The sequence below is a fragment of the Neovison vison genome, chromosome 1 (genome assembly GCF_020171115.1).
Source record: "Neovison vison isolate M4711 chromosome 1, ASM_NN_V1, whole genome shotgun sequence".
In the NCBI taxonomy this organism is placed as follows: domain Eukaryota; kingdom Metazoa; phylum Chordata; class Mammalia; order Carnivora; family Mustelidae; genus Neogale; species Neogale vison.
Genome location: NC_058091.1, coordinates 87,806,835 through 88,089,551, shown reverse-complemented (window position 1 = coordinate 88,089,551; position 282,717 = coordinate 87,806,835). Strand labels below are relative to the sequence as shown.

General features: G+C 44.5%; 12 protein-coding genes and 3 long non-coding RNA genes across 32 annotated transcripts; 10 read left to right on the top strand and 5 right to left on the bottom strand.

The window, feature by feature from the left end:
• Positions 1 to 15,576: 15,576 nt before the first annotated feature.
• Positions 15,577 to 23,411, bottom strand: NCR2 (natural cytotoxicity triggering receptor 2). The gene is made up of 5 exons (XM_044240200.1): positions 23,324 to 23,411; positions 22,836 to 23,177; positions 16,780 to 16,909; positions 16,574 to 16,684; positions 15,577 to 15,946 (listed from the first exon to the last, which is right to left on the bottom strand). Exons 1-5 carry the CDS (start codon positions 23,409 to 23,411, stop codon positions 15,577 to 15,579), a joined length of 1,041 nt encoding a protein of 346 aa, XP_044096135.1.
• An 8,296-nt stretch (positions 23,412 to 31,707) lies between these two features.
• LOC122899493 lies at positions 31,708 to 33,289 on the top strand. Its single transcript, XR_006383124.1, has 3 exons — positions 31,708 to 31,781; positions 32,494 to 32,533; positions 33,231 to 33,289. It is a non-coding gene; the product is annotated as an uncharacterized LOC122899493 (long non-coding RNA).
• A 41,154-nt stretch (positions 33,290 to 74,443) lies between these two features.
• On the top strand, positions 74,444 to 84,643 carry TREM1 (triggering receptor expressed on myeloid cells 1). Its single transcript, XM_044237242.1, has 4 exons — positions 74,444 to 74,551; positions 79,019 to 79,375; positions 80,739 to 80,943; positions 84,240 to 84,643. The coding sequence occupies exons 1-4, from the start codon at positions 74,503 to 74,505 to the stop codon at positions 84,343 to 84,345; spliced, it is 717 nt and encodes a 238-aa protein (XP_044093177.1). The 5' UTR covers positions 74,444 to 74,502; the 3' UTR covers positions 84,346 to 84,643.
• A 2,423-nt stretch (positions 84,644 to 87,066) lies between these two features.
• LOC122899480 lies at positions 87,067 to 98,096 on the top strand. 3 transcript variants are annotated; one of them, XR_006383122.1, is made up of 4 exons: positions 89,799 to 89,864; positions 91,134 to 91,230; positions 92,200 to 92,296; positions 97,468 to 98,096. It is a non-coding gene; the product is annotated as an uncharacterized LOC122899480 (long non-coding RNA). The 3 variants fall into 3 exon arrangements; XR_006383121.1 differs by lacking the exons at positions 89,799 to 89,864; positions 91,134 to 91,230 and adding an exon at positions 87,067 to 87,220; XR_006383123.1 differs by lacking the exons at positions 89,799 to 89,864; positions 91,134 to 91,230 and adding an exon at positions 91,523 to 91,644.
• Positions 98,097 to 103,326: 5,230 nt separating this feature from the next.
• On the top strand, positions 103,327 to 106,041 carry LOC122907853. The gene is made up of 3 exons (XR_006384769.1): positions 103,327 to 103,402; positions 105,490 to 105,559; positions 105,929 to 106,041. It is a non-coding gene; the product is annotated as an uncharacterized LOC122907853 (long non-coding RNA).
• Positions 106,042 to 109,149: 3,108 nt separating this feature from the next.
• TREML2 (triggering receptor expressed on myeloid cells like 2) lies at positions 109,150 to 117,607 on the top strand. The gene is made up of 5 exons (XM_044250663.1): positions 109,150 to 109,376; positions 111,553 to 111,873; positions 115,228 to 115,645; positions 116,691 to 116,797; positions 117,103 to 117,607. Exons 1-5 carry the CDS (start codon positions 109,316 to 109,318, stop codon positions 117,195 to 117,197), a joined length of 1,002 nt encoding a protein of 333 aa, XP_044106598.1. The 5' UTR covers positions 109,150 to 109,315; the 3' UTR covers positions 117,198 to 117,607.
• A 3,205-nt stretch (positions 117,608 to 120,812) lies between these two features.
• Positions 120,813 to 129,832, top strand: LOC122907842 (trem-like transcript 4 protein). Its single transcript, XM_044250669.1, has 6 exons — positions 120,813 to 121,139; positions 121,298 to 121,621; positions 123,015 to 123,090; positions 124,436 to 124,554; positions 126,202 to 126,311; positions 127,400 to 129,832. The coding sequence occupies exons 1-6, from the start codon at positions 121,082 to 121,084 to the stop codon at positions 127,622 to 127,624; spliced, it is 912 nt and encodes a 303-aa protein (XP_044106604.1). The 5' UTR covers positions 120,813 to 121,081; the 3' UTR covers positions 127,625 to 129,832.
• An 8,759-nt stretch (positions 129,833 to 138,591) lies between these two features.
• TREM2 (triggering receptor expressed on myeloid cells 2) lies at positions 138,592 to 143,235 on the top strand. 3 transcript variants are annotated; one of them, XM_044237201.1, is made up of 6 exons: positions 138,714 to 138,748; positions 139,171 to 139,223; positions 140,205 to 140,555; positions 141,936 to 142,026; positions 142,695 to 142,888; positions 142,985 to 143,235. In XM_044237201.1, exons 3-6 carry the CDS (start codon positions 140,243 to 140,245, stop codon positions 142,999 to 143,001), a joined length of 615 nt encoding a protein of 204 aa, XP_044093136.1. In that variant the 5' UTR covers positions 138,714 to 138,748; positions 139,171 to 139,223; positions 140,205 to 140,242; the 3' UTR covers positions 143,002 to 143,235. The 3 variants fall into 3 exon arrangements, with proteins under 3 accessions (XP_044093128.1, XP_044093147.1, XP_044093136.1); XM_044237193.1 differs by lacking the exon at positions 139,171 to 139,223 and having other exon boundaries at positions 138,592 to 138,748; XM_044237212.1 differs by lacking the exons at positions 139,171 to 139,223; positions 142,695 to 142,888 and having other exon boundaries at positions 138,592 to 138,748.
• A 4,058-nt stretch (positions 143,236 to 147,293) lies between these two features.
• On the top strand, positions 147,294 to 151,696 carry TREML1 (triggering receptor expressed on myeloid cells like 1). Of its 3 annotated transcripts, XM_044237180.1 has the most exons (7): positions 147,294 to 147,336; positions 147,534 to 147,870; positions 149,327 to 149,328; positions 149,853 to 149,949; positions 150,346 to 150,431; positions 150,935 to 150,987; positions 151,348 to 151,696. In XM_044237180.1, the coding sequence occupies exons 1-7, from the start codon at positions 147,294 to 147,296 to the stop codon at positions 151,657 to 151,659; spliced, it is 930 nt and encodes a 309-aa protein (XP_044093115.1). In that variant the 3' UTR covers positions 151,660 to 151,696. The 3 variants fall into 3 exon arrangements, with proteins under 3 accessions (XP_044093115.1, XP_044093108.1, XP_044093098.1); XM_044237173.1 differs by lacking the exon at positions 149,327 to 149,328 and having other exon boundaries at positions 147,534 to 147,866; XM_044237163.1 differs by lacking the exon at positions 149,327 to 149,328 and having other exon boundaries at positions 147,534 to 147,866; positions 149,838 to 149,949.
• Positions 151,697 to 161,188: 9,492 nt separating this feature from the next.
• LOC122899450 (adenylate cyclase type 10-like) lies at positions 161,189 to 202,443 on the bottom strand. Its single transcript, XM_044237151.1, has 32 exons — positions 202,284 to 202,443; positions 201,322 to 201,426; positions 197,973 to 198,011; positions 197,094 to 197,237; positions 193,070 to 193,275; positions 192,694 to 192,784; positions 192,513 to 192,601; positions 191,701 to 191,892; positions 190,892 to 191,013; positions 186,160 to 186,236; positions 185,867 to 186,056; positions 185,322 to 185,377; positions 184,435 to 184,588; positions 184,084 to 184,273; positions 182,549 to 182,635; positions 180,434 to 180,705; positions 179,760 to 179,878; positions 179,006 to 179,134; positions 177,967 to 178,242; positions 176,612 to 176,941; positions 172,048 to 172,111; positions 170,570 to 170,789; positions 170,088 to 170,213; positions 167,282 to 167,454; positions 166,435 to 166,594; positions 164,255 to 164,459; positions 164,069 to 164,165; positions 163,464 to 163,582; positions 163,084 to 163,201; positions 162,486 to 162,684; positions 161,770 to 161,983; positions 161,189 to 161,253 (listed from the first exon to the last, which is right to left on the bottom strand). The coding sequence occupies exons 1-32, from the start codon at positions 202,441 to 202,443 to the stop codon at positions 161,189 to 161,191; spliced, it is 4,788 nt and encodes a 1,595-aa protein (XP_044093086.1).
• A 3,804-nt stretch (positions 202,444 to 206,247) lies between these two features.
• Positions 206,248 to 232,657, bottom strand: NFYA (nuclear transcription factor Y subunit alpha). Of its 9 annotated transcripts, none has more exons than XM_044250633.1 (10): positions 232,537 to 232,657; positions 225,613 to 225,760; positions 223,974 to 224,060; positions 221,057 to 221,203; positions 214,432 to 214,563; positions 214,134 to 214,239; positions 211,983 to 212,131; positions 210,734 to 210,907; positions 209,582 to 209,683; positions 206,248 to 206,842 (listed from the first exon to the last, which is right to left on the bottom strand). In XM_044250633.1, the coding sequence occupies exons 2-10, from the start codon at positions 225,685 to 225,687 to the stop codon at positions 206,789 to 206,791; spliced, it is 1,026 nt and encodes a 341-aa protein (XP_044106568.1). In that variant the 5' UTR covers positions 225,688 to 225,760; positions 232,537 to 232,657; the 3' UTR covers positions 206,248 to 206,788. The 9 variants fall into 9 exon arrangements, with proteins under 9 accessions (XP_044106568.1, XP_044106561.1, XP_044106533.1 ...); XM_044250626.1 differs by having other exon boundaries at positions 211,983 to 212,149; positions 223,977 to 224,060; XM_044250598.1 differs by having other exon boundaries at positions 211,983 to 212,149; positions 232,537 to 232,656.
• Positions 232,658 to 232,945: 288 nt separating this feature from the next.
• OARD1 (O-acyl-ADP-ribose deacylase 1) lies at positions 232,946 to 238,670 on the top strand. Of its 3 annotated transcripts, none has more exons than XM_044250577.1 (6): positions 232,946 to 233,292; positions 233,948 to 234,027; positions 234,365 to 234,509; positions 235,455 to 235,513; positions 236,562 to 236,674; positions 237,999 to 238,670. In XM_044250577.1, the coding sequence occupies exons 2-6, from the start codon at positions 233,989 to 233,991 to the stop codon at positions 238,099 to 238,101; spliced, it is 459 nt and encodes a 152-aa protein (XP_044106512.1). In that variant the 5' UTR covers positions 232,946 to 233,292; positions 233,948 to 233,988; the 3' UTR covers positions 238,102 to 238,670. The 3 variants fall into 3 exon arrangements, with proteins under 3 accessions (XP_044106512.1, XP_044106505.1, XP_044106521.1); XM_044250570.1 differs by having other exon boundaries at positions 232,947 to 233,308; XM_044250586.1 differs by lacking the exon at positions 232,946 to 233,292 and adding an exon at positions 233,306 to 233,392.
• Positions 238,671 to 240,638: 1,968 nt separating this feature from the next.
• APOBEC2 (apolipoprotein B mRNA editing enzyme catalytic subunit 2) lies at positions 240,639 to 252,007 on the bottom strand. The gene is made up of 3 exons (XM_044237139.1): positions 251,835 to 252,007; positions 243,447 to 244,010; positions 240,639 to 241,067 (listed from the first exon to the last, which is right to left on the bottom strand). Exons 1-2 carry the CDS (start codon positions 251,990 to 251,992, stop codon positions 243,467 to 243,469), a joined length of 702 nt encoding a protein of 233 aa, XP_044093074.1. The 5' UTR covers positions 251,993 to 252,007; the 3' UTR covers positions 240,639 to 241,067; positions 243,447 to 243,466.
• Positions 252,008 to 262,587: 10,580 nt separating this feature from the next.
• Positions 262,588 to 263,798, bottom strand: TSPO2 (translocator protein 2). Its single transcript, XM_044237127.1, has 3 exons — positions 263,626 to 263,798; positions 263,110 to 263,251; positions 262,588 to 262,862 (listed from the first exon to the last, which is right to left on the bottom strand). Exons 1-3 carry the CDS (start codon positions 263,796 to 263,798, stop codon positions 262,662 to 262,664), a joined length of 516 nt encoding a protein of 171 aa, XP_044093062.1. The 3' UTR covers positions 262,588 to 262,661.
• A 3,228-nt stretch (positions 263,799 to 267,026) lies between these two features.
• On the top strand, positions 267,027 to 280,124 carry UNC5CL (unc-5 family C-terminal like). 2 transcript variants are annotated; one of them, XM_044250559.1, is made up of 9 exons: positions 267,027 to 267,234; positions 271,039 to 271,484; positions 271,990 to 272,290; positions 272,990 to 273,252; positions 273,908 to 274,009; positions 274,281 to 274,348; positions 275,220 to 275,320; positions 275,478 to 275,591; positions 277,048 to 280,124. In XM_044250559.1, the coding sequence occupies exons 2-9, from the start codon at positions 271,100 to 271,102 to the stop codon at positions 277,268 to 277,270; spliced, it is 1,557 nt and encodes a 518-aa protein (XP_044106494.1). In that variant the 5' UTR covers positions 267,027 to 267,234; positions 271,039 to 271,099; the 3' UTR covers positions 277,271 to 280,124. The 2 variants fall into 2 exon arrangements, with proteins under 2 accessions (XP_044106494.1, XP_044106485.1); XM_044250550.1 differs by having other exon boundaries at positions 267,027 to 267,239.
• Positions 280,125 to 282,717: the final 2,593 nt, after the last annotated feature.

The window sequence follows — 282,717 nt, the reverse complement described above, 5'->3', positions numbered from 1 at the left end:
TTTTAACGGGCCTCTGCCGACAGTGGGTGAAGGTATGTGCCCCCTTATTACTGCCATGTGTGGGTGGAAGTCTAGGTTCTCCTCTTGGCCTCCTGGGCTCCGTTAGTCCTTGGACATCACCCCACGGGGAGGGGGAGGAAAGCCTCACCACTACAAGACTTTGTCTGATGGATGGTGGTGGTGGTGGGCAAGTCCAGTCCCCCACTGATTTTTACCCCCTGGAGTGGAAAGTCCTGGCTTCCTACTTGGCCTTCCCTGGCTCTGCTGCTGGGTGATGGGGGTGCCTTCCTACAGCCTGGCCATGGGGGTGGGATGGGGTCTAGGCTCCCCTCTCAGGATTTGATGGGATGGGGTTTGGCTGGAATAGAACAGTTGGTGCCTAAAAGTAGATTGCCTTTTCCTGGTGCTCTGGCCAGAGCAAGCAGGCATTTTTTTTTTTTAAAGGGACTTTTTTTTGCCCCCCCCTGAGCCTCCTGGCCTGTCCTGGTTGCAGCTTCTCCAGGACCCAGAGTGGGAGGTGAGAGGTAAAATGGAACCCAGAGAACTGGCCGTAGTGCTGCCCCCAGGTTCTGATGCTTCTCTTCCTCCAACCTGCAGTCATGTGTTTGTTTTACATATAACAATGTCCAGGAGTTTGCGCTCTGCTTAGAGGGTAGAAGAGAGAAAAGTACATTCACTCCATCTCCCCAGACACAGAAGTTTTGCATAATCATTTTTCAAAATTTAAGTTTGAAAAACTTCAATGGTTCAAAAAACAGATAAAAACGTATCTAAAAAGTGAAACATCTCTATTCCACACTGTGCCCCATCACTTACTTCTATCCTACCCTGAAAACCATTATTATTATTATTTTTTAAAGATTTTATTTATTTATTTGACAGAGAGAGATCACAAGTAGGCAGAGAGGCAAGCAGAGAGAGAAGAGGAAGCAAGCTCCTTGATGAATAGAGAGCCCAATGTGGGGCTTGATCCCAGGACCCTGAGATCATGACCTGAACTGAAGGCAGAGGCTTAACCCACTGAGCCACCCAGGCACCCTGGAAAACCATTATTACTGGTTTATTGTTTTGCTCAAGAATTTTTTAAACAAATGTAAGTATAAATCCTTAGTTTCCACATTTTTAAAAACACAAAAGCTAGCATATTGTAGTTAGAATTTTGAACCTACCCAATTGCAAAGTATCTTGTGATCACTCTTTATCAGGGTGCTTCCCTGATACAGGGAGCTTCCTCATCCTACAAAAGTACAGAGAATGTCATTGAACAGATGTATAAAAGCTTGGACATTTAGGTGGTTGTCCATCTTTTGGAACTACACACGGCACTGTGATAAACAGGCATCTGCATATGTCATTTCACATATGTGTATCTGTGGGATACATTCCAGAAGGGGGATTTCTGAATCCCTGAAGTCCTGAGAGACACATTCTCGCTGAGATAGCTGCTCAATGGGCTGACAGATGAAGCTCATTCAGGTTGTGTCTATAATCATGGCAAAGCTCGGGGTTCAATCTGAAAAACCAGTCTCTCTTCCCAGACACAGGGCCCCATGGACCTCTTCTGATGAGAAGTTTGGGACAGGGCATAGTGGAGAGGTTTTTGGAAAGGACATGTTTTTCCATGGTTTGTTACCTCCCTGGCAGACCGCAGTTAGGATCTCCAGAATGGTTAAGGTAAGTTGTTCACCATGACAGCCCCTCTCAGTGTCCCCATGGAATGGTCTCTGAAGGCCACATGGTAGGAAGGTTGGGGGCACAGAGCATTGATGCAATAGAGGAGCTCTCTTTCATCTTGGGCCTCAGTTTCTCCATCTGCAGAAGGAAGACATAGAGACAAGATTCTGTTGAGAGAAGACACTTACCGTTCTTCATTAAGAACCTCGTTAAGCCGCTGCCTTCGGCTCGGGTCATGATCTCAGGGTCCTGGGATCGAGTCCCGCATCGGGCTCTCTGCTCAGCAGGGAGCCCGCTTCCCTCTCTCTCTCTCTGCCTGCCTCTGCCTACTTGTGATTTCTCTCTGTCAAATAAATAAATAAAATCTTAAAAAAAAAAAAAGAACCTCATCACTCCAACAGGTGTCTGCACAGGGGTGCATGGAGGGCTCCACTTGATGGGGGCTTTCTGCTGGGTAAGAATAAGGAGAGGAAGAAGTGGAAAAAAGAGGAATAAAAATGGGAATGGAAGGAAGGAAAGCTCTGGCTTAGATGTGCTCCATGTGCATAGAGCAGGCAGAGGAGGCTGCAGTGAGCAGACTCTCTGGCATGAGACAAATGTTTCTCTTTTGTTACTTGCATTGGGGGTGTGGTTTGCACACACAGTGTACAGTTCTAGGAGTTTGACAAATCACAGTCATGGAACCATCAATACAACCCGGATATAGACAGACCTTTCTCCCTACCCACCCAAATTCTCCCAATCAGTGATTTCTGTCCCAATAGTTTGTCTGTTCCAGGATGTCAGATATATGGAATCATGTACTATGTTGTCCTTCTTTTTTTTTTAATAGATCCATAATTAGCCTTTTGAACCTGACCTTTTTCAACATGCACTGGGGATTTATCCATTTTGTGTGTGTGTGCATTCGTAGTTTGTTCCTTTGTACTGCAGAGTAGTATTCCATTGTATGAAAATACTACAGGGGCGCCTGGGTGGCTCAGTCGATTAAGCATTGACTCTTGATTTTTGGCTCAGGTCATGATCTCGGGGTCATGGGACTAGGCCCTGTGTCAGGATCCACGTTCAGCACGGAGTCTGCTTCTCTCCCTCTGCTTAGCTCCTCTCCACGGCTCCTGCTCTTGCACGCTCTCTCTCTCTCTCTCTCTCTCAAATAAATAAATACAATCTTAAGAAAAAGAGAAAGTACTACAGTTTGCCAGTGGAAGGACCTTTGTGTTGTTTCCAGTTCTGGGCAATTATGAATTAGGGCATTATGAGCATTTTTGTCTGAAGTACATAAAGAACACTTGCTGCTTGTAGAGTCAGTCTAGTCGTGGGTGGGACATGCAGTAGGGCGTCAGCTGGTGGTGTTAAGCTCACTGAATGGTTCGGGGGATGGAACAAATGTGCAGTTAAAGTGTTGGGCAACTCCACGGGACACCTGGGTGGCTCAGTGGGTTAAGCCTCTGCCTTCGGCTCAGATCATGATCCCAGCATCCTGGGATCAAGCCCCTCATTGGGCTCTCTGCTCAGTAGGGGGCCTGCTTCCCTTCCTCTGTCTCTGCCTGCCTCTCTGCCTACTTGTGATCTCTCTCTGTCAAATAAATAAATAAAATCCTTAAAAAAAAAAGTGTTGGGCAACTCCTGAGAGCACACACCATGTGGAAGATGGACCTCCAGAGAGGACACTGAGACTATCCTGTCACCGTGGGACATGGCCAACAGGATGCGCACATCCTTCCACTGCCCTCCTGGGGGCAAGGGCTGGTGGCACAAATCTGCTGTGACCTCTAACTTCCTCATTTGCTTCCGTTTACTTCAACAGCCATGAACAAATTTCCATCTTACCTAACCCAAGTACACACTATTGTAAAAATATTCAAATGCAGAATACTCAGTAAAATGTGAAAGTGAAAGTCCCCATTCACACCCCAGTCACACCCCCTACCCAGACTTGGCTGCTATTAGCATGTGATCCTTACACACATTCTTCCCTGTTTTTACACACACACACAATCTGATCCATGCATTTTGATACACACTGATCTGCTTCATTCTTCATAACTTGCCACATGGTACCTTATACTGGAGACGATGCATCATTCATTGTCTTCCTTTCCTATTCATTGCCACTTTAATTAATTTTGAAGTTTCACTGTTACATAAAACTTTGTGACAAACAACTTTTTGTATACCGCTTTGTACATGCACAAGTTTCTTCTCTCACACAAACCCCAGAAATGATGAACTTGTTTGCAGGAAAGAGATGGACATTTAATATTTTGGTATATCTGGACAAACTGATTTCCTAAAGGAATGCACTCACTTATATTCCTATCAATTTTCTCACAACCTTATCACCATTGGAAAGGACCAATCTTTGAAATTTTTATTAACTTAATGGGTGAAAAATGATTCTCCCACCCATTGTTTTAATTTGTATTTTCCCATTTACTGATAAAATGGATCCTGTCTCCTACCTATGAATTTTCTCTGGGTGTTTCATTGGATTATAGTTTCTACCTTTTCTGTTTCTCCCATTGAGCATTGTCCTTTTCTTATCGATTTTATGTTCTTCTTTTTTTTTTTTAAAAGATTTTATTTATTTATTTGATAGAGATTACAAGTAGTCAGAGAGGCAGGCAGAGAGAGAGGAGGAAGCAGGCTCCCTGCTGAGCAGAGAGCCGGATGTGGGACTCAATCCCAGGACCATGGGATCATGACCTGAGCTGAAGGCAGAGGCTTAACCCACTGAGCCACCCAGATGCCCCCGATTTTATGTTCTTTATACATCCCGGATATTCTTTGCATAACATGTATTATTTTCTCTATCTGTCACTTAAAAATATGGTTTGTGGAATTCTTTATCATACACATTGTTAAAAAAATGAAATTCAACTCAGTGTATTTAAAGACATTGGCTTTATTCAGTAAGCTGTGAATTGGGCAGCATCCCATCTAACAGCTGGGAAAGTGTTCCGAGGAGCCTCAAAAAATGTACAAAATGCTTTTATAGGCAGAAGGGGTCAGAAATAGGAAGTGCCTAGTGAAGAGTGTTTCAGGCAAGGTCACCATTTGCTGATGGAAGGCAGGGCTCTATCAAGCAGTGTTCACCAGCGCTGACCAGGTTACTGTCTGGTTCCTGGGAGGGGCGGAAGCTGCTGGTGGGTCAGGTAGTAAGTCTTGGTTTGCTGATGGGGCTTAGCACAAGGGACTCAATTTTGGATCTATTGTTTCTATATTAACAACAAAAATGGTTTTTAAAATAGGAAATCTGTCAGTGTTTTTCTTCCTGGTTTCTGCGAGGGGTGATTTTGAGGGAGGCAGTCCTCTGGGAAAGGATTGGTGAGCAGGAGATTGAAGCTTATGGACACCCATTTCCTCAGGGAAGGTTTCATCTGTGAAAATACCCTGTGATCTGTGATGGGAGCACTGTGTTTCCCATCAGTGGGCCTGAGCTTTCCTGTTGGAGCCCAGCTAGGGGCCGAAAAGTCCCCAGAGGAAATTGTGGTCAACTAAGCACTGTCCCACTCTTTCTTCTCTCTCTCTGCACACCATCTTTCTGCAAACTGTCATTTCCTGGGTGTTGGCTTTACTGCTCTTCCCCAGAAAGATGGGCTAAAGACAGATGACAGAGTCAGAGGGTCCTTTGGGTCCTGACCACAGTCCTAAGTCCCACTTGGCCCCATAGGCTTTATGTCCAGGTCTAAGTTGTGAGACAATGTTGTGTTTCCATCCTGGGAGGTTTTGTGGGCACTGAGGGGAGGAAGATGGGAGGTGCAAAGAGGAGCTCAGGCAAAGGGAGGGAGGGGAGAGGTGAGAGCAGAGGGAGCAGAGCGTGCCAGGTGGGGTCCTTAGAGGGGCTGGCGGGAGAGAGGGGGCTGGCTCAGGTGGGGGAGAAGCAGCCTCAATGCTGGGAGGTCCTGTTCCTCCCTTAGTTCCCTCTGCAGCCCGACCTCCTGAGGCTTGCAACATGTCCCTTGAAAAAATAAGTAGATGAAAGAATCTAACAGACTTTCTTTTCATGAATTTCACGGTTTTTAGAATCAGGAAATTGTTGATGTTTCTACCTAATTTGTAAAGGAAAGAGAAAAAAGCCCCAAGAAGCCTGGTGTGGTATGTGTGAGTCTAGACGCAGCCCTCTCAGAGATCCCCCAACCTGTGTCAAGTTCAGGGCTTCACAGAAACCTGGGCATGTTGCTGGGACAGTGGGTTTGGTGGTGGCTGCCGTTGCTGTCCCCTGATGACACCCAGGTAGAAGAACCCTAGGGTGCATCGGTCATGGGGGCTGCAGGGTGGGGGGGCAGATTCCATGGTGGGTTTGCATGTCAGCCCCCGGAAAGTTTGCATTTTTCTCATCAGTGGGCCTCGAAGAGAGCTTTTTTTGTAATTTCTCTGTAGGAATGGGATCTGGTGGAGGAGGGGGGAGCAGGAAGGAGGCATTTGTCTAATTTCCAGAGAGGAGCAGGACGTGCCTGTAGCAGACACGGTCTCTGGAGTGTGGAGTCCAGGTACCCCACTCCAGTTCTTTATTTTTAACTCACTCTATTTTTTATGAGGAAGTATTTTAAAATAAATTGCAGATAGCCTGACATTTCACCCTTAAATAATTCAGTATGCAGCTCTGAAAGAAAAAAAAAAGAGCTTCTTGCTACATAGCAAATTAATATTATCATAGCCAATGCAATTAAAAACCATTTCTTAATAGACTGTTCTACCCAGTCCATATTCAGATTTCTCCAGTATATTCGGCACTTCCCCAAGGGACAGAAATTCTGGTCTGCATAAGCAAGACCGCCGATTTCCCCAGAATTCCCCTCCTTGGGGCTGGGATATAGTCTGGTCCTCAGAGGAGCCCAGAAGGGAGGCTGAGGACTACAAAAAAAAGGGGTGGATTTCTGAGGAAAAGACCCCAAGCCTGGGAGTCTGAATTGTCCCTGGATGCCAGCATGCTGCCAGACTCGTAGGGGTGGATAGAGATGGGTCAGGGGCTTCAGTCCCTTCCTGGGATGTTGCGCCCTCGCTAGGAGCACATGAGATCATTGCCACTCCAAAGTCTAATGTGACTCCACAGCAAACTCCTCATTAAGATGTGTGCTTTTCCCATACCACCAAGCAATTAACTCACTTCTTTACAGTCACTGGCTGTGTTTCCCATAAGTGGAACTCTGTTCTGATACTACTGACCTGGAGTCAGGAGCAGATCCTGCCAGTTAAGGACGTGGTTCCCCATTACAGATGCCAGTCACAAGTCCCAGATGGTCCCCTGTGCTTCTAACTGATTATGAATTGGGGGTTTCCACGACCCCCTCCTTGGGCTCCACTAATTTGTAGAGTGGCTCACAGAACTCAGAAAACTTGTTGACTCACTAGATGACTGTTTTATTACAAAGAATATTAAAGGGTCTGTGGCAACAATCAGAGGAAGCAATGAGTAAGGTGAGTTTACAAGCGTGGGAACTTCTGTCCCAGGGTCGCTTGGGGTCCTGGGTGGAAACATTCTGGTTCCCCAATGTGGAAACACCACAAACCCTTTCCTTCCTTGGAGTTTTTTGGGGGCTCCCTTACATAGGCACCATTGATTAAATAACTGGCCTTAGGAGACTGTTTCAATTTTCAGCCCCTCTCCCCTCCTGGGAAATTGGGGGATGGGATTAAAAGTTCCAACCCTCTAACTGGGGTTGGTTCCCCTGACAACCAGCCCCCATCCTTAGGGGGTATCCAAATGTCAGCACATTAACATAAACTCGGAGGTGGTGGCAAGGGGTTTGTTATGAATGACAAGTCACCCATGTCACCTTTATGGCTCTGACATTTTGGGAACTGAAGACAGAGACCAAATATGACAAAAGATACGTCCATCTCAGGAGCAAAAGAGATTTTGATTGGGGCACCCGGGTGGCTCAGTCGGTAAAGTGTCCAGCTCTTGATCTCAGCTCAGGCCTTGATCTTGGGGTCCTGAGTTCAGGCCCCATGTTGGGCTCCATTGCTGGGTGTGGAGCCTACTTTTTTTTTTTTTTTTTTTAAAGAGACTTTGATCGCTCAGGAAATTCCAATGGTTTTGGCAGATGTGAGCAGGAACCATGGATGAAGACCACAATATACATTTATTATAAATTGTAATATCGTACTCCTCCTTGCTGGGTTCCTTCTGCCACTCTGTACTGTCCACCAGCGTCCTGCTTCTTCCATCCCCTCCCCAGCCACCTGCCATTCCAACTTTGTTCCCACGCCATTGTTCCTTCCCTCTGTCCACACTGGAATCTTCCACAAGGGCCCCTCCACCTATAGATGCTATGTTCTAGGGCTGCTGGCTCTTTTGTCTGTTTGCATCTCATGGTGCTCTGTCCCTGGAGACTTAGCCAGGCGCAGGGAAGTTCATTTCATGCCCATCGGCTTAGCCACCTGTGGAAGAGGCTTTAGAACTCACCTCCATCCCCTTTGTTTTTCAGTGAAAGAAGCAGAAGTTCAGAGAGGGACATGATCTGCCCAAGCTTACACAGGGCTGAGCTGGGACAATAATCGGGATCTCATTTCCAAGTCCTGCTCACCCTGGGCCCCTCCGCCCACTGGGCTTATATGTAGTGCCCTTCCCGGCTTTTTTTTTTTTTTAAGATTTTATTTATTTATTTGACAGAGACACAGCGAGAGAGGGAACACAAACAGGGGGAGTGGCAGAGGGGGAAGCAGGCTTCCTGCTGAACAGGGAGCCCAATATGGGGCTCGATCCCAGGACCCTGGGATCATGACCTGAGCTGAAGGCAGATGCTTTACGACTGAGCCACCCAGGGGCCCCCCTTTCCCTGCTTGGAACAGCACTGATGGGGTTCCTGAGTGTCCGGAGTCAATGGGAGAAGTGAGGATAAGAAGGGGGATGATGGAGAAAACAGTGAAAAGTGGACAAGTTGGTCCCCTGGAGATCAGATATGGGAATGCAGGACAGTTTTAGAATTTGAAGAAAACTTAGCGGCTCCTGGCTGGCTGCATTGGAGGAGTGTGTGACTCTTGGTCTCAGGGTCAGGAGTTCGAACCCCAAGTTGGATGTAGAGATTACTTAAGTAAATAAAACTTTAAGAGACAAAATAAAACAAAAAAAGAATTTGAAGAAAACTTCAGAAGCAATATGTAGTCACATAATTTTATAATGTGCAAGGCTTGTCCAATTGTGTTATCTAAGCCCTCCCAACAGTGTGGTGGCAATATTTATCTCCCTACAGGTGAGGAGATGCATCTGGAGAAGGTCAATGACCTACTGAAAGTGGCAGGTGACTTTACTGGCATCTGGGCTCCTGGGTTCCATCAGGGTTGTCCACTGCACGTCCCACCTGCAATCAGAGCAGGAATCCAGAAGGAGGGGGTCAGGAACTGTGGCAGAATGGCACCCAGATGCAAAGGCTACCCCTTTGCCGTCCCATTACACTGAGTTGGTCACCACAGCCTCCTGGTAAGGAGGAAGGCAGTCACTGGCCACTACTGGCCTGAACGGGGATGTCACTGAATATGCATGTGTTTTGGGCCTATGTTGGTCAGTTTCTTCAATCTGATTCTTTCCTGTGTTCCCCTCTGCTGTCTACCAAGAAGAGGAGCTGACTCCCTGTAGGCTCTCTGTCCCTCCAGCTGAGATCAGCTCTGCGTGGCCTCTGCTCTGTAACAGGTGAATCCTCTTCCCACTACATCTCACTCCCTCTAAAGCTCAGCATTTGTTCCTCATGTCCTCCATATGTCTGATGCATTATGAATATACCATCCCACTTAGTAATCCAAATAGTGTGTGGATACTATCAGTTCTCCTTTCCCTGCGGAGGAGATTGGGCATAGAGACAAAAAGAACATTCTCCCAAATCCGCTGAGCCAGTAGGAGAGAAGAAGAAAGGATCCTTGCTGTGTGGTGGCAGAAGGTTAGCAACACAGCCAGCAGCAGTAATGTGGAAAGTAGAAGAAATATGTGATGAACTGGGTGGTGTAGCTAAGACCTCCGGGCCAAGTTTCGAGGAGGCTGCCTGGTTTCTTCCCCTGGCTTACTGGAAACTGTGAGAGCAGGGAAGTAAACTATAGGCAGGGCTATTCAACATGAAAGAGCTGGATTCTGCTGGCTCTGAAAGTTCTCAGGATCTCCACATAGTGAATGACGCTAAAGCTTTCAGGAAAATATGGTCTAAAGATGAAACCAAGCTTGGTTGTGGAATCTCTTGTTAGGACCCGAGAAAGATCAAGGTAATGCTTTAGACAAAAGCCCCCTAAGGATCTTGAGGGTATATACCTCACGGACTCCTTCAATGAAACTCAAGGGCTTCCTTGATGCTGAAAGAGATTACCCCTCAGCTTCTCAGCAGAAGCCCAATGTATGGGAAAGACCTTATCTTGAAGAGATTTGTGAGTATGGTTTTTGTCTAATTGAGTGGATTTCAATAAGATTCACAGGAGACCCACACATTTTTTAGAGAGTGATATTCACAAAGTACCCCCAGCTTGGACTGAAAGGAACAGAGTTTAAAATTTTTAAAAGGCCTTTGTATCCTCCCACTTCTTCTGGAAGGAAGCAGGTTGAGAACACTACGAAGCTATAAGTATAGGAGCCTTTCATGGAAAGTGAAGGATGCTTCAGAGGGCAGGCCCAGGAGCCCAGTGTGAGAGGCTAAGAGCTATGATGACTCATTCCCAGGTCAAAGTAAGGCAGAGCCAAGTCAAGGAATTTCCAATGTCTGTCTAGTGGAGCTCTCGCTTTTCCACAGATCACTGCTCTATTTGCCTCCCATCTCCCCCTCTTTTGACCAGGGATGACTCTCGTGCTATCCTAGGCCTGTGTCACCCTTGTATGTTGGGTTTGTGTCTGGTAGATAAGTTGTCTCTTCCACCCACAGGTCTTCATATGCAGAACTAACTACACCCAAGGAGCTGTATGTAAGGAACTTCACCCAAGGAGACTCATCCATGTCTGGGCCTGATTTAAGTGACAATCTTCTGGACCTAATGCTGATGCTATATTCCAGTGAGATTTGTGGAAGCTTTTGGAGGGGATGGGTGTATCTTTTTTCTCTCCATTTTTTAATCTTGCATTTTTACCTTTTGCCTTCCTTCACCCATGAGTGCATTTTAGATGACTGTATTTTGAATGAGGGAGAAATGTTAGTAATTTGTGGCCGAGGAGGAACTGTGGTGGTTCTGTGCTCTTCCTTCAAGATATGGAGACCCATCCCTCTCCCTCTGAATACGGGCTGGCCCTAGCGACCACCTTCTATTGAAGTGTGTGTGACTTCACAGACTAGATCATGAAGGCACTGTGACTTCCTCCTCAGTCTCTCTTGGATTGCTTTCTCTGAGGAAGTTATCTCCCACATCATGAAGTAAGCCCCACATAGAGAGAAACCGAGGCCTCATCCCAGCAACCGTGTGTGTGAGCCATCTTGGAACTGGACCACAGTTGTCAAGCTTTCCCATGACTCCGTTTCTTGCTGACGTCCTGACTGCAGTGCATGAGAGATTCTGAATCATGAACACTAGTTAAGATGTTGCCAAATTTCTGACTTCCTGCTCCAGACTTATTTTTGAGATAATAAATACATCATTTGTTGTTTTACTCTACTAAGTTTTTGGGTAACTTACTGCACAGCATCGAATGAGTTGGGAGGAAAACGACAAGACTTTGTTGTTGTTGTTATAAGCCAGGGGAAAAAAACATTTCAGGAAGTGAGTACTGGTAAGTCATATCCAAAGCCGCTCATCTTTCCAATACGATGAGTTTTGAGGCTTGACCTCTGGAGTTAGCAATGTGGAAGTAACTGGAGACGGGGGCAAGAGGTTTCGGGGAGTGGGTCAAACAAAGTCCTGATTGGAGTTTAAGAGACAAGAGAGAGAGAGATATTGGGGACTGAGAATGTATCTACTCCTTTTATGGGTTTTGTCATAAAGGGCAATAGGATGCAGGGCAGTAGGTGAGGGTGCTGTGGGGTCAAGAGAGAGTTTTTTTTTTTTTTAAGATTTTATTTATTTATTTGACAGAGAGAGGTCACAAGTAGATGGAGAGGCAGGCAGAGAGAGAGAGGGAAGCAGGCTCCCTGCTGAGCAGAGAGCCCGACGCGGGACTCGATCCCAGGACCCCGAGATCATGACCTGAGCAGAAGGCAGCGGCTTAACCCACTGAGCCACCCAGGCGCCCCGAGAGAGTTTTTAAAGCATCATAGCCCATTTACATTCTGATTGTCATGACACATGAGAGGGGGTGAACTTCTGGAGTAATTTTCTTGGGTAGACAAGAGAAGATGGGATGGGTTCCTATGTGAAGAGTTCAGCCTGTGATGGGAGCAAGGAAAAGAGAGTGCACTTGGGGCACAGAAGGGGGATAATTGATGGGTGCAATTGGACCAAATAGACCTCATTGTTTTCAGTGAGTTAAGATGCAAGGACACTAGCTGAGGGTGAGGAGAAGGCACTGGAATGTGGGAGGGGGGCCAGAGGGCAGTGTGAACAAGAGGTCTAGAATGGAGACCACTTGTGTAAGGGAGAGACTTTTCAAGGTAGGTTGCTTTTCTCCAGCTGTGTTCAGCTTTAGGACAAGATGCAGGTTGGAGCAATGGAAAGCCAGATACAACCAGGGCTGGAGTTGTGCCAGGAGAGTTCAATGAAAGCAGAGGGGGAAAAGGAATTGAAACTGTATGCCAAAGAGCAGTTGTAAGGGTGGGCCATGGAAGCCAAGGAAAAGGAAAGCATGAGTGCAGTGAGGGAGAGGGACAAGATGGAAAAACTAGGGGACTAGGGATCCTAGTGGGGTTGAAGGGGCACTGTGATTAGGTGAGCAGGCTTGAGCTAGAGAGACAGGTGGTGTGGCTGGAAAGTGGATGCTCTGAGTTAAGACAAAGGAGGGAAGCCACTACTCCTGTTGACCATCTGAATGGGTGGCCGAGGCAGGAAGGCAATGGAATCATTGTGGGAGAGGCCAGGGGAGGGAACTGGGAGGAACTGGGAGGCCAGGGATTTGGGAGGATGGTCCATGAGTCCAGGTGGGCCCCAGCTCACCAAGTGATGACAGGAACCGTGGGAGTAACCATAAGCCAGCAGTTAAGGACAATGAGAAGAAGGAGGGCTCCAGATAGTATAGGAGATGTCACAATAATGCGGTCTATGGTATAGTCTGATGGCAGGAAATAAATTGTGGGGCTGCTTTAGGTAGGCTAAGAAGATAGGAAGTGGCAACGAGGAGCGAAGAGGACACCCTGCCCACATCAGGCCTAGTGGTAAAGGAGAGTGAAATGTCACCCAACTACAGAGAGAGCAGTGTTCTCAGAGGAAAGGCAAATTTCTGTGAACATAGGAAGGTGACCTACAGAGAAGTTGAGCTCATGAGTGCTCATATTTCAGAGTGAAGAGCGAAGAGATTGATGGATTTGGGAAAGAGTGGGAAATGGGCTCACTTGATGAATTCACAAGGTCTTATTATGACAAGATCCTGGGTGATGAAGGAGGACCAGGGAGCCCTGGGCTCTTGTGACTGGAATAAACAGGGAGAAAGGAACAAAGCCACAGGTCTGGGGGTTCCAGTACTGGCTGTGGGGGGCGGGGTGGAGAAGGGGCTGGGCATCTTTACAGGAGCAAGTGGAGATTGGGGGTCTCGCTCAGTCCTGTCCATGGTAGTGGGAGTGGGGACAGACGGTTTGATGGAAAATCTGAGTGCTCTCTATTCTCACCAAGGAGGTGTGGAATTTGTGTGAGGGAAGTGGTGGTAAATGGGTAAAAATTATATATATCCATCTTCGGGGATAGAGAGAGCTCCAGGGGCATCTTAAAGCTGGGTAACAATAGGATGACTTTAAAGACCAGAGAAAAGGGGGTAGGAGAAATAAGAAGTGAATCCTTTTTACCTTAGAATCCCAGAAACCCCTAGAAATTGGAGGCATGGGTAGTTCAGGACACAGACTACAAGTGGGGGGCTCGGTTGAGAAGTGGTCAGACTCGTATCTTCTCTACCTCCCCTGAGACAGAGCGAGCAGGTCAACTGCCCACATCCTTTCTCCTTCCGCTCTTCACACCCTGCAGACAACCTGCAGGTTAGTCTCTGATGAGGTTTGAGTCAGAGATTCCTGCTCAGGGAACCTGGCACGGCAGAGAGGGAAAGCGTCTTCCACCTGGCACCCAAGTGAGTGAAAACAGATGCTGGGCAGAGATGCCCTTTGCTTTGCTATAGTTGGTGCCTAGAACCAAGCTTTCACCCCCAGGAGAACAGTTCAAAGAGCCTTTTTGGAGAAACTGAGACGTCAAAGAGAAAAAAAATGCAGCCATGCTTGTCTTAGTTGAATTGGGTTGCTATAACAAAAATATCACAGACTTGGTGGCTTATGTAACATTTATTTCTCACAGTTCTGGAGACTGGGAAGTCCAAGACCAAGTTGCCAGTGGAACTGGTTGTTTGGCGAGACCTCCCTGATTCAGACAGGTCTGTCTACTAGCTGTGTCCTCACAGGGTGGAAGGAGCCAGAGAATGCTGTAGGGTCTTTTTTTTTTTTTTAGATTTTATTTATTGATTTGACAGAGAGAGATCACAAGTAGGCAGAGAGGCAGGCAGAGAGAGAGAGAGGAGGAAGCAGGCTCCCTGCAGAGCAGAGAGCCCGATGCGGGACTCGATCCCAGGACCCTGAGATCATGACCTGAGCCGAAGGCAGCGGCTTAACTCACTGAGCCACCCAGGCGCCCTGTAGGGTCTTTTTTATAAGGGCACTATCCCCCCCCCCAGTCACCTCCAAGGCCCCCCCACAAATACCATTATTGGGGGGTGGTTAGGATTTCAACATGTGAATGGAGATGGGGCAGGGAGTCATAACAGTCTGTAACAATGCCCTTGCCAAATCAATGCAGCGTCCACAAATCTCTGTAGCACACAGGGAGCCTCCAAGCTTTTAACTCCTGAAGGGCTGCCAAGAAGCAGGAGAGGTTTCCAGAAAGTTCTGAGGAAAGACAGAAGTCAATGAAAGGAGAACACAGAAGATACAAAAAGGTATTTGGAAGAAACAGAAGATACACAAAGCTTAAAAACAAACAAACAAACCCTCAAAAGTGAAAACTTTTATATTGCCCGAGAAAAAAATTACATCCCCAAAGAAAACATGCAGGCTGTAAAGAACATTTAGAGAACAATTGGACCATTTAGAAATGTTAAGCTGTGGTAGCGTAAATAGTAAATTTTGAATAGAAGAACCGGAATGTATCCTTGAGGAACTTTCCTGGAAAGTAGGAATAAAGAAAAATAGATGAAAAACAGGAGGGAAAAGAAAGTTTCAGTCTGGAAAGTCTGACATGGAGAGAGAAGTGTCAGAGAGACAGTAACTCTAGGAGGGCAGTGCCTGGGGTCAGCCCAGGCTGGTTTCAGGTGTGGAGCCTCCTGCTTAATTTGTGCAAGAAAAGGGAGGGTCACTGCTCTCCGGAGCCTGCAGCCCTCTTGGAGGCAGTGAGGGCAGCATGAAGCGGGGGTGGGGGGGTGCACGGTGACATGGTGACCAAGGGAGGCTGAACCTGGAAGAACTTGAGGCCCCAATCATGACACTGGACTCGGTCTCCCATGCAGTAAAAACGCACGGGGTGTTTGAGAAGGGATGGATAAGGGGGAGCAATCCAGAAGGTGGAGACCAAAGGCAGGACATGAGTTAGGTGATTGACAGATTAGCCAGGTACAAGTGCTCTGGAGGGAGCAAAGAGGGAGGAAGAGGATGGAGAGGCAGCAACAACAGAGAGAAGCAGAACAGAGCAGCTGGGCAGAGTGTGGCTGAGCAAATGGAGATGGGGAGAGAAATGTTGGGGGTGATCTGGGATCTTGGCTGAGCTGGAGGGCTACAGATAGGAAAGGAAGGGGGAGGGGAAGAAGGGGAAGGGAGGAGGAGGATGGAGCCGGGGGATGAGAAGGAAGACTAGGGCAGGAGACAGTGGGGAGAGGAGTCAGAGTCGCCCACAGTGCCGGCTCGGGTTTGGGGGACAGCTGCTGCACTGGCCTTCAGCTCCCATACCCGGATGGTGCTGGCCCAGAAGCCAGTTGCGTGTGAGCAACTGGTGGGCCTGGATCTTGGGACGAGGCGAGGCTGGGAAATCCTCAGCACTGGACTGAGGGGTGTAGCCAAGGGTCTTGGAGCAAGTTCTGGGGGACTTCTGCTTTTTCTTTGCAGTGAACAAAAGGTTCAGAGTCCAGGGAGGAGCTCCCTGGGGAACTGGGGAAGACTGGTCATCCTTGGATCCCGAAGCCTGGGCTCTGGGCGGAGCTGGATGCATCAGAGACTTCCCTCTATGTTGCACGTGTGGACTCCTTAAGGCTCTGAGACGGGGAGGGGGGGGTGTTTGGGGAGAAATATAGGAAGTGACTCAAATCCACTCTTTGACCCAGTCACCCTGTCCCCCAGGAACAGGCAAGCCTGACCCCAGGAACTCTTGGTCTTGCTTTCTTTCCCCCAGTGCCCCCCTACCTTCACCCTCCTGCCTTCCCCTCTCCACAGGGCATGACTCTCCCTCCTGCACACAGCCTTTCTCCCTCACCACTTGGGAAGGGCCTGGGCCCTGGGAGGGTGCCCTGGCCTGGTGGCTGTGGGTAGGCCTTCCTGGAAGGACAGGGTGTGGGAGGTTGAATACAGATCAGTGGTCCAGGAGGAGAGATGAATCAGAGCAGGAGAGGAGCAGGGGAAAGGAGGAGAAGGAGAAAAGAGGCAAGGGAGGAACAGACTGAGAGGTGTGGACAAGGCACCCGAGTTTGAGAAGGACATAGGGGAGGGCCGCTAGTGAGCACACGCGATAGATGGAGCCCAGGAGGGACTCGTCTGGACAGCCCTGTTGGGTACAGTTTTTCCTGCTTCTGTGTTCACTGGCTGATTCCCTGTCTGACCATGGGTCCAGGACAGAAGCCGTTCTGGGCTCCATTTTCCCCCCAAGCCCAACCAAACCTACTCACCGGACAGTCAGGACTGTTAGCGCCAGACCCTTGGCCACAAGCAGCACACAGAGCATGGGGACCAGAGCGCTGGGGGCTGCAGGGTGAGAGCGGAGGGTGGAGTTTTGTTGCCTGGAGGACAGGGGACAAAAAGGGGAGAGGAGGGGCTTGGGGTGGCGGGCCCCTGAGCCAGGGCCTTTGGGGTGAGGATCCCACCCTGAACTCACGGTGAAAGGGTGGTGACGGCAGAGATGGCCCTGGGGGCCTGCTTGGCTCTTCCAGTTGGGGGCACAGAGCTCTGGGTCGGTGATGAGACCAGCTCAGCAGAAGCCCGGATGGCCTGTGTGGAGGCAGGAGCTGTCCGAGAGAGAGAAAGACCCCTCGTTAGCTGGTGGGACAGCACATCTGTTCTGGACTGCAGGAAAGCCGGTCAACCCTGATAAACAAGTCGTGGGGGTGGGCCCAGGCTGTGAAGTCCTCTGGCTCGAGACTAGACAGAGCTGTGGCTCAGGCTCTACACAGGGCCTGTGGTGGTATTCCTGGGTCTGGAAAGAGCACTAGAAGAGGAGTCAGGAGGCCTGGAATTCCCTCTAAGCATTTCTACATGGCTGGAAGGGCACTCTCTAGCTTTCAGCCTCCCCAGGTGTGGAAACAGTCACTGTCTTTAAGTGGCTCTCAACTCTGGCATCTGTACTCTTGCTCATACTTCTGGGACTGTTAGGGGATGGGGTCCCTCATGGGGAATTTTAAGGTTGCTTTCCCACCCCTGTCCTTCCCAGTTTGGCAGCAGAACCCTAAGCCCCTCCGCAGGCCTCACTGCCTCAATGACCAGGTAAATACCTTTTATGGGGACCCCTCTTAATTCTGAAACTTTGTGAGCTATCTGTCCCCACTTACCTTGCCTTTCCAGAAAGACCCCAGACCTACCCGTGCTAAGAGCTCTTGATGGAGGCTGGTGGAAGGTCACCTCTGGAAAGGTGATGGGGGACTATTAAAGAGACAAGAGGACAATGACTATTGGGGGTGGCTGAGGCCCTGAAGAGAAACAGGTGGTGTCCACCCCAATGCTGTGACAGGAAATGGAGACTGTCATGTTCCCAGCTAGGTCTGCACACCCACCCAGGGCCTATGAGGGGAGCAAGTCTCCCCCAAGCTGAGGAAAAGAGAGACGCAGGGGCTGAGGGGACAGGGAGGAGAGGGTGCCTGGTGTTGGGACACCCCATGACAGGAGAGAGTCCCAGGCCAATGGACAAGTGGACATGATGGTGAGGCTGCCTGGAGGGATGACCTGGAGCAACCCCTATGCCCAACCAGAGGAGGTCCTCAGGACCCTCAGGCAAAAGTCTAGTCCTGAGCTACAGTGTGTGGTCTATGGGCTGGTGCTGGTCCACAGATTATTTATAACCTGTCCGTACAAGGTGAATACAGAAATTGGGAGTCAGGATCTTGAATTTTGACATCAATTTGATATTGCCCCAAGGTCCATGCATGTGACTGGCACATAGGTCTGGTGGAACAGGGTATGGACCAGTTTGGTCATTGTCACCCAATCATGGAAGTCTCCATGGGGGCAAGCTACAGAGCAGGACCATGATACTTGAACAGTAGTTGGTTGACTCTAACCCCCAATTGTGTAAACACCTGAAAAAATTATTTTTGTTGTTTGTTATTTTTATAATCATTGAAAATTTCAATCTATCCTTGATAAAAAAATTTAGAGTTTATCGTGATTCGCTAAGGTGGAGGAGTGATTAGCTCATTCAGGGACTCACAAACAGCAAAACAGAAGTCCCTGAGCTTTTTTTTTTTTTAAAGATTTTATTTATTTGTTTGACAGAAAGAGATCACAAGTAGGCAGAGAGGCAGGCAGAGAGAGAAAGAAGGAAGCAATCTCCCTGTCTAGCAGAGAGCCCGATGCGGGGCTCGATCCCAGGACTCTGACATCATGACCTGAGCTGAAGGCAGAGGCTTACCCTCTGAGCCACCCAGGCACCCTGTTCTTGAGCTTTTTGTCAAGAAAAGCCATTTCTTCTCTGAATGTCGCAGTAATAACAAACCAAATGATGATTGTGGAATTAATTCCAAAGATGCTTCCCCATCCGCAGTTATTCCAAAGGGTTTGCACTGGTTTTATTTGAAAAGGTTATCCGTCACCGGGGTAGGCAGAACAATGTCTGTGTCCTCATACCGGGAACCTGTCAATGTCACCCTCCGTGGCCAAATGGACTTTAAAGATGCCATTAAGGTCAAAGATCTTGGGGGGGGGTGCCTGGGTGGCTCAGTCGTTAAGCCTCTGCCTTCGGTTCAGGTCATGATCCCAGAGTCCTGGGATGGAGCCCTACATCGGGCTCCCTGCTCAGTGGGAAGCCCACTTTTCCCTCTCCCACTCCCCCTGCTTGTGTTCCCTCTCTCGCTGTCTCTTTCTGTCAAATAAATGAATAAAATAAAAATTTAAAAAAATACAGGAAAATTAAAAAAAAAAGATCTTGGGGGTGGACAGAGATTCTGGGTGGACCCCATCTAATGATAGTATTTAATAACAAGGATTGAGGGCACTTGGGTGGCTCAGTTGGTTTAAGCCTCTGCCTTCATCTTGGGTCGTGATCCCAGGGCCCTGGAATTGAACCCCGAGTCTAGCTCCCTGCTCGGTGGGAATCCTAATTTTCTCTCTTCCTCTTCTGTTCCCCCTGCTTATGCTCTCTCTCTCTCTGTGTCAAATAAATGGATGAAATTTAAAAACAAAACAAAACAAAAAACCAGAGTGTTTCCCAGTTGTAGTCAAAGAGAAATGCAGCTGGGAAAGGGCCTCTGGCTTTGAGGACGGAGGAAGGGGGCCACGGGCCAAAGAATGTGGCAGTCTTTAGAAGCTGCAAAAGCTGAAAAGTACCTAGTCTGCAAGAAAACAGGACTTCGGTCCTATCGCTACAAGGAATTCTGCCCAAGACCTGAATGAGCAAGAAGTGGATTCTATCCAAGTAGCCTTCAGGAAGGAGTACAGCCTCTGATGCCTTGATTTTAGCTCAGTGAGACCCCTTCCAGACTTCTGATCTGTAGAACTGTAAAATCACAAGTTTGTGCGGTTTTAAGCCACTGCCTTTGTGGAGATTTGTGCTGACAGCCATGGGAAGCGATAACACTCGCCTTTGGCACAAGTTTTGTAGCTTTAATGAATGGTGAAGTACCAAACCCAGTGAGTTAGCTGTTGAGATGTGCTGGCTGATGAACAACTACATCATGAAAACAAGTGACATTTACACGGAAAACATAAAACCACAAATTCAAAATAAATTTTTTTTTTAAAAAGAGGATTGAATTATAAATTTCGTAAAGGTTTTCTTTTCACTGTACATGGAATTTTGAACAGGATGAGAGGAAGTCATTCCTCTGTCTCGTTTTGCTTCATTGTCAGAAACACAACTATCGCTGAACTGAATAGAGCCATGAAGGGTTGTATTATTGACCAGGGGTCTGGGGCTCCAGGTTCACACAGGAGTATGTTCTGGTGGCTGTAGCTGCTTGGGCGGGAGGACATTCTGGAATGGTTGTTCAGATTAAGAAGGCGTGCTATGAGAAAGTACTGGCTGACCCACACTGTGAGCTTCCCAAAGTGGTAAAACTTGTGAATTACATAAAGATGAATGCGTTAAACTACTGGGTATTTACCCTAAAGATACAAACCTAGTGATCCAAAGGGTCATGTGCACCCGAATGTTTATAGCAGCAATGTCTACTATAGCCAAACTATGGAAAGAACCTAGATGTCCATCAACAGATGAATGGATAAAGAAGATGTGGTAACACACACACACACACACACACACACACACACGGAGGAATACTATGCAGCCATCAAAAGAAATGAAATCTTGCCATTTGCAACAACATGGATGGAACTGGAGGGTATTATGCTGAGCGAAATAAATCAATCAGAGAAAGACAATTATCATATAATCTCCCCGATATGAGGAATTTGAGAGGCAGGGCGGGAGGTTTGGGGGATCGGGAAGGTAAAAATGAAACAAGTAGGGATTGGGAGGAGACAAACCGTAACAGACTCTTAATTTCACAAAACAAACTGAGGGTTGCTGGGACTTGGGGGGGGTAGAGATGGGGTGACTGGGTGGTGGACATTGGGGAGGGCATGTGCTATGGTGAGTGCTGTAAAGTGTGTAAGCCTGACGAGTCACAGACCTGTATCCCTGGGGCTAATAATACATTATAAGTTAATAAATATAATTGAATAAAGATGAGTGCATTGAATTTGAAATCATTCTCTCTATTCTGTGATAATGTGCAAACCCTGCACGGTTGGTACTGTGTGCCAGGTTAACAGAGATCACCTCGAGGGAGAGTTTTGTTGAAAATGTATGATCTATGGAAAGGACTCCTAAAGTTTTGGCAAGATCGAAACTGAGTTATGATTAACTTTTTAAAGATGTGAATCATGCAATCAGCCTTGGTTATATTACGGCTTTGAGGCTATTCCACTCAAGGGAAGAAAGCAACATATTGTTCAATGGCAAACAAAATCTCAGGGCAAAAACAGGAGTTAGAGAAGTTCAGAAGTTTCTATGAGTTGTTACAGCCTGTTCTTAATTTGGTAACAATTATCATCAAAACAGGTGATGATCTTGAATTCGGATATCTGCAAAGGTACTCATGGAAAAACCTTAATAGTGTGATAGAATGTTTTGAATTTTATTTTCTGCCAAAAGGAGATATGTGGTAGGAAATTCCTAGATCCAGAATACATTTTTTCATCAAAAGATGTTTTCAATATAAACATAACTTTATAAGATAGATTTTGGAACCAGCTACTGACGAAGGATTGAGGATACATTTTGAAAATAGAATATCACTAGCTCCCTTTTGCAAGAATTAAAAATAAAAATATTGAGCTTGTTTCATGGATTCTTCTCCATGAAACAAGATGGGATAGGGAGGGAGACAAACCATAAGTGACTCTTAATCTCACGAAACAAACTGTGGGTTGCTGGGGGGAGGGGTGTTGGGAGAAGGGGGGTAGGGTTATGGACATTGGGGAGGGTATGTGCTTTTGGGTAAATTGGAAGGGGAGATGAACCATGAGAGACTATGGACTCTGAAAAACAATCTGAGGGGTTTGAAGTGGCGGGGGGATGGGAGGTTGGGGTACCAGGTGGTGGGTATTATAGAAGGCACGGCTTGCATGGAGCACTGGGTGTGGTGAAAAAATAATGAATACTGTTTTTCTGAAAATAAATAAATTGGAAAAAAAATAATAAAGAAGAAAAAAATATTGAGCTTGTGGAAATTGATTTGAAATTCCTTCCTGAATTTCTGTCAACATAACTCTGTGAGACCGGTTTTCTATTAAGTGTTACTAAAGCATTAAAACAATTTTGAATATATTTTCTCTGAAGAGTTATGGTGTTTTAGTGTAATTCAGATTAAGGAAGTTAAGAAGCAGGAATGTTTCTTTGTCACATTAAAGTCCTTCAGTGTGGCTATACAGGTTGTTTGTCCAAAGTGTGGATGGCATTTAATATAGGAAATTGCTATTTCACTTCTAAGTTCTTGCTCAGTTACGACTGAGGCGTAACAACATTAAGGCTAGAATGTTGAACACCTACACCCACCACCTACATGCACACTTGCAGCGAACAACGTGGGCCTTTTTTATAACTGAACTTTTAGGCTTGTGGCTTCTACGGTCTCTGTTGGAACTATTCAACTTTGCTCCTATAGCATGAAAATGGCCTTAGATCAGAGATAAGCAAACAGGCATGACTGTGCTCCCAACAAACCTTTATTTCTGGACACTGAAATTTGAATTTCCTTTAATTGTCATGTGTCATAGAATCTTATCTTTTTTTACTTGTTTCCCAGCCATCTAAAAACCATCCTTGGCTTTCAGACCAGTATGCTGACTGCTGATCTGGGCCAGGAGGAATGGACAACCCAACATGCTACCCACATGGTTGGGGGTTGGTTTGTGGCCAGTGACCAGACATTTACTGAGCACCTACTATGTGACAGATTCAGGCACCTTCTCTAAAAATGCCGGGCAGTCTTGGTCTCCCTGGTGGTCAGATCATAGGAGCTCAGGCTGGTCAGCATGCTCAAATGATCTGTTTGAGCATATTTTAGGAGACTTGTAAATCATCAAGGTGGGCAGCGAATGAAGTGGGAGTGTGCGTGCACCAGTTCCCAGCAGCCTTCCCAGAAGAATTTGATGGGGGGGGGTACTAGGAAACCAGGAGGCCCCAGAAGGGAGCGAGGGGATCCCCAGGAAGGGGCTTACCTGGTGACACTGCCAGATAGAATCTTATGGACTTAGAGACAGAGTTGCTGGAAGCGTGGTAGATTCTACACCAGTAGTGTCCTGAGTCTTCCTCCTTCAGACCAGTCATGGTGACGATGAAGAGGCCGGTGCTAGGGTTGTCCCAGATTGAGAATCGAGAGGACTGAACCAGCCTGCCGGGACCAGAGCTGGTGACGAGCCTGGTGCACTTGAACGCTGACAGCTCCTTACACCAGCCCTTCCTCTCGTAGGGCCAGCCTTTGGGGGGGTACTGGCATGTCACAGAAAGCGTCTGCCCTGCCACTCGGTGAAGATGCTGAGCCTCTGGTAGTGCCCATGAGCCTGGAGAGCAGGCTGCAGGTCAGGGCCACACCAGCACCAGCTCCATAAGCTGTCCCATGGCCCAGAGCACTTGCTCCGTGTCCCGCTGTCCCAGATGTCCCTATAGCACCCTCCTCTCCTCCCCGCGCTTTTCCCTTCCTCCTCACCTGCGATCAGCAGTGGCAGCAACAGTGGCAGGAGCAAGGCTTTCCAGGGCCTCCCGCCCTTTCCCTGTGGGCTGGCAGGAGAAGACATGGGGGCCCCAGGGAAGAGGAAACCGGCAGCTGGTCTGACTCTGCTCAGTTCTTCCAGCGCTTCTGAGATAGACAAAATGAGAAAGGCCAAGGCCAGGCTGGGAAGTGGGAGAGCTGGGAAGGACTGACTGCAGGCAGAGGGAAGCCGGGACCTCCAGGGGCAGTTGCAAATCCGGACGTGGAGGCAATAGCCCTGCTTGGTGCATGGCTCCCGGGTCTCTGTAGTGGCTGCTCCTCTACTCCGTGCCCCGCTACCCCTTCCCCATCAGGGCTGCCTTGGGCGGAGGAGCTGGAATGGCCAAGAGGAAGCTGTGGTCAAGTAACGGGCTTCCCACCTGCCTCTCTCTGTTCACTGCCTCTTCTTTGCAGGACCCTGGCTTTGCCCTCCTTTCCAGGGCAAGCCACACTGAGGGTAGGTGACAATCTCAGGGGAACTCAGAGGTCTGAGCAAGAACCCTAAACCCCACGGGTCCTGAGAGTGGTCAGAAACCTCATGCGCAGTCCTGCCTGGTGAGTCAGTGACGTGTTTCCACCCTGGGAGGTTTTAATGGGTGCTGGAGGGGAGAGGAGAGTAGGTGGAGTTTCAGTGCCAGTAAGCATGCAGGGAGGGTCCCTGGCAAAGGAGGGCAGAGTGAGACTGGAAGCAAAGAGAGCCCGGTTGGTGGCAGGGACAGGTCAAGGGGAGGAGGTTGGAGCACCGGAGCCTGGACCACCAATCATATCTAAATCCTCAACTCCTGCCCTCGGTGGGCACTAGAGCGCTGGTTGTGTAATTGCTACACAGAAGCAGGACTCCGCACCTTCCTTTAGTGAATGTTGGCACTTTAAAAAATGATGCACATTACAAAGAGGTTTTCTATAAAACAACAGAAGGTCGCCCTGAACTAACATGTAAGTCCTTCCGTGGCCACCCGGGGCTCTGCTGGTCTGCAGCTGCTGCTTGGAGCCCCCCAAGAGCGCATGACTGAAGAGGGTATTGGCTGCAAGTCCCCTGTTGCCACCCCCACCACCCCTCCCGAGCCCCTGACTCCTGCTCCCCACTCTGTCTGGGTGCAGAGCCCTGCTCCTTGGAGTGGAAGTGAGCAGAGACTGAAGATAAGGGCAAAAGGACAGACAAGAAGAGGAGGGACACAGGAGGGCCATGGGTTCTCTTGCCTAGAGACCCCTGGGGAGAAGCAGGATGGACCTGTGGAGTCAGAAGGGAAGCTCGGGCCGATGCCCGCTACGCAGCTGCATGAGTCGTTTACCCAATGTGTTTGTGTGTGCTCTCTCTCCTAATGCCACGGCGGGGTTTGGGAGGGAGCTGTTTTTCTTCTGTTTTGTTTTGTTTTTCCTCCCACACAGGGGAACTGAGGCCCAGATCTGTCCATGACCTGCTCAAAGTCATGTGGTGATGTGAAGATATAACCAGACCAGCTTCCTGACTTCTGATGGGGCCTTTCTGCTGAAGCCTGGCCCACGATCAGGGCAGGAAACCCAACCACACGTGCTTGCAGAGGTGAACTCCCGGTAGTTTGTTTCCTGGCCTTGGGCTGGGCTCTGTGTTTCCTCTCCGAACCTAACTACAGACAAAATGCTGAGGTGCGGGGCACCCTTCTGAGGGGGAGGGCTCTGGCCCCGACTGGTGTAGCTGCATATCCCTTGTGTGAGGGTGTGCAGCAACTGCTTCCCACAGCGATATCCCCTTTGTCTGGTTGCTGCTGACCACTGAGAAAGGACGCCTCCTCCCTGCAGCCCGCCAAGACCACCCTTTGTCCACATTCCACTCTCTCTACGTCCCTCCAGCTTGGGGTTGGCTGAGTTGTTCTCTGCTGAGTCAGCATGGGTCCATGGTGCCCAGGGGACAGGAAGTTTTTGAGCAAACCCTTATACCTTTAAAAGTCTGAGTTTCCTCTTTTCTTAAATAGATAATGATGGCTCACGAATATGATTATTCTGGGAATAACTGAGTCAACACTTCCAAACATTTATAGAAGAGCCGGTTACACGGTGACTCTTCAATGAAATTGTCATCAAGAACCAACATATGTGCTTGACTTTTAATTATATATGTAGACATGGAAATAGGAGTGCAGCAAACTTCTAAAAGTAAATACAAATAAATGTTTTGTCCTTCAGAGCAGAACTTTCTAATCATGGTCTTGGTGCCAGGGATTCTATAGGGAAAAATGATCGGTCATTCTGTATACAGATTAATACTTGGACATGATAAAAAGATATGACAAACAATATTTAAAAGCACATCACAGCTGTGAATTAAGGTTTCCTTTCTATTTGGCAGATAAAAGATTATTCGATTTCATATAAAAAGATAAGTCATATAAAAAAGACAGAAAATGAGTATTTCAACAGGAAAAAGAGAGTGAAGTTATGAGTAGGTACTTTTCTGCAGAAGAAATACAGATGAATAATGTTCAGGAAAACATATCCAAACTGGGTTATTTAACAGAAATGGAGACAGGAAGTCTAACATCAAGGTGTTGTTAGGGCCACACTCCCTCCAGAGGTTCTAGGGAGGGATCTTTCCTTGTTTCTTTCAGCTGCTGCTGGCCGTGGCCCCATCTCTGCCTCTGCAATCACGTTGCATGCTCTGTACAAGAGTCCATCTAATTGTCTCAGCCTCTCTCTCCTATAAGGAGGCAGGTGACTGCACTCAGGACCCACAAGAGAATCTAGGATAAAGACCGTCTCTCAAGACCCTTAATTTAATCACACATTTTGCCATATAGAAGAACAATACTCACAGGTTCTGGGGACTAAGAAGTAACTATCTTTGGGGGTCATCTCTTCTGCCTTCTAGAAATGAAATTCTCTCCCTCCCTCTTTTTTTTTTTTTTTTAGAGTGAGTTAGAATTAGGTCAAGATTTAAAATCATCAGCTGACAACTAACCATGGACAATACTTGTATGGGTGTTAGAAAACCCACCTACAAATCAGCCTAGGTGCTGATTTAAACAGATGACGTTCAGCAAATCTGAGCTGTTACAAAGAAACAAAAAGATGAAATGCTTCCTGGCAGGTTATAACAAGATTAAGTTTAGATTCTTGTAAAAGCTTGATCCAAAAGAAAAAAAAAGCCAAAATTGGTGTATATAGCAAAAGTGTATATAGCAAATTAAAGACAGGAGCATATTGAAAGAATAATATATCATGACCAAAATTGGTGCATATAGCAAAAGTGTATATAGCAAATTAAAGACAGAAGCATATAGAAAGAATAATATATCATGACTAAATCACTTGTACTATGTGACTACAAATGTGTTTGGCTGTCAAAGTTAGGTCAATGCTGGGTTCTATTTCAGAAAGTCAAAGGAGAAAATTACATGAAGATATTGATCAGTTGCAGAAAGGCATTGGTAAAATTCAACATCCATCCTAGACAAATCTTGTACTATTCTATAAATAGGAAATTGCTTTCCTAATAAATAAACGGTTTAGTGAATTAATCAGCTAACATCGCACTAGTGAGGAGTCATGTTAAAGGCTGAGATCAAGAAAAAAACGCTCAATGTCTGAAGGGTTGTTGAACATGTTTCTGGAAGTACCAGCGAATGCAATTACATGGGAGAATAAAACTGGACACATAAACTTAAAATAATAGACCAAATTACCATGATTTGCTGGTTGCATAGTTGTCCACTTGAAAAACTCAAGGATATTAGCTGAAACCCCATACAATAAAAGGAGAGTCGTCAAAGATAGAACAGAGCCAGGCAGCAGTTAAAATGGCGAAAAGAGATTTTATTGAGGAACTACTGCAGTTGGGAAAGAGAGACGTCAGTATGGAACTGGGCTCAATTTGGAGTACAGCACAGGCCAGTGGGGATATACAGCCTGGAAGCAGGCAGGGGTCAGGAGATAGAAAATTAGTGAGAGGAAACATCACAAGTGAGGGGGAAGTGTTCTGGTTAAACCGACTCCACAATAGGATTCTTCGCTTAAGGACAGGCTGGGTTGACCAGACATCCCCGGCTGGAGCGTAGGATGAGGAACTCCATGGGATATTGATATCCATGTCTTCACCTACAAGGTGAGCTGCACCTCCTGTCCCTGGGCCCTGGAGGACCCAGAATTCGTGCTCAGCTCTAGAAGGAGCACAGAGCTGTGGAGAGCAGGGTTCTCTCTAAAACTGGTTTTTATGAGGAAGTGCACTGATGGGCTTACGAGAAGGTTCAGGAGCCTGACCAAGGTTTGGTCAAGCAAGGACTCCTTTCTCAGAGTTTGTTCATTCATTCACACTACGTTTAACAAATATTTAGTAAGAGCCTACCGTTCCAGACACAGGGAATAGATCGCGACAGTATGCGGTCATGCGGCTTACATTCAGAGAAGGGTTTTTGGCAGCTTGAGGGGGAAAAGAAGGAAGACAGGAGGGGGAAGCTTGACCTTGTAGGAAGCTAAACACAGCAGAACGATGGCCGCTCAGTCTGCCACCACCAGAGTAGTCTTAATGGTTTCACTGATGGGGGAGACTTGCATGCTTGTTAGCATCAAAGTAAGGGCAAGTTCGTGTCTTTAAATGATGGCTCAGAGTGCCCCCTGACATGTGTTTAAACCATTATCATGGTCAAGATGGGGAAAAAATAGAAAAATTCTGTAATTGAGGGAAAAAAACCCTCAAAGTACTTGTATTTTCCTCTGTTGTAGAATATTGTAAAACTTCGATAAACATGACCTTTGAATCAATGGTACTAGATTTTCGTGTCCATTCCAAATTTGTGTCAGACTGGGAAGTTATAAAAAAACTTTCAGATACATGGTTTCCTTTGTCACCAAACCCTCCAGGCCTTTTCCATTTTCTGGAATCCTCACCTCTTCCTTCCACCTAGAAGACAAGAATCCACCAGACTCCCCCCACCCCGCCCCACCCTGCAGGGTGGGCTGCGTGCCTTGTACCTGGCCCCTGGAGGAGACAGAATTAAAGCCAAGCTTCTGAAAGCATGGAGGAGTGATCAGCCTGATCCTCTCTCTCTCTCTCTCTCTCTCTCTGTGTGTGTGTGTGTGTGTGTGTGTGTTTGGGACCAGAAGTGGTCAGAGGGGACTGGGAAAGAAACAGCTTGGATCCACTCAACTCAGAGATACCTGGCTCTGAGTATTCTCCTGGGCTGCTGGAAACCTCTGCAGGGGACCCAGACCAGAGAGCCCCAGGTAGGAAAACCCAGGGAAAAAGCAACTAAGAGAAGGCCATTAGAAGTTTACCAGAACTATTGACCTCATGGGATCAATGGGAGAAAAGGTATAATATTCCTATTCTACAGTCAGAGAAACTGAGTCCCCTCTGTCCCTGAAGCCATGCTGAGAGCAAGGAGGAGGCAGGTAGAGCTGCCCTTCTTTACCTTTCCTGGGACTACTGTGGTCTGAGCTTCTCCCAGTTTTCTTCTCCCAAATCCTGGGTTTGGAGGAAGAAGGCAGGTCTAGATGGTTAACAGAATGGGATTCCAGAGGTAACAGGGGACACTCAGGGCTATTTTCTTTATGAGGACCACCGATGGTGCCATTCTCTGACAGTGAACCCTAGTCCCACACTTCCTGGCCATCTCCCAGAGCCTGGTTCCCACAGAGTCTGTGACTCAGGCTCCTCCTAGGAGAGCCGAATCTCTGAAGAGGGAACCCTTCTCAACATTGGGGACCAGAGACATTTGGGGGTCCTGTCTCTGCAGTTTCCATCCCCGGGGTTGCCACTGAGCTCTGACAGGTCTGAAGGCCTAGATGATGTGCATTGTCTGCACCTCTGGGGAGTCCAAGACCCCTGGCTCTGCTTGAAGCTGTTCACCCCACAGACTTTGGTGGGGACCCCACAGTGCAGAGAAATGGCGACTCCACTCGCTAAGTGCTCTGCTTAGGGAGTCTGTCTGCTGCAAAGGGAGGATCTCCTTGTCACATAGCAAATAGCAGGTTAGAAAGACTGAGGACCACAAGGAGGGCAGTGTAGAAAGGAAGAAGGTGACCTTGGGAAAGGGAAGACTCCAGGAGAAAGTCTCACCTGGTAATGGCGCTCTCCGGCCAGCAGGGGGCAGGGCAGCCTGTCCGTCCCCGAAGCATTCCTCTACCGACTGCAGGGTCGCCCCCGACAGGTCCCCAAGCCCAGTCCTACGACAACAGCCCACCTCCTGCTGCGCTCCCCATCCATTCTGAGGGCGGCACCGCCTACAGAAGGAGCTCTGCGATGCCACCAATTCACCAGGGAAGCTTAAACGAATCCCTCACTCCTTGTGCCCCAGTTTCCTTATAGTGAATGGGGGTAGTGACCACTGCTTCACAAGGATTTTGAGGAAATTAAATTAAACTAGTGGTTCCCAGACTCATTTGCACACTCAGATCACATGGGGAGCGTCACCAACACGGACACCCCACCACACCACACTGCACTGGGATCTGTGGTCTGCGAGGTGGCTCAGCCCCACACATTTTTTCCCACAAGTTTGAGATGATTCTAAGGTGCAGACGAGTTTGGGACACCCAGAATTAGATACTCTTGTGATCAGGCTTTGTAAACTTGAAGTCGCAAATCAGTTTTTGCTTTTTTTCCTAAAGTTCCTTTGCCGCTACTCTGTTTTCGTAAAATTGAAATTCTATCCCCTCTCTTCTCATACTTCCGGTGTAGCTTCTCAAAACAGAAAACACAGATTACCCTCAAAATCTGGACCCAAACTACTCAAACATTCCCTTCTAATACCTGAACGAAGTTTGTCCAAGGCGCTCGGAGTGAAAACTTCCTGTGCTAAGGGAGACAGGCAGAGGGCCATGAGTCCAGCGCAGAGTCAGGGGTCCGAGGCTCTAGGAGCCCCACTGTTGCCCCTAGTGGGATCACCATCAAAGGGGGACAGCTCAGGTGCTTACAGGGCTCAACTTAGATTAAAATCCTTAGTAGCTCTTAGCTCATTGGTTCATGTTTATTCGTACGACCCTAGTCAATGTTCAGGACAGAGCAGAAGGGGAAATGGACTTTGTCTCCAATATCGGGTGGAGTCCTTACGATCCTTATACAAACCTACTCACGAAAGAGACCACCACACATGAAATACTGTGGGATTTGGCATTCGGGTGTTGAGTACTGAGCCATACTTGGAGCTAATGATCGGGGTGTGTGAGGGGGTGCAGTGAGAGTTGGGGAGCTTGCCTTGGGGTTGGACCGTCTGGGGGTGTTTTACTTTGTTCCTATTTGTTGCAATGGGGTCCAGGCTCATAGTGTACATCTCGGAGGGCTATAAGAGTCTATGAGTAAGTGTGCCTGTGTCATTCCAACCACGTACCCTCCAGGCCAGGGGCTCTTGGCTCTCCCTGGGGACCACTTATGTACTTAAGAGCAGCTTGGGTCTCAAAGGGTCCCTACCTGCCTTGGGCCAGTTCTCTCCTGGCTTTTGGAGGCGGGTAGAAAAAGCCAGACCTCTGAAAGGATGAAGTGAAAGGAACCGAGATCGAAAGAAGTAGAGTGGTCCCTTATTTCCACCTAGCTTTCCCCTGTAAGTGCTGGGTGGGGTGTGGGGTGGGTGGGGGAACCAAGAAGAAACCACAGGACCTGGACCATCCTGCTGAGCCAAGCTGACGCTGGAGATGTCCCCAGCGGCTGCAGGTTCCCCCAGGGGGCCCCACCTTCCCACTGCCCACAGAACCCGCCCTGCAGACCGCATTCTTACTCAATCAAGACCTCTCCTTTCTCAATCTTGCCCTCCGTGTGCTGGGGCATCTGGGCAGAGTCGGGCCCAGCTCCTGGGTCTCTCTGTCTTGTAGCTGCCCCATACCCCTCACTCCAGGCACCCTGGCACGGGGACATGACAGTATGACCTGGGAAGCCCTCCACCTGCCGCTGGTCCTGCTGCTGTTGGCCTCAGGTAAGGGGCCCTCAGGAGGAGGGTGGCTTCAGGGGGACAGGGCAAGGGAGCGAGGGAGGTCGGAGGTGAGAGAACAGGGCACAGTGTGTTAACGGGAGGGTGGGACAGGGAGGGCTGAAGTGCTGTCTGGGGTCATGCATTGAGGGTGGCCGTGTCCCTTCCTCAGCCTGACCCGAGGACTTGTTTTCTAGGCTCCTGGGCAGAATTCCAGGAGGGTGAGCTGGTGTGGGCGGTGCAGCAGCAGGTGGTCTCTGTGAAATGCCCATCCAAGCCCCTGGAAGGCAAGTATGAGAATAAAACCTGGTGTAAGGAAATCAGCCCAGGTCGTTGTTCGAAGCTGGTCACCAGTACCAGACCCCAGGTGATGGCTCAAAACCCTCCACATTTTATCTGGGACAACCCTTCTGCGGGCTTCTTCATTGTCATCGTGACCGAAATCACAAAGAAGAGTTCAGGAAACTACTGGTGTGGAATAGACAGAAGTCCCGAGGGGAATATCCATATTCTCAGGAACATCAGCCTGGTGGTGACTTCAAGTGAGCTCCTTGCGGAGGGAAGGGGCCTTCCTGGGGTGTCTGGGATAGTGTAACCACTCACTCCTTCCCCATCTCCCTCGCTCAATCCTCCCAATTCCCTGCTCGCTCCCACACTGACTGTCAGCAGCCTGGTCCCCAGTTCCCACATTCGGGCCATCACCTCCATCCTTGGGTGTCCGGTCCCCTAATTTGGGGCCCACTGGCTATAGATCCCCAGTCCACACGATGGCTCAGACCCAACCTCACCCACCTATCTCTAGAATTGGCCACTCCATGGAGGTACAGGGTGTCTGTGTGGGACCCTGTGGCCTAGGTCACCTCAGACTGCACATGCTGGTTGTTCAGGACCTGGGTCTGGGCAAGATCAGAAGGGTCTCGAGAGTCTGATGGTGAAGGGGCCAGGCCTTTGGGACAAGTGGTCTCTGCCCTCTCCACAGGAGTAGTCCTGACTCTCCCTGCCCTTGGGGGTTTGGGGACCCAGTATGAGGCTTCTCTCTTAGCCCAGACCTCCCCCAGCCCCTGCTTCTCTCTTTCTACCAGCTGTGAGAAGTTCTGTGTCCTTGGACCCCAGTCAGCCCTGGCCTGGGGGCTCTGAGGGCTGGCTCTGGCCACTCCCCCTCTTCCTCTCAGGCTTTGGGGGCTGACTTCTTCTCTGGGGACTCTAGGCAGCTACTGTCTTCTCTGTTGTCATCAATCACACTTGCTTTTCTAGTGACAACCAGGTCAACCTTCATCAGTGACTCTGATTACTGGTAGGTCTGGGATCTCAACCAAAGGGAGGGGGTTGGGAAGCTGATGACTTGTGTGGACTCTGATTCAGGGGATTGGGGTAGACAGGGGTCTGAAAGGGGCCCCAAGGTCTCAGCTCAGAGTTGGGCTAGAGTGGCAAGGGTGAAGGAGTGGCTCTACACTTCCCCCGTAATGGAGCAGAAATAGCTGCGTATCAGGAATGCAAGAACTTCTATTAGTGCTGAGTGAGTCACAGGCAAGAGAAATGAGGCCTGTCCGGGGTCACTTACCCACTTAAGGGCAGTGGCAGGACCAGGATCCTGGTCTTTTGTCTCCAGGTCCAGGGCTCCTGTGGGACTCAGACATTCTCCAGGGGCACCTCTGGATAGTCCCCACCCAGTTGACCTATTCCAGATCTGGGGGCTCGCTCCCTCTGCTTTTCTCCTGCTCCCTATCCATTGGAGCTGTGGCACAGCCTGATAGACTGATAGTGTCACCCAGAGAAAGGACAACTCTGATCATTTTCTTTTTTCCTGGCCAACTGCTCCCTCCACCCGAGGTTCCTGGATTCTCATGATTTTGTTCCACGTGGTTCCCATGGCTGACCCCAGTGAGTTCAGGGTGGGGCTGGCCCATAAACAGGCTCCAACCCCATGCTGAGTTCAGGGGCTGCTCTCTGCAGCCTGGATGCCCCCCTCCTTCTTCCCTCTTCTCCCACAGTCTGTCAAGCGGCACATTCATGATGCTGTTCTGTGCATTCCTCGTGACCAAGATCCTGGCTTTGACAGCCCTTCTCCTCTTTCTGGCCTACAGAACCCAGGTGAGTGTGGCCTGGGCTGGCTTGGGGGCCAGTGGAGCAGAGAGGCACCACAGGACAGAAGTAGCCAGGAGTCACACAGGTAGCATTGTAGCAATTGTAACTTAGACCAACTTAACTGTTCTTTTACCTTGCCTGTCTCTGCACACGACTTTGGCTGTTATAAGACACCATTTTCTTTGACATTCAAACTCATGTCTTGGGTCATGTCCACCCACAGCAGCTGGGTTGTCCAGTTTTGAGGCCGGTCTCAGGCGTCCTCCCTATCTGACCCTCAGGTGTGCACACAGAGGTAACAGACACCGGGAACACATGCATAGGTATTCATTCCGTCCATCAGAGACCAGACCTACCCACCCTGAAGTCCTTTCTAAGGGTCTCCCCAACACTTGAGCCCTTAGCTCACACTCTATAGAGCTCCCACCCCAGGACTTTGTGTCATTCTGTCCTGAACAGGAAAGCATGGGCGGGGAGAAGAAGATGAGGACCTGTGGAGAAGGAGGGACTTCAGGAGTGGAAAGGGGATGGTGCCGGAAGCGGGGGCAGATTAAAGAGGTGTGCTTCTGAATCCCCTTTCCCACTTCTCAGGTCTCTGCCAGTACAACCGGAGTAGTAGCAATGGCTGCCCCCAGCCCCTCGAAGACCTGAGAGTCCGCAGGCACTTCCTGCTGAGTCTGGAGTCTCTTCACTTTCTCCTGCTCCATCAGGACCACTGAGTTCTGGAGCCTCCGAGGAAAGGCCATTCCTGTGCCTTTGCAAGACACCTCCTAACACCTGAATCTATCATCTACCCTATGGAGGTGCCTCCCGTCCAAGAGCTGAGGACCCCCTTGTTGCCTTCTCCAATGCCATGTCCACAAAGCAGGGACCCACCACCTGGGAAACTCTTCCTGTGCATCCAGGACACTCCTCTCCTTCCCAGTGGACTAAATCCAACTGGTAGGCAACCTCCCCCCAACCTGTGCCCCTCCCTCCCCTCCAGGGTTTCCCGTTTCTCTGTCATTCACAGATCCCCTGGTCTTCTGGTCTCAGTGCCCATTGCAGTCAGTTTTGGTTCTTCTTCCTCCCGATAAGGGAAATATCCTTTGTTCATACCATACACAAATGTAATATTTGATATTTCCAAAAATGACACAAATTTTAAAAATATATGACCATGAAGGAACAATATTTCCATCCTATATGACAGATAAAAGCGTTAACAGCTTTAGGACTTAAACATCTTTTTCTTTTAAATAAATAAAAATCAGGCAGACATTTTCATTTTAAAGAGGGCTAAGGATAGGAACAGTTAACTCTTATAGAATAAAGAACAAATAATATGTATGAACATGTATCCAAAATGGCTGATAATCAGAGAGATGAGAAATGAAGTGAGACCCCACGCTTTGCCCATCAGTTCAAAGAAGATTAAAATAAATGGTAATCATATTCCGTGCTGGAGAGGTGTTGGGAAAAGGGAATTCTCATGAATTGTTGGAGGGACATAATTGATAGCCTCTTCCTGGAGGGGCAACATGGTGATGAATTAAAAGGCAGAAAACTTAATTTATTCATCCATTCCACTGCTCATGGACATTTGGGTTATTTCTCCTTTTTGGCTGTTGTGAATGAAGCTGCTATGGACATTAAAAAAAAAGGCAGAAAAAGGAAAACAAACAAAAGAAACCTCTGGCGTGTGAAGTGGCAGTTCTAAACAATTTTCTAAGTACTTTGACATGTGTGATGTGGTGATTGCTATTGTTTAAAAAGGAAAATAACGGAATGTCCCCTATATGTCAGTTTTAGGAAGTGTGCCCACTGTACTTGAGTAAAAAAAAAATAAATAAAAAGGCAAATAATTGTACAAGACTTGAAAATCCAAAACAGTCTTGCGTTCTCCCATTGTGTGCCCCAGCTCCCACTCCCCTGAAGGGATCCACATCTTTTATCCATGTATTCTGATATTTACCTCCAATTTGTGGAAGAGAAGAAACAAAGCTTATACTGTTCTTTGTTCATTTTCTTGTTTTTGGTGTTATCCACAAATCTCCCATTAATAAGGATGAGAATTGGTTCATTTCACACATCACTTCTCTAGCCACCCCCAAATGCTCTCTCCCCAAACCACAGTATAGTCAAATCACAACTGCTTATATGAAGGATATATAGATTTTACATTGTGGGACCCTGTAAATACTTGTTTTTCAGCCTAACCATGGAATGAATGTATTATGATAACCTTTTCTTTTCAGTATAATTTTTGATTACCCCCCAACTTGCCTTATTTCCATTTATTTTATTTTCTATGTATTCCCATTAATTCATTTGTAAACTCTCTACCAGAAGTGTAAATTTCATCTGGGAAGTTCAAACACATGAAGTCAGGCATTGAATCTCTTCCCTTGAGACACCTGGGACATCCTGGTTGAACTTCCCACCGCACTGCTTTCCTTCTAAACCTGACCTACAACCTCCTGGGATTTCTACTCACCGTCTTCTTGGGCACTCTCTTGGCTTCCATTGGGTATGGGACGCACTCTCTCATGAATTTCATATCTTTCTGAGTTTCTGAATTTCATATCTTTCTGAGTTTATCCTTCTTCTTTTTTAAAAAAGATTTTATTTATTTATTTGACAGAGATAGAGAGAGAAGAGACTACAAGCAGGGTGAGCAGCAGGCAGAGGGAGAAGCAGGCTCCCTGCTGAGCAAGGAGCCTGGTGTGGAACTCATCCCAGGATCCTGGGATCATGACCTGAGCCCAAGGCAGACGCTTAACCAACTGAGCTACCCAGGCGCCCCTTTATCCTTTTTTTTTTTTTTTTAAAGTTGGAACATGCCTTCCAACATCTTCCATAAGCTTGATGCCATTTATATTTCCAATCCACTGACGATGAGTTTTTGTTTTTTTTTCCTTCTTGCTCTTGGTGCTTTTAGGATCATCTCTTCCCTATCCACCCACCTCTCATCATGTTCTGAAATTCCATGTGGATGTGTATTGATGTGGATCTTCTGCTATTTATTGTGCTGAGCAGCCAGTGGGTCTCTTCAACCTGGAAAATCATATCCTTAATTCTGTGGTGTATTTTCTTATTTCTTTTATAATCTTCTTCCATTGTCTGTTGTTTTCTTTTCCCTATCTCTATGAAATTTCTATTATATAAATGTTAGGCTTTATAGACGTATCTTCCAAATCTCTCATTATTTCTCCCTTTTACTTTTCATCTTTCTTGTTTACATTTTCTTTACTGAGGTTGATATTTTTTATTACAATTTTACATACAGTGAAATGCACAGGTCTGAAATGTGTAGTTTGATGGGTTTTGACAATTGCATAGAACCCACTCCCATATTAATATGTAGAACATAGTCATCATCATTTCACTGCCAGAGGCAACCAATATTCTGATTTCTTTCACATAGATTACCTTGGTCTCTTCTAGAACTTCTTATAAGCAAAATAATAGAATAATAGAGTACGTATTCTTTAGTGTCTTACATTTTCACCACAGTATACCTAAGGATCATCCATGTTGCTGCACACATTAATTCCTTTCTGTTCCTAAGTTATAGTCCACTGTATGAATATACTGGCTTTTTAATTCATTTGTCTGTTGACATTTGAGTTAACTTGGTTATGATGAATCACACTGCTATAATCATTCTTGAACAGATTTTTTTCATGGACATTCATTGTAATAGTTTGCTAATTGTCTTTTAACTAATATGGTACTCTTTTAATTACTGTTGTTTTATAGTAAGCCTTAGAATCAGGAAATACAAGTCCTTCAAGTTTTTTTTCACTATTTTTTTCTGGTTATTCTAAGTCCTTTACTTTTCCATTAGATTTTAGAATCAGCGCGTCAATTTCTATAGGAAAATTCTTTTTCAGGGATTGTGTTGAACTTACAGATTGATGTTAGGAGAATGGGCATTTTAACATTATTGAGTTTCCAATCCATGAATATAATATGTCTCTTCATTTATTTGTTTTTTGGGTTAGTGCTTCATGTTTCTAATATTTTCTCTGTTGTCATCTCTTTTTGTCCTTTGATTTCCTCCCAAATATTTTGTCAGTGTTATCTTCCAATTATTATATGACTTATTCTTATTTCTATTATATGTTTAATTGCAAAAGGTACTATTTTTGTTCTCAGAAGACCCTCTTTGTCATGTATTCTATTTGAGTTTCATGGATATATTTTCTATTATTTCTAAAGATATGATGTATAGGTCTTTAAAAATTTTTAATTTAGGTCTCTGTGTTATCTATTTCCCTCATGTTCCTTTGTACATATTTAAATTTTTGTGTTATATGTTAGAAGCCTTTTAAATATGTATCATTACACATATTTGTTCTTATTTATATTTTTCTGTGTATTTGCAAATTTTTTTTCTTCCACTTCTCATTTAATAAAAGACAAAAGTACAATATATTTGGGAATTTCCTGACATGAGTTCAAAATGAGCAAGTCATCTCATATACCTCAAGGAACTTACAATTTGCAAATTTTTAAAGATGAAAAGTTAAGAGAAGAAAGACTGCAGCATAAAAGTGATAGGGAATTCTGTGTGTCGGGGGAGTGTTGCTGAATGTTGGATTATACTCTAGAATAGAGTTTCTCCGCTTTGGCACAATTGACATTTTGGGCCAGATAATTCTTTGTTCAGGAGGCTGTCCTATGCATTGCAGGATGTTTAGCAGCACCCCTGGCTTCTGCCCACTAGATGTAAGTAGCACCTTCTTCTCAGTTATGACTACCAAACACTTCTCTAAACATAGACAAATTTCTCCTGGAGGTGCAAAATCACCTGTACACACACACAAAATCACTGATCTAGATTAATCAGTCAAGAGCTTCTGTTCTTTTTGAAGGACACCCCACTCTCAGTATTTCTTGTACTTTTCTCACAAACTGGTAATTTCCCTTTAAAAATGAATCCCTCTAATATTCCTATGTGGGATGAGGAGAGTGTGTAAGTCCAGCTGCCAATATTCTTGAATCATTTTTGCTGCTATGGTTAAGTAATCATGATGTAAAATACAGATATTCCTTGACCTATGATGGGATTACCCTACAATAAACACATTGTAAGTAAAAAATGAATTTAATACAGCTAACATACAGAACATCATCACTCAGCACTATCTCAAAAGCGCTCAGAACACTAACATTAGTCTACCTTTGGACAAAATCATCTAAGATGTAGAAGAAATTTTAAGTGACAAGCCAACCGTATTTGCTAATCAAAAAGGAAAAATATCAATGAAAAGAGATCAGCATCTTATGTTAGGATGGACTCCTTCATGCTGGAGTAATAAACAACCCCTAACCTACAATGGCTTCCCACAGCCAAAGATTATTTCTCTCCTGTGCAATATGTCCCGAGGGTCCAGGCACACTTTCAGGATGCTCTCCTCCAAGGTTAGCTCTGTGTTCTGGGCTGCTTCAATCTTTCAGTCCCTTTAAACCAACAAGTGCTTCTATAGCAGGAGAAAAACTGCCAGAAAGATAAGCAACTCAGGGCTCCCATCTAGAAGGGATATTTCAATTACATTTCTTTGGGAAAAACAAATAGTATTTCTTTGTCCAGTTCCAAGGGGGCTGAGAAATATGATTCTCCCAAGCGTCTAGAAACACAAGTAAACTGAATACTGCTAAACAGTAGTGGTGCCAAGCGTATACCTGTAGGCATATCTAGCAAAACTCTTTTTCTTTTTTTTTTAAATTTTTTATTTTTTTCAGCGTAACAGTATTCATTATTTTTGCATCACACCCAGTGCTCCATGCAATCTGTGCCCTCTCCAATACCCACCACCTGGATCCCCCAACCTCCCACCCCCCGCGCCTCTTCAAAACCCTCAGATTGTTTTTCAGAGTCCATAGTCTCTCATGGTTCACCTCCCCTTCCAATTTACCCAAATTCCCTACTCCTCTCTAACGCCCCTTGTCCTCCATGCTATTTGTTATGCTCCACAAATAAGTGAAACCATATGATAATTGACTCTCTCTGCTTGACTTATTTCACTCAGCATAATCTCTTCCAGTCCTGTCCATGTTGCTACAAAAGTTGGGTATTCATCCTTTCTGATGGAGGCATAATACTCCATAGTGTATATGGACCACATCTTCCTTATCCATTCATCCGTTGAAGGGCATCTTGGTTCTTTCCACAGTTTGGCAACCGTGGCCATTGCTGCTATAAACATTGGGGTACAGATGGCCCTTCTTTTCACGACATCTGTATCTTTGGGGTAAATACCCAGTAGGCATAAAAACAGACACATAGACCAGTGGAACAGAGTAGAGAGCCCAGATATGGACCCTCAACTCTATGGTCAATTAATCTTTGACAAAACAGGAAAAAATATACAGTGGAAAAAAGACAGTCTCTTCAATAAATGGTGCTGGGAAAACTGGACAGCTACATGCAGAAGAATGAAACTCAACCATTCTCTTACACTGTACACAAAGATAAACTCAAAATGGATAAAAGATCTCAATGTCCTGCATCGGGCTCCCAACTCAGCAGGGAGCCTGCTTCTCCCTCTGCCTCTCCCTGCGCTCGTGACTTCTCTGTTTCTCTCTCTCTTAACTGAATAAATATTATCTTAAAAAAAAAACTACAAGCATTAACATTGGAAGGAAAAAAAGTGTAGTGCTAAGGGACTTAATAGCAATCTGGCTTCAGGGTTTTCTGCCACTGCACTAAATGCTAGAAGAAAACAATTTATCCTTTCTTGAGAATAGGGGGAAATATTATGAGCCAGTAATTTTCTGCCTCATTAAATTGTCCTAATTTTGTAAAGACAACCAAAAGAGTTTTCATGTGAAAGAACCTATGGTACCTTTCTGTGAAAACATAGACTAAAGATTTGGGTCCATTTACTGAGGTAAGAAGTAAAAAAGGAAATGAAAAATGAGGCTGCGGTGGTTAAAAATCTGAATGAATCAGAAAGTAGTCAGACTATAAAGATGAGCTCAAATTGTTGCTGTAATTCTGCATTAAAAATAAACACAGCTTATGTTTGTAATTGTTGCTAGTGTGCAGAAATGTAATTGAGTTTTGTATTTCAATCTTATGTTTTGTGACTTGATAATTACTCTTATTATTTCCAATGATTTATTGTATATATTTTTGGAATTTCTACATAGTTAATCATATCACCTGCAAACAATGTGAGTTTTGTCACCTGCTTCAGATTCCTATAACTTCTGTTTTCCTTTTCTTTCTTTCTTTCTTTCTTTCTTTCTTTCTTTCTTTCTTTCTTTCTTTCTTTCTTTCTTTCTTAAGAGAGAGAGAGAGCAGGTACATGGGTGTGCAGGGAAGGGAGGGTAGGAGGGGCAGAGGGAGAGGAGGGAGGAAATCTTAAGCAGGCTCTCTGCTCAGCACAGAACTCGACTTGGGGTTCAATGATTCTGAGACCATGACCCAAGCTGAAACCAAGAGTTGGACACCCAACCAACTGAGCCACCCAGGCCCCCCACTTATGCTTTCTGTTTTTCTCGTGTTAAGGCATTGCCTTGGCTTTTCAGTACAAAGGCAGCTAGAGGAAAGGAAAATGATGATGCTTGTCTAGCTCCTGAATTTGAAGGGAATAATCTCAGATTTCAAGGGAGCACTCCAGCTGTCTACACCTCTGTGAATTTCAACCACAAGTTATTTTGCAATATGGTTTTAATTTTTTCAAATATCTACTTTTCGTTAGACTTTTGTCACTTGTTTTTAAACTAATTTCATCATGGTTGCTAAATGGGGACTATATTATGGGATGTCATGTGCCCTGTGTGTGGTATCCAGATTCCCTAGTAGGTAGAGGTGGTTATTTTATCAAAGCTCTGCTGCGGAAACAGAAGCCGGGGCATTTAGTGTGAATTCCAGGCAATCTCCAGAAAGAGCTTTGCTTGCTCTTTGAGCGGTTACCTCCCATGCAGCAAACCATTCCAGTTCCTTTTCTGTGTGATCATTTGTCTTAACTGGAATTTAAATAATTGTCTTTTAAAATTTTTATTTGTTGTCTTATGATGTAATTCAACCCGCAATTCTTTTTTTTTTTTTTTTACTTTTTAAAGATTTTTTTACTTTTTTACTTTTTTATTTTTTATAAACATATATTTTTATCCCCCGAGGTACAGGTATGTGAATCGCTGGGTTTACACACTTCACAGCTCTCACCATAGCACATACCCTCCCCACGGTCCGTAACCCCCCCTTCCCCCAACCTCCCTCCCCCGAGCAACCCTCAGTTTGTTTTGTGAGATTAAGAGTCACTTATGGTTTGTCTCCCTCCCAAGCCCATCTTGCTTCATTTATTCTTCTCCTACCCCCCAAACCCCCCATTCAACCCCCAATTCTTGGTCACGTGTCAGAATCTCCTCTCAAGACATTCTGACTTATCAGATATTACACTGATCCTCCTCTATAAACCCACTCCTGGAGCCTTCTGTGTAGATGCACTATCCTCTGTACCCGGTACACAGCTGACATTTGGGTCTCTGTCCCTCAGGACTTGGGGGTTTCTCTTTGTCTCCTCCCACCCCGCCCCTGATGTCATATTGTTTATTTCTAGTACCGCTGTTTATTTCTTCGTGCAGGTGGAGCACAGCCTTCATCAACTCAGAGAGAGAGAGGGAAATGGAAAATACATTTTAAGACCATTTATATCTAAAATGTCATTTTTGGGGGGCATCTGGATGGCTCAGTTGGTTAAGCATCCCATGCTTGATGTCTGCTCTGTTTATGATCTCAGGGTGGGGAGATCAAGCATGCTTAATATTCTTTTTCTCGGGGTGCCTAGGTCGCTCTGTCATTGGGCATCTGCCTTTGGATTGGGTGGTGATCTCGGAGTCCTGGATGGAGCCCCCCCATCGGGGTCCCTGCTTGGTGGGAAGCCTGCTTACCTGCTTCTCCCTCTTCTGCTCTCCCAGCTTGTGTTCCCTCTCTTGCTGTGCCACTATGTCAAATAAATAAATTTTTAAAAATCTTTGGAAAAAAAAAAAGGATTCTCTTTCTCCATCTCCCTCTGCCCATCCCTACCTTAAAAAAAAAAGTACTTCTTCACCTTGACACTAATAGTTTGACTGACCTAATATTCTGAGTTGAAAATCATTTGTCCTCAGAATTCTGAAGGCAATGCTTTATTATCTTCTGGCTTTCACCATGCTTAAAGAGGCTGAAGCCACTGTGGTAACTGTGATGAATGATCTACTGCTTCCACTTTGCTAATGCTTGTCTTTGTTCCCAGCACCCTCCAGTGCCATGGTGAGGATGCTCATAGTGTATCTACTTTCATCCATTTGTTCCATGCAGTGAGTGGCCCTTGCAATTGAGAAATTTATGAGAAAACTTCTTGAATTTGATCATGGATGATTTCCTCCTCTGTTATCTCTGTATTTCTAGAATATCTATTTATTTATTTATTTATTAAAAATTTTAATAATTTTAAATGTATGGTTAACATACAGTGTCATATTAGTTTCAGATGTACAGCACAGCCTAGAACTTTTTTAAAGAAAGATTTTATTTATTTATGAAGGAGAGAGAGAGAGAGAGAACGTGAGTGGGAGTAGGGGTAGAGGGGAGGGAGAAGGACAAACAGACTTCCCAGTGAGTGTGGAGCAGGGCATGGGCTTGATCGTAGGACCCTGAGATCATGAACTGAGCCAAAGTCAGATGCCTAACCACCTGAGCCCCACAGGGCCCTCTGGATTTTGATTTTTGGGTTGTTGCTCATCTAGTCAAGCTTTTAATTATTTTATGATCAATTTCAAAATGTTTTTCCAGAAATGTATCCATTTTTTTAGAGGTGTGGAGGGGCAGAGGAAGAGAGAGAATCTTAAGCAGGCTCCATTCCTAAGTGAAGCCCAATGCGGGGCTCGATCTCACAACCCAGCGATCATGAGCTGAGTCGAAATCAGGAATCAGATGCTCAACTAGCTGAGCCACGGAGGTGCTCCTGGAAATTTATCTATTTTAAGTTATCAAATTTATTAGTAGATGATTATTCATAAGACTTTTATTCTAAAAATCTGAAAATCTCTTTTGGGTCTCCAGGTATTTCTCATTTATTTTCTTCTTTTTTATTTGCTTATTTTCTTAACTTTTCTCTTGATTTGTCTTGATGGAAATTTATATATCTCATTCTTTTTTTCTTCTAAGAAAAGTGTTTTAGTTTGTTCATCTCTTTCTTGCTCTCAGTACTGCATTTATTTGACTTCTGCCTTCTTGCTTAGAATGATCTTAGCTACTCTAACAGATTTATTACAAAATCTCAGAGAACAAAATTTGATTTCTTGCTCATCTCACAGACCAGCAGGTGGTTGGGGCAACTCAGGAAGCCAGGCTTTCTCCATCTCTGCTCCTGAGTCTTCAGCGTCCTTTGCTTCTGGCAGTGGATGGCAAAGAGGAAGTGTGGCACACAGGAGAGTCTGTAGCCAGGTCTGGAACAGAACTGGACCAGTGCACATTGCTTCTGCCTCCATTCCCTAGGCACTCAGGGGTCTACCTGAGTGTCCAGGAGGACAATAAAATAGGTTTCCATGAGCACAATGCAGCTGTGCCTCCCTGTCTTCACTTCTGTCATTTCTTCCTTCTTACTGTTTGGGGTTTGCTGAAATATGGTGCCAGTTACATCCCCCACCTCCACCCCCACCCAATAACCAATGAGGGTGGGCTTTCTGTCAGTGTCCTCACAGTGTCTATCATTCCTTTTATTTTTGTCAATCTAATGGTAGAAAAAATATATCCCCTTGTCATTATAATTTGCATTTCTTTGATTACTAGATATGTTGAACAATTTCACATTTCTTTTTGCCCATTTGTATTTTTAAAAGATTTTATTCATTTAACAGAGAGAGAGAGAGAGAGAGAGAGAGAGACAGTGAGAGAGGGAACACAAGTTGGGGGGGGCGGTGGGAGAGGGAGAGCAGGAGCAAAAAGCCTGACATGGAATTCAGTCCCATGACCCTGAGATCATGACCTGAGCTGAAAGCAGACATTTAATGACTGAGCCACCCAGGTGCCCCATTATGTTGTAATTTTTTAATACTGTTGGGTCATGCTAAAAAAGTTCTATTTTATCACCAGCTTAAGTACATTTTTCATATAATTTTTTTCTAGAACTTTTCTAACTGGTGTCCTTCTAAGAAAAAAAGAATATAGTTAAAAATCAAGCCAATAACTGGAGAGATAGATGTATCTATTATTACAGTCAGAGACTTCAACACACTTTTATCAGAAATAGACATAGGACATAGGACTTAGTTGAACTCAACATCATCATCAATCAACTGAATATAATTGAAACCTATAGACTATTTCATTTGACAACAGCAGATACACATCCTTCTCAAGCTTACATGAAACATTTACCAAAATAGACCACATTCTGGGCCATAAAATGTTACCAAATTTAAAAAATACATAAACCATACAGTATCTGTTCAGATCACAATGTAATTAAACTAGAAATCAAAAACAGAGATATAACTGGAAAATTCCAAAATACATGGAAATCAAACAACACACTTCTAAATAACATGTGGTCAAAGAAGAATATTCAAGGGGCACCTGGGTGGCTCAGAGGGTTAAAGCCTCTGCCTTCAGCTCAGGTCATTATCCCAGGGTCCAGGGATCAAGCCCCATGTCAGGCTCTCTATTCAGCAGGGGGCCTGCTTCCCCCTCTCTCCCTGCCTGCCTCTCTGTCTACTTGTGATCTCTGTCTGTCAAATAAATAAAATCTTTAAAAAAAAGAACATTCAAGAGAATTTAAAAAATATTTGAACTAAATGAAAACACAACTTATCTCAAAATTTGTAAGATGCAGCATAAGCAGTACTTATAGGGAAATTTATAATATTAATTGTGTATATCAGAAAAGAAGAAAGATCTAAAATCAATAGGCTAAATTTCCACTTTAGGAAGTTAGAAAAAGAAGAGTGAATTAAACCTCGTGTAAGAAGATAAAAAGAAATAAGAAGAACCAGAGCAGAAATCAATGATATTGAAAACAAATCAATAGAGCAAATCATTAAAACCAAAAGCGGATTCTTTGAAAAGATTAATAAAATTGATTAGCTATTGGCCAGGCTTACCAAGAAAAAAAGAGAAAACAAAAATTACCACTAGTAGATATGAATGGAGGGAATCACTACAGATTTCAGGACATCAAAAGGATAATAAAGGAAAGATAGGAAAAATTTTGTGCCTACCAATTTGATAACTTAGATGAAATGGACAAACTCCTTAAAAGAGCCAGTCTGCCAAAACTTATACAAGAAGAAATAGACAATCTGAATAAACCTATATCTATTAAGACAATTGAATTGATAATTAATAACCTTCCAAAACAGAAAGTGCCAGGCCCAGGTGGGTTCCATGGTGAATGCTCCCAAATTTTTAAGGATGAAATTAAACAAATTCTCTACAATCTTTTCTGGAAGATAGAACCATAGAGCCTACTTCCTACTCATTCTATCAGGCCAGAATTACCCTCATACTAAAACCAGACAAAGACATCACAAGAAAAGAAAACCACAGAACAATATCTCTCATGAACATGAATGCAATGATCTTCAACAGAACATTATCAAGTCATATTCAATAATTTACAAAATAATTATAAACCATAACCAAATAGATTTACTCCAGGTATGCAAGACTGGTTTCAACATTAGAAAATCATTTAATGTAATTTATTACATCATCAGGTTAAAGGAGAAAAATCACAGGATCATATCAATAAATACAGAAAAAGCATTTGACAAAAATTCAACATTCATTTATGAAAATTTTCAGCAAACTAAGAATAGAACGTCCTTAACTTGATATAGAACATTAAAAAAATAACTCTGGATAATATCATATATAATGGTGAAAGGTGAAAAATTTTCTCGCTAAGATCAGAAAAAGGCAAGAATGTGCCCTCCAACTAATGCTTTTCAACATTGTACTGGAAATCCTTGCCAAGGCAATAAGACAAGAAAAGGAAATTTAAAAAGGAAATAAAAAGTAAAAAGGAAATAAAAAAGGAAACAAAAATAAAAGGAAGAAAAAAAACTGTTTGCAGAAGACATGATCATCTATGTAGGAAATATGAAAGAATCAGTAACAACAATAACAACAACAAATCCTCCTGGAACTAGTAAGCAATTACAACAAAGTTGCAGGTTATACAGTTAACATACAAAAGTCAATTGCTTTTCTATAGATCAGTGATGAACAAGAGGAATTTGAAACTAAAAATATGCTATTTACATTATCACCATTAAAAATGGAATACCTAGATATAAATCTAACAAATCATGTATACAATCCATATGATAAAACTATAAAACCCCAATTTAAAAAATCAAAGAAGAGCTAAATAAATGAAGAGATAGGGGCGCCTGGGTGGCTCAGTGGGTTAAAGCCTCTGCCTTCGGCTCAGGTCATGGTCCCAGGGTCCTGGGATCGAGCCCCACATTGGGCTCTCTGCTCAGCGGGGAACCTGCTTCCTCCTCTCTCTCTCTCTGCCTACCTGTGATCTCTATCTGTCAAACAAATAAATAAAAAAATCTTTTAAAAAAATAAATGGAGAGTTATTCCGTGTTCATGTATAGCAAGATTCAATATTTTCAAAATATCAGTTCTTTCCAGTTGATCTATAGATTCAGTGTAATCTGAATAAAAATCCCATCAAGTTATTTTGTGGATCTTGGCAAAATGATTCTAAAGTTTATATAACAAAGCAAAAGACCCAAAATAGACAATGCAATATTGAAGCAGAAGAACAAAATTGGAGGACTGAGACTACCCAACATCAAGACTTGTTATAAAAAGCTAAACTAGGGAGGAGGAGTCAAGATGGCGGAGAATTAGCAGGCTGAGACTACTTCAGCTAGCAGGAGATCAGCTAGATAGCTTATCTAAAGAGTGCAAACACCTGCAAATCCATCGGCAGATCGAAGAGAAGAAGAACAGCAATTCTAGAAACCAAAAAACAACCACTTTCTGAAAGGTAGGACTGGCGGAGAAGTGAATCCAAAGTGACGGGAGGATGGACCCCGGGGGGAGGGGCCGGCTCCCGGCAAGCGGCGGAGCAACAGAGCACAAAATCAGGACTTTTAAAAGTCTGTTCCACTGAGGGACATCGCTCCGGAGGCTAAACCAGGGCGAAGCCCATGCGGGGTCGGCGTGACCTCAGGTCCCGCAGGGTCACAGAAGGATTGGGGGTGTCTGAGTGTTGCAGAGCTTGCGGATATTGGAACGGGAAAGCCGGCTACAGAGACAGAGCCGACAGTAAGCTCGCAATTCGGGGTTGCCTTGAACCGGTCGCAGGCTCGGTGGGCTCGGAGCGTGGCCAGAGGTCAGGCAGACGGGAGTTACTGAGTGCTGTTCTCTGGGGGCGCACTGAGGAGTGGGGCCCTGGGCTCTCGGCTCCTCCGGGCCGGAGACCAGGAGGCCGCCATTTGTATTCCTGTCCTCCGGAACTCTACGGAAAGCGCTCAGGGAACAAAAGCTCCTGGAATCAAACCCCAGCGGATTACTCAGCCCGGCCCCTGGTAAGGGCGGTGCAATTCTGCCTGGGGCAAAGACACTTGAGATCACTACACCAGGACCCTCCCCCAGAAGATCAACAAGAAATCCAGCCAAGACCAAGTTCACCTACCAAGGAGTACGGTTTCAATACCAAGGAGAGCAGCAGAATTCCAGAGGAGGAGAAAGCAAAGCACGGAACTCATGGCTTTCTCCCTGTGATTTTTTAGTCTTGCAGTTAAAGCAATTTTTTTCTTTTTCATTTTTTTCTCTACTTTTGCTAAATTTTTAAATTTTTTAAAATTTTAAAAAATTTTTTTAAACTTTTACCCTTTTCATTTTTAACTTTTTTTAACTAGTTTATCTAATATATATATTTTTTCTTTTTCATACTTTTCTTTCTTTGTTTTGTTTTTTTAAATTCCTTTTTTTCTTTTTTTCTTTTTCCTTTCTTTTTTTTGAACCTCTTTTTATCCCCCTTCTCTCTTTGTTTTCTTTTTTTGTTTTTCTTTCTTTGTTTTCTTTTTTTAAATTCCTTTTTTTTCCTTTTTTCTTTTTCCTTTCTTTTTTTTTGAACCTCTTTTTATCCCCCTTCTCTCCCCTCACGATTTGGGATCTCTTCTGATTTGGTTAAAGCATATTTTCCTGGGGTTGTTGCCACCCTTTTAGTATTTTACTTGCTCCTTCATATACTCTTATCTGGACAAAATGACAAGGCGGAAAAATTCACCACAAAAAAAAGAACAAGAGGCAGTACCGAAGGCTAGGGACCTAATCAATACAGACATTGGTAATATGTCAGATCTAGAATTCAGAATGACAATTCTCAAGTTTCTAGCCGGGCTTGAAAAAGGCATGGAAGATATTAGAGAAACTCTCTTGGGAGATATAAAAGCCCTTTCTGGAGAAATAAAAGAACTAAAATCTAACCAAGTTGAAATCAAAAAAGCTATTAATGAGGTGCAATAAAAAATGGAGGCTCTCACTGCTAGGATAAATGAGGCAGAAGAAAGAATTAGCGATATAGAAGACCAAATGACAGAGAATAAAGAAGCTGAGCAAAAGAGGGACAAACAGCTACTGGACCACGAGGGCAGAATTCGAGAGATAAGTGACACCATAAGACGAAACAACATTAGAATAATTTGGATTCCAGAAGAAGAAGAAAGAGAGAGGGGAGCAGAAGGTATACTGGAGAGAATTATTGGGGAGAATTTCCCCAATATGGCAAAGGGAACGAGCATCAAAATTCAGGAGGTTCAGAGAACGCCCCTCAAAATCAATAAGAATAGGCCCACACCACGTCACCTAATAGTAAAATTTACAAGTCTTAGTGACAAAGAGAAAATCCTGAAAGCAGCCCGGGAAAAGAAGTCTGTAACATACAATGGTAAAAATATTAGATTGGCAGCTGACTTATCCACAGAGATCTGGCAGGCCAGAAAGAGCTGGCATGATATTTCAGAGCACTAAACAAGAAAAACATGCAGGCAAGAATACTATATCCAGCTAGGCTATCATTGAAAATAGAAGGACAGGGCGCCTGGGTGGCTCAGTGGGTTAAGCCGCTGCCTTCGGCTCAGGTCATGATCTCAGGGTCCTGGGATCGAGTCCCGCATCGGGCTCTCTGCTCGGCAGGGAGCCTGCTTCCTCCTCTCTCTCTCTCTGCCTGCCTCTCTGCCTACTTGTGATCTCTCTGTCAAATAAATAAATAAAATCTTTAAAAAAAAAAAAAAAGAAAATAGAAGGACAGATTAAAAGCTTCCAGGACAAACAAAAACTGAAAGAATTTGCAAACACCAAACCAGCTCTACAGGAAATATTGAAAGGGGTCCTCTAAGCAAAGAGAGAGCCTACAAGTGGTAGATCAGAAAGGAACAGAAACAATATACAGTAACAGTCACCTTACAGGCAATACAATGGCACTAAATTCATATCTCTCAATAGTTACCCTGAATGTTAATGGGCTAAATGCCCCAATCAAAAGACACAGGGTATCAGAATGGATAAAAAAACAAAACCCATCTATATGTTGCCTCCAAGAAACTCATTTTAAGCCCGAAGACACCTCCAGATTTAAAGTGAGGGGATGGAAAAGAATTTACCATGCTAATGGACATCAGAAGAAAGCAGGAGTGGCAATCCTTATATCAGATCAATTAGATTTTAAGCCAAAGACTATAATAAGAGATGAGGAAGGACACTATATCATACTCAAAGGGTCTGTCCAACAAGAAGATCTAACAATTTTAAATATCTATGCCCCTAATGTGTGAGCAGCCAACTATATAAACCAATTAATAACAAAATCAAAGAAACACATCAACAATCATTCAATAATAGTAGGGGACTTTAACACTCCCCTCACTGAAATGGACAGATCATCCAAGCAAAAGATCAGCAAGGAAATAAGGGCCTTAAACGACACACTGGACCAGATGGACATCACAGATATATTCAGAACATTTCATCCCAAAGCAACAGAATATACATTCTTCTCTAGTGCACATGGAACATTCTCCAGAATAGATTACATCCTCGGTCTTAAATCAGGACTCAACCAGTATCAAAAGATTGGGATCATTCCCTGCATATTTTCAGACCACAATGCTCTGAAGCTAGAACTCAACCACAAGAGGAAGTTTGGAAAGAACCCAAATACATGGAGACTAAACAGCATCCTTCTAAAGAATGAATGGGTCAACCGGGAAATTAAAGAAGAATTGAAAAAAATCATGGAAACAAATGATAATGAAAACACAACGGTGCAAAATCTGTGGGACACAACAAAGGCAGTCCTGAGAGGAAAATATATAGCGGTACAAGCCTTTCTCGAGAAACAAGAAAGGTCTCAGGTACACAACCTAACCCTACACCTAAAGGAGCTGGAAAAAGAACAAGAAAGAAACCCTAAGCCCAGCAGGAGAAGAGAAATCATAAAGATCAGAGCAGAAATCAATGAAATAGAAACCAAAAAACAATAGAACAAATCAATGAAACTAGGAGCTGGTTCTTCGAAAGAATTAATAAAATTGATAAACCCCTGGCCAGACTTATCAAAAAGAAAAGATAAAGGACCCAAATAAATAAAATCATGAATGAAAGAGGAGAGATCACAACTAACACCAAAGAAATACAAACTATTATAAGAACATACTATGAGCAACTCTACGCCAACAAATTTGACAATTTGGAAGAAATGGATGCATTCCTACAAACATATAAACTACCAAACTGAACCAGGAAGAAATAGGAAGCCAGAAGAGACCCATTACCAGTAAGGAGATTGAAACAGTCATTAAAAATCTCCAAACAAACAAAAACCCAGGGCCAGATGGCTTCCCGGGGGAATTCTACCAAACATTTAAAGAAGAACTAATTCCTATTCTCCTGAAACTGTTCCAAAAAAATAGAAATGGAAGGAAAACTTCCAAACTCATTTTATGAGGCCAACATCACCTTGATCCCCAAACCAGACAAGGATCCCATCAAAAAAGAGAGCTATAGACCAATATCCTTGATGAACACAGATGCGAAAATTCTCACCAAAATACTAGCCAATAGAACTCAACAGTACATTAAAAGGATTATTCACCACGACCAAGTGGGATTTATTCCAGGGCTGCAAGGTTGGTTCAACATCCACAAATTAGTCAATGTGATAGAACACATCAATAAAAGAAAGAACAAGAACCATATGATACTCTCAATAGATGCTGAAAAAGCATTTGACAAAGTACAGCATCCCTTCCTGATCAAAACCCTTCAAAGTGTAGGGATAGAGGGCACATACCTCAATATCATCAAAGCCATCTATGAAAAACCCACCGCAAATATCATTCTCAATGGAGAAAAACTGAAAGCTTTTCCGCTAAGGTCAGGAACATGGCAAGGATGTCCATTATCACCACTGCTATTCAACATAGTACTAGAAGTCCTAGCCTCAGCAATCAGACAACAAAAGGAAATTAAAGGCATCCAAATCGGCAAAGAAGTCAAACTATCACTCTTCGCAGATGATATGATACTATATGTGGAAAACCCAAAAGACTCCACTCCAAAATTGCTAGAACTTGTACAGGAATTCAGTAAAGTGTCAGGATATAAGATCAATGCACAGAAATCAGTTGCATTTCTCTACACCAACAACAAGACAGAAGAAAGAGAAATTAAGGAGTCAATCCCATTTACAATTGCACCCCAGACCATAAGATACCTAGGAATAAACCTAACCAAAGAGGCTAAGAATCTATACTCAGAAAACTATAAAGTACTCATGAAAGAAATTGAGGAAGACACAAAGAAATGGAAAAATGTTCCATGCTCCTGGATTGGAAGAATAAATATTGTGAAAATGTCTATGCTACCTAAAGCAATCTACACATTTAATGCAATTCCTATCAAAGTACCATCCATCTTTTTCAAAGAAATGGAACAAATAATCCTAAAATTTATATGGAACCAGAAAAGACCTCGAATAGCCACAGGAATATTGAAAAAGAAAGCCAAAGTTGGTGGCATCACAATTTTGGACTTCAAGCTCTATTACAAAGCTGTCATCATCAAGACAGCATGGTATTGGCACAAAAACAGACACATAGATCAAAGGAACAGAATAGAGAGCCCAGAAATAGACCCTCAACTCTATGGTCAACTAATCTTTGACAAAGCAGGAAAGAATGTCCAATGGAAAAAAGACAGCCTCTTCAATAAATGGTGCTGGGAAAATTGGACAGCCACCTGCAGAAAAATGAAATTGGACCATTTCCTTACACCACACACAAAAATAGACTCAAAATGGATGAAGGACCTCAATGTGAGAAAGGAATCCATCAAAATCCTTGAGGAGAACACAGGCAGCAACCTCTTCGACCTCAGCCGCAGCAACATCTTCCTAGGAACATCGCCAAAGGCAAGGGAAGCAAGGGCAAAAATGAACTACTGGTATTTCATCAAGATCAAAAGCTTTTGCACAGCAAAGGAAACAGTTAACAAAATCAAAAGACAACTGACATAATGGGAGAAGATATTTGCAAATGACATATAAGATAAAGGACTAGTGTCCAAAATCTATAAAGAACTTAGCAAACTCAACACCAAGAACAAATAATCCAATCAAGAAATGGGCAGAGGACATAAACAGACATTTCTGCAAAGAAGACATCCAGGTGGCCAGCAGACACATGAAAAAGTGTTCCATATCACTCGGCATCAGGGAAATACAAATCAAAACCACAATGAGATACCATCTCACACCAGTCAGAATGGCTAAAATCAACAGGTCAGGATGACAGATGCTGACGAGGATGCGGAGAAAGGGGAACCCTCTTACACTGTTGGTGGGAATGTAAGCTGGTGCAACCACTCTGGAAAACAGCATGGAGGTTCCTCAAAATGTTGAAAATAGAACTGCCCTATGACCCAGCAATTGCACTACTGGGTATTTACCCTAAAGATACAAACGTAGTGATCCAAAGGGGCACGTGCACCCGAATGTTTATAGCAGCAATGTCCACAATAGCCAAACTATGGAAAGAACCTAGATGTCCATCAACAGATGAATGGATAAAGAAGATGTGGTATATATACACAATGGAATACTATGCAGCCATCAAAAGAAATGAAATCTTGCTACTTGCGACAACATGGATGGAACTAGAGTGTATCATGCTCAGCGAAATAAGTCAAGCGGAGAAAGACAACTATCATATGATCTCCCTGATATGAGGAAGTGGTGATGCAACATGGGGGCTTAAGTGGGTAGGAGAAGAATAAATGAAACAAGATGGGATTGGGAGGGAGACAAACCATAAATGACTCTTAATCTCACAAAACAAACTGAGGGTTGCTGGGGGGAGGGGGGTTGGGATAAGGAGGGGGGGTTATGGACATTGGGGAGGGTATGTGCTTTGGTGAGTGCTGTGAAGTGTGTAAACCTGGCGATTCACAGACCTGTATCCCTGGGGATAAAAATATATATTTATAAAAAATAAAAAAAATTATAAAAAAAGCTAAACTAATCAAAACAATGTGGTATTGGTGAAAGAAAAGACAAGTAGATCAATAAAACTGAATAGAGAGCTCAGAAATAAACTCAACTGACTATAGTCAACAGATCTTTAACAAAGGGATGAAGGTAATACAATGAAGAAATGATACTCTTTTCATCAAATGTTGCTGGATATTCACATGCAAAAGATGAATTTAGATTTAGACATTATACCATTCACGAAAATTAACTCAAATGGATCATACACTTAAATGTAAAACATAAAATTAGAAAACTCCTAGAAGATAACCTTAGGTATTGTGATGACTTTATAGATATGATGTGAAAGACATGATACATGAAAGAATAATTGATAAACTGAACTTCATTCAAATTAAAAGCTTATGAGAGCCTGGCTGACTCAGTCAGTAGAGAGGTGACTCTTGATCTTGGGGCATGAGTTTGAGCCCCATTTTGGGTGTAGAAGTTACTAAAAAAAAAACAACTTATGCTCTGTGAATGACATTGTCAAGAGAAGGAAAAGACAAGTCACAAACTATAAGAAAGTTTTTGCAGAAGACATATATGATAATGGGCTATTACACAAAATATACAAATAACTATCAAAAGCCAACAAAAAGAAAATGAATAATTCAATTTAAAAATGAACAAAAAACCTGAACAGACATCTCCTCAGAGAAGATTTGCTGATGTCAAATAAACATACAAAAAGATGCTCCACATTATATGTCGTTAGAGAATTGTAAATTAAAACAACAATGAGATTCTGCTACCCATCTGTTAGAATGGCCCAAATCCAGAACACTGATGACACCAAATGCTAGGAGGATATGGAGCAACAGGAACTCTCATTCACTGCTGATGGGAGTGCAAAATGGTACAGCCACCTTGGAAGATTGATGGCTTCTTACATAACTAAACACATTTTTACCATAGAATTCAGTATTTGGTATTTACTTAAAGGAGTTGAAAACTTATGTCCACACAAAAAGCTGCATATGAAGGGATGCCTGGGTGGCTCAGTTGGTTAAGCATCTTACTCTGTTTCAGCTCAGGTCATGATCTCATGGTTATGAAATGGAACCCTGTGTTGGGTTTCCTGCTCAGCAAGGAGTCTGCTGGAGATTCTCTCTCTCCCTCTGCCCCTTACCCCCACCCTCAAATAAATAAATAACCCTTTTAAAAAAGATTTTATTTATATATTTGACAGAGAGGAGATCACAAGCAGGCAGAGCAGCAGGCAGAGGGAGAGGGAGAAGCAGGCTCCCCATTGAGCAGAGAGCCCAATATGGGGCTCGATCCCAGGACCCCGAGATCATGACCTGAACCAAAGGCAGAGGCTTTAACTCACTGAGCCACACAGGTGCCCCTAAATAAATAAACCTTTAAAAAAGTTGCACATGGATGTTTATAGCAGCTTTATTTATAATTGCCCAAATTTGGAAGCAACCAAGATATCTTTCAGTAGGTAAAATATATAAACTGTGGTACATCCAGACAATAAAATACTATGCAGCACTAAAAAGAAATAAGCTATCAAGTCATGAAAAGACATGGAGAAAACTTTTTTAAAGAATATTTTTATTTATTTATTTGAGATAGAGTGAGAGTGAAAAAGAGAGAGGGAGAGAGAGAGAGTGCGTGCACAAGTGGGGGGAGGGGCAGAGGGAGAGAAAGAAGCAGGCGCTCCACTGGGCAGGGAGACCAACTCAGGGTTTGATCCTAGGACCACAAGATCATGACCTGAGCCAAAGGCAGACACTTAACTGACTGAGCCACCCAGGTGCCCCAAGACATGAAGAACACTTAAATCTATATTGCTAAGGGATAGAAATCAATCTGAAAGGCTACATACCATGTAATTCCAACTACATAGCTTTCTGGAAAAGGTAAAACTATGGGGACAGTAAAAAAGATCAGCGATTCCCAAGGGTTAGGTGGGGAAAAAGGAACCATAGAGGATTTTTTAGGGCAGTAAAAATTATTCTGTATACTATAATGGTAGATATATGTCATTACACATTTGTCCAAATCTGTAGAATACACAAAATGAACAGTGAATCCTAATGTAATCTATGGGCTTTGGGTGGTATGATGTGTCAGTGTAGTTTACTGATTGCAGCAAATGTACCACTCTGGTGGGGGATGTAGCTAATGGGAGACTCTGTGGGGTGGTCAAGGGATATATGGGAATTCTCTGTGCCTTCTGCTCAATTTTGTTGTGAACCTAAAAAATTAAAGACTATTTAAAGTGCATGCACATGGTAACAAAAATTTCCAAGCAGTTTAGAAGTATAAACTGAACAGTGAAAATAAAAATCATTCTTGTCCTTTCTTAACAGGTTTTCTTCTCAAAGTCAACCTCTGTTAACTGATTTTTATATATACTTTCAGAAAATGTTATATCTTTATAAGAGAATATACTTCTATCTTTTAATTTTTTTTTACACAAAACACACCATGCAATAAATATTGTCCTGCATCTCCCCCCCCTTGCCCCGCCCCAATCTTGGAGATTGCTGATCTTGGAGATTGCTCTTTACCTACATGTGGAGATTGGACTCATTCTTTTGAATTCCAGCAGGGCATTTTATTACAGTTCACTCGACCACTTCCTTAATGATTGTGAAAGTTTTAAAAGGCTCTTACCAACAGTGATGCAATAAACTTCCTTGTAATTTTGCGGCACATCTATAGGCAGATTTCTAGCTGTAAAGTTGCTGGGTTGGTAGGTACGTGCATTTCTACTGATGTCAAAATTGTCTTCGTCAGAGTTTACACCAACTTGTACTCCTGTTTCCTTTGCTAATGCTAAATGTTATCCATGTTTCCTTTTTTTTTTGTTTTGCTAATTTAGTAAGTCCAGGTTATATTGTGGTGATGTTTTGTTTTGCATCTTTTTCAGTTATAAGGTAGGGTGATCCTCTTTCGATGTCAACAGACTGTTTACATTGTTATTATTATTATTTTTTGTGATCCACTTGTTCACATCCTTTGTACATTCTTCTTTAGTTTATTAGTTTTTTCTTATTGACTTCTTTGAATCACGAATAGTTGAAAATATAGAGGTAGAGATGTGCTTCCAAAAAAAAAAAAAGTCTGGGAAGTATGAGTAGTCTGGATTGAAGCAGACAGAATGCGAAGCAGGACGAGCTTCTGGAGGTTCCAAAGATGACCTGGAGAGAGGTGACTAGGGAGTAGGTGACATGGGAGATGGGACAAGGGGAAAGGCAGGAGGATGCAGCAGATTAGCGTGAGGTAGAATTGACTGGCTGTGACAGAAATGAGTTGTGAAAGATGAGGGAGAGAGACAAGAAGCGTAGCTGACTCCAGCAGTAGCTGCAGTGACTGGCAGATTTATGGGGCCAGTGATAACAGAGGGAGACCCTGGAGGAGGAGAAAGTCTGAGTTAGGGAGGAGTTCTGAGGATCCTTGGTCTGGAGAGAGAATGCACAAGTGCTAGGTGGTGTTCTCCATGCACATAAGGTCAGAGTCTTTTCCTTCCTGGGAGCTGTGTGGCTCATGTGTCAGGGGCCTCCCAGTAGACATGCATGGGAGGGGAGTGCATATGTATCCTCGGTGTCCAGGCTTGGCCGGAGATGCTCATGAATCCTGTGATATCCTTTCAGATGCTCTAGAGTCTAATGAGAAAGAGAGAAGAGGCCCTGGTGTGACTCCCACCACAGCCAGGATGTAAGTTCAAGGCTAGATCATTTCTCCAGACTTTGAACCACATCTCCCGGAAGTGTGGATTCCTCAGACCAACAGCATGTTATGAAACATGTTGCATGCCGACATACGGGCGAACTTTTTATTTTATAAAAAAAATCCCATCTTTTGTGGTCATCATTTTCTGTAAAGAAAAGGCATTTTGAAATGGTGTATGCTGCCTCGGATCATAAGCTTAAGAACTACATCAGTTTATGGCAGTATATTGAGCTGGAGGAAATCCAAGGCCTGAGAACTTCAGGGAGTCCAGTCCCTATCCATCTTGGAGGCAGCATAGCTGTCCCATTACAAGGTGAGCATAAACTTCTAAGTTGGGTTAAGCACCATTATCTGGAGTTTTTCTATTCTTTATAGTGGAATCCAATCCTGACAAATACAACTCTCACTACTGGGAGTTTTGTTAGGTATACAATTTTAGTTTATTTTCCTAAACACTCCCATGATATTGTTCCATTGCCATCTGGCAGCAATTATTATATCTGGGAAGTCTGTTATTTAATGTTCATAAATGGCGGCTTCTTCTTCTCTGTTTGTGCTCTTTAATTTCTTGACAATATGCCCAGATGTCGATTTCTTTTTGTTTACATTGGTTGGCTGTTGATTGCCTGTGTTTGTGGCTTACTGATTTTTCATAGCTGTGGAAAATTTTCAGCCAGTATATCTTCACAGATTGCCTCTCAAGTTGTTTATGCTCAGGATGTGGAAAGCTCAAATGGGTGTTGCTTCCATCTGAGCAATGAGAAAAAGCTAAGTAACCTGTAGGGTCATACTTTGCCCTGAACCTAAAAGAAAGCTGAGGTTGCAAAGCAACCAAGTGACCCGAAACCCAAGGAAGGATAGGCCACACTGCATTTCCACCAGAGATGTGAGCACTGACCCATATATCCCACAGAAAGGGAGGAAGAGATGCAGAATACCCAATGAGGGGGTAAGAACAATTCAGTTAAGATTTTGACAAATTGTCAAACATTACATTAAGTGCAAGCTGGCATGACAGCATGGGACTCCTGGGGTCCCAACACAAGACAAGGGTTCACATTCACTTGCAATCTCTTTTCCAGGTGCTCATGAGAACGACTGAAGGCAGAGAATCTCCCTCCATGGTGAGGACCTGGAGAGAGGGAGTGGAAAATAGATCCTTCTCTCTATGGAACAAAAGCATGAAGCCACTGGCATAGGGGCAACAAGACTGGTCAGCCTCAGGGAAGAGGCAAAGACCTCCTGAAGTGAAGGAAGTGTATGAGAAAAAACTATCTGGCCATCTAGAATACAAATGTGATGGTTGGAGCTTCAGCAGTCATTTTGATCCACAAGATGATGGGATTTGGAGGTTATGAGCTGGGATGCTATGGCAGAGTGGAAGAATCAAGGTCCATGATGTTGAAAAACTACCATACCAGCCCCAGGATGCCTATATCTGAACTTTTTAGTGAGAGACTAGAGACTACTATTTTGCCTAAACTACTGTCCTACTAGAATTTTCTGTTACATTCAGCCAGCTAATTCTAACTAACCAGAACCAGACCTACAACTCATTTATAGAGAAACCTCATGTCCCTGGAACCTCCCTAGATCATGAACACTGTTTGTAAACCAAGATTTAGCTAGGCCAGACAGTAACCTTATCCTTATGAACTCCAGCTGCTATTAAAAAAACCTTCCAGGTTAAAACTATCGTAGTATAAAAGATATTACTAGGATAAAACTCTTTGAGTATTAAGGCCTGAGGATAAGAAGTCTAAAACTATGGCCTTCTTAGGATGCCACTTCCCAATTAATTGCCATATGAAGTCACAGAAACTTATCCAAAAATAAACCAGAAAAACTGCTTCCCCTAGTGGTGACTTTAGATTTATACCAGGTTGTGACCTGAAGGATTTGTTTTGTTTTGTTTTTTGATCCCCACCCCATCATCTCCCCCAAAATGTAAATTTTGAAATTTTTAAACTAATTTTCAAACTTTTTTCTTTAAAACAAGTAAGTTGGTGTTTCTTTTATTTGTTCATTATGCAATTACTGTGGAATGAATGACATTTTTTTCCCCACTAAAACTACTCAGCTAAGGGTTTCTGACATAATTATTATTATTATTATTTTATATTATTGTAACCTGTTTTTTGGGTTTTTTAATTTTTAATTTTTTATTGTTTATAAACATATATTTTTATCCCCAAGGGTACAGGTCTGTGATTCGCCAGGTTTACACACTTCACAGCACTCACCATAGCACATACCCTCCCCAATGTCCATAACCCAACCACCCTTCTCCCAACCCCACTCCCCCTAGAAACCCTCAGTTTTTTTGTGAGATTAAGAGTCACTTATGGTTTGTTTCCCTCCTAATACCATCTTGTTTCATTTATTATTCTCCTTCCCCCTTAACCCCCCATGTTGCATCACCACTTCCTCATATCAGGGAGATCATATGATAGTTGTCTTTCTCTGATTGACTTATTTCGCTAAGCATGATACCCTCTAGTTCTATCCACATCATCACAAATGGCAAGATTTCATTTCTTTTGATGGCTGCATAGTATTCCATTATATATACCACATCTTCTTTATCCATTCATCTGTTGATGGACATCTAGGTTCTTTCCATACTTTGGCTATTGTAGACATTGCTGCTATAAAAATTCAGGTGTACGTGCCCCCTTGGATCACTACGTTTGTATCTTTAGGGTAAATACCCAGTAGTGCTATTGCTGGGTCATAGGGTAGTTCTATTTTCAGCATTTTGAGGAACCTCCATGCTGTTTTCCAGAGTGGTTGCACCAGCTTGCATTCCCACCAACAGTGTAGGAGGGTTCCCCTTTCTCCATATCCTCTCCAGCATCTGTCATTTCCTGACTTGTTAATTTTAGCCATTCTGACTGGTGTGAGATGGTATCTCATTGTGGTTTTGATTTGTATTTCCCTGATGCCGAGTGATATGGAACACTTTTTCATGTGTCTGTTGGCCATCTGGATGTCTTCTTTGCAGAAATGTCTGTTCATGTCTTCTGCCCATTTCTTGATTGGATTATTTGTTCTTGGTGTTGAGTTTGCTAAGTTCTTTATAGATTTTGGACACTAGCCCTTTATCTGATATGTCGTTTGCAAATATCTTCTCCCATTCTGTCAGTTGTCTTTTGGTTTTGTTAACTGTTTCCTTTGCTGTGCAAAAGCTTTTGATCTTGATAAACTCCCAATAGTTCATTTTTGCCCTTGCTTCCCTTGCCTTTGGCGATGTTCCTAGGAAGATATTGCTGCAGTTGAGGTCGAAGAGGTTGCTGCCTGTGTTCTCCTCCAGGATTTTGATGGATTCCTTTCTCACATTGAGGTCCTTCATCCATTTTGAGTCTATTTTCATGTGTGGTGTAAGGAAATGGTCCAATTTCATTTTTCTGCAGGTGGCTGTCCTATTTTCCCAACACCATTTATTGAAGAGGCTGTCTTTTTTCCATTGGACATTCTTTCCTGCTTTGTCAAAGATTAGTTGACCATAGAGTTGAGGGTCTATCTCTGGGCTCCCTATTCTCTTCCATTGATCTATGTGTCTGTTTTTGTGCCAGTACCATGCTGTCTTGATGATGACAGCTTTGTAATAGAGCTTGAAGTCCAAAATTGTAATGCCACCAACTTTGGCTTTCCTTTTCAGTATTCCTTTGGCTATTTGAGGTCTTTTCTGGTTCCATATAAATTTTAGGATTATTTGTTCCATTTCTTTGGGAAAAAAAAAGGAATATATATATATATATATATATATATATATAGCATTAAATGTGTAGATTGCTTTAGGTAGCATAGACATTTTCACAATATTTATTCTTCCAATCCAGGAGCATGGAACATTTTTCCATTTCTTTGTGTCTTCCTCAATTTCTTTCATGAGTACTTTATAGTTTTCTGAGTATAGATTCTTAGCCTCTTTGGTTAGGTTTATTCCTGGGTATCTTATAGTTTTGGGTGTAACTGTAAATGGGATTGACTCCTTAGTTTCTCTTTCTTCTGTCTTGTTGGTTTAGAGAAATGCAACTGTTTTCTGTGCATTGATTTTATATCCTGACACTTTACTGAATTCCTGTACAAGTTCTAGCAATTTTGGAGTGGAGTCTTTTGGGTTTTCCACATATAGTATCATATCATCTGCAAAGAGTGATAGTTTGACTTCTTCTTTGCTGATTTGGATGCCTTTAATTTCCTTTTGTTGTCTGATTGCTGAGGCTAGGACTTCTAGTACTATGTTGAATAGCAGTGGTGATAATGGACATCCCTGCTGTGTTCCTGACCTTAGCAGAAAAGCTTTCAGTTTTTCTCCATTGAGAATGATATTTGCAGTGGGTTTTTCATAGATGGCTTTGATAATATTGAGGTATGTGCCCTCTATCCCTATGCTTTGAAGAATTTTGATCAGGAAGGGATGCTGTACTTTGTCCAATGCTTTTTCAGGATCTATTGAGAGTATCATATGGTTCTTGTTCTTTCTTTTATTAATGTGTTGTATCACATTGATTGATTTGCAGATGTTGAACCAACCTTGCAGCCCTGGGATAAATCCCACTTGGTCGTGGTGAATAATCCTTTTAATGTACTGTTGAGTCCTATTGGCTAGTATTTTGGTGAGAATTTTCGCATCTGTGTTCATCAAGGATATTGGTCTATAGCTCTCTTTTTTGATGGGATCCTTGTCTGGTTTGGGATCAAGGTGATGCTGGCCTCATAAAATGAGTTTGGAAGTTTTCCTTCCATTTCTATTTTTTGGAACAGCTTCAGGAGAATAGGAATTAGTTCTTCTTTAAATGTTTGGTAGAATTCCCCCAGGAAGCCATCTGGTCCTGGGCTTTTGTTTGTTTGGATATTTTTGATGACTGTTTCAATCTCCTTACTGGTTATGGGTCTATTCAGGTTTTCTATTTCTTCCTGGTTCAGTTGTGGTTGTTTATATGTCTCTAGGAATGCATCCATTTCTTCCAGATTGTCAAATTTGTTGGCGTAGAGTTGCTTATAGTATGTTCTTATAATTGTCTGTAATTCTTTGGCGTTAGTTGTGATCTCTCCTCTTTCATTCATGATTTTATTTATTTGGGTCCTTTATCTTTTCTTTTTGTTAAGTCTGGCCAGGGGTTTATCAATCTTATTAATTCTTTCAAAGAACCAGCTCCTAGTTTCGTTGATTTTCTCTCTCTCTCTCTCTCTTTTTTTTTTTTTTTGATTTCTGCTCTGATCTTTATGATTTCTCTTCTCCTGCTGGGTTTAGGGTTTCTTGTTCTTTTTCCAGCTCCTTTAGGTGTAGGGTTAGGTTGTGTACCTGAGACTTTTCTTGTTTCTTGAGAAAGGCTTGTACCACTATATATTTTCCTCTCAGGACTGTCTTTGCTGTGTTTTCATTATCATTTGTTTCCATGAATTTTTTCAATTCTTCTTTAATTTCCTGGTTGACCCATTCATTCTTTAGAAGGATGCTGTTTGGGTTTAAAATGAGTTTCTTGTAGGCAACATATAGATGTATTTGGGTTCTTTCCAAATTTCCTCTTGTGATTGAGTTCTAGCTTCAGAGCATTGTGGTCTGAAAATTTGCAGGGAATGATCCCAATCTTTTGATACCTGTTGAGACCTGATTTAGGACCCAGGATGTGCTCTATTCTGGAGAATGTTCCATGTGCACCAGAGAAGGATGTGTATTCTGTTGCTTTGGGATGAAATGCTCTGAATATATCTGTGATGTCCATCTGGTTCAGTGTGTCATTTAAGGCCTTTATTTCCTTGTTGATCTTTTGCTTGGATGATCTGTCCATTTCAGTGAGGGGAGTGTTAAAGTCCCCTACTATTATTGAATGATTGTTGATGTGTTTCTTTGATTTTGTTATTAATTGGTTTATATAGTTGGCTGCTCACACATTAGGGGCATAGATATTTAAAATTGTTAGATCTTCTTGTTGGACAGACCCTTTGAGTATGATATAGTGTCCTTCATCATCTCTTATTATAGTCTTTGGCTTAAAATCTAATTGATCTGATATAAGGATTGCCACTCCTGCTTTTTTCTGATGTCCATTAGCATGGTAAATTGTTTTCCACCCCCTCACTTTAAATCTGGAGGTGTCTTTGGGTTTAAAATGAGTTTCTTGTAGGCAACATACAGATGGGTTTTGTTTTTTTAATCCATTCTGATACCCTGTGTCTTTTGATTGGGGCTTTTAGCTCATTAACATTCAGAGTAACTATTGAGAGATATGAATTTAGTGCCATTGTATTGCCTATAACGTGACTATTACTGTATATTGTCTCTACACGACTTCCTCTCTTTCTCTCTTCTCCTGAAGCTTCTGTTCCTCCTCTTCTCTCTCTCTCTTCTTTGCTGCTCTTCCCATTCTTCCTTTAACTTTCTCTCGTTCTTCTTGCCGCTTTCTAGCTGCCTCTTCCTTTTTCTTCCTTCTTCTGAATTCTTCTTGTGCTTTCTGCTCCCGAAGCAACCACACCTCATGTAATTTTTGCCTTTCTATCTCCAAAAGCTTCTCTTCTTCCAGGTGTTGTTCTTCAATAAAAGCACCCTCCTCCTCCTTCCGTGAGAGTCCTGAATCCCTCAATCAAGCCAGTTCTTCCCATTGTTTCTTTCATTTCGCCTTCTTCAGGGTGGCCCTGTGCTTTTTGTGGCTTAGTATCTCAGGAAACAACATCTTGTCAGGTGACGCCATTTTGCCAGGACCCTGACATAATTATTTTATAAAAAAAAAAAGTTTAAAGTTGCCATTATCAGACTGGTTACTGTATAAATAACTGGTGTCTATACAAATTGGTTCTTTTAATCCATATAAAACTGAAAATTGTGTGGGCCAGTGCTATCATTCTACTTGGACCTTTTGGTAAATTTTTTAAATTATTTATTTATTTATTTATTTGACAGAGAGAGAGAGAGAGCGATCACAAGTAGGCAGAGAGGCAGGCAGAGAGAGAGGGGGAAGCAGGCTCCCTGCTGAGCAGAGGGTCCGATGTGGGGCTCAATCTCAGGACCCTGAGATCGTGACCTAAGCCTAAGGCAGTGGCTTAACCCACTGAACAACCCAGGTGCCTCCTTTTGGTAAAATTTTTTAAAAACTTAATATTTCTATAATAATTATTCATATAATTGAATTGATTTTTAATAATAATCTAGCCATATTTTATGAAATTCTTAGTAAATTTTGGACTAATGCAATACTGGGAAAATGAACATTTCTATCTAAATATTTTTAAGAAAACCGAAGTTCAAAATTAAAATGGAATATGGTACAAAAATGATACTAGTATATATTAGGGACCAAATCTAAATTAAAGATACATATTATATATATATAATACACATACACACAGACGTACACACATACATGTGCTTTTGACCAATGGAACAAAGAACTGAGATTTTGGATAAAGCTTCAAACACTTGTTCTTGTCTGTATTCTCCCTTTCATTTGTCATATGAAATTACCCCTAGAGTTATTAGATACTCTCCCAAATCTATTCCTGAAGGTAGAACAGAAATGCTTCTTTATAGTTTACTGGTACAGCACAAATATCATACTAAAACGGAAGATACTCTGGACAGATACCATTTGAAATAAATGCCCAGATATTTAGGCTAAGAATGAGGAAGAGTAAGTACAGTCCTCATATAGTCCCCATGAGTTCTAAATATATATATACGTATGAAAATATAGAACACACTGCTTTTTCCTAAAACCCAAAATGAAAAAGGAAACAAATCTATGGTGCACATTATCCTCAGTAGAGATTTGGCTGAGGAAGAGGAAATACAGTGAATTCTGTGCTGACTCTTAAAAGCATCTTTCCAATGGATATGTATTTTTGCTCATAATTCATTGAGCAAAGCAAATCACATGGCCATAATTGCTTCAAAGAGTACAGGGCACAACAATTCCACAATGTGCCAGGAAAGAGGAGAGACAGCATTTGTGAATAGTCTTCACATTAACCTTAACTTAACAACATATGACATGTTTTAAGAATAAGAAAATGTTCTTAAAAGCAAGAAAAAGTTAATGAAAGAGGGAAATCTTACTAATATGCTTTTATATCAAGATTCAATAGAAAATGACAGAGAGTAAAGTTCAAGTTGGTTTGGATACATCTAAACATGCATTTGAAGACTATATATTATATTTTCTGTCTTGTTTAGTTTGGTCTTTGTCATTAATTTTGGTGACAATGTGCAATTGTGTCAGGCTTAACAGCCAATAATTTGGGAAGTTTATTTATACATTTATATTATATTTTAATTGTATTACTAGAATTTCTATTGTAATGGGTAGTCCTTGCAATGTGAATCTACTCAGTGGGGACTCCCACTTACTAACAGGTAGAGGAAGCCAGGCACTGAGCAATTGAAGGCAGACCTACTGGAGCAAAATGAAAGATTATAGACATAATTGTTCACTTTTCCCCACTTGGCTCACAATCTAGACTTGGAGAGCCAATTTCACTATCCTGCCATAGCAAAATGCTAAAACAGAGTAAGCACTAGTAGGAAAAACCAAGTATAAAATGAACCTGATAGGGCACTAATAGTCCTCAATGAAAATGAACAACAATGGACATCAGAGTTTATATAACTAAAACAGAATTGGGAATTATTATAATTCTTAATATAATTATATGTTATTATTATATGATACTTATAATTATCATAGTTGCACATAATTATTACATGATTTTTACAGGCACACATGTTTTATATTATATACTATATAGCAGAACCAGCTTGCACTGGTTCATGGAAGCTGGTTGCAAGCATCTCTTCCCAATTCCACATTCAGTGACATCACATTAGGAGCTTGAAAACAATCCTTATGAGAGTGTTTATACCACAGAAATTGGCTTGCTACAAATCAAGCCACTTTCCAGAGAGCTGGTTATCAAATGTTTACCAGGACATCCTTAATAGATATAATATCCTTTATCTTTTTACATTTTGGATACTAGATCTTTATCAGATATATGATTTGCAAGTATTAGCTCCCAATCTGTGGATTGTTCTTTCAGTTTGATGATGGTATAATTTTGCAGTACAAAAGTTTTTAATTTTGATGAAGGTAGTTTATCTATTTTTTTCTTTGGTTGCTTGTGTTTACATGTCATATCTAAGAAATCACTGCCCTACCCAAGGTCATAAATATCTATTCCTTTGTTTTCTCCAAGAGTTTTATAACATTAGCTCTCACATTTGATCCATTTTGAGTTTTGTATATGGTGTAAAATAGAGGTTCAAATTTATTCTTTTGAATGTTGACATGGATTTGTTACAAATCAACTATTGAAAGGCTATCCTTTCCCCCTTTTTTTTCTTTAATATTTTATTTATTTATTTGACACACACAGAGAGAACACAAGCAGGGGAAGTGGGAGAAGGAGAAGCAGGCTTCCCGCTGAACAAGGAGCCCAACATGGGGCTTGATCCTAGGAACCTGGGCAGACTGAAGGCAGACGTTTAATGACTGAGCCACCCAGGAGCCCCACATCCTTTCCCTTTTGAATTGTCTTGTCACTCTTGTTGAAAATCAGCTGATCATAGATGTCTGGGTTTACTCCTACACCATCAATTTTATTGCATTGATTTAAGTGTACATATTTACGCCCATATTTGCTGTCAGTTTCTGAAGAAAGGAAGTTGGAATTTTGACAGGGATTGCATTTAATCTGTAGATAAATTGGGGGAATATTATCATTTAAATAATATTAAGTCTTCAGTATATGAACAAGGATGTTTGTCCATTTACTCAGATGTTTTTTTAAAGATTTTATTTATTTATTTGACACAGAGAGATCACAGTAGGCAGAGAGGCAGGCAGAGAGAGGGGAAGGGAAGCAGGTCCCCCGGTGAGCAGAGAGCCCGATGCGGAACTTGATCCCAGGACCCTGAGATCATGACCCGAGCGGAAGGCAGCGGCTTAACCCACTGAGCCACCCAGGCGCCTCTTTACTCAGATTTAAAAAAATTTTTTTCAACAATGTTTTGTATTCAGTGTACAAATCTTGCCTTTGTTTTGTTAAATTTATTCCTAAGTATTTATACTTTCAGATGTTATTGTAAAGGAATTACATTCTTAATTTTATTTTCAGATTATTCATTGCTAGTTTGTAGAAATACTGCTGAGTTTTGGATAATGATCTTGTATCCTACAGCTTTGCTGAAATCATTTATCAATGCCGTTTTTTTGGGGGGGTTCGTGTGTGTGTGTGTGTGTGTGTTGATTCCTTGGAATTCTCTGTGTAGAAGATAATTCATCTGTGAACAGAGATAGTTTTACTTCATTTTTTCTAAGCTGAATGTCTTTTATTTATTTTCTTGCTAAATTGCCCTGGCTAGAATCTCTAGTACAATATTAAATAGAATTGGCAAGAGAAACATCCTTGTTTTATTCTTGACCATGAGAAGAAAGCCTCAGTCTGTCACCATTAAATATGATGTTAGTCATGGGTTTTTCATAGGTGCCCATTTTCAATCTGAGGAAATTTCTTTCTTATCCTAATTTATTGAGGGTTTCTTTTTTTTAATTATGAAAGGGTGCTGGATCTTATCAAATGTTTTTTCTGCATCTATTGAGATGACCATGTGTTTTTTCTCCTTTATTCTATTAATATGGTATATTACATTAATTGATTTTCACATGTTGAAGCAAACTTGCAATCCTGGGATAAATTCTGCTTGGTCATGTTGTATAATTTTTTTTTATATGTTGTTGTATTTAGTTTGGTTGTGTTTTGTTGGGGACTTTTGTGTTTATATTCATAAGAGATATTTGTCTATAGTTTTCTTGTAATATCTTTGTCTGGTTTTGGTATCAGGGTAGTACTGGCCTCATAGAACTAGTTGAAAAGTGCTCCCTCCTCTCTATATTTTGGAAGAGTTTTTGAAAGATTGGTGTTTACTTTTCTTTAAATGGTTAGTAGAATTCACCAGTGAAGTCATCTGGTCCAGAGATTTTCTTTATGGGAAGTTTAAAAATTATTAACCCTATTTTTTAAAAAGTATTTTCTGGCTCTTCCTCTGAAGTGGCTTGAAGCAGGGTTACCTCAGTAATATCAATACTCATGGGAAACAACTAATGGTCCTCACTTGGTCCCAGAAATTGGTTTCCAATGCTGTTCTCCTCTTCAAGCCTTCTTGGCTTCTTGGAGGGTTACTGATTTCCATGTTGGGAAGGGAGAACTTAAGATAAGCTGTGGCATCCTTTTGCTGTCAAGAGAGGACATATATGACATTCTGTGTGGTGGTGAAAGGCACAGAAGCCAGCTTAAAGGCCCCCCAGTGGCCAAACTGTCATTACATGAGCAACAAAAAGGAAATAGCAACCAGTCTATTAAGACAAATTGAGTCTCAAAAAAACTATGAGTATCTTACTGTATTCAAAAAGGCATAGAATATGTTTTTCTTTACAAATTAGTAAGTGCAATATATAGGTTAATTTTTTTGCCCAGATTAAAAAATAATGTTCACATTTAATTGTATGTATGTTTTCAGAGTGGGTAGAAAGTGTCTCCATGTCCAAAGGCTGATCCGTGTTCAAAGTCACTGTTAGCAAGACACATAAAAGATTCCCATCACATGACTAGAGCAGCCTCATTTATTGGTTTTGAGTGAGCTGGTTATGCAGCTATCATCTTTCCGGTTAAACCTTTCTCTTCCCTGGTCTGAACTGAGATTCTGAAACCAGACTTCTTTGCCTGCTGGTTCCCTATTGTCCTCGTCAATGAAAGGACTGGCGGCAGACTGGGGACCAGGAGGAAGGGGGCAGTTCGTTTGAGTGTCACACAGCAATGCATTTCATCAGGGCAAGGGCAGTGGTTTCAGCAGCTGTTGTTGTTGCCAGTTTAAAGCTTTCTCCACCCCTAGTAAAAGCCTCATTGAGCCTTCTCAGAGACAGGAGCACCAGATCTCAGAGGTCTGTGTTCTAGATCTGTGGGACCCTCTTTGGAGACAGAAAAGGAGATATGCATAACCTCACTGTTAAAAAATGTCACACATAGGGGCGCCTGGGTGGCTCAGTGGGTTAAGCCACTGCCTTCGGCTCAGGTCATGATCTCAGGGTCCTGGGATCGAGTCCCGCATCGGGCTCTCTGCTCAGCGGGGAGCCTGCTTTCTCCTCTCTCTCTCTCTGCCTGCTTGTGATCTCTGTCTGTCAAATAGATAAATAAAATCTTTAAAAAAAAAGTCACACATATATTCCAGCTAAGTTAGAACAGATATGTGTTTAACCAATCTATATTAAGAAAGAAACTGCTACCTTACCCTAACATGATGATTGGGACATATTGACTTGGGCCAGTGACTTTACCGAAGGAAACAAAAACCGAAACAGAATAATATTTGTACAGGCTTTCATGATAGCACTGAAGATAATGTTTGATAAATAAATACAAAAAGGCTCATGATGCCTTAAAAATAAACCTTCCTGGTACTCTGGCCACTAAAGGATTAAGCGTGAAAGTAGAACTTTTGATTCAGTCTCAATGAAATGAAAAGAAACCTTACTTTGCAAGCCCCACAATGACTTAATGAGACGCCTTAGGAGATAGTAACCTGAAAATTAGTTTGAGAATTTAAGACACTGCACAGGTGGTCCAGCTTCTCAGAAAATTAAGGGATAAGGGAGTAGAGGACATTTACATTCTGTTTACTTTAAGTGCACAAAGCAAACAGGACAGGTGAAAAAAGACTTTATTCTCATTTTAATTTTTTAAAATTTTTTAATTATAATTTTTTGCAGGGATTTTCTACATTTATTTATTTATACTATGTTCAGTTAGCCAGCGTAGTTTTTGATAGCCATCATTAGTTTTTGATGTAGTGTTACTCAAACACATTCAGGTGCCACCTTGTGTTAGGATGGTATGAAGGAGGAATCCACTTCTTGTGATAGTTAGGGTTAGTTAGAAATCCTTCTTGGGCTGTTTAACTAAAAGTTCTCAAAAGGAAAACAGAAAAATGGGAAACAACAGGAAAGAAATAGAAAGCAAGTCATAACATGGTAGACCAAGCACTAACATATCAATAATTACCTTAAATTTAAATTGTTGAAATATGCCTATCAAAAGACAAAATGACAGAGTGGATAAAAGAACACAATATGACTAGACACTGTCTATGAGAAACTCCCTTCAAAGTCAATGATAAGGTAAGTTGAAAGAAAAAGAATGGAAAAAAAATATATGATTCCAACATTAAGTTTTTTTTTTCCAATTTATTTATTTTCAGAAAAACAGTATTCATTATTTTTTCACCACACCCAGTGCTCCATGCAAGCCGTGCCCTCCACAATACCCACCACCTGGTACCCCAACCTCCCACCCCCCTGCCACTTCAAACCCCTCAGATTGTTTTTCAGAGTCCATAGTCTCTCATGGTTCATCTCCCCTTCCAATTTACCCAAAAGCACATACCCTCCCCAATGTCCATAACCCTACCCCCTTCTCCCAACCCCCCTCCCCCCAGCAACCCACAGTTTGTTTCGTGAGATTAAGAGTCATTAAGTTTTTTTAAAAAGATTTATTTATTCGTTTCTGGGGGAAGGGGCAGAGGGAGAGGGAGGATGAGAATCCTCAACCCAGCTTCCCACTGAGTGCAGAGCTGGACCCGGGGCTTGATCTTACCACCCTGAGATCATGACCTGAGCTGAAATTAAGAGTAGGACACTCAAATGACTGAGGCACCCAAGCAGACCCAACATTAACTTTTTTTAAAATTATTTTTTTATTTATTTTCAGCATAACAGTATTCATTATTTTTGCACCACACCCAGCGCTCCATGCAATCCGTGCCCTCTATAATACCCACCACCTGGTACCCCAACCTCCCACCCCCCACCACTTCAAAACCCTCAGATTGTTTTTGAAAGTCCATAGTCTCTCATGGTTCACCCCCCCCTTCCAATTTACCCCAACTCCCTTCTTTTTAAAAAGTGGCTATATTAATATTTGATTAAGGTGACTTCAGAGGAAAGAAAATATCTACAGACACAATATAATGATAAAAAACATCAATCCATCCAGATTTAATGATCCAAAATGTATACACACAAAATGACAGAACCTCCAAGTACAAGAAGCAAAAATTAATACAGCTAAAAAAAATGTTCTCTCTTAATCTTCCAGGAAATTGACCCTCAAAATGAAGTATGCAAAGACATAAAAAAAAATAGAAAGTGTTGTCTTATTCATTTAAGTGTGGAATTTGTTGTAAGATAGGGATTTGTTAAATGAACTGTACTAATCTGACTCATCCCTATAAAAAATCACTTAGGCTTCTCTCTGAGTCAGAAACTTTCAAAACTTCTCTGCCTACTTTTGCCTCTTGTGGGCGGAAGGAGTAAAACAAATAGTGGGTCTGGCAGATTTCAATCCAAGCACAATTTGAAGCTTGGATATATAGAACACAGAAGGAACTTTAGTAAAACCTTAACTATAATAATCTCTGCTGAGTACAATAATATGATTTCAAGGTATCTACTACTATGTATATTTTAGAAATTGCTACATTCCACAGTTTTAGCTTAAAAAGTCAAAGTTTACTTTAGAATTTCTTTTTGAATTTGCAGATATAATCAAACCTCTTAGTTGTTTTCAGACTTGAATAGCAGTCAGTGTGGGTGTAAAATTCTAGTCATAATGTTCTTTACACATTATTCTACTGCCTCTTAGTCTTTGTTGCTTAGAGAAAAAATGTGAGTCCTGCCTATTTCAATTCTTTTGAAGGAATCAAGGTGGTTTTTATCCTGTTTGTTTATCAGTAGGAATCTTTTTAAAATTAATTAATTAATTAATTTTTCAAGTTTTTATTTGAATTCCAGTTAGTTAATATACACTGTAATATTAGTTAAGGGTATAAAATTTTGTGTTTCATTACTTACATACAACAACCAGTGCTCATCACAAGTGCCCTTCTTAATGCCCATCACCCATTTACCCCATCTCCCTATCTCCCCATCTCCCCACCTCCCCCCAGTAACCCTCAGTTTGTTCCCTATAATTAAAGAGTCTGTTTTTCTGGTTTGCTTCTCTCTCTCTCTCTCCCTCTGTGTTCATTTATTTTGTTTCTTAAATTCCACATGTGAGTGAAATCGTATGGTATTTGTCTTTCTCTGACTTGTTTTGCTTAGCATAATATGCTTTAGTTCCATCCACATCACTGCAAATGGCAAGATTTCATTTTTTTAAATTGCTGAGTATTATTCCATCATCTATCTCTCTATCTATTATATATTTATCACCTCTTAATCTATTCATCAGTCAATCAGTTGGTGGACATTTGGGTTCTTTCCGTAATTTAGCTATTGTTGACAATGCTGGTATAAACGCCGGAATGCATGTATTCTTTCAAATCAGTATTTTTGTATTCTTAGGGTAAATACCTAGTTGTGCAATTGCTGGATTGTAGGATAGTTGTATTTTTAACTTATTGAGGTAACTCCATGCTGTTTTTCAGAGTGGCTGCACCAGTTTGCAAGAAATATTTTTATTTAAATTAAAAAATTTTCACCTGCTGGTAAATTTCTGAACACTACATCTGAAACTAATGATATACTATATATTGGATAATTGAATTTAAATGAAAAAAAATTTTTTTCACCTGGGAACTTCCTTGGTCTCACTTCATGAATATTTCCTTGCCCTTTTTGGGCTTTCATCCTCCAATTACAGATTTCTTTTCAGATCTAGAATGTGTTTTTCTTTTTTAAAATTGAGGTATAATTGACCTACAGCATTGTATTAGCTTCAGGTGTAAAACATAACAATTCAGTATTTGTATTATTACAAAATTATCACCACAGTAAGTCTGGTTAACGTCTGTCACCTACATAGTTACTGAATTTTTGTGTGTGTGATGAGAAATTTTCAGATCTCTTCTCTTAGCAACTTCAAAATATGCAACGTGGTTTTCTTCAGTTGCCATACTTTACTGAAAGTATTTTCTTAAGTATACATTTTTATCCTCATTTATGATTCACTGTTACATGTTATACTTCAAGAACATCTCTTATTTGTAGATTATTTGCTGATCTAGGACATTCCTTGTAATGTATTTATGAGCTCTTCAAAATGTTGATATTCATTTTACATTTGGGAGCATTTCTGAAGTGAGTCTTTTCTGTTATTGATGTTTCACATCGTCAGATCTGCCTTGTATTGTTTTTGGTGTGGAAACTGCTGAGTTTTTCCTTCTTTCATCACTATCCTCTCCTATATCATCCTGTTTCTAAGTCTGTTCTTATTAATGGTGGCCATGTCCTCTCAAATAATTTGGGGGCTTCCTACACTTCTGTGAGCTCTGAGGCCAGATATGTGACAGAAAGCTGAGGCCAAGTGCAAGGTGTGGGCCATGCCGGTGAAGAGGAGACAGGCCTCAAGTCAGAAAAGCCAAAGGGATCAGGGTGATGGTGAATAGGGACAGGATATAGAAAAAACAGTATGTTGGGTACAGTATTGAGCACTTTCCTTAGGGACCCCCATTTCGTCTTCACGATAACCCTAAATGTGAGGCATTATTATCCCAACCCATCCCTCCACGTACCTGGCACTCTTACCTACAGTGAACTAGATGATAATGGAGAGCTGGCCTCAGGAGGCCAAGGTGGACCTCTAATCCCCTGACAATAGTGATACCTTATTTTGCTCACACAAAAGTACTATTCTCACTAAAATTTTGTGAAATTGTCTGAAAAAATAATTGTCAGTATCCCCAGAGACCAGGAAACCAGAATTCAGAGAAGCCTGACACTCAAACACTGTCTCTGGATTCCCGCACAGTCCTTGACATCTGGAGCCAAAACAACCAGTGACGAAAACAGAGCAGCAGCCGCAGCACCTCCCAGGAATGACTTCATATCCTGTTATGCAAGTTTCTGGAGGCTCTAGGTTAGAGTGTCCCAGGCACACCAGCAGCAGTTGGGGTTGGCGCACACGAAGGATGAGGAAGGCCAGGCTCCAGGATCTGCTCTGGATACTCTTCATCTCAGGTAAGGTAAGAAAGAGGCATGAGCAGGTGAGGCCTCTGCCCAGAACCTTGGGGATCCCACCATGAGAAAAGCTTCCCTTCTCTTTGGAAGCTCCAGGGGATGTGGCTACCCAGCATAGAGCCAGCCAGTAGACTTGCCAGACTGGGTTCTTCTATCCAAACTTAACAGCATTAGAAGACTATATAGAGCCTGAGAACAGAAATAAAATGGGTGAATTATGGAAACAGTTCATCTGTGCATTTTGATATCGGCAAAGATAAACACAGCTCTGGCGGCGGGGGGGGCGGAATGCTAGAGTAAATCTAAACTTGACAAGATCCGAAATAATTTTGCTTGAGTTTGAAGTTTTGTTTTCTTATATTCCATTATGGTGCTTTTGATGTGACTGTCTGTTAAACCCCAAAGATATAATTCATTCAACGATATTTCCCAGGGACCTACTGTGGACCAGAAAATCTGCTATTGTTGAAGAATAGCAGAACAAAAGTGAACAGAAGGGGCTTGGGGCCCACTTTCCTGGGGGCTGTGACTGCTGGCCACCATTGTCTGCTGGTGTTGGAAGGTGGTTTTGCCCTCCCTGGCTTGGCAGGTCTGCCCCATCACCACACCCTCACTTCTCTTGTTGTACAGCTCACACTTTTTTTTTTAATTAAAAATTTTTTTTTTAATAATTTTTTTATTTTTTATAAACATGTATTTTTATCCCCAGGGGTACAGGTCTGTGAATCGCCAGGTTTACACACTTCACAGCACTCACCAAAGCCCATACCCTCCCCAATGTCCATAACCCCACCCCCCTTCTCCCAACCCCCCTCCCTCCAGCAACCCTCAGTTTGTTTTGTGAGATTAAGAGTCACTTATGGTTTGTCTCCCTCCTAATCCCATCTTGTTTCATTTCTTCTTTTCCTACCCACTTAAGCCCCCATGTTGTATCACCACTTTCTCATATCAGGGAGATCATCAAAATGTTGAAAATAAAAAATTTTTAATAAACATATAATGTATTTTTATCCCGAAGGGTACATGTCTGTGAATCGCCAGGTTTACACACTTCACAGCACTCACCATAGCACATACCCTCCCCAATGTCCTTAACCCCACCACCCTCTGCCATCCTCCCTCCCCCCAGCTACCCTCAGTTTTTTTTTTGTGAGCTTAAGAGTCTCTTATGGTTTGTCTCCCTCCTGATCTCATCTTGGTTCATTTATTCTTCTCCTACCCCCAAACCCCCCACATTGCATCTCCACTTCCTCACATCAGGGAGATCATATGATAGTTGTCTTTCTCTGATTGACTTATTTTGCTAGGCATAATACCCTCTAGTTCCATCCAGTCATTGCAAATGGCAAGATTTCATTTCTTTTGATGGCTGCATAGTATTCGATATATATATATATATCTCACCTCTTCTTTATCCATCCATCTGTTGGTGGGCATCTAGGTTCTTTCCATAGTTTGGCTCTTGTGGACATTGCTGCTATAAACATTTGGGTACACATGCCCCTTTGGATCACTATGTTTGTATCTTTAGGGTAAATACCCAGTAGTGCAAATGCTGGGTCATAGGGTAGCTCTATTTTCAATGTTTTGAGGAACCTCCATGCTGTTTTCCAGAGTGGTTGCACCAGCTTGCATTCCCACCAACAGTGTGGGAGGGCTCCCCTTTCTCTGCATCCTCCCCAGCATCTGTCATTTCCTGACTTGTTAATTTTAGCCATTCTGACTGGTGTGAGGTGGTATCTCATTGTGGTTTTGATTTGTATTTTCCTGATGCCGAGTGATGTAGAGCATTTTTTCATGTGTCTGTTGGCCATCTAGATGTCTTCTTTGCAGAAGTGTCTGTTCATGTCCTCTGCCCATTTCTTGATTGGATTATTTGTTCTTTGGGTGCTGAATTTGCTAAGCTCTTTATGAATTTTTGAACACTAGCCCTTTATCTGATATGTCGTTTGCAAAAATATTCTCCCATTCTGTCAGTTGTCTTTTGGTTTTGTTAACTGTTTTCTTTGGTGTACAGCTCACACTTTGACTAAAGATGGAAACATTTGGGGCTTTGGTTGTTCCTCCTCCTAATCCTTATGAATAAATTGGGAAAGTAACAAGTGTAAAGAAGGGTTTGCCTTGGAAAGACACGAAGATTACAGAGAAAGGGGACTTTCCAGGAATGCACTACTTTGAGTAAGGTCACAGATGCTCGCCTGCAAGCACATAGCACTTTGAGTTTGGCTGGAGCTGGGGTGATATTCCAGATGGGCATCTAGGAGCTTGGTTCTCATTCATTTGTGTTATATTCACGTTTTTCCAAAGCAAAACTGGGAGAAGATGGACGGTTGATGCTTGTGTACTTGTGTGCGAGAAAACCAGTAGTATATATTTCACTGTGTCCTGTGGGGGTGGGTTTGGGTAACCTAAAAACTACCTCTAGCTCCTGTACTCTAAGGAATAGAATCATTATGTACCTATTCAGGTGTGGGCTGGGCCTGCTTTCACCCCAACCAGACACCTGCCTTGGGCAACATGGTTTAGAGCTGAGTTTGGGGTCAGACTATCCAGGCTTAAATCCTAATTCTACCACTCTCTACTGTGGAACTTTGGGCAAATCACTTAATAACCTCTGGGTTATTTAATAAACTTGCTGTGCCTCAATTTCCCTATCTCTGAAATAGGAATAATGTCAGTATCCACCTTAGAAGTTATGGAGCTTAAATGATAAATTTAGGAAGATTGTATGTGCCAATACTTTTAAACACTTAGCAATAAAAGGTATTTGGAATTCCTTTCTTGCAGTGGTGCAAGAAATGGTGCACACATAGCATTTCGGTGCTGAGTGCTTTCTGTGTCCTTTCTCAAGAGATAAGCAAGTTTGTGCACAATTTCAGATTCCTCCTGTAACTCCCACTCTCTTTGTCTACTTGGGCTGCTATCACAAAATACCACAGACTGGGTGGCTTATAAGGAATAGGTACTTATTTTTCATAGTTCTGGAGGCTAGAAGCTCAAGGTCATGCTGCGAGTTTGGTTGGATTTTGATGAACGCCCTCTTCCAGGTTATGGACTATGGACTTCTCACTATGTCCTCCCAGGGTAGATAGGGGTAAGGAGCTCTCTGGATCCCCTTTCATAAGGGCACTAATCCCTTTTGCAGGATCAGTCATGACCTAATCATCTCTCAAAGGCTTCACCTCCTAACACCATCACCTTAGGGTTTTGATTTCAACATATGAATTTTTTTGGGGAGGGACACACACATTCAGACTGTAGTGTCTACCTTGCCCAGGGAGTTCGCAAGTAATTTATCTATAGTATTTACACTAAAGTTGCAGAGGGTAGAGAGTAATGTTACAGAGGGTGGAGAGAGGAGGTGTGCCTCTTTCTCGAAGCACAGCACAGTGCCTGACACATAGTAGCTCTCATCCATTGATTGATGAATGAGTGAATGAATGAATGAATGAGTGAGCCAAACTTAGCTTAAGAGAGCCCACATTCTTGGCTTGCCTGTTTCTTGGAGGGGAATTCCTAACCAGAATTCAGAGGACTTTCCAAGAAGCTTGTTTTCCATGTTTCCTTAGAAACTGCAGTCTGGTCCCAGAAGAACTGGCCTGGTATCCTTTATAAAATCCTCAGGAGTCCACAGGTGGGCTGTAGTAATAGCCGAGGGACTCCATTGAAGGGGTAGCTGTTGGCATTTTTCAATGGGCATTCTCAGAGTTACTGCCCAAGGATTAAATTGTGTGCGTGTTTGTGCAGTAGTAGTAATGTGCCATTAACAATGGCAATAGTAGTTGTTGGTAGTGGTAGCCTGACACACATGTACAAACACACACTTTGACCCAACATTACTGTCCAGCCCATTATTTGGTATTCCATAGAAGAAAGTAACTCATGTTTGAGTGGATAAACTGTAGACTCTGTGCATAAGTTATGGAATGTTTTGTGTCCAGCCAAAAATAAGATCTAGATCTTAATTCCACTCAACTTGTCCCTCCCATTTACAAAGCTCCCTCGGAACAGACCAGAATTGATCTCTTTCCCCTACTTAGATGAAGTTCCCCTAGCCGTTTGGAGGAATCACTGTCTGCTACTATCATGTCTTCACATCCACTCATCACCCTATATGTCCTTGTTTGTAATCTTCCCTTCTATCATACCCTTGTCACTCATGGTGTTGGCACATGTCCCATGTTCCGCCTCCAATCAGGAGATATTTTTCCTCTCAAGAACATATATTTATGAAAGTTTACACAAAGCATATGAGGTCTAGCTCTTGGAGTAAAAGAAAAATTACTCACAGTTAAAAGATCTGGAATCTAGTGCTGGCTTGCAGGGAAGGTTGCATTTTCTCTGAAAGCCTTGAGGATCTCGTCGAAAAATGAGTGGTTGAACAAGAAAAAGAGGTTGTTTCTCTCTTTTTTCCAAAGAGAAGAAAACTATACCTCTCGGAGTCTAACTCTGATTCCCTGCTTACAGAACTCCAAGCTGCAAATGAACCACGTGAAGAACAGTATGTCTTAGCTGTGGGAAGGACCCTGAATGTACAATGTCCTTTCTCCATCCGAAAGTACGCCAATAGCCAGAAAGCTTGGCAGAAGCTGATGGATAGAGGGGAGCCCCTGACACTGGTTTTCACAGAGAGTGTTTCAGGGAAGCCCAGTCAAGTCCGGATGGGCAGGTACTTCCTAGAAGACATCCCCGATGAGGCCATACTAAATGTCCAAATGACCAATCTTCAAGTGGAAGATTCAGGACTGTATCGGTGTGTGATCTACCAACCTCCCAAGGACCCTGACATCCTGTCCCCCCTTGTCCGCCTGGTTGTGATCAAGGGTGAGTGACCTGGAGGGGGGTAAGAGAATGGGGAAAGCCAGGCCAGCTGGGGGTATGGGTGGTGGTGGTAGCACGAGCAGGGCTGTGGCTCAGGATTTCTAGCAGCCTGGCCTCTCTCAGAAGCTCCTTTTCTCTCATTTGAGGTCCTTGAGAGACATTTGGTCGCAAAGTAAGAAGCTACCACTTAGAGTAGCAGAGCTTAATTTGGGGTGCTATTATAGGAAGTGGGATACTTCCTACAGTATGAAAGATGAGTGGTAGACTTGGACAATTTAGTCTCATTCTTTAGGTCTCCAAATGGAAGTCATTTCTTTGGGAAGCCTCTGTGATCCACTATTTCCTTCCCAGAGTACATTTGATGACCTTCCTGTGTGTTTCCAAAGCAGTGCTTCTCAGACTTTACTGTGGGCACAAAATCCCTGAAGATCTTATTTCAAAGGCAACCTCTGATACAAGAGGTCTAGGGTGGGACCTAGATTCAGCATTTCTGATCTGCTTGCACGTGATGCTACTGCTGAGGCTGGTCCATGATTCCCATTTTGGGTAGCAAAGCTCCAGAGCTCACTTTGTGTCCTCTCTCATAAATGATGCTGTCTCTCTGGGTAGTAGTGGCTTGCTTATTTATTTGCCTCCCATGCTCATCTGTGAGTACCTTGAGAAAAGGGCCTGTGCCTTTCTTAGCTCTGTATCTCTAGCAGCTAATGTAATGCCTGGTTCCTCAGTAGATGTTAATTGGAGAAATTAAGGAAGGTTCAAGTTTCAAATAACTGGGGAATCCTAAACCTAAGGAAGACAAGGCTCATATGCAATATATTAATAAAAGATAATTTGAAAAGCAGTACACTACAGGTTCAGGTGAGGGTAAGGCAGAGAATAGTACAAGGTAGAGTAATAAGGGGATTATTCTTAAAGAAGGTGGAGACATATGAAATGGTAAAGAATAGCAGGAAAATGCATTTCCAGTGACAGGAATCGCTTGAAAATTCTATTCCCCCCACTCCTTACCTCCTCTCTGTCCTTACCCATCTTCCTTCCTCCTTCCCTCTCTCTCTCTTCCCTTCTCTGCCTTCCTTCTTTCTTCCCTTTTTCCTTTCTCTGACCTAAGCTAACGTCACACTCATTTTTTACTCTTTGTAAAAGAAAAACTTGCTTCATGAATGGCTATGTTCATTTCCCTCCTCAGTTTCATTTACCCAGCTACCTATCCATCCATCCATCCATCCACCCATCTTTCCTTCCATCTAACCATCCTTCCTCCCTGCCTTCCTTCTATTCATCCTTCCAACCATCTATCCACTCATCCACTTCCCAACAATTCATCCATCAACTTATCCATCGATTTATCCATTGTGCTTTCTTGCAGATTTTTTAGTCTCAGACAAGAATCCTACGCAGAACTTTGTTCAAATTTCCACCTTTTCTCCTTCCACCACCAAGGCCCAGAGCACACTCCTTACCAGTCCCAGGACTGTGACCCAGCTCCTACCCACATCGACTGCTGACATTTCCTCTCCCGGTTTTGGAGTCAACATCACAAATGTGACGGATATTACCAGCTATGGTTTCAGGTCTCTGGGCCTCCTGGTTTGATTCCAAGTCCATCTGCTTAAGACGTGGGAAGTTATGGATAGGGGAGTGGGCAGGGCAGAAACAGACTTGAGTCTACTAAGTCTGGTGAAAGTTCCCTGGGGAGGAAGGGGGTGGTGCTAGAGGAGGAGGATGCTGTTGATGTGGCTGCCCATCTCCTTGGTTCACCCTGTTTCTTTGCTTACTAGAGGAGTAAGGAGAGGGAAAAATGTCTTTGCTGATTTCCACTGGGTCTCAGCCAACCCCACCAGCCTAATAGAGTGGAGTGAAGGACCCTGGATTCTAATGCCAGCCACATGGTTTGGCTGTGTGACTTTGGATGAGTCATGAAGGTTCTGTGGCTTGTTTCCTTATCTTCAGGGAGGCTAGAAAATGCAGAGCTGGAAGTGATAATCTAGCCCAACTGCTCTGGGCAGTTGTTGTGTGTTAGTATTACCTGGAGTGCTTGCTTTTGCTTTGGTTTGTGTTTAATACTGATGCATATGCCCTCCTATAGACCAATAGATCGGGATTTCTGGAAATGGGTTTGGTCTCAGCATTGTTGGTGAGATCTTCAGGAGATTTCTTAATGTGCAGGCAAAGCGAAGAACCTTTAACTTTGCATGCATACCCTTCTTTACAGTTTATTATTAGATACTGATTTATCTCTGAAAGTGTTTATCATTAAATATTGAATTGACAGAGAAATATGTATCCATATTGCCATTAATCTAACATGTCTGATCTCCACATTCTCTTTCTAGTCTTTATTCATGTTCATACATATTTAATATAGCAGTAATTCTAATTATAAACATTGCCATTATTTTTCTATTCTAAAACTATTCTTTGATGTTGCTATCTAGACTTCATGATTATAATTCAAACAAATGCATCCTTTTCTAGCAATAAAGAAGCCATGACTTACATCTTAACTTGCTTGTCTTTAGACACTGAGATCGTTTTAATTTTTTTATAGTATTGATAACTTCGAGATGAACATTTTCACAGACGTCTTTTTTCTTTTAAATTATTCATTCAAAAGAAATTCCCCTAAGAGCATGTGAACATTTATATTGCTCTGTATACATATTGACAAATGGTCTTTGAATATTGCAAACAATTTGTGTTGTGATCCATAATGCAGAAGAGAAGCAGTCGTCACTGCAAGGATCTTTTGCCCACAAGGATTTAGTACTTGGAAAATATTCCTGCTAAGTTGGACCTGAATTATCACATGCTTTTATTTCTCTCCTGCTGTGGACTAGGCGCTCCATGAGGGTAGAGGCAGAACTTCTCCACCCCACCCACCCCAAATAGTTGTTTTGCTGACCCCAGTGTCTGGTACATAGTAGGTGATTATTAAATCTTTGTGGACTAAATAAATGATCTGGTGAGAATCAACATTTTTCTTTTCAAGTTACTTTGATTTTTCCAGGATGTAAATTGAGAGTACCTACTTTGGCCCACATTGCTACTAGAGACTGCCCCTGGCCTATTAACTTTTTAAATTAACTAATATGAACTATTCTATCAGTCAGAATCCAGCCAGGGAAGCAGAAGTCACTGAGATGTTTGAAAAAGAAATGTTTTGTATGGGGAGTTATTTGCCTCCGCAATGAAAGTGAGCTTCCAATCTGGGGAGGGATGGGTTGGGGGGGCACTTCAGAGGGAGCCACCATCACGCTGTGTTAGGGTGGGTTCCCTGGAAGCAGACAGTGGGAAAAGTCTTGTACAAATGTAGGAAGTGACCCCAGGTAAATCCATCCAGGAAGTGAGACCAGGAGAGAAAGAAGCTTAGCAAGGGTGTCATCACCAATCTGAGTCACACAGCGGGGATCTTTGGGGCTTAGTCCTGCAGGGGACTTCTGGGGGACCCATAGGACTTGTCTATATCAGATACTGGGGAGCTGGAGTATTTATGCTTGTGAATTTCCAGTCCCCTGTTAGGGGCGGCCCAGGGGCACATGAATTCCCAGGCACTGGGGTGGCAGCTTGTGCTCAGCCTCCAGAGGGGTACCTGCTGGCTCTCAAGAGTGGACACACTCCAGGAGCTAGACCCATGAAAATGTGAAAGGGTTGGGAGGACAGGGGAGACCCGAAAGTCAACTGGGGTCTTGGGACCGTGGGCTGAACGCCGCGTGCCCTGGAGAGTGCTACTGTAACCACAAATGGCTAGGAGCTGTCAGGGGCTGAACTTGACCCTAGTTCCAGGTGGTGGAGGAGATGGAAGACAGGGAGGGAGGTTCCAGAAGCCAGAGGAAGGGTGGGGACTTCAGCCTAAAAAGAGCCTCTGGCACTTTTCTATCGCCATTCTGTCATTTTTCTCTCTGCGACCTTGCACATTTGCTTTTAAATTTTGTATAGGCAAATGTGTTGATTTTTAAATTATTGCTTTGCTTTATTCTTTCATATGCTTAATTCTATTTCCTGGCGACATCTCTAGGTTTGTTTGTTTTTGTTTTTGTTTTTGTTTTCCATTTTACTTAAATCTTTATTCCATCTTGGGGTGGGAGGCTGTATTTTTTTTTTTTTTTTGGGAGGCTGTATTTTGTTAAATGGTATAAATTGTACAAAAGATGACTTTTTCTTCATATTACGATCCAGATACCACCAGATTATTTACTAAACAATCCTTGCCTATCTCCTGGTCTGCCAGATTTCCTTAGATGTTAAATTCATACATAGCATTAGGTCAAAATCTATGCTTCTCTTTTTTTTGCTGCCATCTGTTTCTTTTCTTGCCCTGTGTCTTATCATGCAGATTAGTTGTGCTGTAATCTGTTTCCATATCGCTGAATCTAGACAGGCCATATTTCCTCACTCATGGGTCTCTTTCTTATGGTATCCACTGATGCTTTCTCGGACTTTTAGAATCATTACACGAAAATCTGTAAAAATTCATGATAGGATTTGGGCAAAGATTGGATTCTTCTGTTTATAGATGGGGAAGCAAGAGGTCAGAGTGGTGAGATGGTTCTCCCAGGAAGTAGGCCATGTTGCGGGGACTAGAAACCAGGTTTCCTTGTTGCCATCCTGGTAAGGAAGAGGAGCCCAGGCAGCCTGCCCTTTCTCTCAGATGCCTCCTCTGCATATGGGCTCCATGCACTTTACTAAATATATTTCCAGTTAGTAGTTTTAGTTAATGGACACACTAAAGGCACAGGGCTAGTCAATATGGGGACAAGAGCTAGAAGGGCCCAAGCAGATAAGAGAAGGGGCAGGAAGGACTTCTGTAAACACTCAGGTGTGAGGCGCGCCAGCACCAACAGCAGCTGACATCTCTTCTTTCCCCCAGGGTTCCCACGATCAACATCATCATTCTTGTGCTGTGTGGACTCCTGAGCAAGAGCTTGGTCTTCACTGTCCTTCTTGCTGTCACGCAGAGGTCATTTGGACCCTAGGCCAGTGAAACCACGAGAATGACCTCTGACCTTCAGTCACATCCCTCTGGCAGTTGTTCCAGAGGAGGGGTGTGAGGGGAAAGGCAAGGAGGAGCAATGACATGAGTTGACTCTGTAACACAGATTATTTCTAAGGCTCATGTCTCACCTCAGCCCTGCCAGCTCCCCTCATTACACCAATAACCTTGAGTGTATGTTTTCTCCCTCCGAAGAGAAGACACAGCTGTGAACGTGCTCTTTCCACCAGTGGCTTGGGATTTGCCTTAAATAAAGACAGAGTCCAATGCTCTTCACTGTTGCTGTTGTGTGGTGGTTGTGAGGGACAGAGGGCACCACCACTAGAGCTGCCCTTGTGCTTGGCCTGGGCCATAACGTTTTGGCCTGACCTGGATAGAGCTCTTACTAAAGAAGCATCTTGTTCTCCCTGTCCCTGGATCTTCCTCTCCTCTAGAATCAGATGCTTGGGTTTCTCTCTTCATCTGTGGCCATCTCCTACATTCCCAGAGAAGGGGTTTGAAAACTACAGAATAAGGAGAAGACAAGACACTCTCTCTCCTTCTGCTCCTCCCCCTGCTCTCTCTCTCTCTTTCTAAGATAACTATATAAATCTCAAAAAAAAAAAAAAAGATAATCTAACTGGTGAAAACAGGAGGCAACACACAGCTGAAGCCACAGCTGAGGTCATAGCAAAAGACAGTCAAGGGGTCTGGTCACCGGTTAGAATTCTGCACCCAATTCCTGTGTGTGTGTGTGTGTGTGTGTGTGTGTGTGTGTTAATGCACGTGAATGTGCCTGTATTTTGGGAAAGAGTGGTCTTCCCACACCAACAAGCAGTTCTTGGACACCAGGTAGGTGTTCTGCAATTTAACTCAATTCTAATACTATCTACCCAAAGCTTCACCAGATTCTATAGATTGAGGGCTCAGTTCCATAAGACTCCCCCTCCCTATCTTTAGATGCCATTGGTGAGCACTTGTGCTTCTGACCCACCTACTATAAGAGTTCCCAGTGATCCCCTACTTAGGTTCCATTATTTTGTTAGAGCAACTTGCAGAACTCAGAAACATTTTACTTACCAGATTATTGGCACTTTATAAAAGAATATTAAAGGATATGAATAGACAGCCATATGAATAAATAAATAAGGTGAGGTCCTCAACAGCAGGGTTTCTGTCCCCATGGAGTTTTGAGCCCAGTACAGTGGCACATGGAAATATTCTGGTTTCCCAGCCTGGAAACACTCTGAACTCCCTCCCCCCCTTTTTTTTTTTAATGGAAGCTTTTAATGGAAGCTTCATTATATAGGCATAACTGATGAATTCATTGGTCATTGGTGACTGATTCAATCTCCAGCTCCTCTTTCCTCCCCAGAAATCAGGGAGTGAGGTCGAAATTTCCAACACCATTTTCAAGGTTTGGTTCCTCAGGCAACAGCCCCCATCCTTCTGGTATTTCCAAAAGTCGCCTCAGAGACATAAACTTAGGTGTGGTAGAAAGGGGCTTGTTAGGAACAACACACTCATGTCACATTTATGGCTCTGAAGTGCTTTTAGGAACTGAGGACAAGAGACTAAATATGACAGAAGAAGGTCCCACTGCTCTTACAGCTCAGGAAATTTCATGGATTTGGGGAGCTGTGATCCACAACTACAGATGAAGCCCAATTATATGTGAGAGATATATTTTAATTATCTGAATGACCAAACACATATTTCTTATAATTCACAATATCACACAATCTAGTGATGTTGCCATTGGTGCCACTGCCCTTGGACACTTGAAGCCACCACATTCTTGGCACCATGCTATTCCCGGATTCTCAGTGCTTAAATTTCTTATGTGTCAGTCATCTCCAACTGGCCTTACACCTTGCATCACACCCTTAGGATCCTGAATCCTAGGAAGAATCTTGCATTTGCCCAAGCTTAGGTCAAGGCATATGCCTGGCACTTAGATGCAGGAGAAATGTTTGCCTCCATACTCAGTAGTAGAGGAAGTAGCACTCTGCACCTTAGTGAGACCTGTGAATTGAGGCATGTCCGCCAGGTGTAGAAGGTATTGGGTGCTGGAGAGCCGAAAGGTGACAAATATATCTGATCTGTTGTAGTTATTCCTAGTACCATCATGTTTGTGGTCTCCATCCTCTGCCTAGGCTGGGAGTTCAGGGAACTACACACCTTGCATCTAGGATGAGTACCCGAGGAACCACATTTTACAGGCATACCCTCTTTGAACCACTTGCCTCAGAATCCCCTGGGCTGGTAGTTAAAATGCAGATTGCTGAGCTTTCCCAGACCTACCAAATCGGAATCTCTGGGGGTGCAACTCAGGTATGTAAATTCTTGCAAACTTCCTGAGTCATTTAACCACGTGTCCATGTTTGAGAACCACAGTATGAAGCAAGAGTAAAGAAGGCAAGTCATCAGCAAAGTTTGAGCTCTATCTTGAAGAACAGGACAAATTTGGATGCACAGTGTCATTCCAGATGGGGGAATGGCAGAGGGGTTGCAGGATGTAGTGGTCAGTGGTCAAGGATGGGAAAATCCTGGTGACCTGAGGAAATGAGTGGAGCAGAGGTGGAACGTCAGATGGGTGGGTCCAAACTCGCTATGGTAGAGAATGGGGAGCTCTCCCGTGTTGACCAATGGGGTTGTGATGTAAGGGAAGCAGGAAGAAAGATGTCACAAGGGCAGTGATCACTCTTTTCTCTTCTGCATTTTCCTGAGCTGCTCCCTCTTCACACTTCCCTTCTTAATTGCAAAGTAATAGTCAAGCCTCTCACGGTGCTGAGAGGAAAACAGTCCTATGGGGGCAGCATCGTCCAGCATCTGGAAGAACCCTGGGATGCACAGGACCCAGTGGATCCTGGGACCAGGTTAGGATGGAGGGGACAGGGCTATGGGGGTGGCCATGGCTGCTGCTTTTCTGGGCCTCAGGTAAGGAGATGCAGAGGGAGGGATGCAGATGGTTGAAGGGTTACCTGTGAAGAGGGGTTTCTCTCCCTTCTTCAGAAGGGACTGGATGGGATCAGGGTGTGTGCTAGACACAGGAAAGAGACATGAAAGTAATGGATACACTTGTCCCAGTAGGAACTGGGTGATGAAACAGAATATGGAGGTTCCTCTAGTGCACTGTAAAGTTGAGAAATTATGTGAAGTCATCCAAACAGCCTCTCATCACTATGCTGATTCCTGGAAGATGTAAATTGTAAGACAAAGTCTCTCCTTAAAAGAATTAGGCACTGAGGTAGAGGAGGCATGAATATAAAGGAAAGGTAAATTTAAAAGAGGGAAAGTCACGGCATGAAGAAAAAAATACAGTGGAAGTCTCTCTAGCAATGCCAGAGAGGCCATGTGGAAAAGAGGGGGAAGGTTCTGGAATCAGACAGAACAAGGTTCAAATCCCAAATTCAGATATGCTACTTCTACATTTGTGACCTTAGAAAGTCCTCCAACCTCTCTGAGCCTCAGTGTCCACATTTACAAATAGCACATATTCCGTATTTATTTGTACATAGGGGTTGTCCTAAGAGTTAAGTAGCAGACTGATGTAACATTCTTAGGTTCAGTATTTAGGGCACAGTAAGTGGCTTAATAAAAGTTTGGTGGATGATGATGGTGGTGGTGGTGCAAACAGGTACAGGGTGATGAGTGGTATTGAGGGTTGAAAGGTGAAAGAGATTAGTGCAGGTGGAGTTGTTCAGGTGGATTCTACTCTGGGACCAGAAGGGACAGATGTGGGTGGAGAGGAGTGGGGAGAGCATTCAGCTGGGGGATGGCAGGGGCTAGTATGAAGTACCGTGTACTGGAAAGCAAGGGACCTGTCTGGGGAAGCACGAGTAGAATAGAATGTGGGTTGTAAAACTAGTTCAGTTCTTTTTTACTTTTTTTTTTTATCATTTTATTAAAATTTTTCCATCTACAAAATATAGAAAGCATAGCCACCATAAACTTATTACCGAGATTCAGACATCCAACCATAATTGATATTTTGCCCTGTTTGCTCTCTATATATGTACATTGCTGATTTAAGTATATATATCATTATATATTATATGTATTTATATATATTTTTTATAAAATTGCTGAATCAGGGGCGCCTGGGTGGCTCAGTGGGTTAAAGCCTCTGCCTTCAGCTCAGGTCATGATCCCGGGGTCCTGGGATCGAGCCTCACATCCGGCTCTCTGCTCAGCAGGAACCTGCTTCCCCCTCTCTCTCTCTCTGCCTGCCTCTCTGCCTACTTGTGATCTCTGTCTGTCAAATAAAAAAAAAGAAATTGCTGTATCATTTCAAAATAATTTACAGAAATCCTACAAAACAGGAACCAACGAGTGTTGGCAAGAATGTGGAGAAAGGGGAACCCTCTTGCACTGTTGGTGGGAATGCAAGTTGATACAGCCACTGTGGAAACAGTGTGGAGATTCCTCAAGAAGTTAAAAATAGAGCTACCTATGACCCAGCAATTGCACTACTAGGTATTTATCCCAAGGATACAGATGTAGTGAAAAGAAGGGCCACATGCACCCCAATGATCATAGCAGCAATGTCCACAAAAGCCAAATTGTGGAAGGAGCTGAGACGCCCTTCAACAGAATGGGTAAAGAAGATGTGGTCCATATACACAATGGAATATTAGTCAGTCATCAGACAAGATGAATATCCACCCTTTGCATCAACATGGATGGAACTCGGGATTATGTTAAGTGAAGTAAGTGAAACAGAGAAAGACAATTATCTTATGGTTTCATTCATATGTGGAACATAAGCAATAGCATAGAGGACTGCAAGGGACAGGAGGGAAATCTGAAGCGAGGAGAAATCAGAGGGAGAAGAGCTCTAAGAAACTATGGACCGCTGGGAAACAATCTGGGGGTTTCAGAGGGGAAGAGGTAACAGGCTGACGAGTACTAAGGAGGACAGGTGCTACCACGAGCACTGAGTATTACACCTAACTAATAAATCATTGAACACCGCATCAAAGACTAATTATGTACTATACAGTGGCTAACTGAACATAATAAAAAAATAATTAAAAAATAAGAAATCCCAAATTACTCATAAATGTTTGTTGGAGCTCCTAATACTTTTGATCTATGACCTTGTATCTGCGCTGGGGTCTGCAGATGTAGGGATGGTGGAAGAAACATTTACTCAGTGAAGCACACCTATTTCTCATTCCAGGATTCCAAGCTGTAGGTGAAGGGGAGAGACAAAAGTGCCTGTTGGGAGGAAAGAACTGAACATCGTATTCTACTCCTCCAGCCTGAAGGCCTGGCAGCGAGAGAAGAGCCAGGGCCCCCCGGAGACACTGGTGCACATGAACACTAGGAGAAAAGACCTAAACTGGGCCCAGGCTGGAAGATACCTCTTGAAGCATTGTCCCAGGGAAGCTGTATGCAAGGGCACAATGACAGAGCTCTGAGGGAAGGACTTGGGGCTGTACCAGCGAGTAAATGACCTCTTACCTCAGAACCCCCAATTTGTCCTGTCCAAACAAATTCGGTTGATAGAGTGCAAAGGTGAGAAGCAATGAGACCCAGGACAGGGAAGGGGTTTTGTGGAGGATGACCTCAACCACAGGCTGGGGCCCCATTTACCGGGAGGGCTGCTTTGGAGAGATGGAGTAGAGTAATGGGAAAAGCTCCAGACCCCAAATCAGTGCACCTGGGTCTTCCACACTCACATTTTGTGAGTTGGAGAAAGATGATAGCAGCTTCATATTCCTTTTCTCTGGTAATTGGAGAAAACTCTAGGCTAATGTGGCTAAAGAAACTGAGTCTAGTACAGACTGCTCCTGCCCAAAGGAAATATTAGTCTCACAGGCAAGACAAAACATAATCTTCTGGAAAGGGTACCTGCAGTAATGAATTCATTACAGTTTGTACTGAATTCAGTCGGACTGATTTTTAGTTAGGTTAAAACAAATGAACAGAGGTTTCTTTCTAGGGTGGTCTTGGCCTCCCCAGAGATAAATGGACGTTCCCTCAGGACATTGGGGGGAGTTCTTCTTTATTCTTCTTGACTTTTTCTTCAGTGATCCAGGTGGAGAAGGGTATGGCAGTTGATGACCACAGAAAGAAACTTAATATATAGTGAGGGGGTGGAGATACATAGAGGTGATGGATGTTGTCCACCCAACCCACAGTAGGAAGGAAGACCTGAAATGAGAATTTTGGAGTATAGAAGATGGACTGGGGCCGGGTGGGGGAGGGGAGGCGGGCAGGAGGGAGATTCCCTGCCTCATGCGCAAGCTCCAGGTCAGGTTGGAGGCAAGAGCAGAAGGACCCTTGTGGCAGGTGAGTGGTTCACTTGACTGCGATGGGCTGGGAAGACATGGGTGCTAAGAACTAAAAGATTAGACCAGACTCACTGGACGAGACTCCAGAGGCTGAGGCCAGCTGGATGTCACAGAGATATATAAGAATGGAGTCAGGAAACATAGGTTCCAGTGCTTGTTTTGTCGGCTGTGTGACCTTCGGCACTCCCTGTCACCTTGTTCCTTGGGGGATTGGACTGAGTGGTATTGAATACTCCTTCTACCTTTGACCTTTCATGACCCTGTGAATGTTTTTCAAACAGAGTATAGTCCCTAGCAAGGATTTTGGGAGAGGGCTGCTCAGCATGTAGAAGAAGAAAGAGGTCACTTTCCGGTTCAGAGTAGGTTAGCCAGGTTGTGCAGACAGGCTGGCAAGCTCAGGGATGCTGAGCCATCTTCAGCAAGTGTTTCCTGGGATTACAGTAGTAGTCTGTGTCAGTCAAGGCTCAGAAGGGCTTTTTATCTCTTCCAGAAAATGGCACTGGCCAAAAGAACCAACCAAGGCAATCTGGATCCAATGTTAGTTGTGTCCAGGCAAGGGTTGTTCCATGAAGGCCAAAGAAAAGAGGGTAAGGGCTTAGCTGAGGCCCTCAGCTCAGGGCCCACCTGTGAACTCCAGGGAGCAAGGCCGACCACATGGAAGACTTTCTTCTGCTCCAGATGGGCCAAGGGAGTCCTGAATCCTAGCAGACAGAATGACCTTCGCTTTTGTTTCTATCCTGAAGCCCCAGTGCAAGGGCTGAGTGTTCCTACTTCAAGGCAGCAAAAGTCCTATCCACCAACCACAGAAGAAAGGAGCTGGGAACATGCAGGTGTATCATACCCCTGACAATGGGGCACCGCTTAGAAAATGGGATGGAAAATGGAAATGGAAATTTAGGAAAATGGAATCTGAGTATCAGCAGCCTCTTCCTCAGAGTTGAAGGAATGGGATCAACAGAAGTCCATCCCTACCCAGAACTGTTGGGGAGTGAGAGTCACGGGTGGGTGTCGGAGAGCACCACCTGGAAGGGGAGAAATGTTGAAATGCACAAGGGGGATGGCATTCCATGCCAGGAGCAAGTGGTGGGAATGCATGCACAGAGTGGGCCAGCTACAGTGGTGGATAGCTGGGCTGAGTGTCAGGGAGAGGGTAAGGATAACGCACGGCCATACATTCAGATTGGGGAGACACCGGAAGGCCATGCGGTCATGCGCACTTTGTCCTGTAGGCAATGGGGAGCACGAAGGGCTTTCCTTAGACCCCCTGAGGGGAAGAGTGAGAGTCTTGGTTCAGTCACCCAGCAACTGTGCAGGAGGTTTGGAGAAAGGAGGTGTTAGGGGCAGGAGACCAGATAGATTCCTCTGGGGTGAATGCCAAGGTTAAGGATCCTGGAAAAGTAGAGGCCCTGTCTTCAAAAGGTGCAAAGCCCTGCTTGGCTGCTCTCATAGCTGGGAGCAGGCTGAGCTTCAGAGCAGAACATCCAGCAGATCTCCACCCTTTTGGATTCTGGGGGTGAGGGTCAAACCTAGGACTCCAGTGCTTGCTCTTCCCACAGGCCCGCTGCTGCTGGTGATTGTTCTGATACACGGATCCATCCTGAACAAGACCATTCTTGGTCTTGTTTATCTCTCTCCATAAAGCCTGGGGCTCAGGTGAGTGGGGGCCAGGGACAGGCTTGGGTGGAAAGGAATGAGTGGACACAAGGTGGTACCTGCAGATGTGGGTTTAGAGGAATCAGCTCCCAGGGGTTCCCCAGAGCCTGTTTCTGTCTTTCCTCACTTCTGTGCTCAGAAGTCTTTGGAGAGGAGGCCCACCCCTGGGAATGATGTGAAGGGGGCTGGGTTGGCTCCTTGGAATGCATGGGAGGGGCAGGATGAGGATTTTCGTTACTGGGAACCCAGTCTTTTCTTTAGAGGAGGGAGGAAGACGCAGGCCTGGGCTGGCTTGGATGCGTCATTTTCAAATATCGTTTATTTTTCTTTTCTTTTTTTTTAAACATTCTTTTTAAAATTTATTTTCTTATTTTTTTAAGATTTTATTATTTATTTATTTATTTGACAGAGAGAGAGAAAGACCACATGTACGCAGAGAGGCAGGCGGGGGGCGGGAGTGGGGGAAGCAAGCTCCCCCCTGAGCAGAGAGCCCGATGCGGGGCTCGATCCTAGGACCCTGGCATCATGACCTGAGCCGAAGGCAGAGGCTTTAACCCACTGAGTCACCCAGGCGCCCCAATATTGTTCATTTCTGTCACTCCTCAGGTAAGGCAGGCTCCTGAGGTGTCCCCAAGGCACAGCACACCCTGGGAAGCAGACTTAACTTTCCAGGAGCAGATGGGCATGCCTTCTTCCACTAACAAATACCACATTCCACTCTGTTCAGTGATAAATAAGAGGTTTCCTGAACTTCTTTGTGAGGTCTCTTATCCAGAGGGAGAAGAGCAATAACGGGAGGGGGCAGTGTAGAGGGCTGGCTGCAAAAAAACCCACAGGGAGTCATCAGGGCCAAGGGAACGGCAATCGATTTCTGTGCTGGGAGTCAATATTGGGACTCACAAAGTGTAGTTCAGATGAACCTTACGTTTGTTCTCTTATTGCCATCTAGACTCGCTCTGCTGGGGATCTTGCTGGCCCCCAGGTAAAACGTGCAGGAAGACCCATCACACTTCAGGTCATTTTTTGAAAAACAATCTTTATTTTTGAGAGCAGTTTCAGGTACACAGCAAAACTGAGAAGACAGTATAGAGTTCCCCTATTCCAGCTGTCCCACCACGTGCACGGTCTCTCCCTCTATGGACAGTTCTTAGCCTGCAGTCAGACACCAGTCTGCGGCGTCTCTCAAGTGCCAAAGACATTTAAGCTCTCCAAGTTGTGACCTTGAACCCCTTTCCCTGGTCTTGAGGTAAAGAGGAGACATCCACTCTCCTCTACCTGCAGGGTCATAATATATCCAAAATGTCTTGGTGTGGGTGAGGTTTGGATACCTTTTTGCATGGGTTGCATGCTGGTGTCCCCCCTCACTCTGGAATATGGCATCTATTTTCTTGGGACTTGTGTTAGTTGCAGATAGCTAAATCCAATATGCCTATTTTATGTAGGAAGGGATTTTTCAAAAACCAGAATAGTAAGCCACTGGGAATGACTCTCACAGCTACCCTGCAGGGCGGGGATGCTAAGGGAGCCACTGCTCTTGTCACAGTCAGGACCCTGAAGAGTCAGAAAACTTCCCGTCAGGACGCAGTCAGCCTAGCTTCTGGTTCCAGCTTCATCCCACCTCAGCCACAATTCGCGGCCGCAAAAATGGTTGCCTTTCTTCCAAACTTAAGTCTTGCACATATGCATTTGATTGGTGGGGTCTAAATTATATCTGGAACCCCGGCTGTCAGAAAGTCTGAGAAAAGATTGTGCAGACCTTTTATTGTGCAGAAAGGTCCATGGGAAGAAGGGAGGAATGGTCCACAGCCTCTGTCCCCAAAAATCTCAGCCAAAACTGAGATGAAAACAGTTCAAATTTGAAAAGTCTTTTTTTTTTTTGTCAGCGAAAGACAATTACAAACATATATTCTTTGTTGTGTTATGACAAATACACCCTTTTTAAATTATAAATTTATGTTATAATAAAAGTTCCTGTTTACCAAAAACAATATTTTAGACATTATTATGTGTTGCATATTGCATAAGAAGATACAAACACAGAGAAGTCCTATTTTTTCCTATTCCAAAATCTATGGTACTTTTCTCAAACATCTCTGTGTGTTTAAGAAAATGACTCCTATTTCTCTGTTTCAGTCTACTCCTGGGATACCCACATGATCATCAATTCCTCAGTGACATTTGGAAAATTCAGGTTCCATGGCAGTCACGTTCGTGAAAATAGTTCCAGTTTAGCATTTGTTTACAACAAACTTTTCAAAACCTCGTAAAATCAGAACTGATTACATTTGAAACCAAGGGCAGGTCTTTTGGGGCTGATCTTTGAGGACCAGGCTTCTCTGTGGGGTGCAAAGAGAAGTCACCATTTCCTTCCACCTCCTCTGCATGGTTGTGTAGAGAATGTCACCTTTGCAGGACTAGGCTAGTCTATTGAGCAAATCTGAGCAAGTGTCCTTGCCCATCTCCGGAAGCCAGGCTCCCAGACCAGTCCTTCCTTCTTAAATATTCCCATTCCTACACACTGTGTGGTTTTGGGATAAACCAGTTCCTGTCCCAAGCTGGACCTATAAACTCTCATCTAATGTGAGGAAGTAACATCCACCTACAGGATGGGGGAGAAAGCCAATTGCAAACAGAATGCAAACATGCTTTGTTTTTGCGGGGGGTTTTTTTGTTTTTTGTTTTTTTTAATTTAAGATCTTTAAGTGCTCACAACTGAGTTGTCCTACTCCTTATCCCTTGGCACAGTCACCTGTGGAAATACTTTACCATTCACTTAGTTTAATGGATTTTTATTTTTCTCATCTTCACCTATCCATTATGATCCCTTCCCACAGGCATCCTCTTAATATATTTAATGTATACCCTTTCAATCTACTGTCCATATGTTTATTTTTTTTAAGATTTTTAAAATTTATTTGACACAAAGAGAGATCACAAGTAAGTAGAGCAGCAGGCAGAGATAGAGGGGGAAGCAGGCTCCCCGCTGAGCAGAGAGCCCGATATGGGGCTGGATCCTAGGATCCTGGGATCATGACCTGAGCCGAAGGCAGAGGTTTAACCCACTGAACCACCCAGGCACCTCTGTCCATATATTTATTTTTATCTGTGTAGATCATTGACAACATGTAGAATTGATTTTATGTGCCTTGTTTCATACGCATTTCATTTTATTGTATAAAAAATGTGCACTTGGGTGGAAAACTGCATTGTCTACAGCACATTCTTCCTTGTGTTCTCTGATTCTGGGGGAGGTATTTTATAGTTTTGCAAGTTGCAGGTAAGTGGTAGACATGCAGATCCTGTCCTGTCTTCCTTCCCCTGCAGTGGGGGAAAATAAATCCCAGACTGGTTTGTTTTCCTATGCAATTTGTTTCAACATTCCTTTTTCCTCCATATAAATGTATGTTTCTTGACTTCCTTTTCTAACCGGTCTTAATGTTTGCCTGGTTTATTCACTGAGTATGAGTTAAAAAGAATCTTTAATTTTTCAACTGTATGGAAGTTGCAATTTAACCTTTTTTTTTGAAAACTGTAACTGTTTATAAATTTCATTCAATCCTTCTATTTTGCTTGAGACTGTCTTTGTTGCTCAATGTAGATTTAAATCTTCGATTTGTTTGCCTGCTGTGTATGATTCCATGTAAGTGTTGAATTTTACTTTTCTGTTCCCCTTGTGATGGACACCTAACCTGCTTCAGCAGCTGACTATAATAATAAACAAACAAGCAAAATCCAGAAAAATGAAAAGCAGCCTGAAGTAAACATCCTCATCATCTTCCTGGAGGACCCATGTAAGATTTTTTTCTAGATCACATACCCAGGAGGCATAACACAAATAAAGCAAAGGTTCAGAAACACATCCATATATGTATTCACCCGATTATCACACAGTGCCCCTGGAATTTAGTGGGGAAGGTTGGTCTTCCTAACAGATGTTGATGGTCTTTTGGATAGTCGCCTAGGGGGAAGAAAGGCTTTTACCCTTCTCTTACACCATACACACAATGAGCTAAAATGGATCATAGACCTAAATATGAAAGGTATAAACAATAAATCTTCTAGAAGAAAACAGAAAATATGACCTTGGAGTAGGCAAATGTTTCCTCAACAGGACACAAAAACCAGTAACCACAATAGAGTATACAGTGAGGAGTTGGGCACTAAGTATAGGACAGTCACACATTTATTCCACATGGTAGTTCCAGAACTTTCTCACAATCTCACCGATACTGAATCTTATCCAACTTCCTAGCCTCTGCCAGTCTGCCCAGTAAAAAAGGGGCAGCTCAGCATTTCATAGGAGTGTTTCTCTGAGAACAAGCAAGATCAAACATCTATCTGTGGGCTTTTAGGCATTTGGATTTTTATTGCGGTGGATCTCCTGCTTCTGATCATTCTGCTACTGGACATCCTTTCTTCTGCCTGCGGATTCTCAGTAACTCCTTGGTTCCTTTAGGTATTCATCCACGGTCAGTTTTAGACACTGCAAATATCTCCCCTCTGTCTCTCATCTGTTACTCGGCAAGCACCTGTGAGGCCAGGCCTCAGTAATTTGGTGCAGAAGACACAAGGAGCCATTTTTAGATTTAGACAGTCTGTTACTTACACAGGTAGTAAAAGGAAGATCAGCCGAATGTTCCAGCTTCCTGGAATATGGGTCCTCGTCCCATATTCAAGACAAGACAGTCCGAGAACTGCAGCCAGCCATGTGATATCCCACAGCTGAGGAGCCTGTTGGCGATGGCCACTTTCAGTGGTCTTACATAGTGTGTTCTGAGGGGGACAGCAGAAAGACTCGTACCTCAACATAACATGGGGGGTGACGAGTGATGAGAAGCTGTCTTCCAGGAGGGGATCCGAGGGAGAGTGGCAGGTGTTTGCTGCCACTGTCTCTCATTCCAGGAAGAGCCAAGAGCATCTGTCTGACTCAGAGTCGCTGCAGTTCAGACCTTCACTGTGTGGCTCTGGTGGCTGCAGGCAGGAGGGCCAGTGTCCGCGTGGAGCTCTTCTCCGGTGTTGCTTTTGTCCACGATAGCCTTTGTTTGAAAAATAAATGTTTGTGCTGTGTGCTGATACCATTATAACCACATTCCGTTTGGGCCACATCTTACCACCCATGTCAACATGACTTTTCTCTTCCACAGTTCCTAAGTATTACTTTACTTTTCCAGGTGTTTTTGACTAGGTAAACGGTTTCATTGTTCATTATAGAAACCTCCTAGAAGATCCATCGACTCTCCAATGGAAAGCATCACGAGATAGTCTGTGCCCTAAGAACCTTTGAATCCCTGCCTCAAAATCCTCGCCTTGTTGTTCCTGCCAGTCCTGGACCGATGTGCAGCAATCCTTCCCCACTCCTGATTCAGCCCCTTCCATGCCAACACTTGCCTTCAACCAAACTTCTCAATAAACTCGGACCTTGCCTTCCTCTAGGACACTGCCACAGCTCTGCCGAGGCCGTGTCCTCCCTGTTCGCCACGAGCAATAAACTCAGCTTTCTCTTTTCCGCAGATTTTTGTGGGACGAAAGCATTTGGCAAGGTAATTAATTAATCCGTTTTTCCCATTATGTGTTAGGTTTCGGGATCTTACTTAAGATCCCAATCTGAAGCACAGTCATATTTTGAATATTGTCTTTTAGACAATGCACCGAGATCTTTCTCATATGTAATCTTCAACTGGCTTTATAGTTTCGACATTCACAGACACCATGCAACAAAGAAATCTGCCCCTTTGGAGGGAGAGGCTGGATATTGCTAAAGTTGACCTCACTCACTTCAAGTTGTGCCAATACTCTAGCCACTAACCACACATGGCTTTTTACATTTAAGTTAATTAAAATTCAATGAAAAATCAAAATTCGGTTCTTCAATGGCACCTGCTACATGTCAGATGCTCAGTGACCTTACGTGACTAGTGGCTGCTGTGCCCTGCAAGAAGACAGGGGACCTCTCCGCCACAGCAGGAAATTCTGTCGCACAGTCTGCTTTCAAGCTTTCTCTTTCAACAGAATTGGTTGGCCAACAAAGCTTTCAGTTCCTTGTTATAAATTTAACTTCTTATTAATACAGATTAAAACTTTTTATAGCATGTGGTACTTTTACAGCTGGGTAGTTTAATTTAGAGTTTCCGTTCGATGAAAGCAGACTTCTCTTAAAAAAGAATTATACTTCTGATTTTTTTTATTTTTCATTTTCAAAGAAAGGGCTCATATGAATTTGGTGCCTAAATCCTTGCATCCATTTCCTCCCAAGTCTCTTCCAATGCTTCCTTGTCCATGGGTCTGTGAGAGCGAGGGCAGCCTATTTGGAGGGATGATGGGGACACAGCCAGGGTGGGTCAAGGCTGCTTAGCAGTGGACAAACTGCTAGGGAGTGTTGGGGGACAGGGTTCCAATGCCCAGCTCAACTGTGCAATCTCCATGAGACCTTGGACAAGTCACTTGTCCATTGTTTTGTAGCTCAGCCTCCATGATTAGAAGCTGGAGATGAGCTCTGTGGTCCCTTCCTTGTCAGATCAAGGAGAATGCCTGGAAGATGTTGCAAGATTGAACAAGGCAGGGCTCACAGAGAGAAAAGGCTGCCTGGCCTTCAGGGGGCTCACAGTCTGTCTGGAGAGGCACAAAGAGTGTCCACAGTATGGTAGCATTAGAACACTACACAGGATAAGGTACCATTGTAAGCAGCCATTGCATACAGTTCTCTGTTCCAGCCCCTTGCAAGAGAACCCCCTTATGGCCCGACATCTTGAAGCTAGTTGGGGAGCAGCCCTGAGAGATTCAGCATGGTTTGAGGCATGACCAGCATTGCAGTTAGGACTGGGGCCCTGGGGAGACCAGACACGCTGGGGGCCAGAGAAAGGGGTGGGCACAGGCTATGGGGTCTTAATGCAGGCTGAGGCCTCTACAGAGCCTAGAAATACAATTAATGCAAGGTAGCTGTGCCCTCGTTTTAGTTCTGTGGTGGTTTTGGGAGGAAGACTGTAGAAGTAAAGTGCCATTCTCATCAGATCATGTCAGGGGTACATACAATCCACATGAGTATCGTGGTTACTCTTAAACTTGGTCATGGAGCTGAGGTGGTGCTTGCTAGGTCTGTCCACTCTGAAGTTACTCTTTCCCTCTTTCCACGCCACTCTATTTGGAAGAAGACACCACAGACAGATCACACTTAAGGGGTGAAGGTTATGTGTCCCCCCTTGAGGGCAGAGGATACATATAAATTATTTGGAGTTCTGTACAGATTTGTCTGTTCTCCCCTACTTACCTATAAATTTACTCCACCATTTACTTATATCAGCATGGAATCACGGATAGTTAATACATCACCACTTTGTTTCTCTCTTTTTTTTTAATTAATTAATTTTCAGCATAACAGTATTTATTATTTTTTCACCACACCCAGTGCTCCATGCAATCCGTGCCCTCTATAATACCCACCACCTGGTACCCCAACCTCCCACCCCCCCACCACTTCAAACCCTTCAGATTGTTTTTCAGAGTCCATAGTCTCTCATGATTCACCTCCCCTTCCAATTTACCCCAACTCCCTTCTCCTCTCTAACACCCCTTGTTTCTCAGTTTGTTCCAATATTGGATGTCTTTTCCCTCTTTACATTTTACACACACATTGTTAAAATGAGAGACTTTTTCATCTTTCACCCACTCGAGGATTCTTCCAACCAATGTTGATGGAACCCTTTCAGGGAATGAGAAGAATGAAAATTGAAGACGTGGAGTTAGTGCTGAGCTCTCCTCCCTGCTTCCTGTGCCCAACGGACCCATCCTTTTTGCCTTCCCCTCTGATACTCCCTGCTCAGCACCTCTTCACCATCTTCACAGTGCCTGGAATTGAAATTCGGTCCCCATTCAAAAACCTCCCAGGGTGAAAACACATCACTGACCCACCATGCCTGGGAGTACAGACCCTGAGCTGCCCTGGGGACCAGAGAGACCCCACAGCCCCCCAACCACACACAGGTAGTGCATGGAGAGACAGAATAGAAGAATGGTGGGGTGCTTATGTGGTTCAGTTGGTTGAGCATCCCACTCTTGATTTCTGTTCAGGTCACGATCTCAGGGTTGTAAGATAGAGTCCTAAGTCAGGCTCCCCACTAACTGTGGAGCTTGCTTAAGATTCTCTCCCTCCCTCTTCTCCTCCTCCCTGCCCTGCTTCACTTGTGTATGTGCTCTATCTCTATCTCTTAAAAAAAAAAAAAGAATAGAGGAATGGCCTCTTCTTTTACCATAGATCTCTTCTTGGGCATTCTTAGAAGTTTTTGTAGCAATGGTGGAAGAGAGTGAAATGGGAAGAAGTTGGGCAAAAATGAGTGCCTGAGGCAGGACTGAGGTCTTCAGGCCCAGAAACAGACCCTGATGGTGGTGGACCCCCATCTAGGCCTCTCTGCTCCTTCCTCCCCACTGCCCACAGAGCCTCCCTGTCAGGCTACTTCCTTCCGCAATCAAGGTGTTGGCCTTTCTTAATTTTTCTAGTTTCGAAATGCTGGGAAGCTGCAGTAGAATCAGGCTCACCTTCTGCTTCCATCTCCCCAGAGGTCTCCCCTTCTCACCTCCACTGTCAGAAACAGGTTGGGAGTAACATCTTTGGGGAGCCCTATGCTTGATCCTGCCACCTGTCCTGCTGGTGCTCCTGGCCTCAGGTGAAGTGGAGGGGTGGGGAAGGGAGGAGGGTGGTTCTGTGACCAGAAGGCTGGCTTTGGGGACTATGCTGTGGGTGTGTGCTTCCTTTCCTATTACTCCAGCCCTGGGAGAGGGGTAGCTGGAGACAGTTAGGGCCCTGACTTGAGGGCTTGTTATCCAGGTTCCTGGGGAAATAGAGTTGTGCCTGTGGAACTTTATGAGTTGGTGGGATAGGCACTCTCCATGAAATGCCAGCACCCTCTCAAGGGAGAGCCATATGAGGAAAACCCAGGGTCAGCAGACATCTGTAAATGAGTATGCCAGGTTAGTCACAGTTCCAAGCCCCACATGGCAGCTCAGAACTCTCAGCACACAATCTGGGGTGGGCTAGATGCTGACTTTTTCATCACCATGATTTAGCCAAGGGAGGAGGACTCAGTGCCCCCTAATGGTGTGGAAGTTACAACTCTTGCAGCAACTTGGTCACTATTCTCAGAATTATCAGCTTGGTGGTATCTCCAGCTGAGCTTCCTTCTTGAGGAAATACTCCCGTCCCTTCCAGGTCTGGGAAGAACTGTTGCTTGTCCCCTTCATGTGCTACAATCACCTCAGATCCCACCAGATCTTCTGCTCTGATCCAAGGGGATTGAGGGCCCTGTCTCCAGGGAAGAGCTCTTCCCTCATGCTAATAGTCCCAGCCCCAACTGGTGGAAAGATCTGCCCAAGGCTCACTAGACAGAAACCCAGAGTGTCTCTCTATGTTTCTTTTTTTCTTACACACATACAGCGATAGCAGTGGTATGTGGATCTTAGGCACAGATCACCCCTGTTCTAACAGACCCTGAAGTACTATCTCCATGTCCCCTACTTTCTCTCACAGCTTTGGGGCCAGACTCCATTCTGTCTTTGGGGCCTGTGGACAGTTGTGGTCTACTTTCTTTATGCTTTAGCCCCAAACACTTCTCCTGTGTGGACACCCACTTGGCTTCTACCAAGTACATTTAGGTCTGGGGTCTCAGTGAGGTATTTGAAGAGTGACTGGGCAGCTTGGGTCACCTCAGATTTGGGGAAGGGAGCACCAAGGAGGCCTATGTCTGTGGTTTGAGCTCCTGGGTTCTGGATCTTGGGCTGGTGGGAAGCTACCTTCAGGGCTTGCTAGAATTGAGACCCTGGGAGATAAACATGCAGCATCTGACCTGAACATGAAGATAGTCATGGGTGTGCTGGGTGCCCCAGGAGACAAGCCTGTCCTGGAAGACCCTGCATCAGTGTGTCCCAGGCCTGCCCCTTGCTTCCCATTAGCTTAGGGTGAAACTCCTCCCCTTTGGGCTAAGTGCCAAACTAGACTTCAGCTGATTATAAAGATCCCAAGCATCAGTTACCCTGGCCTGAGGGATCCTAAGGAGTTGGCTCTGTCCCCTTTCTACTTCCTTTCAAGGTTCTTAGAGGCAAATCTCATTCTCTATTCTAGTTCCCTAGGTAGTCACTGTCTTCTTTTTGTCCTCCTTAGTTCTGATAACTTCTCTTGAGGGGACCTCTGGCTCTCCCTCTCTCAATGGCTCTGAGCTCAAGTAGGTCAGGTGGTCATCAGAAGGGAGAGTCCTAGGAAGGGACAGCCAGATAGCTCATGCGGCCTCCACGTTAGGAAGAAGGGACTGAAGGATTATTTCCAAATGGTTGAAGTATAGGGTATTATAGAGGCATCTCCAAGGCTCAGATTCAAAACTGGGGAGAGAGGAGTAAGGAGGAGGATAGAGGTCATTAACTCTAGAGGAACTGTATAAAAGTCAGTTAGACATGGGATTTCTGGAATGAAAGCAAATGGAACCAACATAATGTGGAAGCCAGAGGCTATATTGGTGTGAAAATGTGGGTGTGAGATCACAAATGGGCAGATGGTGGCTGGAGACATAACAAAAAACAGGTGAGAGGAAACTTTTGATTTCTGCTCTTGACTCTTGGAGTTGTGAGCTTTGAGACCATTATGACCTTCCCTTCATTGCAAAAATAGGCTCATCATCCTAGGTCACAGGTGCTCTAGTGGGCCATGCAGCCCAGAAAAAACCATGGGTGACTGAAGAAGATAGGTGGCCAACTGCCTATGGGCATTTGCTCCCTAACCCTTTCCTTCTCCCAAGTCCAAGGTGGGTTACAAACTGAAGAAGATCTCCCAAAGTGTTTAAAGGTGAAACCCTGGCCAGAGAATGAGAATGACAGCAATGTGGGCACACAAGGGGTACTCTTATGCTCTAAGTACCACTTTTAAAGTTCATGAGATAAAAGGATCTAGCCTTTCTTTCTTCCCTTATCACTAGACTGGGAATATGATTACCCTAGGGGTATCTGAATTCAGAAGCCAAAATAACTTGGTGCCTTAAGAGAACTACTACCTTAAAAGAGTAACAACATACCAAACAAAAGAAACCATCTGAAGAAGAACTATGGGGACTGAAAGCACAAAAATTACAGGTAAATATTGCCAGTATGGCTAAGAGGTAAGGGTATATTCATAAACTAATGATTCAAAAGCAAGAACCATTAAAACTGCTAAATTAAAATAATACTTGTGAAAAATATTATGGCTGAAATAAAGACCACAATATATGTGATATATAAAGAATAGACATGGTAGGGGCATGAGCTAGAAGAAAAGCTCAGGAATTCTCCCTTTAGAAAGTTCCTGTAAAGCATAGGAGATTAAAAAATCAAAGACAAGCAAAGAAACAGAAAAGTAGATGTACCAAGATAATGGTTACAAAAATCCCTGAGAAAGAAAAAAGATGGAAAGAAAAAAATTGAAGAAAAAATTAATATAAATCTCAAAATTATAGAAGAAGAAAAGATCTTGGATCATAAAGGTTCGTATATTGCCAAGAAGGGAAAATAGGAAACAAACACACATGCACACACATACAGCCCTAAACTCATCATATGAAGTGTAAGAATATCGAAGACAGAGAGTAAATTCTAAAGACTTTCAGATCACCTATAGAAGAACAAGAATTAGTTCTACACTAGAATTCTTTTTTTTTTAAAAGAATTTTTTATTTGACAGACAGAGATTACAAGTAGGCAGAGAGGCAGACAGGGGGTAGGAGGAAGCAGGCTCCCTGCTGAACAGAGAGCCTGATGCGGGGCTCAATCCCAGGACCCTGAGATCATGACCTGAGCTAAAGGCAGAGGTTTAATCCTCTGAGCCACCCAGGTGCCCCAGACCTACACTAGAATTCTTAAGAGGAGCACTGGATGCCAGAAGACAGTTGAGTATTATTAAAGGATTGAAAAAAAGAACTTCGTACCTAGAATTTTATATCCAGCCAAACTGTCATTCAAATACGTGATCATAATACTTTGGGACTTTGAAAGCCTCAGAAATTTTTCCACATGCAAAGATCCCCACTGAACATATACCTGGTGGAAATACTCAAAACAAATCCAGAAGATGCTGCAAGAGATGAGGAAATAGTGTGATCAAGCACCTTGGAGAGTATATATTTTTTCTTAAACAAACAAAAAGCAACAAGAGCCAACATTTAGAGAAAAAGAAAATATATCCATGACAACTGAAAAGTAATATTCCAGACAACATTAACACAGAGTGAGGAGAAGAGACCAGAAGACCATGAAAGAATGGCAAGTTCTTGTCTCATGAGACAAAATATGTAGATAATGATAAATTTAAAGGAGCAACAGGAGTAAATCAATATCAATATGGCTCTTCAGTTAAGTAAATAGAATGTATATTCTTTAGAAAGACAATTATCATATGGTTTCACTCATATGTGGAACTTAAGAAACAGCACAAAGGATCATAGGGGAAGGGAGGAAAACTGAGTGGGAAGAAATCAGAGAGGGAGATGAACCGTGACAGACACTTGACTCTGGGAAACAAACTGAAGGATGAGGAAGGAGAGGTGGGTAGGGGAAGGTGGGTGGGGGGAAGGGGGTTAGTGGTGAGGGAGGAAGAGGACAACTGTCTAGTCAGTCAGATCAACCCAATCAATCCTGGTGAACAGCTGGGTGACAGGTGTTGCAGCCAGATCACCCTCACATTCTAGTTAAATTTTTTAAAAACTTGATAAACTTACTATTCAGGCAAACAGTATTCATACTTGTTAGTAATCTAGAAAATGTCCATTAAAACAACCATGAAATGCTACTTTACTTCTTTTCAACCAGCAAAATGCAGACACAGTAAAGTGCTCAGTGGGAATAGGAACACTGTGAGAGAATATACAGGCATATTAGTCCTCCTTCCCTGCAAAACCTTCCGGAATTCAGAGCCTAAAGCATCTCAGGGGCTATCCAAGATGTCACAGTTGAGGAAATGAGGCTCAGAGATCCATGTGGTCGGCCAAAACCTGTCACCCAGCCCTTAGGAGCACAGACAGGGCAAAAACCCAGGCTCTCTACTGATGGCTCCTGAGACCCCTCCCTATGGCCCTCTGTGTGGCCCCCATACTGGTCTGCCTAGCTCTGATTCTGGAGCCTTCTCTCTACCATTTTCCCCATGCTCCCATCACCTCAGCAAATCTGCTCTTCTTTTCTGGCCTCAGTAGTCTCTGATGATTCAGCCTGACCACCCTGCTGATGGTTCAGCCTGATGTCCCTGTCCTTTCTGACCTGGTAAGATTGTTTCTACTCCCCTGGCTCTATCCCTCCCACCCCACTTGAACTCTGATCCCTATCTCTATCCAGAGCCAAGTTTTTAGGGGAAAAAATGGGGTGCCTGGAAGTAGGCAAAAGGAAGGGAGGGGGATAGAGGGGGGAGATCAGTAACAGGGATAGGTAGGAAGAAGGGGCAGGGAAAGAAAGTGAGGAAAAGATTCACCTCAATTTAGAATTTCCTCCTCATCCTCCCTCCTCAGGGTGATAAGGATATTGTAGGGACAGCAGTGATGGAAGTTTCTGATTGTGTCAGAACAGCCTGGGCCCTAGGACTCTTGGCTGCATCCTCTGCAGATCCAAGATGCCCTATCTCCTGCCCCTGCCCAGCTATTGGGAGAATCTCCCCCTAACTACTCATGCCACAGTCCTGTGAAGAAAGCCTTCTTGAGAAATCCTCCATCTCCCATTCATCTGATTGAGCCTTCATCCCAGTACTGAGCGCTCTGAGACCCCTCCCCAGCCCCTGACTCCTCCAGGCTGATCACCCATGGAAGGTTTCTCTGCATCTGATCAACAACTCGGCTTCCTGGACCAGCCCCCAGGTAACACCTTCCCTCACCTCAGCCTGCTTCTTCTTTCGCTGGACTCCTGCCCTCTCTCACCGCCCCCCCTTCAGCTGGGCACCTGCCTCACTTCCTCACCTGTTCTCTGTTTCTCACCTCTGCACTACCTGAAAGTCCTCTGTATTTTTCCTTGGGCTCAAGTGCAACTGAAATGTGTAGGGGGAACTAAGCAAGATGGCACACGAATCTCACTAGCTTTCCTCTCCTCCTAGCTTGAATATGTTAAAAGCTAAAATACTCCAAAATAAATTGTTAAATTGCAAATAAGAAAAGTCGTAATCAGCAGATCAGAAACTGAGGAATTCCTAGAAGTTAAAAAAAAAATTCAGATGCAATTAACATGGCAAAAGCAGATGACTTGGCAGCCCAAAATATGAGCAGAAGACAATTATTCCAAAATGCTTTGTCTGCAAATAAGATGTGATAGCCAGGATCCATTATTCTGTTTGCTCTATACATGAGGAGATTCATAGCCTAAGAGAAAAATCACACTGAACCAACAGGATAATTGCTTGTGAGTGAAAGATAAATGTTTCAGGGAACAGAAGATATTACATCCACAAAACAAGAAAAGCCCAGAATCATATTCAGAACACCGACCATCTAGCAAGGCCAGGGCATTGAGCTCTCAGAATCTACGTCTACCATTGAACTCTCTTAAGGGAAATGCAGCCAACATAAAACATATTTGCCATAAATACAATGTTAGAGATAGGTTTTTGGTAAATGTCCCTTATTAAAGCCAGGACATTCTCTTCTACAGCGTTTTTTTTTTTTGTTTTTTTTTTTTTTTTTTTTTTTTTTGCTGAGAGTTTTTAATTATGAATTGGTCGTGGTTGTGGTGGGAGTAGTGCAAATTCTTTTTTCTGCATCTGTTTGAGATAATTCCATAATTGTCCTTTATTCTGGTGATGGGATGAATTAGGTTGACTGATTTTCAAATGTTGAACATAGGTAGCATTCCAGAGATAAACTCTATTTGGTCACACTGTTTTATGTTATTATATACATTGACGGTTTTGATTTGCTTTTGGTTTGTTAGAAATGTTTCTATCTATGTGCATAAAGCATGCACATCTGTACTTCTCTTTTCCTGTAATGTCCTTGTCAGGTTTTAGTGTCAAGGATATTCTGACCTTACAAATCAAGTTGGGATATATCTCCTCTTCTATCTTCAACGGTTTCCGTAACATCGGTGTTAATTCATTTTATGTATTTGGTACAGCTCACTGAAGAAGTTGAAGAAAATTGAATCTGGAGTTTTCTTTGTGGAAAGGGGAATTTTACTCTAAATTAGATCCTAGTTTTTGATGGGAAAATAAATGCAAAGAAAAATAATCTAGTGCTATGTTAAATCATCTTGTTCATAAAAGCCTGATGGATACACATTTTTTAGAGATCTTGATAAATCCTTCCAAATTTCTCTCAAGAAACAATGAATCCAGTTTATACTTCCTCTCTCAGTGGAATGAGAGTACTGGGTTTTATCGTCACAGCTATCACTGTGATTCCAGGAAATAAGTTCCTACAAGAGGTAAGTGGAACACCCCCCTCCCCGCTCCCATTCTTGAAGCCACTTAGGGTTGGGATGGAAGAAAGGAAGGAAGACACCATGCATTGGGAGGGCAAAGAGCCTTTGAACGCAGTCATCTGAACACTGGGAAGACCTATTAAACAGGAAGGGTGAATGAAGAAAGTGAAACAGGTCTTCTGGGAGCTGAGAGGTCTAAAGTGACATTCCTCTACCCCATATGCTTGGCACCTCACGTGGTGCGTAAGACTGTAGAGAGGAACGGATGAATGAATAGAGTAAGTTAAGAGACTGAAAGTTTGGAGTCAGCAGAGATCAAACTTCCTTGGTTTGGTGTTTGCGAGTTCAAGCTCAGTTGAAGACTTTTTACTTGTGAGTCCTGTCTAAGGAAAAGAAAGTTCCTGTCTAAGGAAAAGAAAGGCGCGTAGAGGGAAACACATAATCGTGTAGGTCCCCTCGCCCCCAGTGAGCAGATGACACAGCTCTTGGACGTCAGAATTCGATTTTTCTGATTCTTAGAGCACTTGACTGAGTGAAGGGTGGGGTCTTGGGCCAAATGCTGGGTTATTTTGGCTGCAGCCGGGCGGCTGTCTGGGCAAGATAGGGTTGAGTGAGAGGAAGTTGAGTGGGCATGCGCATGCGGCAGGGGGCCAGGTCGGGGGCCAGGGGAGGGGGGGCTGGGGGCGTGGCTTTTGGAGAAGCGGGGGAGGGGAGCCTGCAAGAGGGAAGCGGGGGGAGGGGCGGAGCTGGTGGGTGATTAGACTGGTTGGTAGGAGAATGCGAGAGAGGGCTAAAGATAAGGAGACAAGTGAGTACTCAAAAGGAAAGACAGCCCGTGTGTGTGTGTGTGTGTGTGTGTGTGTCCCCACGTGTCACAGCGCGAGACCAAACTATGCCCTGAGCCTTAACAATTTGCATCTTTTTTTCCGTCACTCTAACTGTAGCAGAAATAAGATCGCCTTTGAGCTCGGAAGGGGTTCTTTGCTAGTATGAGCGAGGGGGACTGTTCTCATCAGCCCGGAACTTGGCAGAAGAGGGCACCAGAAGGAGCGCATCATAGAGAGCTGAGTCAAATGAATGAATGGAGTTGACAAGAAAACTCATTGCGAATGTGTGTTGCTGAAAACCTAGGATCCGAGGTGCCCTGCTCCAGCCCGAGCCCCTGGGTCTCTGAGCCCAGGGAATCCCAGGGAGCCTGTAGTTGAGGGTCCAGAAAACACCCCAGTCCCCTACACGAATCCCCTGCTTCAAGATAGGAGGCACACCCACCGGGTAGTTTCCAGGAAAGGATTGGAAGTCTTCAAACCCTGAGAGCCCTTCCTGCGCTGCAGGGGCCCCAGACTGGGTGGAGCAGCCACACCTGCCTGAAGCTTCGGGGAAGAGGGCGTGAACAACAGCCAGCACCGCCCTCGGTATGCTCTGCGGGCCCTGCGGTCTGCCGATCTCTGTGGGTCCCACAACTTCCTCACTTCCCTAAATGGGCAACTGCACTTTGAGAAGGCCAGGTCCTTCCCTGGCAGACCTAAGTGGCACATCCTGCATTGGCCTGGGCCCTTAACCCTGGATTCGAGGTGTCCCGCCCCCCTGCTGGCCTGTGACTGTCCCCAACTGGATGGAGCCATGGCTCCCACCTTCCTGCTGTTGCTGCTGGGGCTGCTGTGGTTCCAGCGCCCTGTCTCAGGTGAGAGGAGCTGGCATAGGAGGGAGGGAATAGCCTTTTTCTGGACTCTCCCTCCCTGCTTTTCCTTGCCCAATAATCTTGTTTGAAGCTTTGTGGGGTTGGAGGAGAAGGGAGATGGGGCTGACCTAGTGGCTCCTAACAAGTAAGAAGGTCACATCCCACTATCTGGCCCCAGGCAAAGTTAACACAGGACTCACAGACTAAGATAAAACTCTGGACTCTCGATGCTGGGCCCATTCATCTGCCAGGCTTGGTCAGGACCTCGGATCACGGACACTCTGTTTCCTCACCCAAAAAGTCTCCTTCCCTTCTCTAGAAAGCCCTGTTTGGTTCTTACAAGAATCATTGCATCACGTGTGTGTGTTTTAACTGGCTGAGTGCTTTGTGCCAATACGTTCTTCCTCATCCCCCTGTCCTGAGGGGGAGGCCCTCCTTGAGGGCCTTGCTCACCCCATAGCTACTAAATGCCCCTTGAGGGGGCCTTCTGCAGTCCTGCCTTTCTTATTGCCATGGTCACCAAGTTACCCTCTCCTGTTTAGTTCTGGCCACCACCTGTGAGAGGGGTGGAAGGTGGGCACAAATGAACACAGACCCTTTACAAGAGTTCCCGACCCCGCACTTCTCCTAGAAAGCCCCCTCTCCTTGCTAGGGAAGAAGTGTGAAGTAATCCTGGGGTCCTCCAACCTCCCAATTGCCAGTTAACTGACTTGGATCATTCTCTTGGTTTGTACAGGACAAAGGAATGTCCAGACAGGGTGCTACCTTAGCACAACTCTCAGCTGTAGTGCAGCTGGGGGGAAAGCAGGTAGACATCTCCTGTCATTTGTGGGGTCCTTGGCTGTCATAGCTCTGGGCTCCACTGGAGAAGTCTGAAGCAACCTGGATTTGAGAAAGGGAAGCACGTGGAGCACCACCTCCCTTCCAGGCACAGTCCTGGGGCCCAGTTCCCACAGTCGACCTGAGACAGAAGAAGCAGCAGACTTTTGGGATCTACTCACACAGTTAGTCAGTGGTGGAACCAGGGTTTAAGCCCATATTTATTTAGACTCCAAAATGTGTGCTCTCCACTCTGTCCTGCTGGGGAGAAGTGTGTGTGTGTGTGTGTGTGTGTGTGTGTGTGTATGTGTGTGTGTCGACGGCAGGCTCTGGGGGATGTGAGGGGTAAATGCTGGGCGTATGGTGGGCAGTGGGGTGGAGGGAGACCATCACAGCTTTGCCCGTCTCCCTGTCCCCTGATTCCCCACCTTCAGCCCTAGGTCTACTCTCTCCCCGCCAGCCGTGGATTGTGAAATGCACAGATCACATCTTATTTCTAGGTGGAGACTGTAACAGGCTATGGATGAACTGTGACTAATGGTATAGTTCTTTGGTTTGTACTCCATTGGGAATTTATTTGTATGTTTGCGCATTTTTAATCTCTGGGTTTTATGCAACTAGAATGTTTTAAAATGAAACCGCACCGAAAATGACCTATAGCACCTTGCTATTTAAAAGACAACTACGATGAAGTTATTTGTGAAATAAATAACTACTCTTAATTTTTTCAACTATTGGATTTTCTTTTTTATCTAAGCTGTTTGTGCTCTGGAATTTTGTAACTTTGTGACTTCTGTATATCTCTCACTGAGGGCAAGACCTAGGTCTTTCCCACAAGACCCTGAAGATGGGGCTATTACCTTCCCATTGGGCTAGAAAAGACCATGAAAAAAGGGGCTATGTCAGTTGGAGCTCCCTGAGTGTAAAGGCTGAGTTTCCTCCATTAGCCTGGGGGTTCCCTGAAGGCTGTGCCTATGTCTCAACCATCAGACTGGGAGTTCCTTGAGGGCTAGTCTTATATCTTCCTCCTAGAACTCACCAAGGGCATGGACTATTGTCTTCCTTCTAGTTTGGGAACTTCCAGAAGGCAGGGCTACTGTCTACTACTCTAAAAGACTGGAAGCTCCTTGAGGGAGTGGCCTGTGTCTTCCCCCTCAGACTGGGAGCTTGCTTGAAGCAGGGCCTGTGCATCTCCTCTCTTGGATGGAGGAGTTCTTTCGGAGCAGGGCTGTGTTTCTCCCTGGAACTCTGGTTCCATGACAGCAGGGTCGTATCCACCTCCTCTCCCCTCATCCCAGCCTTTGAGATGCCTCCTTCCTCCTCTCTCTCCAGACCTTGCTCACCAGCAGTGTCTCCCCAGGTGTCCCTGCCGAGAACGTGTACACTAAAGTCCAGCACTTTGAAGGGGAGACTCTGTCTGTGCAGTGCTCCTACAAGAGCCGCAAAAACCACATGGAGGGCAAGGTATGGTGCAAAATCAGGAGGAAGCGGTGTGAGCCTGGATTCGCCCGGGGCTGGGTACAGGGGACGCGTTACCAGCTGCAGGACGATCCCAAGGCCAAGGTGGTCAAGATCACCATGGCGGCCCTCAGGCGCCAGGACTCCGGCAGGTACTGGTGCATGCGCAACAGCTCAGGAACCCTGTACCCCCTGACGGGTTTCCTACTGGAAGTGTCTCCAGGTGAGCAGGCCTGCCAGGGCACTGGGAGGGTAGGGGTGTCTTCCCTGCCCCATACTCCACTCACAGCAGATGTAGTGAGAAGAATAATCCATCAATGGGCATGCTGTGCTACAGGGTTTTCACGGTTCCTTTACTGACATCTTCACGGGCATTGTTGTCTCCCACTTTACCAATGAAGAAAATGAGATCTAAAAAACCCTCTGTGGATCTGACCTTGTCCACAGTCACAGAGGTAGCAAGTGGCAGAGACAAGATTCACACTTAGGGCTCTCTGTGCTTTGTTTTTATTCCATCATCTGTTCAATATACATTCACCGAGTCCCGAATCTGTGCCAGAGACTAGACACAGTCCTGCCGTATGAGAGATGACAGGCGGTTGCTCATCATCAGAAGAATAATTATAGATAACAATAAATGTTCTTAAGAAAATCAAGCAGTGTGACAAACTGGGTAGTAACTCAGTGTTGGTGGTGGTTGGGGGGGGAGCTAGTGAAGCATGGGAGACTAGAGAGGACCTCCCTGAGCAGATGACATCAGGCAGAGTCCTGTGTGAGAAGAGCTTTCTAGCCCTGTTGAAATGTGGGTGCTTTGTATTCTAGGCAGGGAGTACTGCATGTGCAAAGGCCCTGCGGTGAGAAAGAGCCGGGCTTGTATAAGGCAGGGCTGTGTTGCTGCCCCATATTGAGTGTGGGGCACAGTGGCAGGAGATAAGGTTGGGAGAGTCAAATAGCAGCCTTTCTAAAGTCTATAATGCCACGTTTGGGTTTCATTCTAAGTATAGTAGGAAGCTATTGGAGTGTTTACAGGAGTGTGTTGTGACTTGTCTTTAAGAGTATAATGGCTGGAAAATAAAAAAGAGTATAATGGCTGCTGTAGAGTGGATTGTGGAAGGATAGGAGATGAGCCGAGAGGCCATTGTGTGTATTCTGGCTGAGAATGAGTGTCCTAAAGTAGGACATGAGGTGGAGAGAAGTGGTTCAAATCTTTGATGTTAAGACTTCCCGCCCACTCTGTAAACTTTGGAGGTAAGACAGGTGAATAAAAGGGAGGAACCAAGAGTGACTGTAAGGTTTTTTATTCCATCAGCAAGGTGCATGTCGGTGCCATTTATTGGGTAGGGTGACTCTGGAGAGATGCTAGTTTGGAGGATAAAAATCAAGAGCTATCTTTTGTCATGTTAAGTTCAAGACACCTCCTAGAACCCCAAGTGGGCAAATGGAGCAGCAGTGAATCCTGGAGCTTAGCTGAGAGGTCAGAGCTGGGGATATACACAGGGGAAGTATCCCTGTGAAGATAGTTTATTTTCATTTTTATTTTTTTTTAAGATTTTTAAAAATCCATTTATTTGAGACATAGTGAGTATGAGTGGGGGAGGGCAGAGGCAGGGGGAGAGGGAGAGTGAGAAGTAGACTCCCTGCTGAGTAGGGAGCCAGAGGGAAGAGGGGCTCTATCCCACGACCCTGAGATCAGGACCTGAACCAAAGTCAAATGCTTAACTGACTGAGCCACCCAGGAAGTCCTTTGTGAAGATGGTTTAAAGTCTAGGGGATTTGAGAATTCTATACAGACAGAAAGAGGATTAGTTGTTGCTTAGAGTGGGGGGAGGGAAGAAGGAGAGGTAGAGGTTAATAGCTAAAGGGTGGGGATTTCTTTTGGAGATGGTGGGTATATTCCAAAATTGACTGTGGTGGTGGCTGTATGACTCTGTGAATAGACTAAAAGTCATTGAATTTGGTGCTACAAGTGGGTGTGGTATGTGGAATGTGAATAATATTTCAAAAAAATCTGTTAAAAAATCAAGGGGATGGAGAAGTTCTCCCTTCAGTGTAAAAAAAGAGAGAAGGGTCAAGCCCTGAGGTTCCCCCACATTTATAAGATAGGAAAGAATGAGGAACCAACAAGAGAACATGAAAAAAACAGCCAATGGTGATGGCATGAGTTATTGACCCTTCCCCATCCCCTGGCCCACCTGCATCCCCCTCTTCTGTTGTGACTGAGCTAGGGCAACTGCTGTCTCTAAGATGTGGGGCCGAATCTCATTTCCCCTCTCCATTTCTGCTTTAGACCCAAGAAATAGTTAAAATCAGGTGTATAAAAGTCTTAATCTGCAGGGATACAAACATGAAATGGTTCTGTTTTTCTCTTTGCATATACCCCCCTCCCTTGTCAAATCCCATGGTCTACCTTTTAAAAAGACCATTTGGGGAGATTCCAACTTAGCAGACCTTTTCAGTTATTAGGGAATAAAAAATCCTCAGCCCATTTAAAAACTCTAATCTTCTAGCAATATATGCTCTTCTACTCCTTGAAGACCATAGGTTATAGCCCAAGCCACCCAGAGTAGGAAGGAGGGTATTAGCCTGCTGCCTAACTCCCTCTCCTTCATCCCAGCAGGTGGGGAAGGTGGGGTTCTTCTCAGTAACCTCATCCTGCCTTCTCCTCTTTGTTGGGTGTTACTTTTTTCTACCCAGCCCTTTGTGATCCTCTGTAAGGTGGGTCTCTAAATGCTGGCTCTCCTAAGACATGCACACGTGAGTTCTCTGAGGGTTCTTTGAGGTCTCTCCACTGCTGAGTAGGATGATGTGGGAGGTCTGGCTCCAGGTCAGCCTCTTCCCCCATCCCCACTCTCACCAGTGCTGCTTGTTCTGGGTTCCCTTGCCCAGAAAGATGGGTACCTTCCATGGTGGCCATTTAGCCCTCAGGAGTGTGTCCTTGCCATGCACAGTCATGGGATGTGGCAGCCTGTGTCAGCCCTCTCTCTTCCCTACCATCTCTCTCCAATTCTCTTGCTCTCTGCAAAGATAGACTCCACCACACCACCACAGATGGGACCTCATGATTTCTACAACCCCTTCTTCTTCACCACCCAAATGCCAGCCTTCTAGAAAATGTGAGGTTAAAGGCTGAGTGGATGGATGATAAGAGCAGGTGTCTCTTCTTAAGCTCCTAAGGTGGGCATCTGACCCTGCTGCTGGAGGCGGTCTTTGGAATGTGGGCCTTCACTGCTTCCTTGTCCTCATTTCTGGACCCTGGTCACCAATTATGGAACACCTGGAAGGTCCCTGTTCAACATGCTAGTGAAGAAATCTCTTTGGCATGCAGGAGTAAGGAAGGTCTGGAGGTAACTAGAGAGGTGGAGACAGGGGGGAGAGTTGGCCTGAAAGGGAAAGCTAAAGAAACTGGGAGAGCCTCTTCCTTCTTTACTGTGCCTGCTTCTTCTCCCTGACAAGCCCACATTTGGTCACACAGCAGAGCAGAATCCTTGGTCCAGGGTCAAGGAGGGGAGACAAGGATCTGTTCCCATCAGTGAGGCCCCTGACTCAGTCTAACATTCTTCCCTCTCTGACTCCTTAGCCTCCACAACCAGGAGAAGCACTCCTCTTAGACAGCTGGCCAATATCCTCAAGAGCAGAATTGTTGTCACATCGGGCCCAGCCCCCACCTCAGGCCCTGATGCCCCTTTCACCACCAGCATGACAGTTTTCACTCCTGGCCTCCTCACTTTGACCAGTCTCGTGCCCCCGACTGCCTCAGAGTCCATCAGACTGACCTCCATGACAGGCTTCAGCTTCACCAGCCCTGGCCCTTCTACCATGGGGCCCAGGAAGGCCATGGAATCCCAGACAGTGACTGTGTCTCCAAGCGATGCCAGAGCCTCCTCTGCTGCCCCAGCATCCATCTCCACCAGGGCTGGGCATCTGCACACCAGATCACCCACCACAGGAGTGTGCCACACCGGCGGGTCTCTCCTCAACAAATTATCCCCTGTCAGGTACCTGTGGGTCCTGGGCTTGGGTGGCTTTTGACCACATCCAGCAACAGTAACTGGTGCCTGAATAGACCTCAAGGTGCAGATGTGATAGCAGAGCTTTCCTTTTCAGGAGGTCGGTCTGGCCTGATGCTGAGTGGGAGGTCGTGGGAGGCCAGATGTCAGGCTGGAGAGGGGACATAGAGGATGACAGTGAGAAGTGAGGGTTGGAGATGGATCAGCATGAGTCTGGGTGGAGAGGAGAAGGTTGGGCCAGGACAAGGATGTGACTTGGGAGTAGAAAGTGGGAAATGGTGGATACTTTAATTTGGGCTCCCCCAGAAGCAGCCTCTGGGACCTGGAGTACTGGAAAGAGCAGGGGTAAGGGAGAAAGAGAAGCAGTTGGTAGAGAACCTAATCAAGCTGGCCACCACTGTGGGCAGCAGAGCACAAGGCTAGAGGAAGCTCTGGGGCCCAGGATCAGACTCCCAGCTGAAGGGCGAGGGAGCTGGGGTATTAATACACCAACTCTTACACCAACACTGCTCGTATTGGTCATCAGTGAGGGGCTGCCTGCCATGGGTGGCAAAGAGGACTGTACTGACAGGAGAAGGTCCAAGGGCTGAAAAAAATTTAGATGGAGGTGCTGAGGGCTGGTGCAAGGGCATATAGGTTGTGCACCTACCACATCTGCTTCAGAGGACAAAGGAGGGAAGGGCCGTGAGGAGAGGCTCTCACTACGAGGAGAGCAAGACTCTCAGTTTCTTCTGTCACAAATGGGGGTCTCTTAGATTTCTCATCCTCAGTGATGAGCAGGTTTGGGGGAACAATGGAGGGAAGGTGCTCAAGTGGAGAGATGCCCTTCTCCACCTGGGACTTCTTCCCCTGACCTCTGAGCTCCTCACTTCCTTCTGCCATGGCTGGATCCCCAAGGAAGGGAGGCAGTCACTCCCACCAGGGCTGTGAGGATTTCTCCTGGTCCCAGCTCTTCTTACGTGGCATCCAGAAGACATGGGTCAGGGGGGCACCTGGATGCTCACCGCCTCCCCACTCTGTCCTGTCCCCTCAGGCACCAGGATTTGTATTCCATTGTGCTCCCGGGGTTGCTGATCTTCCTCCCAGTGTCTCTGATGTTGATCGTGGTCTATGGGCTCTGGAAGAAGAGACACAGGGGAAGTGAGTACAACCCACTCTCCCGTCCTCCGGGGAGGGGTGGGGCAGAGCACGGGGGCTTGACACACTTGCCTAAGCGCCTGACTGCACTCTGTCCCCAAGTGGTATGTCATCACCTGCATCCAGCCACAAGGACTGCTCAGCCCTCAGGCGAGGGAGGAGGGTGGGGGGAGGGCAGGCAGGCAGGAACAGCATGGCATGACCCTCTGGGGCTGACCTGGCAGGAAGCAGAGGGCAGAGCCAGAAGAGGGGTGGACTGGCCCTGGCAGGAGCCCTGCCCCTCTGCATCTCTCTCCTTGTCTTCACAGGCTACAGGGTGTGCAACAATCCTGCTAGACCCTGGAGGGACTCACTTGGAAGACTGGAGCCTCCATGGAAGCCTGCTTGGTCTGAGGCAACTTAACTATGGATTGCGTGAGGGAGGGGCCTTTGGAGGCCAGAGGAGGATGAAGACGGGGGCCTGTTTGAACTGGAACCCAGCTGAGGGCCGAGGACTTGCTCAAGGCTGGACTCAGGCCTCTCCAGAACCAGAGGCTGCTCTTCGCCCACTCAGTCCTCTTGGGCTGCCGGGGGCCTGGGACAGCCCCCAGATTGGGGTACCAGGCAGGAAACCCCAGGGGAAGCCACTGAGGGGAATCAGCTCAGAGCTGCAGAGCCCTGAGTCCCCTCTGGGTGGTGGGGAAGACTTGACGGTGCTGTACACAGAGAGTTCTGGTTCTGTGGGCCTCGGAACCCCTTGCTATGGAGCTGAGGGGAGCGGACAGGTGAACGGCTGCCCTCTCCCCATCTGGAACCCTGTGTCCTCAGCTTTCCTCTGCTCCCCTCAAGCTTCCCCATGTGCTTGGGGAAGAAAAAGAGTCCCAGAGGCAATCAGTGTCTCAAGGGTCCTGCCATGGAGGGGAAGGAACAGTGACCAAGAGCTGGAGGTCCACAGGTGTGTTGGCAGTAGAGGACCCCAGCGCAGTCCAAGTTCCCCATCCACAGGGTCCTGTGACCTCTGATGGGCCTCTAGATGTGTCCTGCCCTGACCGCAGCTGCTTGTCACTCAAGTTCTGGGAACCAGCAGAGCCCACCTTCCCACTGGTGCTACCCATTGGCCAGCTCTCCAGGGAAAGCTGTGACGAGGTTGCCCAGAGCCTCGTGGTGTCAGGATCAGCCCGTCCCCAGACTGGTGTTTAGAGGCTGCACTCAGGGCCCTCTCCCCCAGTTCCCAGCTCCAGGTCTGAGCTCCCACAGGAGACTGAGAGCCCTCCAGAGTCCACTGCAGGGGAGGCCACGGTTCAGAGAAAGAGTAGATCATCTGCCTTCCCCTGGGACTCACTGTCCCCTGGGAAGAGAGGAGCTACTTGTGACCCAGCAAGGACAGCTTGGAATAGAGCATAGCTGGAGGAACACCTGGGTGGGGTAGGGGTAGGGAGGATGGAGCTGAGGAGCCTCGATGGGGGCCCAAGGGCTTTAGGAGTCTGGCCTCAGCTTCACTGGCTCCTGGCTCAGACTTGGCCTCTTCCACAGTGAGGACTGGAGAATATGGGCTGGCTTTGTCCCGTGGAACAGGGGCTCCACCAGCCTGAGCACCTGGAATAAGCCCCCAGGGATTGATGTGACATCTTCACTCCCCACCCTGGGACAAGGACCTCCCAGGTGGGGGAGCAAATGTCATAGTCAGGAGAGTGACACAGCTCAGGCCTTGATGGGTACTGGGAGACCACTCCAGAATGGATGTGGGGAGAGAGAAAGGGGCCGGAGATAATCCCGGGGGACTGCACGGAGGAGGCATCTCTTTCCTATGTCCAGGAGAGGGCACTAGAGGAGAGACTCAGATTGAGGAACTGACAAACCTGGTGCCAGGACACACACACACACACCCAACCCCCCTCAACCCCCCCATCCTCCATACAAGGAGAGGTTGGTCATGACCTTGGTGTCTAACTAGGAGGGGGCTTAATATCCCTGGGGGAAAATAGCTCCCTAAGAGCCCCCCTCCATTCGCGATCCTCCAACAGCACACTGACCACCCTGCCTCATCTGAGAACAGGATGTCCTGTGAGAGAACGGCAGAGGGCTTAAGACTGCGGCCCAGTGAGGCCACCTGTCTGTGTAACCCTATGTGAGTCACTAACCCTGCTGGCTCTCATTTTCCTCTCGTGAAAGGGGACACTAATGCCTACCTCTCAAGACTGCCTTTGGGATAAAAAGGAGTCACCTGAACCTCATGCACCTGAGTAAATGCCTCGTGATTGCTGGCCTGCAAGCTCTCCTCCAGCTCCAGTGGTCTTTGTCTGCACTGAAGACCTTTGGACCCTATTTCTCTGTTTTGTGCTCAACTGGAAGGGGCAAGGGAGGGTAGAGGGGCACATGGTCAGGCCTCACATTGTGGGCGCTGGACCCAGGCAGAGGCATTTGGCTGTGCCCTGATGCTAGGTAGGGAAGCTATGAGGAGACCTGCCATCCCTTTTTGCCCAGGATGAGAGGCTCCTGGAACGGGGGGCGGTGGGAGCCTGCGCCACATGCCCACTCACAGATCCTGCTCCCACATGAACCCCACAGTAAGAACTCAGGGCACTTAGAAAGTGCTCTAGATGCCCTGCCCCTGCTCTCCACGTCCAGCGGGCCCTGAGGGGCTTCTTTGGATCTCCAGTGCTCTGGGACATTGTCCTCAAAGCCCCAGTGCTTCATTTTCTCCTTCCTGCTTCTCCTTCTCGCCTTGGAGCTGCAGGAGGCCCCAGAACCCGGACAGACAGAGGGCAGGGAAGGGCGGGACACCTGCGAGTATTGAACGGGCCAAGGCTGCCGCTGCCCTTAGTGGGTAAGGCAATGAAGCTTCCTAGCAGTGGGCTGTGATGATGGGATACACCTGTGAAGGGCTTCCTGTCATGACCAAGGGCAAGGGCACATAAAAAAAACAAAAACAAAAAAAAACAGCACCGAGGGGGTTTTCCTCTGCAGAGCATGGCAGGTGGGTCTGTCACCATGGGGCACACATGCCCCCACAGGGACGCCAGCAAGCAAGCCTCAGGGTCACAGTTCTCCCATATGGTTGCATGGTACTGAGTTGGGGATGCTTCTCCTTCAGGCTGATGTACTTCTTACCCCACTGCTGGGAGTAGTGAGAGCCCCTCTGGGGGCTGCTGCAGCTCTACAGAGCCAGGCCCTTCCCGGAGAGGCCTGAAGGTGGCCACGTGCCACCGCCCACTCCCAAAGGGCCGCTGCAGGGCCTGAAGCCCCATCATTCCCTTGCCGTTCTGGAGAGCCTCCTGTCCTCGGAAGTCTTCACACCCTGAGCTTCCTGTTGTCCTGTTCTGCTTCCTGTCCTCCTAGTCCCGGCTTGTTCCCTGGGCACCTTAGGCCTGCTGTGTTCATCTCCACCTCAGAGTCTGTACACCACATGCCTGACCTGCCACGTTGCATTTTCACGGGGTTTTCTTCTTTCTGGGTTGTAAAGAGCCTGTGATTATAGTAGCTCTTCTAATGACAATTATTCCTTAAAATGTGCTTGATTACTGTGGTCCTTTGACAAATGCTTACGGAGTGATTATGGCAGGCTGGGAACTGGGGAACTGGGGAACTGGGGTGACCTGGAGGAGGAACCCCCCAGGTCCCATCCTTCTGCATCTATCTCCCCCCACCGACTCCCCTCCCCACTGATTATGTCCCCAGCTTCACGCTCTCCCACCCCTACCAGGGGCATTCCCCGTACCTCCATTTCTGGAAATGACTCTCCCTCTCCTTTCTCCTCGGTCCCTCCAGTCCTCACAGAGCTCCCCAGCTCCCAGACAGGCCTGGGCAGGAAGTCTCGGACCACTGGGCACCTCCCAAGGGTCCCCTAACTCTGTCACTCACCTTCAGCTGAACCTTTTTACTTGCAGGGAGGACTTGGGAACAGGGAGGAAGTGGTGGATTAGAGGGGAAAGCAGAAAGGAGAAATAGGTTCTGGTTTCAACAGTTTCTTCCTGGACTTTCACAGCTTTCTACATCCTAACCCCAGTGCAGCAAGGAGGAAGAGGCTGGGCAAGAGTCAGCTGACAGAAGCTTCAGAATCCCCTGGAGCCTCAGCTCTGAGACTGGACCCGGCACACATGTCGCACCTGCAGCGAAAGGCTCCTGCTTACAGGCCAAGACCTCTCCTCCTCCCAGGCCTCCCGCTGCCCCCTGGAGGACTTGGCCTCCCTCAGCTCTTCTTCCTGGACAAGTGAGAGTGGCTAGGCCAAATCCCCACCCCTGCGCCCCAGCTCCGGCTCCTTCTCCTCAGGGCTTCCCTGCTCCCACCCCAGCTCAAGAAGAGGGCCCATGGCCTGGGAGGCCACATGCCTGCTGCCGCCTGTCCTGCTGGTGCTCCTGGCCTCAGGTGATGAGGGGGGCCGAGGGAGGGAAAGGGGCAGGAGGAGGGAGATGGCCAGGTGAGGTGGCCAAGAGAGGGGCCATGCAGAGGGACGGCCGGGGCACCCACCTGCCAGCCCCACCGTGTCTGAGGGGTGGCTCCCTGACGTGAGAGTGTACTTTCAGGCTCATGGGGACAGAAGCCAGAGTTGCTGCATCTCCTGGAAGGGGAGTCCTTCTCTGTGAAGTGCCTGTACCTGCCCCAGAAAGACTCAGAAGCTGTGAAATTCTGGTGCAAGTGGGACTTACCACGTACCTGTACCCTGTTAGCCATCTCACCCCAACTCTGGGTGAAGCCTCGAAACTCCATTGAGGATAAAGTCGGCCGGGGCTACTTCATCGTCACCATGACCGAGCTCAGGGTAGAAGACTCTGGATCTTATTCATGTGGATTCTATAAATCCTCCAGGAAATTTTTTCACAGAAACATCCATCTGGTGGTATCTCGGGGTGAGTCCTTTCCCTTCTTTGTGTGGTTCTCAATCATCCTGAGTCACAAGATGTTAGAGCTAGAAAGGACTCCAAAATAGTTGTCTTCAGTGCTCTCACAGCCCAAAATGGGTGCCCCTTGCCCAGAGTCACCTCTGGTGAAGAGCAGATCAGGCACCAGAACTCAGACCTGCTGGCTCCCGTGGTTCTTCCTTTCCCATCACATGCATTTCTCTGAACATTTTTGTTGTTATGAACTCCTCCACTGGTTTGTAATGACTGTAAAGCCTTCTCAGGTTTGAGCAAGACTGGCTGATTCGGCCATCCCTGGGCATCCCGACTCTTGGCCCTAACCCCAGCTTTCTCTCAAAGGGTAGTGCTTGAGTTGCAGGTGGCTCGGTGGATTAAGAAATGTGGACAGGCAGGAGCCAACTAGGGAGGCAGACAGGGGACTCTGGGGATGAGACAGGGAGGTGTGGTGGCCAAGGGCTCAGAGAGCCTGTGTCCTCACCCTGGACCTGCTCCTTAGAGTCAGGTCCTTAAGGCTCCTTAAGGCTCAGGTGGGAAGCTGGGCGATAGTCTTAACTGAGGCCCTGGTGTTTTTCCTGAAAAATCTCAGACTTACAAAGCCCCCGTGTTTCCCTGTGATGGCCAGGGCTTGAATGGCATCTTCCCAGACCAGCTGCCAAGCCTGCTCAGCCATCTGGTGAGCTGGGCACCCAGAGGACCCTGGTCAGCTGCTTGGTCATTCACCAACCACCCAAGCCATGGCTCACTGTCCACTCCATGTACGGCAGGGGCTGCACCCTGGAAGGGAAATCAAACACCTTGAGACTCTATCCTGTGCTGGAGGAGCCCACAGCATCCCCCGCTGGTCCCTGCATCCAAGGCCGACACAGAAGTGAAGGGTTAAGTTGGTGGGTGGTAGGTGGTGGCCCAGTGAAGGGAGGGACCAGGTTGCTGGAGAAAGCAGTGGTATGGATTCTCCTAGAGGATTCCCCAAAGGAGGTGATACCACTTGGGCCTTATGAGTGAGCAGGAATTGATCCAGAAGAGACAGAAGTGGGATGGGGGGTGGGAGGTGGGAGGGACGCATTTTCGGTTGAGAGTGCATAACATGGTCAAGAACAATGAAAACGGAAAAGACTGTAGTATATCCAATATACTAGTGACAGTGTGATCCTAACCTAAAGCCTCTCACACTGGAGCACTTGACTGAGAGGGAAATCCCACACAGAGTAACTCCCGCATAGAGGGCCTGGTGCAGGGCATGAGGCATGGTGCTTCTCAGAGTCCTCACCTGGCCCAGGGCCCTGGATGGGCTCCTCTTTTCCAGGGCCAAGGACTAGCAGTGGGGAGCCTGAAAAGTGGGGCAAACACATGGGAGTGCTCCCCTCATTGTCATCTCTTACAGCTTCAATTCTGCCTACTGCCAGGAGCACCAGTGGGACCCCCGCCTGGACTTCTGCCGCCAACCCTGTCACTGACAGGTACTCCGTCCCCATCTTCCCTGCCCTCCACGTCCTCCTACCCATGGCCAGCTGTGGCAAATTTCCTCCAGCTGCCACATCCCCACCACTATCTGGCTCTCAGGGGATGAAATGGGAGTCACACCATTTGCACCAGGTTGCTTTGCCTCTTTAAACCTCAGTTTTCTCATCTGCAGAATGGGGCCAATGACATCCTCACGTTACAGCAGGTGCCTGCTTGCCTTTGGCATGTTGACATTTGGTGTGAGGGGTGTCCTGTGCACCGTAGGCTATTTGGCAACATCCCTGACCCCTACCCATCAGTAGCAGCAGTGCCAATGTCCCCCTGGATCGCCCAGTTGCGACAACAAAATCCAAGCGTCTCCAGATATTGCCAAGCTTGCCTTGGGAGACACAAGCACCGCCAGTTGGCAACCACCGCTGTACAGAGGGCTGAGAAGATGAGGTAGAATTGGGTCTGACTCAATGCCAGCCATGTGACCAGGGCTGCCTCATTTCCCTCTCCCCTCTTCCAGCCTTTCTCTATCCCAAAGCTGCCGGGGTCCCGGGAAAGGGTGCACTTTGTAGTTACTACAGTCCATGGCCTGATTTCCTCTGTCATCCTGCCTGATGGTTTCTAGGCCCCAGCCCCTGGGAGTGACCCGACAGCTGTTTTTCTTCCGGCCTTCACCCTCCCCTGCCTTCTGCCCACACACCCTCACTGCGATGGGAGCCCAGGGTTCTCACAAACCCCTGGTTCCTTGCTTCAAGGCGCTTTACCCAGAAGCTGCGTGGTGCTGGTCATGGAGCATAGGGGGGTCCTTACAGCAGCTGCCACCCAGGCTCAGGGCTTCAACCCTTGACACCCCAGACACCTTCCCTGGGAGCCTGCTGCAGTGTAAGGAAGCCTACCTTAGTGTTCTGCCTTTGACCTAAGACAGGTCTTGTTCAAAAGCATTTATTATGTGGCAGCGCTGTTGGTCACAGGGCACCAGCTGAGCCCATCTCATGGGCAGGGGTAAGGAACTGGGACCAAGAATAGTAGAGAGCAGGATGTGGGAGGGGTGAGTACAGACCCTGCAACAAGGTTCAAGTTAGGGGACAGCAGCCAGAAAAGGGAAAAGGAGGAAAGCATTCCCGTTTCACAGAGGAAGAAACAAGCCCAGATGTGGCCAGACATGGCCAGACGTGGCTGGACGTGGCTGGACGTGGCTGGACATGCATGGCTTATGGGGCAGAGCCCTTGACCATGGCCAGCTCAACAGGAGGGTCAGTCGCGATCACCCAGGTGGGGAGAGGGATGCCTTCTTGGGCAGAAGGTTGGCTCCCACTTGCCTCACCTGGCTGGTCATTCGTCATTCCAAAGCCCTCAGGGCAACTGGCAGCTCATCGTTCCCAGCTCTACATTGGGTGTCCTGCTGGTGCTGGTGCTCATCCTCCTTATGATCCTGTACTTCAGGAAAGCCCGCAGAAGCGCCGCAAAAGGTAAACTCCAGTGCTGGCTCCAAGTAGACCACTGAGGGCTTAGCCATGATGTTCCCATGCCCATGAGCCTGAAGACTGGGCTTCTCATGCCCATTTTACCAACAGGGAAACTGAGGCTTGTGTGGTGAGTGGTCAGGATTGCTGTGTTCTCTTGGTTTGTCAGAGCAGCAGGTGGGGTCATTCTCCTCAGAGGCTCAAGGTCAGCCCCTTCTAAGCCTTATTCGCCAAAAACTGGGTATTCTAGTATCTATTGGGGAGTGTATATTTTGCCCTTTTCTTATAGATAAGGATTTTTAAACAAATTTATCTGGAAAACTTTATTATGTGTTTATATGTGTTTTAAGATTTTATTTATTTATTTGACAGAGAGAGAGAGATAGTGAGAGCGAGTACACACACAGGGGGAGCAGCAGGCAGAGGGGGAAGCAGGCTCCCTGCTGAGCAGGGAGTCTGATGCGGGTCTCAATCCCAGGACCCCGGGATCACGATCTGAGCCAAAAGCAAATGCTTAACCGACTGAGCTACCCAGGCACCACAAGAGTATTTTTTTAAATTGTCACTATTGTTTTAAAATTTTGTCTTCCTAAAAGCATTAAAGGATTTTTTTAAAAGATTTTATTTATTTATTTGACAGACAGAGAGCACAGGTGGGCAGAGAGGCAGCCAGAGACAGAGAGAGGGGGAAGCAGGCTCCCCTCTGAGCAGAGAGACCGATGCGGGGCTTGATTTCCAGGACCCTGGGATCATGACCTGAGCTGAAGGCAGAGGCTTTAACCCACTGAGCCACCCAGGCGCCCCATTGAAGGATTTTTTTAATGTTCAAGTTGCAAGTTTTTTTTTTTTTTTTTAGCATTAATCACATGTAAAATCACCAGCATTTTGTGCAAGGCTTATCAGATTAGTGCCTTTTGATGATTCTGGCCTTCTTTTTTGTTGTTTGGTTTGTTTAGCACATATTGCATATTTATTAACCGTATAATCCAGTAATGTGTGTGGTGACAACTTTTTTGAAATGTGGAAGTGGGGCAGCGCTATGTTGAACCTTAATGACTTTAATTTTTCGAGCTATCAAAATCCTAACGTAGTAATGGGTTGTAAAATTTTATATACGTATTTTTCAAATTATGTAAAGTAAACTTAGTGGGTCACAATACTATTTTCATAAACTAAAATAGAAAAGCAAAATATCACATTGGAAGGATAAATATTTTTTCATTGGACTTTTATTTTAGGAGAGAGAGTGTGTGTATGAGTCTGTGTGTTTGTATATGTAGAAATAAGATAAAATGTTTCTCATTGTGGTTCTTGGTTCAAAATTTTGAAAGGCATTATAGATAACTTCACCAGCAAATAGATTATACTTAAATGGATTTTTAAATTTGGAACTTTCAGTGACTGAGATTGATTCAGCTTTACCAGTTTTATGCAGATTTGCTGCATGCCGCCAGTCTGATTTGCCCCTTGGCACCAAGGTCTGACCCCTGGATGCTGTGTGCTGGCCATTAGTGAGCCCCCCCGGGGCAGGGTGGGGTTTCCAGACCCAGCCCTGGTCCCTCAGCCAGTGGGGACCTCTGGCACCCCTGCATTCTCAGAGGAATGAGACCTGTGGAGAGATCCCTGCCCCAAATTGGACTCTTTCCTTCACAGGTGAGGACAAATCCCACCACATCTATAACAACATCTCAGTCCAGAAGGAACCGGGCACTGGGCATAGGAAGGACCTCTCACCAAGGCAGAGGCGATCTCAGCTTTCCTGGGTATCTTGTTTGTCAGTGTTTTTTGTTTGGTGGTTGTTGTAGTTTTCCAGCTTCCCAGCTTGTATTTACTTGTAGTTTCTGTTCACTCTGCCCTGGGGCTCACTCGTGACTCCTCACACTCCTGTTGCCTCATCTACATGCACCCTTGACCCCATCCTTCCCAATTCAAACCACTTAGAGAGAAAGAGAAGTTGACTCCCCAGCTTTTGATCTTCACCCCCACAGGAGTCAACTGTTAATAGGGGGTCCCTCTCATGGCGTGGCTGCCACCAGTCCAGTCAGCTAGGGGGGTGGGGGTCACATGGTAAAATCACAGCTCCCTAGGTGCTCTCTCATCAGGAACTGGGGACTGGGCTATTGCTGTTGGGTAGGTCTGTCTTGTCTAAAGATCTAAAACTCTTGAAATCACAGAATTGCAGGATTGGGAGGATTTAAAGTCATCTGGTACAACCCTCTGTAATGCTGGGATCAACTCTACAAATAACATCCCTACCAATTGCTCTTCTAGCTCAGTGTTCTTCAAACATGTGTAGATAAAAAACTCCTGGAGAACTTGTACAAACAGAATTTCCTGGACACCACCCCCAGAGACTGCCTTCCTAGAGCTTAGGTGGAGCCTGAGATTTTATCCAGCTGCTAGGTGATGCCAGTGCTGTTGGTCCACGGGTCACACCCTATGTTGTCTTCTTTAGCCCATTTTTTTCCCAAAGATTTTATTTATTTATTTGACAGACAGAGATTACAAGTAGGCAGAGACACAGGCAGAGAGAGGGGAAGCAGGCTCCCCGCCAAGCAGAGAGCACGATGCGGGGCTCAATCCCAGGACCCTGAGATCAGGACCTGAGCTGAACGCAGAGGCTCTAATCCACTGAGCCACCCAGGCACCCCTTCCTTAGCCTATTCTTAAACATCTTTAGTGATGGTGACTTTGCTGCCCTTAGCCATTCCCAGAGGCTCTGCAGGGTTCATACTCTGTTCCACACCTTATCACTGTCTCTGTCCTCCACCCAGCTCAGGGCAGCCCTGGGGCCACGGACCACACCCAGCTATGATTTGTACATTGAATGTCTGTCTCCTTTGATTCCTAGGGCTCGGATCAACGGAAGGGCTCTGATGAGGACACTGGGGCCATCTGCTATGCCTCACTTATCCACCTGAATCAATTTGGCCCTGAGGACTCCATCTACGTCAATACTCAGCCCAAACTGAAACCCATGCCTGATCCCCTTCTGACTGTAGAATATGCCTGCATCCCTGGAACCAGACCCCAGCCCACCAAGTCAACTGCCCCAGATAGGGAGCTCAAGAGCTAAGGATAGACTTCACTGAGCAGTGAGCACTTAGCAAGTACTTGTGAGGCATAGGGCTGCTCTACCAGTGATGAGTGGGGGGAGGACTTCAGCATGGCAAAGAGGGTCCCAAACCATCAAAAGATCATTGCTTCCTACAAGGGCAATGAGGAGGAAGGAGGAAAGGAAAGTCATTATCATTCAGAGGGGAGAAGCTTTGAGTGTGAAGGCTATGATGGGTAGGCTCTGGGGCCTATAGAAGGGGTCTCTAGACACCTGCCTGCTCCTCTCCCCAGGGTCTGGGAGGAGGGATACTGAAGTAGAGTCCAGTTAAATAGGATCTGGACACCAGTGCTCCAAGTCACCCAATCTTCTCCACACTCTGTGACCCTCACTTCCTTCCTGACCAGGGCCTATGAAATCCTGACATGCTGTGCAAGTTCCTCTTTGGTGACCTCCTCAGGACAGCCCCTGCCCAACTCTCCGAGGGCCACTAAGTTCTATCTCTCCATCCCAGCTCCTCCTCTCCTTCCTGACCTTCTGATTTTGATTCTCACAAATGACCCTGACAGGACGGGCAGTGCCTGCTGCTCAGCGGTCTTCCTTAACCCTTGGCCTTGCCATTCAAGGTGGGGCGTGGGAATTTCCTTCCCTTGGTGGCCCCTGCAGCTCCACCAGAACTGATCTGGGTTCCTCTGCCTTCCACAGAAGCTATCATGTATTCTACAAGCTGCACATCAAGGACAGCAGGTTGAGGGTTACCTCCTGTTTTGCCCTGGTGCCCTTGCACAGGGCTATTATGGGAACAGAGCTCCCTTCTTTATTAAGCACTCCCAAGGAGTGACTCTGAACTGTGGGAACTCCAGGCCATGGGGGCAGAGGGTGGGGTCCTGCCATGTCATGGAAAAGATTGCTTGACTGCTGATACATCACTTCTCAAGGATAACATTTAAAGATCATCGAATCTAACTGCCAGTGAGTCCACCTGCAAAATCCCAGTGAGTCATGCAGTGTCTGCCTCAGTCTCTTCAAGGACAGGGAATTTACCACCTCTTGCTCAAGCAGCTTGTTTGTGAATGTTTTTTTGTCTTTCAGATTGCCCTCAATTACAGTGAAAGGTCAGCCTGCCTACAGGATGGGACCTGAGGGTCAGACTGCTTTATGGCCAGAAAGGTAGAGGGGTTGGAGAGGTGAAGAGTGGGGGGCAGTCTGAGGTTTGGCAGGCTGGGTGCAAGGGAAAGGTCTTCCTCAGGGAGGAAGGCAAGCTAAGCACTTGTCACTTGGGACATCCCAGGCTCCCTGTGCCGAGGATGTGGTTCTATCCGCAGTCTGTGGTTGCATGAGGACACTCAGGAACAACCCCAAGTTGAAGGAGGTGGAGAGCAGGATGCTCTGAGCATCACTTTAGCCCTCCAGGTCTCTGCTCTGTTCTTCCAACTCCCTATATCTGACTCCTAGAGAATGGGCAACTACTGCACCCTGACCTCCCACCCTACCTGGCCTTGCTCTGAGAATGTCATTGACACTGACCTGTGGACTTATTTGACCTCTGGTCCTCAATGGTTCTAGGCTCCTAATACTGCCTCTTGGTCTATATTTTAGTCTACACTCCCCCTGAGGGAGCCTGTATTCACCATGGTCTTTTCAACTCAGGTTTCCTGGCTACAGCACTATGAGCCATCCCAGGGGTCAGGTTCCTCATGAGCTGTCCAAACCCAAAGGATTTACTCAGACTAGAGCACCTGGAGTTACAGTCATTAGATGGTACTTGTAGGGATCTGCTGACTGCCAGCCACTGCTCAGGCCTGGGGACACAATGATTAAGGCTAGTAAGCCAACAACTATGGAGTGCTTCTTATGGGCCACATTCCTTTACATACATTAATGGCTCAAACATCCTGGAAGGAAGGTACTCTCCTATCATTTTAAAGATAGGGGAAATTGAGGTGCAGACAGGTTAACTTTTTCCCAAAGTCTTGACTCTTGAAAGTCAAGTTGTTCAGTAGTTGCTCCCCAAATTATTTCCTCCTGAGAACATAGCTAGATGATTACAGTCCAGCCTTTCTTGCAGTTAGAGGTGGCCAAGTGACTGGGCTCTGGAAGTTACTGTTGCCCCCTGCAGGCCTAGCCCATAAAACCTTTTATGCAATCATCAGTGTTTTCTCCTTCCTCTCATTTGTCACCCAGATGGCATGGTGAAATAAAAGTTCTTAATGTAAATTCTAATCCTAACTCAGCTTCCCAAGGGTCAAAAATCTGGCTTGCCTTGTCTTTCCTAACTGCTACTGCCTCTTCTGCTGCCGGAGCTTCTTTCTCCTGGGAATCCTTACTGGAGTTCTCAAAACAAGTCTCTTTTTTCACTGAAGTCAAACAGAGAAATACAATTATCATATGGTTTCACTTATTTGTGGAATATAAGGAATAGCATGGAGGACATTAGGAGAAGGAAGGGGGAAAATGGGGGGGTATGAAATCAGAGTGGGAGATGAACCATGAGAGACTATGGACGCTGGGAATCAAAGTTAGGTTTTGGGGTGGAGGATGAGTGAGCCTGGTGACAGGTATTAAGGAGGGCACCTATTGCATGGAGCACTGGGTGTTAAATGCAAACAAGGAGTCACAGAACACAATATCAAAAACTAATGACGTACTGTATGGTGACTAACATAACATAATAAAAAAATAAGATAAGTTTAAAAACGTCCAACAACAAAAAAATTGTTCAACCAAAAGAAAAAGATTAACTTCTTGACCCCTGAGAGTAGGTACTGAAGTTAGAAAAAGACCTAAGTAAAAAACAAATGAACAACACTCCCCCACCCAAACCTAAAAAATAAACCAACAAGTCCTTTTTTCCCTCCTACTGTGGTGGTCATATGCATAACAAAACTCAAGGGGGACTTGGTGAAGGTCCTGTCTTTCAAGGAACACCCAGGCTGTCAAGGACACCCAGGCTGACACCAACAAAAAGTCATCAAAACAATCTGAAACTTCACTCTGTCCTTGAAGGAAACATAGGAGTCAACATTTATCTTGCTGTCAATAGCAGGCATCTACCATCTTACTCACCCCTCCCCTCACCCCAGGGAGTCTCTCCTTGACCCAATTCTTCCAGGGTCTCTCTGTTTGCCCACCCACTGGTAGTCATTAATGTCTTCACTGAAGGAGTCATGTTTCCTCAGCCAAACACACTCAGAAGTCAAAAAGCTGGGTCTGAGCTGGGGAGAAGTATGGCTACTCCATATCTCTCTGGTCCCTGCTGTTTTAGGTCTTGTCTTCTAGGCTGAGATATTTGAGTTTGTGGGGATGGTTTGGTGATGTGGGGTGGGAGGGTGAGTGACAGCAGGTTCTGCTACGTGACTCGGAGTGCAGAAGAAGGGGATTGCAAGCTGAAGCTTTCTGAAGGTAGTGAAGTATCTGGATTCGCTTCCCAGGGTTCCACAAACATTAGTGTTTTAAGAGACATTAGTGTCACGTGAAAATAATCCATGCTAATAATGTATTTTCTTCAAACATTTTAAAGTGAGGAAAAGTAAGTTATGCTTATCACAAGTTACAAGAATTAACTCTTAGAAACTCTTTTAATATCCAATAATGGAAGGCTGATTAAGGAAATTATGCTATATCCACACCAAGGAATATTATGTAGATACCTGTTGAAATGGAAAGACGTTCTAGATATATTAAATGAAAAACACAAGCCATGAAATAATATGTCTAGCATGAGCTCCTTTATGTTTGTGTCTCTGTGTGTGGCCATAGCAAAAAGGCTAGATGGACAAACACCAAAATATCAATAGTGATGCTCTCTGGGGAATGGGTTAGAGCAATGGAGGAAAATTCCATTCAGTAAGATTAGGAGGACTGGCACTTGAGCCACATTGTTTAGATCTAAATCTAACTTATACCCCGGAACAAAATTATTGCCTACCTCACACATAATGACAAAACACATGTAAGGAGTTTAGAACAATGCCTAGCACATAGTAAGCACTCAGTAAACCTTCATGTATTTTGAGTTGTAGAACTGTGGATAACTTTTACCTTTTAGAGTACATTTGTATGTATTTTTCACATAAAAGTTAATTGAATATAGTTTTTTGAAAGATTTCTAAAATGCTGAACACATTTCATATAGTTATTATAATAGGAAAATCTCCCTTTGAATCTCCATGCTACGTAAGTGAAACAGGTGATCCTGGGGAGAAATTACCTATGGCTTTGCAGGTGTGACGCTTCAACTGCCTAAGATGTATTTACCAAATAACTGTTGACATCATTGGTGTATGTCTTCTAAGCATTAGTGTGTGTTATTAAGTGTCGTCTTATCTTGCTGTCATTCGGACACTGGGTCTTTAAAAATATCTGGTTTTTCTATATTGTGATTATAAAAATTCTGCTTGGAGTGTTTTGGAAAACTGGTAAATTTTGCAGCAACGAATTTGTCTTTAGGACTGTTTTTGATTTCTACTGTAACCCTGGCACAAATGATAACTCCAGAGCTCCTGCAGATGTCTCAAAATTTAGAGTACATTTTTAAAGGGTTTCATGGTCAGATAATGTCAGGAAGGGCCCATCTAGCTGCACGTTGGTCTCAGGGTTTATTTCCTTGTTGATCCCTGATTGCCCAACATACTCTGGGTGTAGAGGGACGGACTCGTGACCTGGCTCAGGCCAGAGCATGACAGGGAGATAGTGCCACCCTGTGGGGTCCACTCAGTGCTGGGGGTGGGACTCAGCCCCTCCATGGAGGAACTGTTTTCTTTCTTTGCATTAGACTGTAAGTTTCCAATAATCCTCTTTTGTTTTTAGGGCATTATGCTTCTGGCCATGGCAAGACCAATCTTTAGTTGGCAGATTTCTGTGGTTCAAGTCTGGGCCTCCATTTCCACCCTGGTGGGCATCCTGACTTCTCAACTCACACTCAGAACAGAAGCTCAAATATGCCTTTCAGGCTGAGATGACCAGGAATGCCCAAACTCTCTCTGAAGACTCATTTGAGTCTCCCTTCACTCCCTGAACCCGGGGTATTGGATTAAAATCCTGCGAGTACAGATTTCCAATATCAGCATCACTTCCACATCTAGGAACAGAGAAGTAGTGTTTCCTTTATTTATAGCACCTTCCCAGCACCTATGTGGTGCCTGGCATATGGTAGGAGCTTGGAAAATAAGCGGGATAAATGAATGTGCCCCTGTGAAGAGGGTTCCAGGCTCTCCCACTCCCTCTGTAAGAGTGAAAGAAATACCTAGCAGGTGGTAGATAGTTCTCACACAAGTTCCCTTCTGGGAACAGGTGGGCACACACAAAAAGGTCCAATTGCCAATCGTTTTAACAGGGTTCCCACAGAGGAGTGGGCACGGATGAGGGGACGACCAAGGGATGGTGATGCATACAAAGACAGGGAGCTGTGAACACCCCCACTTGGAAGGGCAAAAGAGACGATTACGATTACGTTACTGGAGCCAACAGAAAGCTGGAGCTGTGGAGGAGGGACCGCTCATCAGAGGAAAGCAGCCACTGCCTGAGCCATGGTAGAGGTAGGAGGGAGAAACGGGAAGAAAATATCCCAACTTATTTCCTCCTCCTAACGCCAACCCCCTGCCAGTAGCTCCCTTTGGCTAGACCCAGTAAGTCAGGCGACCAGGAGCCAGGGCGACAGAATCCAGAGGGACAGCCTTACCAGGGACAGAGCAGGACTGAGCAGGGATAGTATGGAGCATGGGGTAGGGGCAGGAGTAGAGGGTGGTCCGGGTATCAAAGGCAGCAGAAAAGCCAGGCCAGGAGGGCTGGGAGGGGCCATTCGTGGCTTCTAGTGATCAGACTCAAATGAACGGCTGAAGAGCACGAATAACAAAGCCGTCCCTACAAAGTAAAAAAGTAAAACATAAAATAAGTTTAAAATAAGCTTGAAAATAAAAGGGATAGGGATAGGGAAGTCGAGACAAGTGAGGGGTTTTCAGGACAGGTGAGACTGCGTCTAGGTAAACATGGAGGGAAACATGCGTGGGGGAATGCGGGAGTAGCACCTGAGACACTGGAGGAGAGGGGATGGGTGAGAAAGCAGTTCCTGGGGGTCATCCAGGGGAGGGAGATAGACAGATGGATAAATAAGATGCAGGGAAGTAGTCGTCTTGAAACTGGAAACTGGCATTCTGGGATAGAGATAGGCAGGAAAAGAAGGGAAGGTTTTAGAAAGAAATATATGGAAGAAGAAGGAAAATAAAAATGGCTTTTTTTTTTTTTTTTTTTTTTGCACTTAGCGTGCCCTAGCTGTGTATACCCAGGTAGTGAAGCCAGCCCAGAGAGTTAAGAACTTGCCCAAGGCTGCATAGCTAGTAAATACCAGAGTTGGCATTAAGCACAGGTCTGTAAGAAGCCAAAACCTGTGGGCTTACTCCTTGCCGCAGTTCCTGTTTCTATCCCATCCAGCCTCCCAATCCCCATGCTTCATCCCCAAGTGCAGGCGAGGTATACTCCTCAGTTCTGGCCAGACTTTGGACCTATTCTGATCCAGCCACGAGACAGATGAGGTTCCCTCTGTTTTTGCCTCAGGTAATGACTTGTGCCTGGTGTAGTGCCTGGGTCCCTGCCTCCCAGCTCCCGTGTTCTCATCCAGATCATCCCTTTGGGCCTGCCATCCTGCAGCCCATCAGTGACTGCCTGCCGGTGACCTAAAACAATCCTAGCACGTACACATGCACAAGGACACACACCCTCAGTTCCTGGGAGATGTCCTGCCCTGATGAGGGGAGGCACTGACCCTGGACAGGGGGTGAGGTCTTCAACTAAAAAATATCAGATGTTAAGAATGGGAGAATGGCCTCAGCAAGAAGTGTCGGAGAGTGATGGATAGTCCAAATACTAAGAAAGGTGGGGAAAGAAGGTCAAGTGTGAGAGGGGTCGGAGGTGAGAGAGGAGGTTGGGGCTTGAGGGCAAGGTTTGAGTCCAGGGCAAGGGTGAGAACAGGTAAATGCAGGACAGGACTGAAGAGGGAACTGGCAGAGAGGAGTCAAATTGGCTGCTTATCTGCAAATGATATCTGTAGACTCTGATGTTTATGGTTGGTTACTCTCGCAGAGAGTGTGGTGAACAACAGCAATTACTCTCTTCAGCCTGCTGGGCAGGGGCTTTCCTGTTTGGGTCAACTCCTGAAGGAGTTTGAGTTGTTCTAGCTTTCAGTGTCCCATTCCCCTGCCAGCTGTCCCTACTCCAGCCCAGACCAGGTGTTGCTTCTGGCCATGGTCCTGACTGGAATCCAGTGCTTCCCCGGCCGCTCATGTGGCTTGAGTAAGGCTGAGAGGATAATGGTAGGTCTGAAGGATGATGGGGATGCTCACATATGAGTCTTGATTTTATCTCTAGGGACAAGAGAGGGGGAGTAGAGGGTGTGTTTGAGGAATGTGATCATTGGAACAGCTGCTAGAGGGATTCACTAAGGAACCTCCAGGCATTCTGAAAGGGATTGTCCAGCAGCTGTGAAGTCTCAGCTGAAGGGAAACATCAGGAGGGTTTCATACGTCCAGCCGTGCTTCTGGTCTGGGACTTCCCTAGACTCTGAGAGACCTGCCTTCTCTATCGTAGTGACTGGCGAAGACATGGCGGCTGAATAAATGCACGCATCAGTGAATGACAGGGTTCAGATGCAAGGATGAAGGGAAAAAGATCGCTGTGCCCGAATTGGCGGGAGCAAGTGTCTTTAAACACAGATTTAGCCCTGGGCGTGGGAGTGGTGGGTGATGCCAAAATGTTCCTGCGCTCAGATGGAGGATCAGGAAATTGAACCACAAATTAGCACGAGCTGAAAGATGAGAGCATTTGATATGCATGTGCTGTGAGGACTTCGTAAAGATTTCTTGATATCTGCCCTTTGCTGTGAGGTTTACAGGAATAAAAAAAAAGAATATTTCATCAGGTAGGAAGGAAGTGGGAAGAAAAGGTCAGAATGGCACATAAATGGGCCAAAAAATTAGATTCATGAGACTTCTGAGTTCTGCTTTTGTCTAAGATATAGAAAGCTAAACACATTTAAAATAGAACTCAAATCATACTTAGGTATAGAAATACCTAGACATTTAACAGAATGTGTGCAAGAGTTGTATGCTGAAAACCACAAAGCACAACCATAGAAGAAATAAGTAAGTGAAGAGCAAGACTGTCCATGGACCGGAAGACTCAGTATTGCTACGATGCCTAGTTCCCTTAAAACTGAGCTATAGATTTGATGGAATCCCAATCAAAGGCCTGACAGGCAATTTTTTTCTGGAGGGGTGGGTGGGTGGGTGGGTGTAATGAATTGACAAGCTGATTCTGAAATTTATGTGGCAATGTAACTAGAACAGTCAATGCCAATTCTTTCTGAAAAAGAACAGTGTAGTTGAATTACTCATGTCATCTGATTTTAAGGTTTGTTATAAAGCTAAAGTGAGTAGTCCAGGTGGTGTGGTGCTGGTGTAAAGAGACATTTAGATCAATGGAATAGAAAGGACAGTCAAGAAATAGACCTGTCTGTCGATTTTTGACAGAGACCAGGACAATTCAACGCAGAAAGGATAGTTCTCTCAGTAAATGATGCTGGTCAGTTGGACATCCATAGGCAAACAAACAAACCACAAATCGTATCTCACAGCACAAGTGAAAACTAACTGGAAACGGATCATAGGCCAAAAAGTACAACCCAATGCCATGAAACGTCTAACGGAAAATATTGGACAAAATCTTTGTGCTTTTGAGGTAGGAAAAGTACTCAAAAGAACACAAAAGCACAAATCATAAATGAAAAATCAATACCTTGGACTTCATTAGCATTAAAATCTTTTAAAAAAAGATTTAAAAAACACTGTCAAGGGAAAGATAAAACAAGTTACAGGCTGGAAGACAGTATCTTCAGATCACATCCCTGAGAAAAGACTTGTATCCTGAATATATAAAGAATTCTTATAGCTCAATAGTGATGGTGATACTAATCAATGATTAAAAAATAGACAAAGATGTGTCCTCATACTTTGCCCCAAAAGGGTATACCGGTGGCAAGTAAACAGTGAAAAGATGTTCAACACGGTTAGTTATTATGAAAATAGAATTAAAAGCATAATGAGATATTGCACAAACTTATTAGAATGGCTTTGCCAAACCCTGACAATATGAAGTCTTGACAAGGATGCAAAAATGGTTTAACCATTTTGCAACATAGCATGGCAGCTTTTTCAAGTTAAACACACATTTACCACATGACCCAGCACTACACTCCTAGGATTTTAGCCAAGGGACATAATGCTCAAGACCACACCAAATATATGTACATGAATGTTCATGGTAGCCTGTTCCATAATTGCCCCTAACTTGAAACCACTCAAATGTTAATCAGCTGGTGAATGGATAGAGTATGTGTGGTTCAGCTGTACAATAACATATATTCAGCAATAACAAGACATGAATTACTGAGAAGTGTAACTCTGTGTGCGCTGAATACATTTTGATAAGTGAAAAAACCAAACTCAGGGATGCATACCATATGGTTCTGGGAATAGGACATTCTAGAAAGGGCAGGAAGCTGCAGGAACAGAAGGAAGATCCGTGGTTGCCAGGACCTGAGTTGGAAAGGAAGAGATTGGCTAACAGGGGCATGAGGGAACCTTCTCGGGGGCTGATAGAAGTGTCCTGCATTTTGCTTGTGGCCGTTGTTACAGAGATATATGAGTTTGTCAAAATTCACAGAAGTAGACAGCCAAGGGGATGAATTTTTGTGCATATAAATGATATGCCAATAATCCTGACTTTATAAAGCAGACCATAGAAGGGACCTACAGAGTGATTTTCAGGTGGCCTCAGACCCTTCTTTTCCTGGGCCATTAGGTCAAGACTGAGCAGTTGGCTTTCTGAGTGAAGGGTCTTATGTTTATCATTAAATCATCTCCAAGCACATTCCCTGTCCATGCAGATACACAGTACATGTATGTAAAGTGAATAAAAACAAATCAGTAAGTGCTTGCAAGGAACCAGAGTAGACTCTGATGATCTGTGGATTCTTGTGGGTTCTTCCAGCCTCTCCAGTTACTTCCCCCATCAGGACTCTACTTCCTGCCCCTGGGAATGCCCCACCTCCCCCATCCCATCCCTGACTCATCACTGAGCCATTTCATGCTTTGGTGCCTTTGTCCATGCAAGTCCCTGTGCCTGGATCATCCTTCAAGGGCCCACACCTGTGGGGAATTAACACTACCACCCCCCGGAACTCAAGCAAATGTCACGTCCTGTGTTGTTCCGTAGGTGTGGATGGGCACAAAATAATGCCTGTGTGAGCATGTGCACACAGGAGGCATCCAGATGTACAAAGGAGGATAAACTTAAGCAGGAGGTCGCAGGTGGAAGAGAATATCCTCCCTCAAATGGAGAGCCCATCTTCCCCTCCTTGCTAACGAGGATAGTACTAGTTAGTATTTGCGAGTGCTTATTGTGTATCAGGCTCTATTCTAAAGAACTTTGCCTGTGGAAGTCCATGTTACCCTCCCAATAACTCTACACACTATTATTATTCCCATTTTACAGTTTTAAGAACTGAGACACAGAGAGGTTATGGACGGGTGTTTACACACAAAGGAGCTAGGAAGGAGGGACTTGGAAGTCTGCTGCTGTCATACTACAGGGATGCTGGCCTGGAGGGAAGGACTAACAGGGGCTGGTTGAGGGTCCAGCTGTTCCCATCCCTCACAAGGTTGAAACTAGAGTGTGGCAGGTGCTGTAGCTGGAGGAGGGTCTGAACACAGTAGTGAGGACTCTGCCTTGGACACTGGCCAGCCCCAGCCATGTGGGGTCACTAAGGCCTATGGGAAGAGTAGGGCAGTCTGGCCTCTCAGAGATCTGGGATCCCCAACCTCTGACTGCTGGGAGGCAGTGGCTGGCTCCTCCTCTCCCTTCCTCCCCAACCCAGCAAACCCTCCCTGAATCATAAAGTCAGACCCCAGTCCTGACTCTTTCTCAATCCCCAGGAGCTCAAGTTCCTGTGGGCAGCACTTGACGTGCCTGAACCCTCTCTTTCTGCAATTCAAGGGAAAGACGAGATCTTGCACAAGGTACCCTGTGCCTGCCCTCTGTCAGAGAAGGCTGGCATGGAGTCCCTCTGGCTGCTTATCCTGGTCGCCGTCACAGGTAGGACCCTGGCCCTCTGCTGCCCATGCAGTCTCTCCTTCCCCTCCTTGAGTATATGACGGGCGGGTGGGTGGGGAGCGCCGGCTTGAACTATAAAGGCAGTTGAAATCCGCAGCATGTTCTGCACCCCTCTTTTCCCCCACCCCACATTCTTTATGCTCTCCCTCCCTCCCCAGTATGAGAGCCCATGGTCATACTCTTTGTGCACGTGGAAGTATAAGGGGCTAGTGGATTCTGGCCACATGGGAATGGAAGGAATTCTGATGGTGGCATCTCAGGCTCGAACTAGTAGTGGGGGTACGTTTTGGGGGGCATGCGTACAGCCCCTAAAATTATGAACCGCTAGCCCCAGAGGAATGGCAGGGTGGGAGGGAAGAAAAGGAGGAGGAAAAAAACTCACAACCAAGCATGTACATCTTCAGGGTGCCTCTTTTGCTGATGTGAAGCTCTTCTTGTCCTCCATCCTGGAAGGGAGGTAAGGGGGCTGAAGATTTCTGTCACTTAGTTGGAGGATTAGCACCCTAGATTCTTGCACACAACTACCTCTTTTTACTGGGGGAAGGTGCCTCTTATTCCCCTAGAGCAACAGGCAAACCTGGAGAGAGGAGAGGCTGTCCCAACAGAGTCCTGATCCTGAGGCTTATTAGCTAGGGGTGGAGTGGAGGTAAGCGGAGAGGTTTTATGGAGGCAGAGGGATGGACAGGGTGACAAGTGGAGGGGACACTATTCTCATCAGGCCTCTCTGTTTCCCAAAGGAGGCCACCTGCTCCCTAATCTTGTCTTCCAAGTTTCTGTCACCATATGGTTGAAGATGGGGTAAGGGAGGACCAAGAGAGGGGAAGTTGAGGCAGAAGGCTCATGGTGATTTCTCAGCTGTCTCTGTCCTGGCAATGAACTGTGTGCTAAGCCTATCTCCCCTGCCCCGAGAAAGGCCCAAAATAGCAGCCTCGTGTCTCCCCCAAAATAGCTCTGAGATGAGTCTCTCCTGAAAGGGGAACAAAGCCACAGAAATAGGGAAGCCTAGAGCAAAGAGTCAGAAGGAGATGCAGAGCCAGTGTCGGTGTGGGCAGCTGCAGAGTAAGCAGGAATGGCCAGGGTGGGGAGGGGGTATCCAGCCCTGCTCTCTTGAGGTGGAGAGGGTAGAGGATAGGCCTTGGTCCCATATGACAGGGAGAAAATGTGTGGACTAGAACTGGATGGAACTTCAAGACCAATGTCTCTAGAAATAGGCCCAGAGAGGGTCAGTCATTTCTTTAAAAATGCCCAGCAAGTCCAACAGTGGTAAAGCCAGACCTAGGACCTGGGTGTCACCATGGGGTATACACCTTCTCCCAACTCACATAAGAACCTGAGCTCCTTAAGGGCATGATTTCTATCTCTTTGTTCATTGCACACAGTGGGCATTCAATAAACATTTGGTAAATGAACAAAGAGTGAAGGAACGTCTCCTCCCCAGAGTTGTCTGGAGCCCACAACACGACAGTGTTCCAGGGCATGGCAGGCCGGTCCCTGCAGGTCTCCTGCCCCTACAACTCCTTGAAGCATTGGGGAAGACGCAAAGCCTGGTGCCGCCAGCTGGAGGCAGGGGGCCCGTGCCAGCGGGTTGTTAGCACCCACCGCTCATGGCTGCTGTCCTTCATAACGAGGAGGAATGGGAGCACGGCCATCGTGGACGACGCCCTGGGGGGCACACTCACCATCACGCTGCGGAATCTTCAAGCTCACGATGCTGGCCTCTACCAGTGCCAGAGTCTCTACGGTGATGAGGCTGACACCCTCAGGAAGGTCCTGGTGGAGGTGCTGGTTGGTGAGTGTGTGGCTGACTGCACCTCTGGCCCACCCTGTGCTGGGACTATGTCTCTGATGTCTGGGAAAACCCACTGTGCGGGTCTTGCTCTCCCACTCAGGGCCACGGTGATGGTCGTGCAGGTTGCTCACTGCACAAGGGGGCCGTACTTCAGCCCTGGCACCTCCCCGCCAGGCTGTGCTCCCTGGGGCAGGTCTGCATTGCTGGCAGGATGGTCCTGGCCTCTAAGTTTCACAAGGCACCTAATGAGTTGGTTGTGGTCCTGCCTCCCCAAACAGCTTTATCCTTTTGGCATCCAGTTAGGATGTGAACACCTAGCCAGTCCTTAAGGAGCAGGAGGAAGTTCATTGACTCCTTACCTGATTACCCAAAGGACCTGCCAACATAAAGAAAGTGCCAACGTGGTGCAGAAAACAGCCCGAGGAAGGGGTGCTGCTTGTGACCCCGGGTGATGTGTTTGCCTTTCTGGGCCTCCACATCCTCATCTTTGAGGATGGAGATGGTGTTTGTCCTGCTGCCCACCCTGGGGCTCCTGAGAGGCACCCATGAGGGGACAGGGTTAAAAGTGCCTGGGGGTGAGTGACAGCCCATGCCCCAGCCTCCTGCTGCTGAGCTACTTGGGGTCCTCATTCCAAACTTGACCAGCAGTGGGGTCCTCCCCACCCTGAGCTTTGCACAGGGAAGCCCTCCAGGGAAGCCTTCTGCCTGTGTCTTCAGAACACTGTGTGTCCCAAAGGAGAACAAATCCGGGGGTACGAGACCCCTTCTGACTCTCTCCTTTCCCACTTCCTCCCCCACAACATGGCCCCTTGTGGAAATGAGCCATTTGTCTAAGGTCTAAGGTGGGAAGGAGAGGGGAGATGGCTTGCCCCACACCCAAACCCCATGTCCACCACTCTTTTATGTGGTGGAATGAGGGGGAAGAGGGTGAAGAGACACATATTTTCAGCCCTATCAGGGTCTAAGCCTCAGCCAACTCCCAAGGGGGTGGCCGGAAAATAGTATAATCATCGTCCTCATCACCATCCAGAGCTGGTGTGGACAGCTTGAGAGTTCACATAGAACATTCAAATATATCTGTCTACTCACTTGACCTTCCTGAAGACCTCGTGTGATGGGAGGGTGGGAGTTACTGAGCTCCAATGAGATGCTAAGCACCAGAGAGTACGCTCTCACTCAGTCCTGCAAAACTACCAGAAAGAAGGTGTTTCTATTCAGCCTGCTTTACAGGGCAGGAGACAGAGGCTCAGAGAGGCTAATGACCTGATCTGTTCTGGGCCAGCGCTCAGGAGGCCTCACCACACCCAAAAGGGCTCTCCCCTCTGCCTTAAGGTGCCTCTAGGAGGAGGGCTAGAATCTCACAGGCACTGTCCCCGACAGACCCCCTTGATCACCTGGACGCTGGAGATCTCTGGATCGATGATGAGTCCAAGAGCTTTGAGGATATCCACGTGGAGCCCAGCATCTCCAGGTACAGAGACAGGTCTCTTCCGGGTCTCTGAGCAGATCCCTGCCCTGCAGAGCCGAGGCATGGAATGCAGGCTGAGGTCCCAGAACTAAGGACAAATTCAAAGACAATTAGAGCATGAGAGGACCTGGAGATGATTTTTGTGTCCGAACACCCCTCCAACCAGCCATTGTGTATTGGTATGGCCATGCCAGTTGTTAAAATAATGAAATTCTTTTTTTATACATACCAGCTGCTCCAAGACTCCTGAATGGTCAGCCCCCCATTCCTCCTCTGGCCACCCTTGGACATGGCCACAGTTTAGCAATAATAAAAGTTTTAGTACAAAGCTGAAACCCCCAGATACCTGCTCCTTTGGTGGGACCAGAATCAGCTCTGATTGGTTGATGCCTGTGTACTGGTGTTGAAATATTGTTACCATAACCACAGAATACACGTGTGCACCCTCCCATACTATATACCACCATGTACAGGAAGTGTTCAAATGTGCTTAGCAGGTAGAACCTGGTTATAGGCTATAAGCCCACCAAGCCTCATCCCAGGGATGGTGCTGGGTGGGGAGCTATTCTAGGCCTCTGAAAGCTCCCAGTGTTTCCCTGTTCCTTCGCCGGGGGGCAGACTTCAATGTGCAGGCCACCCCAAGGCCTCCCTCATGTCCTTGTGTCTCCAAGGAGTCTCTCTGAAGAGGGGATCCCCTTCCCACCCACTTCCATCCTTCTCCTCTTGGCCTGCATCTTTCTCAGCAAGTTTCTAGCAGCCAGTGCTCTCTGGGCTGCGGCCTGGCGTGGGCAGAAACTGGTGACACGCCCGGCCAGTGAGCTGGACTGCGGCCACGACCCAAGTTACCAGCTCCAGACCCTAACAGGTGAGTACGAAGGGCACAGTGGTGGCTGGAGGTGGACCAGGCAGGGGTGGCGAGGTGGGGCTCAGAGGCGCCATGTGAGCACTCGGTCGGTTGCAGAGCGGAGAGACACATGAGAGAAGAGGACCCCGCGTGGGACGAGTCCCAGGATAGGCCTGCTGGAACCCTCCCAGCCTGCACACTGGCCCCTCGGCCACCCAGACTCCTAGTTCTGCTTTGGCAGAAGGCCAGCCTACCCATCCCGTGCTTCCCCTGGGTCTGGGAACAGAGGGGTGTGTTTGTGTGTGTGGGTGGGGGAAGAACATTTGCCAACTTTTGGACATCGGACATTAAATACTCTCACAAATAAATCCCAGACTTCATGTTTAATTGGATGGTTTGGGGTGAGGCCCCACGGGGCTAGGAAATGAATTTGGCCAAGGAGGAGATATAAGGTCTGACCTCTCGGGGCCTTGGGTCTTAAGCTACCGCATCCCCCCATTCTTGCAGGCTCCACGCCGCCCATCTTTGTCTTCTTGCTCCCTTCTCTAGATTTAGTTACTGAATCCTGTCTCCTCCTCTGGGATTTCTCTAGCACCCAGTCTGCTCCCCTCTCCTCCACTTGCCTCCTGCCGCTCAGAAGGATGATTCTAGGATTATTGCTGCCCACCCCTGCATCAGTCCTTCTAACTCCCACCTGACTCATCCACTCGCCTTCCTCGGAGTATTGCTTTCCTCGTGTTACTTCCCGTATAGGTGAACAGCCAGGACTTGGCTTAAACGTGCAGCATACCAGAACCAGGAACTACTAGGCTGATCCCTTCAGTACACAGAAGGGAAACTGAGGCTCAAAAGGCAACAATGTCACCTCAAGTCTCCAGCAGAGCCTAGAAATCCAAATTTTGCTTGGTGTTCAAGTTGACCTTCCCTCTAGCTCAATTTTACTCATTTATTAATTTACTTATTTAACAGATATTTTCTGTGCCTTAAATCATTCTAGACGCCAGAGACATGACAGTGAACAAAACAGAGAAAGATTCCTGCTCACGCAGAACCACAGACTAGTGGGAGGGGAGGGGAGGGGAGACAGACACAATAAATAAGTCAGCAAGACAGTACGTTACAAGATAAAGTGCTGAGGGGATGCTTGCGGGGCTTAGTCGGTTAAGTGTCTGCCTTTAGCTCAGGTCATGATCCCAGGGTCCTAGGATCAAGCCCTGCATTGGGCTCCCTGCTCAGCAAGGAGCCCGCTTCTCCCTCTCCCTCTGCCACTCCCCCTGCTTGTGCTCTTTCTGACAAATAAATTAAAAAAAAAAAAAGATAAAGTGCTGAGGAGCAAATGACTAGGCACACTGGGAGTATGAAAGGGTCAGGGGTGATGTCATTCTAGAGGGCGTCAGCTGGAGAAGCCCTGGGAGGAGATGAGGAAGTGAACCAGGAGGATATCAGGGGCTGAGGACTGGGGCAGAGGGATAGCCAGGGTGGCTCAGGAACCCTATCTCTCCCCCAAACACAGCACACCATACAGCTACGAGTGAGAGGAAGAGGATGGAGAGTTGCCCAGAGGGGGCTGCAGAAAGAGGAGGAAAAGAGGTGGTCCCATTTTTTGCCTTGGCAGCGTGGAAGCCCAGGAGCCCATGTGGCCAGGGCTTTGCCCCCTACCATGGGCGTGGGCTCCTTCGGTTTCTGATTGTGTGGAAGGTCTCCCAATGCAGCCCTTGTGTCTAGCTTCACATCTACACATCACTCCCCGGAGCCAGCCCAGCCCTGCCCTGTCCACTCCCTGCAGAGGCTGCTGCACTGACCCTGCCCCCAGCTCCAGGACGCCGGTCCAGGCTGTGTGTCTCTGGACTTCGGACTCAGTGGCATGTCAAGCTTCCTAATCATGTCGCAGGCCCTCATCTCCTTCCCGCAGAGCTGAGGCACAGTCTAGCACCCAGGAACATGCCTGTCTACCTACCAGCACCAACGCCGACAAGATGGCCAGGGAGGGTCCCCCGTGCATGGTACTGGAGCGTGCTTGTTGCTCGCCTGCTCTTGAGAGCTTGGCCTCTTCTTTTTCTTCCTCTGCAACATTTTAGCTTCCACTTCGGAGTTTGGATCACCACTGGGGTCCCCTGCCTTGGACTCGCTGGGGTGCACACTGGACTGAAGGGGGTCAGTTAATTTTAAGTTCCAATTTTCAGCTTTGCCTCTCACTCAGGAGCCCGAAACAAGTTCCTTAACCTCTTTTTTGTTTTTTTTTTTTTTAAGATTTTATTTATTTATTTCACAGAGAGAGACATAGCGAGAGAGGGAACACAAGCAGGGGGAGTGGGAGAGGGAGAAGCAGGCTCCTTGCTGAGCAGGGAGCTCCATGTGGTGCTTGTTCCCAGGATCCTGGGATCATGACCTGAGCTGAAAGTAGATGCTTAAAGACTGAGCCACTCGGACGCCCCATCCTTAACCTCTTTGAAACTCACCTATTAAAAATCAAAACAAACAAACAAATCAATCCTGTTTTGCTGGGGTTTTGTGAGGTTAAAATACCATTAGTGAAAGTCCCAGGCCAGATATCTGGTGCAGAGCAGGTCCCAGATAAACACTGGCTTCCTACCTCTTCCCTAAGGTGTCACAGTCTGACACCTCCCTGCGGCCTTGTCACCTCTGTCCTTCACACCCAGCAGTGGACTGTATCCATTTTAGATACTTGGTTACATGTCGAGGACAGGCCTCCTCTTCATGACCCATTAGTGTAATAACTTTCTCATAAGAAATCAAAGAAAACCTGATGCATATGGGCAGGACAGAGGTAAGCACTTTCATGTCACTCACGAGGCTGACCCACCTGTCCGATTTGCCCAAGATTTGCCAATGTAGCACCAAATCTGATGTTCCGGGGCAGACCCAGAACCCAGGGCAGAAGGGACATCGGGTCACCTTCTCAGCACTCCCAGCCTCACATACTGTCCGGCTTTCTCAGGCTCCTGTTTCCAAGCCCCATTGGCAGCTCTCTTGCTCCTGAAGAAAGGAGGGAGTCAGAGGGAGAGGGAAAAAGTAGAGAAAGGAGGGGAGAGGAAGGAGCGAAGGTGGTTTCTTTCGTCCTTTTCTAGGTGTGATGTCTAGCTCAGGAGCAGCATACCCCTTTCAGCCATCCCCACCTTGCTTTCCCTCGTCTCTCTGGACAGCATTGTTTCCCCTGGAGTCCCAGGCCAGGAGGTTTATCGTCCACATTCAGCGCAGGGTCCGCCAAACCCCAGTTTTGCACAGGGCAATGTGAATGGTGGCCAGATGTTTCCTGTGCCGGCAGTGGGCTTGTGTCATGGGAGAGGAACCTCCCAGTATGAGGCCTGGAGTTTATAAACAGCATTGGTCCATCTTCCTCTCTTGGGAGAGAGACACCTTTACTCCGGAAGGTAAACAGATCTTCTTGAGGGAAGTTTAAGCAAGTCCCTCTGGAGCTGTTACACTCTAACTTTCAAGACATGTTTGCTATTCGATCACACTGGAACAAAGCCTGATCAGTACCCAGACCATGCAGCTATGTGAAAATATCCATGGAGAATGGTCTCCTGACAGGCTAGTCCATTCATGAAACAAAAATAATATGCTATAAGAAATGTCTGGAGAATAAGAAATCTTGTAAATTGAAAATACTAAGGAAATCAACACTTACAAGACAGTAATAGAAGGGATGGATGAAAAAGACGAGGGCGTCTTCTCGCAATCAGAACAAAATGGACAAAAAGGTGGAAAACGAGAGAGGAAAGATAGGAAAATGTGATGACTCCATGAGGTTCAATAACCAACTAGTTAAGGAGTTCCAGAGAACAGGGGAAGAGGAAATGGAGTGTCATTATCAAAGGATGGATGTGGTTGCCAGAACTGGAGAATGGGGGTGCACGCTGCCAGGGCACAGTGAACGAAGGCAGGCCCCGTCCAGGGTGCCCGCGGAGGGGGGCCTCCTGCTGTGAGGTCGTGCGGTAGGACTGGACAGCCCCCTGAGAGCTCAGGCTCGTTACGGATGTTAGAACCACAATAATACTCCATCTTCCTCATTCACAGCACTGCATCCTGGATTTTATCTTTGGAAGACCCTGAGGATTCGTTTCCCTCTCTCTCTGTTGCTTTCCAGTTATCACAGTCCTCCTCCCACCTCATTCCTTAGCTGGGACCCAGGAGCCTGGGTTCTGCCTGTCCTTGCGCCTTCTCACCCTGCCTTGCTTGCCCACCCCTACTGGCCCTCATGGTCAAGTTGCCAAGCATTGAACCAACCAGGCTTCTGAAAGTCACCTTATCCCCACCCATGGAGGGGCCCCCAGCGCCTGCCTCCCACCCCATGGCCACTGAGAGCCCCACGTGACTGTCTGAGGCAGATGTTTCCTGCTCCCTGGGGAATGCTGTGTCAGTGGCCAGGCGAGCCCCAGAGCCAACATCTGCCTGACCCGCCATGGGCCCCAACCTGCTACTCCTGCTGCTCCTGGGACTGGCAGGTAAGGTTAGAAGGAGCTGCACCCTGGGCCCCCATACTGCACTCCAGGCCCAGGAATAACTGGCATTATTGTGGCAATAGTAACTTTTGTAGGGCCTAGAAGGTGGACCTTTCTGTCCCTGTGCCCCTGTGGCAGTGGGTGGGCTGGAAAGTTTCTCCAGCTCCTGCCCAGTCTTCCCACATCCTTTCCTTCCCTAGGCCAGGGCTCCATGGTCACCTTCCCAGAGGTGCTGCAGGCCCCCGTGGGGGGCTCCATTCTGGTGCAGTGCCACTACCGGCCTCAGGACATCAAGGCTCGGAAGGTATGGTGCCGCTTCTTGCCAGAGGGGTGCCAGCCCTTGGTGTCCTCCGCTGTGGATCGCAGAGCCCCGGGTGGCGGACGCATGTTTCTCACCGACCTGGGGGGCGGCCTGCTCCAGGTGGAGATGATTACCCTGCAGGAGGAGGATGCGGGCGAGTATGGTTGCGTGGTGGAGGGGGCCACAGGGCCCCAGACGGTGCACAGAGTCGCTCTGGACGTGCTCCCTCCAGGTGAGTTATCCTAGGCTGGCCATTGCCCTTCCCCGCCTCCACCTGCACCTCTTGGGGGATGGGGGCCCTTAGCAGAGGAGGAATTGGGAGGAGATATTTTTGACTGCTCCCCAGGGACCGGAAACCAAACTGGGTGAGCAGTCTGAGATAAAACAGCCAGACAGTGGGTCCCTCCCCCCTCCCATGCTAGTGGGTTTCTCCATTGGAAGGCACATCCTCCTTCCTCACCCATGGCCTTGGCCTCCTCATCCAGCATTTTCAACATACTTAATGCTATTTTTTCCCTCTAAGAAATGTTTTAAAGAAAGCATTAATTTGGGCATATCAACCTGGAATTCATTTTTTAAATCTTCCTGTTTATTACTCCTGTTATAATGGGTTTGATGGCTTAAAATTATTGAATCCGTATTTTATTTAATGTCTTCATGAGCATATAGTATGTGCCTCACCTTTAAGCAGGGTGCGTTCGGTGCCTGAATTACTCCCAGCTCATTTTGTTTTAAAAATGAGGAAAGTGTCACTAATAGATTATTGGTATTGTCAATCCTATTTTGAGTCTAGAAAGTACTTTCTTTTGATAGGCTACAGTTTTCTCTGATAGGCTACAATGTTCTAAGGTCTAAGCATTTATTAAAAGACAATTTTAAAGTAGAAGAAGGAATTTTCCTGAAAAGTTGGATGTTATAAGAAAAAAAATGTTCTGGAGGGGAAAATGGCCAGCTGCCTGCAGAAGTGGAGACTGTTACAATCTTTCTCTTGTGGATGATAGGTCCTCCTTTCATTTTTAGGTCCTCCTTTCTCATGTAATTTGTGCCCAACCCCCAAGCCATGAAATGAAGAAAGGCATTTTTCCTTTTCTTGGTTTACCCCCCATTTGCTAATTATTAGTGTAGACTAAGTTGTCATTAGTATCCCTCTCATCTCTGGTCCATGGTTGTTATTTCATATTGTAAATATGGTCCTGGTGGTCTTTGTCATCCTCTGTCCTCCTCCTTCCTTGACACTCTAAGGTCTAATAGCTCCAACTTGTAGGATGGGATGGGTGCTGGGACCCCAACAGCTGTAGAGGATAGATGCTCAGGCCAGCCAGCGGAGCGTGGCTTTCAGGGAGGTTATGGGTGGCTTAGTAGGCATCAGGACGGCAGGACACATGCAGCAATGGGAAACATGGCCTCTCCAGATCCTGGTTTGGCTTGAGGTGGGAGATAGGAACCATGAGCCACTGGGAATAAGACCCCTATCCTGGGGGTCTAGAAGGACTGGCCAGGTTCCCAAGACAAATCCTCAGGCCCAGAGAAATCAACCCTGAGTCCCATAGCCAGAGTTGAGTGTGCTGTAAGGACAATAGAAGCCTTGTCACAAAACCAAGACTTGGGCTCTGAGCAAGGCTCCCAGCAAGGGTCTTCTGGCTTTGTGTCACATTAGGGTTGATGTTAGAATTCCTTAGATCCTGAGGGCAGAGGTTTGGATGGGGCTCATCCAGCTTGCCGGGTGTCCCATGGCTGCAGGTATATGGAGAAGTCTAGCAGGCTGTGCTGAGGCCCCTTTAGAGACCAACTGATGAGCACCAGGAGCAAGGTTGCCACTGAGTGGCACTACACAAGAGTGGAGAACCTATTCTGGGGTGGGGTGGGGAGGCAGGCATAGATTACCCAATGGCTGATTCTGCATAGTCTGAGCAGCCAGATAGGCCAGGGGTCTGGAGGAGCAAGTGAAGGAAGGAAGGCAGGGGCAAGGGTTGGGATCTGGTGGTGGAGGGGAAAGTGGGTCTGGTCACTAACAGGTAAAGACAGAAAGAGACCATCCCTGATCTCCAGAATTAGGCCCCTAAGGAATATGTCAAGCCCCATTTGTGTTACTTACTTGGGATCTCTGCTTCCTCAGCCCCACTCCCCCAGTCCCTCAGATCTCAACAGGCCTGTACCCTGCCCTCCATAGTTATATGCTCATTAATATTTCCTTCTGACTCAGCTCCTCGACTGAAAGAGAAGGAGAGCTATAAGACTGGGACTCTGGCTGATGGCTCCTCCTCAGACACTGTGGGCAGTGCCAGCCCTGCGGAACCCACCCAGGATGAGAAGAGGTACAGATAAGAGCTGTATTCGGTGGCTGGGAAAAGGGTGGTGGTAGGAAGGGGAGTGAAAGATTGTTCAGAGCCCCAGGCTAACTCAAGGGGAAACCTCATGGTTCCTTCCACCCCTGGGGAACCTCTGATCAGACAGGAAGTCAGGCAGACCTGCCTGTGTATCCCAGTTCAGCAATGACCCCTTTATCCTGGTGGTCTTCGGCCAGGATAGCCTGATAATGTGTTTCTCTTCTGCTGTGCTTGAGTCTGTCCTCCTCATTCCATCCCCCAATTCCTCTTCTTGCAACCATGGCTCACCAAGAACAGCACCCTTCTCCACTGCTCTGGAGTTCCTGGTGAGCAGCTTCCTGCCTGGTCCAGTCCTGAGCTCGCCTATCCCTTTATGTCCTTCAGCATCCCCTTGATCTGGGGCGCTGTGGTCCTGCTGAGCCTGCTGGTGGCAGCAGTGGTGCTGTTTGCTGTGATGGCCAAGAGGAAAGGTAGGTAGCCATACACCAGCCGACCCCAGCATAGCCCCGCTGGTAGTGTACCCGCTAGTCTTATACACAATGTCAGACTCTAGGTCTGTGTCCCCTGTAGGTGGGCTTGTCTGAGCTTTAGTAAGGCCCACAGGTCCTAGAATTTCCTAGACGAGGGGTGGACAGGAAGGAGGAGATTCAGTGGGAGCTGTCCTGGTGACAGAGAGGAATTGGACCGGGTGGGCAGTGGGATAAACAGATGACTAGAGGAGCTGAGAGAAGGGTTTTAGGAGAAAGGCTGAGTGTTGAGGCAGGATGAAGGGAGTTGGAAGCAGTCATTGGGTGGGGAGGCACCTGGCAGGCTGCAGCAGATCTGGGGAGGCATTGGGGAAAGATATGCTGGTAGGAGTGAGATGAAGGGTCTGGACGAGGAAAGAGCCTTCAGGGACTTCTGAAGGGAGGGAGGAGATGGGCTCTGAGCCAGGATGGGAAGCAGACTATGGTGCCATCCTCTGTCTTCCTAGGGAACAGGCTTGGTGTCCGTGGCCAACCTCAGAGCAGCGGAATTCGGGGCATGGTAAGAGGCCTTTGCAGGCCCCCAGCCAAATTCCTCTTCCATCTGCCCAGTTCACTGAGAGGTCCCAGGATAGGGGGTGGTGGTGGAGAAAGACTGACACCCAGTCAGGGCCCATATCCTCTTCCTAAATGGTGTAAACTTTGTACCAGTTGTCTTCTACCTTCCCGCCTTGGTATTTCACCCTCCCCAATTTGGGAAGAAAGTTAGGCCTTCAAAATATTCGAAGGGAATCCCTCTTACCCACCAACATACTCAGGACTTGAGAGATAGACCCAGTGTGATCTTGGGCTTCCCCCACAAAGGGAACTGGAGCAGAAGGAGGCATTTTCTCTCTGTCTCACTTGCCTGCTTTTGTTACAGGCCTCCTCCTCTGTGGCCCACCACATCAGTAACTCTGGACTGGGACTTGATTTGCCATCGGACGTTCCATATGCTAGGCTCGACTCACCACCTTCCTTTGACAATACCACCTATAGTATACCTTTTGATCCCCCATCAGAGAAATCCCCACCCCCAGCCCAACCCTCATCTCCCCCTCTGCCTCCTAAGGTATTAATGTGTTCTAAGCCTGTGACATATGCCACAGTCATCTTCCCTGGAAGGGACAAGGGTGGAGGGGCCTCCTGTGAGCCAACCCAGGATCCACCGAATGGCCAAACGCCACCCAGTTAAGCTGTTCATCCTCCTGCACACTCACGGAGAGCATCCCCAGAACTCTGTGCATCTAGCCAGCCAGCCCATGCCCTCAACCCTTAGGATATCAGAGAAGCTAGGGACTTTAGATTCTAACCTAATATCTTGGCTTTTCTGACCTGGAAAGTGAGACTTAAATGTGACTGAGGTGTCTTGGGAATCCCCCATGCTGGTTCCTCTGCCATTATAACACTGAGTTAAATAAACTCTGAATGGTAATATATGAGCTCTTGATGTTTGAGGGGGAGGAAAGGGCCCGAGTTTGACTATTCCTATGGCATGAGAACTGAAGATTCTGGTCCAGGGTTTGTGTTGCATGATCTCCTGTCTGTTCTGCCAGTAGGGACAAGGTTTCATTCTCTGGTCAGAATACTATGATGGAGTTTGATTCAAGGGACACTAAGAAGCCTTCTTCAGAAGTATTTCCTGCCTTTTTCACGGTACCTAAATTAGAGAGCCATTGGCTTTAGTCTAGAAAACTCTTCTGCCTTCTGCTCTGCACCTTGTAAATAGGCGGTATCTTCTGATGTGACAACACATGGGAGGAATGGGATAATGAGTGAAAGGAGACTCAGGACAGATGTGGTAGGAGAGATGAAGTTGAAAAGAAATAGGAGTGATGTTAAGGGAACATACAGAGGGTTGGCGGGGGGTAGGTGAGTGGGTGGATTGGGTAACTGGATGATGGGCATTAAGGAGGGCACTTGAACTAATTTGGGTGTTACCTGCAACCAATGAATCACTAAATTCTATACAATATATGTTAACTAATTTGGGTGTTACATGCAACCAATGAATCACTAAATAATACACTATATGTTAACTACACTGAATTTAAATAAAAAATAAATAAAACAGGAGTAAGATCAGAAACTGAAGTAAATCCCAAGCCTATCCCTTGGCAGGACCAAGGAGTTTCAAGTGCCAGGAGATAAAAGACCTCTGCAGACCTGTTTATCAGAGCTAGTTCTCAACTGGGTGGACATATGGTAGCACTGTACTCTTTGGCCTGAAATCTGGAGCCTGGAAAGAGCCCAGTGAGAAAAGGCATGGCATGGGAAGAAGGGGAATGAAAGGTAAAGGTGTGGTCATTGCCAAGTGTAAATGAAAGCTAGTCCAGGCTGGGGGTGGAAGGGCCTTTAAGATGTCTGCCAGGATTTCTTATGAAACTGTTCAGTTTGAAACTATTGGCCCATATTGAGATGAAAGACAAATGGAGAGAAGGGGGTGCTTGGGAAATTATTTTTTTTTACAGTCATGGAGAGCTAGGCCTAAAGTGTTTTTCACCATCTGGAGAGGCCCTGAGTTTGGTCTAGGTACCCGAGAAAGGACAGGCAGAGCATGTACCCTGGGCTCCAGCTGGGTAGGCCTAGTGATGCTATTTTCAGGGAGCTCTGGCAGGATGTTCTGAGTTTCCCCTGATAGAGTCTCAGCCTGTGACATAACACAAATTTACTTCTGTCCCTTGTGGAGGTGGCAGCTGCCCACCAATCAACTAAGCCCTTATTTTCCCTGGCTAAGATAACTGGGGACTTCCCTGCTGGGGAAGAGAGGCAATGAGGGTAGGGAAGGATAAAATTTAAAAAGAACCCGTCTGGGGAAAAAGTTACTCTGGTCTGAATGTAGTTTGAACTTTTTAGAGCCTGACAGAAGTAAAAGCATATTTAATAACACAAAGGAAAATACTAAGATCAACTTGCTGGTGGAGAAGAGGGAAGGAGGAAAGGGAAATATATTAATTCCATCAATGCTCATGGTAAAAGTCTATGAATACCAAACAGAATCTCTCAGTTATAACTGTAACTTCCGAGATGAAAATACAGATCTTCTAAATTTTATCATAAGAAACATAGGAAAACAAAGCAAATAAAATGCAGGTGACATGACAAGGCCATTGCTTCATATCAGAACCTTTGAATGCAGCTAAAGAAGTTCTCAGAGGAATAAAAAAGTGAAGCCTGAGGTGAATATTTAAAAAAAAAAAAAAAGAAGTTCTCAGAGGAAAAGTCACACCCTCAACAAGAATTAAGCATCTTACTCAAGTTGCTAGATCATTTTAAAGGAGGAAAATTGTATAATACATAAATAAAAGAGCTTATTCTTTGAAATGAAATGAAATAAAACAGAGAGTGTTAGCTAACTTACTCAAATAAGAAATAACAAGGGGAAAATAATCACAGATATAAAGACAATGAAAAAACTGAGAGTATTTAGTGTTCATGGTGTGCCTGGGGTGGGGATAATGAATGTAGAGAAGGCTGAAATAAATTTTTGGAGTGACTGAAATATCTTCTATCATGATTGTGGTAGTGGTATGTGGGTGTATATGTTTGTCAAAATCCATCATTAAAATAGGTGCACTTTCTTGTATGTAAATTGCATTTTGATAAAGTTGATTTTTTAAAAATATTTGAAAGACCCTGGGGGAATAGTGAAAATAATCTTAGAGATTATTTTAGAGATTATATTTTGACCATATGTTTAAATTATTATACAAAACTCAGAAGCCATAAAAGAATTCATTGATACATTAAAACAAGAAAAGACTGATATCTTTTTCTCCACTAAAAAAGCACAATAAAGATAAAACACAAAATGAGGAAAAGTTCTGCAACTCATACAAAGGCAGAGACCTCATTTCTCTAACTCCTACAAATCAATTAGAAAACAAATACTTAATAGGATATATACATATAGCTCACAAAACAGGAAATATAAACTTAGTAAAGATGTTTAACTTAATCTAAGGGAAATGCAAATTAAAAGTACATTGAGAACGATTTAAAAGAAAATGGTTGAAGAACGCAGAAAATACTTTTTTCCCCCAAATTTTTATTTAAGTTCTACTTAGTTAATATATATTGTAATACTGGTTTCAGGAGTAGAATTTAGTGATTCATCACTTACATATAGCACATGGTGCTCATCCTAACAAGTGCTTGAACATAACAACTCCTTAAATTCTCTCTTCCAGGGGTGCCTGGATAGCTCGGTTGGTTAAGCATCTCATTCTTCATTTCAGCTCAGGTCATGATTTCAGGGTTCTGAGACTGAGCCCTGCATTGAGCTCTGCTGAGCATGGAACCTGCTTAGGATTCTCTTTCTCCCCCTCTCTCTCTGCCCCTACCCTCCCTCTGCTTGCTTTCTTTCTCTATAAAACAATTCTCTGTTCCATAAAAGCAATAAGAAAACTGGCAAAAATAGCCAGAATCAACTTTTTTAGAACTCTGGAAACCAATGGCTTGCATCAACCCAAAGAATCTTTACTTAAGAAAATTGGCTTTCCCTCCCTTGTAGTTCATTTAAAGCACATAAAGCAGTATTCATAAAGTAGCATTTACATATCTATGTTGACAGGCACACAATTTAAGTTATAACTTTTATGACATTTATAATACGAAAGAGTGGGCAGGGAATGGAGTTATACAGGATCAAAGTTTTTGTATATTGTTGAAATTAAGCTAGTATAAATAAGAACTGGATTGTTTTAAATTAAAATGTTAATTGTAATCCCTATAGCAAGGGAAAAACCCCTCACAAATATAGTAAAAGAAATGACAAGGGAATTAAAATTAAATTTAAATTGTGTATTTAATATAATGAAAGACAGTGGAGAAAGAGAAGGAAACAAGACATCAGACACGTAGAAAACAAATAATAAGATGGCAGACATAAATCCTATCTTATCAGTAATCACGCTGAATGTAAATAAAATTCCAATTAAAAGGCAGAGATTGGCAGAATGTATTAAAAAAACTCATGATCCAACTACATGCTTCCTATAAGAGACAAACTTTAGAATCAAAAACACAAGTAGGTTCCAAGTAATAGGATAGAAAAACATGTATCACGCAAACTAACTAAAGAGAGGTGGGGTGGTTATATGAATTAAGACAAAAGGACATTTTATAATGGTAAAAGAGTAAATCCATCAAGAAGATTTAACAATTATAAATATATATGTACCTACCAACAGCATTTCAAAATACATAAAGCAAAACTGACAGAACTGAAGGGAGAAATAGACAAATAGTAATAACTGTAGACTTCAACATCCCACTTTCAGTAATAGGCAGAACAAGGTAGATAGGTGGAAGATCAGCAAGGAAATGGTAGACATGAACAGCAGTGTAAAAACCAACTAGACTTAATAGACATCTGTAGAATACTCCACTAAACAACAGCAAAATGCAATACACATTCTTCTCAAGTACACATGTGACATTCTCCAGGGTAGACAACATATTTGACCATAAACATATTCTCGATAAATTTAAAAGGACTGAGATCATACAAAGTTGCTTTTTGACTATAAGGGAATGAAATTAGAAATAATAGAAATAAATTTTGGAAACTAACAAATATGTGGAAATTAAACAACACACTTCTAAATAACAAGCGGGTCAAAGAAGAAACCACAAGAGAAATTATAAATACTTTAAGAGGAATGAATTAAAAAATATAACACAGCAAAACTAAGGGGATTCAGCAAAGTCTGTGCTTAGAGGGAAATCTATAGCTGTAAATACTTTATATTAAAAAAAAATAAAGATCTCAAATCAACAACCTAACTTTCCACCTGAAGAAACTAGAAACAGAAGAGCAGACTAAACCCAAAGCAAGTGGAAGGAAGGAAATAATAGATTGGAGCAGAAATAAATGAAATAGAGAACATATAAAGGGGAAAAATCAGCAAAACCAAGTATTGGTTCTTTGAAAAGATCCACAAAATTGACAAATCTTAGCTAAGTTTACTTTCTTTGCCAAAAGAACAAGAGAAGACTCTTATTACTGAATGAGGAATGAAAGTAAAGGGAGCACTATGGACTTTATGAGACTAGAAGGATTATAAGAAAAATTGTGGACAATCATGTTTCATCAAAATACATAACCTAGATGAAATGGACAAATTCCTAGAAAGACACAAACTACTGAAAGTGACTCAAAATTAAATAGAAAATCTCAATAGATCTATAACAACTAAAGAGGTTTAATTAATAATCACAAAACTTACCAGACAGAGAAGCCCAAGCCCAGATGATTTCACTGGTGAATTCTACCAAACATTAAGAGTTTTAAAACCAATCCTTCGCAAGACCTTCCAAAAAGTAGAAGAGGCAGGTCCTCATTCTATGAGGACAATTTTACCTCGATTCAAAGATCAGACAAAGAGATGACAAGAGAACTACTGATTAACATCTCTTATGAATACAGATACAAAAATCCTCAACAAAAAATACTAGCTAATAGGCTCTAGCAATAAATAGAAAGGATTATATACCAAGACAAAGTGGGATTTATCCCCGGAATGCAAAATTGGTTCTACACATGAAAATCACTAAGACATACCACATTAATAGAAAAAAGGACCAAAACCACATGATCCTTTCAAAAGAGGACAGAAAAAGCACTTGGCAAAATCCAATACGTTATCATGATACAAATGCTCAACAAGCTAGGAAGAGCTGGAAATTTCCTCAAAGATGACAGAGGGCATCTACAAAACACTTACAGGTAACATCATACCTAAAGGTGTAAAACTAAAAGCTTTGTCCCTAGGACTGAGAACAAGACAAAGATGTCCACTCTTGCCACTGTCATTCAATGCTATAGGTTCTTGAGAGAGTAATTAGGCAAGAAAAAGAAACAAGAATCATCCAGATTGGAAAGGAAAAAGTAAAACTATTTCTATTTGTAGATGACATGATCTTGAATATACAAAATCCTAAGGAATCCACACATACACACAAAAAAATCCAACAACCCCAGAGCTAATAAATGAGTTTAGCAGTTCCAGAATACAAAATCAATATACAAAAATCAGTTCTATTTCTATGAACTAGCAGTGAACAACTCAAAAATGAAATTAAGAAAACAATCCATTACAACAGAGTAAGGATAATAAAATATTTAGGCGCAAATTTAACAAAAAATTTCAAGACCTCTACACTGAAAACTATAAAACACTGAAAGAAATTTAAAAAGACCTAAATATGTCTGATCTATTTTCATGGATCAGAAAACTTAATATTGTTAAGATAGCAATTCTTCCTCAATTTACTTACAGATTCAACTCAATCCCTGTCAAAATTACAGCTGCCCTTTTTGTAGAAATTGACAAGCTAATCCTGAAAGTCATATAGAAATGCAAAGGTCCCTGAATAGCTAAAACAATCTTGAAAAATAATAATACAATTGGAGGACTCATATTCCTGATTTTAAAAGTTACTATAACACTACAACAATCAAGATGGTGTGTACTGGCATAAGGACAGACACATAGAACAATGGGACAGAACTGAGAGTTCAGAAGTAGACCCAAACATCTAACAAAACCATACATTAAAAAGAGTATCATTTAAGTGGGGGAGAAGAATAGTCTTTTTTTAACAAATAGTGTTGAGACAAATAGATATCCACATGCAAAGAACGAATCTGGAAACTTACCTCATACTATATGCAAAAATTAACTCAAAACGAATCAAAGATCTAAAAGAGCTAAAACCATATAAAACCTAGGGAAAAAAACCAGAAGCATAAACCTTTGCAATCTTTAAGATATAACGCTTAAAGTGCAAGCAACCAAAAAACAAAACCCAGACAAATTATACTTCATGAAAAGATAACACTTTTGTGCTCCAAAATGATACTGTCATGAAAGTGAAAAGACAATTCACAGAATGAGAGTAAATATGTGTAAATCAAATCTGATCAGGGTCTAGTATTAGAATATATTTTTAAAAGCTCCACAATAAAAATATATGTAACCCCATAAAAAATGGGCAGAAGATTCCAAAAGACATTTCTCCAAGAAGACTGACAAGTGGTCAATAAGCTCATAAAAATGCTCAACATCATTAGTCATAAAGGAAATGCAAATCACCACCACAATGAGATACCATTTCATACTCACTAGAATACCTGTATCAAAAAAAGAAGCGGGGATGCCTGCGTGGCTCAATTGAGCATTCTTCTGGTTTCAGCTCAGGTCATGATCTTAGGATCTTAAGATCAAGCTCTGCATTGGGGTCCAGGATCAGTGTGGAGTCTGCCTGAGATTTTCTCTATCCCTTTGCCTCTGCCCCTCAACCTGCATATGCGCGCTCTCTCTCTCTCTCTCTCCCTCTTCCTCAAAATATATAAATAAAATCTTTAAAAAAGAGAATAACAAGTGCTGGTGAGGTGAGGATGTGGAAAACTGGTATCTTCACAGGTAGGAACGTAAAATGGTATAGCTACTTTGGAAAATAGTTTGACAGTTGCTTAAAAAGTTGAACATAGAGTTTCTGTTCATTCCTAGGCATATACCCAAGATAACTGAAAATATATGTTCATACAAGAGCTTGCACACAAATGTTTATAGAAGTATTATTCATAATAGTCAAATAGAGGAAACAACCCATGTATCCATAAGCTGGTGTGAATGGATAAATGACATGTGGCATATCTATACAATGGAATGTTATGCAACCATAAAAAGGAATGCTACAATGCGGACCAACCTTGAAAAGATTATGCTAGGTGGAAGAATTCAGACATAAATGGCATATATTATGATTCCATTTATATGAAATGTCCAGAAAAGGCAGGTCTATAGAGACAGAAGGAAGGAACTGGGTAGGGACTGCTAATGGGCATAGATTGAGTTCCCTTTGGGGTGATTAAAATGTTCTGGAATTAGATAGTGATATGGTTGCACAACTTCGTGATCTACTAAAAGCCACTTGAATTGTGTATCTTTTTAAATGGTGAATTCTATCTCAATTTTAAAAATTGCCAAAAGGAAAACAAATGGCAAAGAAGGAAAGGAAAAAGAAAGAAGCAACACAGTATGACTAGGTAGTGCCTTTGTGGGAACCACGGGTGCTGTAAATATACAATATAGCTTGCATGTGCACAGATGATTTTGCAAGGATGCACAAGGAAGTGGTAACACAGATCAGCTCTGGGAAGGGGAATTGGTGGCTGGAGGACAGGAATGGGAAAGACTTTCATTGTTAGACACTTTTGTTCCTTTTGAATTTTGCGCCACATAAATGTATAATCTATATTTAAACATAAAAATTAAATTGGTAATAATAGCTAATACTTATTGAGTGCTTATTTTGTGCCAGGTACTGTTCTAAGTGTTTTTATCTTCATTTATAGAGAGGGAAACTGAAGCATAAAAAAGATGAATTATATGCTAGAATTAACATAGTAAGTAGCAGAGTTAGAATTTGAACCCAGGCTGTCTGGCTCCAGAGTCCTTGTTCTTTACCACTAGTCTGTATTGCCTCTCAGAAATTAAAGGAGGGGGAGAAATTAAAAGAGGGGGAGGGTGTGAGAGAAGGACAAAGGAAAAAGAGGTAAGAGACAGAGGAATGGAAGAGGGAGTAGGATGGCAGTAGAGGGAGTGGAGGGAGGGTAACAAGAGGACAGGGGTAAAGCGACTGTGGGGGAGAGGAGACAGACCAGACAGCATGATTAAAATGCCAAGTACAGGGTTCCTTTTCCCAAACACCTCACTGCCTGTCCTTAAAGTTCTGATGGTCATTTGAATAGAATATTGAAGACTGGGTATGGGATAACTTACCATAGGCTAGGTCCTATGAAAGCTTCTATAGCCTAGTGCAAAACTCTGGAATCAAATTTGAGTTAGAATCCCAGCTCCACCATTTTGTGGCTGTGTTTTCTGGAATAAGATCTTTCTAAGCTTCAGTTTCTTCATCTGTAATATGGAGATAATAAAAGTACTTGCTTCACAGAGTTGATTGAAGGATTTAAAGAATGTATTTTGAGCACTCAGGCTGGCACAGAGTAAGAGAACAATAAATGGTAGCTCTCATAACATTATTTAACAGACTCCATGAACACTAGATGATTGAGTTGTAAAGTATAAGAAATTAGTAGGAAGATGAGGCTCTGTGTAAGAAAGGCCATCAAATGGATAAAAGTACAAAGGTAGCGGCTCTAAAAAGGGAGAATAAAAAGAGAGCTAGAGTCATATACACCTTGGCAGTTTCAGTTTCACATGGGAATCCCCACGACATAATGTGTAAAAGAGAAATGGAATCCCACAGCCCTATGCACCTCTCAAAAGAGTCCTTGACTTCTTAGGAGCCCATTACTACATCCTTGCCAAGAGATCATCAAAGCACTCATAATGCCGGCTTTCCATAAGTAAACACAGCCTCTGTATTAGGGCTCTGTTTTCCATCTGCTAATGGATGTCGCCTTATGTAAGAAGCAATCAGTTCATCTCAAAGCCTCCCAGGCCTCCAGTCTACTGCTGGTTCTAATTTCTGTCTCAGTTGTGCCAATGACTGTTAAGAGTTAAGAAAGAGATATATAAGTTTCATGCTTCAGAAACATAGGCTTTTATTTTGACAAAGCTAAAGATAGTGATGACCATAAACAGCTAGTATATTGAATATGTACACTATACAGTATCTTAAAAAGGAGAACTTGGGTCATTTCTTTGTGTCATATACAGCAAGAGAACCATGGTCCCTTCAGATAATTTTTTTTAACATACACATTCTTGAATTTCTTCATCCTTATTCTCCTTGACATCAGACACTCTGTCAAATCCTGAAAGCAGGAGCAGAAACAATATCATAAGCCCCAAAGAATGTCCTCAGCAATTATGAACCTAACTTATGGCCCTAGAAAAGGAGGAGATTTTCTAGCCCTGAGGTAAGGAACTCTATTCTTTCCTCTTTTTCTTGCCCACATTTTACCATTAACCTTCATAGATATTACATTGTGGATGCTAAGGCCTTCTTTCTCCCTTAGTGACCATCCAGATACTCCATGGAAACAATCTATCTGTTTAAGCTGGGACCAAGGAGGAACTTTCTATGCCCATGGGTCACAGATGTTGGAACAAAGGGCTGAGAGAAGGGGTCATACTGTTTAATGATAAAAGGCCACTGTCTGTCTGGGCTGGGTCCAGAGCTAGTGAGAGGATGATAATTATCTGCAGAGCAAGGACTAAGTCCTTATAGCTCTGTGTCTCCCTTCTTTGGAGCGGCCTTTGACAGTCTGTAAGAATCCGAGCCTGTTTGCAACATCTCTGAGACAAAGGTTCCAGGAAGGAATGCTTACTCTGCATTCCTAAATTTCTTCCAAAGAAGTTGTTTTCCTCCAGGAATTCTCCCTCTATCCAAATCGTGGTCAAGCAGGTGTCAAAAGGTCTGGCAATATTAGTGGAGGACATGGATTCTCTCTGTCCATATCTCATTATGAAGGTTTTAAGCTCAGAGACCCACTGGTGATAGACTGGGCAGGTCACACATCGAGAGAAGAACTCCTTACAGTACTGAAAGGAGAGGGAAGTCTGTGAGCTCAAGGATGAATACTTTCTTCCTCCACTCCACTCTACCAGGACTTACGACAGTGCCCACTCAGCATACTCACTCAGGGCTCAAGGGGCAGGGAAGAGTGACTCATGGCAAAGCAGACCCAGAGAGTTGGTTTTGAGCTACAGGGGAACTGGAATGCCTTAGACGCAGAAGGCAGGGCTGTAGGGACAGGTGTCAAACTCAGCCAGAGGGCACTGAGAAGGATTAAATGTTAACATTTTAATGGTATTGGGTAGTAGCTGTGCAAAAGAAAGTCAGGGAATCTAGTCCTGGCCCATGCAAGAATACCTGGGAGGGTACATGAGGTAAGTGGAAAGAGTTTCTAAGTTGAGGAAAAAGGTTTGAGTTGGGATAAGAGAGACAGAGGCAGCAAGGAGAAGAGTAAGGGAGAGATGCAGATGGCAGAGAGATCAAACTAGAACTTAGGTGTCAGGTGAAGGACAGGAGAGAAGCAGGTACCTTGAGGGTTTGGCTGCGGGTCTCTGGGGGAGTATGCATGAAGACACCCTCTGGCATTTTTTGTAACATCAGCACATGGCACTCCAGGAATCGGACAAAGCCATGTGAACCAAATAGTGAGGCATTGGTTCTTTTCACCAACTGGCGAGCCTTGGAGATGTGGTACTCAACCAGATTCCACTGCGAGTCCTGGGCAAACCTGGAGGGAAGAATCTCATCTCCATCCCCTGCTCTCTCATAGAGCCATCATAGCTTTAAGGCTCTAAGTCCTCCTGGACAGTCAGAACTGTGATGCTGGCCAGTGGCCAATGCTACTAACTCACATGAAGGAGACTTAAATGGAGACCATGGGTTATCCAGCACTTCACTGTAACCTTAAACTTAACCCTCAACCTATGCCCAAACCTGCTCAGGGACATAAAGAACCCTTCTAATAAGATGGGAGGGATGAGAGGTAAAGGTCTTTAGAAAGGCACAGAGGCAGAATAGCCCTGCCGAGAGGGTTTGTAAAAGGCAGTAGCTTAAAGGACTCCATGGTATCCTTAAGTTTCTATTGCTGCCCTTTCCCACCAAGTAAGACTCTGGTACCCCACATTACCACATGGCCAGAGATGAGTGGACCCCCAGCATGACATTACTCTGAGAGTTTAGGATGCAGCTGTGCTCACAGTGTTGAATGAAATGCAGACACTCGCCAAAGGACCGGCATAGCAATCCTGTGGACAGAAAAGGTAACCAGGCTAGGATCAGTTGTCAGTGTAGGAACTGGTATAGAAGGTGTGTGGTACAGGAGAACAGATAACATCTGAAACACAGACGCCCTGAGTCACAATATGGTTTTTAGACTTTAAGAAACCAGGGGCTAGGATCATGGACATGACAAAGGGACAGGCTCATGACTACCTGTGTTCCAAACACAGGGCCCTAATCTAGGTCTGAATCCTTCAGGAGTATAGCAGAGCCCTGCACAAGATTTACCTTTTCCATAGAGCAGTAGATCTAAGCAAGCAGAATAGAAGCAGGCCAGGCCAAGGACATCATGACTCTGGGAAATGAGTGCCCATTGACTCTCCAGCACACGGACACATAGATCAAATCTGCCAAGAGACAGAGCCACATGGACCAGCTAGGACGTGGGGAGGATGGTAGAGGAGAGGAGGGGATCTTCTATCTCCAAAGTAGCCTAACACCCCCTAGAGATCTTCTCGCCTTATCTCTATTTATACAGAAGTTGTTTGTGCCTGAAATCAGACCTGCCTCTAAGCAAAGGAAGTAGGAAAATGCCTGAGCCAGTATCTAGGTTCTTTCTTGAGCTATTGCAATTACCTACCCCCTGTGGAGAAATGAAGGAGAAGAGGGAGGAAAAGGGGGAGGCAGAAGAGAGGGAGAGGAGAAGGAGGAATATGCATTTCCACTCTTAAACCCCACCCTTAAAGACAATGCTTCCTGGAATGATTAGAGAAGAGACAGCCCTGGATGTAAGAAATGGAATAGCATCTCCCTCTCCATTTCAAACTTCCTTGGGAGACCATACCCTCCCCTCTTAGACAACAAATGCAAATGGCAGAAAATGATCTTAATACTTCTTCTTTAGAAATGCAGATCTGAAGAGAACTGAAAGAACCAGATTCTCCAGAGCTGGTTTCTTGAGGTGTCTGCATATCTCATGAGCTTGAAAACCTAAGGAGGTCAAAGAGCATTGTATGAGGCCTAGTGGTGAACTTGGCTTTTCTAAAAGCCCTAGCCCCACCAGCTCCAAGCCCCGTTACCCAGCTTGATGGAGAAGTCAAGATGGCCAAGGCAGAGCTTGGTGTAGGCTAAGGCCTGCATGAGCCGGGCTGTGGCCAATAATCCCTCCCTGGAGAACCAACATAGGCTGCTTTTCTGAATGGCCATCTGCTCACACTGTAGCCACTTGTCTCTGTCACCCATATTCTGGGAGAACTGGGATAGGGCCACATAGGTAGAGACAACCTGTGGGACAACAAACATGGGGCAAAATATTCTGACTGTACATTCACCTTAAACTTTCATCTTGTCCCTTTTTTTTTTTGCTAAGAGCCCACTATGGTGCCTTGCTGCCCACCTGATCAGGGGACTACTGGCATCCCTATCACTCTCCCCGACTCCTGCTATGAAAACACACTCCTTGTTGCTCCCACACTTCTAATTTGATCATTCCCACTGCCTGATCTTTAAACAAACCACTTTCTCTACCTGCCCCTCTTCTTGTTCTCTGATCCCAAACTTCCCCTTCAAGACACTGGACAAACTGTACTTCAATGTTTTCTCTAATGAAGTCCTCTGATACTTGTTCCTTAGAACTCTTCAGAACTGCTGCCTAGATGTCTATTCTAAGTATTTGCACATTTGACATCATTAAAGACTTTCTTTTTGAAACACTGTCTTCACTAGGTTTTGAGGACATCATATTCTTTTGGCAACTGCTCAGTTTCTTTTACTGATTTCTCCTTATGACCCTGATGTCTTAACAATGGAGCTGTTAACTCAGTCCTTGGACCTTTTTTCATTCCTTCAGAGAGCTCACCTAGTTTCATGGCTTTAAACATTGATGATCCCTGAATTTCTATTTCCAGTCCAGACCACTCCCATGCACCCCACATTCATATGTTCAACTGCCTACTTAACATCTCCATCTAGATGTCTAATAGACACCTCAAATTAAACATGTCTAATACCTGGCTTCAGTATTTCCCCAAATCTGTTCCTTGTGCAGACTGTCCCATCCCAATTAAGAGCATCTCTATTCCTCTAGAAGTCCAGATTGCAAATCTTGGGATTATCCTTGACTCCTTTTTCTCTCCCATCCCAGAAATGATCCACTTGGTGAGTCCTGTTGGTTCTCTCTTGACTGAAGACCACTCCTCCTGCTTCCTCTGCCACCACAACTATCCAAGCCAACTATCTCTTGCCTGTATTGCTGGGATAGTCTCCTAACTTGCCTCCCTGCTTCCTCTCTTGCCTCCTTCAGTTGATTCTCAATACAGGAGACAAAATGACTCTATTAAAATATAAATAGACTGTCACTTCTCTTCTCAGAACCTGCCACTTACTTCCCATCTTCTGTAGTGTAAAAGTCTAAACCCATATAGTGGCCCACAAGGCTACACCATCTGCCATCCACCCTCTCCTGGCTCTCTGACTCACCTCCTGCTTCTGTCTCCTCCCTTCCTCACTGTTCCTCAAACATGGACAGCATGCCTCGTGCACCACTGTGCCTTCTGCCGGTGCACTCTTCTCCCTGATAGCCATATGGCTTACTTTCTCACCTCCTTCAGATATTTGTCCAGATGTCACCTGCTTATTGAGGCTTTTCCTACCATCTTGTTTAAAACTGCACCCCATTGTCCAGCTCTCCCAGAACCCCATGGCTCCTTGCCTCCATTTAATTTTTCTCCACTGCATTTATTATCAACTAACATTCCATATATTTCACTTATTTGTTGTGTGTTTCCCTGGAACCAAGACCAGGGCCTGGCACATAATGCATATTCATCAAGTATTTATTGAATAGATGGATAAAAAAAGATAAGACAGACAGACGGACACTAAAGTTAGGAAGATATTTCCCCTCCTTCTTTTTTCCTAAGTCAGCAGTTCAAATCCTTCTTTAGATCGTGGACTCCTTTGAGAATCCAATGAAGGCTGTGATCTATTCCCTACCTCCCTCCACGCGTCAAATGTTCTTCTGAATATACACACCAAAGCTGACATTCAGTTCAGGGAACACACAGACAGCCATGCCTGGAAACCCATCTAAAATCCATCTAAAAGAACTCATCTGTAATGTGGGAAATGCTGCTCAAACATACAATCAGTATGTCTTATAGAGTCTGGTTATTGTGGAGCCATGCTAAACTCAGAATCTCTCTCCTTAGCATTTTAAGTTTCTGAGTGATGTCCAGAGGTAAAGCAAGGACTTGCTTACCTGGGCTTCATCTGCAAATTCCTCAGCAGAATTCTTCTGCATGAGAGTGGCGAGGCAGGCAAACCTGCGGCTGCTGGCTGTGGTGTCCAGGTTATAGAGCTGCCCGAGCAAGGAGAGGCAGCGGACCTGCTGCTGCAGGACTGCCAGCTTCTTCTTATTGCTGTGAAGCACAGAGCACTTAGTTTGTCCTTAGTCCGCACAAGTGCCTGCTGTCCCTCCCCATAAAAATCCAAATCTATTCATCGGGGGCCATCTACAGACGTTCAAACTCAGACATATTCCTGGGATCCCCATAAGACTTTTTAAACCATCCCCCTTTTTTTTTTAAAGTCGACCCAGCATGGGACTTGAACTCATGTCCCTGAGATTGAGTCCTGTGCTCTTACTGAGTCAGTCAGGTGCCCCAAAACATCCCTCTTGATTAAAAAAATTCGAAGAAGTGTTTTTAAAAGGGTTGTTCTTTGAATTGCTATTTTGAATATATTTCCTACAAGTTATAGCTCAATAACTGGATGGCAATGAAATATTTTGTATGCATATCAGAAATAATATTGTTACATAAATGTATATATATGTATACATGTATATACACATACATATATGTATCTTGATTTGAAAGAGACAGGGTAATATGTATCTTTATTTGAAAAACACAGAGTAATACTATGCTCAAAAACAAAAGAAGTATTCACTCTACTACATTTCACTGGCTCAGAGAGTGGTGTAACTGGAAGTGTTACAGGTTTGAAAGAGGAGTCTTAGGTCAATAGAGGCAACACTCCAGGCCCCATCCTAGTTTAGTTCTCAGGTCCTAAAGGGAAAGGGATGACTTGGCTAGACTCCTCACTTCTCACTAGGGTTGTCTGGAGATTCGCTTAGTGAACAGGAACGCCAATATTTTTCCAGGAATGTTTGGAAAAAGACACCAAACCAGGTCCAAGGGAAACTCCTTTTCAGCAGTCGAAGGGCTTGCCTGGCCAATTTTTTGGCTAATGTGATCTGTCCCATGTTGAAACAGACCTAGAGATGGGAAAATGAGAAACAGTAATGAAAATGTGGGAAGAGTACTAGGATGAGGCTCTGGTTATTTGGCGTTAGTACTTGGGCTGCTGAGGCGCTAGAAAGAGAGAACTGCAGGAGGGCCTGACCACACTAATGAGCACCAGTAGGGGCACAGGCAGGTAAAGGAGTGAGAAAATAGGACTGTGGAGAAAGCACCCTCTTTTCTCATCTCCCTCATGTTTGTCACTGAGAAGGCTGTGGTTTGGAAAGAGATGCTGCTGGACTGAGATGGGACTGTCATGCAGCAGAGACTCAGATGTTTCAGATGCCACTGAAAGGATCTGAAATGTGACCAAATCCCTTATCTGTCAGGTCATGCTGCCACAGTGTATGTGGGGGTGGGAGCTGAAAAACTACCTTGAGGTTATCATATTCTTCACGTTTTAAGACTAAATCCTCCAAGAAAGTGATAGTCTGTGGTGATTCCAGAACAATCTTGGGAAGATTGCACAACAACTTCTTATAAAGGGAAAGAAATAATTATTTAACCTCTGGATTGCTCAAAGACCTCAGATTGAAACATAGATAATATAATACCATGGAAAACTCTAATATTCTCTTTGGCATTCAAAGCATTCAAAGGCATTATACACATTAGGTTTACTCTCCTAGCCAGATTATCTTAAAGTTTACATTGAAATTAGTTTTTATTTTAATTTTTAAAAATTTTAAAGCTTGGCTCTCTAACATCCCTCATGGTTTTATGGAGTAATTATGTATAAATTGATAATTATCCCAACACATTTTGTTCTGTTGATTTAATAGTAGTGAGGCTGGGAAAAGTTGCTGAGCTGTCCTGAGTTATTCTTATGCAATAAATAAAATTACTTCAGTATGTCTTTTGTAAATAGAGTGTATCATGGCATGCTTTCCCCAGAGCTTCTACCTGTTATATAAATCTCATTCCCTAAGGAAATTGCTTTGATAAAGAATAATCTAGGAGGCACATATTTTTTTTAAAGCAAAATGTAGAATGGAATATAGAGAGCTCCTATTTGTATATAACAAAGGAAAGGGAAGACCATATACGTTTATGTATGCCAAACCCCTCTGGTAGAACACATAAAGATTTATAACATCAGGGGGCGCCTGGGTGGCTCAGTGGGTTAAGCCGCTGCCTTCGGCTCAGGTCATGATCTCAGGGTCCTGGGATCGAGTCCCACATCGGGCTCTCTGCTCAGCGGGGAGCCTGCTTCCTCCTCTCTCTCTCTCTGCCTGCCTCTCTGCCTACTTGTGATCTCTCTCTGTCAAATAAATAAATAAAATTAAAAAAAAAAGATTTATAACATCAGGGAGGGGACATAGTAGCTGAGTGATGGGGTTGGGTACAGGAGACTTTCATATGTATGTTCTCCCCCCCAGTTTTATTGAGATGTATTTGACACAAAGGATTGTGTAAGTTTAAGATGTATGACATGATGGTTTTTTATTGAGATATTGTAACTGACATATATAACGTGTTAATTTTAGGTGTCCAACATAAAATTTTTATGAGAACTTTTAAGACCTATTCTTTTAGCAACTTTCAAATACATAATACAGCATTGTTCAGTATAGTCACTATGCTGCAGATTATATCCCTAGGACTTATTTATCTTATAACTGGAAGTTTGTACCTTATGGTCACCTTCACCTTTATGTCCACTCCCCAGCTGTTCTGAAGTTAGTTTATATGTACTCCACTTAACAAAGGACATGAATAAGCAATTCACAGAAAAATAAATGACCGGTAAACATACAAAAATAATGTACCTTATTAAGAAATACACATTTCAGTATAATACAACTTTCATCTATAGATTAGAAAGTTTAAAACAGACTGATAATATCTGATGTAAGGATGTGAAGAAACGGGAAAAATTCATATTGATACACAGATGGTTCCTGACTTAAAATGGTTTGACTGAACAATGTTTAGCTTTCACACAATAGTGTGAAAGTGATATGCATTCACTAGAAACTGTATTCTGAACTTTGCTCTTTTCCTAGGGTAGCAATATATGTATGGTATGATACTCTCTCATGATGCTGGGCAGCAGCAGTCAGTACCCTCCCTGTCAGCCATGTGATCATAAGGGTAAACAACTAATAGACTTACAATCATTCTGTCCCCATAGAAATTAAGGTTTAGAAAGCTTAAAATAATCTCAAATTAGAGACAACCTAAATGCATGTGACGAAGGGACTGATCAAACTTTGATATAAGCATACAATGGAGTACTTGGCAGCTGTAACTGATTGTATATACACTAATATGCAAAAATGTTCCATCTGTACTGTTAAGAATAAAGGTCAGCTACAGAAGAATGAGAATATAGAATATGATTCAATTTTAAAAATAACAAAATAATAATGATATGCCTATGTGTGTGGATCTGGTGGAATTTGCACAATATTAACTATGCTGGGGATAGCATGGAGCTCTTTTCATTTTCTCCATATTGTATATTGCAATCTTTTGAATTTGTAGAACGTTTCCTTGCATTATCACATTTACAACTGCATACAAAACCCCACGATTTTTAAAAGAAATAATAAGGTAACTCTCAAGGAGAAATAACCCGAACTTCAGGGCCCTGCCCTGACTTTACCTCTGACCGAAGACAGCAGAAAGTGGCCTCCTCAAACTGACAGATCTTCACCTTGTGCTTTTTCAAAAATGAGAATGCTGAGGGCTGGCCCAGAAGACTGCTTGCCTTCCTCAAATAAAAGAAGGCCTCCGAACAAGACAAGGGATGGAGAAACAGGATTAGGATTTGGAGGACCCTAGTGGTGCAATGACGTTGAAGGATGCAATAAGGTTATGATGAGGTCAAGACTGGGATTGGAATTGGGGTGAGCTCACAGTAAGAAATGGGGAGGTGGATGGCACGTGCAAGTCAGGGGCAGGGCGGGCAGTAGTTTGTGCTCTCGGACTAGCACATTCCCACTTGATGTTTCCTCCTAAACCCCTTCTAGCGCCTTTCTCTATCTTGCTCCATTTTTCACCCAAACTGACTGACAGTAAGAAATCCCCATCAAATTCCCCAAGTGAAAGGGCTCAGCTCAAGGGCTGGGAGCAGAGCTTGCTCACCATGTAATTCTCTGACAGGTCCAAGGAGGCAGCAGCGGCCTCCAGCAGGTAATAAAATGCACATGTGGTCTCTCCGATGACCAGGCAGTGCCGGGTGAGGGGTGAGAGCACGAACTGCAGGATTTCCTCACAGTGACAGGGCTTTCTGGTCAGCATGTCTTTGTCGGGGCTGCTCTGAGCCAGCTTCCTGTTCACCTGATCCAGGAACTCTTCCTCTGTTCTTTGTGCAGAGAAGATGAGTGGAGAGTGGTCACAAAGCAACCACTCTTCTCGGGCATTCCCAGGTCTCAAAGCCACTGTTTCTGGGAAGCTTCCCTTTATGACTCATCGGTTCTGTGTTTAGCCTTCTCCTCCATCACTCCATAAGTTTTTGAAAGTCAGGGACCTGATCTATACTGTCAAAACCCTATTAAGAATTTTTTAAAAACCCAAAGCCAATCTAAGTACCTCACAGATTAAATGGAGAAACAACTACACCTGAAGAGTAAACTAACAGCATGTGAAATAAAAACATGAACATGATGCAAGGCAATAAGTAATAAATACATTTCTCTATTGGCATATTTGAACTTTGTCATAACACATTTGAACCTGATTTTATACAGCACCATCTCATCCTATCAACACTGTCTTTCAGGTAGGCAGAAACTATGTTCCTTTTACCATTGAGGAAATTAAGGCTTAGAAAGCTTAAGTGACTTAAATGACCTCATAGCTACTAAATAGAACCAAACCTAGAGCTCACTTCTCTTGACTACTAGTCCAGTGCACTTCCCATAAACACCATGAGTTCAAAAGAGGTTAGATCTCTCTGAGACAGAATGACTGAAAAAGATGGAAACTGAGGAGGGCTTTGAAGAATGGGAAATACTCTGATTAGTAGAAGGATGTAGAGGTCACTTAGTATTTCAAAAAGGGGGAACTGTGTGAGTACAGATATACAGGTGAGTGTGAGGATGATTTATGTAGAGTACAGATTTTTCTTTGAAAGCCATAAGAAATCAGGTTGGATAAGCAGGACTGGAAACTCTAGAGTGGCTGGTAAACTCAAGGTAGGGACATTTAAAATCAATAGACTAGGCATTAGAAAGCCAGGAGGCACATGATTGGGAAATGTTAAAAAACATATATTTTTATCCCCAGGGGTATGTAAATTCCTTTTAATATCACCTGGAGACAAACATAATTGAGAAGGCAAATTTATAGCAAAGAAAAATCTGCTATGTGTACAGTTCATTTGAGAGCTCTTAAATGAAGCTTTTCCTAAACACTAAGAAATAATTTCCCTACAAAGAATCAAAAATTCCTGTTCCAATTCTCTGTTAACTTGAACTCTGGACTGAGTACAAGTGTCACTACTCCAGGGCGATCAGATGCTTTCCTGGTCTGCAGGTGAGGTGAGTGGCCCAGTTTAATGGTCACCTGTGTCTCATTTCCCATCCCCCCACCCAGTACCTCCTCTCACCATCTCCATTTACCTGCAGCGTTCACTTGTGAAGGTCTCTTGACTTCTGAATGGTTTTGTCTGGAACTGAAAACTATCTGTAGGGAGAAAAAGATTATCTTTCATTATCTATCTTTGAATTAACTGAGAACATTTCCAATTCCTGCCCACCTCTCCTCCGAAGCTTAGTTCATGACCTAACTGCTTATCCCATTGTTAAAAAGGGAAGTTTAGGTTTAATATTAGCCTACACAAAAAATAGAATGGCATATTACAAATTCCTTAATGCCAACTATTTATGATTCAAATAGTAACTCCCCTGAAACCTCCCAAACCAGCCCCTAATTTTATTTGCTAGAGAAATGATTAAAGAATATGTCCACCCAGTTTGATGGCTACTTCTAATAGAGGAAATCCCTGAATATATCTGGATTGAATTTATGACAAGATGAGAGTAGACCACAAAGTTAGACCTAGTGAGGAAAATCATGAGGGCACCAGATGCCATAGTCCACGAGAGTCACTGTGGTCAGCAGGGGGTTTCGGCTTTACCTAACTGGCCTTCAACAGCCCTTATCCCTCAACTCTGACTCTTCCTCTGCAGTTACCTTCTCACACATCAAAAAGCAAACACTGGGAATGTTGGAGAGATGTTACCATTAGGGCTCAGAAGCACAGGTCATGGGATTCAAAGGGGGTCCCAGAGAACTGTTATAGGGAGGACTTGTGTTAAATAAAAGAACCAGCTCTCTGAATACTGAACCATGTCAAATAAGGTAGGGTAAATTGAGACAAAGGTAACTAAAGAAACCGGAGTTTGGCAGCACTACTGCAACGCAGTTTCCAGGGGCACCCTCACATCATAGCTTGTGTGACTAGGGCCCTCTAGATTTGTGCAGTACCTGTTGTGCATGGCCATGCACAGAGGCCCTGAATCTGGGAAGTATCCTCAGGGTTTGGTTGTACCAGGAAGGTCTTGAGCCTCTCTCATACAGACTGATGAGGCTGTGTAATCTCAAGCTGACACTGACCTCTCAAAAGGAAAAAGTCATACAGGAAATATGAATGATAGGGTAATTTTTTCCTAGACCAGGACATTAATTGTTACTTTCCTCTTTCTCCTTGGAAAGTACAATAGTGCAAATGCCTAAAGAGTTCATCAGTCAATGACTAATTTTTCCAAGTCATTGGTCTACCGTCACAGAGTCATCAGAATGTTACAGCAAGAGCAGACATTAATAGATTAACTTCTTGATTCTGGTCCATTACCATCAAAAACTCACCATCTCTCCCTTATCCCTCTCCTCTGCCAACACCACCTACTACTATCAAAGCAGAAAAAGAGATTTGGTTGGGTCTTAACAGCTGTCTTCAAATATTGAAGAAAGGGCTACTCTGATTTGCATTTCCCTGATGATCAGGGATACTAAGCATCTTTTCATGTGTCTGTTGGCCATCTGCATGTCTTCTTTGGACAAATGTCTATTTTTGTCTTCTGCCCATTTTTTAAATTGGATTTTTCACTTTTTGGATACTGAGTTTTATAAGATCTTCATATATTTTGGATACTAACCTTTTATCAGATATGTCATTTGCAAATATCTTCTCCCATTCTGTACATTGCCTTTTAGTTTTGTTGTTTCCTTTGCAAGGCTAAAGCTTTTTATTTTGATGTAGTCCCAATAGTTTATTTTCCCTTGCCTCAGGAGACATATCTAGAGAGAAGTTGCTATGGCTGATGTCAAAAAGGTCATTCTGGGCACCTGGGTGGCTCAGTGGGTTGAAGCCTCTGCCTTTGGCTTGCAGGGTCCTGGGATTGAGTTCTGTCGGGCTCAGGCTCTCTGCTCAGCAGGGAGCCTGCTTCTCCGCCTCTTTCTGCCTACTTGTGATCTCTGTCTGTCAAGTAAATAAATAAAATCTTAAAAAAAAAAGTGCTTTACAAAAAGGTCATTCCTGTGCTCTTTTCTAGGATGTTTGTTGTTTCAGGTCTCACATTTAGATCTTTAGTCCATTTTGAATTTATTTTTTGTATGGTATAAGAAAGTGGTCCAATTTCATACTTTTGCATGTTGCTGTCACTGTCTAGTTTTCCCAACAGGGTTTGCTGTAGAGATTGTCTTTTTCCCAATGAATATTCTTTCCTGATTTGTCCAAGATTAATTGACCATATAAGTATAGGTTCATTTCTGGGTTTTCTATTCTGTTCCATTGATCTATGTGTCTATTTTTGTGTCAGTAGCATACTGTCTTTTTAAAATTTTTTTATTTTTTTAAATTTCTTTTCCACCCAGTTTGATAGCTACTTCTAATAGAAGAAATCCCTGAATATATATGGATTGAATTTATGACAAGATGAGAGTGGACCACAAAGTTAGACCTGTGAGGAAATCATGAGGGCACGAGATGCCATAGTCCACGAGAGTTACTGTGGTCAGCAGGGGGTTTCAGCTTTACTTAGCTGAACTGTGTTCCAGAATTCATTGCTCCATGCAGTATGTGCCCTCTATAATACCCACCGTCAGGCTCACCCAATCTCCCACCACCCACCCCTCCAAAACCCTGATTGTTTTTCAGAGTCCACAGGAGAGACTGTGGACTCTGAGGTACCATACTGCCTTGATCATTATAGTTTTATAATATAACTTGGAAGTCCAGAATTGTGATATCTCCAGCTTTGTTTTTCTTTTTCAAGGTTGCTTTGGCGATTCAGGATCTTTTGTTGTTATTCCATACAAATTTAAGGATTATTTATTTTAGCTCTGCAAAAATGCTGTTGGTATTTGGATAGGGACAGCATTAAAGGTATAGATTGTTTTGGCTAGTATAAACATTTTAATAATATTTGTTCTTCCAATCCATAAGCATGGAATGTCTATTTCTTTCTGTTGTTTTCACTTATCATCAGGGAAATACAAATCAAAACTACAATGAGAGATTACCCCATACCTGTCAGAATGACTAAAATCAACAACATTAGAAACAATAGGTCTTGGTGAGGTTGTAGAGAAAGGGGAATCATCTATAGGTGGGAATGCAAACTGGTGTAGCCACTATGGAAAACAGTATGGAGGTTCCTCAAAAAGTAAAAAAATAGAACTACCCTATGATCTAGCAATCACACTACTAATTATTTATCCAAAGAATACAAAAACACTTATTCAAAGGGATACATGCACCCTGATGTTTATAGCAGCATTATCTACTATAGCCAAAGTATGGAAGCAGCCCGAGTGTTTATCAATTGATGAATGGACAAAGAAGATGTGGTATCTATGTGTCCATTTATCTATTTATCTATCTATCTATCTATCTATCTATGGAATATTACTTGGCCATAAAAAAGAATGAAATCTTGCCATTTGTCATGACATGGATAGAGTCAGAGAGTATAATGCTAAGCAAAACAGTCAATCAGAGAAAGATATAAACCTTATGATTTCACTCATATATGGAATTTAAGAAACAAAACAAATGAGCAAAGGGAAAAAAAGACAGGCAAACCAAGAAATAGCCTCTTAACTACAGAGAACAAACTGATGGTTACTAGAGGGAAGGGGTTGGGGGACGGGCTGAATAGGTAATAGGCAATAAAGAGGGCACTTATGATGAGCACCGGGTGATGTATGGAAGTGCTGAATCACTGTGTTGTATACCTGAAACTATTACACTGTATGTAAACTAACTGGAATTTTTTAAAAAGGGCACAACTCTGGAAAGCTGGTGAAGTTGCAAGAAGGTAGACTTCACCTTGATGAAAGAAGCTTTGTTACAGCTATTGACAATGAAATGGGCTGTTCAATAACTGGACAAACAAAGAAGGTGAACTCTCATTTGGGATGTGGTAGAAGGGCCACCAGCTTTGGGGAGCATCCATCCATTAATGCAAACTTCTTCAAGCGACCAACTCATATTTATTCATGAATTCTCACTTCTGGCATTATCTCCTTAAAGGGAGAGCTTCTCCTACTCATTTCTCAGGCTAAGCCAATGGCCCCTTCTGTAGGTACCCCAATGCCTGGGTATGCATTTTCATTGCCTTTACCATGTCGTAACTGGAATTTTCTATTTGCATGTCTGTATCAACCCCCAAAACTTATAATTTCAGGGACCCATGCTTACTCATTTTTTATTCTTAATACCTAGTTGCAGCATCTGATACACACATGTGTATCATATATGTGTACAGAGTTTAATAATAATAATAATAGTAATAAGAAGAAGAAGAGGAAGAAGAAGAAGAAGAACAGTAACTAAAATGTGCTGAGCACTAACCACATGCCTGGCACTATCCAGAGCATACTATATATTATAACTCATTCAATTCTCACAGGAACACTATGAAATTGGCATTGTTATTTTCCTCAATTAATTGAGGTTAGGTAACTTGCCCAAGATTGCCAGCCAAAACAAGCACAATTTCTGAAGTTCCTTCTAGCTCTGAGATTATATTTTTCTTCTTTCTGGTGATTCAGGGATAAATGGCTTCTTCTGCCTATTTTTCTACCTTAATCTGATTCCACCTTTCGGATAAAGAACTCCAAGTACATGAATATGGAGAAGTGCTGCCCATGTGTCCTCTTCCTGCTCCCTGGATTTACCTTGGGGAGAAGGCAGCTGCAACCTGTCTGTGATCACTTGTGTTAGTACTGAGCCAGTATCTTTGTAACTACAAAACCGGGAGGTCCCACTGCAGCTCTTGGCAGAACAGACAGCAAAACGGTGGAAGGGGACAAAGTCCCCCCCCTGACAGCTCCCACAGCGGCAGGCCAAATCTTGGAGAAAGCATGCACATTCAAGGTGCAGGGCTATCTGCTGTGCCTTGGGCCACAGCTCCCAAGCAGCTTCTCGTAACAGTGGCACTCCAAATGCTAGCACCTCTGTTTGAGGTAGGGATAATTCCTCTTGCAGACTGAGAGGGGAGTCAGCATCTGAAATATAGGAAAATCTATGTGAGAATCTCCCTTAAAGGCTTTTTATGCTATCAATAGCAAACTCCCAATCACATGCTGCTAGTTTATAAGAAAATTTTGTTTACATTTCCTCTGTATAAAGTGTATTACACAAATCTGAGAATGATATTGACCATATCTTGTACAATGTACCACAGAGAAGAAATGGTCAGTGGTACAGAAGTACACTGAATAGATTTCTTAGATGCTTGTCCTAAATTGAGTTTTTTTGACTACAAGTTACTGTAAACATCAACTCATCATAAATGCTCTGTTCAGGGGTGTCTGGGTGGCTCAGTCGGTTAAACATCTGCGTTTGGCTCACGCCATGATTTCAGGGTCCTAGAATCGAATCGTGCAGGGAGGGAGTGTGCTTCTCCTGCCTCTGCCTCCTTCCCCCTGCTCATGTTCTTCTCTCTCTCTCTCAAATAAATAAGTAAAATCTTAAAAAAAAAAAAAAGAAAGAAATGCTCTGTTCAAATGTAAGGCCCCAACATATTTCAAAGTCAAAGGGAAATTATCTGTGGAATGTAAGTGCTTTGGTAGTCTATGCCACAATTTTAACATGTGGAGAATTTGAGATTGCAAGCTTTTTAATGTATATCTTTCTCTGCTCATGTCTGTTTCAATTCCAGATGTGTTTATCCTCCTTGTAAAGTTCAAAATTAGGAACAGTTTATTCCTTTCTTATTATTTCTATCTAGAAACCAATAAAAGATTATGAGAATATTTTCTGAACCCAAAATCAAGATACAGATACTTAACACATGGGGTTAACAAGGAGCTAAAATTCTCAGAATTAAGACGATTCTGAAAAATACAGGTTATTCATTCACTATAATCACGGCTCCTTTGTGATTAAAATAATCACTTTCCCCATTTCTTAGCCATAGTTTCAGGGAATTGTGGCCCATGATAAAGGATACTGATGTTCTTTTTGAACACAGCTATCCCCAGCCAAGGCTCCCTGTTCAGGTAAGAACAAGGAAGCAGCTCTTCCTTACCTGGCTTTTTCTTCTTCTCCTCTTTGGTTTGTTCAATAATTTTGATAGAGGAAGGCACTAATATTGACTCAGCAGGAAGCTCTTGACTCCTGTTGAACCAGCGGAGCACATGCATATCCACAAGAGCCCTCAGCACCTGAAGTAGCTTGTTTTTATTCCAGGCAGGCAGGAGGTGCTGCAGCAGATCTATGTGGAAGGAGTGACCAATGACTGCAGCACACTTAACCAGTAACTGCTCCTCTAGGTTCAACTGATCCAACTGGTTTACTGCTATTTCTGGGCGGGGAGGGAGAGTGAACAAGCTTTCTATAAACATAGAATACATTATGTTGATAATCTCTTCACTTAAAAAAAATAAAATAAAGGCTTGCTTTTGGTCCTCTCCTTCTCCACTCACCTTAACCTCTCAAGAGAGCCTTTTCTCCAAGTCCTCATTTGTCCTCATTCCCCATTCATTGTTCAACCAACAGCAACCACGAGGTTTTCACCACACCACTGAAACTATTCTCTCCATCGTCACCAAAACCTTCCTCATTTCTAAAAAGAACATCCCCTATCTGATGATGCCTACTCAATTCTGATGGTTTCTCCGTTCTTTATTGCATCATTATAAGCTTATTTCACCCTCTTTCTATTTAACTCCTGCTATGTGTATAACACTGTCTCTTTACTAGCACCACAGATAGGTTTTCTTAAATCTCAGCACCATTACCTTCCTTCCTTACTACCTCCTCTAGCACGGGAATATGCAAAAAGAGAAACACAGGACCCAATTTTTATCAAATAACTAGAAAACTCTTCAATCATTAGTCAGCCCCAGAGAATAAGGGGCTCACTTAAGTGAAACATTACTCAAGTAGCATTACAAATCTCTTAAAGACTCTTTGGGCAGTGCCAGAACTTATTTCTAGAAGGCAATTTATTTTTTAGAAGAAAATGGAGCTAGCATGATAATGAGAGACTTATATTCAATCAATCACCAAATTACTAGTGCAATGACATCTGTAATTGTTTCACTTGAGGTTTTCAAGGGACTTGCCTTTTAATAATGGTGGAAGAAGCACTGTATCCAAGTTCACATTATCCTTGACTGTGCAGATATAAAGTTCTTGGTCTTCTTCACAGCCAGCAGGAAGAATACCATACATTGTGGATTTCATGGCATTGGCTATAGGGAAAGAAGACTATGACTGAGAAAACACCATGCTCAGTGACAATAGTTTTAAAGGCACAGTATTACAAAAAGTTAGTCAAGAAACTAATGGGATGAAGATGGAGCATATGTTTAAAGTGGCTTCTCCACCCTCCTGTCTGCTAATTTTCTCTTAGAAACTAACAATATTTTCTCTACCATGTGGTATTCAGTATTTATACTCTTCCTTTTTATTTTCTAGCAGCTCCCTCTTCTATTATGTCACAGTCCCTCACAACCTTATGATGCCTTTCCAGATTTACACGTACCTCTGCCCCTTCCTCCTCCTACTCTCCTCCCTTCTCCCACCCCGTCTAAATCGTCATGTCATCCTTCTCATCAGTAATTAATGTGCAATACTCTATTGAACTCTTAGGTTTATAAATCCTCTTTTCCTATCCCTACCTCCTGGGCTGCTCAAAAAGGAACTGTAATAGATCGACTGGCTCGATTAAGGTCTCTGAAGCAGGCCAGGAAGGCTTACTCTTGCTTATAATGTTAGTAGGGAAAGGGCACATGCCTCATAAGGGTCAGGTGATGCCATAAAAAAGGATGAACCCCAGAAGCAGGACAATAGTAGAACCTTGGAAGCTAAGCTTACCTGAGAGGGTCTCCCATTTGCTCTTCTCCTCCTCCTTTTGGAGGTCATGAAAGAGCAACATATCTTTGGAGAGAAGGTCCTGGCATAAGACCTCACAGTAGAGGGGGTTTCCAAAGCACCTGTGGAGAAGGTAGCTGTAGAAAGGTAAGTAGGGGATTGCTGACTAAGACGGCCACTTGAAGAGAGCCAAGTACAGGGATATTTCATACTGAGGAATATTTCTTCTTTTGGTAAAGTCAGCTTTTGATGATATATACTAATGGAGGCAAGCAGCAACACAGAAATGTAAAAATAAATTTTTTTCTAATTAGTTTGAAATGTCTTTTAGTAGTAACTTCTCTTTTTTAACTATTTTGTTTTTATTGCTATTAAAAAGAACTAATTTCCCCTACAAAGAGCCCTAGAAAGTGGCCTGACCACATATAACTGACTCCAGAAGCAAGCCATCTCCTAGTCCTAACTGTCCTGTGAAAACCTGGATGACGGCCTAGAGAAGTAGCCCTTTAGTGGTTTAATAGGAGACTATCTATCCTTAAATCTGATCTTGGGCCTTCTCATGGTTACTAAGGCCATTCTTTCCCCCAACATGGGTAAGTGAGACCTGTGTCTTCTCACTTATATTATGGCACTGGCTCTGCCCTTAATGAAGTGCCCAGCTTGTCCTAGCCACTCACATCTGCAGCTCTTGGGGGATGCTCACCACCCCCAGTTCCCAACATGCCATTCTCAACAGTGAGGTTGTTGCCAACTTCAAAATGGGCACAAGGACGGCCTGAGAGCTCTGCAGGAAGTGTTGGGCACAGCCACACAGGGTGAAGATAGGGGTCAATGTCATCACCATGATGATGGGCACAGTGGAGAGTAATGTTTCCAAAAACTCCCAGGAAGCCGCATCCATATATTGGGCTTCATCAATGAGGAAAATCAGTGGTGTTTCCCTCACTGCCTGAAAATAACAGCAAAGAAACAGTGACAACCTTTGATTAGAAATGAAGTAACCTGATTTTCAAATGTACCATGAATTTCCCAACAGCAATTTAAATACAATATCAAAACAGTCTAGGATTTTTGAGTAAAGTTATCCTAGGTCCAGGTAATATTTTATTTCATAAATATAAAATATAGCCAAGTATACCTAATTTCTAAAGAAATATACTTTCTTTGGACAAGAAAATAATCTAACTGAAAAGTAAAATGAACATCAAAATATTCTCCAAATCAAACTTGAAGCTTTCAAACATTTCATTTTGGCCAAAGCTTCAAACTGTGGGAATTCATAATACTTTATATCAGTAACTTTCAAACCAGGCTGCACATCAGAATTAACTGAGTATGTCCTAAAACTACCAATTACCAGGCCCCACTCATGTAAACTTAAAAAAAAATACTCATTTTTATCTACATTCCCCACTCCCTTGCTACAGTAGGTAACCTTTCTAAGGTGTTCACTGTAATGCTTTTGTTTGTATTGTGTTCTTACAAAATGTGCATCCTTGTTTAGTTAAGTAAATTTTCTATGTAAATGCTACTGTGTATATCTCATTGTTTCTCTTTTTATTCAGAATTAAGACCACTCAGTATTGCAATGTTTTCATCTATTCCCTTACTTCTAAACTTCTGCATTATCCTGCATAGTGCTCATCCATGAGTTCATGCCAATGCCTCCCTCACCTCCACAAACACTGCAGTAAATAGATTACCCGAGACATAGGTCCAGGAGTGGAATTGCTAGGTCTAGAAGATGCAGTTTATTAAAATTTGACTAGTAACTTCTAGATTTCTTTCCAGAATGACTACATCAGTTTCTGATCATAGATATTTTTGACTCTGTAATCTGGGTTAAGGCTTGAGTATATTTGTAATAAATAAGAAGTAAAACAGCTTGCATTCAGAAAACACTGTTTTAAATTAAGTTACTAAAATTTCATTAAGAACCAAGGGTCAAATAGAGCTACCCTATGACCCAGCAATTGCACTACTAGGTACTTACCCCAAAGATACAGATATAGTGAAAAAAAGGGCACATGCATCCCAACTTTTGTAATGGCAATGTCCACAATAACCAAACTGTGTAAGTGTGCAAGGAGCCAAGATGCCCTTCAACTGATGAATGGATATAGAAGATGTGGTCCATATATATAATGAACTAATACTCAGCCATCAGAAAGGATGAATACCCATCATTTGCATTGACATGGATGGAACTGGAGGGGATTATGCTGAGTGAAGGTAAGTCAAGCAGGGAAAGGCAATTATCATATGATTTCACTCATACGTGGAACATAAGCAATAGCAGAGGAATACAAGGAAAGGGAGGGAAATTTGAAGGGGGAGAAATCAGAGAGGGAGATGACCATGAGATACTATGGACCTGGGAAACAAACTGAGGGTCTCAGAAAGGAGAGGATGGAAGGAGGGGATAATAAGGTACCGGGTATTAAGGAGGGTACGTATTGTGATGTGCAGTCGATGTTATACATAACATAACATAACATTATGTGTACATATATACATAATGAATCACTGAACACTACATCAAAGACTAATGATGTACTATACAGTGGCTACCTGAACATAAAAAAAAAAAAAAAAGAAGAACCAAGGATCAGGGAAGAGCAAAGAATTTTTCTTGTATTCTGTGTAATGGGATTGATTCAAGGTTAAAGATAGATAGAAGCAATGAAGATGTTACAAATAGGCCTAAGTCAAGGTGTACTATGGATAGATTAAAATAACCACAAACCACCTCCACGTATTAAGAGTTAATGGTATATAGCAAAAATACCCACCTCTTGAAGCACTTGAAAAAAACATGCCTTAACCTTCTTTTGTCTGGTCAGGTCATCCATGTGCGAAACTTTGAAGGACAAGGGAAACTAACCAGGAAAATTATTCATGTATTAGCATTCATAGTAACAATCTAAAAAAAAAATACACAGGTTCTCCAAAGGGAACAGACAATGATTCTATTTTGAGTGAGAATGGGTTTCTTCTATAGGACTGGGCATAGGGTCACAAATGCCACTCCAACAACAATTAGAGTTCAGTGAGTGAGATGGAAAGTCAACTGGAGGTGAGAGAGAGAGAGAGAGAAAGAGAGAGGTCCTTTTCATACCTAGACTCTGGCAAACCCTTAAAGGGTCATGACTAAGAAGTAAAGTGACAGGTTGGACTTAGCAATGTCACTTTGGACAGCTCCATACCCCAGTTATTCCAAGTATGCCAGAATGAATGAGTGCATGAAACTGTCAGAAAGAATCGCAACAGGCATCTCCTAACATTGCACTAGGCCATGGCATGTGAGTTACCCCAGACCCGAGAGTCAAAGTGAGGTTTTTCCTACAGCACTTTGGCAAGAGCCAGAGCCCCAGGCAAGGCCTATCTTAAAACAGGGCTATGCTGAGGGATTGGAGATTTTCCTTTTATCTATTTTCCATTAGATACAATGCCCTGCAGGTTTGGTAGATTAGGAGAAGTGATGGAGGAAGAAAAAATGGAATTGTGGATTAGGGAATTCTTAGTCTGCTCACTCTTGGGTACCGCATAAACCCTAGACCACTGGAAGCTTTTTTTTTTTTTTTTTAAAGATTTTATTTATTTATGTGACAGAGATTACAAGCAGGCAGAGAGGCAGGCAGAGAGAGGGGAGGAAGCAGGCTCCCTGCTAAGCAGAGAGCCCGATGCTCGATTCCAGGACTCTGAGATCATGACCTGAGCCGAAGGCAGCGGCTCAACCCACTGAGCCACCCAGGAGCCCCTGGAAGCTTTTGAGATTCAGTTGCTGGTCCAAGTGACAAACTAATGGCTAGGGTTAAAGAATAAAACATTTCAACTGACTTGAGAGCACATGGATAAAATTGCTGGGGAAACTCAACTGGTCAGTGCTAGCTTGACAGATTAAGCACTCACATTTATACTATGATCTCTTAAATACCACCTCCTTCAAAATATATGCACTGATCCCATTAAGTACGATAATCTTCATTTCACAGGTGAAAAAAAAAAATGTAGGCTCAGACAAAGTGATTTGTGCTATGACATTCCATGAGCAAGTGTTGGAGTCAGTCCTAGAACTACTCTCCTCAACAAAGAGAAAGCCTGGGTTTTGGTGTCAAAGGGACTAGAACTACCCTCCTCAACAAAGAGAAAGCCTGGGTTTTGGTGTCAAAGGGATTTCAAATCTCAACCATGTCACTGTTAACAGTGCATTCTTAGGCTATACACATATGGCCTAAGGGCATTAGATTAGAAAACAGTCATGGGTCCAACTATCCATCAAAATTAACATTAGTAATCCAATTCAGAAAGCCACCGCCTTCATTACCTTCACAAAGAAGAGGTCATTAAAAAGGCAGTAAAGAGGTTCCTCTACTATCCCACGGAGCTGTTTGTGTAGACACTCTTGCCGGTAATAGGCTGGACACGTATCAATGTCAAAGAAGATGGCCATGAGGGTCTGGATGGCATAGAAGCACTGCTTGAAATCTGCTTCCTTCAGCTTCAATGGTAACACCCTGGTGAATGTAATATGGTCACTGGGAGTCCCTTGACCTACAGAGAGGTTACTCACTTCACCAGCCCAAGGATGCTGAATCTAATGATAAAAGAGTCTCACGAGCAAGGGAAGGGAGCCTCAAGAGAAGTAGACGGTGAGCCAGAAAGCAGGAGTCTTTACCTGTGCCCCTCCTTTTGGGCCAGGAAGTTTATTTCAGCCAACAGCTGACTTTTTCCATAGCCTTTTCCACCTTCATACAAAACTGCTTGTCCCTTCTTCTGGCGCAAACATTCCTGCTGTGCCATTTGGAAGGCTTCTAGTTCTTTCCCCCGGTCTGTAGAGAGACAGGGAGCACCTAATACTCCTGCATATTTTAGTAGACACTCCATTTATTTTGCAAAGGTAACTCTCATAATGATTTTTCCCCCTAGAGTCCTAGGCAGAATCCCAGTCTTTGATGAGGCTTCACATCCCGTTGCATAAAATCAACTCTGGACTATACAGAAATGTGTGTTGGACTTGGCAGTTTGCCCCTGAGCCCAAGAAATAATGTTAAGAATAATTAGGGACCACACAGACATGGAAGCTACTATATCCTCTTAGCTTTTCATAACAATTTCCATTATAACAATTTAGTCTTCAAAGTCAGTCACTGCTACATAAAGATAATAGACTAATGGATATAAATTAAGATAAATATAGAGAATATACAGTGTGTGTAGTAATAGTCTTGGTCCTCTCCCAGCTGTCTCGTGATGAAAAATTTTCCTCTAGAGATGACCCACAAGAAGCTAAGCAGACCTCAAAAGCTGAACTCTTGACTTACAAAGATTCTTACTAAATGTTGGTACTTCTCAGGCAAAGCGAGAAGACTCTACCTGAAGTGAAAACATTCAACACGGAAAAGAAATGGCAAGGCCTCTTCAAAATTAACATAAATTCAGTAAGAAGGCTGCTCTCTATTTTTTAATATAATGCTTAGAAGCACTTAGTCTTGCATTTTTAAAAAATCACATTTAACCATCTATAGCTGAAAAAAAATATATGATTTAAGGTAGAAAACTCACCTAACAAAGGGTGATTTTTATTTCTATCTCTGGCCAAATGTCTCTTCCCAAACATTCTGGGAAAAAAGACAAAGGGAAACGTGTCTAGTAACAGATTGGGATAGATAGAATGTATATCTCTAAATAGCTAGAAGACAAATTGTCTCATCAGCAAGTACTTTCATATAATTGGAAAGGTCCAGAGTTCTATATAAAAGAGTTTTAAAAAATTAAAAATCTTTGGGATCAGGAAGGGGAGAATACGGATTGTTCTAGGTCCAGAGAAGTAAATTAATTGTGAGGTAAATAAAGTAAAAAAGAACACCCAGATTCATGACCTACTGGATTCTCTTCCTGTTGGATAGCAAGACGTTCACTGAGGAATTAGCTAAGAGTTAAACAGAAAAGCTAAAGATCTCAGACTATAAACCCTCTTCTTATGTCTCTTATTCCTGTAGGCCAGGACTAGAAACATCTTTCTTTCTAGTTTCATACACTCAAACACTGATGATTCCTATATCCTGATTCTGTAAAAGAGATGGGAATAAACTATTAATGACACTCACATACATCTTCTATGGCCAAGGTATTCATACATCTTCCCTGGGTTGGAGATATTTTTCATCATTTTCTCTGGGAGTTTCTTGAAGTTGTAAGCAGGCAGCATGGATCTTAGATATGTTACCTCATCACAGGACACCAAACCTGGATAAGCAGTTATCATCCTGGCCACAAGGCTCACCTTTGGGCCAATAACTGTGTCAGAGAGACAGAAAGAAAAGGATAGGGAATTTTTGAATCATTTTTTCCATTTTAACCCCTTATGTCACAGAGCTAATAATCCAATATCCTATTCTACCTGTATATTCATGTCTTGCAACTGCCCCAATCACGCCACAGAATACTGGTCCATTGGTGATACTGACAGAAACAAGCCTGAGGATCAAAAAAGCAACAGTGGGTAAATACCGTCAGAAGCCTCCAAGTCAGGCACTAAAGCTGTCATTCCTTAGATCTAGACATCCAGTCTTAGAGCTCAGAATAGAAAAGGCCAGAGACTGCTGTCTGTCTACATCACATGATGTGTATAAAGTTAAAAAGGAACAAAACAGTCCCCATATTCATGGAGTTTTAGTTGGGGAGCTATTATCAGCAGAAAGACTAAAAAAAATTACCTTTTATCTGTTGGTTTATATATATTTTTTGAAGTACTTTCAAATTGATTACTTCATCTGATGTTTTGAGGGATAATTAACAACAAATATGTGAGATATGTAGGGCAAATATTTTAATCCCGCTTGACAAACAAAATAAAAAACAAAAACCCACAACTGAAGGAGCTAATTAACTTTCCCAGAGTTACACAGCAGAAATCAACAGAACAGTCAGAATGAGAATCCAGGTCTCCTGACTCCTAGCCTAGTGTTACTTCCACTATACCATGCTGCCTCAGATAAAACCCCAAAATGAAAAGTAGACCAACAGTTATCAATACATGGTTAACTGATCAAATAATGCTAGAATGTCAGAGTACAGGAATAATCAGAGGGTCAGGCTGTTGATGGAAGCCTTCCTACAGCAAATTAGCCTTTGGAATACATTTTAAAAATGAGTAATTTTTTAAAAATTCATTCATTTGTGCACAGGTTCAGTCACTTAACAAACACTGAGAAGTATGTACAGTACCAAGTCCTGGGATAGGTGTTTAAAATATCTTGCTCTGAAAAAAAAGATTATCTTGCTCTGGAGAAGTTCAGTCTCAGGCAGTGGGAAGGTGGTAGAAATTGGAGATGAAGAGACATATTTATAAGTCAGCAAGACAAATACAATGTATTAGAAATCAGTACAGCCAATTAAGAGAGCAAACAGAAGAATGGACATACTAACTCATACTAGTCAGAAAAAGCACTCAGAAAGGAGAGGCTGTATGATTGGACTATGCAGGATGAAGGACTGCAAAAGGGGAGCAACAGCTTCTGTCCAGTGGGAAAAGGCAGAAACTCTGAAAAGCCTGCTGTATTTGTGCAAAACTAAAGCGGTTCAAGATGGCTACAGCACTGATGGTGTGTGCAGTAGGGACAAGTGAAGGGAGATGTGGTTCTACCTAGGCCAGGAATGGGAAAGCATTAGAAATAGGAATTATTTGGGGTGCCTGGGTGGCTCAGTGGGTTAAGCCTCTGCCTTCAGCTCAGGTCATGATCTCAGGGTCCTAGGATCGAGCCCCGCATCAGGCTTTCTGCTCGGCAGGGAGCCTGCTTCTGCCTCTCTCTCTCTCTCTGCCTGCCTCTCCGCCTACTTGTGATCTCTCTCTCTAGCAAATAAATAAAAAATAAATCTTTAAAAAAAAAGAAATAGGAATTATTTAAAAAGGGGCATACACCATTCCAGGTGAAGCAAAGGCTCAAAGGTGGCAAGTTCTTACATAACAGGGAATAATTAGATTTACTTGATGTGAAAATTTCATGTGACAGGTATGATATGTGGATGGAGAGAGAGGGTACAATGAGACACAAATTACTTTCAAGTTAAATTTACAAATAAACCATTTTTAGTTATTTACAGAGAGCATGAAAAGTGGCAACAATGCTAACACTATTGTTTCTATGCCATCAAAACTCTCTTGCTTTCCTCTAAGGCCAAGATTGAGGACTTTTTCTTGGGCCCATTGTTCAGAGTGAGTAAGAGAAACCCAAGACCTGAACCAGACAGATGGTTTTGCTGCCACGCCAAGAATAAGAATAAACATCTTTGGATGTTTCACCATGCTTCCTTCTTCTAAAATGCCCTTTCTCGCTTTCCCCAAATGTTGTGAACTTCCTTTCTCAACCTGGTTCAAATGTTGTCTTTATAGTCAAGACTCCTCTGTGACCCCTGGAAGAATGGCTCTGTCTTCCCATAGCAATTTGCTGCAGCTCCTCTAGCATTTTATTCCTACACTTACATTTCATGGTATTAAAATTAGTTGTTTACCTAGTGGAGGAGGCAGTATTTTATTTCTCTTTAGATTCATCACACCTAACATGTGCCTGGCTCGTGAATGCTTGCCGAGTGGGTGCATTCACACATGCAATAAACTCAGCCACTAACAAGGCTATGAGAATGACCCAATCATACTATTCTCATTTCTTTCTACTCTTTCTTTCTATTCTATTCTCTATTTCTTTCTACTGGACTTTAGAATTCCCACTTGCTCTTCCTGGTAGTCTGTGTTCCTTCTTCTTCTCTTTTTTTTTTTTTTTTAAGAGATGTTCTTCACTGATGAAAAAACTATATTCTTTAACATAAGTAAATATACAGAAAGTGTTTCTGGTGCCAAAGAATTATAATGAAGAGATTCTGAGACTACATTCGCTGAGTCTCAAAAATATTCTGGAGAAACAGTCACCAACCAGAAAAGCCTGATTAATCATAAGACTCAGAAAATCATCTTTTTCTGTAAATGAACTGAAAACTGAAAGTATTTCCTAGATTAGAAAGAAGAATTTAGAAAACGATCCAAAGTGAATAGGGTCATTGGGAAAGGAGACCCGGAATGTGGTTTTGGGTCTGGGCAAGGCTGACATCATGCAGAGGCCTGAGTTATAGTCCCAGCTACTGATGTCACAAAGCAACTCTGCAGTTACATCTCTACACTAGGATTATGGGTGAAGAAGGCAAACTTTAGCACCTGCTTAGTACAGCATTTCCCAAAATATGCTCCTCAGAACAGTCATTCTTCTGGATGTTTTTAGGTCTTTCTGGAGAAAAGTGTTTGGTGATCAAGTAAATTTGAAATGTTGATGAAACAAGTTTCTTTATTATAAGACTACTCAGAACTTTTTGATATTATAAGACTACTCAGAACTTTTTGATATTAATGTATATTGTGAACCTCCAAGAAGGAAATATAGTTTGCATCACTTCCCAAACACATTTGGCCATGAGAATCTTCTTTTCATGATTTATTAAGGAGCCAATGTTCTACCAACTACACTTCGGGAAATTACTCAATTAGTTATTATCTTCAAGGAAAAAAACACTGACCTGGAAACTAGCTTTCAGGCTCTAACATTGTCAAGCTATGCAGCTTACCAACATAATCTCTGGATCTTAGTTTCTAGATCTTAGTTCAGAAGGTCAGATTAAAAAAAAGGAGGACAGATTAGAGAAACTCCAAGATTTTATCTAGCTCTTAAAAATCTACTATATTCTAAAATAAAAAAGACCAAAAGCACAAAACTATGATCTGAGAAATGAATATCTCATTCAGCAGTAAAGGCAGGACTCTCGAAGGCCACATGTCCATGTAAAATTCAAGAGCAGAAGAGACCAGCACTGGAAGAGATGGCCCAGCACACCTATATTAGAGAGAGAGAAGTGGGAAGTGGGCTGTAGGAGTACCTGCAGATCCCATTAGGTTTAAAAGAAGTGCCAATACATATGTGCCTTGGGCTAAGAGTTTGATTATCTATGAAGCATCTGAAACATCTTTCCTATCTGTAAAATAAAAAGTTGGATCAGATCATTTCTAAGTTCCTTTTCAGTACTAATACTCTATAAGAATATTAGATAACATAAGATATATAAGAAAATTATAGATATTAAAATGCCTCTACAATAGTATCACATTAGTAATATAGGTTTTCCCTTTTGGAGAGTATTTACATTTTATAAGAGGCAGCTGTTAGGTAATGAAAATGATACAGGATTTGAGGACAGAAGGTCTGGGTTTCATTATCAGCTCTGCTGTATGCTAGAAACTCTTTTTCTGTGGCCTTAGTTTCCTCACATGGAAAAGAGGGATAAAAACATTCATACTTGTAGCATATACAAAATATCCTATCTAAGTTGAAGTGCTATGTAATTTTTATTCATTTTGGATAAGTATGGCAAACAAATCTCTGACTTGATGTTAATGTTAAAAATAAATTTTCAAATTTATTTATGTATATACTTTCCTCAGGGCTTTCTAGTGGGGAAAAAAAAGTCATCTGAAAAATTCTAGCCCACACTGTTATAATGCGACTAGTGGGAACATGGAATTTTCTATGCCTTTATTAGGACAAGGCTTTTGTAGAAGGTGGGAGGGTGGGGTATATAAGGAGGAGGGAGATCAGTGAGAATTCCAGAAAAAATCAAGGGATAGGAAACACTAAGACTGAAAGGGAAGGAGAGTATTAACCAGTGGTGGTCCCTTCCTATCTTGGTAATTGCTCTACAACTTCTCTTCCCACATCTCCCCTCCCTGTAGATAGGCAGCCTTTGTTCTACATTCCAACGACATACAGATATATTATTTGTATTATATTAATTTACACATTTGCTTGTTCCTTTGAAGTGTTCTTAAATCTTGTTATGGGTATTTGGCTCCTCCCTCTTCCACTCCATTAGGTAGAAACTTATCTTCATTTTCCCTGAGTACTGCTACTACCTAATTCTGTACCTAATGATTCCTAAATAGAGCTTATTTTCTGACTTCCCTTAGCATGTTCCCTCCCCTGTAAGCAGATTCTGGACACTCTCAACCCCAGCTACTTGTTACTGCCTCCTACCCTGCCTGAAGAGCCCCCTGGGGCCTGAGAAGCTCCTCTCTGCCCCACCTTCCTTCTCACTTGGTCTCAGCAAGATTCTCCCAGCAGAAGCTGAAGATGCTGAAGGAGCTCTCCAGGGCATGTGCACACTCATCTGGCTTCTTATCCCCTGGAAGGCCAAAAACACAGAAGAACATGCAGCCCTGGGACAGATGACAAAGAAGGAAAAGAGAAGTTTACCTGGGGAAAGAATATGCTTGCCTCAACTGGACCAACTCCCCTGAATGAAGCCAGATCACTTCCCCACTGGTTTTCTGTTGGGAATGTTGAGTAGGATTCATGAAATGGACACTGGGACATATCAACATGGAGATTTAAAAAAAGAAGAAGAAATAATAAAATCTTGATTTAACTAATTCTACAAAGAACTGAAATTTAAAACACAAGATAAACTGATTTTAAGAACTTTTCAAAAATTCCATTTCTAGTATATAACTTGAGCTATCTACTCACATTTTTATTCACCTATAATGTCATGTATTATGATACTGCTCTTTTTCAAACTTCTCAATGATCAGAAATATCTGATTATACTCACTTGACTAAAAGAACCAGAAAAATATGCTTTTGCTCTGATAAGGATTTCTCAACAAGAATTGAAATTTTAAAAAAAGGACATGGAGAGTAATCTTTAGTTACCCTGAAAATTAAATTAACCAGAACATCCCATTCCTTAACTATTACTAGTTGAACTTTCGATGTCCTATAGCTTGTCACAAAATAAACAGCAGGGAATTTGCCTCACACGTGTGTTATATGTTATGTGGGGAACAAGACTATTATCCCTCACTCACCTTTAATGCTGATGCGTCAAGTTTTCTTGTACTTACTTTCTCAAACATAAAGATCTGGCTTAGCTGGCCACCCCCTTTCTCTATGACTGTGGAGATATACAGGGCAGCCTCCTGGATAAGATGACATAAATGCAACATCCATGCTGTCTTGTTGAACTCTAGGCTGACCAAAACCATAGTCACAGTACGGAATTCGGATATGTACTCCATAGGTTGCCCTTCATCAATCTACAAAGACACAGTGAGTTATCTTGCCTGTATCTTCAACTCTCAGTATCATGTCTAAGCATCTGAATTCTATATTCCATGATGAATATGAGAAAATAACTTACAAATGTCAGACACAAAACTTAAAATTCAGGTTTGAGAAGTATAGATGTACAAACCAGTACACTTGGAATTTAAAAAACTGTTTGGCTTTAAACCTAATTCACTGATGAAATTTGCCACACTTTGATGTTTTCTCTTTATGAGTTAGTTTGATATGCCCATTCTATTAGTCATTATATCACTTACTAAGGGATTCATATAGATTCATATATACACAATCGATCAACACATATTTACCAAGCATATACTCTCTACCCTGTTTACAATGTACTAGTTTCTTGAAGGAAAACTGAAAAACAGATACGTCTCCCACTTGCTAGAACTGAGAAATCTAAAATTATGACATGTCATCACAGGAACTGGTACAGATGGGGAAACCTGCTGGCATTACAATGGAGAGCAGGAGATGAAGATGAACTGGATTAATAGGAAAAGATCATATGATCTTTTGTAAATGTAGACCTGTCAACATAAACACACACACAGTCTACATGATGACTCAAGAACTAGGAAATAACCTTCTTCAAAAGGTTTTTCGTTATGTGCTTTCGCAGGGTTTGTTCAAGCGCAGAGTCTGGATCCAACTCCAGGGCAGTTCTTAGAGTATCTGAGAAAAGGAAAGCAAACAATTGTCTCCAGCCATATGCAAAATTTATCTTTGAAATTTTGGGCTTGGGAAGAAAGGACCAAGTAACTTACCAGCACTTGTCCGGTAATGTGGCAGGTAATCAAGGCACTTGTCAAAATGCTCATCAAAATCAAATGGGTCAATGATCCGCATATCTCTTAACTACAGAAAGGAAACTGCTCAATTGTACGCCCACCCACCAACTGCATTACTGTTGGTCCCTTAACAGAGGGGCTGAGGATGCCATTTCCCTTGTTGATCATGTATCTTTCCAGCCTCATTGTTCTGCCTCATCTAACTTCCTGGGAGGATATCCCCCACCTCCCTCCAAAATAGAGTTCCAGTGGTTGTTGGTTTGGTCAAGCCATATGCAACCACCACCAGAGCATGCCCTGTGCAGTAGGAAGGCCTTTTCAGGATGTGCAGTGGATGGGACCAGCCTCCTACCTTCACAGCTTCATCCTCCCTCATGATTTCCACTTCAAACATGTACTGCTCACAGAGCTTCCAGCAGTTCCAGGACAAGACAATCTCATTTGCCTGAGCCAAACGCTGTGCTACCTGGACATCATCCACATCCCGCCCGATCACCAAGAGGTACTGTCGCTGCTGGTCTCCAACAATAACCTGGGAAATCCGACCTGCAGATAGACCTATCCAGAAAAAAGGAGACAAGTGGTGAATAGACAAACTCAACTGGAAAACTATGCAAAGGGTGGGGTCTGGAATCCTCACATTGCTCTATGTATCAGGCCAATCTTGTTATTGCAAAAATATTAGGTGAGCTTACCTTCAAAAATATTACTTTTCCCTGGATTCCCTTCTGTCATAAGCATACCCAGAGACATTCAAACAAACTTGGGTTGTATGGAAGAAGAAGCAAGAGATCCTAGGCCTTTAAGATTTCTCTCTTTAAAATTGTTCTTCTAATAAACAACCAGGTCGTGATGGTAGAGACCTAATGGTTATGCTAAGAAACTCTTGCCACAGTGACTATACCAGCTCCTCAGCATATAATGAAGGCTAAGTGATTTTACCAGATAAAATACCAATCGGCATTTTACCAGACTTGGGCTTTGCCATATACTTTTATTCTATCTCCTATTTTTCTTATCCTGAGGCACTTCTTACTGCTAATATTGCTAAAAAACTGATTTGCTTGCCAGGGAAAAAAGGACTATATCTGAGTTAAGCTTGCCCTTAGTTAAGTTACCCAATCCAAACTAAAAACAAAGGGAAAATACTTTCTAAAGAATTGCAGACACATACTTTTGGCCAAGATGGATTAACAGGTGGTATATTTACCATAATTCCCAGAACAAATGAAGAAACTAGAAAAAACACACAGAGTAACAGTTTTCAAGATATTGGACATAAGGTAACAAAGGATAATGATACCTAAGAGATGGGAAACAAACAAGATGAACCCTTTGGTACCCTGGTTTACTGCATGGAAGAGTTTCTAAGACTTCTCAGGGAAGAGAAGCCCAGGTACAGCCCAGAGGACACCTCAAGTTGAGGAAACAGAGCTAAGATCTGAGGAGGCCAAGCTGGCTAGAGTTTGCAGGGCACTGTGAGTACTGGAGAGAAGTGTAGAGAAACAGAATTCCAGAGAACTATACCAGATCCCCTACAAGTCTTTAGCTGAGTACTGAGAACTAATAAGTGCATCAATGTCAGCAAATTACCTGAAACCAGGGAAAGAATCACCTGAAAAGTTTCGAAGGAACAATCCCCAATATCACACAGGGCTGGCAATAGTTCCTATTCCCACTAGCCAGAGTGTCAAACTTAATAATTCACAGGACATTAGGTACACAGTACTTAGAAGGGGTTTGCCTCCAGAATGGGGGCAAAACCAGCCCTAGACTAAACACTGCTGTGGTCCCAGCAAAGTTTAAAAGCAAAACCTGAAAAAAATCAAGCTAACCACACCTCAGAAGTATATACAAGAATATTTATAGAAGTATAAAAGAAATCCAGCATCCAACAAGGTTAAATTCACACCAAAATAACCAGGTAAGCAAAGAAGAAGGCAAATATGATCCACAATGAGGAGAAAAATCAATTAATCAAGCCCAACCCAGAATAACGCAGATGACAGAATTAGTAAATAAGAAAATATTAAAATTTATAACTATATTCAAGAACCTAGAAAATGACTAAGTAGAGATTATTAAAAAAAAAAAAAAGGTCTCTGTACGGTTGAAAACATTGCAATAGAAACTACCCAAAATGAAACACAAGGAGGAAAGAAATAATATCAATGACTTGTAGGACAATTTCAAGCAGCCTAATATGTGTATAATTGGACAGAGGAGGTGGAAGAGAGAAAAAAATTACTTGGAAAAATATTGGCAGAACATTTTCTATATTCGATAAACCCAAACCCTATAGATTCAGAATTTCAATGAGCTGCAAGCACAAGTGAAGAAAACTATACCAAGGGACATCATAATCAGATTTATCCAAAACCAGTGATAAAGAGAAAACCCTAAGAGGAGCCAGAGGGGGCAAAAGACATTATATAAAAACAAGGATAAAGATGAAAGCAGATTCCCTTTGTGACACATTCTTCTGTCCCCTTATTCTGCCTAACACTCTGTGTCTGTTCCTGTGTGTTAGGAAAGTCAGCTACATCTCTTGCTCTTGCAAGTAGTGGGCAGGATGTGCACTTTTAATTAGTGGCACTGATCCTCCTCCACAGGGCATGTGTAGCTGCTTCAGAGGCCAGAGGACTTGGGCACTTTGGAAAGCATGCAAGGGTAGGGTGTGTAATTTTAACAATGTGTGTGCATCCCCCATGGGAGGTCAGGAGATACAGTGTTGGCAGGGATTGCCTGGGTCTTCTCGGGGAGAGGATCCACAGCACCAGGACTGAGGCAGGTCTGGCTGGAGGAGACAGGGCACAGTATGAGCAAACCCATAGGCAGTGGTGTGTTTATGATGAGGGGCAGGGGAGGAAAACAGCACATGCCAGCTCTTTGGTTCCTGGAGAAGTCCCTCAGAGAACTCTGAGATTAGTAACCAACTCTCCTTCCCATAAGCCACAGGCGCCTTTCAAACTTCTGCTTCCAAGCTGTATCTCTGCATACCATTTTCTGTGCTATCTATTTTAGGGCAGAGGCTCAGCTTCCTATGACTAGCTGAGCTCTCTCAGAATCAAGCCCACTGTTTTTTAAAGTTCCAGGCTTTAAGTCCCACTGATAATAAGCACTCTTGTTACTTCTCCCTCTCCATCTGCCTTTTGCTCCCCTGCTTGTGCTCTCTCTATGTCAAATAAATAAATATTTAAAAAAGAAGATATCTCACATACACACACACGCACGCACAATGGAATATTATTCAGCCATAAAAAATGAAACCTTGCCATTTGAAACAACATGGATGGAGCTAAGAGTACAATGTTAAAGGAAATAAGTCAGAGAAAGACAAATATCATATGATTTCATACCTATGTGGAATTTAAGAAACAAATGAACAAAGGGGGGGGAAGAAAGGCAAACCAAGAAATAGATTCTTAACTATAGAAAACAAACTGATGGTTACGGGGTGGGGAGGATGGGTGAAATAGGTGGTGGGAATGAAGGAGGGCACTTGTGATGAGCACTGGGTGATGTAAGAAATTGCTGAATCACTGTATTGTACACCTGAAGCTAATATAACAGTTTTTCCTCCAATAGGCAACTTTTATTAGTTTCTTATATATCTTTCTAGTGTTTCTTTATACAGATAGGAACAAACAAAAAAATTCTTATTTTTCATCTTTATATACAAGGTAGCATACCACAGGACTTTGCATCTTGCTTTTTCTCAACTATATTTTGAAGCTATATCAGAATACCTTTTTAAAGTTGCAGAAAATCTCATTGAGTAGACATATTGTTTATTTAAACAGTCCCCTTTAGATAGTTTTATTAAAAACCATATTGCAATAAAAAATCATGTACCTATAACATTGCACACATACTCAGGTATACCTATAGGATAAATATTTAGAAGTGGGATTGCTAGGTTGAGAATAAATGCATTTGGAATCTCAACACAGATTACCAAAATTATTCTTCACAGCAGTTGTACTGCCGTTGACTCCCACTAGCAGTGTGTATGAGAGTGTTTATTCCTCACTGCCTCTTCAACAGTGTGTTTAGGATTTGAATTTTTGGTATCTATAGGTGAGAAATAATCTCAATGTACTTTCAACTAGCATTTTTCTTATTATTAAATTGAATATTTTTTCACATGTTAAAAGATATGTATTTCTTTGTCTATGTACTATTTATTCATGTCCTTTCTCATCTTTCCCATCTTTTAAAATGTTAGTCTTTTGTTGATTTCTATGTGTTCTATTTCTAATATTTACCCTTTGTGTATATGATATAAGCTGCAGATTTTTTTTTCAGGTTGTTATTTATATTTTGAATTTTTATAGATTTTTTTTTTAATTTATCTCTCTTTTAGTAGCTACTACCTATCTTTAGCTTTAGGTCCTGGCCTTCTCTCGTATGGTAGATCCCAAATTTCTCCTGTATCTCCAGACTGCATTTTGCCACCAGGGTAATGATGTCACTGAGTTGATTCTGTTTCACTGTCCAGAGTGCCAGGAGCACATTCCCTGCAGACACACAAGACAGGATGACAAGGATCAAATATCTGGATTCTCCTGATCTGGGTAAAGCCCCCAATTAGGCAGAAAATATCATGCAAGGTGTCAGGCAAGGTTCTTTGGCCCTATACATTATGTTTGGTTAAAATACTGCCTTAGAGACTCAAAACCACTCATCATATAAAAAACAAGATAAGGCAGAAGCTGAAACATTCCTATAGTTTAAGATTATTTTTGATAATCTTCCCTCCACCAGTATACTAACAAAATGGGAGGGGCACTAACTAAGAGGTTCATAAAATATAAGTTCATGTTCAAATTTAATTTCAAGGGTGGCTTTAATTAAGTTTAAAAAAAGAGGCCAAGCATATGGCTATCAATGATCCTGAGAGTTCTCCAAATAGGAGATTTTGCCTCCTCCTTATCTTACACATAGCTTTTGCTCTAAGGACTAAGTTTCTCATTAATTTTCTCATGCAACTAAGTGCTTTATAGGCACTTATTTGTCTGTCATTCAATTAAGCAAAATGTAAAGCATCTTTGAACTTAATATGGGCAAGGTTTTTCTATTAGACTGAGAGAATCTTTGAGCCAGTGACTGTGCCTTCTTCATTTTGTTTCCCCAGGGCCGAGTACATATTAAATAATAAAACAATGCTGAATAAACAAATATGCCAAATTCCACCTAGCTGAAGTCTTCCTCACTCATGGTCCTTTAAATATTCAGAAAAACTGAAAAAATACCTGTGATATTTAGGATATCTCCTCCAAAACAAAGAACATCTGAAATCAAGTAAAAGAGAGAGGATAATGCATCAAAATCAGATATGCTAGATCATAGTAGAATTATATATGATTAGAAGAATGGTCTACTGAGTTTTTCCTTGTATCTTATCTGGTCTATTTGTTCTCTCCAAGGGACCCTTTCCTTTCCCATAGCTTCTCCCCAAATCTGTCTGTATCTATATCCATCTTCTTGAAAATGAAAGAAATACTGCTGTTCTCTTCAAAGTCACCCCCCTGGACTCTGGATCCTAGCCCCTTCTACTCCCTCCCTTATCTCCTCTCCACTAGATCATTTCCATTAATATCTTTAAAAATGAAAACAAAACACAAGAAAGTTTATCCACCTATTCTTTTTTTTTTTTTAAGATTGTATTTATTTATTTGACAGAGAGAGATCACAAGCAGGCAGAGAGTTAGGCAGAGAGAGAAGGGGACGCAGGCTCCCCGCTGAGCAGAGAGCCCGATGCGGGGCTCAATCCCAGGACACTGAGATCATGACCTGAGCCGAAGGCAGCGGCTTAATCCACTGAGCCACCCAGGCGCCCCTATCCACCTATTCTTAATTCTACCTTTTCTTGCTATTAGCTCCATTTTTCTGCTTCATCTCCAGTAAAAAATTTCTCAAAAGTGTTGGCCGTATACAATTTGCTCCTTGTATCCTTTTTCTCTACCATTCTCTTCTCCACTTCAGTAAAATTTATCAAGATCATCAACGGCATTCACCTTGCTAAATTCAGTATTTTCTCACAGCACTGTACTTTATACCTTTCATTTTCAACTCAGCCAGCCCCAGCCCTCTTCTCTTAGAGATACTACTTCTACTTTGGCTTCAGCAACACCACAATATACTACCTGGCTGTTTTATAGTTTCTTTTTTAAGTTCTTTCTCTCTAATCATAATCTGTCCTGGAGTCCCTCAAGCCTCAGTCTAAGGCTCTTTCTCTTTATTTACACTCTCCTCATGTGGACTCAATCAGTTCCTAACTCTAACATCTTTATGCCATCGATTCACTTTTTGTCTCTAACAAAGATCTGTTCTCTGAGCTCCAGGTTCCACCATAGCTACTGACTTCATTTTTCCATTTGAATGACTTATTGACATCTCAACTCAGTGTATTCAAAACAGAACACTTGATTTTCTTTCTCAAAGTCCAGTCTTGTCCAACTCGGTAAGTGACACCACCATCATTCAGTTATGAAAGTCAAAAAAAAAAACCTTCAGAGTCACTTTCCTCACTACTTCCCACTGATAGCAATATACCAGCAAATCTTGTCTGCTAAACCTGCAAAACACATTTCAGATCAATTCGTCTCCTTATGGCTCCACTCCCTTATCCCTAGACCAGGGGTTTCCACCTTGCCTGTAACCTTGTCTTCAACATTGGAATAGCCTGTGAACTTTAAAAAAATCCTTATTTCTGGGCTTACCCAAAGGTATCCTGATTTAGTTGGTCTGGGGTAAAGCCTAGACATTAAGGTTTTTAAAAGCTCCCCGAGTGGTTATTTAATGTGCTGCCAAGGCTGAGAACCACTTCCCTAGACCAAATCAGCATCATCTCTCCATAGCTGCTACAACTTCCTCCTCTAGCTTCCATTCTTAACACTTGCCCTCTATAAGCTCCCTATAATGCAGTCTCCATGAGACAGTTAAAACGAGCTTTAAAAGTGTAAATTGGATCACATTACCCCCTTGCCAGAACCTTTTAAACAGTTTCCCTTTATACAAAAATATATAATCCAAACTCCTTGTGGCCTACAGAGTTCAATGATCTCCAATCTCACCTCAAGCCACTCTTCTCCCTGCTAGTTATGTGTTAGCCACACTGGTCTTCTTAGTTCCTAGAACACGACAAGCTTCCTCTCATTTTAGAAGCTTCGCACTTGGCATCCTTCTGCCTGAAATACTTTACTCCTCACTCTTCACAAGGTGTTTCTCTCATCCTTTGTGTTTCAGCTTCAGAGGAGCCTCCTATGACCATCTTACCTAACAGAGAAGATCTCTCACTCTACAATTCTTTTTTACCACTACACCCTATTTATTTCCTTTGCGAAATGTATAATCAGTAATTATCTTGTTATCTCTCCCACAAACATGGAAACTTCAAGAGGGCAACTATTACATTTTATTTTCCCCTGTACTTCTATTATCCAGTAATTCCTGGTGTTATAATATAATTTCCATCTCTCCCTTTCATCTAAACTTGATGAGAAAAATCCAAAGGCCTTTCACAAGTGTTCCTCAGGGGTAAGAAGTAAGTCAAACAAACAAGTTCCTAAAGGAGAGTCCACAAAGTAAGAATCCTGGTGAATCTCAGAATTATGCACATGACTGTATGGACATTATCAATAAAAGAAGGGAATGTTATATAAGTACCAAAGGTTTCAGGACCAAAATAATTGCTGGGGGTAGGTCTATCTAGAGGAAGTTTTTGCACACCCTGCACCTTTTACAGTGCATATCAGAGAATGGCACTCAAGGGCACCCGGGTGGCTCAGTTGGTTAAGCATCTGCCTTCAGTTCAGATCCGATCCCAGGATCTGAACTGAACTCTGCTCAGCTGGGAATCTACTTCTCCCTCTGCTGCACCCCCTGCTTCTCTTATTTCTCTCAAACGAATAAACAAAATATTTAAAAAATATTAAAAAAATTAAATTAAATTAAGTTAAATTTTAAAAAAAAGAATATATACTCAAAACATTCACGGCACATAGAAGGAGCTATTTATTTTTTCTTCCCCAGATTAGGCTAATTTCCACGAGCTTAATATATGGCAGAAGATGAAGAAAACACTCATTCCTACTTCACAGGATCAAAATGCAGTAAGAAAATGAGAAAGTGTTTTGTAAATTATATTGGATATAAACACATGTGGCACATTATATTATTGTTAGAAGAGGCAACTGAGGAATACTTTGTTTTGAAATAAGATTTAAACATTCAAAGTAAAAATTAAAATTAGTTTCCCCCCTTTCTGAACATTGAGTCAACAGGATTTGAAAGTGGGTAGAATGGGAGATATAGGCAAAAATCTAGCTTGTTAGTTGCAAAAAAGAATAAAATAAAAGCCTGCTTCTCCCTCTCCTCCCAGCTCATGCTCTCTTTCGCTATCTCTGTCTCTCTCTCAAATAAACAAAAATCTTAAAAAAAAAAAAAAGAAACAGGAATGAATGAATGAATGAATGAACGATGATTAACACTGAATGAATAACCCTTTGGTATCTTTTCAAGTAGCCCAAACCCCCTCCTGTTACAAACCCTCAGGAGCCCAGCACCACACCTCCTGGCTTCCCTACAATAGTCACTCACGCTCCACGATGTCACTAATGTAATAACTGAAGATGTGGGCCAGTTTGTCCATGTCATGTTCCGACTTGCAGGTCAGGCTGAACCTATCCATTAATGCTGTAAACCCTAGCCGACAAAACAAAAATTACGTTAGCTGCAAATCCTGAACTTTTAGGCTCCATTCCCTGCACGTATCAGGCCAGTGTAAAGAAGCAGATCTCCTCCAGTTAAGTAATTGCATGACCTTTTAACAAGTGTTCATTTTCGGGACCTGGCTGGTAGCTGCCGCCGGTGAGAATCCAGAGAGCCACACCCCCTTCGTTTCCAGGACCTGCAGATCAAGATTCACCCACAAGCACCCCCTTTCATCTCTAGCCTGTTACCCCGTTTCTGCCATGCCCTCTTGACGAAGAGAAATGGGATTTCTCCCCCACGTGAGGGACGGAGACACCAATGACGAGGGGGATGGATTAAAACTTTATGGACAACTCAGATGGTGAGCTCCTCGAGGTCAGGCACCTTCAGATCACTCATCTTCAGATCCATGACACAAACTCTACAGTGTTTGTTAAGTGAGCGACTCTCGAAGTAGCTGCTGGATCTCTAATTCCTAGAGCAGTGGCGGGCACACACTTAGGGACCCAGAAAGGAATTTATTGAGCGGAAGAAAGAACTGGCTGAAGCGGTATGCGTATTGGGAGAAAACTTGGGTTCAAAGCCTGCCGAGTGGTCCCGCAAAAGTCCTTTCCCGTTTCTGAGTTTCCTTTCATGTCTGAAGTGAACTCTAGGGCTACGCCAGACCATTCCAGGAGTCCTCCAGCTCTGAAACTGACCCTCCAGATTTCCCGAGGAGGCGGCGGCGAGCAGTTAAGCCGCGCCTTTGCTTGCCTCAGCTCCTGGCCCGTAACCGCCGACGCCTCTCGGAGCCGGGCCCCAACTGCCGCCCCTCGGGGAGGGCGGGAGAGCGACGCGCCTCCCCTCACCCGTCACGTGGACGCCAAGGAGGACGCCCTGAGCCGTGGCGAGCTCGGGTTCCGATCCCCGGGGCTTCCTGAACACCAGAAGGTCGGGAAGCAGCGCCGCCAACCGGGCCTCTACCGGCCAGAGAGGAGGCAGCGCAGCCACCCGCTCGCCGGTCGCCATGACGGCGGCGGCGCTGGCCGCCAAGCTACCGGAAACGCGGGTCCTCCGGCTAGTAGCCAATCCGCAACGACCGCCTTGGCGGGTCCCTTGAACCAACCAATCAGTGCGGGCCTTCTTGGGGACGGTGCCAATCCGGCGCGGCCGGACCTCCGGCCCCTCCACCCCGGTGCCCTGCTTGAGACCTCTACGAGGTAGATAAGCAGCGGACTTGGAGAGGGGCGGTGCGTTCCAGACATGTTTGAGATGATGCTTAAAAATCTTGAACCGTGAGCATGCTTCTGCAGTAAGACAGATGATCTCAGTGTCAATAGAGGGGTCTTCTGTCATCAGAGTGGAATGCTGGCTCACCTTTGAATTTCTAAGGGCAGTGTTCTATTAGCATCTGACTAAAGCAACCTCAGTATGGTCTTTAAATTTCACTCTTAGGTTAAGGCTATGTAATAGTCACTGCCTTAACTGTCAGAGAATTTCTTCTTTTTCTCCTTATCTGCCAGGACAGGTCTATAGGGTGTCTCCTGAGAGTGCTCCTGGGGTTACTTTGCTCTAGATCTAGCTCGTGGTTCCGTGTGTGGTAAAGGCCTGCGGTTGCCCGTTAGTCGCTCAGATTCTTGGGAGAATTCACATTAGTAACAGGAGGAGTATGTTGTGGATTTTTAACAATCAGGAAAGCATCCGTGTTTTTTCTGCAGAAATTAAAAAAAAAAATCTAAAAATTACAGCTTCACTATCTTTAGTTCTACAAGACCCAATCAGTGCTGTTTTGGTGATAACTGATGTGAAAATGTTGGGGTTTGGGAGCAAACAGCCAAGAAAGAATTCTTGAAGCATCTTCCGTGCAAAAGCTTTTATTAAAGCACAGGGACAGGACCCTAGGTAGTGAGCAGTGGCTGATTATATCCTTGCAAGTTGGGAGGGTGTTAGGGATAGTGTAAAGAATTTAGGAGTGAAGTTTCCAGGATCTGGAGGGGCCATTTATTACCCTCTACTAAAATCTTAGTCATGAAACCCTTCAGATGTTTTATCAGTGGGCCATATGCTTGGAGGATGATTGCCAACATATATTTTGGGGAGTAGAGATAAAAGCTTCCAGACGATTTTTTTTTTTTTTTTTTTAGATGTTAAAGGAAGTCCTGGAGGACAGGTTAATGTCAAGCTAAGGTTGCCTTTTGCTCTTAGCAAGGTATTAACATGTAGGCAGCTGAGTTCCTAGAGGAAGGTCACTCTGCCTTTTCAAGTACTGGTCAATGGACTGTAAGTTGTAAGGAAATTTAATTTTTTTTTTTCCGTATTTCTTTTACCTTTGTTCTCCCCATCAATAACTGAAAGGCTTATTTTGCCTGTGGAATTACTTCATAAAATTTTGGTTAACACTTACAGTAGTAAGACGAAATATACAATCAGTGCACAGGTGCAGAGAATACTTCCTTAGCAGGAGGGAGGGCCAAAAGGGAAGAAAAGAAGAGTAAGGAGAGACATACAAGTAAGAGGCCTGGACACTGCAAATTTGACACTGTCTATGGAGCTCCCACGTCTGTCTACAAAGATCACAATTTCGACTTTATAAACACAACCTAGAACCTAAGAAATGTGAAAATTCAAAAATCCCTTTTTAGTATTTTTACAAATTTATTTTAAAAAATAACAATTGCAATGACATCAATGATCGATCATCTGTATTCCCCCTACTGCTAGGAGAAAAACCTATATTGTTGAGTCCCAAAGGAAAATCAAGACATTATCAGGCACCCAACAGCCAGAAAAAGCTCTGTTGGTCCAGTGGTATAGACACTGACATATGTTCAATGTACCAGTGCAATTAAAATATATACATTTACAATTATCTTGCCAAAAAGAGCACTCAAAGTGAAGTAATTATGCATTAAACCAATTATTCACTCATCCGTTCACTCTCTGCATCTATGAAGTCATCACTACAGTCACAAGGACAAATAAAAGAACTAGTAACAAAGAAAAAAAATCCAAACCTCAAACCTCCCACTTTGTGGGTTATTATGATGTGTTAAAATGGCCACAACAAAAGGGTCAGGAGCTATCTGAAATGCAGTGACAAAATGACAACTGAAGCATTTCTTTCAACAAAACACAACTCAAACTTGCGGGGAAAAAAAAAATTCTGCAACAATATGAGGTTGATACTACTATGTACAAACTTACAGACACAAATAAATAGCATTTTAGAACTGCTGTTGGCTTAGATCTGAGGACTTTCTGATCTCTGTATCTTAAAGACTCCTAAACAAACCAAGGGTAGAAACTCCTCCTTGTTTTTCGTGAACTATCATCTGAAAATCTTGGGGCTTACTGAATAAAAATCAACATCTAAAATTTAAGTCAAGAGCCAGAAGTTTCTGGTGAGCCTATCAAAGGATTTGGTCTTTCCTGTCATCTGAAAGCCAGAATAGAGGACTATAGATACCAGGGACTAGAGAGAGATTTTACTTCCTGCTTTCTTTGCATAGCTCTGTTCCTCTTTTTCCATCACTCCAATTATTTCCCTTCGTGATGTTTTCTTCAGAGGGCTTATTTTCCCTCTTAATACAATTAGAGTAATAAAATCAAAGAGTCAATTCTTACTCTTGGTATTTAAATCAAAACCAAATGATCTGTAAAAGAATTAGGTTTTCCTTGTTTCTAGAGAAGGCAGCAACTCTTTTCTCAAATATCATCATAGTTTTCCCCAGGTTCAACATCTAGAAATAGAATTAGAAGTAGAATAGAAAATTTCTGAGGCACAGTCCTTCTGGGAACTGTAGCGCAATTCTTGACCCTGCCAGCATCACCACTACCAGTCGCCAGCTTATCCCCAGAATGTGGCTGCAATGTACAAACCTTTCTGCTATACAAGGCCTGTGTAGAAAAGGGAAAACATGGAAACTGGCACCAAAGAATCAGCTGCCAGAGGAAGAAAGAGAAAGTTCACTCTCTGGGGCCAGCACAAAACAAAGTGCTGCAGGAGTGAAGCAAACATTCACCTTAAACTCGAGAAGGTAAGCTGGAATATATCCAGGAGTGTGATTAAACAATGCTTTCCAGATAGAAACTGTCAAAGAGCAGTTCTCAGACCTCTCCCTTTCCATGCTTGTTAAAAAGTTATAGTATATATAAATGTGAATTACTCTTTTCACCTTAGGGATCCATCCCTGGCATCCATCCACTGGAGAATCATGCTATGTGGCAACACATGGGTATATATACTACTTTCTCTTCTGTTGGACTACAACACGTGTGAACACTTTTCTTCCCCTAATGCTGTCACAAAGCCTATGACTGAACATCTCTAGGGGCACCCGGGTGACTCAGTCATTTGAGCACCCAACTCTTGATCTCAGTTCAGGTCTTGATCTCAGGGATGGGAGTTCAAGCCCTGCACTGGACTCCATGCTGGGTGTGGAGCCTACTTTAAAAAAAAAAAAAATAAATCTTGTTTGGCCCTCTATTTAGGAGTTACTACAAATGTCCTCAGCACTTCAGCACAGAAGTTGATGGTTTTGTTCTCTACTTAGGAAAGGCAGTTTCAAGGTCCAATACCCTCTAAATTGTCTTATAAGTAGCAGAAGCAAAAACTATGGTCCAGATGATCTATCAGCAGACAGACAAAAAGACCACAACTTGCCAAAGCTTAAAAAAAAAAAAAAAAAAAAGAAAGAAGAGAGATTCAGGAATTTATACTTTCAGTGCTTGAGTCTTGTTATTCTATCCCCAGAGTTAGCTTTTCTTGGTTGGAGTCCAAAAATACCAACTTATCATCTGGTAGACAGAGATTCCTATTATTACCACAGATAATGAATGTATCTCAGACAATTTATTGTTTCCATGTCATGAGATGGAACTTCCTTGCCTGGAAGCCACCTCTGAATACAAAGTGTCCAGTGAGTCAGCATGAGATCCCACATCAGAGGGATGGATGCTGCTTAGATTCCATGGGAAGGAGTGGGCATCGGCTTCCCTGATTTCAGTCTTGGTTGAGAAGGTTGTTCTCCCTTGCTAAGATGGCTGGCTGGCTTCAGAAGCCAACGTAAGTGCTGTGTGTGCACTTATGTGCACAGGTCCCTTGCATCATCCTAATCCACGAAATGTCAATGTCATCAACAGTCTGAAATAGGTCCTGTCTGAAAGGGCGAGACAAAGGCTTGCGACTTCAATTTGCCAGACATTGCTGCAATTATAATACTGAGCCACTTATTAAAAACTAAGTGGTTTGTCCTGTAGAAAAGGGCAGCACGGAATCGTCAGTGTCCCATTGGAAGAGGTGATCAATTTCCAGGAACAGTGGGAAACATGGCAAGGAACATGACCTTGATCTGCTCCATCACAGGGCCTGGGGTTAGGACACTCGGATGATCTGTGTCATTGCTTCTTCATCTGCTTGGTTTGGATCCTAGAGACCAAGAGTAATAGTGATTAAAATCCTTTGCGAGAGTAATACGGAACTCAAGGCTTTTCATCACCAAGGGGAATACACAGAATTTTGCTAAGTAAGCCAAAGGTCACGAATGCATCTAAGTTTACCTACGTGGATTAAAATGCAGCTTCATAAGGAAAGAAGAGATAACAAACCTCTGTGTAAAAGGACTGTTAAGTCTGGCCTGGCATTCCACTTCCAAACACTCCAGAGTTGACACCGTATCTCTTTCCTATGAGAACCTGTGTTGTGTTTTACTTTTCAAGTTTAAGGGTCTTTTAAGTGGCCGAGAGAAACTATGTCATGTTGTATTTTTGTGCCATGATTTTCTGTTCATCATATTTAAATACTAAGTACTTAGCAGGGCTGGAAAGGACATTGACATTTGTGTTAATGCACTCATTTAGTAAATAAGCCTGAAGCCTGGATGGATCAAGTGATTTGCCTGGACTACAGAAAGAAAGTTAGTCAGCAGCCCAGCAAGAACTAATGCCCAAATCTTCCTGGCTCTCATTTCACTATTTCCCTTTTCTTTTCACTAAATTTTGCCTGTCCCCTCTCACTTAAAACCTGCAGTGTTAAGACAGGGATCAGTCCTTGGAAGCCTTTTGTAACACTCCACAATAACCGCCTTCAGTTCCTCCACACCAAAGCTCTGAAGCATCAACTGACGTGATCTAAGAAAAAGCTAAAAGATTTCTGGAGGTGGCAGGACTGCAGCGGGGTCCTGGAACAATGAATAAGAATAGTAACCAGCATTAACTTAGCCCTCACCATGCACCAGATAATGTGCTAAGCAGGTGCCCAATATGGCTTACTGTATGAAATCCCCACAATGGTCCTATGAAGTATCAACAGCAGCCTACTTTATAGGTGAAAGAACTCAGGCCAAAGGAACCTGAGTAACTTGACCAAGATCCTACTACTAGCACACAGAATCAGGAGTTCCTGGCTTAATGCCCACAGATGGCACTCTATAGCCACACACTGCATGAACAATGAGAAAGGAGGGGCTCCCAGATTACAGGAAGGAATGAACAGCACTGACAGAAGAGTCTGTGCTCCTGTGTGGAAATACTGAGGATTCCCAGTTGGACACTGAAAGAGATGAGGAGGCCAAGCTGCTTAGATGTCATACAGAAACAGTGTGGGATCAGATGCAGTAAAAAATAAAAGCCAGCATGCATCCTTGAGCAGGGGACCAACATAGTTAAAAAAGCACTACGTTCTAAAGACCGATTTGGCGGTAGTACAGGTGGGATGCAATGTCACACAGAATAAAGTAGCAGGAAATGGGAGGAACCATGAACTCAACACATTTACCGAGTGCTTGTTCTGGACTGGGTATTATGCTAAGTCCAATCAATACAATGGAGAACAAAACAATCCTCTACTCTCTACACAGCTTACAGTCTAGTGAAGGAGACGCTGACTGAACAATGACACAAATAAAGTCGATTATTATGATGCTCAAAAGAAGAGGAAGATGTGAAAAAATAATGAGATTGAAGAGACCTACTTGGGCTCTAGCCTCAGACTTAAACCAAGATCTAAAAGATAAAAGACAGTCATGCTTTATAAATTAGCTATTTTCAAGACAAAGGTCCTATGGCAGGAGACAGATCAATGAACAGTACAGCAAGAGCATAAAGACCATGAACAGGAAGAAATGAAGCCAGATGTAGGCAGGAGCTCGATTGCACACGTGCCTTTTTTGGCCATGATAAGCACTCTGGATTTTAGTCTAAGGGCAAGTGGGAAATGGCAGGAGTGGAAGGGTTTAAGCAGGACAGTGATGTGAGATGACACACATTTTAAGAAGACCATACAAAGATGTGAAGGAAGAATGGACTAGAGAAGCACAAGAATGGAAGACAGGACACCAGTAGGCAGCTATTACATGAACTGAAGCAAATAAAGGATTTCTTCAGGCTGATGCCAGCTGGAAGGGAAAAAAATGTTGTTGACTAATTCGGATTATTATTTTAAAGGTAAAAACAAGAGGACTTTTTCAAGAACTGGACAATTTAAGCTTCAGCAACCGGCTGGATGGACAGGTCATTTACTGAATGACTGGTTTTAAGGATAAAAAACAGAACAGAAATCAAGAGTTCTCTTTTGGATATACTGACTCAGAAATGCTGATAAGTACAATCAGTGGAATCAGAGGTAAGAACCAGTGAAGTACAGCAGTTACAGTAAGTTCTGGAATTGCACTTGAATTTCAGGTACACCATTTTATTAAGTATTTTACCTTGGGCAAACTACTTAACCTCTCTAAACCTCAGATTCAACTGTAAAATGGAAGTAAGAATTCTTACCTCATGGGGCTTGAGGCTGCTCTAAAGGGTCAATGAAAAAAAAGTTCTTAACAAAAATGCTTCATGTAATGGCTGGCACGTAGCAGTTAAGTGTTACCTGCTGATGACTGTGCTATAACACTAGGAGACAATAAACTTTTTCTTTCAAAATCAAGAAAAATGAGAATTATAAGAAGGAATTACTAGGAATAACTGGCAAAGATGAGAAGGAAGAAAGGGCACTTGACTGAATACCTTTAGTACTTTAAGGCAAAAAGGAATCTGAGAGAGACAACAATGCATTCAACTTAGAATGTAGTTAGTCTCTGGTGTGAAAGTAAAAAGAGGACTCTGAATGCTCTTCCCAAGAAAATACAAGGCAAAAAGAGAAGAATGAAATGTATCCTCTACTTACCTGCATATGGGGACTATCCTTTTCCTTTGGAGAGAAAAACCGTCCACCTTCACCTCGCTTCCGAGCCATGGCGTGACGGTGCCGAGACTCGTGCAGGTATTTCTAAAACCAGAGAAATAAAGGTACTAGTCAGAAGCAGCACAGTTACCTCATGCACAGATTCTATTTTCTGAAGTTCAGGAGAGGTGTCATCAGAGCCACCAGTGGCAATTATGAATTACATTATTGCCTTGAATTACAGAGAGAGCTTTGGAGGAAACACTGGCAGCAGCTGACCGTATATTAACTCTCATAAAGACATGAATGCTGGGACGTCTGGGTGGCTCAGTTGGTTGGACGACTGCCTTCGGCTCAGGTCATGATCCTGGAGTCCTGGGATCGAGTCCCACATCGGGCTCCCAGCTCCACGGGGAGTCTGCTTCTCTCTCTGACTTTCTCCTCGCTCATGCTCTCTCTCACTGTCTCTCTCTCAAATAAGTAAATAAATAATCTTAAAAAAAAAAAAAAAAAAAAGACATGAATGCTAAACGAATAATAAATAAAAAAGATTTCCCAAAGGTGTAGCAACAGTCTCTATCTACCCTTTCCCATACACATTCTCTCCTTCACCTCATTAACAGGCCAAATTTTAGTTGAGCAGATGACTGCTCAGTAAAAAACACAAAAATCAAAACCCTGCATTTCCCTGCCTTATTTGCAGGCTTAAGTGTGGCCATATAATTAAGTTATAGCTAATGAGATGTATGGAGCTTCTTCAAAGTTTCCTTGAGAAAGAGTGCCTTTCTTGTTCCCTTTCTACCTAGGCTGGAGCCCAAGCACTCATCCTGGACTATGACTGGCACACTAAAGCTATCAGAATAGTGAGACTGGAGAAAGCATCATGAGGACTGTGGAAATGGGCTACCAGCCCAGGACAATTTCTCTCTGGATTTCTCTTGTGTAAGGGAAAAAATGAACTCTTTTAAGCCCCTGTTACTGTTTTGTTATGGTAGCTGCAGCCACACAGAGCAATGACAAATGCAAACTTGTATAAAGCTAATAGCTACTTACTTTCAATTGTTCGGCAGGTGCTCAAGGAAACAAACCATATAAAAAGTAATTTCAAAAGTAGAACCCTGCCCTTTCTCTTCCTTCTTTCAATGTTATACACACCCTTCTTTCCTTTGGGATTTTTCCTTCTGCCTCTAGTTTAGCCCGGGCTTGCCTCCTCTTTAATATACGGTGGTACTGTTTGGCGTTCACATAGAGAGGCTCTTCTTCGAGCATCTCTGCCCCAGGGAGAGGGATTCTTTGGATAGCAGGTACTGAGCCAGCACCGGGCACCATCTACACGAAAAGAAAACCACAGCTTATTAAATAGTGGCACGCAGTATGGACACAGGGAACTGCTTCTCAGTCCTGTTACATTATTTTTTCTAAATGCTATCAAGAGTAGCTTTTATAGAGCACATAGTTAAATACAGATTCCTGGAGAACATTTACACTCACAGTCTGCATTTTAAATCAAAATTCCAGAGGACTGTCATAGGGAACCCAGGAGTTACAATGTCCACCTATGACTCCATTTCTAGAAAAATCTGCTGCCATCTAATGGTCAGGAACAGTAATCATAGACAAATAGTACAAAGGTAGGTTGACCAAAATGTCTACAGTTACATAATTAGCTACTTAACTTATTAAATAATTTAAACCTAATTTTTCTAAGCACACTAAAACTAAAAACACTCTACTAAGTATATGATGAAACCAGTAACAGGTTTCCATGCCCCATTCCCTTCCCAACTAAAACAACTTGGAATTGGATGTGTTGTTTCTTCTGGTAGCTTCCTCCACCTGTATGTGCAGGCTTCTACTACTTGTTCTTAATTTACCCATTTTAAGTATTGTGTCCTGCCATCCATTTTGGACAGGAGGCCTTAGCCTCCACTTACCCCACTACTCACCTCTCCCTCCTTATCTTCTCAATGTATTCATAGCATACATGTTTTGGTTTCTTTACTGACTACAATCTGAATTTGAGCTTACTTTTATTTCACTCGCTGTGGGCAATATATTGCCCACTTCCCAAAGATTAGTAGCCTGTGCCTTCATTATTTGAATTCTGAATAAGATTACTCAAAAGTAGACATTTCTACTGTTTATTCTCTGCTCTATCTCTATCTAGCACCTAGAATAGTCCCCAACACATAACAGGGGCTCAGAATGAATTATAATGCATTGTAATGTTTCTTATAGAAGTAGATCTCTGTAAATGCCTTAAGGATCAATTCATCCCCAAGGGGCCAACATTATCAACAAGCTTTATTAAAGACATCAAATTACACATCCAAAAAAAACGGACAAAGAGATATATAGAAAGATATATGACAGAAACGGTGAGGTAAAGAATCCATTTTCTTACCATGACCATCCCTCCTGAATTGACCACATTGCCTGCCACTGGTAGTGTCACAGTGACAGTCCCTTGCCCACTGCTGGTCGTGTTGGTGTTGGCTCCTGTCTGAACGATCTGTGCTCCTGCCAAGCTGGCTGCTGGGATGGTGATCATGCCTGAAACAGGGACTGTAACTTTAAGAAAATAAAACATAAAACAAACAAAAAACAGGTACACAGAAAGAAGGGAACACAGTTAGTCCCTCTTCTATCTGGCACACGCTTATTTACCCTGGAAAAACAGTACAAAGGGAGAAACACTCTCCTACTCTCTGTGTGGTTTGCTACATGTAAGCCAAATGATCACTACCTTTGATATTCTAGTCACTGTCTGGATTCCAGTTCTGATAAAATTATCCTTCTAGTGGATACCTCCCTAGGTATTCCAGTTCTATAGCTGGTGAGAAAGTTTGGAGGCCTCGTCTTCCAGAGGTCTGTCTGACTTCAGCTATACCACTGTTTTTGTACATATGAATAATCTGTTTAGGATGGAGATTTTACAAATTTATAATATGTTTATCCTAAACTGACAATGACTCAACCTGCTAAACCTGCTAAACCAAGCACTCCATGCCCCAAACTATCACCAGTACCACTTATGGATTTGTTCACCATTTTCTCTTTGAGCCCTGGGCTCAATGTTGTTCAGGCTTTCTCCTGAGTCACAAGAGAGCAGACCTACTGCACTCACTGGAGCTTGTATACTGCTAAATTTTAATCACAAATCAAAGGTTTTTTGTTTTTTATTTGTTTTTTTTTAATTTTAATTTTTTTTATTTTTTATTTTATTATTATTTTTTGGAGACAGCATGCATGGGGGTGAGTGGGGGCAGGCAGAGGGAGAGGGAAAGAGAGAATCCTAAGCAGTCTCCATGCCTAGCATGGAGCCCAGCTTGGGGCTTGATCTCACAACCTTAAGATCATGAGCTGAGCTGAAATCAAGGAGGCTTAACTGACTTGATTTGATCCACCCAGGTATCCCCTCACAAGTCAAACTTCTGCTCACAGACTCAGATGTCTTTTCCGGATTTAATTTTCTGACAGAGGCTTCCAAAAGCTCAAGTTCTGTTTGAGCCATCTCCTCTTCTCTGAAATCCATTCTCCTCCCAAGTCAAACAGATTTCATCGCTCCTATGTTTATGTACTATCTTTTCCTAGAACATACCTCTATAAAGCCTCAGCACTGCATTTATTTGGTCACATATGTGTCTCCCTTAATAGATTAGAGGTTCTCTGAGAAGAAAATTCTTTCTTGGGGCGCCTGGGTGGCTCAGTGGGTTAAAGCCTCTGCCTTCGGCTCGGGTCATGATCCCAGGGTCCTGGGATCGAGTCCCCCATCAGGCTCTCTGCTCACCAGGGAGCCTGCTTCCCTTCCTCTCTCTCTCTCTGCCTGCCTCTCTGCCTACTTGTGATCACTATCAAATAAATAAATAAATAAATCTTTAAAAAAAAAAAAAAAAATTCTTTCTTAGTGAAGTGCTGCATACATAGTGGGCATATATTAAGTCTTTTGGGAAAAAACTAATAATAAAGTAGACCAGAAAAAAGAAAAGAAACAAACAAACAAACAAACAAACAAAAAACCCTGTAAGTAGCAACAACACTAAATGCCAACTTGACTTCTGATCTGTTTCTTCCATTACCAATAACGAAACTGTATTTCCAATCTTCTATTTAGAAACATTTTCCCCCCCAAAGAGGTTCAAGCTTCTATAATTCCTAGGGACAGTCTTTTAACAACCACTGTAGGATCGCCTACAAATGTTACCAACACTTGTATGAATGACAAGAAAACAACAATCAATGGAGATTTAGAAAAAAATTTGTTATTCAAACCTGTGTTGTATGTGGGGCCCCTAGGTGGCTCAGTAGGTTAAAGCCTCTGTCTTCGGCTCAGGTCATGATCCCAGGGTCCTGTTCAGCAGGGAGCCTGCCTCCCCACCCCCACCTCTGCTTGCCTCTCTGCCTACTTGTGATCTCTCTGTCAAATAAATAAAATCTTAAAGAAAAAAAAAGTATGTTGTGTGGAGGACACCACAAAATTTGTGGAGCAGTTATCTACTCAAAGAATAAAAAAGATGCCCCCCAAAGACCTACAGAAATGCACAGGCACATTTACCTTGCTGTAGAATGGTGCCATCTGCATTCACGGGCTGATAGACAATGGTTTGCCCTTCGGCAGTCTGTGCCACTTGCTGTCCCTGGACAGCAATCTGCTGCTGGGTCTGAAGGACAGAAATCATGACAATTTATAAAAGATTCCAAAGCTACCACAAAGGACCATTCTTTTTAAGAAAAGAAAATAACATTTTCTATGATTTTCTTCCCCACTTCTACACCCGTGAAATATTTGGCTCAGCTGTCTGACCCTTCCCAATCAGTTATGCTCTTGGGTTAAGAGAGATCATGGGAATTACCTGGGTCTGGCCAGCAGTGACTGCTGTCTGGGGCTGCTGAATGATGATCTGCTGGGTCTGGCCCTGCTGGCCCTGCACCTGCACAGCCTGCCCACCCTGGATCTGAATCTGTCCAGGTGGGACTAACTGTATCTGTGCAAGAGAACACAGAGAAAGGTTAGTATCCTGCTGGCACTCGTTTCTTTTGGTCCTGGAGTATTAGGTACCCAAGTTCCTCTAGAAAGCAAGAAAGGCTCTGAAGAGGAAAAAAAGAATCTTGTTCTGTTCTTTATTATAAATTAGATATAAGTTGTTTTCCATTCATGAATGGGGGGAACTTTGGCTGTTGTCTAGATATAAGATGATTTTAAGGAATCAAAGTCAGTTTTAAAAAAGATGATATATACCCATGCCTGCACGGTTATATATATTTTTAAAGCATATTCATTAAAAACATTGTTAAGTATTTTTCATAGATAAAAGAGTATTATATATATATTCAAAATAATTCTTGAGAGAGTAAGGGAACACAGATGCAACTAGAAGACTGATTATGTTTTGATAAATGTTGAAGCTGGGTAGTAGGGATTCATCATACCATTCTCTTTGTTTTTGTCTATTTAACGCTCCCTATAATAAAATCTTGAAAAAAAAATGTTATTCTATAAACATGTGTATACAAAAGCTTTAAACATACAGAAAAATTGAGACTATCATATTAGAAACTCATGCAGTCACCACTCAGATTTCACAAATTAACTGCCATATTTGCTTCATTTAACATTCCCTTCCCATCTAAAAATTATTCACTGTATTAAAATGTGATCATCCTCACAGAGCATTTTACACATCTACCCATAAAAACCTATCTATAGGTTTTAGTTTATAAGTTTCCCATAAATAATACATTCTATCTTTTTGCAAGTTTGATCTGAGTGTTCTTTCAACAGACTAGAGTTTTTTCCCCCTTTATTCTGTTACTGTAATGTATTATGTTGATCAATTTTACTATGTGGAAGCATCTTTGAACTCTGGGAATATATTCCATTTGATCATAGTGTGTAATTTTTAATATGCTCTGGATTTGGGTTTGCCAGTATTTTAAGGAGGGGGGGGAACTCTTGCATCGATGAACTGAAGACAGAAACTTAACTGACTAATCCACCCAGGTGCCCCATTGATTGATTTTTTTTTTTTTTTTTTTTAAAGTAGGCCCCACAACCATCATGGAGCCCAGTGTAGCTTCAACTCACAACCCTGAGATCAAGACCTGAGCTGAGATCAAGAGTTGGATGCTTAACAGACTGAGTTGCCCAAGTGCCCCAGGTTTATTTTCTATTAGCACTCCGAATATATCAGTCACCGCTTTCTAGCCTCCAAAATTTCTGATGAGAAATCTGCTAACAATCTTACTCAGGATCCCCTGTAAATCACTTTTCTCTTGGTGCTTTCAAGACTCTCTATTTGTGGCTTCCAAAAGTTTAATGGTAATGTGTCTTGCTGTGGGTCTCTGAGTTCACCTTCATGTCTTTCAACAGAGTTGGGAAATTTTCAGCCATTTCTTCAAATATTCTCTCTGAACTTTTCTCTTCTGAGACTCCCACAATGCATCTGTTGGCACACTTGATAGCGGACTCACAGTTCACTTCTTTCCAATGTTTTCTTTTTCTGTTCCTCAGATCCAACCACTTCCGCTGCCTTACCTTCATCAATTCTTTCTTCTATCTGTCCAAATTTGCTCTGAATCTTTCTAGTCAATTTTTCATTTTCATTATCGTACTTATCAGTGCCAGAATTTCTTTTCAGGTTTTCTATCTCTTTATAGGTTTTTCCATTTTGTTCATACATTGCTTCCCTGACTTTTCCAACATCTTCTTGTAGTTCTTTGGGCATCTTTAGGGCAGTTATTTTTAAAATGTTTGTCTTATAGTAAATCTATTTTTTAAAAGGACAGTTTCTAGATTAGTTTCTTCCTCTGAATGGGCCACACTTTCCTGTGTCTTTGTAGGCCTTATGACTTTTGTTGGAAACTGCATATTAAGTCAAATAATGTAGTAGCTGTGGAAATCAAATTCTTTCCCTTCCCTGGGATTTGCTGTTATTGTTTTGATTGCTATAGGCAGTCTCTGTGCCAAAAAATCAGCCTAAGGCATAAACCCAAGGCCTTTTCTGAGCCTGTGTAGTCCTTCCGAGTATGTGTAGTCCTTTTCTAATTTTTCCAAATATTCAACTTCTTTTGAGTGTCCTAGAGTCTAAAGTTAAGCTCTCAAAAAGGGGAAAAAGAGAAAATGAAGGGGGCAGGTAAGGGTGCTGGCTTTTAAAAAATTCCCTAGCAGCACCTGGGTGGCTCAGTGGGTTAAGCCTCTGCCTTTGGCTCAGGTCATCATCTCAGGGTTCTGGGATCGAGCCCTGCATCAGGCTCTCTGCTCAGCAGGGAGCCTGCTTCCCCCTCTCTCTCTGCCTGCCTCTCTGCCTACTTATGATCTCAACCTCTCTGTCAAATAAATAAATAAAATTTAAAAAAATAAAAATAAAAATAAAAAATTCCCTAGCAGTCACTTCAGCTAGAGGGAGAGGGACTTATACAACAGAGGTGTAACGTGGGATGACTTAGGCTGCCTCCTCCTTCGTCTACACCTCTGATCAGAAGTAGCAATGAGTGATCCCTGATTTTAGAGGATGGCATCTATTTTGTTCACCTTGGCTCCTATAAGCTGCCCAAAGGTTTAAGACCTGTGTACAGCTACTGGCTAGGCTGCTGGTAGCTGCTATTGTGCTAAGAACTCAAACTTACTGAAATTATCTTCACTGTAAGTCTATGTCTCCCCCTATAAGTAAAAAGCTTTCAGTAGACTCAAGAGTTCCAAAATGGTTTGTAGCAGATAGACACTGCCAGTGCGATTATTGTGTAGGGTCGGGGGAAAGATTCCTGGAATGTCCTGCTCCACCACATTCCCAGAATCCTCTGTCTAGGTCTTCTTAATGACTTTTTCCAAATACTTAGGTCATAGTTGGCACTGAGAAAGTAGTGGCAAATACATAAAGAAGTAAACAAATTTATTTAGTTATCTAAATCTATTTCCTGAGTTTCAAACAGCCAGGGATACCTGCTATTAGTCATTTGGATTTCCTTTTCCATCTATTCATATTCTCTGTTCATTGTTATTTTATATCAGTACATAAACATTCTTTATGGATTTTGGACACAAACCAAATTATGTGTGTTGAAAGTATCCCCTGCTTATCTGTACCATGTCTTTTACTTATATTTTGATGTATATACATTTTTATTTTGAAGTAGTCACATAAATTTTATTTCTTTAAAAAATCCTTCTCTACTCCACAACATAAAGAACATTCTCCTGTAAATAAAATCTCAAAGTTTCCAAGTATGTTTGTTTATATTTATACTGTAAATCTACCAAGTATATAGTATGAGATACCACGTTTTCTTTTTCTAGGTCATTCTTATACCACTTCTTCACTGGTATTTTATACTATTTTTAATTATACATTAACTTCCAATATTCCTGCATTTATTTCTTCACTCTCTACTTTGGTTCCACTATCCTTATTAAAAGCCAGGGATCTTAATTTAAAATTAAACACAAATTTAGCATGTATCTGAACATCTGTACCTTTTCTAAGGGGATACAAGTTTCAATGGAATTCTAAAATAGAGCATGCAATTCAAAAAAAGATTAAGGAGTACTGTTCTAAAAGATACGGTTATTCAAAAAACACTAATGAGAAGCAATCTCTAATAAAAAGGGATTGAAACCTTAAGCATTTTAAGGGAGGCTAAGGAATCATACCTAGAGCTTTATACATGTTAACAGAAAAGAATTTCTCCAGGGTGGTTTGATTACTTAGAGTCCTACTTGGAGGGAAGGGAATGAAATAAATAACCCTTTCAAAGTCTCTTAAAGGCCAAAATATTCCCCATAAAATCATAGAATTCAGAGCTGGAATGAATCCTAAACATCACCTGATATAAAATGCATTTCTGGAAGAGAACACTGACAATCAAATGACTTGGCCAGGATTAGAAATCCTGCTTAATGGCAGACCTGGGAATGAAGTCAGGTCACTGTATTCACAGTACACAGTTCCTAGCATTATACCATTTCCACTCAACAGTGGAGAGGAAGGTGTGGCAAGGGGGAGGTTGGAGAGGAGGCAATGGGAAGGACAGAAATGAAACAGCAGTACAACACTGCGGCAAAAACACACAAAAAATATATTTAAAGCCTCATACATTTATGCATAGAGCAATGTGGAAGCTATTTTTAATCCTAACTACAACTCTATCTTGGCAAAAATATGCCAACGGCCTTAAAAATGATCTTACCCTTTGCTCAAGCAATCCTTCCACTCCAAAGAAATTACTCTAAGAATTCAACTGGAAAATAAAGCAATCACACTCAAATACATTTATAGTGATCTTACCTATAGAAACAAAAAAACAAAAATAAAGCAAAACAAACAAAAAATCCCAGAATATACTTTGCAAGGAAAGTATACATACAATTACAAGGTTTTATATAAAGATTAATTTAGATTTATAAAGTAGTGTGATCATGGCTGGGTTTTTCAACTTCTATTAAATTCCCCCAGAATACCTAAATCATTGGAATCATTTTAACTGTTAAAACAAAATACAGATACACTAGAAAGTTAATAGTTCTCCCTTGCCTCTGCCTCTATGCACATAAACGTATATACACATGAGTGTTTAGCTATTCGTTACAGAAATCACACAGTATATATAATTCTCTGCAAATTATTTTTCACTAAAAATACTTCAATATCTATTACCCCTCATCCTTTTTAAATGTTTTTATTTTTATTTATTTTTAAAAGATTTTGTTTATTTATTTGACAGAGATCACAAGTAGGCAGAGGGGGCAGGCAGAGAGAGAGGGGGGATGCTGAGCAGAGAGCCCAACTCGGGGCTCGATCCCAGGACCCTGGGATCATGACCTGAGCCAAAGGCAGAGGCTTTAACTCACTGAGCCATCCAGGCGCCCCCCTCATCCTTTTTAATAAGGACAAAATGCTCCATATATGAACATATAGAGTATGATGTATTCAGCAATTTCTTTATCCTTATTGATGGAATGGACATATGGATTACATTTTTTTTTTCCTAGTACAATGCTGCAATGTTTTTGCACATTTTTCCCTGTATGTGGGTGCTTTTCTTCTTACACAACAGATTCTCAGAAGTGGGGCAGAAAGATCAAAGGTTTATATTTATATATTTAATAGTGAGATGCCTTCAGAATTTGAAATTATAAATAATAATGTTTCCTTTTCTCTACATCTATTATAGCATTGGACATAAACTCTTTTTAATTTTTACCAACTCAATAAAAAATCCCTCTAGTTTTTACAAATCTGATGCTACCGATCTGCAGGTCTTATTTTACCTTTGTTTTCTGTTTCTAAATCAGTCTTTCCAGTGGATTTACCTAAGCACTTTACTCGTCTGTTTACAGAATCTGCCTTTATTTACCCTTTCTATGTTTTTGTTAATTTTCTACTTCATTAATTTTAACCTGCTTTTTCGCTCATTTTGTTCTTTCTTCCTTTCTCTAACTTTGAAAGGGAAATACCATTCATTTTTCAGTTCTTTTAAAATAAAAGTATTGGGATGCCTGCATGGCTCAGTCAGTTAGGTGTCTGCCTTCAGTTCACGTCATAATCCCAGGGTCCAGGGACTGAGCCACATGTCAGGCTCCCTTCTCAGCAGGGAGTCTGCTTCTCCCACTCCCTCAGCCTGCTGATCCCCTTGCTTGTGCTCTGTTGGCAAATAAATAAATAAATAAAATCTTAGGAAAAAAAAGTATTTAAGGGTTACACAGCTTTAGGTATGTATGATGGGTTTGGACTGAAGCATTTTTTTCTTTTTTTCATCACTTGCTAGATAATCCAAATTATAAATTACTTGGAAAAAAATGAAATCTGAAAATGAAAATTCTGGACTTGTAGCTATTTTTTTATACACTCAAGTGTACCAAAAAACTGCCAACTTTCTAGCTCCTATGAGTAAACAGACTACTTCAGAAGCCAGGACATTATACGTGTTCTGTAACATCTTAAATCCCAATATAAAAACACCCAGCTAACTGGCTGCATTCCAAAAGCCAAAAAAGCCATGTTAGAAATGAAACGGAATATCCAAAAGGATAGCTACAAGTCCAAAATATTCATTTTCAGATTTCCTTTCATTTTTTTCCAAGTAATTTATAATTTGGATTATCTAGCAAGTGATGAAAAAGTAACATTCCTGACCAAGAACAATTAATTTCCAAGGCACACTATAAATTCTTTCAGTTGCCAGAAGTTCCAAAGAAGATCAAACCAATGAATTACTTTTAATAAACTGGACTCTCATCTTTTTGTATTCTTTATATACTGATTCAAGATCATACCTAACATTTTAGTCCTTACCAGAGACGTTCCAATTTCTTTAATTCTTTTGTCACTTGTGGTACAAAAGTAGAATATTAACTAATTTTGTGAATGTAGGGTGGCAAATGATTAAATGCCAAATCAACAAACAGTTTCTAACAAGCTCTTCTTTAAAACCTCTACTCTGTTACTCCGATATTCTGTCTGAACATTTTTTTGCATCGCTCACCTGCTGCAAACCCTGAGTCCCAGACACAGGTACTTGCATGATGGTTTGACCTTGTCCACCAGGGACAGCTTGGACCATGATGGGCTGGCCAGTTGATGTGATTAATTGGCCTCCACTGACCTGTACCATTAATGGCTGTCCCTGAACCTAGAAGGAAATAAGATAGAACAATGAAATAACCTAAGACACAAAATGGTTTTTACCAAAGATAATCACTGGAACTATTCTGCTGCCTTGGTAGAGGGGGAAAAGGTAGAAGAGACACTAAGAAAGTAAGTCTCAAGTCCCTGTCTTTAAGTTATCTTCTTTAAAAATGCTCTATCTTTGACAAAACGCCAAATTGAACACTTTAAGGTCAGATATAATGAAGTATATTCAGGGTCTTGAGGAAGTCTCAACAGACATAAAACATAAATCCATGAGAAGCACTTAATCAAAACATCCAGACTATGTGCCTTTTGAGACTATCATTCAGGTATAGTTTCTAGTAAAGGCTAGAGAGGAGGCAATGAGAGGGAAGGCTGATGGTGGTGATGGTGTGTGAGTGCAAATTCTACATAACCTGGAAGGAATAAATCAAACCACCTAGTAATGACTCCAGAAGGATGGGTAGCAAGCAGCTCTGGAAGCTTATGCAGAAGACCCTTTCTCCCTATAGTCTCTCAAGCATAAATGAAATACACAACTTTTATTCTCTGTATCACTCTGGGAATTCTAGTCCTATGGTGGTTTCAAGAGCCCACTAGGGAAGGCCTAGAAATAGTTTCTGATCAGTTTTCAAGCTCTTTGGTGAATTCCTCACACTGGACCCTCCAATATCTGCACAGTTGTTTTAGTTTTAAAAGAAACAGTGATAAATATGGGAATTAATACACTGAAGTGTACCAAAAAACTCCCAATCTTCAAGCTCCTATGAGTAAACAGTACTTTAGAAGCCAGGGCATTATATGTGTTCTGTAACATCTTAAATCCCAATATAAAAAACACCCAGCTAACTGAATGCATTCCGAAAGCCAAAAAACCAAGCCATGTTAGAAATGAAATGGAACGTCCAAAAGAATAGCTACAAGTCCAAAATTTTCATTTTCAGATTCTGTCCTTGTTTTGAGGAATTATTTGTAACAGAACACAAGAATATTCATATGACTAAAATATGAATTCTAATTCTTAATTCCCTTGAAAAGTGTGTTCAAGTAACAGTAACTGGTTAAAAGGTCAGTCTTCCCTAGATGAATAGATTAGCTATTAAGGTGCCCTCTTCCTCATCACCACCATCACCACCACCAAATGCATCAGAATCTTTAGGAACATTTAAACCCTAAGTTTCATAAACTGTTCATTGAGAAATTCCCCTTTACTTTTTAAAGGACTTTACAATCTGATTCTCTCATGCTTTCTCCCTTCCTTATCAAATTAAATTCCCTTTGCTACACCAATGTTTGCATATACTCCATCAGAAAGGATTGTTCTGAATATTTATTAAATAACTGCAAAAAATTCTCCAAAATAATGAGACCCCTAGAGGAAAGGTTTCCATCATTTACATAAAGTGTTTCCATTTCTTTTAAATAAAATCGACATAAATAAGAAACATAAATTTTAAGGCCCAACTGTTCATAAGTTTCTGACTACCCATCATCTCGAACTTCTCCCTTCACTGACAGGCTAAATGTATACATGATAAACCATTTGAGACTCCAAGGAGCCCACTGTGTTTACAACATATGAATGATTACAAGGACACATGCATCAGACAAGAAGCCATACAGTTAAGAGCATGTTACATTCCCATTCCACAAGGGGTTGGTTAATGACAATACTGTTTTATGTATCAATAAGATGAAGCAAGCATGAAAAACATGAAGAACAAGCTGTTGAACTCTGAGATTTGAACATATTTAGGAGTACCTATAAGCTCAGCATTTTTTCAGCCTAATTTATGTCCAGAACTGACTACATATTACCATCAGGTACTACATGTGGCAAGTGTGTGGGTAGGGCTGAAATGATGATGAGGGGCAGGTAACTGCCAGGTGCTTCGCAGCACTGAAGTAAGATGCCAGTTCTACATTCTAAGTCCTACTTTGAATCATTTCCAATGGAGGAAAAAAGGAAGGGCACTCAAATTTTGCCAATTTCTCAAAACAGAGTCATTTTCATCAAAGTAACCCACAGACACAGAAAAAACTTGGGCTTTTACTCTCATTTTTACATAGGCACTGGCCAAAATATAACCCCAATTTAGGATATTTAGCTTGGCAATACATAATGTTAGGGAACTGCTCTAGTTAAGAATTCTTATAGGCTGTAACACCTAAGACTTATAGAAAGCATATTCCACCTCTGTCTGAGGAAGAGATACACGGTAATCTTTGCAAATGTAGTAATAAAACTGGACATGGTTTCCTCAGGAAAGGTAGTGAAAAGGCAGCAGCTAAGAGATTAACAAGATTCACTGATCAGATAAACCTTGCAAAGTAAAAGGATTGTTCTGCAGCTGAGTTGCCCTTTTAATAAAAATAAAACATAATCTAACCCTAGTTATTTTTTATTCCACTATGATAAATACAAATAGGAATTTTACCGTGCATTCTGATCATAGAGCTTGAGATCTAAATAGATTCTAATGTCACTTGTAAGAATTTCTTACCGTCACTTACACCATTTCCTTCCCAGGTATTCCCAAAGAAACACAACAGCCAAATTCAATTTTAGAAAATTGATACTGGGGTTGCTACACAACTAGGCATGAAACATGAGCAAACTGGAATCTTATAAGCCTCAAAGACAAGTTAACAGCATCAAAAACATGCAACTGGCTTTGCCATTCCTCCTTGAGATCCTACCACAAACAGCACCAGACATGAGGACAGAAGAAGTTCATGCAGGGCTTACAGAGAATCAGAGAGGGCACCACTACCTGGAGGGTCTGGACTTGCTGGCCTGAGGCGGATGCCACCTGGGCCTCAGTCTGCAACTGGACAGCAGTGACACCACCCTGCTGCTGAGAACAGGAACAGGAAGAGCTTGAAATGTGTCAGGAAGGAAATGGAGAGTTCAAGATATGAGATCACCTTACCTCTTGTGGGAGAGGGAGGGAATCTTCTTTCAACAGTCCCACCCAAGAAGACTTTCAAAACTGTAGAGACTCCCTATACTGAAGCTGTTTTGTCATGGTAGCAGGATCAAAGATATTAGCCCTCTATCCCCAGAGTGAAACTCAAAACACCTTTCCATGACTCAAAAACAATAGTTGTCCAACATTAACACAATTTTTTTAAATGAACTCCTTCCCTCCAGAAATAAGCATTTGATCCTTCTGCTTTGAGTTATCTTAATGCTTTTTATTTCCTCAAATGAGTTCACAACAACAAAGTTATCGGGTTTTTACAGCTTTGAAGCTACAGTGAAGAATTTCTGGGACTTAAATGTAATCACCAGATAGGAAGAATGAAGCAATCACTGTGAACCAAAATCATCTTCATGCTGGTCACTGCTCTCATGGCCCAAAACTAAGATAACTTCTACTCAATTGGATTACCTTAGAAGCAATGTTTTTGGTGATTTAACTTAATTTTTATATCCTTTAATGATAAGTTCTGACAGAAAAAGACTTCATCCATCAGGGCGATTCTGTGAATAGAAGGCCCTTTGTGGAATCCCCTTCCCCAAGCAGGCAGCTGAAGGAAGCTGCCAGAGACACAGCAGCTGCGTGTGGAAGGAAAAGCTAGCGAAGGAGTTTAAATAATTACTTTCTTTTAATCAAAAGTTGCTCCTTCCTTTGATCATTAGCTAGGAGCAAGTTACAATCAAAACAGCTTTTGCACTCCCTACCATCTACTTTTCTGTATTCTCTAAGTTCCCTTTTGGAAACAAAACATTCCCCAATCTTGGCCTAAGGTCAAATAGATGCATAATGAATGTCTTTTCTTCTAGGGAGAAACACAAGTAAACTTTTACTAAAATAAAAAGCTAGTAAAGAGCATCAGAAAATGTAATCTCTGTATAAATCTAAAAAAGCAGTCTATCTTATTAAGGAATAAACCAACAGGGGATTCCTTTCTAGTATGTGCTTATTCGTAAGAGGGGCTAAGTATTAACCTCATGTTGAACTACAGCTTTTCAGAATAAGCACCGTGACGGATCAAATCAAAGAACAGTGGATTTCTTGGATGCTATCTTGGTTTATCACTATGCCACAGCCTTGAAAGATCACAAAGCTAGCTTAGTCAAGAAGAAAAACAACAAAACTGAATCCAGAAAAAACAAAACCAAAACCCTCCACATTTCCATCTGAGAAAAGACCAGGTTTTGACTTTAAGCAAAATGAAATGGGCAATTCAGTATTACACAAGACTCCTGAGAAGAGCAAATTCTATGTTGTCATGGACTGAACACAGAGCTCATGAGAGAAATCACAGCACAACCAATCTTCAAAAAGCATTCTGGCACAAGTCACCAGACCTATTATTTGTAAGATCTGGGACCTCTAAATAAATTCCCCACTTGAGTGGTGCTCCAAAGCTGTGCTGTTTAAAGCAGTTGTACTTCCATACCTGCTGCTGAATCTGTCCAGCCTGCACAACAATCTGCTCTGTCGAACTATTGCTGTTTGCTGTATACTGCTCCATGATCCCTCCAAGTTAGAATCCTGTCCACAGTGAGTTTCACTCAGGAGATCCTAGAAGACTGCGAAATGCACTCCTATTAGAAGGGTTGGAAAGAAACTAAGTGAGATTGTTAATAAAAGCCTTGCCAGATGATTAACATTGATAACTTAATGCTGTGCTTTATTCGAAAGTAAACAGGGTAAGAGAACAGGAAACGTTCATTTTTGACATCATTTGTAACTAGGATTGCAAGGCACACTCAGGCCAGCAATACCATAATGCCATTTCACATGTCTTCAAAGTGCTTTTAGTCAGTTCTGATTGGCAGCCTTACCTTCAATACTACCAGGGGAACATTTCAAATTTAGGAATACTCATGAAACCACAATATCACGTTTTTACAAGGCCTATTTAACACTGGTTTTAAGGTCTGCACGCGTATTTTAGAAGATAAACAGTTTCTTTATTTTGTAGCACATTCTTGCTGCCTGCCAATAAAATACCAAATGTGTTACTCTAGTTCGCTACACATGGTCTGCAATGTAAAATTTCATGGCTTATTATTTAGTAAGGAAATTACCCAGACCTGACGTTAGCCATTTTGCTTATCAAAATCTCCATTAAGTAGTACTAAGAAAGCTCAAGTGAAGGTTTAGGAATTTGCATTTTAATCCAGAGCAAGAAATAAAAAGCTACACTAATGGCAAAAATGATGTTTATAAATAGAACGAAAAATTTTACATGACATATTAAGGCTACGAGTTTCTCTAGAAAGAACTTAAGTTTCCCCCACTCTTACATTCAAATGCCTACCTAATAGACCTAATTCTATCCTACCCTTTATTATATAATTTTAATTTTTTTTTTTAATGGCAATTTCCAAACCTATGCAAGACCAGTGATAGGAGCGGCCGAGATGGCTCAGTCAGTTAAGTGTCAGACTCTTGGTTTTGGCTCAGGTCGTGATTTTGGGGTCGTGAAGTCAAGCCCTGCTTTGGGCTTCATGTACAGCATGAAGTCTGCTTAAGATTCTCTCTTTTCCTTTCCTTCTGCCCCTACCCACATTAGTGCACATTCTCTAAATAAATCTAAAGAAGATTCTCTTCCTGTGTCCCTCCCTTTGATTATGTGTGCACATGCGTGCTCTCTAAATAAATAAATCATCTTAAAAAAAAAAAAAAAAAAAAAGAGTACTGAGAACATCATTAATGAGCCCCCACAGCCATCTCCAATTCTTACCCCATGGTCAATCCTGTTTTACACACCTCATCTACTTTCTACCCAACCCTGAATTATTTTAAATACCAGACACTGTAGTATTCTAAAATTCTTTTTTAAAAAAAATATTTTATTTATTTGACAGAGAGAGACACAGGGAGAGAGAGAACACAAGCAGTGGGAGTGGGAGAGGGAGAAGAAGGCTTCCTGCCAAGCAGGGAGCCAGACAGGGAGCTCAATCCCAGGACCCTGGGATCATGACCTGAGTTGAAGGCAGACACTTAACGACTGAGTCACTCAGGCGCCCCTGTTACTCCAAAATTCTATCTTTACCTCTAAAGAGGAAGGACTCTTCCTTTGTCGTTACCATCACGTCACAGTATCGTTTCTATAGTATAATTTCAAACATTAGAAAAGGAGTAAGTCCCTAAATATTATCAAATATTCAGGCCTTGGTCAAATTAATCCTGCTCACTTAAAGACTTTTTAAAAATAAGGACGCAATTAGATAAATAGAAATGTTACTTGAGAACCTTAGATAAATTTGACTCAAAAATTTAAAAATTATACCAACTACCAAAATTATACCAATTACCATCAAAGAGTAATTCACCTTGGAAGTATGAGAAAGGTACATGTATATATAATCAAAATGTAGATAAATCTTCACCCCCAACTTTTCTCCAGGCCTTCATAAATTCTAAAATTTGAATGATGAAGTTATGTGAGCTAAATTGAACTGCACATTATGTCAGCAAAGAAATGCACTACTCTCCCTAAAATCACACATGGTAGATGAGATTAATCACTTGTAAACTGTCTCAATATGGTGTGAGAGAAATAAAAATATATTCAAGTGCATGTGCAAGTATTTAGGAAGAAGTATATTTAGGTCTAAAATTCACCCTGAAATGCATCAAAAAATAAGACAGATTGATATATGAATGGATGGAGATACCTGATAAATCAAATATGGTACAGTGTTAACAAGAGATGCTAAGTGATGGGTATATGCTGGGGTTTATTGTAAAATTCTTTCAACTTTATTGTATGTCTGAAAATTTTTATACTAAAATACGTGTATAGCTTATTACTCATCACCAAAATGGTATGCAGAGTAAGAGTGTAAGAGCCATAAATAAGTGACAGGATGACTGTGCCATCACTGCATGCTGTTCTGTGGCCATATGGTTCTCTAACTCACTACCCTTGCTCTGATGGAATGCTCACCAAGCAACTATCTAACTATAATTTGGATTTACATACAGATACGCCAACAGAAACCAAATATGATCAGTAACACAAATAAACTTGTTATTTCTCATTGTATACTGACAAAATGACTTTGATTTTTATACCAGTTCTCTTCGGAACCGGTTGACTAAGTCGGCTCCTGAGGTTCTGGAACAGTACAGAAATCAAGTTTTCAGCAACACTAAATGGCTCTGCAGGGAAGTAAATGGTCTTCCCTATACTACCTTGTCTCTAACTTCACTACAATGTATTTATGTTTATAAACTAATAAAATTAAAGAATTAAGGATCTTGGTAACAAAAGAGCGTAAGTGATTCCATTTACATGAAACTCAAAAAGCAGGAGAAATTTGACACACAGAGAGAGAGAGAGAGAGAGAAAGATCACAAGTAGGCAGAGCAACAGTCAGGGTGGGGTGGGGTGGGGTGGGGAACAGGCTCCCTGCTGAGCAGAGAGCCCAATGGGGGGCTCGATCCTAGGATCCTGAGATCCTGACCTGAGCCGAAGGCAGAGGCTTAACCCACTGAGCCACCCAGGTGCCCAGAAATCTAGAGACAGAAAGCAGATCAGTGGTTCCCTGGGACTGGAAAGGCAGGGCAGGATAGGGGTGGGAAGTTTATCAGGATAGAGCACCTGAAACTTTCTGGGGTGATGAATATGTTTTATATATTTTTATCATGGCAGTCGTTGCATAGGTATATAAACCTAAGTTCATCAAAATGAACACTTAAAAAAATGATTACTTTTATGTCTTACTGTATCTCAATAAAGTTGATTTAAAAAATTGGGATCATGAAGGAACATCTTCTTTCAACACTCCACCATCTACTCCCCTGCCCAAATCCCTTTCCTGTATGAGATTTTTTTCCATGACCACTAATTTCGAGAAATTTATTTTATGAAGGATATGAGAATGAGTAAAACAGAACATCATGCAGATTTTCCCAACTAGTTTATGCTAGTAATAAAAACACTTCAATCCACTGTACATTGAAGGGTAAAAAAGGAAGCGGTTCTCAATCTAACAGCATTTTTCTTTCCGATGAATGAGGGATTCAGGCTGCAACATGATACTGAGACTGCTAATGGTGAATATGTACACAACTGGTTTCACAGAAGCCATGTGCTCCTACTACCTTGAGCTTCAGTTAGCATAACTGCAATACAATAGGACATTGTGTATCCTCCGGTGCTTTTCTGTCCAACATTTGAAAAAAATTAAGTCAGCCAGATTTACTCAGTCTAGCTCTCGATCCTAACATAGTTTTGGATGTTTCTTTCTCAAAGAGTGTGTGTATATTCTTGCTAGCATGAAAATCCTCTTCCTCCCCGCTTTAAGGTGCAGAACCCTAAACATAGCTAACTACCAGTAACCCATTCTACGTGTCCCTACACATTTTAAAGCTAAAACTTCCAAAACTCAACCATAAGCATGTGAAAGCCCTTTGGAATTACTGTATTTAACAATCCCTACCAGGTAAAGTTTGCAATAATGCCTTCAAATCTTCTTGCCCACAAATCACTGCACACCTAACAGAAAAAAAGTAACTGCAACAAAATGTCCACAAATGCTTATCTTTATGTAACATAAGATACACAGATACTTCCTACTGTATTGTAAAAAAAATGGCAGCATCACCCACTAAAGTGACTTCACAACTCAACAAATGGGTCCTCATCTGTGTTTGATAAAAGACCAGAGAACTAAGGACTGTCCAGCTTCCCTACTGTCCAAGGGATTTCCAGACTGGAGTTCCTAATTTGTTCCTTGTCTCCACTAATGAGGCATCATTTGCCAGACACCATCCTGAAGGTTTCAGAAATGAGAAAACTCTGACAAAGATCTTAACTTCAAAGAGTCTTTAAGTTTGGTAAAGAAGTAAAAAGCTGGAACCCTAAGTGAGAAACAAGGTAAATCAGTAACAGGGAGAAGAGGCATTTCTTCCACCTGGGGATAGGTTAAGTCAAGGAAGGCTTTAGGAAAATGTAGCACCTGACCGGTCCACAGTGTGAGCAGAATTTATACATGTGATGATGTGGGAGGGGCGGAGTACTCTCCATGAAGAGCCAGCATAAAAACAAGAACAGAAATTTCAGGATATGAATAGCAGGCTAAAAGGCCCCATGTCAAGAGAAAGCTAGAGGCCAGAATACTACCTCTTGAAATTCCAGGCAAAGAAGTTCTTCTGCAGACAGGTGGAGGCTTTAGAGATGTTTAGCACAAGAGCAACCAGACTCTTAACTTGTAAGTGCCTTTAAGAAAAGTCTCGTGAAAGTGCCCAGTGGTTTTAAAGAGGCTCTACATATCCATTTTTACATACCAAAGTTAAAACAATGTTTGGAAAACAAATATGTTCCAAAAAACATATCTGAATGCATCAGAAACGCATTCTAAAAAGTGAAAACAAAAACCCCTCTCCGAAGCTTTATTAGTGGAGAGAGCACTGGACCAGGAAGAGTTTTCTGAAATTTGTCAGTTTCATGACCTTTAATGTGATCATAAAAATGGGCACCATATACTTAAGACCCAGTGCATTTGCCATGACTTAGAAGATGCTTCACATGAATAAAAACTTTTAAAGTCCTGGGAGAAAAATCTTCCTTTCTTCCCCCAAATTCAGCTACTGTTGTACTGCAGAAACCCAGAGTTCAGAAACTCATTTTTCAGACCCCGGAAAAAAACACACCCCAGGATTTCTTCCATCTGAACATCCAAAAACCAACTATTTCTGAAAATCCCTTATCAAGATATACAAGCCCTTTTACCACCTGGATTTTCCAGCCTTAACTCTCCTGAGTACTGTACAGTGTCTTCCCCCACCTTTCCCCTCAAACACAGCACAGTTTGGTGCCTCTGCACATGCTCTTCTCTCTGACTAATGCCCTTCCATTCTTTCCTGTCAGAAGAAATTCTATTGTCCTTTAAGGCTAACGAAAAGTGTGGCAACATCGAGTGTGACACAGAGGTTGTTAGTACTCACACACCAGTAACTTCACAGAATTGAACTTGGCCTCCTTATAGCACTAACCTTTAAGTATTATTTAGTTGTTCACTTGTTAATCTCCACCAGGCAGTACGATCCTTAACTGACCTCTCCCTACTTTCTCCCCAGCATATAGAGTGATGCTTGGTACACACTAACTGCTAGAGACATGGCTGTCAATGATTTCGTCTCACCCTAACGAAACCCCACAACACTGTTAAGTTTCTATAAATACCTGAGTAGAAAAACGTTAACATGGAATTAGAAAGTACGCTTAAAAACAAAAATAATAAATCAAGAGATGGCTATGGACTGAGCTAACGAGTCAAGCCTGACATATGCAGTGACACCGAAAAGTGAAAGGAAAAAAAAAAAAAAAGAATTCTACATTCCCAAAGAAGGGAGAGTTCGCAAGATGAGCAACGGGGAAAACTAATAATATGAGAAACAAGTTGTGCAGCCTCCGGGAAAAGGAATGCGCAGGGCGGGCAATCTTCTAGGAGTGAGGTTCCAGGCACCGAATGCACTGACGGCTGTACAGCCAGGACAAGAAAGGGAGACCGCTTGGTCGGACTCCAAGACGGAGGTGTGCGGTTCTGCCCGGGCGAGCGGGGCGGGGAGAAGAGGAAATGACGAGCCAAAAGGGGGTGGTAACGGCGCCCGGCCGGAGACCCGGGACGAGCGTGCAGAGAGGAGGGGCGCGGCGGGGTAGGGGAGTGGGCGCACTAACGGACCCCCTCCCCCGGCCCGGGAGACAGCGGGGGCGGGCCCGCAGAGAGCCAAGGCGGGGGCGGGCTGGCTTTCTCTCCCCGCCGCACTCCGGGCCCTGTGGCCGCGGCGCGTACCTTCCCCAGGCCTCACTCGCGACCCAGGGGTACTGCAGACAGGCAGACCCGACTCTCGGAAGACTAGGGATCGCGGGCCCCGCGGGAGACTTCACGTCCCGAGGGCTGGAGCACGGAGAGTGCAAGGACGGGTTTCAGTTTTTTTTTACTGGAACGATCTGGAGAAGACCGCCAAAGCCCCGGGCGTGCGTGGACCTGAGTGTAGGGACATTCGCGGCAGGCAGGCCACCAACCCCGAGCCTGGGCCTGCCAAACTGGGCTTAAGAATCGGGAGAACGGGGAGGCATCCCCAACTGGCACAGGCACCCTGCAAGAGTGTGAACCCGGAGATGCTCGCTCCCGAGGGCGCCATCCTCGCGCGGGGCGGCCCCCTGCAGGCCCCGGCTGGGAATGGCCCGGGGCACTCACAGGCCCGGGGCCGGGGCCGCCGGCCGCCCCGCTCGGCTAGGCTCAGCTAGACTCCCGGGGCTCGACGGGCGCCTGGGCCTCTCCTGAGTGGTCAGCGAGACCCGCCAATCGGGGCGCTGGGGCCGGCTCTGGGCCGCTGGATATTGGCTCCTCACACTCACCGTGCCTCGCTCCCCCGGTTCGCTGCCCGCGCTGATTGGCTCCAGTACCGGACCCCGAAACCCAATCAGAGGCTCCAGCCGCCGCTGCCGCCGCCACTGCCGCTGCCTCGCAAAATGGCGAACCCGAACAAAGGGGAATCGGGCCTCCCTCCAACCGCCTCCGCGCAGGCGCCTCTGAGACCACGCCCCCTAACCCCAGCATCGGGCTCGCCCCACCCCCAGTTGAAGGAGCACCGCGCAGGCGTGTCCTGAAGCCACGCCCACTTCCCTGATTTGACACCATCGCCGGCTAAAGGAATACGCAGGCGCCTTCTAGACGCGCCAGATCCTTGAACTCAAACACCGCCCTAAACATAGTACTACGCAGGCGCTAACTATCTCCTTTGCCAACTGCCCGCCCCTTTCTCTGCGGCCGCGGGAGACACGCCACTGGGGTTTATGCGCAAGCGCCGTTCTTCCCCACTTGCGGTGGGCTGTCTCGTTACGCATGCCCGGACGGTGGCGGGACATTCCACGGATTTTACCGCCGGAAGTCCGGCGGCCATTACCAAAGAGTGGGAGTTCGGCTGGCTAGCTAGAGGGGCTTGTTTCCGCCCCGCTCCTGGGTGGTGGGCGGCCATTTTAGGTGCGTGCAATTAAGGGCTGTGGCGGGATTGGCTCCGCGTCTAGGTTCGTCGGCTGCTTCCCACCTACCAGGGCCGGATCTGGAGCCCGTCCCCGCGGGGCGGGACCTCGCAACGGCCGACTCTTTTCCAGGTGAAGGGTAACCCCGGTACGTTGAGGCTTTAAGCGAGCCTTTCTGCTCCTTTCCCCGGGACCCCAGGACAGGCTGTACGCCCTCGCTGACCGCCCTAGGGTAGGAGACAGAATGGGAGGCCTCTCTATACTCCTTCCCTTGTTCCCCCAAGAGCAGGTGGGGACGAGTCTTCCTTGAGAGGCGGCTTTCCCTCTTCAGAGCTGGCGGCTCGGCAGTACACTGCCCTGGTCCGGACACTCCTCGTTTTGCGGCTCTGGTCCGTCTGTTGCCAAGCCCCTCCCTTTTTCTTGTGGGCCACACCCACTGGGGAAATACTTTTGGTCCGGCGGAGAAGAGGAGACTGTCCTCAGTGCGCCTCACTCGGGCGCGGAGAAAGGAGGAGGCGCCTCGTGGGGACCGCCTTCTCTTCGCCCGGCAGAGCGGGGCGCTCCAGGAAAGCGCGAAATTCGAGCGGAGGCCGGCCGCCTCTGGACCTAGCCATTCTTCCTCATCCTTGCCCCAGGGGAGTTTTGTATTACTCCCTAGAGGCTGAACGAGCTCACTTTCCGCGATAAATGGTGGGGGAAGAAATTGCCAAGTGGGTGGCCAGAGCAGTTTGAATAGAATATATTCAGGCCGCCTAAGCATGATTACTTCCTTTTTTCCTTCTCATAGCCGAAGAGACACTTAAGTTCTGGAAATAGAGACTCAATATCATGGCCGGCAGCCCTAATGAAGATTCAGAAGGAAGCAGAGTGCGTAACAACTATTAACTTATTGGTGAACTGAAATTCAGAATAATTGAGGTCAAAGCATAAACACTTTTTAATTAAAGCAATAATTGAATTGTCTTTCTTTCCCACCCCGCTCCAGCCGATTTACTTCAGAAGGGCTGATACAGTCCTAGGCAGAAACCGTGTATCACTTTCCTTTTACAAACTCTTTAATTTGTTGTAGTTCCTTAAGTTCTGCAGGTCGGGTTTTAAATCACGGAGGGGCAGTGATGGGGGATTCAGTAAAGGGAAATGAAAGAAACAACTTAGTGTTTTTCTGTATCAAATAAAACTTTTTCTTTCCCTTTTGACATTTTAGATCACTTATGTGAAAGGAGACCTTTTTGCATGCCCCAAAACAGACTCTTTAGCCCACTGTATCAGTGAGGATTGTCGAATGGGTGCTGGGATAGCTGTCCTCTTCAAGAAGAAATTTGGAGGGGTGCAGGAACTGTTAAATCAACGTGAGTTTTAAAAAACCGCTGAATTAGTCTGCCTTGTCGAGAGCATCTTGATCTCCTGTTATATTTTAGTTATTAGACAGGTACACATGCAGAGAGCGGGGTTCCTAACCAATGAGCACTTGTAACTCTTCAGATTAATGTTAAGGTTTTTCTCTACAAAAGTAGCCTCTTGTTTGGGTCTTTATCACACCAACCTTGAATTCTTGTAAAGGTTTCTAATCTCTCTCTGTCCTAAAAGTTTGTTGATATTACTCCACTTATTTCTGAACCTTTAATAACTTAAGTGTTTAGCTTCGGTTCTATAGGTATTAACTCAGCATTCAGGATCCTCTGTTTACCCATATTGTACTTACTCCTCAAAGAGGAGTTTAGAAACCTCTTCCTTACAGACCCTTCCCATCACTTTCTACCAGAGATTTTAAACCAGAGATAAGTGTTAGAACCACCTATAGAGCTTCTGAAACAATTGCTGAGATCACAGTCCACGCTTATTGGGCCAGTCTCTGCTGGTGATTCATTTAAAACAATTTCTTACTGTTTTTTATTGTAGTTCTTTATAAAGGTGACACTGTCTCTTCATTGAAAACTCATTAGTAATTCGGAACTTTTATACATCTGTGTTCTCCACAATGCTTAGCATAATAACTCTTTGTATGTGAAAAAAAATCATTAAAGTTTTTAAAGTGAATATGGGTGTATTTGAAAATACGGTCAGGACAAAAGATTGGGTAAGAGGAAAATGAGCAAAAAATAAAGAAAGCTGGAAGTTAAGGAAGGCTGATAAGGAGGAAAGTGTTACAGGGATTGTTTCTTCAGAAGTGAAAAGTATTTTTAGCTCTGAAGTGAACTCAGATCTGTAAAGATTTTTTTTTAATTGAAGAATGCAAATCGGTGCTTTTTTTTTTTATTTTTTTACCCTTCTACTATTAAATATTTTTTTCTTAGAGAAGAAATCTGGAGAAGTGGCTGTTCTGAAGAGAGATGGGCGATATATATATTACTTGGTAAGATGGGGGTCATTTCTCACTATGTCAATTCTCACTAGGTCATAAGCTCTGGTGAACACATGGGCTGTACTGTATTTGTTGATCATGATTCTAGACAGCCAAAGATGACAAAAAGCTTTTGATCTTATGCTCACTCAGATCAAGTTGGAGCACTGGGTTAGAAAGGAAACTAAGGCTGCATCCCAGTTCCACGGTGGAGAGTACTGTGACAGCCACCAAAAGCCTCTGTTCTAAGACTTGGAAAAGTTAGGGATGTCCCACATACTTTTAATGAGATAGAACCAGTAATGTCTCAAAAGACATATTGCCCAAAGGAGTTATCTCTCCCTCTCCTCTGTTGAATGCAGTGCCTGGTATTACTTAGCTCTTTTCCTGTCTTTTGCCTCAATATGGGATTCTTTCACTGTCAATGGTCTTCAGGCCCCAGAAGGGGTGCAGAGTGCAGGTTCTTGGTGATAGTGCTGGGTTACTTAGAGCAACCAACCCACTACATATGTGATTTGGACAGCACACGGAGTGGGGACATGTCCTGAGGCCTTTGGATGTTCTCCTTAAAGCCAGTGTGACTTCCAGTCTTGTTTGGAACACTACCAGTTTCTCTTTGTTCATTATAGAGAAACAAAAAGCATATATGTGGTTTCTAAATAGACCTAACAGGAAGTTTTCAGGTGGTATTGGTTCTTCCTTGTTGCAGATATATTGCTTATCTCGTGGAAGTGGCACAAAGACTTTGACCTACCTTGCTTAAAAACAATAGACAATAAGCACTGCCTGCTAATCTGGGCTTCTTGGGAAAAGGAAAGGTTATCACATGACAGTGTCGGGCTTTTTTTTTTTTTAGATTTAGTGTCGGGCTTTTTTTAGTAGATTTTCCTGAGGGCCTCCCATTACTGGAAAAGACAATATATGACATTTGTCATCCTGCTCCGAACTCTCCTGTAGAAATATATTTATTTTAATTATCAGGATGTTGGGAGAATGTGATGGCTCTTCTTTGGCTGTCATTTTGGACTAATGGAAGTTTGAATTCATTCTTTGTACTCAGATTACCAAGAAAAGGGCTTCACATAAGCCAACTTACGAAAATTTGCAGAAGAGTTTAGAGGCCATGAAGTCCCACTGTCTGAAGAATGGAGTCACCGACCTCTCCATGCCCAGGCAAGGAAATCCCAGGCCTTGAATAAAGACTTTTAATTGTGTGGTGGAATTTGCTGTCTGACTTGAAAGCTTAACTCAAAATATAGGCTTATATTGAAAAACTGAATTGAAAAACTTCTAAAAATCAGTGAACCAGTGATTAGCCTTTAAGCTGCATTATACTCATTTCTTAGCCTGGGTTGAATGAATCAGGATAATTTAAACACACCTGCTTCAGACTACTTAATAGGAGGACCTGTTGGTCAATCACCTTTGTTGAATTCTGGGTGTCTTCTGCCTGAGGAGACTGAGGCTCTGTTCTTGAAGCAGTAAAGGCCTAAGAACCAAGACTGAGCAATTGTGATTTTCTTCTGGGCCACTTCACGTGTCCCAAGCTTGTTAATCTGGTGCAAAGAAGGTTGTAAATTATCACTGCCTTTTACACTGCATGCTTGTGTTCAGTGTGGGTAGTAGCCAAAGGATATGTCCCTTATGTAATGTCTTAGATCCTTGCTATTGGGAGCTTAAGGGAATGGCTTTGGGGGTGCAATATACTCTTTATTTACTTTCTTTTTAGGAACTAGGCTTGGGGTCATTTCTCTTCCTTTCAGTCTAATTTTGAGTCAGTGCTGACCATGTGTGCAGGTTTGTTTCAAGCCCCAAGTTACTTATGAATGTGGCTACAAAATCCCTCATTTACCCTGGGCTTTAATGTGTTCGTGTCTTCCGTATCAGAAACTCTTGTGTGTTTTTGTCATAATTTTTTTAGGGACTTAATTATCAGACTGTATGAAATTAGCCATTTTAAGCTTTTTACCCCTAGGGATATTGAGGATCAGTAGAGTAACATCTTAGAAGAAAGGTGCCAGGTAGGAGAGTTTTGTGGGCTTGACTCGGGTTTCTCACCTGAAGTGCAATCAGCTTGGCATTTCCCAGCATTTCATTTTGATTTCCTTTTTGCAGAGATCCTGTCCTTTGTCCCTCTTTTTATCTTCCTTAGCATTTCATTATCATAAGTGTGTTTTTAAAATCCCAGCTAGTTTTTATTAATAGCTATAGAATGATAGTCTCCCATGTCACCGCAGGTACTTTCTCAAGGTAGCCTCAAACAACTGAGAAGTGGCATCTTACTAGCAAAAGAGAAGTAACAGCTGTTGGATGTTGGGGCTATCTAAGAACAGCCTTAGGTGACTCACAACAGGAATTCACTTCCAAACTCCCACCATAGTTGTGAGGCCAGATCATTTGCCTTTATGCTTTGGGTGGGTGCAGCCCAAAAGAAGGTGAAGAAATGATTTCCTACGTACCTTCATCACAACCCGTGGAGCTGTTTTGTCTTTTTCAGAATTGGATGTGGTCTTGATCGTCTGCAATGGGAAAATGTATCTGCAATGATTGAAGAGGTGTTTGAAGCCACAGATATCAGAATTACTGTGTACACACTGTGAACAGATGTGTGCTGTGGATGTGTTCGTGGTCTCCTGTCATCCCTACTGGACCGTAGCACTGGACGAACTGACGGAAAACGGTCTGAAGAAAGTTTCATGTGAAGTAGTCTGTGTCACAGGCCAGACTTGGGTTTCTGTATTCTCATGATGGGACTGGGATTCTGGAGGAGGGATTGCTTGGGAAATGTTGCTGTGATTTTCCCCCCCCCCCACATTCAGGAAGGTAAGGAGTGGAATGCCCCATATTAGGCAGGGAAATCAGAGATGTTGGGCCTCTGACCCGTTTTGATCCAGGATACTACCTGACTTGTTCAGCTTGCCACTAGGTGGCAGCATTGATTCTACTTCTCTGCTGTTAATAAGAAAAATTTCAGGAAGGATGAACATTTCAATTAGTTTTGCATCTTTTGTCATTTGTGAGCTTGCTTGGTATTATCCTTATGTCATATTCATCCTAGGAGAGAATTATGGGTTTGGTTTTGTTTAAATTACAAAAATGAGTCTTAACATTGTTAATAAGAAATTTGTGGTGACAGAAAAGGAAAAATAAATATTTTTTTCTTGGGGGATCCAGTGAATTTCTGTGCACATGGCTGTTGTTCTGGACCTGGTAATGGAGGATTTGCCTGTAACTAATTGGGGAAGAATCAGACAAAAGATCCTGTGGGAAGAGTAGCAGGGTGAGAAGTAAGAACAGATAAGAACTATGGGTCAGCGTTACTGGGAAGGGAGGTGTTTAGAATCTCCTCGTGGTGAACTCGTCCTCTCTTCTGTCTACCACATAACTTATGTGATTAAACGGGTCTGAATTCAGTCATGGAGCAAGTAATGTATATGAAATGTCTGCTAAATTGCTTAGGGTGAGTAATGACTCAACAAATTGGTGGTTCTCAACAAAATCCTTCATGAATCTTTTAAGAAAAAGGCCCACTTCCTTAAAAAATTCTAGTTTGGGGTGGGGTGGGGGAATTGGCTAGGTTTCTTGGTGTCATTAAGCTGCAGAGGATTGTGATAGTGCAGGAATCATAATGGGATGAACAGTATATATTAGTCCCTTTTTCTTTAGCTAAGAGAGCAGCACTTTATACATTCCGGTGTTTATAGTGAGAGAATAGGTTCCTGGATTCAGGAGCAAAGGTATTGGGAAAACTACTGGAATTCTCTTTTACCATTACTATGGTAGTTAAGAGTTAAAACAGGGCTGCCTAGCTAGCTCAGTCGGTAGAGCATGCAACTCTTAAGGTTGGGATCATGAGTTCAGGCCCCACATTAGGCATGGAGCCTACTTAAATAAAAAGTTAAACTAACCAGACCTACTATTGATTTTCTCACTAGGGTGAATTCTGGGTATGTTGTAGGACTTGTTGCTTTCTCAAGCATAAAAAGAACTGGATTTCAGAAGGGGCTTGTTGAAACACTAGGAAAACACCAGTTAAATATAATCTTTGTACTTTAGACTTGTGTTCTTATCACACTGTAGCATGATAGGAGGCAGCAGTTTCAAAAAGTATTTCACTTTTTCTGTATCTCTGGAACAGACAAGTTCATATCGTTGGGGTAGGAGTAGTGCAGGGCCAAGTTCATTGTTGAACTTAGACTGAGGTTTTTGAAGCTTTGCTTCTGTCCACATACAGTAAAACTGAAGGGGAAAAAAGAGAATGAATACACAATACAGAAAATGAGAGTGGGATGGTAAGAGGAAACTTAGAATCAAAGTATTTTACTTAACTATGCAAATAAATCTTCCCTCTTGGCTCAAAACATTGGTTTTGTAGGCTTCTACATTTAAAGGGATTAGGATTAATTTTTTTCATGGAATATGAGCCTTTAAGATTCTTCGAACAAAGACTACTCTTGGGAGGACTGGCTGTAAGTGGAATTCTGAGATTCAGTGGAGATGTGATAAAGTGCTCTGTCATTTGCAGATACTCTGGGGGTCAAATTCTGATGACTTACCACACTCGAGGCTTGGGAAGAAGAGGCATGGCATGATAGAATGAGCACATTATTCCTGGAAACCCAGTTAGAGTTTGGCAAACACCCAGAAATTTGTACGTGAAGTTTTGCTTCTATATAGGACTCAAGCCTTGGAAGAAAGGAGACTTGACACCATCCTGCTGTCACCATCAAGTACCACATACCAACTAATCTATAGGGTGTGTGTCTCAACATTGAAATCCTACTTATTTTCTCCTTGATCAAGTGGTTAATTGCTTATTAAGTAGCAATAAGAACATGGGTATCTTATAAACAGATTTCCCCTGCCCTTCATTTCACCCTCTGCCATATTCCTTGTTTTCAGAGAAGGGAAGAGGCACTCATTTACAAGTAATCTCAAAAAATACTTGATAAAGGTCAAGACGGGTGGGAAGTCGGCCTGGGAGAGTTAGTATCCTGTGTTGCCTAGACAAGCACTGGGTTAAGCCTCCCTTCCACTTTCTATTATGGCTTGGCTCATAGCCTGGGAGCATCCCTATTCCTAGGACAGTTCACTGTTCCTAGTAACTTCTAAATGCCCGAGTTCCTTAAAAAACCTGTTCACAGAGAAACCACACCACTTTTATTAATGTTGCTATTTTTCTTTCTTAAAAAAAAAATCCAACTTCACATAAAATGCATTTCTGGACATATTTCAAAGATCTGCACAGACCTTGGGTCTGAGGTTCTTCTCAAGCAGCCCATTTGGGGAAATAAGTAGGCCCTTCTGCCCCTCAGATGCCTGGTGCCCATATACGGTTGCCGTTTCTTTCTTTGCAACTCACTTTCCTCTTTCCCAAGAGAAGCCTTAGGGAGAGCCATGGCTTAAGTGATTTACAGCATGAACAGTGTATTTGGAGTCCTTGGAGGACCTGTGCATTAGGATTGGTTGGTGTCCAATGTTGTCCAGCTCAAGTGGTATTAGGAAGTCAGGCATGTCCCAGATGGCCATACATGTCACTGCTGTCTCCTGGTGGCAGCAGGCAGACCTTAGTGAGAAAAGAGAAAGCATGTTACTGAGAGCCCACTGGCCCCAAGCAATGAATTTTCTTTTGAGCTAGGGTTTCTGTCTGCCCTCCAAGCAAGTTTGAATTTCTCCTCCACATTCTCCTGTGATTGCCACTTTACCCGGCATTAGGTGTGTTGTGTTCATGTTTTGGTGTGGTTCATACAGGGAAAACCCCAGAAGATCCCTACTTTAACTAGAGTTAAATATATGGTTAAGTCCTATTCTGTCATTTTTCTTTTAAAGATGGAATAAGAAAGGGCAAATTTTCTTTAGCAAATGCCCATTTCTTAGTATTTTAATTAAGCAGAGTTGTTCTTTTGGGCTTTGAGATTACAACTCGATTTCATGCCAAATTTTTTTTTTTAACTTGGTACATTTTAACCTTTCCCTTCAGAAACATGAATAACAGCATACAGGGAAGCATGTTAATGGGTCCAGATAATACGGTTATGTACAATAACGGAAGGAGGCTTATAGTGTGGGACATGTCCAATAATATTTTATTTAAAAATAATTTGACTTGGAAGTGGACTTTTCCCTCAAACGGATTAATCTATTTTATTTCCATTTACATTAGCATAAGATACAACCCTCAATTATCTAAAATTAAAAGCTCCTTTTAATCCTTGAAATGCTTAATTTTTATAGCAGACTTAGCTATCTAATTACTCAACTTAATGGAAAAACAACTACACACACACACACACACACACACACACACAGGACTTGCTGGCTAGGCAGCTGGAAGAAGTAGCCTGTGGCTCTGAAAGGTGTTTAAGAAGAAAGTATACTATAGTTAAGATTAAACTACCAGTCATCATTCTGGAGAGTCTATGTAGGCTCTATAATTACAGTGATAACACCTACACTAATAAAACCTTCAAGGAATTTAAAAGTTTATTTTGTATTTTCAGAGGTCACCATTAAAAATCTATTTTTACGACTCCTCACCACCACTCAGAGTGGTATCTGATTTTATGTACTTGACCTATTACTTTGGATAGGTACTTTTTGTAAAAAATGGCTTAAAATTGTGTCTTCTCAGATTGGCGAGTGCTCAGGTGAAGAATTACCGGGCACCCTGTGTGCATGTCTAAGAGCAGACACCTGCCAACATCATACTCCAGAACACTGATATTTCCCAAAACGTGTCTATGACACCACCTCTTCTCTTAAGAATATTGAGAGTGAGAGACACCAGAAATAAATTGAATAGCTTCATGGAAGCATGCTGCTTTATTTTTTATTAATACGTGAATTGTTCCAGAATTGAAATTGGAGAAGAGGGTGGTAAAAGACCCTTTTCTCTTTTTCTAGAGGATTTTGATCATAACGCGGGCCTTGTGGGGGGACTTGGTTTTAGCATTTCTACGGGAACAAACTAGATCAGACCAAACTCGAAAAAAGTTAGTGAAGGATCTTTTACCCTCTTTCCTGAGGGTAATTGGCCTGTTTGTGTGAGAGTCTAATTTACCCTCAGCAAGAGGCCAAATTGGCCTTAATTGTGTCCTAATTATTTGCTTAAATAGCTAATCTTTACTTCCAGTCCTCCGATCACATCTTGATATCTGTAGGAGGCTATGTCTGAGCTGCTAATTTATAAACCTCTTTTTAACTCTTTCATCATTCCTGCATAAAAGAACATGTTGCTGTGATAGCCCCATTCCTGAATTCCACATTTTTTTTTATCAGCTGTGCTGAAGTCTTCTCAAAGTAAGAAAAATGTTCTTGCATTATACATTCACACAAATTACTGGTCTCCTTCAAAGCGGAACCATTTGTTTGAAAACATGAAAGCGTCTCTGGCAATAAATAAATAAGCTGAATACAAATCCATTTGGGGACTTTCAAAAGTACCAAAGATGGAAAAAAAAAAAAATGTCCCTGAACGAATGAAAAACCTCTATTACAGGGAATGGAAGGGTAAACTTGCAAAAGGGGTCAGGGTAGGGTGTCCAGAAGGTGTCCAGAGTAAGTCTGGACTCGTGCCCATGGGGGCATGCTTATGGAGTGAGGGCTCCTCTCTGCTGTTCAGTAACAGGTATTTGCACCACCCAGGTCTGACCACAGCAAGCCATAATGTTTCACCAAAGCTTTCAGATTCCTGTCAACACCTTGAGTATTCCAATGTATGGGAAAACTTCATTGGATACAAAAGGGTAGAAGCAAAAAGGGTTTAGGGAGAGGAACTGAGGAAAGAGAAGAGGAAATGGGGTCTCCTAAAATGTTTTTACAGCCAACGGAAAGCAGAGAAATGCAGTTCGTCGGGGTAGGGCGACAAACCAAACCTACCCCTCATCCCACCTGCCCTCCAGCCTTCTACCTTAGTGACAGACACAGCCGTGGCGCCATGACTCACGTGAGGCTGGGCCCAGAGGCCTACTTCAGGATGTCCGCCAACTTCTCCTCGTAGTACAGGAAGTTCTCCTGAATGTCCTCCCAGGGCTCAAAGGCCTTGGATTCGCCCTCTTCCTGCTCCACAAAATTCTGCCAGACGTACTCGAAGTCCTGGGGCTTCATGATGCGCAGCCGGCAGCCGGCCTCCTTTAGCTTCCTCAGGGCGGCCTGCACTTCGGGCTCCTCCCACATGAAGAGGCGCCCCACCAGGATGAGGAGGCGCAGGTTCTTGGTCTTGCCGAGGGTTCGCAGGATGCGGTCGGCGCAGGCTGCGCAGGGGCTGGATGACACGTACCAGGTGACGTTGTAGCGCAGGGCCGGGTCGAAGGAGGGCAGGATGGTGTTGAAGAAGGCCTCCTCGGCGTGGTTGGTGGCGTGCTCGTCCTCCAGGTACCCCCGGGTGGCCTGCACCTGGCCTCCCTTGGCCTGTGTTTCAACCACGTAGCACAGGAAGGTCTTGTTCCGCCCGGAGCTGTACTCCACATTCCGGAACTGGAACTTAAAGTAGTTGACGGGAAGCCTCTCCCTGTGGGAGGAGGGGGCAGAAGGACGGGAGAAGGGAGAGGGATAAGCTCCTGTTCCTCAGACCAGCGGGGAGCAGGTGGCTCTCCAAACTCGGTGCCTCGGGGCACGAGGGCCCTTCCTGTCAAACCAGGCCTTGCCCAGGCTGACGACAGGGACAACAACAACAACAAAAAGGAGGGAATACAGAAGGGTTTATCTGGAGAAGAGGAGAGAAGTTGGAGGTGCACGTTCCAGTCACCTCAGTACGGAGACAGTAGGGAAGGTTTCCAAACCCTCCATCATCCCTCCAACACACAGCACACTCCTACATTTCTGAACGAGTCACTACTTCACCTGGCGACACATCAGAACCACCCAGAGGACTCGGCACTTGTCAGAGTCTGGGCCCCACACCAAACCAATGAAATCAGAATGTCTAGAGGGGACCCAGGCACCAGTATTTAAAAACAAAACAAACAAAAAATCACTCTCCAGGTGATTCTAACAGGCAGCCAGGTTAGAAAAGCAGTGTTCTAATAGTAATCTTACAAGGTAGCAAGCATATAAAATCTCTCCTGCTAGAAGAAGACAAAGATTTTGCAGAACATTTCCTGCTTCCATTTCTCTTCCCTGCCACTCACTGCTAGTGTATCTCAGGCATGGCTCGGCCCACCACTCAGTGCCCTTCCAGTAATTGTTTCTCAAGTCTGGCTTTTCCTGCAGGTGAAGGGGTTGTCACATGATGAATGTCCAAGATTTTTTTTTTTTTTTTAATCTTTGAGAGCACCTTGGTATGCTATAGCTTGTATAGTCATTTCAAAATCATAAAAGACTTGGCCTCTGCCCTCCAGATGCTTCTAATCTAGCAGCTCGACTCTAGCTAAGAGCATTCGAAAACTGCTGATTTTTTAAATTGCATAGGGAGCATGGAGGATGTGGGATGAAGGTTCCCTAACATTTAGCCTTGATTCAGAGGGCAACAGAGAATTGTTACAGGCTCCTGAATAAAGAAAGCTGTAATGAAAGTGATGTCCATGGAAGATGACATGGTAGCTTTAGGCAGATAGAGCGAGGCTGGGAAAAAGCCTGAACTGAAGCAAGCCTGCTTGGTGTCTTAGGACGCCAGACTTGGTGATAACTATGTCCAGTGGCTTCGAGGGTGGGATGGATGATTAGGAAATGAAACCAGCAGAAAAAGGCCAAGTTTAGGAGAAAGTTCAGTAGTAAGAAGGAAGAGAGATCCAGGTTTCAAAAGGGGTTAGAGAGGGCATCAGAATTTATCGTTTCTATCTTTATGTATGTCTGCATCTCTCTAAAATAGGGAAGCCTTTTTCAGGTTAGGAGGCCAAGAGGAACAAGGAGGCTTTCACAGGAGAGACTGAAAATATCACAGGAGAGGAGGGGATTGAGTACTGGCATGGGGAGGCTGAATGTTTTCTTTTCTTTTCTTTTCTTTTTTTTAAAGATTTTATTTATTTACTCATCAGAGAGAGCGAGAGAGCATAAGCAGAGGGAGCAGCAGGCAGAGGAGGAAAAAGGCTCCCCGCCAAGCAAGAAGCCTGATGTGGGACTCAATCCCAGGACTCTAGGGTCATGAACTGAACCAAAGGCAAAGGCTTAACCCACTGAGCCACCCAGGCATTTCTGGGGGTTTTCTTTTTGAAAAAATGTAATCTCTGGGGGCACACCTGGGTCGATTCTTTCAGTTAAGCTCCCAACTCTTCGCTTCTGCTCAGGTCATGATCATGGGGTCGTGGGATCAAGCCCCACGTTGGGCTCCCCTCCAGACATCCTGATTTCATTGGGTTTGTATGGGGCCCAGGCATTGACATTTTAAAGTCCTCTGGGTGGTTCTGATGGGCTCCATGCTCAGTGGAGAGCCTGCTTAAGATTCTCTCTCTCCCTCTCTCTCTGCCCCTCCCCCCTCATGTGCTCACTCTAAGATAAATAATCAAATAAAATTTTAAAAAAGGTAATCTCTGTGGTTGCCCCAGAAGTTATCCTGTGGCAACCATTAACCCCACTGTTACTTCTCTACATGCCTTCCCTTTCTAACTCGTGGGACTACAGGGAACTCCCGGGTGTCCCAGGGCCTTGGCTTCTTAGGGATAAGCAGCAGGTGCCAAAGAGCTGTGTGAACATGAGCTATTCCTTGCAGTACTCCCTGCCCCCACCATAAAATTGTCTCCACCCAAGTTTCCATATCTCTTCCTGTCAAGTTAAGTTTCCATTGTGGAGATGGATATGTTTGAGGACCTGGCCCCAGGATTCCTTCAGGTACTATATTTAGCTCTCTAAACCCCTCTGTCCCTGATTGGATGTGTTTATTATTTACTTAACATTTCGGAAGAATGGATGGCCCCATGATTCCCCTCTCCTGTTTCAATCCCTGTTGGGAGTTCACTCATACTGAGCTCTCCCCAATTAAACTCACACTATAAGACCACTCCTGGATTTTACAAGTTGCTAAATGGTCCCTTCACTTCCTGGAATGGCTTTTTATTTTTTCTGCTGAGAAGCACAGAGCTTACCTTTCTTGCCCAAACACTTTGTGCTCTTCAAGGCCTTCTGCCAGACATCCCCTGCCCCCAAGCCTAGTCCAGAGCCGTGTGTATGATGGATTCTCAGGCAAAACCCTTGGAAGTATTCATGACTGTGTGGTTGATTGGGGCATCCCCAAAGTTGCCTGTGTGACCCCCCCCCCACACCCCAGGTTTCCTTCTGGAGCTCCCAAAAGCTTTGCTCCAACTTTGCCAAATACAGCCCAGCCAAGACCATGAATTTGGCCCAGCATGCCATTGCAAATTGGCTGGCTGGTCTGAGGCTGCTGCTTTTCCTAGCTTCTCTTAAGCTCTGATGTTTTCCCCTCCTCCTCTTCCCTTTGCAAGAGGAGAGGACCATGAGAAACCTGAAACCCAAGGGAGAGGAAGAAAGTTCACCTCTCTATAAATACCGGTTTCCCTCCCCTCTGGCAGGCAGCCCCATAGTCTACTCCATGCCTCAGCAGAGGCTTCTGGACTAGCTGCCTAAGGAAGGGAAATACTTTCAAGAAGAAAAGAGAAGTCAGGGAGGGTCTTGGCTCCCAGTCTTTCTTTTGGGCTTGCTCAAAAACTGGGCTTTCTTGGCTTCTCAGTGGGCTTCTTGCTTTTCCAGAAGGAACATAAAGGTCAAATAAAGTTCTTTGGGCCTCCCACAGGCTGAAACAGCCAGGCCCTGGAGAGGACCCAGGAGAACAGAGGTGGAAAAGTTCTGAAATCTCTCCAGGGAACTAGACAACATGGCCCCCTCGGGTGATTTTATAGAATCACAAAATAAGTCAACACTGTTATGCCTGCTAGCAGAAAAAAGGAAAACAGTGACACTAATTTCTTAGATAATCGCAAACATCTTTTCTTCTTTTTTCTAATAGCATGATGCCTGAGTACTGTAGTGACTTACAGCCTTTATTCTGCCCCCAGCGGGTGTTTTCCTGCTGAAATGGGGTGTGCCTGTGCCTGCGTGTTGGAGTGGTGGTCGGGAGAAACATGCTAGTAACAGATTTCTTCACCTGGATTCAGTCACAATATCAGGCACAAAAACCAAGAGGGTTATTCCTCGCCCTCCCCTGCTTCTTCAAGCACTCCTTCCTCATACTTTCTGCAGACGTGTCACTCACACTTCATCTGCTGAGACCCAGCCTCCTGGGTCTTGCAATTCTCTAAGCAGGAAACCAAAAATCCTAATCTCTGGGAAAGACCATTTAGAACACTGTTGACTTGGTGGAGGGACAAGGGTTGTGAATATTTCGTTCACATTTTTAAAATATTTGCACTCCCTAAGCATAAATCTATACATAAAAGAGAGCAACCTGGACGATAGTAGAAGCTCTGAGATGAAACATTTGCTCCAAAATGATCCACAGAGTGGAAAAATCTACTTACAGATCATTGAGTGTTGACTTGGTTCAGATTTTCTCACCAGATCTCTCATGATCTACTTAAAAGAGGCAGACGTGCTGGTTTCCGTCTCCTTCTCCCTTTTCCAGACCACTTGCAAAGTGGATGCTAAGGAGTGGGCCCAGGAAGAAGGAGGAAAGAAGCAGACTTCTAACAGCCCAGATGGGTTTTGCCAGGCCGCTGGCTCTAGGGTTGTAATTCTGGATAGGATTCCGCCCTAGGCAAGCCCTGAGCCCCTGCCTTTCCGCTGGGAGGCATTGTCTTCACACTGGAGCTCTGAGTTTCCCCCAGCCTCAGTGGAGGCCAGGGTGGCCAGAGTCAGTGGCTGTCTTCTGGTTTTCCCTGGAACAAGCCTCCCCAGCATGCTTTGGAGACCAGGGTGAGGTGTGAGAGGCTTGCAGGATTAACAGCCGAGTCAAAGGCCACTCCTTGCTGTCCCTTCTCCTCCGAACCCTGCCTTTTCTCTCCATGTGACCTGAGTAAACCACTGGCAGCTAAAGAAGCAGCTGAAAGGACAGTCACAGTCGGTGCCATTTATCTCTCTTCCATATCAATCCCTCTGCTTGCAGGTTGAGCATGATGCAAATCATACGCAACACAACTAGAAACAAACAAAGACAAACACCCAGCCAGAGGTCCTGCTGGGCAGAGCCATAGTCGCTCATCACCTGGGTGGAAAGATGAGAAGACAACTAATTCTGGTGCCCCAGATCTTCCCTAAAGCATGCGGGAGTTGAGAGGCAGGCATGGATCTGAGGAATTCTCTTCTATGCTGAGCGCGCTTGGCTCTTCAGAGATCTCGAACTGCTCTCCTCCCAGAAACCCTCCGCACAGCTAGTTCTTTACCCTAATGGCTGGCAGAAAGACTACCAGACGATAGGAGTTCATTCATTAGTTCATTTATTTATTTAACAAGTATCTACTAGGAGCCAGGCACTATTCGTGATGCTGGAGATAAAGCAGTTAAAAGTCCCTGTCCTCGTGGGGAAAACAGGCAGCACACAAATGATTCCTATTCCGTAAATATTTGTCAAATACAAGAAACTTCCCATTTATGGCTTTTTTTAGATGCAGTGTGGTGACTTGGAGTCAGACAGTCTTGGGGTTTATGCCCTACTCCATCCATTAGTTTTGGCCAAATTACTCATCCCTCTGAGCCTTGGTTTTCTCATCTGGAGGATAGGTCGAGTAACCCCACCCCTCAGAGTCTGGACAATGGTCAACACTCCAGAAATTAAGGCTGGTACTGTTGGGTGGTGGCTTCTCTGGGCCTCAAATCTTACCCCTCAGAGCTGAATCTTAAGCACAATCCTCTCTACTTTTCTTCTTGTAGTTTGAGGGCTCTTTCTTTCCTTGGTGTGCTGGTTTAACAACCAGCTCTGTGACAGGAAGGGAGAAAGAGAGAGGAGGAAGGGAGGGAGAAAGGGAGGAAAGAAAATACTCATTTCTAAGGTTTGCTGATCTTTGTAAACACTCCTACTATGGAGATTTCAAGAAACCAACATGAAGTCACTGAACACAGAGTTGGAAAGGGATGTGCACAATTGATTCTTGGTCATCGTGAGTTGGCTTTGGTACACTACTGTAGTTTTAGACCTTTTTCTAGCACTTTCTATTATGTAATTTTGTTAATGTTCTTAGGTCTTCTTTCTATCCCAAGTGCCCTATTCAAGCCAGAATCTTGACAAGTGGGGCATATCTTCTTATTCCTACCTAGTACACCTGCCTCACTCCTGACTAGTTCTCAAAACCTGTCTGCTCTTCTGCTAGCTTGCAGCCCAAATCTAAGAAGCTGTACAGACAGACTCATCCCCTCTGGGAGTCTCGGCTAGGAGAGGAGCTACTTTGCTGACCCCCTTGATGCCAGGGCATCTGGAGAGGAAAGAAGGGGAAAGCTGTTCCCTCATCCTGTCTCTGCACAGCCACAGCCACACCTCTGGGCTATTTTAAGCCATCTGTTTACCCAGAGGGGCCCAGGAGACAGATCTCCACAGCTGTTACTTGTGGCCAGGAAACACTCAGAGCTCCACCTCCCTCCTGAACTACTGTCAGAGACCCAGAAAACTGCCCTGCTGCATCTCTTTTTCTGTGCCTTGGGTCAGAGAAGCCTCTGAGCCCCGTTGCCTCACAGATGGAGATAGGTGGAACCCTGTTTGGGAAATCTGGGACCCGGAATGAACAAGAGCCCCATGGAAAGAACACTTGGCTGGAGTCAGAAGAAGAACTGCTACTTACTGGTTCTGTGGTCTTGAACAAATCATGCAAGCTCCCTGACTCAGTTTCCCCATCTGTAGAGTGGCAGTAATCCCCAGCATTGTGCTGAAGGTTGAATGGGCTCACACGTATGCAAGCATGCAGTGATCATAAAGCTCTGGGTGGATATAACTTGCATCAGAAGATTTGACCATTATGACCAACCCCCTGGGAACCCAAAGCATGTTCAATTGGACATAGTCTAATTTTGTTCCAGACCTATCCTGCCACTGTGCTGGGGAGACCGCAACTGTGGGCAGAGTGGGTGTGCCCGTGCCTGTGTGTAACCAAGGGCAGCATGGACCAGCAGGCTTAGGGGTGAGGAAAAGGATCTCCTTCCATAGAGGACCACTGGGATTGTGGACTCTCCTGACCTGGTAGCCCTAGGCTTTCCCTAGGTCTATATTAACCTGTCCTCTGCTGTTTCTTTAATCCTAGGACAAAGAGGAGACATTCGTTTGTTGAGCACGGATGAATGCAAGTTCCAGGCTCTTGTCTGAATTCTTCCCTCAGGAACTACGGTGCGTTTTTCCCTCAGGTTCTCTTAGAAATCAGAAAGTGTCTGAGTTGGAAGAGACCTTGAGGATCAACTTAGTGTAACTTCCTTATGTTACAAATGACCAAACTGAGGCCAGGGCTGGAAAATCACTTGCCAAGCTTAAAACAGCAAGTCTGGAGGACCACCGGGGCTCCTCTGCCCCCTGGGGGCACCATGCCTCCATTCTTCCTGAAATTTCTCCTAGTGTGGATCTTACTCTGCCTGTGGGCATTGTTGGCGATTTCCATCATGGAAGCCTTGGGGTTGAGGGAGGCAATGTGGCCCTATGTAGTCCCTTCTTATTCTTGGCCTACAAACTTTGCCGGGTCTTTTGCAAAAGGAACAGAGAGGAAAGAGGAGGAAGGACAACTTGGTTTTATTCTTGGAGAAGGCATAATCTGGACAAGACAGAGGGATCCTGTACGTAGGCCCCTTTGGGGCCTGGAGACCCTTTGCTTCGGGTCCTTTGTCTTCCTTGGTGCTTGGCCAAGGGCAGAATACCTCTTCTGGCCAGAAGCTCCTGGGCCTGGATGATGACCTGCACTGTAACTACTCTTGCCCTTGGGGCAGATGTGGAGAACCCCTGGGCAGACTTGATTCAATATGAAAAAAAATAAAAGCTTCTCACTCAGCTTTAGGGAAGAGCGGATCTGTTTTCCCTGTCTTAGGATCTTCCATTCCAGAGAGAAGCTCTAGAGAAAAGTGAGAGCCATACAGACAGAGGAGACCCCCACTCAGCAGCGAGGAGAATTGAGGGAGAAGGTACTTTGACCGGGACCATATTTAAATTTGTCTGGGTCATCCCATGTCCTTATCCAATTCCCTGGAACTAGACAGCCTGTACCCAGAGAGGCAGGTGACAGCCCGCTACCAGGAGGCCTGAGCCTCTGGGGCCTTGTCTCCGGGGAGCTGCTCCTACCTCCCCCTGGGCGTAGGTGTTGCCTGAGAGGCCAAGAGAGATTTGCTGCTGTCCCCCCTTGTAGCCCCTACCATGCATGGTAGACTCCTGGCAGCAGGACTGTGACCCTGACCTCTTCTGTTCCCATCCTGAATTTCCCCAGCCTGCCCCCAGCCCACACTCTTCTGGGGAGGAGGCAACCGGACCACACCCAGCTCTTACCCTGTGACAATCTCAAAGGGAGGCAGTTCAATCAGCTCCTTCAGCTTCTCAGGGTCATCCAGATTTTCCACATCCTCACCATTCTGGGAAGTGGGTGCGGCAGGCTCGGCAGCTGCAGCGGCCCCAGCAGCCCCAGCGGCCTCTTCTTTCTGAGCCATGGAGGGGTGGTGGCTCCGCAGGCACTGAGAAAGGGGAGAGGCAGCGAGTTCCCAAGGCCAGGGCCTGGCGGCAGAGTCCCAAGCAGCTGTCAGCAGCTAAACCTGCCTAGGGACAACGGGAAGAGGAGCAGGCAAGCCAGGCTTAGTGTTGTCACATCCTGGCCACACAGGCTTTATAACAGGAGCCCTCAGCCCCTCCCCCAGGCCCTCGCCCTCTATCTTTTTTTAATTGAGTGACAGCGGGTGCCGGGATGGGGGGAATGGAAAATCTGGCCACTAGTATCCCCTATTTATCAGTAAGCAAAGACAGGAAGCTGGCAGGTGGGGATGGCAAGGCCTGCTCTCCCTTCCCCCACTGGCTCACACATATATTCATACTCTCTCCCTCCACCTCTTATCCTTCCCTCTGTTTCCCCACGCAACCCTTCTAGCACCCTGGGGTCTGTCCGGGGCGATGGAGAATGGGATAGAGGTTGGGCATCCCGAGATTTAGGAGAGACGCTCTCAGAGGTGCAAGCAGGGTGAGGTTTGTGTTGACCAAGGGTGCCTGCAGAGAAACCCTGCCCCATTCGCCTGCGGAGACATTGGTTCAGGAAAGGAGGGCCCTGAGATGGGATAGGATAAGAACTTGCAATATGGAAAGAAACTGTGGGTTATTACTTAAAGGGAACAGATGCTAATTTGCCAGTTATGGCCCCATAATGCTGTGTTGGTTCTCAATCCCCAGTAGTAACAATACTGCTATTTACAAGCTTAGAGGTTATTTGTTTATTTATTTATTTAAGATTATGTATTTATTTATTTGACAGAGGGAGACACAGTGAGAGAGGGGAATACAAGCAGGGGGAGTGGGAGAGGGAGAAACAGGCTTCCCATGGAGCAGGGAGCCCCATGTGAGGCTTCATCCCAGGACCCTGGGATCATGACCTAAGCCAAAGGCAGATGCTTAACAACTGAACCACCCAGGCGCCCAAGCTCAGAGGTTTTGAAAGAGGACATGGCTTATGTGTAAAATCAGACTTAATGCTCTCAACAGCCCCGGAAGGCAGTGTGTATCATCCCTTGTTTCATGTAGGGGAACTGGGACTCACAGAAATGATGGTTAAGGGCTTTGCCTGAGCTCATACAGCCCATGAGTGGGAAAGCCAGAATTCAAATCCAGGCCTTTTTACCAGGATTTGAAGCCTGGACATTTGACCTCCAAACTGTGTTTCCTCTAAGTCGGTCCTTTATTCACTTAACAAATACTTGTTGAGCATTTACTATATGCCAGGTGCTGTTTCGGGTACTGGAATATGGCCCAGAACAAAACAAATGAAAATTCTTGCCCTCACAGAGAGTGCCCTCTGTGCCCTTGCCCTCACTTGAGAGTGTTGGACAATATACAAGATAAGTGATCTATCTATCTGTCTATCCATCTATCTCTCTTGTCTGTTTGCTGGTGTTAAGTGCTAAGGAGAGAAGGTAGGTTAGAGGGACAGAAGTGTCAAGGGGTTGTGTGGTATTTTTATAGAGTGGCCAGGAAAGGACTTTGAAAAGCAGACAACGGAGAAAAGATCTGAAGGTTATGAGGGAAATATGCTTTGTAAAGAGAAAGTGGTCCAAGGGGAGAAAGAACAGGTGCAAAGGCCCTGAGGTGGGATCATTCCTTGTGTTTTTGAGGAGCAAGGAGATACCTGTGTGGCTGGAGAGTCCTGGGAGATAAGGCCAGAGATAAGTAAGGGCTAGATAGATAGGGCCTTATGGACTTGTCAAGGACCTTGACTTTTTCTCTGAATGAGATGGGAAGCCATTGTCTTTGAACAGATGAAACACATGGTCTGATTTATATTTTTACAGGATCACCCAGGCTGCTTGGTTGAGAAGAGAGCAAAGGTGGGAAAGACGAGAAGCAGAGGGACCAGTTACAAGCCTGTGAAAGGAATGAGAGACCCTTGGAGCCCCTGGAAAAATCCCTGAGCTAAACCAGCATTGGAAGATCTATGGATCACTTTCCGTATGGATCACTTTCTCAGTTCCCATCTTGGATGCTTAGCAGAGGCCACAGGTGTTTATGTTTGGGGCGGCATGAAAATTCTAGACCATTCTCAGGGCAGTGGAAGGCTGGGGTCAGGGTCACCTAGAAGTTGAAAGTGAGGAACCTGGAAACTTCAGGAACTGCTGGAACCCAGCACCAAGTGGATTGGGTGGCGGTGATGGAAAGGGAGGGTAACCTTCCATGGTCTGCCCAGAGAATAGGGAGTCAGGTCAGTTTGGAGTATCTGAGGCTTTGGGGCTCTCTCCCCAGGGAATTCTGAGCCACACAGGGCCCCATGAGTAAGAGGCCAAACATTTAAGTCTTCCTGGATGGTCATGATTTCTCCCTGTTGTCCAGGAATAATTACTACTGGTGCCCCTTGCATTCTCCAGAGCGCTCCGATATCCACCATAAACTAGCTGGTTCTCCTACCTAATAGGTTTGCTACTGAAAGCATTTACAGTGAAATTATTTTTTTCAGGTGTTTTTTCCGGGGTGTCAAGCACGGAGTGGTAGGAGTAGTGCCTGCGTCCACAAAGAAAAGGCGGTGATCACTGATACATGGCGGACCCACATTATTCATTGTCATCCCACAAACACACAACAGTTCCATGCAAAGAGGTCACTTCCTTCTTTTACTTGATCAACACTTAATCAAGGGCTCCTGTGTGCCAGGCGCAGTGGGAAATGGCAAGAACACAGAGAGGCATGAGGTGCAGTCTGGCTGGGGCGTCCTGTCTTCAACTTCAGCGGGGCCTTGGGCACGCGCTAGTGCATTCAGTTGTCACGCCGGCAGGGATCACTGGCCTTGGTTTGCAGTTACGGACCTGTGGCTCAGGAAGGTGAAGTCAGGTGTAAAGATCACACAAGGATGTAAGTCCAGGTTCTCGGAAAATAGTTCTTATCTCCAGGGCGCCACCCAGCCAGCTCTGATGAAAGCCTGTGTAAAGCTGTGAAGGTGGGTGTCCCTCCCCTCCTTCCAGGTCACAGCTGCAGTGAGGGGCTTGGAACAACCAAGGCAGAGCAAAAGGTCTGCGGGGAGGCAAGTGACAAGGAGGGATCCTTTCAGGGCCTTATTCGCCCTGTGGGAAGGCTTTCCTCCTTGAGGACAGGTTTTTTCTTTTCTTTTCTTTTTTTTTTTTAATTAATTTATTTAAGATTTTATTTATTTATTCGAGAGAGAGAGTGAAAGAGCACAACCAGGGGGAATGGCAGAGGGAGAGGGAGAAGCAGGCTTCCTGCCAAGCAGGGAGCCTGATGTGGGGCCCGATTCCAGGACCCTGGAATCATGACCCCAGCCAAAAGCAGATGCTTAACTGATTGAGCCACCCAGGTGTCCCAAGATTTATTTATTAAAGAGAGGGAGAGAGCGAGCAAGCTGGGGAGAGGGGCAGAGGGAAAATAAGGGGAGGGGGGTAGACTCCCTGCTGAGCATGGGGCCTGTTGTAGGGCTGGATCCTGCAGCCCTGAGATCATGAGCTGGGACAGAATCAAGGGTAGGACACTCTAGAGTAGGACACTCAACTGACTGAGCCACCCAGGCACCCTGAAGACTGGAAACACGGCACAGATATTTTGGCTGTCCTGTATAACTCAGGATTGGTTGGGGGGAGGGGATAAATCCATGCTCATGAGCCCATCTCGGCCTTGATTCACTGTGTGATCTTGGCCAAATCACTAAACGTATCTGGGCCTTTGTGCTTCCTTCTGAGTTACTGTCCAGGACGGACAAAGGGATGGAAATGAGAAGAGGAGACAAGATGGTCTCCTGTGAGGGTGAAAATGAACAATGTCATTAAATTTCCTGACTCTGAGTGTTGGTGGGAGGTGGGACAAAGGTGGACCCAGCTGGTCCTTTCTGAAGAGGTGACCCCTCGCTCCCACCACACCCACATACCCTTTTTCCTTTGATACTTGGGAGAGCACTCTGGGTCCTCCTTGGACTGATAACTGACAGCTTCCTTTTCCACGGCTCCTCTCCAGCCCTCACCTCTGCCCTCCATCCCTGGAGGCCCTCTGAGCTAGCTCTGGCTATTTATGGCACCTCCTGGGGGCCTGGTTCCTGGCTGCTCCCTGGTTCTCCTTTTCAAGTCCTACCAGTTTCCCCTGCTGGCCCCAGAGTGCAACAGCTAATCTGGGGATCAGGTGCCGGGAGCTTGGCTCGGCCTTCTGCAGCTGCCACTCTACTCTTTAGGGCAGGCATTCCCCAACCCCCCTGTTAACACTTGGGTAAGTTTCTATCCCTTTGCCCCTCCTGCAGAGGGGGAGACAGAGAAATAAGGCATCTAGTTCAAGGTCACAGCAGGAGTCTGTGGGTTGCTGGAATTTGAACCTAAGTCTGTCAGCCTTCAAGTTCTAGGCTTTTCCCACTGTATTATGCTGCCTGGAATTCAGTAACAGGGAGCACTGACATTAACACAGCCCTTCTTGGGGGCCTGACACTGGTCTCAGCAGGTCATGTCAATTAGTCCATTTACTCCTCACGAGGATGTTGGGATAGGTATTAATTAATAGTAATTACTCTCATTTTATTAGTGAGGAATTTGAGATCAGAGAGCTTAAGTGACTTGGCCAAGGTCATGCAGCTAGTGAGAGCAGAGCTGCGGGCTGCCAGAGTCATGCTATTGCCCCTTCACCATTCGGCTCCTACTGCTACCAGGACCCCCGAGGCTGGGCTCCGAGGAAGGAGGGACAAGAAGGGCTCTAGGGGAGGAAGGCGTTCTTCAGGGACCTTGGCTCTAGAAGCAATCAGTTTGTGAGGAGTGCATGTGCAGAGGCATGTATGTACATGTGGTGTGTATGTGTAGAGGGTACAGGGATAGAGACAAAGCAGCTGGGGAGTAGGGATGGAAACCGAAAAAGGAATGCTCCCAATCTGTCCCCGCAGGCCCCAGTCTCATTCTTTCTGGGATGCCAGGGGCTGGAAGGAGCTGTATTAGGCCCAAGAGAAGCTGCAACCTGCCTCTCCCAGTCCCATTTCCCAGGGTCGTTTCAGAAAACATTCGGATGTTCTGGAGATGGCCGAGGAGTAGGGGACAGGGTCAGGCACAGCTGTTCCTTGGGTCCCAGCCTGATCCCGCGTTGCCCTCACTGGGAAGGAAGTAGAGGCCAGGAGGAGCCTAGTGGAAAATAGAAGCCTCACCAGGGGAAGGTTTAAATTCTCACTTTGTGAAAGAAGACACCTCGGGAGCACGCTAATGGAGTGGGTGCTTTATGTGCTGGGACAGCTGGGACCCCAACAGCACGTTGCCCCAGAGACCCAGCCAGGGCATGCCTGTCCCTCGGTCACTACTGAGACGAGGTACACAAACAACGGGCTGCAGGCACCAGACAACCCCCTGGCAGACAGAAGCCTGTGCCCTCCAGCAACCGCTCTGTTGACATAAACACGGGGTGTCCAGAGCTTTGGCCAGGCGGGGGGTGGGGGAGGGGACCCAGGGTCTCCCAGAGGTCTAAGGCTGAGATCAGGGAAGGCACTAAGCTCACAGCATGGGCCAAGGTTTTCAGTATCCTCCTGTGCGGAACACAACGCTCGGGTTGCCAGGCAGAATGTGCTGTCCCTGGGGGAAAATAGTGATACGGTAACTTAGTCACCGCGGTCCTCCATTCCAGCAACCACTCCCGGCACTGCCCGCTCTGGCGGCGGGCGTTTTGAGTCTTTGAAGAAAGTGAGCTGATAAGAATCAAGCACAAGAAGGTGACTAATAGTGTTCTTTGAAAGGGGTGTTTGCAGGGCCAAAGAACCTACTAGGAGAAAGAGATAAACTGAATCAGCTTTTGAAAGAATTCCAGCTCTTAGAACAGTGAGTGTGTGCAACAGGTGCAGGTAGAGAGGACAGGGGTTTCCTGGGTGCTCCTGTGGGCAGATAATTTCTGTGTGGGCTGGGGGATCTTGGAGGTATAGACAGTAGAGGGACGGAAGAGGCTGAAAAGATAGTACTGAGGCAACTGTTATGACAGAGAGCCTGTGCTGGTTTGCACACTAGCAGAATGTGCCTAAGTGGGTGAGGGTCCTTGAGAGCTTGCGGGGAGAGAAGGGGCTTTGAGGGATTCTACTGAGCATGAAAGAGGGAGGTCTGGGGGTGCCTGGGTGGCTCAGTGGGTTAAACCTCTGCCTTCGGCTCCGGTCATGATCCCAGAGTCCTGGGATCGAGTCCTGCATTGGGTTCTCTGCTCAGCAGGGAGCCTGATTCCCCCCCTTTTCTCTCTGCCTGCCTCTCTACCTACTTGTGATCTCTGTCAAATAAATAAATAAAAATCTTAAAAAAAAAAAAAAAAAGAGGGAGTTCCGGATCTGAGGGTGTCCCGACCAGAGCCAGTCTTTGTGTGTGTCAGTAACTTGCCTGCCACTAAAGGGGATCAGCAATCAGTCCTTAAAACAAGAGGACTTGTCCTTGTTTTCCAGAACTACAAGAAGGTGGAGGACTCTGCAACTCAGCTTGGGGTGCCAGAGAATTCCAGGGAATTGGATGGATATGGCTACCACAAAGGAAGACTTTGGAGCCCTGGCGCAGGCCTGGCAACACTTGGGGGTCTTCAACTTCCTTCCACCAGGGCATCATCTCTACCTGCCCATGGGGCGAAGGGGCTGGGGATGCCTGCACTCTGCTCCCTTCCAGCCCAGTGGACCAAAACTTTGTCCACTCTCAGTCTCTCCACCTCACCTCGCCCCTGTGTGGCTCTACTCTGCAGACTTGGCAAAGGGAGGAAGGATGCAGGGCTCCAGGGAGGGAAGGAGGGACTAAGATCCAGCAGAAAGAGACGTACCACCTACTGGGGGTGCTATGTTATCTGCTGCAGCTCCCAACCTTTGCACATACTGGTGTAGGGGGCACTGCACAGCATTTGAGGAGCTCATCTCCCCCTCCCTGCCACTCTCCACCCAGTGAATCATATTCACATGCCATGTGCTCGCTCAGAGGCAAATGGAAAACTACCACAGAAAGACAGAGAAGCACACACACATGACTGCGGTGGTGGGATCCCAGGACACATGTCGCAAAGATAGGAGGCAGCTCTGACTCCACTCAGGCACAGCTCTAGGTAACTCCAGAAACCTAGGAGGGTCCCAGGGCAGTGTGTGTTCCAGGTGTGGTTAAGAACTGGTGAGGTAAGGACAGGGGCTTCAGGCAGATTTGGAGACTGGGGGATTAAAGGCTCCCACCCAGAAACCAAAGAGCAGTGCAAAAGGGAGTTTTTCTTTTCTTCTTCTTCTTTTTTTTTTTTTTAAAGATTTTATTTATTCATCCATTTGAGAAAGAGAGGGAGAGAGAGGGAAAATGTTCCCAGGCTCGAGCGTGTGATGGGGAGAGGGGCAGAGGGAGAGAGACAAGCAGACTCCTCACTGATCACAGAGCCCAACTTGGGGCTCAGTCTCATGACCTTGAGATCATGAACTGAGCTGAAATTAAGAGTCAGGCATTTAACCGACCGAACCACCAGGCACCCCTACAGAAGGGAATTTTAAGGATGACTCTGGGGAAAGAGGGTGAGAGTTTGTGGTTGGAATCCTGCCCTTTCTGGCTGTTTCTGTTCAAAGCCAGGAAGCCCCTTGGTTTGGCTCATCCCTATCAGGCAGTCTTGTTATTCTGGGGCTTGGGAAACTGCCCAAATCAAGCTTTGTTCTAGGGCCAAGTGTCCAGAACTAGAGGTATCTGGATGCCTGGGTCTGTGGATCAGCTTGCACTGGGGAGGGCAAAGTCATGCAGTGGGCTTGGGCAGACTCTCTTCTTTTTAGAGCATCATTTAAACTTCTAGAATTAGCTGGAGACACCAATAAAATTCGGAGCAGCTATTTATACTGCCTCTATGAGATGATGACGACAACAACAATGACAAATAACTCTGGGGTGTTGACTTGTCTAAGGTCACCCGGAAATAGTGGAGCAGGGACGAGAACCTGTGCAGTGCGGTGGCTCCGAGCCCACCCTCGATCGGTATTTATGGATTATGCTTCTACGTTTAAACAGCTACACATATAAATGAAGTTATAAATTCAACCAAAAGCAGTTTTAGAAAATTTGATTGAGGTGAAGGCACAATCCACCTGAATTTGCAACATAAAAAGCGAGTCATTTTCTGCATGTGACACTGATCAGGCTGGCCACCAGACCTGGGGAGGAGGTCACTCACTCTTCTGGCTCTTAGGAAGGGAGGGAGATATAGCATGGGGTCTTGGAGCAAGGTGGGTCTCCAACAAGGGGCCTCTGGGTTCCCCTCCTAGAACAGCTAACAGGTATTAAGCACTTCCTCTGTGTCAGACCTCATTTTATTCATTATCTCATCTCTTCCCAACAATTCTAGGGGATGGGGGTGGCCCATGGCACAGATGAGAAAAATGAAGCACAGGCAGTGAAGTCAGTTGCACTGGGTTCCCCGGTAGTAAATGACAGTCTGTACCAAGCCCAGGTTGGCTCTTCTCCAGAGCCAGAACTGCAAACCACTGACTGTACTGTATGGCCTTCCTTCCTCAAGATGATCTGATTCCATCTCATAGAGGCAGATGATCTGGGTCTGGAGCAGGGCTGGAGTCCAGGCCTTTGACAACTGCCCCAGGAGGTCAATGAGCCGCACTTTGAGAACCAGACTGGTAGCTGTCTCAACCAGGCTGAACATTAGAACCACCTGACAAGTTTCAAGAAGTTTCAAGAACAAACACAGGCTTTTTCAATGGCTCCAGACTCGTCTGTAGGTGTTGGTGGGGTAGTGGTCAGCATTTTCTTTTAATGGGACCAAGTGTTCATTTTTTCCTGCCCATAAAGATACCTGAAGGCCTCCTCTGTGCTGTGGGATGCGGAGGTGGGGGTCCCTGACCTGCCTGGCTGGGCAGAGTATCCTTTTAGAGTCAGGAAAGATGCAGAGTCCTTCTTTCTTTCTTCTTCTTTTTTATTTTTTTAAATATTTTATTTATTTATTTGACAGACAGAAATCACAAGTAGGCAGAGAGGCAGGCAGAGAGAGAGAGAGAGGAGGAAGCAAGCTCCCCGCCGAACAGAGAGCCCGATGCGGGGCTTGACCCCAGAACCCTGGGACCATGACCCGAGCCGAAGGCAGAGGCTTCATGAGCCACCCAGGTGCCCCCAGAGTCCTTCTTTCTTGTCCTCCTTTGGTGAGCTCCAGAAAGAACCAGTCTCCTTGAGTGATGATCTCCTTCTGGCTTCTCTCCTGTCTGGTCCTTGGCCCCCACCTGAGAGGTCAGAGCTGGTTTTTCAGCCAGAACTCAGCGCACAAGAAGTACAGGTTGTGGAAGTGAAAAGAGCCCCAAAAGACCAGCCATACCTGGAGCTCTCAAATTTTAGTGAGAGCTCACACAAGTGCTGGGAGCTTGTTCAATCCAAAGATGCCTGGAGTCCACCCCAAAAGTTTTGATTCTTAGGTCACAGGTGGGGTCTAAGGAACATGCGTTTGTAATAAGCTCCCCAGTGACTCTGTTGGCAGTGGTTCCCAGCTGAGCTGCTGGAGGCCCTGGGGGTTTATAAGAACAGTGATGCCCAACTCCGTCCGTAGAGAGTGGTCAATATTTTTAAAAGCTCCTGGGCAGGGTGTCTGGGCCTTCTAGCGGACCTTGTTTGGGATCTGGGGGTGGGCAGCCCCAGGGGCAGTCACTGCTACCCTTGCTATCACCAGGGCCTTGAAACAAGAGGAGAAGATAACAATAGGAGAGAAGAAACTGAAATAAAGAAGCCAATGAGAAGATGTAGAAAGAGAGAAGTCTGAAATCACTTAGCAGCACTGAGGTGTTCATCTCCTTTTCTCAATGTTTTCTCTTATTGTAACAGTCATTAATGGATTTAAAATAATTAATAGTAAAAAAGAATATGAAAACAAAAATAAAAAATGGGCTATAATCCTCTTTATCAGTGATAATCGCATAAGGTCTTAATATGACATATAGAAAGTACATGAGAATAATATATTATATAACCATAGTATAATATTATTATAATAACTATAATATACTATGGTATATATTATACACATTATATTATTGTTACTAATACATATTAATTAAAATCAATGAAATAACATTAAACTACTCTAAAATAAAATATTATATAAACCTTACATGTAATTTGCATCTTTTTTTTTTAAGCTTATCTACTTTTGTGTTTTGCTTTTATACCACTTTTCAAAATGACTATGTGTTCCAGGTAACTGAAATTTGAGTCCTAAATATCTCGGCCTTATTGGGAGGGCGTGGGAGTGGAGCCGAGAAGGTACGCCCACCCTCCCCTTACTGTGCACTTGCCTTCCTGCTAGCATTGACCTACACGGACTCCCACACATGCGCAGACGCGTCTACCCCTGCAACGCTGCTCTCGACTTCGTCTTCCCAGATACGCACTTCGCAGCATACCCTCAGATTTTGTAAAGGATTTTATTAATGGGTATTTCTAAATTACCTTATTAATACAGAATTAGTTAATTTATATTAAGTATAAAATAAGTTTCCCCTCTCCCGTTTCTGAAATGGAAAGGAAATTGGCACCAGGGGACCCAGGACAGTGACCACCCTAGGCTGAGTCATCTTCAGGGATTAAACAATCCTGGCCCCCCTTCCCCTCCCTTCCTCCTTCAAATAGCCCCATAACCCTGCCTGCGTTCTCTTCTACCCTACCTGGCCATCCTCCCTCCACTCCTGTCCCTGGTGCCTCAGTCGTTCTTCTCCCCCACGGGCTGAGGCTGATGGTCTGGACAGAGGCTGTCCCTCCACAGGCGGTAGGCGATGGAAGCGGTCACAGTGAGCCAGGCCAGGTAAGGCAGCAGGAGCAGGGCGGCCAGCTTGTTGATGGGGTGCCAGATCAGCGCTGTACTCACCGCTAGTCCATAGAGCAGCAGCAGGTGCAGCAGGGCCTGGATGGGGGAGGGGTCGGGATGCAGGGCAGTCAGGTAGGTCGTTCTGAGCCCTGAGCCCTCCGCCTTTCTGCAGCATGCTGGACCCAGTGAGCCAAGGTTGCTAAGGTCTGGGCACTCAACCTGAGCCCAGAGAAGTCTGCCCACCCGTTAACCTGCTTGCACTCGATTGGTCTACTATGTTATCTGCTCTGGGGGCCACGGATGTTCTCAACTGTTCCTACACTAATTCCAATGCATGCCTTACCAGACCATGGGTGTGGGCTCCGAAAAAGAGAATCAGGGCAGCCCAGCTGACAGCGAGCTTCACAGCATAGAGGCCGAGAGGCAGGGCCAGGGGCCGCCCAAAGCCCCCTCCCAGGTCCTTCCACACCAGGTAGGAGGCATAGCTGTGGAGAGATGGTGGCAGAACACTCAGAAGGAGGGAGGACTCTTGGTTACCCAAAGGAAGCCCCGAGGGCTGAAGTGGGAGCAGGCATGTCTAAGCATCCCTTGAGGGCAGGCGGGAGGTGGTGGGAGGAGCGGGGGGGGGGCATGCATGGTGAGGTTGGGGAGGCCATGGGGAAACTCAGAGAGGGGGAGGAACTAGGCTGTCTGGAGTCTGGAGTCCTAGGCTGGCGCAGAGGGGACTCCCCCCGCCCCCCAAGAGGCAGGATGGCATCCGTCCCTGTGAAGGCCAGAATGCAGTAGTAGTTCAGGGGTGCAGGGCCTCGTTCCCATCTTCACAGGTATCAGGGCCAAGGCAGGAGAAATGGGTGCTCACCCCATGACAAAGTAGATGGTTATCCACCCTGCCAGCAAGACTCTGTGAGGCGGGCACCAGGGCGGTTTCTTTGGGCTGTCGTCCCAACCAGATGTCCGATGACGGGTGAGCAGCCAGAGCAGGACGGGCCCCAGGTGGGGAAGGGCCAAAAAGATGGCACCATGAGGCTGCATTCCCCTCACAGAGGCAAAATCTAGGAAGGCAGACAACATGCTGCTGGTGGGCCTCCCTCCTAGTCCTTTCCCCACGCCTGCTTGACTGTCTCCACCCGCTACCCGACACTGTACTGTGGCCTGAGCCCCTCCTGGGAGGTCTGGTAAGAGATGCCATTCTCCCCACCTTGGCCCAGCTCCCATCCTGCGCTAGCCAGCCCATACTGCCTTGCTCTTTCTCTGGCACTCAGAAGATACTGTCCGGTATTGATAACTACTTCTGAGTGCAAGGCTCCTTCCCTCTCGTGTGTATCTGACTCCTAGAGTTCAGGTCCAGGTATGACGGTCTTTTCTGCCTCCCGTAGTGGCTGGCAGGTACACAGCAGGCTCTTGACAGGGACACTGCCTTATGCTGAACTCAGCCAAGCTGATATAACCTGCCTGGAAGGACTAGAGAGGCAGGATCCTGAGGGTCTTTTCTAGTCAAAAATGGGGCGGCCCATGGGCCCCCAGGCTTATCTCCATACACCAGACTGGCAGACCCAAGAGGCCCACAGCAGCCTGAGCTGCGGCCCTATTTGAACTTAGCTGAATGACACTGGGTTCCTTTCTCTGAAACGTTAGGTCTCACCTGTCCCTCAGGGGCTGGCGAGGTCCCTCTTCCACCTCTCCACTTTCAGAGGGACTGAGCCCATGACACAAGTGCTCAGTTTTCTTGTGGCCTGACTGCTCAGGGAAGCAACTGCCTGGTCTTTGATTAAGAAGCTGCCACATTCATTTGCATGTGGAACAAGACACAGACCCTCCTCCAGCCAAGGCCCCCCACCCCCCACATGGTATCATTCTCATTTGCACATGGTACTTCAGCCCCCTCCCATGACTGCCGGGACTGCAAGGAAGACAGAGGTGGTGATTCTCGGTGTCCTGGAGTGACTGTCTACTTCATCTTTTCCTGTCCAGGGCCCCTGTCCACGTCCTGGAGGTTCCACGGACAGGGCTCCCTGGCCTGCCTGCCCTTGCGTCTCTCTACTTCTCTGCCTCTCACTGGCCATTCGCTCATCTCCTGCCTTCTTGTCTCTCTTTCTGTTTTTATGTCCAGTGTTGAAGGCTCCTCCCGCACCCACACCCTATTTTCTCCTGTTTTCCACACTCTTGCTGTTGCCTCCTTATTCCCAGGCCTGTGTTCCCCTTACCTCAAGCAGCATACCTCCCAGGACGAATCCCCGACGATATCCGTTTTGTGCAAAGCAGAAGAAGGTGGGGGACCAGGAGAAGGGCGGAGTGAGGCTCCCATCTGGCCTGTCTTTCTCCAATGACAAGGGGGTGGCACTGGCATTTCTCCATGGCCATGAAGGGTTCCTTTTAGGCGAGGTCCCCTGGTTTGTTGGTCCTGGCCTCTGGAGGACTTCAGCACTGTGAGAGCCTGATCCCCTGGGCTGGCTCAGCCCCAGGCCACAAGCCTACCGAAGCTGGTGGCCTCCACATCCCGTGAACTGGCTTTTGTCCACGGGGGTGGTGGGGACCCTCAGATTTCCCCAGGATCTTCCTGTAACAGGGGTTACCCCCCACATGGAGCAAGTGCCAGCAGCTTGGAAATGAGTTCATGATACATGGACGCAGCCTCTTGTTATAGCCCAGTTGGCATGCTCCTTCCTGGCTTGGAACTCGAGCTTGACAGATTTTCACAAACCCCTATAACTTCATGACTCAGAGGAGAAAGCAGCCTCCTGTGTGACTCATACAGAGCCTTGTCCAGCAAAGACTAACACCCGCCTTTTCTGTCCCTATAAAAGTTCTGAACAGGGGCACCTGGGTGGCTCAGTGGGTTGAGCCTCTGCCTTCGGCTCAGGCCATGATCTCAGGGTCCTGAGATTGAGTCCCACATTGGGCTCTCTGCTCAGCAGGGAGCCTGCTTCCCCCTTTCTCTCTGCCTGCTGCTCTGCCTACTTGTGATCTCTTTCTCTCTTAAATCTTAAAAAAATCTCTAAAATCTTAAAAAAAAAACAAAAAACAAACAACTTCTGAACACCTCTCCCTTGCTCGTCCTTTACTCTTGAGGTCCCCTACCCAGGCTGGTGGCTCTCCATCATTCCTTTGCCCCATCTCTCCACTTTGGGGACTCAGCTAGCCCTGGGAGGTGTTTATCTTATCCTTTGGCTTCTACCCTGGGGAAGGTAGCAGAGGGGAGGAGGTTGCAGTCAGGACAAGAGGCTGAGCAATCATTAACTGAGATGAAAGCAGGGGCTTTACTTATATTCTATGAGATGATTGATACCTGGGGGTCTGGGGGGTTCACCTTGGTCCTCGACAGCAGGAGGCCAGCCCACAGGGCCCGCCGTGACAACAGTTACCACTTAACTGGGCATCTACTTTGTGGCGAGCATTTTACAGTTATTAGCTCAATAATGACCATGCTTATCCCTCATGCAGTAGATCACATTATCTGCATTTGTCAGACAAGGGAAGGGAGGCTCAGAGGGGCCGAGTAACTTGCCTAAGCGTACGCAGCCAACAGATGAGTCGCCTGTGTTCAGTGTCCGTAGTCTGGGGCCAGAACACATCCTCTTTTCTCTGAGTGGGTCCACGCAGTCATTCAACAAGTCTTTATTCAGTACCTGCTATGGACCAGGCTGTATCAGGAGCTAAGAGTACAGCAGCAAACAGCTGGGAAAATCCATCTTCACGGGGATCTTTCATTCCTCTGGCACTATCTTTCTGAGGCAGAATTTCTATGAAAGGACTCGGGCTGGCAAACAGCCCAAAGTCTGCTCTCCCCCAAGTTCAGGGCTCCTGCCAACGCTGCTGCACACTGCACATGGGCAGCAGATAGGGGAACACCCCAAGGCTGCCAGCACCTTGTGAGTCATTAACCCTCTCAGTGCCTCCTCTCATCTCTGTGCAGGAAAGGGTGCAACTAGACATGGTCTAAGCTCCTGGACCAGCTGCACTGGCATCAGCTGGGAGCTTCTTAGAGATGCAGAATCTCAGGCCCCAGCTCAGACATATGTGGGATCAGAACCCCCCTTTTCACCCTGTCCCTCGTGTGTTTTGTGTGCATGCTGCTGTTGAGAAGCTCCTGTCAGGGCTCTCTCCTCTTACCTTCTGCCCTTTCCCTAGCCTCTGGTGGGAGCAGCCACTCACCAGCAGAGGGCACTGTAGGGAGGGAGTTTTCTCTTTCTTTGTCCCCTCCCTTCTAGACTCAGACTGACTTCTGGGATCCTCAGCTACTCCTCTTGGAGCTCAGCTGGACTTTGCCAATAGATAGGGACAGACACTCCCTCACCCCTCTTTAGGGCTCTGGGAGGCAAGTCATTGCCGGGAAGCTCCTGGCCACTCCTGCCCGGATTCCCCGCCCACCTCTCCTTGTCTGCTGGCCTGGTGACCTGGTCTGGCTGATTTCCCAGAGAAGGAACTGCTGTTCCTGGGCAAGCCAACAGCCTCTGGGAGCACCTACACGGTAAGGTGAGCACCCTCTAGGGCAGCCGGGGGCAGGGTGGGCATTGCAGTGGGGCTACCTGGGGCTCAATAAGGCCAGCTTAGCCAGAGTGTGGAGAGCCTTTCCTAGAGGAGAAGAGGGCAGGGGCAAGTGCTCAGTGGGCATGAGGATCTGGGAGACTGTTGTATGCACTATGGAAATGTGGACTATGCTGAGGAACGCTGCCCACGGCAGGCTTGGACTCATCCGTCTGGTACTTTTTATGTGTTTCAGTAATGAGCTAGCAGGGTTTGAGTAGGCATGGTAAGAACCAGTGATGGGGGACAAGGGTTGAGAGCTACCTCAAAGGACATGAGCAGAGAGTTACAGCAGGAATCCAGATCTTTGTGCTGGAGGAGGCAACTTCTGAGGGACAAGTGATGTCGGCATTCTAAAGCTCCGTTGTCTTGGGGACCTGCTACCCGTGATAGTCTGGGGTCATGGGCAAGGCAGACTGGAGCCATGGGTAGTAAGGAGGCAGGCATGGGTTTGAGAAGGTCTAGGCTACATTTATCTCTGGTTGGCCTGCTGTAGATTGAGGACCCTTCCTCCTCCTAGGGGTAAGGGGAGGATGGAGTGAGGGCCAAGCAGCTTGGAGATCTGTCAGCCTGGAAGAAAGGGGGCCGAGCTGGGGGAGAGTTAATGAATGGGCTGCCCATGAGAGGCATATTACTTGGGGAGTAATATGCCAACTGTTTCAGGTTGGGAGGCTGGGCAGGGAGACTCTGCTGCGCCATCCAATGGGGTGGAGGGGATTTGGACTCTGGTCTTTGGAGGCTCCAGGAAGGTTGTTGCTCCAGAAACAGCGGAGTCCCTCCTTTCTTTCATGTTAACTAGCCACCGGTGCCTTTGTGGGCAAGGGGAGGGGGTCGTCCCGCACCGTGGAACCAAGGATGTGCCTTTTGGGTCTTTCCATTTATTTTTACTTTATTTTTGATTCTTTCTCTTCCAACTTCACTTCCTCTAGAAGTGGAAAGGAAGAAAGACCCAGGGGGAAAAAGGGGGCAGGGAGAGAAAGGTAGTGTTTCTGAAACACAGTCATCATCTCTGTTCATCCTTCCCTCTGCCTTCAGTTGTAGCTTAATAATCTCCCATACGCCTCCATGGTGGGGAGAAAACTTGACTTCCTTATCTGGGAAACGGAGGTAAAAATAACACCCAGCTCACAAGGTTACTATGAGGATCAAATGAGATGGGCCACATAGAGTGCTCCAACACAGTGGCATGGGGTAGAGCTCCATGAATGATAAGCAGTATTACTGCAGTTATAATTCCAATTATTTTTCATGTTGGAGGACCTTTTGGAATGACTGCAGCGTGAAGGGGAGCTGGCTGCTCCAGCACCCTTTTGCACCAGACGTGGGGCCTTGCCAACTCACCCACTTCACTCACGTGCCCTGCAAGGGGCTTTGGCTGAAGCGGGCTGCTACAGTGTGTCTGCAGGGTTGCACTGAAAGGCAAGGGGAGCAATGTCAAACCTTCCTTCCTGTCTATGTTTTCAGTGGGGACGGGGTAAGGGCGGGGGGAATAGATCCTGCCACAGTCCTTAATCCTGATGCTACAGAGGAGTTTCTGCCCCTTTCTGGGAGGACCCAAGGAAAGGGGCTTGGGTTTTGTGGGCCCTAAGGAAGGAAGGAAGGAAGGAAGGAAGGAAGGAAGGAAGGAAGAAGGTGGGCATGGAAGGACCTGGAAGCTTGAGGAGAGGCCTCAGCTCCCAGTTGGGGTGTGAGCGAAGGGAGTTGGGAGGAACGGATGCCAGAATCCTCTCTCTAGTGCAGATCCCAGTGAATTAACCATGGGGATCTCCAGGATTTTGAAAGAGGCTATGATGCCACCCAGAACTTGGTTACAGAGCAAATGAATCATATTCCCTCAGGCGCTTCCTGAGACATCATCTTTATCCCACAGTTCGAGGTACACAACTGGTGCTCAGGAAATGTGACAGTATAGAGTCAAGGGTCCTTCTGCAAGGTGGGATGGCCATGGAGAGAAACTTGGGAGGGGTGAGCGTGTCAAGGGCTGGTGAACCAGAGGGAGACGCTGTAGACCGGAGGGGGTCCAGGTGGGTAGGTGAGGCAGATGGGGAGAACAGCTGGAGCAAAGGCCAGAGGCTGGAATTAGGCGGGTGTGAGGACCCCAGCTTGGCCCGAGTGAGGGTGTTGGAGATTCAGGGAGGATGAGGGCGGTAGGCTCGAGAGGGCCTCAGGAAGGTCTGGCAAGGGAAAGCTGCTGGAAGAGCCAGGTTCCAGTCTGAGGCCCCTGCTGGTAACCAGGTGGGCAGGCAGTCAGCACCTGCTTTTGACCAGCCTCACTGGAGAAAACTTTGGTTTTCTTTCTCGTTTTGCTTCCATGTTTAAGTGCGTTACTCTTTCTAGTTCACAGGTTCCTGTGAGCTACCTTCTGACCTTTCTGGCAATAGGTGGGGCCTAAAGAAACAGATTTGGGCAGGGCTTTATCATCTGCAAATGCTTTCCCCATGATCTCATGCCATCCTCACAATCACCCTGAGTGGTAATTATTGTTTAACTTTTGGTAGCTTTTTAAAAGAATTACAAAGTTAATATAAAATACTGGGGTGCCTGGGGTGAAAAAATTCAAATTCAGGAAAAAGAGTTTAAGAAAATTGAAAGTCCTAGTTCACACCTTCCACCCTCTCAATTTCCTGTCTGTTTCAGTAGTGACTGGTGAGAATAGCATGGGGTGAGTCCTCTCAGACCTGCATTGCTCCAGACAGGATTCACTAGTAGGTCCCAACTGCCATGCGCTGTGAGTGTAAAATATACATGGACTTCAAAGGCTTAGTGGGAAAACAGAATGTAAAATATCTCAGTAATTTTACATTGATTTCCTCCCAAGTGATATTTTGAATATATTGGGTTAGGTACATAAAATATATTATTAAAATTAATTCTTCCTATTTCTTTTGACCTTTTTATTATGGCCACTAGAAAGTTTAAAATTGCATGTGTGGCTTACATTTTATATATATTATATATAATAAATATATATTTACATATGTATAAAATATATATTACATATAAACGTATATATTTAAAGATTTATATATGGAAGGTTATATATATGTGTGTCTGTATACATATATATACGTAAATGTTTTATTTATTTTAGAGAAAGAGTGATGGGGGAAGGAGCAGAGGGAGAGGCAGAGAATCCCAAGCAGACTCTCCATTGAGCATGGAGCCAGCCCAGGGCTTGATTTTATGGCCCATGAGATCATGACCTAATCCAAAATCATAAGCTGGATGCTTAACTGATTGAGCCACCTGGGCACCCCAATTTACATTATATTTTTACGGCATAGTAGTGTTCCAGAACTTTCTCTGTGGTTGGCATGTGTACACCTGTAAATATGTATCTATACTTGTCTACAGTTCTGCTATTTACATTAATGGGGTTGGAGGATGTCTAGTTCTCTGTAACTTGCTATTCACTTAAAGATTTTTCTGTGAAGATCAAGAGCAGTATTCTGACAGATGCAGAAACTGAGGGACAGTAAGCAATAGGACACATTTGCTCAGCCAGTGGCCAAGGTGGCACTTGAATTTACATCCTCCTCACGGGGGTTAAATGTGATCTACTAGGCCATGGGGAGCCATGGCAGGTTCTTGAGTCAGACAGAGATAGGGGAAGTTTTGTTAAAGGTATTAATCGAGGATGCACTGGAATGAAGACAATTGGCTCCCTCACTGCAGCCGGCTGGAAGCTAAGTCTTGGCCTCCAGGACACTGAAAAGGCTTACCTGGCACGGCCTCTTTCCTCTTCCAGGTCCTTGGCCTTGGCTGGCCCAGGGGTGCAGGGGAACTGGCAGCATCAAGGAACCACGCGGATGTGCTCTGATGAGAGTGCTTTCCAACCGGCCCGGTTCCTACTGCTGGTGGGTGTCCCGGTGGCGAGTGCCCTCCTTCTGGTCCAGTGCCTTCGATGGCACTGTCCTCGCTGGCTGCTGGGGGCCTGCTGGAAGCTGGATAGCCAAGAGGAGCCAGTAGCCCATCCCACTCCCCTACCGGAAAATGAGTCCTCAAGGCAGTGTGCACCGGCCACACTGCCAGAGATGGCCGCCTTCTACCAGGAACTGCACACACCCACTCAAGGCCAGACCATCATCCGTCAGCTGATGCACAAGTTGTTGGTGTTCTCGGCTCGAGAGGTGGATCACCGTGGTGGCTGCCTGATGCTCCAGGATATGGGCATCTCTCTGCTCATCCCACCAGGTAACAGCACCTTCTCCCTTCTCAGCCTGGAGTTGTTCCTTGTGTGTTGTACAAGGGTGTCGTGCCTCAGGGAGCATCATTCGTAGACATCTCCATAATCTTGAAAAGTATGTATATTTTTATGACTTCATTGACTCCAAAGATGGATAGATTGCATATTTTTATGACAACTCCCTGACAGGAAATCAAGTGCCAGGTGGAAATGAACAGTGTGTTATGACAATTCTCAGTAATGGAAAGTGTCTGGAGCAAGAGCACCTCTTGCAAATTCCCACTAGTCCCGTAAGGGCTAGTGGTGGCCCAGGAGTGAAGGGGGGGTGACCTGCTCAGGATTACGCCACAAGCCAGCTCAGTCTTTCTCTCCTTGCACACTGCCTCCCTATGTGCCTTGCTAGGCAATCTCTCTCCTGGGCTCCTGTCCCACCTCCCCTCCCACTGTGGCCTGGCCTCTCTGAGGTTGGGTGAGCCTGCCCATCCGGCCCATCTCAACTCTTGTTCTCCCCAGGAGCTGTGGCTGTGGGCCGCCAGGAGAGGGTGTCCCTGATCCTGGTGTGGGACTTGCTGGATGCCCCATCACTGTCCCGCGCCCAGGGGCTGGTGAGCCCTGTGGTGGCGTGTGGCCCCCATGGGGCCTCCTTCCTGAAGCCCTGCACCCTCACATTCAAGCACTGTGCCCAGGAGCCCAGCCATGCTCGTACCTACAGCAGCAACACAACCCTGCTCGATGCCAAGGCCTGGAGGTCCCTAGGGCGGCCTGGGGCCCACACCTCCAGGGACGAGTGTCGTATCCAGCTTTCCCACTTCAGGTAGGCCCATCGGCCCCGTCTTCCTGCCTGTTGTCTCGGTTGGCTTCATCCTCCACTTTCTGTATGCAACTGCCCCTTGATCTGTCCCAGACGGCCTGCAAATCCCTTCACTCTCCGTGGCCCTTCCTGTTCCCTCTGTCCTAGTATGTAGGGCAGCTTGTCCCACTCCAGCCCTGTCCAGGACTGTGTCCCCTGAGCCAGGCTCTCTGCCCGTCTACACCTACAACCCCAGTCCTCCATCTAGAAGGGTCTGTCCCATCCCTACCTTTGTCTCTCTAAACTTGTCTGTGTCTACCCTGTGCCCCTGTTCAGGACCGTCTAGGGCTAGGGCAGACTGTCCCCTCCAGTTCTCAAAGGCCCCCTCCCATCTCATGTCTGCCCTTAGCTCTGTCTTTTCAGGATCTTAGGTACTTCTGTCTCTCTTTCCCCCTGAGCACAACAGGGCCAGCCGTGTGTAGGACCCCGCTGAATCACAGTGGTCCTGAGCCCACCTTTCCTCCCTCCCACGCTGGAGGAGTCTTGCTGGCCCTTCCTCCACTCTGTGATGGTCACTTCAACGTGACTCACATTTCGTCCCCCTACCTGCCTGACTGCCCCTCACTTCCCCCCTTGACTGTGCTCCTTGGCTCCTAGTGCTTTAGGAGCCAGCTGGCAGGTGCATGGGGCTCCCAGCTCCCCAGTCCCCATCTTTCCCTGCAGTCTCTACACCTGTGTGCTGGAGGCGCCTGCGGGCCGGGACGCCCGCAAATGGCTGCAGCTGGCTGTCTTCTGCTCACCGCTGGCACCAGGGCAGTCCCACCTACAGCTGCGCATCTACTTTCTCAACAACACACCCTGCGCCCTGCAGTGGGCCGTGACCAATGAGCAGCCCCATGGGGGGCGCCTGCGTGGGCCCTGCCAGCTCTTCGACTTCACAGGGGCCCGCGGGGACCAGTGCCTGAAGCTCAAGTACATCTCTGAGGGTGAGTGAGATGGGGGCCTGGGTTGCAGGGGCTCCACTAGAGGGAGGGGGTCTGGGTTTCCCCTGGGTAGAAATCTGGGAACCTCAAGTTTCTTTTGGCTTCCAAAAGAAGGGGTTCCAAGGGGATCTCTGGCTTCTGTGGCTGCCTGCGGGAGCCCCGGGCTCTGTCCACTTCCTTCCTCTGTGGTCCATTTGGTCCTGGTCCCTCCGTGGGAGGACAGGATGATGCAGGGGCAAAGGGAGGGGAGGCTTTTATTGCCTCCCCTGGCTGGGTCTAGTTCTGAGGAGGGGTCCCAGTCTTCTCTGCTCCCCCCTTCCTTTGTGGCACAGGCTGCTGCACTTGCTCACAGGTCCGAGGACATCTGTGTGGTTCACGGACAGAGCCCAGATGCATGGCTGCTTCTGCGGGTCGTGGATGGGAGGTGGGAGGCCTGTGTGCTGTGTGTGTGGGAGATGTGCGGTAGTAAGAGAAGGCTGCTCACAGAGTCCCTGTCCAGGCTCCAAGGATTCAAATCCACTCGAGACACCTTCCTGCTTTTGCTCCCACCTCATGCCTCCCCACTGTACCCTGCATGGCACCTGCCGCAGAGTAGACGTCCTCAAACACTCGTGGAAGACCCCACTTTCTGAGGCCCTCCACTCTGCCTCCTCTCCAGGTTGGGAGAATGTGGATGAGAGCAGTTGCCAGCTGGTTCCCCATCTCCACATCTGGCATGGAAAGTGCCCCTTCCGTTCCTTCTGCTTCCGGAGAAAAGCAGGTAGTCCAGAAGACCTGGTCCACCTCCTCCCCTCTCCTTCTTCCCAAGCCCCCACCTCCCCCCACCCCCTGTAGCTCCTCATTTGGTCGGGCATGCAGGCACACCTTCTCTAAAAGGCGAGGAGCCACAACTGATCTTTGTAGAGAGCAAGATAGAGCATCTTGCCCAGTGCCTTCAGATTTTGAAAGCCTGTCTGGAGTCCCTTTCACTTCTCCTGCTCCCTTATGTCAGGCTTTGCCCTTGCTGACCTGCCGTGTCCTCTCCTCTGTAGCCAATGAGAATGATGACTGCTCCACACTTACCAGTGAGATCATCGTCACCATGCACACTTTCCAGGATGTGAGTTGGAACTGAGGGGCAAAGCAAGGGCAAGGTTTGGGGGATCCTGGGCAAAGTGGGTGAGGAGCCTGGTGCCCAGTAAGTCTGGCCTTAATCACATAATCAAGCAGCTGGATGGCATTCTTCCAGGGGCTGAGACCACCTGGCCTCCAAGTTGCCCTCCATCCCTGACTCTCTCTTGTCTATCCACGGGTGAATCCAGTAGGAGGGTAAAAGAACCAAACCCTTGATTAAGCCCACTTTTTAGCCCAGAGGAACTTGGACATCAGAGAAAAGTGGTTTCTTTCTAGGCTGACTGTCTGCACCTGAGAGGTGATATTGTGTATCTTCAGTGTGGAGAGCTATTGGTGATGTGGGAGCTTGAGTAGGTGGGATGAGAATTAAATATCCCACTCTCCCGAGGGGGAAGAGTTGAAGGCATCAGTGTTGAGAGTCTTTGGGGAGCCGTGGTGGTACCTCAGTGGAGAGTAGGCCAGTACCTTTCAGGTTGTCACCTGCAAGGAGGGACCAAGGGATGGAGGGAAGGAGGCACATGCCTGAGTTCAGTGTCCCGACCTTTGATTGACTTTTCCCTGCCCTGTGACCTCACCAAGACTTCTCCTGATCTCTTAGGCTGCGCCCTCTTTGGCTTCATGTCTCAGCTCTCAAAGAGCTCAGTAGACAAACTTAAAGCTGGGAGTTCTGGGGTCAGAGGAGCAGAGGGGAAGGGAAGCTAGGTGGGGCAGTTGTATCTTCTGGTAGAGTAGCTCCTGGTAGAGTAGCTCTGGGGGACAGGCTGAAGGATCTGAGGAATGGAGGCAGGTTCCCCAGTTTCTTGCTCAGGGGAAGTCTCATGATCCCTAAGTGTGTTCCTGATCCTCTGCTGGCTCAGGGCTTGGAGACCAAGTACATGGAAATCCTCAGATTCCAGGCATCAGAGGAAGAGTCCTGGGCGGCTCCACCCCCTGTCTCTCAACCACCCCCGTGCAACAGGTGAGGTGGGGTTGCTTGGGCTACTGGTGGCAGGACGTTTGGGATTCTCCCCCCCATCCCCAGCTCCTGCAGGGCATGTACACCATTTGGGATGTGTGTGGGACAGACTGGGTTTCTCTGATCCTCCCCTCTGAGAACCCCACCTCTCCCACCCCAGGCTGCCCCCAGAACTCTTTGAGCAACTGCAGATGTTGTTGGAACCGAACAGCATCACTGGCAATGACTGGCGTCGGCTGGCCTCCCACCTGGGGCTCTGTGGCATGAAAATCCGGTAAGAGGGACGAGGTCTGCAGTTGGGAGAGGGGGGTGGACTGGGGTGGTGGGCTTCCTGGACACCTTGAGGACTGCAGCACAGTCAGTCAGAGAATGGCTATTCCCTATCTTGTTTCCCACAATAGAGCAGCTCTTTTTGTTTATTACCATTTTCTCAGTATCTAGAATGATGCCTGGCTCATGAGTAGGTGCTCAATAAATATTTAAAAAGTGAATCAATTAATTTATAAGTCATTGGGTACATACTGAGTGCTTGACATGCTGTGCCCTGAAGGGTAGAACGTAGACTATAAGATAATGTATACAAAGCATGTAGTTGAGTGCCTGGCCTATGTTAATTCAGTAAATGTTAGTAATAATGCAGGCAATAGAACCATGGTCTCTGTCAACAGCAATCAGTAGGAGAACAATTCTGAACTAAGCTCCGGAACCCAGACTATGAGTGCAGTGGTCAGGAAGGACTTCACCCAGGAGATGGGACTAAAGCTGGACCCAGCTGAAAGCAGAGTGGATTTAAAAATCACCTGTTTGCTAAACATTTATTAAGTACCCACATTTATCAAGTGTTCTGGAAAACTATGCTCAGCATTGGAATACAAGGTGAATGAGACCTGGTTCCAGCATCCAGGAACTCACACCTTAGTAAGAGGTACAGAGAGCCTAAACAATAAAGGCAGGGTTTCTTGTACATATTCGTGTATTGTATATATCCATTGCTGCATAGCAAGTTGAGAACAGACACAACAGCTAAAGCAAGAAGCACGAAGATGTGGGGTCGCTCAGACCAAAAGTCTGAATTGGAGGGGGCAGGTGGTCTCCACCTAGGAGGTGGGAATTAGAGCTTTAGGGAGGAGGTGGTAGAGAAGGGGGGAGCTGCCTCTCTGCTGGGAGGGAGTAGCACACCTGGTTGTGGGTGTGGTGTGCAAAGTGGGAAAGGAATAGGCTCAGAGCAGGAAGGTTTGGGATTGGGATTGGGAGAAAAGGTCAGGAAAAAACAGCAACGCCAAGTTGTAGATAAGTTGAGGGTCTGGAGTATGGGCTTGGCTAGTACTGGAAAGAGACTCTGGAATGTTTTTGAAGAGGGAAGGGTCCTGGCGAAGCCATGGTTTAGAACAACTGTTTCCTCACGGGTGGGCACGATGTGGTGGCCTGGGGAAGAAGGAGGAGGAGGGGAGAGTGTGTCTGGGGTGGGGGACGTGGAGAAAGCAGTTAAGATCATGGGAGATGGAGGCAACCCTAGAGGCCCTCTTGCCCAAGCTCCCGGTGAAGGAGGAAGAAACCGGGGTCTAGAGAGAGAAGTAGGCTTTGAGCCAGCATAATCTCAGGTCTCCAGGCCCCGGGCCCTCCCACCACCCCAGTCCCGTGAAGGCAGGTTAAGAGCAGGACGCGGGCTGGAGCTGGGGGATGGGGTAGATCCGGCCACAGCGCGCCCACCAAGCCTTTATCCCGGCCAGATTCCTGTCCTGCCAGCGCAGCCCGGCCGCAGCCATCCTGGAGCTATTCGAGGAGCAGAACGGCAGCCTGCAGGAGCTGCACTACCTCATGACCGTCATGGAGCGGCTGGACTGCGCCTCGGCCATCCAGAACTACCTGAGCGGGACGCACAGCGGTAGCCCGGCGCCCGTCCGCGGGGGCGCCCAGGAGAACCAGGGCCTGGAGCTGGACGAGAAGCTCTGAGCGGCCCCAGGCGGCGGGGCGGGCCGCAGTCCGCAGCACTCTGGGCCCCGGGGGGCCCCTGACATTGAGGAAGCATGCAGCAGGTGCTCCTGGTCCTGCCCTTCCATCTCATCAGAACCCTGCGACAGTGCCTGCGGCCACCGCGAAGCCCGGGTGCGGTTCATTGCCCGCCTCCTCCACAATTGCGACCCGCCTGGTCCTGCGAACAGGTCCTATCCTGGCCGGCAGGGGGCGCAGGAGCCCAGCGGATGGTCAGGCCTGCCGGGCCTTCGGGAAACTCCTTGACCAGTGGACTGGGAGACTGCCCTGTTGGCACTCCTTGCGGACTGGCCAGTCCACTGGGATTCTCTGAGCGCTTCGTGACACCCAGCATCGGAGTGGGTATCACGGGGTAGAGGAGATGGGGCTTGGAGCTGGACAAACCTGCAGTGCTCTTTTGGGAGTCAAGATGCACCCACGGGCTGAGGGTCAACGCCAAAAGGGCAGTGCCCTGTGGTTAGGACATGTGGGCATGGGATGAACAGACGTGTTTTAGGAGCTGAGAGGGGAGGCAGCATAGTGTGGGCTGGAGCAGTGAGAAGGCTTCATGGAGGATGCTGGAGAGACAGTAGGGACAGTAAGGAGTGGTTCAGCCATCTTTGGGTGAGGCCAGAAGGGGACGGTGGCTGGACTTACAGTAGAAGCCAGAAGTGAGCATGGGTGCTGAGGTGTTAAGGAGCTGCCTAGTGGGTGTGATGGGAGGGGAGGACCAGGGTTCAAGGTCAGCCATGCCTGGCTGTCCACCCATCTCCTTTGTCTTCCTTTGACTCTGCCTTCCCATCCTTGCCTCGTCTTCCTCTCTCTCTGTTATTATCTCCATCATAAAACATCAAAATGGAAAAGAAACTTCAAGATGAACGCTCGTGCCCAATATTTTTAACTGGAACTGTGTGAGTTTTCAGTCTCTCTGTCTTCATTTTGCTGCCACCATTTCGTGCAGCCTCTGCATCCCCGAATCTGTCTCCCCGTTACTCTCTGTCTTAGCATCTTCCCGACCCTGCAGAGTCACTGTGCCTGCCTTTGAGGGTTTCCTTTACTCCGTGAACCCCCCTGTCCTTCCCCTCAGGCAGCTTTAAACCAATGTTATGTATCAAAAGCAATGAAAAGACCCTGGGCTACCCTATGAATGAGTGGGGAGGATTTTACCCCATGAATCAAGATCCAGTTTAGGGTCAGGAAATAAACAATGGGGATTAAAGAATACACCATTCAGTCAGTGAATATTTATTTACCCCCTACTATGTGTTAGACTCTGTATAGGAAAGAGATTAATGGGCTGGGGCCTGGGAAGAGAATAAAGGATTTGACTCAGTTCTAGTAATACTTTTGTTTGCAAGCAGGTGTTGTTAATTTTTTTAAGGGCAGGCAAACAATCTCTTTGGCAACACTAATGCTTTGCTTTTGTATTTAATTAAAAGATATGAAAGCTTTTTCTAGAGTAAACAATATTGTATAATAAAATATGAAAATTACCTTTCTTCGTTATTAACTGTATTTTGCTCAAATTGATAAATTTGGATATGGGTATGAATGGTTTTATTTGGTCAAATTACAGTGACGGGGGCTGGTTGGAAGGAAGCGTTTTGTAGATTGTGCTTCCGGAATGAAAACTGTCTGGGTTCAGAGTGGTAAATTAGGGAGGTTCACTTCCCATTCTGTTAGAAGTGAGCCTTCAGAGTGGGGCCCTTCCACCTCCTCCCTCTTCCATTGTGTCCCACCCTCCTTGTTGGTGCCTTGGCTTTCCTTGCTTCCTTGGCTCAGGATAGGGCTGCTGAGAGCATCTTCCTCTCCTGGAGTCCAAGTCTCTTCCTTGCTCTTCATACCAGCCCAAGGTATCTTTATTTCCTGTTCCTGCCTACCCTGGAATGAATTATTTTAGGAGTTTCAGGTCTTCTGGAATTGTGCATTGAAGTCACAGGGGTTTCTATGCTGGGACAGAATGCCTTCTGGCCCCCCACTCTAATTCCTCAGAATGGGCTCCCAGTGCCTGGAAAGCCATGCTTGGAAGTCTCAGGGGTAGGTGGCAGGCTGCCCCATCTCTGGAGGATGGATCCTTCTTTTCTTAAATCACACCTGCTTGGCATGTATTTGCCAGCACCCAAAGTCAAGGGCTGGAGTGCTGGGGGGGGGCGGTGGTGTTAGGAGACTTAGCACTCAGCCCTGTCTCTAGGCTAATTAACCCAGCTCTCACCTCTCTAGCTCCAAACTCTTCATTCCTGGATGAAGTGACTTTACCTTTGGCCCTTTTCCTGGTAGGCCACCTGCCTGGTTCCTAAAACACTAAACTTGGGACTTCCGCTCTCACATATGTTGTAGAGCCCTCCTAAACTTCTTTGTGAGGGGTTTAGAGCTGGCAGAGGAATAAGCAGGAAGCATTGGCCTAGGTCTGTAGGCTTAGAGGCTCCAGTATTCAGAAGTAACCTGTGTCTTCGGCACCGCATCTACCTGCCGAGTGACACTCACACCAATGTATGGATTCGTGGTGTCCAACAGAAATAAAAGGAAAGCCATATATTTGATTCTGTGTTTTCTAATAATCATACATGCAAAAAATGTAAAAAGGAACAGGTGAAGTCAGTGTTACTATATTTTGTTTGCCCTAGTATGTCCAGAATATTATAATTTACCCATGTAATGGGTAATATAAATATATTAATGACATACTTTACATTATTTTTTTCATAAAGTATTTGGACTCTGGTACATAGTTTTATAATTACAGCATTATCTCGATTTGTATTGAACATGTGCTAAATTTTTGTTGGAAATATTTGATCAATATTTAGCTTTCATAAAATTTACAACTGAAAAAGTATACTTTTGTAACGAGTTAAAAGCTAAAAGTTTTCCAAGAATGAAATTAGGTATAAATTTTAAAACTTAAATCAATTGAAATAAAATGAAAATTCAGGGGCGTCTGGGTGGCTCAGTCAGTTAAGTGTCTGGCTTTTGATTTTGGCTCAGGTCATGATCTCAGGGTCTTGGGATGGAGCCCTGCATGCTTGACATTCACTTGACTCTCCCTCATGACACTCCCTCCCTCTCTCATGCACACACTCTCTCTCCTTCTCTAAATAAATAAGTGAATAAATAAAATCTTAAAAAAATTGGGGCACCTGGGTGCCTCAGTGGGTTAAAAACTCTGCCTTCGGCTCAGGTCATGATCCCAGGGTCCTGGGATCGAGCCCCCGCATCAGGCTCTCTGCTCAGCGGGGAGCCTGCTTCCCTTACTCTCTCTCTGCCTGCCTGTCTACTTGTAATCTCTGTTAAATAAATAAATAAATAAAATCTTTAAAAAAATCTGAAAGAAATTGAAAATAAAATAAGAATACTGTTCCTTAGTTGCACTAACCGCATTTCAGGTGGTTAGTAGTTAGGTGTGCCTACTGGATACCAAAATGAATAGCACAGGTCCAGATTATGGATCCACATGGGCATAACTTTGGTATGTACCTAACCATTCACTCATTCACTCATTCATCAAACATTTACTGAATACCTGTCCTGCCCAAAATGTTGCTTATAAAAATTCAATGAAGAAGAAAACTCTTGTTCTCTAGGAGCTCCTGGGATGGGGGGAGTCAGAGAAAAAGGGCACCTTTCCCCCGCCCCCCTCCCTGTGTGCACCTGACTCAAGAAAGAAGTGGGGGATAAAGCCTAGGTAGGGTTTGTGGCAGACTCCCCCTGTAGCATGGTGGAGAGGCCATGGGTTCAGAGTCAGGTGTCCCTGGCTCACCCAGCACATCAGGTGGGTTCTCCATTGCTAGCAACAGGATCCACTCTGGCAGAGGACTGTAGACAGGGATTTAATCTTGAAGGATAAACAATCATTTGGAGGGCTGAGAAATAGGATTGAGGTAAAGTTTCCAGGAACAGTACCCTAAACTGTGGTGTAGAATGAGCCCAAGGGGGAAACCAGTGTTGCCATGGCTGGTACCGCTGAGCACTGTGTAGCAGGAACCCAGAATGAGGTCGCAGCCACTTCTGCCAGCACCACTGTCTCTTCTCATTTGGGAAGCAGCCCTTACCACCACCCTTGAAGGCTGAGGTTCTGCGGCCATTTATGTCAGCACACATGGAAGCTCCTTACGCTACCTCCTTCTTCACGCCACCCATTTCTGAATCAGATCTCAAGTGGGGACATCAGATGGTCAGAGTTCAGATAACTTCCTGAATCCTACCTGCAAAGGAATCTGAAAATTTGAATTCTGACTTTAATATTGGAGAGGTAGAACTCAGTGCAAGCAAATACACCCAGATATGGGAAAAAGCTACTCAAAAGTCTGGACAGCCATGAATACAACAGACATCCACTATGGTGTGGTTAATGCTATGGTTCCAGGCAGCAAACTCTCTTCCCAAGAAAAGTCACGTTCTCAGCAGTTTCCTGTGTGTGTCCATTGACCTTCAGAACCTTCTCAATAAAGCATGACTGCACACATCCCTTAGGATGGCTTTCACGCCCAAATCTGATTCTGTGGTCTAGGATCAGGCCTTGACATGTTTCGTGAGTATGAAGCAAGAGCTCACTGACAGTTCTCAACTTATTTATTCAGTCCCTTCTACAGCCCCACATGGCATCCTGTGCCGCAGAGGCTGAAAACTGAACCAACATTTCCGAAACCCCCTTGGCAGATTGAGGTCCCGGTGTGTTTGGGTTCTGCCACTCAGCTGAACTCATGTAGGACTTTGATTTGGCATTGAATGAATGTTAGGAGTTGAGCAGGACACAAGGCTATTGGTTGCTCTGAGGAGCTGAGGTGGCCCAGGACCCACCAGCTGGGGCAGCTGCTCCTGATCCAGTAGCTTCCTCAGTGGCCTGGTTCCGGGATGTTGTAGGGAGTCAATACTGCAGGTCCTGCTTTCAGTCTGTTCCTTTGGCTCTTCCAATGACTATCTAGCCTCATAATATTTCATTTTGTGCTTAAACTCACTAGACAGAGACTCTATAATGTACGACTAAGATCCCTATCTAATGTGCCAATGAGTCTTTCTCTGGAAAGGCTTTCCTTCATTCTGTGATCATACCCTTCCTCTTTGTTGGTGTCAAAGGATCTATTATCTCCAGAGAGAACAGTAATGGAGAGGACAGTTTTATTAAAATGTCCTTTGTTGATTTTAACTTTCTCAATTTAAAAAACAAAACAAAACAAAATTTATTGGTCTTCAAAATACAAAAGCCTTGGAATACTCTTTTATAAGAACTGTCATCCTTATTCACCCTTTTTAAAGCCTTACAGAGGTATGTTTATTTATCTACTTAGCACATATTTGACTAGTTATTATGTGCTTTGAATCACGGTGGTCCCTCATTTATTTTCTTATCTGTAGGTAATCTTCCTCATGTTGGCCTTATTCTAGCCTATGCTAAGTTTTTGTTGGTAGAGATGTTATGGCTCCTGGCCAAC

Coding starts and splice junctions, on each gene's coding strand:
- NCR2 (XM_044240200.1), bottom strand. CDS start 23,411: ATGTCTTCTCCTGCCAGCCCACAGGGAAAGGGCGGGAGGCCCTGGAAA. Junction 23,178..23,323: donor GCTGCCACTGCTGATCGCAG/GTGAGGAGGAAG, acceptor CCTGCTCTCCAG/GCTCATGGGCACTACCAGAG. Junction 16,685..16,779: donor GCCGTCACCACCCTTTCACC/GTGAGTTCAGGG, acceptor CCTGTCCTCCAG/GCAACAAAACTCCACCCTCC.
- TREM1 (XM_044237242.1), top strand. CDS start 74,503: ATGAGGAAGGCCAGGCTCCAGGATCTGCTCTGGATACTCTTCATCTCA. Junction 74,552..79,018: donor CTGGATACTCTTCATCTCAG/GTAAGGTAAGAA, acceptor CCCTGCTTACAG/AACTCCAAGCTGCAAATGAA. Junction 80,944..84,239: donor ATTACCAGCTATGGTTTCAG/GTCTCTGGGCCT, acceptor TCTTTCCCCCAG/GGTTCCCACGATCAACATCA.
- TREML2 (XM_044250663.1), top strand. CDS start 109,316: ATGGCTCCCACCTTCCTGCTGTTGCTGCTGGGGCTGCTGTGGTTCCAG. Junction 111,874..115,227: donor CCTACTGGAAGTGTCTCCAG/GTGAGCAGGCCT, acceptor CTGACTCCTTAG/CCTCCACAACCAGGAGAAGC. Junction 115,646..116,690: donor AACAAATTATCCCCTGTCAG/GTACCTGTGGGT, acceptor CTGTCCCCTCAG/GCACCAGGATTTGTATTCCA.
- LOC122907842 (XM_044250669.1), top strand. CDS start 121,082: ATGGCCTGGGAGGCCACATGCCTGCTGCCGCCTGTCCTGCTGGTGCTC. Junction 124,555..126,201: donor CCGCAGAAGCGCCGCAAAAG/GTAAACTCCAGT, acceptor TTTCCTTCACAG/GTGAGGACAAATCCCACCAC. Junction 126,312..127,399: donor GGCGATCTCAGCTTTCCTGG/GTATCTTGTTTG, acceptor TTTGATTCCTAG/GGCTCGGATCAACGGAAGGG.
- TREM2 (XM_044237212.1), top strand. CDS start 138,709: ATGGAGTCCCTCTGGCTGCTTATCCTGGTCGCCGTCACAG. Junction 138,749..140,204: donor TATCCTGGTCGCCGTCACAG/GTAGGACCCTGG, acceptor TCTCCTCCCCAG/AGTTGTCTGGAGCCCACAAC. Junction 142,027..142,984: donor GTGGAGCCCAGCATCTCCAG/GTACAGAGACAG, acceptor GGTCGGTTGCAG/AGCGGAGAGACACATGAGAG.
- TREML1 (XM_044237163.1), top strand. CDS start 147,294: ATGGGCCCCAACCTGCTACTCCTGCTGCTCCTGGGACTGGCAG. Junction 147,337..147,533: donor GCTGCTCCTGGGACTGGCAG/GTAAGGTTAGAA, acceptor TTCCTTCCCTAG/GCCAGGGCTCCATGGTCACC. Junction 150,432..150,934: donor TGTGATGGCCAAGAGGAAAG/GTAGGTAGCCAT, acceptor CTGTCTTCCTAG/GGAACAGGCTTGGTGTCCGT.
- LOC122899450 (XM_044237151.1), bottom strand. CDS start 202,443: ATGGCGACCGGCGAGCGGGTGGCTGCGCTGCCTCCTCTCTGGCCGGTA. Junction 201,427..202,283: donor CCTTGGCGTCCACGTGACGG/GTGAGGGGAGGC, acceptor TTTGTCGGCTAG/GGTTTACAGCATTAATGGAT. Junction 197,238..197,972: donor AGATATCCTAAATATCACAG/GTATTTTTTCAG, acceptor GTGTGTCTGCAG/GGAATGTGCTCCTGGCACTC.
- NFYA (XM_044250598.1), bottom strand. CDS start 225,687: ATGGAGCAGTATACAGCAAACAGCAATAGTTCGACAGAGCAGATTGTT. Junction 214,240..214,431: donor TCACTGCTGGCCAGACCCAG/GTAATTCCCATG, acceptor TCTGTCCTTCAG/ACCCAGCAGCAGATTGCTGT. Junction 210,908..211,982: donor ATTCAGGAGGGATGGTCATG/GTAAGAAAATGG, acceptor CTTTTCGTGTAG/ATGGTGCCCGGTGCTGGCTC.
- OARD1 (XM_044250577.1), top strand. CDS start 233,989: ATGGCCGGCAGCCCTAATGAAGATTCAGAAGGAAGCAGA. Junction 235,514..236,561: donor GGCGATATATATATTACTTG/GTAAGATGGGGG, acceptor CTTTGTACTCAG/ATTACCAAGAAAAGGGCTTC. Junction 236,675..237,998: donor ACCGACCTCTCCATGCCCAG/GCAAGGAAATCC, acceptor TGTCTTTTTCAG/AATTGGATGTGGTCTTGATC.
- APOBEC2 (XM_044237139.1), bottom strand. CDS start 251,992: ATGGCTCAGAAAGAAGAGGCCGCTGGGGCTGCTGGGGCCGCTGCAGCT. Junction 244,011..251,834: donor CCCTTTGAGATTGTCACAGG/GTAAGAGCTGGG, acceptor CTCCTCCCACAG/GGAGAGGCTTCCCGTCAACT.
- TSPO2 (XM_044237127.1), bottom strand. CDS start 263,798: ATGCAGCCTCATGGTGCCATCTTTTTGGCCCTTCCCCACCTGGGGCCC. Junction 263,252..263,625: donor ACCATCTACTTTGTCATGGG/GTGAGCACCCAT, acceptor ATCTCTCCACAG/CTATGCCTCCTACCTGGTGT. Junction 262,863..263,109: donor GAGCCCACACCCATGGTCTG/GTAAGGCATGCA, acceptor TCCCCCATCCAG/GCCCTGCTGCACCTGCTGCT.
- UNC5CL (XM_044250559.1), top strand. CDS start 271,100: ATGTGCTCTGATGAGAGTGCTTTCCAACCGGCCCGGTTCCTACTGCTG. Junction 271,485..271,989: donor CTCTCTGCTCATCCCACCAG/GTAACAGCACCT, acceptor TGTTCTCCCCAG/GAGCTGTGGCTGTGGGCCGC. Junction 273,253..273,907: donor GCTCAAGTACATCTCTGAGG/GTGAGTGAGATG, acceptor CCTCCTCTCCAG/GTTGGGAGAATGTGGATGAG.